This window comes from Siphateles boraxobius, unplaced genomic scaffold (assembly GCF_051911475.1).
Source record: "Siphateles boraxobius isolate OS27281-9 unplaced genomic scaffold, OSU_SipBor_1 56, whole genome shotgun sequence".
Classification (NCBI taxonomy): Eukaryota; Metazoa; Chordata; class Actinopteri; order Cypriniformes; family Leuciscidae; genus Siphateles; species Siphateles boraxobius.
The window spans coordinates 8,637,889-8,926,246 of record NW_027509182.1 but is presented as its reverse complement, the minus strand read 5'-3'; positions in this window follow the sequence as shown (position 1 = coordinate 8,926,246).

Genomic DNA, 288,358 nt, shown 5'->3' with positions numbered 1-288,358 from the left:
AGAAGAGTGTGCTCCTCCCAGCCCAGAGGACCACTTTTTTAGGGGTGATGTGGGATTCGACAACTATGCAAGCACGATTGTCTCCAGCTCGTATTTCTGCGATTCTCACAGCCGTAAATATGGTAAAACTAGGCCAGTCACTCACTGTGAAACAGTTCCAGAGACTGGTGGGTCTCATGGCAGCTGCGTCCAACGTAGTTACTTTTGGCCTTCTGCACATGAGACCCCTGCAGTGGTGGCTCAGGACCAAGGGGTTTTCTCCGAGGGGAAATCCGTTTCGCACGATCAAGGTCACGCGGCTATGCCTACGTGCCTTGGTCATGTGGAAGAAACCTTGGTTCCTCATCCCAAGGCCCAGTATTGGGGGCTTCTTGTCGACGCGTAACGCTATCGACGGATGCTTCCCTCACAGGCTGGGGGGCGGTCATGAGTGGCCGCTCGGCGACAGGTGTCTGGCAGGACCATCAGCTTTCGTGGCATATAAACCGACTAGAGATGATGGCGGTATTTCAGGCTCTCAAATACTTCCTGCCAGACCTGAGAGGCCATCATGTGCTCGTCCGCACAGACAACACATTGGTGGTCTCTTACATCAACCATCAGGGGGGTCTGAGGTCCCTATTATTATGCAAACTGGCTCATCAGATCCTCCTATGGGCCCAGGGAAAATTACTGTCACTCAGGGCAGTTTATATTCCAGGGTATTTGAATGTGGGAGCAGATATCCTGTCAAGACAGGGGCTGAGGCCCGGGGAGTGGAGACTTCACCCCGAGGTGGTGGAGCTCCTATGGGAGAACTATGGTCAAGCTCAGATAGATCTTTTCGCATCTTACGATACAACCCATTGTCCGCTTTGGTTCTCCCTCACATATCCAGCTCCTCTCGGACTGGACGCTATGGTACAGGAGTGGCCGAGGCTGCACCTGTACGCTTTCCCCCCGATATCATTGCTTCCGGGAGTTCTGGAGAGGGTTCGCCGGGAGGGGGCTCATCTATTATTAGTAGCTCCGCACTGGCCGACCCGAGTGTGGTTCTCGGACCTAGTGTCCCTTCTGCACGGCTCTCCCATGGAGATTCCTGTCAGGGGGGACTTGTTATCTCAAGCAGGGGGCACGATATTTCACCCTCGCCCGGAGTTGTGGAAACTGTGGGCTTGGCCTCTGAGGGGGCCCAGCTCTTAGAATCCGGTCTCTCGACTGAGGTCATTGAGACCATCCTTCAATCCAGAGCTCCTTCCACGAGAAAACTATATTCATTGAAATGGAAATTGTTCTCTACATGGTGTGGAGAACGTTTTTTAAATCCTGCTAACTGCCCGGTTGGTACAGTTCTCGATTTCCTTCAAGACCGTTTCTCTGCTGGATTATCTCCCTCCACCTTAAAGGTGTACGTAGCGGCTATATCTGCTTATCGCTCCCCTTTGGGGGCTTCTTCTCTTGGGAGAGATCCTCTTATTACTCGTTTTCTCCGTGGTACACTGAGGCTTAGGCCTGCATTGCACTCTAGAGCACCGGCTTGGGATTTGGCCATTGTACTTGAGGGTCTGGCCCTGGCTCCCTTCGAGCCTATTGAAGAGGTTTCAGAGAAGTTCCTTACACTAAAAACTCTATTTCTTCTCGCTATTTCTTCTATCAAGAGAATTGGAGATCGGCAAGCCCTGTCGGTGGCTCCTTCATGTTTGGAATTTGCACCTGGTATGGTGAAAGCATTTTTACACCCTAGGCCGGGTTACATTCCTAAGGTCCCCACTAATGTGGCGGGCCCTATTGTGCTGCAGGCTTTTTGCCCTCCACCTTTCGTTACCCCAGATCAGGAAGGTCTCAATCTGTCCAATATGTCCCGTTAGGGCTTTGGATGCCTACGTTCACAGAGCTGCCCTGTGGCATAGATCAGAGCAGTTGTTTGTCTGCTTCGGTTCAACCAAGAAAGGTTGCCCTGCATCTAGACAGGTAATGAGCAAGTGGGTAGTTGAGGCTATCTCACTTGCTTATGAAGCGGCCGGACAGCTCTCACCTATGGCTGTCCGCGCCCATTCTACTAGGAGTATGGCTGCCTCTAAGGCTTTAATTTCAGGGGTTTCCCTACAGGACGTTTGTAATGCGGCAGGCTAGTCCTCACCGCATACATTTGTCAGATTCTACGACCTAGACCTCTCCACTCCCGGGGCTAGGCTGCTTGTTTCTTAGTGTGCGCAAGGACTCCACACAGAACGGGCATTTCTCATTATGGCGTAGTGGACATGGGGTTCCCACCACGTCTCAACGCAGCTCGAGTTCCCTTGAAAGGGAACGTCTCAGGTTACGTATGTAACCCTGGTTCCCTGAGAGGGAACGAGACGCTGCGTTCTCCTGCAATACTTCCTACATGCCCTGATCGACTTGCTTCAGGCCTTTTCAGAAGCTGTCGCGGTCTGATTTCTGGTGTGCTTTATAGCTTCCTGGTCTATGACGTCACCGCCGGTGACGTCTCGTTCTTCCATTGGACTGATTATACACGTGCTTCACGACGCAATCACGCAGAGCGTTCCCACCGCGTCTCAACGCAGCGTCTCGTTCCCTCTCAGGGAACCAGGGTTACATACGTAACCTGAGACGTTTCTCACTTTTATTGTACTGTATAATTTGACTAAAATGAGATAATTTGGCTAAAAAAATCTACTCAAGTCACCTTTATTTATATAGCGCTTTACACAATACAGATTGTTTCAAAGCATCTTTACAGTGATACACAGAAAAATAACAGAGTCAATGCAAACATAATGAAATTCTGCTGCAAAACAGCTCTAAAAAAGACAATGGCGTCATTATCCAGCTGAAGTCAGTTCAGTGTTGATTTAGACAACTGTGTAATAACTTCAATAACTGTGTAAAGTTAATAAATTCTGAAATTAATTTAACTAGAAGCAGCTGTATAAAAGACAATATTGTCATTTGAGTCAGTTAGTGTTAGTTAGTATTGATTAAATTCAGTTCAATTACTGCGATGTTGCAAAATTCTTCAATTATATAAAGAAGTCAAATCAGATATAAAGCAGCTTTGAAAAAAAGTCGTGCCATCATCCAGCTCAATTAACTTTAAATTTTGTTCTCATCCAATACTGTCAATACTGAGTAGTGTCTTTCAAACCCAACTAAGCAAGCCAAAAGGCGACAGTGGCAAGAAATATATTTATAAAACGTACATACTCACATATTTGAACTTAGAGTGTGTGTACGCTAGAATCCACGCTAACGTTCATATTTAAAAAAAACGGTCTTCGACGTGAACAATGCTTAGCGCCACGTCAGGGTCTAGGCAGACGTATGCACTTTTCCTTGTGGTAAAGAGTCGGTGTACTGCATGTATTTGGATCTCGAAGCAATTCTTGCTGCTACCCATTCTCATTGAAATGATTTGGAAGTTGACTGGTGCTCTTTTAGATGTTAATGGCATTAATTTAGCTGTGTTTACCAGGCTGAGATCTGAAACCATTCAGCTGCGCACAATTTCAAGATTGTTTGAAGAGAAATTTCACATCTGGAAGAGAGGCATACACATTTTTATTGTGCGTACTTTGATTCTCTGAATCACACATACATGCATTTGAGAAATAATTTGTAAGATCAAATGTAGAGGGTGGTTTCAATGCAACATTTTATAAATGAGTCCCCCAAACTCCATCAGGTGAAATGGAGGGGGAAAAAAAGAACTTTGGGAGGAACCAGGCTCAGTCTCCGTTGGCCAAATAACTGAACATGGTGTGATTTATGAATCCAGGTTTCATCACATGTCAGATTGTGGATTGATATCATTCAAAATATTTTATCCAGCTCTTTCTGCTTGAAGATCGGGATACGTCCCATTTGATGAGAGGAGTTGTAGTCTGAAAATGTATCTGGATGTATTAAACAAATTTTGCAGAGAAGAAAAAACTAACAGAAAAGCAAAGCATAATCAGAATGATATCTTACTTAGGCAAAACACCACAAATTATATATTTTTTTCTGATATGAAGCAGATATCCAGTGCTGTCAATAATCAGAATATGTGATATGGTTATTTGAAATTGAATGTCACTATGTGACACCTACCAAGCCAATTATAACTATTTCCTTGCATAAATGAAAAAAGAAAAACGCTCTTCATTCTCTCTGGGGTAGGCAATTAATTAAGCAAGCATTCAAATCCATTGATGTAGCTACAATAATTGGGCATGACCAATATATTTGAACTTATGCAAATGACAGCGCAGCCCCCAGGCGCAAACAGGGGTGGTAGTTTTTAGGGGCATTCTACAGATACATAACGTCTCGGTTACGTATGTAACCCTAGTTCCCTGATAGGGAACGAGACGCTGCGTCAAACGCTGCGGGAACGCCCCTGCGTTGTGCGTCATGAAGCACGTATGGAATCAGCCCAATGGAGAGATGAAACGTCATAGGCGGGTGACGTCATCGACCAGGAAACTATAAAGCACCCCAAAAACACAAGCGCATTAGCTTCTGATAGGCTTGAAGGAAGCGCTAACGGGAGTGCCGGGAGTATGGCGGAGCGACGCAGCGTCTCGTTCCCTATCAGGGAACTAGGGTTACATACGTAACCGAGACGTTCCCTTTCAAGGGAACTTCGAGCTGCGTCAAACGCTGCGGGAACGCGAATACCCACGTCGCCATAGGACCAAATGACCGTCATGTGAGACTAGCGCACAGAGGACGAGAGCACCTGTGCCCCAGGGGTAGAGCTTAAGTCTAGGTCATAGAACTTAATAAAAGTATGCGGTGAAGACCATCCAGCCGCATCACAAACATCACTCAGGGAAACCCCCGACAAAAGAGCTTTAGAAGCAGCCATACTCCTGGTAGAGTGAGCTCGGACAACCAAAGGTGAAGGCTGGCCAGCCGACTCATAAGCAAGTGAGATAGCCTCAACCACCCACTTGCTCATTCTCTGTTTAGACGCCGGACACCCTTTCCTGGGTGGCCCGAAACATACAAAAAGTTGTTCTGATTTCCTCCACAGGGCAGCTCTGTGGACATAAGCGTCTAATGCCCTAACAGGGCAGAGTGAATTAAGTTTCTCCTGGTCCGATGACATAAATGGAGGAGGACAGAAAGCCTGCAGAACCGTAGGTCTAACAATATTAGTAGGAACCTTAGGAACGTAACCTGGTCTAGGATGCAGAAAAGCTTTAACCATGCCAGGTGCAAATTCCAGGCACGAGGGTGAAACCGACAGAGCCTGCAAATCTCCGATTCTTTTTAGTGAAGAGATAGCAAGCAAAAAGATAGTCTTAAAAGTGAGAAACTTCTCGGGAACTTCTTCGATAGGTTCAAAAGGAGCTAGGGAAAGACCTTCTAATACAATGGCCAGATCCCAAGTCGGCACCCTCGTACGAACTGCTGGCCTCAGCCTCAAAGTGCCACGGAGGAAACGAGTTATAAGCGGGTGTCTCCCAAGAGAAACTCCACTGAAAGGGACGTGGTAAGCAGCTAGTGCCGCCACATACACCTTTAGTGTGGAGGGGGATAACCCTGTGGAGAAGCGCTCCTGCAGGAATTCCAGCACTGCACCCACTGGGCAGTTAACTGGGTCCTGCAGGTGTTCTCCACACCAAGAAGTGAAAAGTTTCCACTTCAAGGCATAAAGCTTCCTCGTGGATGGAGCTCTGGAGTTAAGAATGGTCTCAACAACCTCGGTTGAGAGACCGGAGTCTATGAGCTGGGCCCCCTCAGAGGCCAAGCCCACAGTTTCCACAATTCTGGGCGGGGGTGAAGTATCGTGCCCCCCGCCTGGGAGAGTAGATCCCTCCTGACCGGGAGCTCCAAAGGAGAACCGTCCAGGAGAGAAATCAGGTCCGCAAACCATACTCGGGCCGGCCAGAACGGGGCTACTAGTAGTAGACTGACCCCGTCCCGGCGGACCCTCTCCAGAACTCCTGGTAACAGAGCAATCGGGGGAAAGGCGTACAGACGTGACCTCGGCCACGGCTGCACCATAGCATCCAACCCCAGGGGGGCTGGAAGAGTGATGGAGAACCACCGATGACAATGAGTGGTCTCCTTGGAAGCGAATAGGTCCACCTCGGCGCGACCGAAACTCAACCAAAGGAGCTCCACCACCTCGGGGTGGAGTCTCCATTCCCCTGGCCTCGGCCCCTGCCTCGACAGGGAGTCTGCTACCACATTCAAATACCCAGGGAGATACATTGCTCTCAGAGATAGTAGCTTCCCTTGGGACCACAGGAGGATCTGACGGGCCAACTTGTAAAGCCGGCGAGACCGCAGGCCCCCCTGATGATTTATATAAGAGACCACCGACGTGTTGTCTGATTGAACTAACACATGATGGCCTCTCAGGTCTGTTAGGAAGTGTTTCAGAGCCTGAAACACAGCCAACATCTCTAGACAATTTATGTGCCACGAAAGATGATGATCCTGCCACAGACCTTGGGCTGGGCGACCACTCATGACCGCCCCCCACCCTGTGAGGGAAGCATCCGTCGTTAGCGTTATGCGACGACAAAGAGCCCCCAGCACAGGACCTTTGGATAGGAACCAAGTTTCTCTCCACATGACCAGAGCACGAAGGCAGCGCCGCGTGACTTTGAACGTGCGGAGCGGATTTCCCCTCGGGGAGAATCCCTTGGTCCTGAGCCACCACTGTAGCGGTCTCATGTACAACAGGCCGCAAGGTATAACGTTGGACGCTGCTGCCATCAGACCCAACAGTCTCTGAAACTGCTTGACAGTGAGTAGCTGGCCTAGCTTCACTTGTTTCACAGCTGAGAGAATCGAAGCGATGCGGGTCGGAGAGAGTCGCGCCCGCATCGATACCGAATCCCAAACGACACCCAGAAAAGTGGTCTTCTGGGAAGGAGATAATACACTTTTCTTTGCGTTCAGCCTCAACCCCAACTTTCTGATATGAGCGAGGACGACATCTCGATGCCGAACCGCCATCTGCTCGGTCTGAGCTAAAATCAACCAATCGTCGATGTAATTGAGAATACGAATGCCCTGAAGCCTCAGAGGCACTAGTGCTGCATCCATGCATTTCGTGAAAGTGCGGGGAGATAAAGCTAGGCCAAACGGAAGAACCCTGTACTGGTACGCCTCGCCCCCGAAGGCGAACCTCAGGAACTTCCTGTGTTGTGGAAGGATGGACACATGGAAGTATGCGTCCTTCAGATCTATCGTGACAAACCAGTCCTCGGACCTGATTTGAGACACGATCTGCTTGATAGTGAGCATCTTGAATTTTAGCTTCCCTACCGAGCGATTCAATATGCGCAGGTCTAAAATTGGACGCAACCCCCCATCCTTCTTTGGAACGATGAAATATCGGCTGTAATAACCTGACTCCAAACTGGGAGGAGGAACCCGTTCTATAGCCTCTTTTTGAAGGAGCGTTTTCACCTCTTGTTCCAATACCAGAGCCTGCTCGGGGCCCACCACTGTGTGCAGAACCCCTCTGAATTTTGGTGGACGACACCTGAACTGGATAGCATAACCCTTTTCTACTGTCTGCAGGACCCAATGAGATATTTTTGGAAGGCTTTTCCACTCTGCCAGAAATTCTACTAAGGGTACCAGCCTCTCGAGACTGGCCTCTGGTGTAACTTGAGCAGCAGACGCAGCGCCCTGTAACGGCGCACCGGCAGGGAACAACTGGTCTGACCGCTCTGAGACCCTCCTCAGAGGGAGCGAGCGTCCCTCGGGAAAGCGCTCGCTGGGATCGTCTGTGCCCCGGCATAAAGGCGGGGTTGGCAGAACGAGCCCCTGAGGGCACCGAGGAGGAATGGGCACCGTAAAAAGAGGTGAACACCTTTCCGCCTCGGTGGGGACCACCCTCAGCATCCTGAACGGCTTGGCGTCAGGACTTCTTCTTAGCCGAAGCCTTCTTAGCCAATATAACTGTCCTCAGATCAGTTCTACTGGGAGAAGGCTTCGGCTGAGAGTGTCGCGGCTGAGCCCACTGTCCAGCAGGGGGAGCACGAGACGCGACACTCTGCCTCTGCTGCGCTCTATGTGATGAGCTCGAAGACGGCCGGGGCTGCTCCCGCCCAGCAGCCCCAGGGACATGAACTTTAAGGGGAAGAAACTTTTTAAAAGCTGCAGTTTGTTTCTTTTCTTCTTGGAATTTATCGATAACTGAATTCACAGCATCACCAAACAACCCCATGGGAGAAAGAGGAGCATCTAAAAGAAAAGCTTTTTCTCTCTCTTTAATATTAGTCTGATTTAACCACAAATGTCTTTCTGCGGCCACCAGAGCTGCCATAGAACGACCCATTAATTTGGCCGATTCTCTGGTGGCACGCAGGGATAAATCAGCAGCCTGACGCAGTTCGCGAACTACGTCAGTACTGACCTCCTCACTCTCACTCATGTCCCTTAGCAGATCAGCCTGGTATGCCTGCAAGATTGACATAGTATGCAGACATGACGCAGCCTGACCTGCTGCCGAATATGCTTTACCCACCAAAGCCGAAGTGTTTCTTAAAGGCTTGGTGGGTAATGCCGGTGCCTTAAAAGATGATGCTGCTTCGGGGGAGAGATGGCTCGCAAGCGTCTCTTCCACACGAGGCAACGCACCATAACCATGAGCCTTGGCTCCCATAATATTAGCGTATGTTGAAGTCTGGGGACTAAACACTCTATATGACACCGGTTTTCTCCATGATTTCGACACCTCGGTGTGGAGATCATGGAAAAACGGCAGGCACCGGCGTGGAGGCTGCACACGTGACGGCAAAAATCTCTCATCCAACTTTGATTTAGAAACAGACTCCTGTCTAGTCACTGGCCATTCAATATTAAGTTTTTCAACAGCTCTTGTTAACACCTCCAAAAGCTCATCACTCTCAGGAGTGTGGGGTGGCGAATCCTCCACATCTCCCTCAACACTAACAACATCAAGTTCCTCAGAACTGGATAGCATTGGTGCCTCAGCCCGAGCGGAAGAAACCGCAGCGCGTGCTTCCGAACCCGGGACTGAGGCACTGGATCTCACAGGTGAAGGGAGAGATAAGGCAGAGCCCGTCTCAAACCCCGCTGTGAGATCCATCTGCGATCCCCACGATAAGCGCCGCCGCTCTGCCTCGGCAGAAGCGGGACCCGAACCGCGGGGAGCGCGCACCGAACCGCTCTCCTCAAAGAGCGACCGGCGGGAGCGGAGCGTCCTTAACGGCAAACGCTCGCAATGCTCACAGTCTGCTCCCTCGAGAGCAAACTGGGCATGCTGAACTCCCAAACAAACAACACAAAGATCATGTGTATCCCCGCTCGTTAAATAACGCGAGCAGGGAGGAACACACTTTCTAAACTGCTGTTCGTCCGCCATAATCTCTCAATATATATATATATAGGGATAAATTGTTTGTGTGGTGCAGGGTATGTAAGACAGACAATATCACACAGGGACAGATTCACATGTAGCGCGACTGAAAGCACAGAAGCTAATGCGCTTGTGTTTTTGGGGTGCTTTATAGTTTCCTGGTCGATGACGTCACCCGCCTATGACGTTTCATCTCTCCATTGGGCTGATTCCATACGTGCTTCATGACGCACAACGCAGGGGCGTTCCCGCAGCGTTTGACGCAGCTCGAAGTTCCCTTGAAAGGGAACCACCATGTCTAAAAACACTCAAATTAAACCTGGAGGAAAATCTGAGTTTGCGAGATTAGAAGCAAAAGCTGTTGTCATGTTCTAACAAGAAATGGAGAGTAGATGTGGTTTGGGGCTAATACACTGTGATAAACATTATCATCATGTTTAAACAGTTACATTTCCAAACATATTTATTTAGTTATTTTCATTTATACCCAGGGAGTACATGGTAAAATTGTCTGTGTTTGTTCTATGCTGTGGCTGACCTAAAATCGCATAATCTCTGTGTACACTACCACTCAACATTTTGGAATATTTAAAGTTTTTTTTTTATTTTTTTTTATGTTTTTGATAGAAAACTATCCAAATGTCAATGTTCAGTGTTCTGGGTCAGAGTCTGTCTGATATGCCAAAGCATTGTCTTTTTCTGCTGCACAACTGTTATATGTACTTGTTTATTTGTAGGGGTAATTCATTTGTATTATCATTGCAAGCCCATGCCTCTGTCTCGGGACTGGCATGGTTCTCAATTTCCTCTAAGGAAGGAAAGAGACGATAGGAACAAGGCCAAAAACTCAATGCCAGAAGAGATAGACTCACACTAAGAAATACATATATGCAGGGGTTGAAGATATGAAAATTAATATTCTGTATGTTTCAGTTGTTTTTTTATGGAACACAAATAGAGCCATTTAAAAAATATATAGATCTATATGTAATTTTGAAAATATGGAAGTTCTTTAAAGGTACAGTTCTAACAAAATTATAAATTCTGTAATTATTTACACATAATAGTCCATACAACACATTCAAAGACTTTGGAAGGTAAATGTAATGTAAATCTTCTTTCTTCACAAGTTCAAAAAAACCATGCATATTCTGCAATCATGTATCAGAAACAAGAAAAAAGGCACTTGAGGCCTAGATGCTTTTGGTGTACAACATCCTCACGAACATACTGACATACAAACTGGTACACACACACACACACACACACACACACACACACACACACACACACACACACACACACACACACACACACACACACACACACACACACACACACACACACACACACACACACACACACACACACAGGCAGACTTCATTTCCCTCTTCTAATTTACTGATACACACATGTGAGTGCTCTCTCGGCCATGGAATCATCTATCTCAATCAGGGCTGATGATGCTTTATTAAGCACTCAAGCAGTGGAGTGTAGAGTGGAGCAAAGAATAGAGACACAGAGGGGGAGCAGGTGGTTGGAGACTAGAGATCTTTAGTAATCATGTCATGGATGCAGTGCCAAAGGGGCCAACATGCAAGCTTTATGCAGTTCACTTTAAAATAAGGTTAGGTCTGCCTTCTCCTAACCATTGACTGTCCAATTAAAAAGTATTTCTCTCTCTTTTTCTCCCTCCCTCCTGAGCCATCGGCAAATGCAAAGAGTATCAGGTCTCTGCAGAACCAAAAAAGGGCGTTTCCCGACTTTCGGGCGTTTTCATACTGGAATAGCCGTTTTTCGACCTCTTTACCTGATTTGCTAAAATCGAGTCGGAGATTCCCAGAAAAACACGGAGAGAGATCGCCCTCATATTTGTAAGTGAATTATTGTTGTAAACTAATTTAAAATATAATTTTTTATGAATTATAGCCTAGCTGTTGTGAAAAGCTTCAAGCAAACTACTTCCACTCACAATCTAGCAGTCACTTTTATTAGCAAGCTAGCATGCAGTATTCTATTTGATGAATCTGTTTGTCACTTGATTTGTTTTATTTTTGTCATCAGGTTGTGGCTACAGTGTCTGTATGGTCAATAATATGATCCTAAAGCTTAAAGTTCATCACAGAGTCATAATTTCAGGTTAACATTTTCTTTATATTAATGCTTGTATGAAGTCAGTTAAATACCCTGTCAGTAATGCGAAAATTTGGCATGGAGCTGCGAGAGATTTTAATAAAGTAAATACTATAAATATCAGCTATTCAGCACGTGAAAGCGAAATATGGTTTATGCCTGTATGGTTGCCTATATAACCTTAAGTAACTTTTTGGCTGATGATAATTATTGTAGCCCAGTCCAACCTCAAATTACTATTGTCAGCGATTGCAGTTAACAAGTCCAGATAAGAGATATCTTTATAAAGTTGTTTATCAATAACGCTATTGTGTGAAGTTGTGTGTAAATAAAAAGTTTTATTTTTTTTACTTTTCGTGTAGCCTATGTAAAATAAATGCTACAATAGCTATATTGTGACACAATTACACAAAGATCCTGTACAGTAGTCTATGCAAAAAAAACAAAAAAATACTGAGTGATCTTTATTATTGAATTTTTTCATAAACCATATTTTGCATAAGCTTTCCCAGCAAGACATCCGAGATGTTATATTAGTTTTGGGCAACTCTGGCCCTCGAGATCCAGAGTACTGCAAAGTTTATCTCCAACCCTAAATCACAAAACCCAAACACACCTGAACAAGCTAATCCTGAATTAATAGTAAGTACCTCAAAGGACTGAGTAGCAAAGCCCCGTGTTCTATCAACTTGTGAGAGCTGAAGTGTGTTATTTCTGTATATTAAACTGAACTGCAGACTGCAATAGCCTTTTCAGCAGGCTATGTGTGTGTTTGTCTATTTTAATTTTCCTTTGATGCATGTTTTTTTACTCTATGTTCCCTAACAACTTAATTGTATTGTTATTCAATATTATTAACTAAATATGTCCCCAGTAAGTACGATTTGAACGCTCCAACACCCCCAAAACAACCCCCCTGGATTTACAAATTCAGTGGTGAATTCGAACACCTGATGGAGAAAATCCATGGACCCATCCACTTGCATTATATGGACAGAGATTGATTATTTTAAAAATCTTCAATTGAAGAAAGTCATATTGATCTGGGATGGCAATTAATTCATTATTCACTGAAAATCTTCCGCCACAGAACTCAGATACCAACTCTTCTTTTTTTTCTGCTTTTTTTTTTCTTTTCACAATGGTACATGAATTCAATGCTGACACCTTTAACACCAATCAACAATCTAAAACTAAATCTTCTTCTTTTTCTCATTCTCACTATCAGTTTAACTGACAGCAACCCTACATCAACTTGACCTTCCCTTCATTGATTTCAGAGTGCTGCAGAACAGTGAGCAGAGTGACATTGCAAGGTGACAGAACCTCGACGACTACACCTCCTACTAACAGTACATGGCCCTTCAATTACCTGTCACCAAGCCGGCACTTCTTAAGTACTGGCTTGGCTAGGTTGTCTCTTAAAGGTCTTTCCTTGAAGAAACTTCTGAAGAACAATGAAAGTGTTAGAAAAGATTGAGGTTCAGCTTACGAGAGCTATTTCCTCAATGAAACATTTGCCCACTGACATTAATATCATAAGATGCCTCTGCATGGATATTCTTGTCCGCTAGATAGACCATCACCAACACAGTGCTGGTCAGCTGCTAAATTCATACTGGTCTAAGCCTTTTCATTAGTGATGTTCTGTCTTACCAATTTTAAAACTTTATTTCGATGGTCAACATTAGACATTCTATAAGTCACTTTGCAACTTACATGTCAACTAACACTCAGTAGAGTATTAGTAGACCGTCTGAATATCTGCTAAAACTTTATTTTGATGCTCCCACAACAGATATTCTACTGACTATAAGTAACCTACGTCACCCCATTCAAATTACCCAAACCTTAACCTAATAGTCTACTAATCAACTAATACTCAAATTAAAGTTTTTTCTACTTAGTAGAATGTCTAAAGTGGACAGTCAAAATAAAGTGTAACCCTATATTTGAATAAAAGATTGCTTATTATGTCAAATATTTATGAATTAATGAAGCAAGATGGCCCCATATCTAAGACTTCAATAACGGTCCTGTACACAGCCTGACTCAATCAATTAATGTCTGATCCTAATGTCTCATGGATGTATTGATTTGGGTCATGTTTCCTAAAAGCATCATAATAAATCATTGAAGCAACTGGACGAAACATCTTATAATTACAAACTGTTTACTACAAGCCTTTTAAGAAGTATTTGAAAATTGTCATAGAACTACGTAGAGTACTAAAGCGCATAGGAAGAGAAGCATGTGCAGTCACCTACAGGACAATTGCAAATTTACATCTCAACTTATTACAGATATGACTAGCATACAATTATTAATATTACTTTTATTTAAATCAGTAATTAAATACAGTGAAGGCTTCACATAAAGTGTGCATATTATTATCATAAAGGTATATAATACAAACCTAAATTGTAAAGATTAGTACTAAAATGTTAGTACTAAAATGTATATATATATCATGCACCCCAGAGATGTTATATTGTGTGTGTGTGTGTGTGTGTGTGTGTGTGTGTGTGTGTGTGTGTGTGTGTGTGTGTGTGTGTGTCTGTGTGTGTGTGTCTGTGTGTGTGTATAGTCTTGTGCAAACAAATTTGTGTCATGATTAGTCTACTTTATAAATGAAATTCAAAGGCAGTAGAGACGTTATATAAAAAATAAAAAATAAACATTGGTTCCATTGGCTTTGCAGGCTGTTAAGCAGCACGTAAGGCTCATATCTTAAGTGCACTTTTTGGGCAACGCATAAAAATGTTACGAAGGATTGTAACCACGTGTAAAGAACATTCTTAAGAGTTACAATCCATTGTTATTGGGAAATGCAACAATGTACGACCACGTGCCTGTGATAACCATTTAATTACTTTGCCCTCATATATCAATCAATTAGCATTCTTTAATAATGCAGCTCATTGATTGGTTTGGTCCCTGATTAAATTGACAAATTATTCTAATTGTTATTTATCACAGTGGTGTTGATGGGCCTGGATTTCCTCCTGTGCTAGATTCTCCTTAGGGCAAATTGCAAGATTATATCACCTTTAATAGAGAACTGATATATTGATACATGCAATAGCATTAACTATGGGTCCATTAAGTTTGATTGTGATTTTCAGGTGAAAGATTTATGATCCTTTGTTTTTCTTATGATCCTCCTTCAGAAATATAAGTGTAATGGCCAAATGGCCCACAAATTGTTATTCACTGGTAATCACGCCTCAAAAAGTTCTGCTCGATATACAAGCACAGCACTCTTACTATATAGAGGAAGTCAATAGCAGAGGCAATATTTTCACTGAATACCAACCGCACGTTTGGTTTAAAAAGACTTGGAATAAAGTGTATGAGCTGTATGAACGTCTCAGGTTACGTATGTAACCCTGGTTCCCTGGTAGGGAACGAGACGCTGCGTTTGAGACGCGGTGGGAACGCTCTGCGTGATTACGTCATGAAGCACGTGTAAAATCAGTCCAATGGAAGCCCACTATGACATAGGTGACGTCATAGACCAGGAAACTATAAAGCAGCCCGGAAATCAGACCGCGACAGCTTCTGAAAAACCTGAAGCAAGTCGATCAGGGCATGCAGGAAGTATGGCAGGCAAACGCAGTGTCTCGTTCCCTATCAGGGAACCAGGGTTACATACGTAACCTGAGACGTTCCCTTTCAAGGGAACTCGAGCTGCGTTTGAGACGCGGTGGGAACCCCATACCCACTACGCCATAGTGACAAATGCCCGTTCTGTGTGAAGTCCTGCGCACACTAAGAAGCAAGCAACCTCGCCCCAGGAGTGGAGAGGTCAAGGTCATAAAACCTGACAAATATAAGCGGAGAGGACCATCCTGCCGCATTACACACGTCAAGAAGGGAAACTCCCGAAATTAAGGCCATAGAGGCCGCCATACTCGGAGAAGAATGGGCCCGCACAGCCATAGGTGAAGGCCGTCCGGCCGCTTCATAAGCCAATAAAATAGCCTCGACTATCCATTTACTCATCACCTGTTCAGATGCAGGGCATCCTCTCTTGAGTGACCCAAAACAAACAAATAATTGCTCAGATTTACGCCACAGAGCAGCTCTCTGAACGTAGGCATCTAAAGCCCAGACTGGACATAACAGGTTAAGCTGTTCCTGATCTGGGGTATTAAAGGGAGGAGGATAAAAAGCCTGCCACACTATTGGGCCCCCAACATTTAGTGGGACCTTAGGAATATAACCCGGTCTAGGGTAGAGGAATGCATTCACCATACCAGGTGCAAATTCCAGACATGGAGCAACCGACAGAGCATGTAAATCACCCATTCTCTTGATAGACGAAATAGCAAGGAGAAATATAGTCTTCAGAGTGAGGAATTTTTCTGAAACCTCCTCGATGGGCTCGAAGGGAGCCAAGGCCAACCCTCAAGTACAATGGCCAAATCTCAAGCCGGTGCTCTAGATTGCAGTGCAGGCCTGAGCCTCAATGTACCACGGAGAAAACAAATAATAAGAGGATCTCTCCCAAAAGAAGCCCCGAGAGGGGTGATAAGCAGATATAGCCGCTACGAACACCTTTAAGGTGGAGGGAGATAAGCCAGCAAAGAAACGGTCTTGAGGAAATCGAGAACTGTACCAACCGGGCAGTTAACAAGATTTAAAAAACGTTCTCCACGCCATGTAGAGAACAGTTTCCATTTCAATGTACATAGTTTTCTCGTGGAAGGAGCTCTGGATTGAAGGACGGTCTCAACGACCTCAGTCGAGAGACCGGATTCTATGAGCTGGGCCCCCTCAGCGGCCAAGCCCACCGTTTCCACAACTCCGTTTAACCCTTTTCTATTATGTGCAGGACCCATAGAGAAATATTTGGCAGAAGTTTCCACGCTGCCAGAATTTCCGATAAGGGAACCAGTCTCTCGAGACTGGCCTCTGGATTTGATTGAACAATCATTTCGGCGCCCTGAAGCGGCGAACCGGCAGGGAACAACCGAACTGACCGTTCTACAACCCTCCTCAGAGGATTGCACGGGGACGCTGACACCTCGGCGCCCTGAAGCGGCGAACCGGCAGGGAACAACCGAACTGGCAGCGCTGCGACCCTCCTCAGAGAGTCGCACCCCAGGTAGAACTACCGGGAGCATTGATATCGGGGGCTTGACCAAAGAAATCCCATAGAAGCTCCGCCACCTCGGGGTGAAGTCTCCATTCCCCGGGCCTCAGCCCCTGCCTCAACAGGATATCTGCTCTGATATACAAGATCGTCAGTGTGTTGTCCGGACCCTCCGCCGAGCGACCACTCATGATCACTCCCGACTTGTGAGGGAAGCATACGTCGATAGCATTATGCGTTGACAAGAAACCCACAACACTGGGCCTGGGCGAGGAAGCAAGGTTCTTCCACATGACCGAGGCACGTAGGCATAGCCGCGTGACCTTGATCATTCGAAAACGGATTTCCCCTCGGAGAAAACCCCTTGGTCCTGAGCCACCACTGCAGGGGTCTCAAAAAGTAGTTACGTTGAACGCAGCTGACATTGAGACCCACAGTCTGAAACTGTTTCACAGTGAGTGACTGGCCTAGATAAACCCATATTACACCTAGAAAAATGGTCCTCTGAGCTGGGAGGATCACACTCTTCTGGCGTTGAGTGGCAACCCCAACATCTTTAAACGAGACAGAACGACATCTCGATGCCGAACTGCCATATGCTCAAATTGAGCTAGGATCAACCAATCGTCAATATAATATAATACGCGAATGCCCTGGAGTCTCAAAGGAGCCAGAGCTGCATCCACGCATTTTGTAAAGGTGCGGGGTGATAAACCTAGGCCAAATGGAAGAACCCGATACTGGTATGCTTCGCCCCCGTTTTTAAAGCGAACCTCAGGAACTTCCTGTGATGAGGATGGATAGATACTCGGAAGTACGCGTCCTTCAAGTCTTTTGAAACAAACCAGTCCTCGGACTGAATCTGTGATACAATCTGTTTGAGTGTAAGCATTCTGAACTTGAGTTTCTGAACTCTGCTGTTTAAATGGCGCAGATCTAGAATAGAACGCAACCCTCCATCCTTCTTTGGAACAATGAAGTAACGGCTGTAAAACCCTGACTCTCTGCTGGGAGGAGAAACCCTTTTTATAGCTCCTTTTTGAAGAAGTGTCAGTACTTCCTGCTCCATAACCAGAGCCTGCTGTGAGCCCACTACCGTAGGGAGGACCCCCTGAAATCTGGGCGGACGAGAACCGAGCTGAATTCTGTAACCCTTTTCTATTATGTGCAGGACCCATAGAGAATATATTTGGCAGAAGTTTCCACGCTGCCAGAAATTCAGATAAGGGAACCAGTCTCTCGAGACTGGCCTCTGGATTTGATTGAACAATCATTTCGGTGCCCTGAAGCGGCGAACCGGCAGGGAACAACCGAACTGACCGTTCTACAACCCTCCTCGGAGGATTGCACGGGGACGCTGACACCTCGGCGCCCTGATGCGGCGAACCGGCAGGGAACAACCGAACTGGCAGCCCTGCGACCCTCCTCAGAGAGTCGCACCCCAGTGGGCGCCGAGGAGAAACGATTTCTCAAAACCGTCCCTCCTTTTTCTTTCGGTAGGACTTCTTGTCTAAGCTTTATTAGAGATGACGACAGTCCTCTTTTTATTTAGATCTTGCCTACCTCTATCTAGCTTAGTTCCTACGACCCTCCTCGGAGGATCGTTGGAAAAAGCAGGCACCTCGCCACCCTGCAACGGCGAACCGGCAGGGAGACCGAACTGACTGCTCTACGACCCTCCTCGGAGGATCGTATGGGGACGCTGACACCTCGGTGCCCTGAACGGCGAGCCGGCAGGGAACAACCGAACTGGCAGCGCTGCGACCCTCCTCAGAGAGTCGCACCCCAGAGGGCGCCGAGGAGGAACGATTTCTCAAAACCGTCCCTACCCCGGAGGGGACCACCCTTAGAAGCCTGATAGCCTCGGCATCAGGTCTTTTTTTTTTTTTTTTTTTGCATTCTATGCCAGTTTCAGGAACATAGATTGGTGAGGAAGAAACCTCTGGAATGCCGCCGAAAGGTTTAGTTTTCTTGAAAGCGGAGCGTCCAGAAGAACAGACATTTTTATCTTTCTTTTTCTTTATTTTTATATCAGAAAAACGTATACATATAAACATATAAACATATATATATATATATATATATATATATATATATACTCTCGAATATATTCTCGAATAGAGTCAATGCTGACATCCTCACATTCATCTATGTCCTTAAATACTTTACCCACCAGTACTGCCTCATAAAATTTATTTAATATTAAAGATGGCTGGTGGGTAACGTCGGGGTTAAAAAATGATGACGCCGACTCGGGAGAGAGAAAGCTCGCAAGCGTCTCTATAATCCAAGGCACTGTCATACCATGATACTTAATACCCATAACATTACTCTAGTTAGACGTTTGGGTATTAACCACATAAAATAGAAACCGGTTTATTCCACGATCTCGACACCTCAGTGTGGAGATAGGGAAAAACCAGTAGTCCCCGACCAGGAGGCTGAGATACAGAATTTTCCTGTTTTTTTAGATATATTTCATCTAATAAACTCTTTTTATTGTCACTCTCATAATGATCAGCTGTCCAGTAAATATTTAACTAGCAACAGCATTAGAAAAACCTCCTTTAAAAAGCTCCTCTTTATTCAACAGAGTTATGAGCTGCCTATTTATTGAAAAATCAAACATCTGCCTTTTTCTTAATATTTTTATTTGTTTTGTTCACTTTTTCTTAACAAAACACTAACGATACCAATTTCTCGGAACTGGAAATCGCAGCACACTGGATCTGCAGGTGAAAGCTGAGATAGGGCGGGGCCCGTCCCAACCCACGCTGTCAGATCCGTTTGCGAACCCCAAAATGCGAGTCGCCGCCTGGTGTAGGCAACGGCGGGACCCGCGCGGAGAGCGCGAACCAAACCATTCTCCTCAAAGAACGATCGGCGAGAGCGTAGCGTCTTCATAGATAGACTCATACAATGCTCACAATCAGCCCCCTCGAGGACTGACTGGGCATGCTCCACTCCCAAACAAGCAACACAAAGCTGATGTGTGTCCCCACCCGTAATATAACGAGGGCAGGGAACAACACACCGTCTATAATCTTGCTTGCTCGCCATAATAATGATAGATATATTGGGCTTGACAGACAACAATAAATAGACAAGGACAGATATACAGAGAGCGCTTGCTGTCGCGAAGCAGAAGCAGTCGCGGTCTGATTACAGGGCTGCTTTATAGTTTCCTGGTCTGTGACATCACCTATGTCGTAGTGGGCTTCCATTGGATTGATTTTACACGTGCTTCATGACGTAATCACGCAGAGCCTTCCCACCGCGTCTCAAACGCAGCTTGAGTTCCCTTGAAAGGGAACTACATTAATGGCATGTTGTTAGCACTTTTTGTGCTTTTGGATTTTGACAGCCACTGGTCACAATAAGCTTCCATTGACTGTCTACATTCCATTTTATTCCAAGATTTTTGCAGATAGCATATTTTTGAAACATCATGCAAACATGAACACTGTTTTCTTTGTGCCATTTAAAGGATATAGAGAAAGCAGTTCAACACATCTGTCACGGTCACCAGCTAGTCATCACCTCCTCACTACATTTCTCATCATCCTCCCTGGCCCTCACCTAGCCTGGTTAAAACCAGACCCTTCTCAGTCGTAACTGAGTTAGGGTCTGGGGAAGGTTCATTCACAGCTCACTTCCAAAGGGGTGTCACCAACGGACGTCGCTCAAATGCCTCTGGGCGCAATTGGATAGACGTAAAACCAATCAGATCGATCGTAATCTTGTAAAGCCCGCCTCAATGTTTGTGATTGGTGCCTCGATTTGTAAACGGATGTCGCTCAAATGCCCCTGGGCGCAATTGGATAGACCTAAAACCAATCAGATCGATCATCATCTTGTAAAGCCCGCCTCAATGTTTGTGATTGGTGCCTCGTTTTGGAAAGATTGGAAATGAGCTTGAATGGGCTCTTCACCAGACTAACTTGCAGAGCAAATCTTAATTTGCCGAAGTTCGTCTGGGTTTTCCCAGGCTAGCCCTCACCTGCATGCACTTCCCAATCACAGAGATCGCTAATCACTCGCACCTGTACGTCATCCGATCATCACAGGCAGCATAAAAGCACTCACCTTACACGAGCTATGTCCCAATGTGAAGGCTGCGTCCTCCGAAGGCCGTATTTGAAGGCCGATTTGCCGCATTTCAAGGCCGATTGCGTCACAGCGGCGCGACGAAGGCCGTCCCAATTCAAAGGCTGCATCCTCGAAGGCCGCATTTGAAGGCCGATTTCGTCACCGCGGCGCGATGAAGGCTGTCCCAATTCAATTTCGCATCCTTCGAAGGCCGTATTCGAATGCCGGTTGTGTCATCGCGGCGCGACGAAGGCTACCCTGATTCAAAAGCGACGCCAAATGCACCCTTCGTTTCCCGTGAAAGGAAGGATACACAAATGGATCCTTCTCGGTCTATCCTCCCCGATCTCACCCCATAAGTCATTAGGCGCCGTCCGACGACAGCACTTTTATTTTAAAAAATGACGGAAGATTGTTCTTGTCGCCTAGCAACTGTGACAGCTACCGATGACGAGCGGGAGTAACATTTGAACTGCACTTTTTTATATTCAACTGGGTTTTATATTCCCGTAGTACGGAGCCCGGAAAGTCTCCTGTGGGGGAAAAAAACAATCCGTAGCGATGGTTGTGAAGTCCGTCCCCTCAGTATATAAACTGTACACACAAATTCTTAAACTGTTCCCTCGGTTTAACAAATCGTAACCACGATGATTCAACCAGTCAACCTGTTTATGAGGGATGCTTTGCATTGTGTTTAAACTTCATTTTTGGGAGAAAAAAGCTCAGTATAATAGAATAAGCAAAAAAAAGAATTCACATATAAAAAAAAAATATAACAAACACAAGGTTAGGTTTTATTATATAAAAATTATAAATTATTTTATGATTAATATTAGCCTACTGTCTTCAGTGAACTCATTTATAGTTATAATTATAAACACAAATAATAATAATACTAATTATCATTATTAGGCTACATATTAGAAGCCGCTTTTATCAAAAAAAGGAACAAAGCAATTCGTCAAATGTAAGTCATAATACAGGTTAGACAATAATAATACAGGGCTAAGATTATCATAAATAAACGATTTTGAGCATATCCAAGTGTTTGTGTGGAGTGGAGGCGCGGGCGCGGACACTTGCATTTTTCTATCAACAGTGGAAACAACTTAAAATAGGCTACTCTATCATTTCTGGTCATACAGAAAATAATAATACATCATTCGCAACTACTTGTATTTGTGCAAAAACGAACGGACACAAAAGTACGCGGACCCAACACTAACTTTTTCTACAAATAGCCTACATCAGGCCTATTTGAAATAATTAATAATATAAGGTCCGTGTACTTTTGAGTCTATTCGATTTTCTTTTTTTAACCCGTAATTAAAAAACGAAAAAATTAACGGTTGTTAGGCTATTTTTAAAACGCAAGTTGAGCACCAAAATTTGAATTTGAACTGTAAACAGAACACACCAAATGCTGCGGAAAAATAAAATAAAATATTGACGTATTTTCAGATTTTTGTTTATGACTTTTTTCCCCATTATTAAATATTTGAAATATTCAAAAATTGATAGGGAAAAAAATGTCGATATTAGGCTACTGGTTTTCTAAGGCCAAACTAGAACCTGGAAATTATATTCGAATTTGTTCGTTTAAAAGTGGACATTTCAAGCTTTGTATAGGTAGGCCATATTTTGTTTGAGTTCATTTTTGAGACGCGCTCCAGTTCACGGAGATCATGAAAGCGCGCCTGATTGTTTTATTTTATTTTACAAAAGCACAAAGTTTTCTTGTTATTGTGAGTTTACACCAATAAAATTGTGTATTTTTATTTACACAAAAAATATTGTGAGTACAGTTTATAAACTGAAGGGACGGATTGCACAACCGTCGCCACGGATTGTTTTGTTTTTTCCCACAGATGGAGGGTTTTTTCCCTCCATGATACGGGGTTTAAATATATATTTATATTCATCATTTATATTGTCCATTTATGCTACATAATAAAAAGAATACACTAGCCTACAAAATCGCATCAAGGTAAGATATAAGTGAACATTTGAACCATATGCCCATGTATGTTTTCTTTTCTTTTCATTACACTATTTACATAAGTTAACACCCAATACTTGAACAGTTTAAAGTGTAATCTGACAATTCAGGAAGCAGCTTCTGAATTGGGACGCAGAAAACCTCTGGCCATGATCCGGCTATTAATGCCAAAAATACATGACTGAAACATACTCACCATTTCCCCCAGTAAAATATAAACAAAATAATGTTTATTCAATTATATAAAATTATTTATCAGGATGGCAGCCGAAGGCTACTCTCGCACCGTTGCTTGGCGCCAGGAGCGGTAATCGGGAACACCTGGATGCGCAATTCGGGAATCATAGGAAGGCTACATGCGGAGCGTCCTTCGAAGGCTGGGTAGGCTGGGTCCTTCGAAGGACGTGTCCTTCGGAGGATGCAGCCTTCACATTGGGACACAGCTACAGTCACTTTGTCTGGTCTCGTTCATAATTAAGGACTCACTTACCTGTCTGCACTTATCTCTTATGAAGTGTCTGTTCATCTCCCGTTCTGTTACTACAAGTCTCCATCGTCTTCATGGTTTCCTTCGTCTGTTTCCCCGTCCAGCTACTACTCACCTCTCTTCCAACATCGGTGTGTGCTCCTGCCATCTACCTCCTTGTTATCTGCAATCTCCTCAATCATCTACAACAGAAAGAACTGTCAGTATCTCCATCCATCATTATTCAAAGACAATCACCATTATTGTCACCCACTGGTACTCACCACTACTTGTTTCAATAAATCTGTTTCTCACTCGTATCCATTTTCTTGAGTCTCTGTTCAACATCAGGGTTCCTTTCGAAAAATGTGAATTGGTCAAGTAAACACAAAAGCATGTTCTTACAGCTTTTTGAAGTGTGCACATATAGAGAAAGTTGATTTCTGATGGCACTTCATGCATACACAGGTTACTATCGTAACGCATGTAAAGGAAATCGTCTATGGTTACGTATGTAACCCTCGTTCCCTGAGTAGGGAACGGAGACGTTACGTCGGATGACGACGAATGGGGTTTCGCTTAGAAAGCCTATCAACTTCGAGTATTACAAAACGAGCCAATGGCAAAGAAATGCCATGGGTCTGCGGAATTTGTATGGCGTAACTCCGCCCCACCTCGTGGGTATAAAAGGAGGAAGCCGGCAGCAAGCAGATATGTTTCTTCGCTGAGGAGCCAAGACTGAGCTCAGGCGATCCCCGCGGTACAGCGGAAAGTGGCGGGCAGACGTAACGTCTCCGTTCCCTACTCAGGGAACGAGGGTTACATACGTAACCGTAGACGTTCCCTTTCGTTGTCACTCCGAGTTACGTCGGATGACGACGAATGGGGTTACCAGTCTAATCACGCCACCTTCTCAGCTGTCTTCCAGTGCCCTGCGTAAATCGAGATCCCTGTCAGCCTGGACAAAGGACTCCATTTATCACAGGAATACCAAGGTACACTGGGAAGCATATCCCAAGCTTAGGGGAAGTATGCAATTAAAGCCAGCACGGAGGGGGGGGACTTAGAGAATACACATATGACCCGAAGGAAGCATATGGAAAACACTGGGGTGTCCAGCCGCAGGTGGAATATTTCAACCCCAGGGGTGGCAAGGTGGCTTGCCAAGGGAAAGACACACGCTCAGAGAGGCTTACAGTGGAAATACACATGTGGGGGTCGCTCAGAGGAGGGACCATGCACACGGGAGGCACCTAGCCGACGCGCAGGCAATAGACACTGGCGCCGACGTCAGGAGTGCTGGAGGAGCTCAGGGCTTTCGGAAAAGCTCACCTGAGGAAAATATCGCACGTATCCAGTCCGTGGAGTGGAATGGCGAGCAAGCGAAGACACCTGAGCGGGTCCGGTACTAGCTGGTTGAAGCGAGTACACGAGAGGACACAGGCTCCACTCGGAGATTATAGAATCTGGCGAATGTGTTAGGTGTCGCCCAGCCTGCAGCTCTGCAGATGTCTGTTAGCGAGGCGCCATGCGCTAGAGCCCAAGAGGACGCCACACTCCGGGTGGAGTGGGCAGTCACACCAAGGGGGCACGGTCGACCTTGCTGCTGGTAAGCCAAAGCAATGGTGTCCACTATCCAGTGAGACAACGTTTGCTTGGAGAGAGCCTTTCCCTTCAGCTTCCCACCATAACAGACAAAGAGCTGGTCTGAGGTCCTGAAACACTGCGTTCTGTCTACATAGGCGCGGAGAGCGCGTACTGGACAGAGCAGTGCCAAGGCTGGGTCTGCCTCCTCCGAGGGCAGCGCTTGCAGGTTCACCACCTGGTCCCGAAAGGGAGTGGTAGGAACCTTGGGCACGTATCCAGGCCGGGGTCTCAGGATCACGTGAGAGGAAGCCGGCCCAAATTCCAGGCACGCTTCGTCAACGGAGAATGCGTGCAGGTCCCCAACCCTCTTGATGGAGGCCAGTGCAACCAGGAGCGCAATCTTCATAGACAGGAACTTAAGCTCGACTGATTGCAGGGGCTCAAAGGGAGCACTCTTCAGGGCAGTTAGAACCACTGAGAGGTCCCAAGAGGGAACGAGAGGAGGACGAGGAGGATTTAGTCTCCTCGCTCCTCTCAGGAACCTGATGACCAGGTCGTGCTTCCCCACCGACTTACCTTCGATGAGGTCATGATGTGCGGCAATGGCGGCAACATAGACCTTCAGGGTGGAGGGAGACAGCCTTCGCTCCAACCCCTGTTGAAGGAAGGAAAGCACAACACTGATCGAGCATCTCCGGGGGTCTTCTCGGTGAGAAGAGCACCAGTTGACGAAGAGGTTCCACTTCAACGCATAGACGTGTCTCGTGGACGACGCTCTAGCGGAAGTGATGGTAGCCACCACCGCTGGTGGTAGGGTACTCAAACCTGCCTCGTCCCATCCAGGAGCCACACGTGGAGGTTCCAAAGATCGGGACGAGGGTGCCATAGGGTGCCCCGTCGCTGAAAAAGAAGGTTCTTCCTCAGAGGGATCGGCCAGGGAGGTGCTGTCGCGAGGAGTATTAGTTCGGGGAGCCAGGTCCGGTTGGGCCAGTCAGGGGCAACCAGAATGACCTGCTCCTCGTCCTCCCTGACCTTGCGCAAAGTGTGTGCAAGAAGGCTCACTGGGGGAAACGCATACTTGCGGCCCTGCGGCCAGCTGTGCGCCAGAGCATCCGTGCCGAGCGTGCCCTCGGTCAGGGAATAGAACTGGGCGCAATGGGTCGAGTCGTGAGAGGCAAACAGATCTATCTGCGCGTCCCCGAACTGGTCCCAAATCAGCTGAACCGACTGGGGATGGAGTCGCCATTCTCCAGGGAGGGGCTGAAGCCGTGAGAGCTCGTCGGCTGCACAGTTAAGCGCTCCGGGAATGAAGATGGCTCAAAGCGACCTCAGATGCTTCTGACTCCATAGGAGGAGGTGGCGAGCGAGTTGTGACATACGGCGGGAGCGTAGACCACCTTGATGGTTGATGTACGCTACAGTGGCGGTATTGTCTGAACGGACTAGTACGTGTTCACCCCTGAGCAACGCCCGGAAGCGGTGCAGGGCAAGGCGTACTGTCAACAACTCGAGGCAATTGACATGCCACAGCCGCTGGGGTCCTGTCCAGGAGCCCGCAGCAGCATGTCCATTGCACATGGTGCCCCAGCCCGTGGTGGAGGCATCTGTTGAGACAACAACATGCCGGGAAGCTCGTGCCAGGGGGACAACGGCCCTGAGAAAACCGAGGTTCGCCCACGGGGTGAAGAACTGACGGCAGGTCGGAGTAACTGGTACTCGGAACGTGCCGTGTTGCCCTGCCCACCTCGGGACTCGGTCGCGAAGCCAAAGCTGAAGCGGTCTCATATGAAGCAATCCGAGCGGCGTGACCGCGGCTTCAGATGCCATATGCCCCAGGAGCCTCTGAAAAAGTTTCAGTGGAACCGCACTCTTGCCCTCGAATTGTCTTAGGCAAGTCAGCAGTGACTGCGCGCGCTCGCTCGTAAGCTGCGCGGACATGGCGACCGAGTCGATGTCCATACCGAGAAAAGAGATCCTCTGCACGGGGCAAAGTTTGCTCTTCTCCCAGTTGACCCAAAGGCCCAGACGGGCTAGGTGCCGAAGCACTAGGTCCCTGTGTTCGCAAACCTGATCTCGAGAGTGAGCTAGGATCAGCCAGTCGTCGATATAACTCAGGATGCGAACCCCTTGTTCTCGAAGGGGAACAAGGGCCGCCTCGACGACCTTCGTGAAGATGCGAGGAGACAGGGCTAGCCCGAAAGGGAGAACCGCGTACTGGTATGCCTGCCCCTCGAAAGCAAACCGGAGGAACGGTCTGTGTCGAGGAAGAATGGAGACATGAAAGTAGGCGTCCTTCAGGTCGATCGCTGCAAACAAATCCTGGGGCCGTATTCATTCGAAAACGCGTTTGGCGTTGAGCATCTTGAACGGCATCCTGTGAAGGGAGCGGTTCAGCACGCGCAAGTCCAGGATTGGCCGTAACCCACCGGTTTTCTTGGGGACAATGAAGTAGGGGCTGTAGAAGCCGGACCTCATCTCGGCTGGAGGGACAGTCTCGATTGCACCCTTCGCCAGCAGGGTGGCAATCTCTGCTCTCATGATAGGGGCATTGCCACCGACCAAAGTGGAGCGGACTCCCCTGAAGCGGGGAGGAGACCGTGCGAACTGAATCGCATAGCCGAGCCTGACGGTACGCGCGATCCAGTGGGACAGACGGGGAAGCTCTAGCCAGGCTCCCAGGAACTGAACCAACGGGATCATGCGAGCCACAGGCGTCCCCCCGGAGGGGCAGCGAAGCGGAGTAACTGGCCCAGATGTGGACGGCATAGCGGCCCGGAGAGGGGGCACAGTTAGTAACCGCGCCCTGGCAGAGGGGGCCAGGGGAGGACAAGGCTGGTGGTCCCGCGGGGGCCTGCTCTGCCAGGGGTCTGGCGACAGAGGGGGACAGGGTCGAAGCGGTCCGTAGACGGCACGCCGTGTCAACCGCCTCTGGGACAGAGGGGGGCGAGGAGAGCACGGCTTGTGGGCGGCGCTCTGTGTCGCCCGAGAACTCTGTGAGCTCAGGGATGAGGGGATTGTTTCTGACTTTAACCACATTAGGGTGCTGCCCACCCGTGGGTGAGCAGCGGGGAGTGGAGAACAAAAGATTCTCCTCCGGCCCTCCACCGGGGGAAGGAGTGGTCCTGCTACCACCTCCTGAGAAACAACCATCATCCCTGAGCAGCCCGTCTCAGGAGCGCTGCTTGGCCCGGCGTTTAGCGGGGGGCGGGGCAGGAGAGGGCTGTGGCGCCTTCTTACTGCTTCCTCCGCGACCGGCCCTGGGTGGAGGCTGCTGCGTGGTCCGGGCGGGAGGGACGGGAGCCGCAGGAGGGCGCCCTCGGCGGGAAACAGGTCGAGGCGTCTGCCCGGCCGGCAAGGTGGAGGCAGCAGCGGGCCGGCGGGGCAGAATGTGTCTGATGGCCTCGGTCTGTTTCTGGGCAGTTGAAAACTGTTGGGCAAAGTCTTCAACTGCACCGCCGAAGAGGCCGGCCTGGGACAAGGGGGCGTTAAGCAGACGGGTCCGCTCAGCGTCCCGCATGTCAGCCAGGTTCAGCCACAGATGTCGCTCCTGGACCACAGCTGTGGACATCACCAAACCCAGGGAGCGCGCGGTAACCTTCGTCGCCCGGAGAGCAAGGTCGGTCGCGGCGCGCAGCTCATCAAAGAGCCCTGGGTTTGTCCTACCCTCGTGCATGTCTCTGAGCATCTGGGCCTGGTAGACCTGCAGAGTGGCCATAGGATGCAGTGAAGCAGCCGCCTGTCCCGCCGCTCTGTAAGACTTCGCCACCAGGGTCGACGAAAATCTACAGGCTTTGGATGGGTGCTTAGGCTCGCCCCGAGAAGAAGCACTCTGAGGACATAGTTGCATGGCAACAGAGCGTTCAACCGGGGGAAGCCCAGTGTACCCACGGGCAGCTGCCTCATCGAGGGGAGGAAAGGCGGATGAGACCAGCGAGCGGTCCCGAGAAGACAGGGGGGTCTTCCAGGACTTCGAGATCTCATCATGCACATCCGGGAAGAAAGGTATTGGGTTTTGCCGAGGACGAGGGTCTGCGGCCTTACCCAAAAACCAATCGTCCAGCCGCGAGCGCTCAGGACAGGGTGGAGGCCTCCACTCAAGTCCGATGCTCGCGGCTGCCCGGGAAAGCATGGCCGTCATCTCCGGATCAGACTCGAGCACAGCCGTATGCACACCGGAAGGTGGCAGCTGTGACGAGCCCTCACTTCCAGAAGAGTCAAACCCGCCTAGTGATGCTGCAACAGACATGGAATCTTCCTCTGTAGCTTCAACTGAAACACGCGGGCCACCAGAGGGTAGACCCGCGGGAATCAGCAGTTCACTAGCGGGCACCGTCATTGAAGAGGGGGGCTGGGGTCGCGGACACATAGTCGGCGCCTTGTTCCAGACCGTAACCCTCAGGTCACCCTGGCCACCAGCCGCAGGACGGGGGGTGGATGAGGGGACTCTCACTCTTGCGAGTTCACGGAGTCTCGACCGTAATGACGCGATGGTCATGTTCCCACAGAGAGAACATGAGTCATCCACGAGCGCTGCTCTAGCATGATCAATGCCCAAACATACTATGCAACGCTCGTGCCCATCAGAGTCCGATACCAATCTGCCGCAACCAGAAGTACACGGGCGAGACATCTTTAAAAAGACGTGCCACGTGTAAGCTCTTTTAGTGAGAGAAAACTCAAGTGTTGAAGCACCCGGGGAGAAACGCACCGACTGGCAGACCACTGCAACAGATCAGCAGGAAGTACGCTCTCGCCGTAGATCGCCGTCACACCAACACTCGAGGTACTCGTTTGTAAAGCGGAGGGTAAGGGCGGAGTTACGCCATGCAAATTCCGCAGACCCATGGCATTTCTTTGCCATTGGCTCGTTTTGTAATACTCGAAGTTGATAGGCTTTCTAAGCGAAACCCCATTCGTCGTCATCCGACGTAACTCGGAGTGACAACGAAAGGGAACATCACTTTCATGTCTAACACCGTTTTCTCACAATGACCAGTTTTCAGGTGTGCATGTAAACATATACATTTTATGAAAAGGAATGGCTTGGATTTTTTTTACATTTGTTGTAAAATCTGACATGTTTGTTGGTTTCGAAATGCCTCCATTTTCTTCTCTCATTAATATGGTTTAGAAATAAGTAGTGAAAGTCAATTCCTTTCAAAAATCAGCCAAGCAGTGGATGTAAATTAGGCCACTCTATTGTTAAGAGCATATTGTAGATTTTAGAATTGAGAACAATGGAGTCACTGGAATACACTTTATGGGGGTCAGAAAAACAAATTGTCGTATTTGAACCGATTCAAATGAAGTGGTGTTTGTGTGTGCGTAAGTCATACCAATATTGTAATAATTATTAATTGTAATTTGTGTAATAAGCTTTTTTTTTATTAAACAAAGAAATTTGAAGCAGGTCCACATCCAAGTAGCCAGTTGATGATTCATGGAAAAGCCACCAGAGCCTGCCAGATGAGAATGCCCTTGGTGAACTTCTAGTTAGTGTGATTGGCTGGTAGTAATTTTCACACTTAACTATCAATGACTGTGACAAAATCTACTTTTGTATGACACAATTAATTAAGTATAGCGTCATTTGTGTGTCATTTGTATCATTTGAATCACTCTAACTAAATCCAGACATTCCAATCAATCACCAAAGTCTCTTGAAATGAAGTACTGTGAATGACAGCTTCTGGGCCTCTTGAATTAACTTGCCACAGTCATGTTGAAAGTGCGGATCGAAATGTATGTGCAGTAATGGAGTGATGAAGCAAAGTGAGGAGGAGCAATTAAACAAAGTCAAACCAGCCGCCATGTTTTGCAAAGGTTGTCATGGTTATGGCTGTTGTTTGTGGAGAGGAATGTGAATGATGTTCTTGTGGTGAAGGGCTCGAGTTTAACATTCCTCAGTGCTGCTGTGCTGCTTCACAACCAAGAAAATATGAAGACTTATGAAAAACAAATACTGTGGAGAGAATTGGTTAAAGTTAGGCGGTTCTAACTGTGTATCGAGGCTGATATATTATTACTATACCTTGAATGATTACGTTCATATTTTTTTCCAGATTTGTGAGAATTTTAGGGTGGGATGGCCACCCAAGATCTGCTTATTTTCTATCTAGCTGACTATGCTAGATGAGCTTTCATTGAAAACACGAAAATGTAAGCACATTTTTGTTACCAAACAATAAGACAGGATGTAATTGTGTCCTACATATAAAAGGCAATGTGCCAATAGATAATTTACTTGCATCCTTTTATCGCCCACAGTGCACTGTAACAAACTCTTTAGCCAAAGTTACATGAGAGGAAACAGTCACGTTATCTGAGCATACCAAACTTGCAGGTTGTCAACATGGGGCAAATATGTAGAAAACCAAGAAAGAGATACACATATTAAGAAAACTGCAGAAATTTTTCCTTTTCATTGGTTTACTTAACGCACACTATGAGAACACCCTCCAGGTGACAGCTGTCTGAAGCCCATCAGTGTTTACCAAGCTTTGATGACTGATACACTTACAAATAAAATATAGATGAAATGTGTTACTGTACTCTTATCTTTCTTTTATTTTGAAATAAAAGTAAATGTTTAAACGCATTAACTTCATAAGAAATATACCTGATTTTAATAAATAGAACACTAATTATATTGTGTTTTCTTGCATTGGACTTTAACTGTTGCGGTTTTCCTGTGTTTTAGTGCTTGTTTCATTTGTTCCCCTTTTCCATGCCACATGTTTGTTCCATTGTTTTCTAATTGATTTATTTATCATGTTCACCTGGTCTTCATTCAATTTTATTTTGTTTGTCTTTAGTATTTTTCTGTCATGACAACTCTCGGAGTGATTGGCATGGTAATGGGTATGACAGTGATGTATGTTTGGTCTTGACGGAATAGATCTGCGCTTTTGCTGCTGTTGCTTTTATTGCTGCTGCCAATACATACAGCACACGCTGCTGTGAGCAAGAAAGAATATATGTACAATATAGCGTACATGAATTACCCGTAGCAGATCTATACAGGTGGAGCTGGAGAAGATGGGGGGTTTCTGAAAGCACGCTGCACTCCTAAGGCAAATGCTACCAAGGTATTTGAAGGTTGAGCAGCGATCTCATTGGCAACTGATACGGCAGGAACCAATCAGCTGCTCCCTATAGATAACGATGTGATTATGAACAGGTGAGTTAAAGGACCTATTAGCCTGCGCCATCTAGAGTTTCATGCCAGAACTTTGTATATACACCCAGGGCCTCGCTTATAAAACATTTATTAGTAGATTGTCACGTTTGGGTTAGGGTTAGTAGAATAATTTGACATGTACATGCAACGTTACTTATAGTCAGCAGAATGCCGGTTGGGGGACCATCAAAATAAAGTGTTTAGCCTACTAATACTCTAAAAATACTCTAATGAGAGTTAGAGTTGACATGTAGGTGCAACGTTACTTATAGTCAACAGAATGTCTAAAAGGGAACCATCAAACTTGGAAAGTGTCAACAAAGTGTAACTGGAACATGAATTTACATTGGATTAAAAAAAACATAAAACACTCAGAGGACTTTGTCTCCTCATTTCAGAAAAAAACACTGCACTGGTGTGTATGTATGGTATTAATAAGGAGCAACAATGAGATGTACAACCTGAATCAGTTATCTGCAGCAAGAAATCATTATTTTGCAACCTGAAAAATTTGCAAACATCCCTGTAGCTCCAACAGTAGAGTATGGTGCTTTAGCAAAACGTCTCAGGTTACGTATGTAACCCTGGTTCCCTGAGAGGGAACGAGACGCTGCGTTGAGACGCGGTGGGAACACTCTGCGTGATTGCGTCGTGAAGCACGTGTATAATCAGTCCAATGGAAGAACGAGACGTCACCGGCGGTGACGTCATAGACCAGGAAGCTATAAAGCACACCAGAAATCAGACCGCGACAGCTTCTGAAAAGGCCTGAAACAAGTCGATCAGGGCATGCAGGAAGTATGGCAGGAGAACGCAGCGTCTCGTTCCCTCTCAGGGAACCAGGGTTACATACGTAACCTGAGACGTTCCCTTTCAAGGGAACTCGAGCTGCGTTGAGACGCGGTGGGAACCCCATGTCCACTACGCCATAATGAGAAATGCCCGTTCTGTGTGGAGTCCTTGCGCACACTAAGAAACAAGCAGCCTAGCCCCGGGAGTGGAGAGGTCTAGGTCGTAGAATCTGACAAATGTATGCGGTGAGGACCAGCCTGCCGCATTACAAACGTCCTGCAGGGAAACCCCTGAAATTAAAGCCTTAGAGGCAGCCATACTCCTAGTAGAATGGGCGCGGACAGCCATAGGTGAGAGCTGTCCGGCCGCTTCATAAGCAAGTGAGATAGCCTCAACTACCCACTTGCTCATTACCTGTCTAGATGCAGGGCAACCTTTCTTGGTTGAACCGAAGCAGACAAATAACTGCTCTGATCTACGCCACAGGGCAGCTCTGTGAACGTAGGCATCCAAAGCCCTAACGGGACATAACAGATTGAGACCTTCCTGATCTGGGGTAACGAAAGGTGGAGGGCAAAAAGCCTGCAGCACAATAGGGCCCGCCACATTAGTGGGGACCTTAGGAATGTAACCCGGCCTAGGGTGTAAAAATGCTTTCACCATACCAGGTGCAAATTCCAAACATGAAGGAGCCACCGACAGGGCTTGCAGATCTCCAATTCTCTTGATAGAAGAAATAGCGAGAAGAAATAGAGTTTTTAGTGTAAGGAACTTCTCTGAAACCTCTTCAATAGGCTCGAAGGGAGCCAGGGCCAGACCCTCAAGTACAATGGCCAAATTCCAAGCCGGTGCTCTAGAGTGCAATGCAGGCCTAAGCCTCAGTGTACCACGGAGAAAACGAGTAATAAGAGGATCTCTCCCAAGAGAAGAAGCCCCCAAAGGGGAGCGATAAGCAGATATAGCCGCTACGTACACCTTTAAGGTGGAGGGAGATAATCCAGCAGAGAAACGGTCTTGAAGGAAATCGAGAACTGTACCAACCGGGCAGTTAGCAGGATTTAAAAAACGTTCTCCACACCATGTAGAGAACAATTTCCATTTCAATGAATATAGTTTTCTCGTGGAAGGAGCTCTGGATTGAAGGATGGTCTCAACGACCTCAGTCGAGAGACCGGATTCTAAGAGCTGGGCCCCCTCAGAGGCCAAGCCCACAGTTTCCACAACTCCGGGCGAGGGTGAAATATCGTGCCCCCTGCTTGAGATAACAAGTCCCCCCTGACAGGAATCTCCATGGGAGAGCCGTGCAGAAGGGACACTAGATCCGAGAACCACACTCGGGTCGGCCAGTGCGGGGCTACTAATAATAGATGAGCCCCATCCCGGCGAACCCTCTCCAGAACTCCCGGAAGCAATGATATCGGGGGGAATGCGTACAGGTGCAGCCTCGGCCACTCCTGTACCATAGCGTCCAGTCCGAGAGGAGCTGGATATGTGAGGGAGAACCAAAGCGGACAATGGGTTGTATCGTAAGATGCGAAAAGATCTATCTGAGCTTGACCATAGTTCTCCCATAGGAGCTCCACCACCTCGGGGTGAAGTCTCCATTCCCCGGGCCTCAGCCCCTGTCTTGACAGGATATCTGCTCCCACATTCAAATACCCTGGAATATAAACTGCCCTGAGTGACAGTAATTTTCCCTGGGCCCATAGGAGGATCTGATGAGCCAGTTTGCATAATAATAGGGACCTCAGACCCCCCTGATGGTTGATGTAAGAGACCACCGATGTGTTGTCTGTGCGGACGAGCACATGATGGCCTCTCAGGTCTGGCAGGAAGTATTTGAGAGCCTGAAATACCGCCATCATCTCTAGTCGGTTTATATGCCACGAAAGCTGATGGTCCTGCCAGACACCTGTCGCCGAGCGGCCACTCATGACCGCCCCCCAGCCTGTGAGGGAAGCATCCGTCGATAGCGTTACGCGTCGACAAGAAGCCCCCAATACTGGGCCTTGGGCGAGGAACCAAGGTTTCTTCCACATGACCAAGGCACGTAGGCATAGCCGCGTGACCTTGATCGTGCGAAACGGATTTCCCCTCGGAGAAAACCCCTTGGTCCTGAGCCACCACTGCAGGGGTCTCATGTGCAGAAGGCCAAAAGTAACTACGTTGGACGCAGCTGCCATGAGACCCACCAGTCTCTGGAACTGTTTCACAGTGAGTGACTGGCCTAGTTTTACCATATTTACGGCTGTGAGAATCGCAGAAATACGAGCTGGAGACAATCGTGCTTGCATAGTTGTCGAATCCCACATCACCCCTAAAAAAGTGGTCCTCTGGGCTGGGAGGAGCACACTCTTCTTGGTGTTTAGCCGCAACCCCAACCTTTTTAAGTGAGACAGAACGACATCTCGATGCCGAACTGCCAACTGCTCGGAACGAGCCAGGATCAACCAGTCGTCGATATAGTTTAATACGCGAATGCCCTGGAGTCTCAGAGGAGCCAGCGCTGCATCCACGCATTTCGTAAAGGTGCGGGGTGATAAACCTAGGCCGAATGGAAGGACCCGATATTGGTATGCTTCGCCCCCGAAAGCAAACCTCAGGAACTTCCTGTGATGAGGATGAATGGATACATGAAAGTAAGCGTCCTTCAAGTCTATTGTGACAAACCAGTCCTCGGACTGAATCTGTGATACAATCTGTTTGAGTGTAAGCATCTTGAACTTGAGTTTCTGAACTCTGCTGTTTAACTGACGCAGATCTAGAATAGGACGCAACCCCCCATCCTTCTTGGGAACGATGAAGTAACGGCTGTAAAACCCTGACTCTCTGCTGGGAGGAGAAACCCTTTCTATAGCCCCTTTTTGCAGAAGCGTCAGTACTTCTAGTTCCATGACCCGAGCCTGCCTTGGGTCCACCACTGTGGGAAGGACCCCTTGAAATCTGGGCGGACGAGAACCGAACTGAATTCTGTAACCCTTTTCTATTATATGCAGGACCCACTGAGAAATATTTGGCAGTAGTTTCCACGCTGCCAGAAATTGTACTAAGGGGACCAGTCTCTCGAGACTGGCCTCGGGATTCGGTTGTACGGACATTTCGGTGCCCTGAAGCGGCGAACCGGCAGGGAACAACCGAACTGACCGTTCTACGATCCTCCTCGGAGAATCGTATGGGGACGCTGACACCTCGGTGCCCTGAAGCGGCGAACCGGCAGGGAACAACCGATGTGGCAGCGCTGCGACTCTCCTCAGAGAATCGCCCCCCAGAGGGTGCCGAGGATGAACGATTTCTCGAAATCGTCCCTCCTCGGAGGGGACCACCCTCAGAAGCCTGACGCTTTGGGCGTCAGGACTTCTTCTTAGCCCAAGCCTTCTTAGAGATGACAGTCCTCAGATCTTGCCTACCCCTAGCTGGCCTGGACTGCGACCGCCACCCAGATTCCCCAGATTGTGGAGGAGCCCGAGTGGCGACGCTCTGTTTTTGATGCACTCTGTGCTGTGAGGAGCTTGTACTCGGATGAGACTGCTCGGATTTAATAATCATTTTTCGCCCAGCAGTCTCGGGGATATTGAAACGTCGAGGAAGAAACCTCTGGAACGCAGCCGATTGTTTTTTCGTTTCTTGAAACCTATCGACGACACAGTTGATAGCGTCGCCGAACAAACTTGAAGGTGACAGTGGCGCGTCCAGAAGAACAGACCTATCTTTATCCTTTATATCAGACAGATTTAACCAAAGATGCCGCTCCGTGGCCACCAGGGCTGCCATAGAACGGCCCACTGATTTGGCCGTCTCCTTGGTGGCCCGGAGAGACAGGTCTGTTGCGCGACGCAATTCTCGAATTGCGTCAGCGCTGACTTCCTCACGTTCATCGATATCCTTCAGCAGATCAGCCTGGTATGCCTGCAGTATAGACATAGTGTGCAGACATGACGCAGCCTGACCTGCTGCCGAATAAGCTTTACCCACCAGCGAAGATGTAGATTTTAATGGCTTGGTGGGTAACGTCGGGGTTTTTAATGATGACGATGACTCGGGAGAGAGATAGCTCGCGAGCGTCTCTTCAGCCCGAGGCACCTTAACATAACCATAATCAGATGCACCCAAAACATTACTGTAACAGGAAGTTTGTGGGTTAAATACTCTGAATGACGCCGGTTTATTCAACGATCTCGAAACCTCATTGTGGAGATCGGGAAAAAACGGGAGTCCCCGACGTGGAGGCTGTGTTTTAGATGGTAAAAATCTTTCATCTAATAAACTTTTTCTAGTAACACTCAAAGAATCATCGGCTGGCCATTCAATATTTAATCTAGCTACAGCACGAGATAAAACCTCCATAAGCTCCTCATCATTATCGGAGGCATGAGCTGGCGAAAACTCAACATCCCCCATATCAACACTGACGACATCCAGATCCTCAGAACTGGATAGCCGCAACAATGGTGCCCCAACCTGGGAAGGAGAAGCCGCAGCGCGGGCTCCTTCCTGGGCAGAGGCACCGGATCCAGCAGGTAAGGGTTGAGAAAGGGCTGGGCCCGTCTCAAGCCCCGCTACTAGATCCATATGCGAACCCCAAGATGAAAGCCTTCGCTGTGCCTCGGCAGCAGCGGGACCCGCACCCCGGGGAGCGCGAACCGAACCGTCCTCCTCAAAGAACGGCCGGCGAGAGCGGAGCGTCCTCACGGACAGCTTCTCGCAATGCTCACAGTCAGCTCCCTCGAGAACTGACTGGGCATGCTCCACTCCCAAACAAGCAACACAAAGCTGATGTGTGTCCCCACCCGTGATGAAACGAGGGCAAGGGACAACACAACGCTTGAATTCTTGTTTCGCCATAATATATATATATATATAGATTAGTGCCGTGCGTTAAACGCGTTATTAACGGCGTTAACGCAAACACATTTTAACGGCGTCAATTTTTTTATCGCGAGATTAACGCTCTTTTTGGCCTAGCAAACTTTGTATTTTTTTCACATGCTGTTGCAACAACTAGTAACGTTAGAAAAACTACAACATCACACCGGATAGCTAGACCGGAAAGAAAACAACAGGCACGCCGCACGTACTTGTTTGGGCTTGCGCGCCGGCCAAAGAGTAGTAGGCTAACGTTACGTTTTGAGTGGATGGCGCGAGCGCGAGACGCCGATCTAGAGACGTGCACTCTCAACGCAATAGAGTGCGGCGCGGGACTAGATTTGATGCCCGAGTGCGAGGGCGGGCTCGAGCGGTAATGCACTCACTCTGTGTGTGCGGATACGGGAGAATAAAACGATTCGCGGGACTCCCGCAAACTAGAAATATCTATGAATAAAACATAAAAACTAATACATTTTTATTCATATGTTGCAGAAAAGCAACAAGAACAACTAAAACAAAATAGAAACGATTTACAGGCCAGAGTTTCTTTTTATAACATGTTTGCAGCGTTGAGGGATGTAGCCAATCACAGACATGTGTGTTGATTTCTTGAACGCAATGGCCAATCAGAAGCATTTAAAATAGACTCCCCTCACCGCTCAAAACAGACTTTTTGTTCAGTGCTGAATTCTGTATGCTGGCAAATCCTCAAATTATAACAAACAAAGTGTATATATTATGAAAGATGCATTGTGCAGTCAGCTTCATTGATAATAACAGATGTGTGAGATTGCGATGAACTGATGTCAGCTTTTTAGGAATTATTAAGGGAGCGCACTTTGCGCGCATTCAGTCATGCCAAACCATGCACTCAGTAGCCTGCTTGCTTTTATGTTATAACAGTGGTTTGTGTGTTAATGCTTTAATAACAAATAATTTATCAGGAGCATTTATGCTTATGTGTATGGTGGCGACACGTAGGCGAAAGTATTTGGAGGTAGCCTACAAAAAAAAGAGTGTATTTGCGGGCGGGAGCGGGACAAAAATGTTGCGGGCGGGAGAAAGTAACATAGAAAGTAGTTGAGAACGTCAGTTATAACGACCCACGTATTAAAAAAATGGACGGGTTTAAATCGGGCTCGGGCTCATAATTACAGTTTATGTGTCGGGCCGGGCCGGGCTCGGACACAATGCGCACGGGCTCGGGTCGGGCTTGATTTTTTGGGCCCGATCTAAACTCTACAATGGATGACTTCAGACAGAAACACATGGATACCACAGCTAAGAACAAATTTACTGCTGATCCACTTTTCCATGTTGATAAGAGCATTAAAATTAGAAAAAATAATGAGACAAATAGAAATCAAGGGACATTTAGAATAGATAAAAATGTGCGATTAATCGCGAGTTAACTATGGCATTAATGCGATTAATCACGATTAAATATTTTAATCGTTTGACAGCACTAATATAGATAGATAATGTGCTTGTGACAGACAACAATAAATAGACAAGGACAGTATACAGAGAGCGCTTGCTGAAGGCAACAGAAGCTGTCGCGGTCTGATTTCTGGTGTGCTTTATAGCTTCCTGGTCTATGACGTCACCGCCGGTGACGTCTCGTTCTTCCATTGGACTGATTATACACGTGCTTCACGACGCAGTCACGCAGAGCGTTCCCACCGCGTCTCAACGCAGCTCGAGTTCCCTTGAAAGGGAAGCAATGTTATGTGTCCTCCAGATAATACATGAATTGATAAAACGGGTAGCTTGAATTCAATGTAAGATGTTAAGATAAAAGTGTCTGCCAAATGTATAAATGTTACGCTAACTGTTTCTTTAGACCTTCTTTGTCGTGTCTTGTGTTGAAGGTTTCAGGTGATATCAGGGAGGTAAATATTTAATCCAGCACTCACTGTTGTTTGGGGAAATGTAATGTTGTAGCTAGTGTTAATTCTACACTGTTGCATAACACCTAAAATATCTTAATACATTAAATACATTTGCTTTAATAAATTTGGCAGGTACCCTTTGTCCATTGTGACTCTCAATTAATTCATAGTTCAGGCTATCATTTGATGGCAATCTAATCTATGATCAGCATTGCTAGTGTTCAATTGTTTGGGTGTTTGAAAAGCTACTGTAGATAGCACTAACATCTCACTACTGAGAAACAGTTCAACTTTTAGTTTCACTGTTTGTGGTGACACTACAGACCAGCACTGCGTGTGTGGTTATCTTGATAGCAAGAATTCAGAAAACACTATCCGTTGAGCACCAACAACACTTCCTGACATGGAAGAGAACATTTCTGATCCTGATGTGCATAACTTTATTTATATGCATGTAGGAGGAATGGATTCAGAAATTCAAAGCTTAGCATATGTCACAGAAAAACAAACGTACAAACATGCAGGGTTATGACACCTCATCATCATCATTATCATCATCATCATCCCAAAATGCATCCCATGCTTAATTCGGTGGCTCACATTTTAGTAGTTACTTCTCATTACTATAAATTCCACTCCCATTAGAGTTAAGGGAAAAAACTGCAATTTTCACAATGCACAGGGTGTTGCATGTACATTAAACCACAGTGAGAGCATTCCACCGCTATGACTGGTCTACTTCTGGCTGCCAGGTCAAGTGTGAACAAGGTGTCAGGATAATCACACATGTCTCAGCCTTTTCAGCCCTCACACCTGTGTGTGTGTGTGTGTGTGTGTGTGTGTGTGTGTGTGTGTGTGTGTGTGTGTGTGTGTGTGTGTGTGTGTGTGTGTGTGTGTGTGTGTGTGTGTGTGTGTGTGTGTGTGTGTGTGTGTGTGTGTGTGTTTTAACTACAGTCTTGACATGTCTACAGAAATGGCACAATGCAATAGGCATGCAACAAGAGGCTCTACAGGATAATTGTGTTGAGCAATGTGCTCACAGTGAAGCCTTTCAGGTTGTTGGAATACCAGTATTCGACTGGTCTTTGAGGTGAACATAAAGACCCACATTTACTACAGACTTAATATACTTTTTTTTTGTAATAGTTAATTTTTTTGTACAACATTTTAGTTTCAACTCCTATTAAACATTTATGTTTTTAAATCGCTTATTACTAGTATGGTAGGGTACACAATGTAGCCTTTGGAAAATTCATAACAACACTTGTTTCGACTGTTAAATAAAGATAAATGCATATGCTAAATATGGCAATAGAAAAAAGTAACATTAATATTAGATCAAAAGTAGTTTTTACTATCATAAAAATGAGTTTGAAACAAACAAACAAAAAGCTGTTTGAATTGCACTAATAAATAAACTAGATAAAAAGTTTGTTGGCAAACTTTAAGTTGGCTTGAAAAAGCCTAGCCAGAAAGTTTGAAGTAGTTTTAAAAGCTTTCAGTTTAAAGGTTTTCAGTTTGAAATAGTTTTAGATAGATAGATAGATAGATAGATATATAGATAGATAGATAGATAGATAGATAGATAGATGGATGGATGGATGGATGGATGGATGGATGGATGGATGGATGGATGGATGGATGGATGGATGGATGGATGGATGGATGGATGGATGGATAGATAGATAGATAGATAGATAGATAGATAGATAGATAGATAGATAGATAGATAGATAGATGGATAGATTCAGTTAGACACAAATGATATTTAAAAACCTCAACTATTAAATAGTTTAGATAGATTATAAATGATAGATAGCAATTTGATTGTGTCTAGGGCTTCAAGGAGTTTATATTTCAATTTTTGACAGTTGGGGTGTTTGATCTGAACATCCGTCAATGCACGTCAGTGGGAGATTTTCTGAGTTTTAATAAGGAAAAACGTAAGTCCAATCAGTTAGAAAAGATAGCATGCCTAGTCAGAACAGTTTGAAGGTCTGAGCCGAGTTTGTAGTAGTTAAAGCTCTAGGAGGATATATATTTCTAAATTTAGGGTCAAAATAATAATAATAAAGATAGTAAAGGATTACTTTTTGAGAAAGAAAGAAAGATTAGTTAAGAAAAGAAAGAAAGAACAAAAGAAATAATAGAAAGAAGTAAAGAAAGATTAGTTAGAATGAAAGATAGAAGGATTAGTCAGAAAAAAAGAAAGATGGATTTGTTAGAAAGAAAGATAGATAGAAAGATGGATAGATTAGTTAGAAAGAAAGAAAGAAAGAAAGAAACAATGATTAGTTAGAAAGAAAGAAAGAATGATTAGTTAGAAAATATACTTGAGAAAGAAAGAAAGATTAAATAGAAAGAAAGAAAGATTAGTTAGAAAGAAAGATAGATTAGCTAGAAAGAAAGAAAGACTAGTTAGAAAGAAAGATAGAAAAAAAGATTAGTTAGAAAGAAAGAAAGAAAGATTAGTTAGAAACATAGAAAGATTAGTTAGAAAGAAATATAGATTAGAAAGAAAGATTAGTTAGAAAGAAAGATAGATTAGTTAGAAAGAAAGAAAGATTAGTTAGAAAGAAAGAAAGAAGAAAGATTAGAAAGAAAGAAAGAAAGAAAGAAAGAAGAAAGATTAGTTAGAAAGAAAGAAAGAAAGAAAGAAAGAAAGAAAGAAAGAAGAAAGATTAGTTAGAAAGAAAGAAAGAAAGAAAGAAAGAAAGAAAGAAGAAAGATTAGTTAGAAAGAAAGAAAGAAAAAGTAAAAAAGAAAGAAAGAAAGAAAGAAAGAAAGAAAGAAGAAAGATTAAATAGAAAGAAAGAAGAAAGATTAGTTAGAAAGAAAGAAAGAAAGAAAGAAAGATTAGTTAGAAAGAAAGAAAGAAGAAATATCAGTTAGAAAGAAAGAAAGAAAGAAATATTAGTTAGAAAGAAAGAAAGAAAGAAAGAAAGAAGAAAGATTAGTTAGAAAGAAAGAAGAAAGAAGAAAGATTAGTTAGAAAGAAAGAAAGAAAGAAAGAATTAGTTAGAAAGAAAGATTAGTTAGAAAGAAAGAAAGAAAGAAAGAAAGAAAGAAAGAAAGAAGAAAGATTAGTTAGAAAGAAAGAAAGAAAGAAAGAAAGAAAGAAAGAAAGAAAGAAAGAAAGAAAGAAAGAAAGAAAGAAAGAAAGAAAGAAAGAAAGAAAGAAGAAAGATTAGTTAGAAAGAAAGAAAGAAAGAAGAAAGATTAGTTAGAAAGAAAGAAAGAAAGAAAGAAGAAAGATTAGTTAGAAAGAAAGAAAGAAAGAAAAAGAAAGAAAGAAAGAAAGAAAGAAAGAAAGAAAGAAAGAAAGAAAGAAAGAAAGAAAGAAAGAAAGAAAGAAAGAAGAAAGATTAGTTAGAAAGAAAGAAAGAAAGAAAGAAAGAAGAAAGATTAGTTAGAAAGAAAGAAAGAAAGAAAGAAGAAAGATTAGTTAGAAAGAAAGAAAGAAAGAAGAAAGATTAGTTAGAAAGAAAGAAGAAAGATTAGCTAGAAAGAAAGAAAGAAAGATTAGTTAGAAAGAAAGAAAGAAAGAAAGATTAGTTAGAAAGAAAGAAAGAAAGAAAGAAAGAAAGAAAGAAAGAAAGAAAGAAAGAAAGAAAGAAAGAAAGAAAGAAAGAAGAAAGATTAGTTAGAAAGAAAGAAAGAAAGAATTAGTTAGAAAGAAAGATTAGTTAGAAAGAAAGAAAGAAGAAAGAAAGAAGAAAGATTAGTTAGAAAGAAAGAAGAAAGATTAGCTAGAAAGAAAGAAAGAAATAAGAAAGATTAGTTAGAAAGAAAGAAAGAAAGATTAGTTAGAAAGAAAGAAAGAAAGAAAGAAAGAATAAAGAAGAAAGATTAGTTAGAAAGAAAGAAAGAATTAGTTAGAAAGAAAGATTAGTTAGAAAGAAAGAAAGAAAGAAGAAAGATTAGTTAGAAAGAAAGAAAGAAAGAAAGAAGAAAGATTAGTTAGAAAGAAAGAAAGAAAAAGAAAGAAAGAAAGAAAGATGAGTTAGAAAGAAAGAAAGAAAGAAAGAAAGAAAGAAAGAAAGAAAGAAAGAAAGAAGAAAGATTAGTTAGAAAGAAAGAAAGAAGAAAGATTAGTTAGAAAGAAAGAAGAAAGATTAGCTAGAAAGAAAGAAAGAAGAAAGATTAGTTAGAAAGAAAGAAAGAAAGAATTAAATAAGAAAGAAAGATTAGTTAGAAAGAAAGAAAGAAAGAAAGAAAGAAGAAAGATTAGTTAGAAAGAAAGAAAGAAAGAATTAGTTAGAAAGAAAGATTAGTTAGAAGGAAAGAAAGAAGAAAGATTAGTTAGAAAGAAAGAAAGAAAGAAAGAAGAAAGATTAGTTAGAAAGAAAGAAAGAAAGAATTAGTTAGAAAGAAAGATTAGTTAGAAAGAAAGAAAGAAAGAAAGATTAGTTAGAAAGAAAGAAAGAAAGAAAGAAAGAAAGAAAGAAAGAAGAAAGATTAGTTAGAAAGAAAGAAAGAAATAAAGAAAGAAGAAATATTAGTTAGAAAGAAAGAAAGAAAGAAGAAATATTAGTTAGAAAGAAAGAAAGAAAGAAAGAAAGAAAGAAAGAAGAAAGATTAGTTAGAAAGAAAGAAAGAAAGAAAGAAAGAAGAAATATTAGTTAGAAAGAAAGAAAGAAAGAAGAAAGATTAGTTAGAAAGAAAGAAAGAAAGAATTAGTTAGAAAGAAAGATTAGTTAGAAAGAAAGAAAGAAAGAAAGAAAGAAAGAAAGAAAGAAAGAAAGAAGAAATATTAGTTAGAAAGAAAGAAAGAAAGAAAGAAGAAAGATTAGTTAGAAAGAAAGAAAGAAAGAATTAGTTAGAGAGAAAGATTAGTTAGAAAGAAAGAAAGAAAGAAAGAAAGAAAGAAAGAAAGAAAGAAAGAAAGAAAGAAGAAAGATTAGTTAGAAAGAAAGAAAGAAAGATTAGTTAGAAAGAAAGAAAGAAAGAAAGAAGAAAGATTAGTTAGAAAGAAAGAAAGAAAGAAAGAAGAAAGATTAGTTAGAAAGAAAGAAAGAAAGAAAGAAGAAAGATTAGTTAGAAAGAAAGAAAAAGAAAGAAAGAAAAAGAAAGAAAGAAAGAAAGAAAGAAAGAAAGAAAGAAAGAAAGAAGAAAGATTAGTTAGAAAGAAAGAAAGAAAGAAGAAAGATTAGTTAGAAAGAAAGAAAGAAAGAAGAAAGATTAGTTAGAAAGAAAGAAAGAAAGAAAGAAAGAAGAAAGATTAGTTAGAAAGAAAGAAAGAAGAAAGATTAGTTAGAAAGAAAGAAAGAAAGATTAGTTAGAAAGAAAGAAGAAAGATTAGTTAGAAAGAAAGAAAGAAAGAAAGAAAGAAAGAAAGAAGAAAGAATAGTTAGAAAGAAAGAAAGAAAGAAAGAAAGAAAGAAAGAAAGAAAGAAAGAAGAAAGATTAGTTAGAAAGAAAGAAAGAAAGAAAGAAGAAAGATTAGTTAGAAAGAAAGAAAGAAAAAGAAAGAAAGAAAGAAAGAAAGAAAGAAAGAAAGAAGATTAGTTAGAAAGAAAGAAAGAAAGAAAGAAAGAAAGAAAGAAAGAAAGAAAGAAAGAAAAAAGAAAGATTAGTTAGAAAGAAAGAAAGAAAGAAGAAAGATTAGTTAGAAAGAAAGAAAGAAAGAAGAAAGATTAGTAAGAAAGAAAGAAAGAAAGAAAGAAAGAAAGAAAGAAAGAAGAAAGATTAGTTAGAAAGAAAGAAAGAAAGAAAGAAAGAAAGAAAGAACGAAAGAAAGAAAGAAAGAAAGAAAGAAGAAAGATTAGTTAGAAATAAAGAAGAAAGATTAGTTAGAAAGAAAGAAGAAAGATTAGTTAGAAAGAAAGAAAGAAAGAAAGAAAGAAAGAAAGAAAGATTAGTTAGAAAGAAAGAAAGAAAGAAAGATTAGTTAGAAAGAAAGAAAGAAAGAAAGAAAGAAAGAAAGAAAGAAGAAAGATTAGTTAGAAAGAAAGAAAGAAATAAAGAAAGAAGAAATATTAGTTAGAAAGAAAGAAAGAAAGAAGAAATATTAGTTAGAAAGAAAGAAAGAAAGAAAGAAAGAAAGAAAGAAAGAAGAAAGATTAGTTAGAAAGAAAGAAAGAAAGAAAGAAAGAAGAAATATTAGTTAGAAAGAAAGAAAGAAAGAAGAAAGATTAGTTAGAAAGAAAGAAAGAAAGAATTAGTTAGAAAGAAAGATTAGTTAGAAAGAAAGAAAGAAAGAAAGAAAGAAAGAAGAAATATTAGTTAGAAAGAAAGAAAGAAAGAAAGAAGAAAGATTAGTTAGAAAGAAAGAAAGAAAGAATTAGTTAGAGAGAAAGATTAGTTAGAAAGAAAGAAAGAAAGAAAGAAAGAAAGAAAGAAGAAAGATTAGTTAGAAAGAAAGAAAGAAAGATTAGTTAGAAAGAAAGAAAGAAAGAAAGAAGAAAGATTAGTTAGAAAGAAAGAAAGAAAGAAAGAAGAAAGATTAGTTAGAAAGAAAGAAAGAAAGAAAGAAAGAAGAAAGATTAGTTAGAAAGAAAGAAAAAGAAAGAAAGAAAAAGAAAGAAAGAAAGAAAGAAAGAAAGAAAGAAAGAAAGAAAGAAAGAAAGAAAGAAAGAAAGAAAGAAAGAAAGAAAGAAAGAAGAAAGATTAGTTAGAAAGAAAGAAAGAAGAAAGATTAGTTAGAAAGAAAGAAAGAAAGAAAGAAAGAAAGAAAGAAAGAAAGAAAGAAAGAAAGAAAGAAAGAAAGAAAGAAAGAAAGAAAGAAAGAAGAAAGATTAGTTAGAAAGAAAGAAAGAAAGAAAGAAGAAATATTAGTTAGAAAGAAAGAAAGAAAGAAGAAAGATTAGTTAGAAAGAAAGAAAGAAAGAATTAGTTAGAAAGAAAGATTAGTTAGAAAGAAAGAAAGAAAGAAAGAAAGAAAGAAAGAAGAAATATTAGTTAGAAAGAAAGAAAGAAAGAAGAAAGATTAGTTAGAAAGAAAGAAAGAAAGAATTAGTTAGAAAGAAAGATTAGTTAGAAAGAAAGAAAGAAAGAAAGAAAGAAAGAAAGAAAGAAAGAAAGAAAGAAAGAAAGAAAGAAAGAAGAAATATTAGTTAGAAAGAAAGAAAGAAAGATTAGTTAGAAAGAAAGAAAGAAAGAAGAAAGATTAGTTAGAAAGAAAGAAAGAAAGAAAGAAGAAAGATTAGTTAGAAAGAAAGAAAGAAAGAAAGAAAGAAAGAAGAAAGATTAGTTAGAAAGAAAGAAAAAGAAAGAAAGAAAAAGAAAGAAAGAAAGAAAGAAAGAAAGAAAGAAAGAAAGAAAGAAAGAAAGAAAGAAAGAAGAAAGATTAGTTAGAAAGAAAGAAAGAAAGAAGAAAGATTAGTTAGAAAGAAAGAAAGAAAGAAAGAAGAAAGATTAGTTAGAAAGAAAGAAAGAAGAAAGATTAGTTAGAAAGAAAGAAAGAAAGATTAGTTAGAAAGAAAGAAGAAAGATTAGTTAGAAAGAAAGAAAGAAAGAAAGAAAGAAAGAAAGAAAGAAAGAAAGAAGAAAGAATAGTTAGAAAGAAAGAAAGAAAGAAAGAAAGAAGAAAGATTAGTTAGAAAGAAAGAAAGAAAGAAAGAAGAAAGATTAGTTAGAAAGAAAGAAAGAAAAAGAAAGAAAGAAAGAAAGAAAGAAAGAAGATTAGTTAGAAAGAAAGAAAGAAAGAAAGAAAGAAAGAAAGAAAGAAAGAAAGAAAGAAAGAAAGAAAGAAAGAAAGAAAGAAAAAAGAAAGATTAGTTAGAAAGAAAGAAAGAAAGAAGAAAGATTAGTTAGAAAGAAAGAAAGAAAGAAAGAAAGAAGAAAGATTAGTAAGAAAGAAAGAAAGAAAGAAAGAAAGAAAGAAGAAAGATTAGTTAGAAAGAAAGAAAGAAAGAAGAAAGATTAGTTAGAAAGAAAGAAAGAAAGAAAGAAGAAAGATTAGTTAGAAAGAAAGAAAGAAAGAAAGAAAGAAGAAAGATTAGTTAGAAAGAAAGAAAAAGAAAGAAAGAAAAAGAAAGAAAGAAAGAAAGAAAGAAAGAAAGAAAGAAAGAAAGAAAGAAAGAAAGAAAGAAAGAAAGAAAGAAAGAAAGAAAGAAGAAAGATTAGTTAGAAAGAAAGAAAGAAAGAAGAAAGATTAGTTAGAAAGAAAGAAAGAAAGAAGAAAGATTAGTTAGAAAGAAAGAAAGAAAGAAGAAAGATTAGTTAGAAAGAAAGAAAGAAAGAAAGAAAGAAGAAAGATTAGTTAGAAAGAAAGAAAGAAGAAAGATTAGTTAGAAAGAAAGAAAGAAAGATTAGTTAGAAAGAAAGAAGAAAGATTAGTTAGAAAGAAAGAAAGAAAGAAAGAAAGAAGAAAGAATAGTTAGAAAGAAAGAAAGAAAGAAAGAAAGAAAGAAAGAAAGAAAGAAAGAAGAAAGATTAGTTAGAAAGAAAGAAAGAAAGAAAGAAGAAAGATTAGTTAGAAAGAAAGAAAGAAAAAGAAAGAAAGAAAGAAAGAAAGAAAGAAAGAAAGAAGATTAGTTAGAAAGAAAGAAAGAAAGAAAGAAAGAAAGAAAGAAAGAAAAAAGAAAGATTAGTTAGAAAGAAAGAAAGAAAGAAGAAAGATTAGTTAGAAAGAAAGAAAGAAAGAAAGAAAGAAAGAAAGAATTAGTTAGAAAGAAAGATTAGTTAGAAAGAAAGATTAGTTAGAAAGAAAGAAAGAAAGAAAGAAAGAAAGAAAGAAAGAAAGAAAGAAAGAAGAAAGATTAGTTAGAAAGAAAGAAAGAAAGATTAGTTAGAAAGAAAGAAAGAAAGAAGAAAGATTAGTTAGAAAGAAAGAAAGAAAGAAAGAAGAAAGATTAGTTAGAAAGAAAGAAAGAAAGAAAGAAAGAAGAAAGATTAGTTAGAAAGAAAGAAAAAGAAAGAAAGAAAAAGAAAGAAAGAAAGAAAGAAAGAAAGAAAGAAAGAAAGAAAGAAAGAAAGAAAGAAAGAAAGAAGAAAGATTAGTTAGAAAGAAAGAAAGAAAGAAGAAAGATTAGTTAGAAAGAAAGAAAGAAAGAAAGAAGAAAGATTAGTTAGAAAGAAAGAAAGAAAGAAAGAAGAAAGATTAGTTAGAAAGAAAGAAAAAGAAAGAAAGAAAAAGAAAGAAAGAAAGAAAGAAAGAAAGAAAGAAAGAAAGAAAGAAAGAAAGAAAGAAAGAAAGAAAGAAAGAAGAAAGATTAGTTAGAAAGAAAGAAAGAAAGAAGAAAGATTAGTTAGAAAGAAAGAAAGAAAGAAGAAAGATTAGTTAGAAAGAAAGAAAGAAAGAAAGAAAGAAGAAAGATTAGTTAGAAAGAAAGAAAGAAGAAAGATTAGTTAGAAAGAAAGAAAGAAAGATTAGTTAGAAAGAAAGAAGAAAGATTAGTTAGAAAGAAAGAAAGAAAGAAAGAAAGAAAGAAAGAAAGAAGAAAGATTAGTTAGAAAGAAAGAAAGAAAGAAAGAAGAAAGATTAGTTAGAAAGAAAGAAAGAAAGATTAGTTAGAAAGAAAGAAGAAAGATTAGTTAGAAAGAAAGAAAGAAAGAAAGAAAGAAGAAAGAATAGTTAGAAAGAAAGAAAGAAAGAAAGAAAGAAAGAAAGAAAGAAAGAAAGAAAGAAGAAAGATTAGTTAGAAAGAAAGAAAGAAAGAAAGAAGAAAGATTAGTTAGAAAGAAAGAAAGAAAAAGAAAGAAAGAAAGAAAGAAAGAAAGAAAGAAAGAAGATTAGTTAGAAAGAAAGAAAGAAAGAAAGAAAGAAAGAAAGAAAGAAAAAAGAAAGATTAGTTAGAAAGAAAGAAAGAAAGAAGAAAGATTAGTTAGAAAGAAAGAAAGAAAGAAAGAAAGAAAGAAAGAATTAGTTAGAAAGAAAGATTAGTTAGAAAGAAAGATTAGTTAGAAAGAAAGAAAGAAAGAAAGAAAGAAAGAAAGAAAGAAAGAAAGAAAGAAAGAAAGAAGAAAGATTAGTTAGAAAGAAAGAAAGAAAGATTAGTTAGAAAGAAAGAAAGAAAGAAGAAAGATTAGTTAGAAAGAAAGAAAGAAAGAAAGAAGAAAGATTAGTTAGAAAGAAAGAAAGAAAGAAAGAAAGAAGAAAGATTAGTTAGAAAGAAAGAAAAAGAAAGAAAGAAAAAGAAAGAAAGAAAGAAAGAAAGAAAGAAAGAAAGAAAGAAAGAAAGAAAGAAAGAAAGAAAGAAGAAAGATTAGTTAGAAAGAAAGAAAGAAAGAAGAAAGATTAGTTAGAAAGAAAGAAAGAAAGAAAGAAGAAAGATTAGTTAGAAAGAAAGAAAGAAAGAAAGAAGAAAGATTAGTTAGAAAGAAAGAAAAAGAAAGAAAGAAAAAGAAAGAAAGAAAGAAAGAAAGAAAGAAAGAAAGAAAGAAAGAAAGAAAGAAAGAAGAAAGATTAGTTAGAAAGAAAGAAAGAAAGAAGAAAGATTAGTTAGAAAGAAAGAAAGAAAGAAGAAAGATTAGTTAGAAAGAAAGAAAGAAAGAAAGAAAGAAGAAAGATTAGTTAGAAAGAAAGAAAGAAGAAAGATTAGTTAGAAAGAAAGAAAGAAAGATTAGTTAGAAAGAAAGAAGAAAGATTAGTTAGAAAGAAAGAAAGAAAGAAAGAAAGAAAGAAGAAAGATTAGTTAGAAAGAAAGAAAGAAAGAAAGAAGAAAGATTAGTTAGAAAGAAAGAAAGAAAAAGAAAGAAAGAAAGAAAGAAAGAAAGAAGATTAGTTAGAAAGAAAGAAAGAAAGAAAGAAAGAAAGAAAGAAAGAAAGAAAGAAAGAAAGAAAGAAAGAAAGAAGAAAGATTAGTTAGAAAGAAAGAAAGAAAGAAGAAAGATTAGTTAGAAAGAAAGAAAGAAAGAAAGAAAGAAGAAAGATTAGTTAGAAAGAAAGAAAGAAGAAAGATTAGTTAGAAAGAAAGAAAGAAAGATTAGTTAGAAAGAAAGAAGAAAGATTAGTTAGAAAGAAAGAAAGAAAGAAAGAAAGAAAGAAAGAAAGAAAGAAGAAAGAATAGTTAGAAAGAAAGAAAGAAAGAAAGAAAGAAAGAAGAAAGATTAGTTAGAAAGAAAGAAAGAAAGAAAGAAGAAAGATTAGTTAGAAAGAAAGAAAGAAAAAGAAAGAAAGAAAGAAAGAAAGAAAGAAGATTAGTTAGAAAGAAAGAAAGAAAGAAAGAAAGAAAGAAAGAAAGAAAGAAAAAAGAAAGATTAGTTAGAAAGAAAGAAAGAAAGAAGAAAGATTAGTTAGAAAGAAAGAAAGAAAGAAAGAAAGAAGAAAGATTAGAAAGAAAGAAAGAAAGAAAGAAAGAAAGAAAGAAAGAAAGAAAGAAAGAAAGAAAGAAAGAAAGAAGAAAGATTAGTTAGAAAGAAAGAAAGAAAGAAAGAAAGAAAGAAAGAAAGAAAGAAAGAAAGAAAGAAAGAAAGAAAGAAAGAAGAAAGATTAGTTAGAAATAAAGAAGAAAGATTAGTTAGAAAGAAAGAAGAAAGATTAGTTAGAAAGAAAGAAAGAAAGAAAGAAAGATTAGTTAGAAAGAAAGAAAGAAAGAAAGATTAGTTAGAAAGAAAGAAAGAAAGAAGAAAGATTAGTTAGAAAGAAAGAAAGAAAGAAGAAAGATTAGTTAGAAAGAAAGAAAGAAAAAGAAAGAAAGAAAGAAAGAAAGAAGAAAGATTAGTTAGAAAGAAAGAAAGAAAGAAAGAAAGAAAGAAAGAAAGAAGAAAGATTAGTTAGAAAGAAAGAAAGAAGAAAGATTAGTTAGAAAGAAAGAAAGAAAGAAAGAAAGAAAGAAAGAAAGAAAGAAAGAAAGAAAGAAAGAAAGAAAGAAAGAAAGAAAGAAAGAAAGAAAGAAAGAAAGAAGAAAGATTAGTTAGAAAGAAAGAAAGAAAGAAAGAAGAAATATTAGTTAGAAAGAAAGAAAGAAAGAAGAAAGATTAGTTAGAAAGAAAGAAAGAAAGAATTAGTTAGAAAGAAAGATTAGTTAGAAAGAAAGAAAGAAAGAAAGAAAGAAAGAAGAAATATTAGTTAGAAAGAAAGAAAGAAAGAAGAAAGATTAGTTAGAAAGAAAGAAAGAAAGAATTAGTTAGAAAGAAAGATTAGTTAGAAAGAAAGAAAGAAAGAAAGAAAGAAAGAAAGAAAGAAAGAAAGAAAGAAAGAAAGAAAGAAAGAAAGAAAGAAGAAATATTAGTTAGAAAGAAAGAAAGAAAGATTAGTTAGAAAGAAAGAAAGAAAGAAGAAAGATTAGTTAGAAAGAAAGAAAGAAAGAAAGAAGAAAGATTAGTTAGAAAGAAAGAAAGAAAGAAAGAAAGAAAGAAGAAAGATTAGTTAGAAAGAAAGAAAAAGAAAGAAAGAAAAAGAAAGAAAGAAAGAAAGAAAGAAAGAAAGAAAGAAAGAAAGAAAGAAAGAAGAAAGATTAGTTAGAAAGAAAGAAAGAAAGAAGAAAGATTAGTTAGAAAGAAAGAAAGAAAGAAAGAAGAAAGATTAGTTAGAAAGAAAGAAAGAAGAAAGATTAGTTAGAAAGAAAGAAAGAAAGATTAGTTAGAAAGAAAGAAGAAAGATTAGTTAGAAAGAAAGAAAGAAAGAAAGAAAGAAAGAAAGAAAGAAAGAAAGAAGAAAGAATAGTTAGAAAGAAAGAAAGAAAGAAAGAAAGAAGAAAGATTAGTTAGAAAGAAAGAAAGAAAGAAAGAAGAAAGATTAGTTAGAAAGAAAGAAAGAAAAAGAAAGAAAGAAAGAAAGAAAGAAAGAAGATTAGTTAGAAAGAAAGAAAGAAAGAAAGAAAGAAAGAAAGAAAGAAAGAAAGAAAGAAAGAAAGAAAGAAAGAAAGAAAGAAAAAAGAAAGATTAGTTAGAAAGAAAGAAAGAAAGAAGAAAGATTAGTTAGAAAGAAAGAAAGAAAGAAAGAAAGAAGAAAGATTAGTAAGAAAGAAAGAAAGAAAGAAAGAAAGAAAGAAGAAAGATTAGTTAGAAAGAAAGAAAGAAAGAAAGAAAGAAAGAAAGAAAGAAAGAAAGAAAGAAAGAAAGAAAGAAAGAAAGAAAGAAAGAAAGAAAGAAAGAAGAAAGATTAGTTAGAAATAAAGAAGAAAGATTAGTTAGAAAGAAAGAAGAAAGATTAGTTAGAAAGAAAGAAAGAAAGAAAGAAAGAAAGAAAGAAAGAAAGAAAGAAAGAAAGAAAGATTAGTTAGAAAGAAAGAAAGAAAGAAAGAAAGATTAGTTAGAAAGAAAGAAAGAAAGAAGAAAGATTAGTTAGAAAGAAAGAAAGAAAGAAAGAAGAAAGATTAGTTAGAAAGAAAGAAAGAAAAAGAAAGAAAGAAAGAAAGAAAGAAAGAAGAAAGATTAGTTAGAAAGAAAGAAAGAAAGAAGAAAGATTAGTTAGAAAGAAAGAAAGAAAGAAAGAAAGAAGAAAGATTAGTTAGAAAGAAAGAAAGATTAGTTAGAAATAAAGAAAGATTAGTTAGAAAGAAAGAAGAAAGATTAGTTAGAAAGAAGAAATATTAGTTAGAAAGAAAGAAAGAAGAAATATTAGTTAGAAAGAAAGAAAGAAAGAAAGAAAGAAAGAAAGAAAGAAAGAAAGAAAGAAAGAAAGATTAGTTAGAAAGAAAGAAAGAAAGAAGAAAGATTAGTTAGAAAGAAAGAAAGAAAGAAGAAAGATTAGTAAGAAAGAAAGAAAGAAAGAAAGAAAGAAAGAAAGAAAGAAAGAAAGAAAGAAAGAAGAAAGATTAGTTAGAAAGAAAGAAAGAAAGAAAGAAAGAAAGAAAGAAAGAAAGAAAGAAAGAAAGAAAGAAAGAAAGAAAGAAAGAAAGAAAGAAAGAAAGAAGAAAGATTAGTTAGAAAGAAAGAAGAAAGATTAGTTAGAAAGAAAGAAGAAAGATTAGTTAGAAAGAAAGAAAGAAAGAAAGAAAGAAAGATTAGTTAGAAAGAAAGAAAGAAAGAAAGATTAGTTAGAAAGAAAGAAAGAAAGAAAGAAGAAAGATTAGTTAGAAAGAAAGAAAGAAAGAAGAAAGATTAGTTAGAAAGAAAGAAAGAAAAAGAAAGAAAGAAAGAAAGAAAGAAAGAAGAAAGATTAGTTAGAAAGAAAGAAAGAAAGAAGAAAGATTAGTTAGAAAGAAAGAAAGAAAGAAAGAAAGAAATAAAGAAGAAAGATTAGTTAGAAAGAAAGAAAGATTAGTTAGAAAGAAAGAAAGATTAGTTAGAAAGAAGAAAGATTAGTTAGAAAGAAGAAATATTAGTTAGAAAGAAAGAAGAAATATTAGTTAGAAAGAAAGAAAGAAAGAAAGAAAGAAAGAAAGAAAGAAAGAAAGAAAGAAAGAAAGAAAGAAAGAAAGAAAGAAAGAAAGAAGAAAGATTAGTTAGAAAGAAAGAAAGAAAGAAAGAAGAAAGATTAGTTAGAAAGAAAGAAAGATAGATTAGTTAGTAAGAAAAAAAGAAAAAAGAAATATTAGTTAGAAAGAAAGAAAGACAGAAAGAAAGAAGAAAGATTAGTTAGAAAGAAAGAAGAAAGATTAATTAGAAAGAAAGAAAGAAAGAAGAAAGATTAGTTAGAAAGAAAGAAAGAAAGAAAGAAAGAAAGAAAGAAAGAAGAAAGATTAGTTAGAAAGAAAGAAAGAAAGAAAGAAAGAAGAAAGATTAGTTAGAAAGAAAGAAAGATAGATTAGTTAGTAAGAAAAAAAGAAAAAAGAAATATTAGTTAGAAAGAAAGAAAGACAGAAAGAAAGAAGAAAGATTAGTTAGAAAGAAAGAAGAAAGATTAGTTAGAAAGAAAGAAAGAAAGAAGAAAGATTAGTTAGAAAGAAAGAAAGAAAGATAGAAAGAAAGAAGAAAGATTAGTTAGAAAGAAAGAAAGAAAGATAGATTAGTTAGTAAGAAAGAAAGATAGATTAGATAGATAGATAGATAGATAGGTAGATAGATAGAAAGAGATAGATAGATAGATAGATAGATAGATAGATAGATAGATAGATAGATAGATAGATAGATAGATAGATAGATAGAAAGAGATAGATAGATGGATAGATGGATAGATGGATAGATAGATAGATAGATAGATAGATAGATAGATAGATAGATAGATAGATAGATAGATAGATAGATAGATAGATAGATAGATAGATAGATAAGTTCATTAGTACATATAGAATGGTAGTTTAATTGAGTCTTGGGCTTCAGGGAGTTTAGATTTGAGTTTTTGTGTTGTACACTGCTGGGCCACCGTAGCCTTGGCTCAATTTGAACTGTTGCAATGAAAGTCAATGGGATTTTTATGATTTTTAATATTAATTTTTAAGAAATCTGAAAGTCAAATCAGTCTGAAAAGATATAGCACACTAAGTCAGAACAGTCTGAAGGTCTGACCCGAGTTTGGAGTTTGTAGAGTTAAAGCTCTAGGAGGAGTAGCAGTCAAGAAAATTTTGGTTAAGAAAAAGAAGAAGAAAAAGAATAATAATAAGTTTAAATAGGATTTCAGTAAGTTGGCTTTCACAAGCCAACTTAATAAAAACGATTGCATTAACCGTGCTTTGATTTGAATGCATTGTATTTTTAGGGCTTTCATTTGTATGGGCTGAAATTCAACCCGGTTGCATATTTAAGCTGTAAATATTTGAATTTAAAACATTTCAAACACATTTTCTTTATTAAAAATTCAGTTATCCATATTCGCCTTTCAGATTTCACTTCCAAAATATTCTATCAGTTTAAAAATACAACCTATAATATTCGACAGGCAATTTTCGCTTTACAAATACAGTGGTTCAAATTCGACAGAAAATTCAACGCTTCACATCCGGGAAGTGCAGGAACATCAGTAGAGTACCGATAGATTTATCTCCATCTGCTGTTAGTCTGCTCATCAGCAGGTGGTGCAAGCGGCTGTTGATGAAGACCAAAGCAACAGGCAGAGAGACTCATTCATTCATTCATTCATTCACAAAAACTGATTTACACAAATGGAGCAAGTGGTTGTTATGATTATCAGGGCCAGTAGCATATGCGGAAAAGCTGATTAAGACAAAATGTGTTTACATTTAATTCAATGTCTTCACTGTTACTTTCACTTTCTCTACCGCAAACAGATTATAAGATTATAACGTTATTCCCCTGATGCTGAATTACAGTCAAACATTACATCTGAGGAATGCTGAGGAATTAAATCTCGGTTGTTTAGTTTTCTTAACTTTATATTGTGACACTGTGATATTGTGTTTATATTGTGACCCAGGTGAAAAGGAAATATATTCAAATTGTGCTTTTTTGGACATACTTAATATATTTAAATTATACTATACTAAGTGCATATTAAATGTATTATTTTGAAACAATTTCAAGTATATTAAGTGTATTTCAAGTTATTCGCAATATATTAAATTGTACTGTAATTCAAGTACATTTAGTGCAATTTAAGTGTATTTCTGTACAGTACAGTTCATTTAAAATATACTTTCATACTTTTTAAACTAGTTAGAATATATTTGAAGCTTCATTTTAATGTGCTTCAAGAACATTTCAATAGCAATTGAGCTCACTATGTATTAGCATTACACTACTAGTTTATTATAAAGCTGTTTTTTCAGTTTTCAAAATGGTATATTAAAAGTGCAAAAATAATTTAATATAGATGTTAAGACACAGACTTTGAAATCAAGAACACTTTACAATCTTGTGTACATTGCAAAATAATTACCTTCATAAAAAAGTACATTAGCATATATAATCTCTTGAACAAAATACATTATAATATATGAAAGATCAGTGAAATGCTATGGCAGTGCTATTTTTTTACATTTTTTTGTAGAAGATTTCTGTTATACCTGTATTACTGAAAACTAGCAATATTACATCACTAAATCACTAAGTGTGTGTGTGTGTGTGTGTGTGTGTGTGTATATATATATTGTTGTTTTAAGACCATTTAAGAAGATTTAAACAGATTTAGGGCTAGGGTTAGGTTAAGATAATTTTAAATATATTTATTACCAATGTACTTGTAGTATACTTTTCAGAAATATATTAAAATGCAATTCAGTATATTTTTAATGTACTTCAAATAAGCATGTTGGAATGTATTATAAACATACTACTTGAATTTCAAGTATATTTTTAATACGTTTCATACTACGTTATTTTCACCTGGGGTAGTACTAGGGTTTCCCTCAATATGTCAAACTTCAGGATTCCCCTGTCGTCGGTACATTAAAACGCTTAATGTAGATTAACGGACTAAAACAGTGATATAAAAGACCAAAATAACTCACACCTTATTGGGGATGTAGGCTATACTATATAGGCTACAGGCAAGCAGATGGACTCAGAATATGAACGTAACGCGCAAAGTTTCACGCTGCTCTCCCTGTCTCCCTGGAATGCTTAAAAACGGGTTGGAATTGTTACCAGAGAAATTCAATTTTTCAAAGCACAAATGGTTCATATTTACTCTTCAAACCTCTGGAAATATGTCAGTAAACTGTGCAGGGTGGGGTCTGACATGCAGAGGAGGAGAATAGATGTTAAAACTGTGTAACCAGCAGATCTTTTGGCTCTGGAGTTTTAAATGAAAATTTTCTTGGGCTTTGATCCAAAGAGGGGTATTTCTTTACAGGTCAGCTGCAGCGTTCCCCCACTTTTGAGACAAGAAGCCTGTGTCCAATTGGTCTGATCCTCTTGAACTTTGACCCTTGCCAGAGGAGAGACAGAGAGGCCATAGTTGTAAGTCCGTATGGAACTCCAGTCTGACTGTTTTTCTTCTTTTTTTTCTTTTTTTTTTTTGGAGAGAAGAAATTTTTTAAAGGCTTGAACATTTTCCACATGCGTAAGTAATTAAGCTCTGTGATGGACTCCTCCAAAGGGAGACAAATCCAACTAGATCTCTTCAAATTCTACTCACACACAGCACATGTGTGCATGCATACTTCTTTTCTCTTCTTCCATTAATGCATAAAAGCATAGAAAAATCTGTATTTCTGTTCTTGACTGATTTTTACTTTTTTAGTTTATGCTCATGCTCAGTTCACAATAACCAAACAAGACAAGCTTTCTATGTGGGTTCTTTCTTGTTTTCTTTTCTTTTGGGGGGCCAAGACCCAAAGGGTAATTTCTGGTGGTCCTCAAAAGTAATTTGGCCTATTTTGTGCTCTCTAGGTCCAAATCCTCAGCACCAGTTTAAAAATTCACTTTTCAATTGCTTATAACTCTTGAACCCTTTGTTCACCTGATTACTCTTCTCATGGTCCCAACTAATATCTTACATTAATACTCGGCTCAAATGGACTGTATGGACTAAGCTGCACATAAATGACTGAACATAATTTTGATATTCATCTTGGTTCAAAAGTTATGATGACGCAAACATAACAGTTTATGTATCTCGGCAATACTGTGGCCTATCAAAGCGAGACTTGACAGGTCATGAGATCTGAAAAATTGCTCTTTTTGATCATAGCTTGTGAAATGTATGCCAGAAAAGTATGGTCTCTGTGTCTATGAATTCCTTGGATCATGCTGAATCCATCTATACCAATTTTCACACAAACCTGAACACAAACCTCTGCCATTTCAAAATTTGTCATAAGTTGCAATGTCTTTTCAATGATTTATCATATCAGCACAGCACCACCTGTTCTTGAGATATAAGGATTTTTACCAAAACACATAACTTTCGAAAGCTTTGTCCAAAAATGAATTTCTATGTGTCATTCTTTGTTTATGGTAATTCTGATAATATCTCATTTGTCATGTTCCTTTATCTTGAAGTAAATAAAAAAAAATTTTCCCTACTTCTACAAATATTGTCCAGTTTTGTCCAAAATCGACTCAGATCAGCTCAGAAATAAACAGATTTCAGATATTCGCTACTGTTCCTGATAAATACCTTTATGAAGTTGGCCTTGCCTGTATTTGTTGTCCTATGTTAATTAGCTAATTGGTTACCATGCTAAGCATGCTTGTTCCTTTTAACCTTCGAAGGTCTCCTTGGCATCAGGTCAAAAGTGTGTCTTCTTATGTGGCACAGTGTGACAAGTGGTGAGCACTCAACCAGAAGGCTGTAGCTTTCATGCTATGCATCTTTGTAACCGTGCATGTCATTTTGCATCAATTCTGTTCATTGTGCTAATAGTTTAGTTATTAGAATACAAAATGCTAATTTTCTACCTGTCGCTTACACTTCTTAGTGATGTCCTGCAGGAATACATCCATCTTTATGAAAACACACCAATGCCCTGAAACATGAAGAAGAGATTTCACAATGGAAAGATTAGAGTTAGAGAATATATCCAGATGGGGATTAAATTATTGTGTTCATTAATTCCCAATCCTGCACACCATTTGCTGCTCTAATAAATTGGTCCAGAGCTTGCTGAGCAAGCAGTCTATGTGCCATTAATGCTCGCTGACCACTGCTCATGCATGACATTAACAATTCTAGTTAATTAGTAAGAGTGATGTGTGTAGCTCAGGCAAAAACATTAAAAAAGAGAAACATTTTGCAAAGAAGGCAATATTAGTATACACTTAGTGCTCTTTGTGACAAAACAATTTATGCAAACTTACCTATGAATGCATGGGTAAAAGTTAAACATTTCACTTTCTGTCAAATTTAAACTATGGAGGAGATTGGGTTTTGTCAGTTTACAGTTTATGTCAAGTTTAGGCTTATAACCAGGGTTAGGTGCTTCTAATCAGTGTTGTTCACCTGTCATTTCCCTGTGATTAGAGATAACTTATGGGTAGTGTTAGGTTTAGGGGTGGAGATATGGATAGGATTACATTTTCAAAAAGGAATGTTGTTCCAGGATCAACAAAATACGTTGACCCAGAAACATATCTAACTGCAAAATCAAGTCATCAACAGCCAATAATGTCGCTGGATCAGAAACGCACCAATTTTGAAATCCCTCATGCTCAGGGAGGATTAAAAGTCTATCTCTGAAACAAAAGTGTGCTCCTATGTTAACAAAATGAAAAAGAAATTCAGAAAAATTTCTGAACACAGAGTCGCTCTGAAGGAAACAAGTTCAGAAACAGCTGCAGCAACATTTTACATTCTGAACTAATCCTGAACTAATTTTGGATTTAAAGGGGTGGTAAAACACGATTTCACTTTTCTAACTTTAGCTAGTGTGTAATGTTGCTGTTTGAGCATAAACAACATCTGCAAAGTTACAGCGCTGAAGTTCAAAGCAAAGGAAGATATTTGCTTTTAAAGAAATAATTTTCTAAGGACTACAGCAAACGGCCTGTAGGAACTACACAACATTCCTCCAGGGATGCTGACATCACTAACCCCAATATTTACATAAACCCCTCCCCTGAGAATACTAAATAAGGGCAAGGCCGTTTTATATTCCGTTGGAGAAGAGTTGTTTTGGTATATGAGTGTTGTTGCCGCCGCAATGCCGTCAAAACGCTATTATTCTCATCCAGATTGCAGGTCCACATTGTTCAGCCTTCCTAGGGTGGGGGGAGTTAGGGATCAATGGTTAATTATGACCCAAATCTCGCTCTCTGTGCTGCACATGTTACGGAGGAAAGCTTCCACAATCTTCGCGAGCTCAATGCAGGATTCGCACAATGGCTTGTCCTGAAAAATGGAGCAGTTCCAACTTTAAGAACAGAAGCTGTTGTTTACGGGCCCCAACCTGAAAGCAAACAAACGACAATGCTGTTTGGCTCTGCAAACCAGCTTGTTAAATGCTCATTCAAACTTGACGTTATCCGACAAACACCTAACGTTATACACTTTTTTTTTTTAAAGGGTAACTAAACCCCTGGTCAGAGCCTGACTCCACCCACTGGCAATATTTGAAAAATGCTGGAAAAGTGGGCAGAGCCCAGCGGAGGGGGGCGTGCACCTGAGACGCATCTGTCTGTATGGAACTTGCCTACCTCACCAACAACCCCTTACGTCACGAACCACCCCAAACATCCAATAGGAAAATTCAACTGCAGTAGCCACCGTTCAACCTGAAGAGGGCAGCACTCAGACGTTTTTACACCATATATTGTAGAATTAAAACACTTTATACACAAATGTCAAAAAAGTTACTTGAATCATTGAACAGTACTAATAAAGCCCCATTCTAAACCAAAAAATGTTGGTTTAGGGTTTAGTTACCCTTTAATCTCAACAGCGAACTTGGAATTAGTGTAAATTATTCTTTGATTAGAGCTTTTATGTATTGTTTCTAAATGCTTTGTTTCTACAGGCATGCTAAACATGGTTCTGTGTTTGATTTGGCTACTGTAGTAAAGCCAATGTTTAGTGTTCGTTTTGGGTTGATAGTTCTGGCGACACATATTTGGCCACAATCGTTCAAAAAATACAAAAAGTAACGGTGCCATACAGTCAGTAACGATCACTATAGACCCGCAGTCTTTACTCAAAAAAAATCCCTTTGAGGACTGTAGTATAATTTGTTAGACCGATTATATGAAATTCTTCTTTATGAAGCTTATTTTTTGTAATACTATAATAATTAGTACAATTAAATAACAGTGTTTCTAAAAAGTAATGAGAGAACAAAAAACAAACCTTTCTGAAACGTTGTTTAACAGCCATTCTTGAACAGGTTCTGCTCGATCATCTTCACTAACATTCTCTGGATCCGATTCGGGCTCAAATTGGTATGGTTTTATTGACACCATCGTTTATAATACACCAAAGCACAAACTACCGGTAAAGATACAGGGCGTGGCGTTTCCGGAAAACGTGCACTAGGCGGTTAGCGAATCACAACACACTGGGTCAGCCAACCAATCTGAGCCCATTGCGTATTTTTGAGGGACTGGCTTCATAGAACCAGGAAATCATCAGATCGTTTTTACAAGGAGGGACAGAGCAGTATAGAATAAAGGTAAAATAATTGAAAAATAATGCAATTTTTTAAAAACGAAGCATGAACACATGTTACAGTGCACACCACAAACACAATCAGCCTTTGAAAAATGTGTTTTACCACCCCTTTAAGTATTAGTATTATAAGCATTATACCAAGTGTATTATTTGGGAGTGGGAATTTTGTCTTGCCTCCTGACCACAGAGAACACCCCAGCAAACGCTTTGCAATGAACAACAAACCTCTGAAACAACCTCTGTGCGTGCCTGCGTGCTTGTGTGCGTGCATGTGTGTGTGTGTGTGTGTGTGTGTGTGTGTGTGTGTGTGTGTGTGTGTGTGTGTGTGTGTGTGTGTGTGTGTGTGTGTGTGTGTGTGTGTGTGTGTGTGTGTGCGTGTGTGCGTGTGTGCGTGTGTGTATGGTCACTTGTAGCAGCCCTTAATCCAATTTTTCCATATAAAGCTCTATTTCAAAGACTCACTGAGGACTATAATCTTCTGCCTCATTTCTAATTCTAACTGCTACCTAAATGCCCCCTCCTCCCCCTAATTGGAGTGACTGTGTGTGCACATTTTGGTTTGGTGTGGCATGTATGGGAGAAAGAGAGATGGTGGGAACCTTTTCTCATTTTGTGAGAGCCTGTTGTGCTTTTATCAGCCCCAAAAGTGAAAATACTATCATCATTTACACTCCAACCCCCCTTTTTTAAAATTCCATGGAAAATAAAATACTATATATGTATTAGTGCTGTCAATCGATAAAAAAAAGTCTCGGGTTACATATGTAACCCTTGTTCCCTGAGAAAGGGAACAAGACACTGCTTAGATTACGACACTAGGGGAACGCCCTTCAGCGTATCGCGTCTGAATTTATGAATGAAATCTAATCCAATCCTATTGGCGTTGCGTGATGACGTAGCGTGTGACGGCATAAGCGGATGTATACAAAAGCACGCCGGCACACAGAAATGTCAGCTTTTGCTATGAAGCAAGTGCTCCAGGCAGGGTGAGATGTGGCGAACCGACGCAGTGTCTCGTTTCCTTTCTCAGGGAACAAGGGTTACATACGTAACCCGAGACGTTCCCTTTCGAGGAAACTCGAACTGCGTCGGTCACGACACTAGGGGAACGAGATACCCACTATACCACAACGAACCCCGCTCATCCTAGTGTGCAGCGGTCTTCAGGCACAACCTAGGACGAAAGCACTTGTGCACCGGGTGTAGAGGGAAGGTCCAGACTGTAAAGCCTCATGAATGTGTGCGGAGTGGCCCAGCCAGCTGCATTACATATGTCATGTATAGAACCCCCCGAAAGGAGGGCTCTAGAGGATGCTCTGCCTCTGGTGGAGTGAGCCCTCACGGCCATAGGTGAAGGCAAATTGCGCACCTGATAGGCCAGGGAATTAGTCTGAACAATCCAGTTGCTGATGGTCTGCTTAGAGGCGGGAAGCCCCTTCTTGGGCGACCCAAAACACACCAGCAACTGGTCCGACTTCCGCCATGAGGAGGATCTCTGGATATAACACTGACAGGGCAGAGCAGATGAAGTCTCTCCTCATCCGCCGTCACATGAGGTGGAGGATGAAATGCTTGCAGAACCATAGGCCGTGCCACATTAGACGGCACCTTTGGCAAATAGCCGGGCCTGGGATGCAAGATGGCCTTAATGTTGCCGGGAGCAAACTCCAAGCACCCCAGGGAAATAGAGAGCGCCTGGAGATCTCCTACCATCCTCAGAGAAGTAATGGCTAACAAAAAGACCACCTTAAACGAAAGGTTCTTGGCCTCAGCCAACTCCAGTGGTTCGAAGGGGGCCTCGGCCAGCCCTCCAAGAACCACTGCCAGGTCCCAAGAGGGAACCCTGGTGCGAGTCGCAGGTCTCATCCTCCAGGCTCCACGTTGGAAACGTACGACCAAGTGATGCCTCCCCAGAGGACCATCACTCAGAGGAGCGTGGAATGCCGCAATGGCAGCCACATAAACCTTGAGTGTGGACGAGTAAGCCCGGCAGAAAAGAGGTCTTGGAGAAACTCCAGTACTGAAGCCACTGGGCAGTGAACTGGGTCCAAACCACGCTCTCTGCACCAAATGGAAAATACATTCCACTTAAGGCCGTATAACCTCCTCGGGGAGGGAGCTCTGGAAGTTAGTATAGTTTCGACCACTCCAGCTGACAGGCCGGCTTCTAGGTACTGTGCCCCATCAGGGGCCAGACCCACAGTTTCCACAACTCGGGCCGAGGGTGGAGAACTGAGCCCCCTGCCTGGGACAGCAGGTCCCTCCTAAGAGGGATCTGCCATGGCGGGCCTGCCAGGAGTGATATTATGTCCGAAAACCATACTCGGGCAGGCCAAAACGGGGCTACTAGTAGTAGGCTGACACCGTCTCGACGGACCCTTTCCAGAACTCCCGGGAGCAGAGCGATCGGGGGAAAAGCATACAGACGTAGCCTCTGCCACGTTTGTACCACGACATCCAACCACAGGGGTCTTTTTCGTGTTGAGCCTCAACCCCGCTGAATATGGCCAAGGACGACATCTCGATGCCGAACTGCCAACTCTCAAGACTGGGCCAAGATAAGCCAGTCGTCGATGTAGTTCAGCACGCGGATGCCCTGGAGCCTCAGTGGGGCCAGAGCTGCATCCATACACTTCGGTGAATGTGCGAGGGGAGAATGCTAGGCCAAATGGAAGAACCCGATATTGGTATGCTTCGCCCCCGAAAGCAAACCTCAGGAACCTCCTGTGAGACGAAAGGATGGAGAAGTGAAAGTATGCGTCTTTTAGATCTATCGTGACAAACCAATCCTCGGATTGGATTTTACTCACGATGATGGGAATGGTGAGCATCTTGAACCTGAACCTCCTCAGAGACCGTTGAAGTGCCTCAGATCTAAAATTGGACACAACCCTCCATCCTTCTTGGGAACGATGAAGTACCGGCTGTAGAACCCGGACTCCCTGACTGGTGGGGGAACACACTCTATGGCCCCTTTTTCCAGCAGCGAGTGAACTTCCTGTTCCAACACCAGACCCTGCTCTGGGTGCACTGAAGTCCAGACCATCCAGTTAAATTTTGGTGGGCGGACATGGAACTGCAGTCTGTACCCAGTTTCCACAGTGCGCAGGACCCATGACCCATGGAGAAATGTTCGTGAGGTTTTGCCATGCCTCTGCGAAATTCACTAAGGGAACCAGCCCCTCGGGGCTGGTGTCCAGTGTTTTGTGCAGGTCTTTGACGGCTCCCTGAAGTGGAGGACCGGCAGGGGAAAACCGACAACGACCCACTGTGTGTGAACCCGAACGCTGACTGACTGCAAGCCTTTGGGGCAGACAGACCAGTGTGTTCGCTGGAAGCTAGCGTGTCCCGAAGCGTCAGAGACGGCGGGATACTGACGCCAGCTTCCCGAGGGCCCAGCGAGAGAGGGGACCGCAATCGCTCTCTCTCGTGGGGGTGGGGGGCCCTTTGAGGTCTCATATAAATCAGGTCCTCTTTCCCTTAGCCTTCTTGGACTGTAGGACGGTCCTCAGATCCGCCCCTCAGTAGGCTGGGGGTACGAGCGACGTCTAGAGTCCCAAGATTTATTAGGGGGAGCTCTAGAAGCGACACTCGGCTTCTGTGCCTGGCGATGGGAGGAACTGGAAGACGGCTGTGGCTGTTCTCTAGCAGCCACCCTCCTGGACCTTGAACGGCGAGGGAGATACTGTTTAAATGCTTTGCCCTGCTTCTTAGCATCCTGAAACCTGTCAACTACAGCGTTAACAGCTTCACCAAACATACCCAAAGCTGAAACAGGTGCATCAAGGAGGAAGGCCCTATCCTTCTCCTTAATGCCAGACAGGTTGAGCCACAGATGTCTCAGAACAGGAGTTGACGCAGAAGCATAATGGGGCCTTTAGAAGGCAGCGCCGGTGTTTTCAAGGATGACGCAAGGTCGGGTGAAAGGTAGCTAGCTAACCACAGGGAGAACGCATTTGGCCATCATCCGTAAACAAAGCCAACCGAGAACGCAGCACTCTGACTGATAAGGATTCACAGTGAGCGCAAGCAGCCCCCTCGAGAGCTGCTTGAGTGTGCTGCCTTCCCAAACAAGACACACACATTTCGTGTGTGTCCCCAGCCGTAAGATAGCGCGGACAGAGGAACACACACTTTCTGAACTGTTCGGCCATGATGAGGGAATAACAGTGACAAACAACACCAAATAAGACTAACAGTTTCAAACACACAGAGCGCTTGCTGAATAGCAAAAAAGCTGACATTTCTGTGTGCCGGCGTGCTTTTGTATACATCCGCTTATGCCGTCACACGCTACGTCATCACGCAACGCCAATAGGATTGGATTCGATTTCATTCATAAATTCAGACGCGCTACGCTAAAGGGCGTTCACCTAGTTGTCGAAACCGACGCAGTTCGAGTTTCCTCGAAAGGGAACTACATTAATCACACATTTTTCTGTGATTAATTGTGATTGATCACAATTAAAAACACTTAAGTTTTTAATACAAGTTATTATATGTGTTAATACTTTAAAGTGATTTCTGTTAGCAGAGGTAAAGATTTTCTGTAAATAACACATTTTTCCTCAAAGTCTTTTGAAGAATTGGAAAATAGCATAAGTCTCAAAAACGTCCCGGGTTACGTATGTAACCCTAGTTCCCCGAAGGGACTGACGCTGCGTGTAATCGCAGTGGGAACGCCCCCCAGCGTAACGCGTCTGAAGCATGAATGAAATCAGTCAAAGGAGAAAATGGAGCGTCACAGCAAGTGACGTCATTGACCAGGAAGCTATAAATATCCCCTGAATACACAAGCCGCCAGCTTCTAATGTTACTGAAGCAAGCGACCCAAGGGGACGCCGGGAGTATGGCAGGACACGCAGCGTCCGTCCCTTCAGGGAACTAGGGTTACATACGTAACATCCCCATCCGAACAGGTCCCCGTAGTGTGTGACTAGGAGACAAAAGCCGAAGAGAGAACCTGAGCCCCAGGAGTGGAGCTAAAATCGAGAGAATAAAACCTGACGAAAGTGTGCGGTGATGACCAGCCTGCCGCATCACAAACGTCCTGAAGAGAAGCCCCTGAAAGAAGAGCTGTAGAGGCAGCCATACTCCTGGTAGAATGGGCCCTGACAGCCAAAGGTGAAGTTTGACCGGCCGAAACGTAAGCAAGTGAGATGGCCTCGACCACCCACTTGCTCATCCTTTGCTTAGATGCAGGACACCCCTTCTTAGGTGACCCAAAACAGACGAACAACTGTTCCGATTTCCTCCACAGGGCAGCTCTTTGGACATAAGCATCTAAAGCCCTAACGGGACACAGCAAATTAAATTTTTCCTGGTCTGACGTCAAAAAAAGGCGGAGGACAGAAGGCCTGCAGTACTATAGGTCTAACGGAAGTGGTTGGCACATTAGGAATGTACCCTGGTCTAGGACAGAGAAAAGCCTTAACCGAACCAGGAGCAAATTCCAGGCACGAGGGAGCCACCGAGAGTGCTTGAATATCTCCAATTCTTTTTAGAGACGAGATAGCCAGAAGAAGGATAGTCTTAAGTGTAAGGAACTTTTCCGAAACTTCCTCAATGGGCTCGAAGGGAGCTAGGGAGAGACCCTCTAAGACAATGGCCAGATCCCAAGATGGTACCCTCGTGCGAACTGCAGGCCTCAGCCTCAGGGCGCCACGAAGGAAGCGAGATACAAGTGGGTGTCTCCCGAGAGATCCTCCGCTTGAAGGAGCGTGGTAAGCAGCTAAGGCCGCCACGTACACCTTCAGTGTGGAGTGGGATAACCCTGTGGAGAGACGGTCCTGCAGGAAATCCAGCACTGTACCAACTGGGCAGTTAACTGGGTCCTGCTGGCGCTCTCTGCACCAAGAGATGAAAAGTTTCCACCTCGCGGCATATAACGTGGCGGGAGCTCTGGATTGGAGGATGGTCTCAACGACCTCAGTCGAGAGACCAGAGTCTACGAGCTGGGCCCCCTCAGAGGCCAAGCCCACAGCCTCCATAGTTCTGGGCGGGGGTGAAGGATCGACCCACTCGCCTGAGAGAGCAGATCTCTCCTGATCGGTATCTCTAGGGGAGAGCCGTCGAGGAGAGACACTAGGTCCGCAAACCATACTCGGGCCGGCCAGAACGGGGCTATTAACAGAAGACTGAGCCCGTCCCGGCGAACCCTCTCCAGAACTCCCGGGAGCAGAGCGATCGGGGGAAAAGCGTACAAGCGTGACCTCGGCCACGGATGTACCATCGCGTCCAACCCCAAAGGGGCAGGTTGGCTGAGAGAGAACCATTGTGGACAGTGAGATGTCTCTCGGGAAGCAAATAGGTCTACCTCGGCACGACCGAAATGCTCCCATAGGAGCTCCACCACCTCGGGGTGAAGACTCCATTCCCCGGGCCTCGGCCCCTGTCTCGACAGGATGTCTGCCCCCTGATTTAAATACCCCGGGAGATAAATAGCTCTCAGAGAAAGAATTTTCCCCTGGGACCATAGAAGGATCTGACGTGCCAGTTTGTACAGCGGGCGAGAACGCAGACCCCCCTGATGGTTGATATAAGAGACCACCGACGTGTTGTCTGTTCGGACAAGGACGTGGTGGCCCCTTAGGTCTGGGAGGAAGTGTTTCAGAGCCTGAAATACTGCCAACATCTCTAGACAATTTATGTGCCATAGACGGTGATGGTCCTTCCACAGACCCCGAGCTGGGCGACCACTCATGATCGCTCCCCAACCCGTGAGAGAGGCATCTGTCGTTAGCAAAACGCGACGACAAGGAGCTCCCAAGACAGGTCCTTGGGACAGAAAGCAAGGATCTTTCCACATAACCAGGGCGCGATGACACCGTCGCGAACTCATGATCATGCGAAAAGGATCTCCCCTCGGGGAGAAACCCTTGGTTCTGAGCCACCACTGTAATGGTCTCATGTGCAGGAGGCCAAAGGGTATCACGTTGGACGCAGCCGCCATGAGACCTAACAGTCTCTGGAACTGTTTTATGGTGGAGGAGTGGCCTAGCTTGACCTGATATACTGCGGCGAGAATCGAAGCAACACGAGCAGGTGACAGTCGTGCCTGCATCGTCGTCGAATCCCATACTACACCGAGAAAGGTGGTTCTCTGTAATGGAGAAAGAACACTCTTCTTGGCGTTGAGCCTCAACCCCAATCTTTTGATGTGAGCAAGAACAGCATCTCGATGCCGAACCGCCTGCTGTTCCGACTGAGCTAGAATTAACCAATCGTCTATATAGTTCAGAATACGGATGCCCTGCAGCCTGAGCGGAGCTAAAGCAGCATCCGTACACTTCGTGAACGTGCGGGGTGACAGTGCTAGGCCAAACGGAAGAACCCGATATTGGTATGCTTCGCCCCCGAAAGCGAACCTCAAGAACTTCCTGTGTTGAAGGAGGATTGAAACATGGAAGTAGGCGTCCTTTAGATCTATCGTGACAAACCAGTCCTCGGATCTGATTTGTGACACGATCTGCTTGAGAGTGAGCATTTTGAATTTGAGCTTCCCAACAGTGCGATTTAAGAGACGCAGATCTAGAATGGGACGCAGCCCTCCATCTTTTTTCGGAACGATAAAGTATCGGCTGTAATATCCAAACTCCCTGCTGGGTGGAGGAATCCGTTCTATAGCCTCTTTCTGCAGCAAAGTTTTTACCTCCTGTTCTAATACCAGAGCCTGCTCGGGGCCCACCACAGTAGGCAGAACCCCTCTGAACCGAGGTGGACGCGTTCTGAACTGAATAGCGTACCCGTTCTTTATGATATTCAGGACCCACTGAGAAATATTGGGAAGCATTTCCCATTCCGCCAGGAACTCTACTAAGGGAACCAGCCTCTCGAGGCTGGCCTCTGGATGAACATCCCGAGTGACAGACGCAGCGCCCTGTAACATACTGGCAGGAAACAGCTGGTCTGAGCACTTCACAACCCTCCTCAGAGGGGGCGAGCGTCCCTCGGGAAACCGCTCGCCGAGTCTCTCTACGCCCTGTATAGGCAGGGTTAGTAGAACAGACCCCTGAGGGCATCGAGAAAGACAGGGCACCGTGATCTTGTGCGGTGAACTCAAGTCTTTCCCGATGGGGACCACCCTCAGAGTCCTGACGTTCAGCACGTCAGGATTTTTTCGACGCGGCCTTCCTAGCGACAATGACTGTCCTCAGATCAGTCCTGCCCCGAGAAGGCCGCGCCGGAGAGTGCCCCGCCTCGTCCCTCCAGTCTCTCTGCGGGGGGGCACGAGACGCAACACTCCGTTTCTGCTGTGGTCTCTTGGAGGTCGAACTCGACGGCTGGGACTGCCCACGTTCAGCAGCCCCAGTGACACGCACTTTAAGAGGGATGTATTTATGAAAAGCAGCTGCCTGTTTTTTCTCTTCCTGGAACCTCTCCGTGACAGAAAGAAGAGCGTCACCGAAGAGGCCCGCAGGCGAAACGGGAGCATTTAAAAGGAGAGTTTTGTCTTTCTCTTTCATGGAGGTCTGACTCAACCATAAGTGCCTTTCTGTGGCCACCATGGCTGCCATAGACCGACCGATAGATTTTGCGGTCTCTCTGGTAGCACGAAGAGTGAGATCGGCAGTCTGCCTGAGTTCGCTAATCATATCAGCGGAAATTTCCCCCCTCCTCGCACGCATCTTTTAGCAGGTCGGCCTGATAAGCCTGCATAATAGCCATCGTATGTAGACAAGCAGCCGCCTGCCCAGCCGCCGAGTAAGCCTTGCCCACCAGCACAGAGGTATTTTTTAGTGGTCTCGATGGAAGAGCCGGTGCTTTAAGTGAAGACGACGAAGCCGGCGAGAGATAGCTCGCGAGCGTCTCCTCTGCCTTCGGCATCGTCACATAACCAGCAGATTTAGCACCAGAAATGTTACCATTAGCATTAGACTGATTAGTGTAAATCCTGCTAGAAACCGGTCTAACCCAGGTCTTTGAAACCTCAGCATGAAGGTCTGGGAAGAACGGTAGGCTCCGGCGAGAAGGTTGAGGTGATGCAGACAGAAATCTATCGTCTAGTTTACTTTTATTTCTAGACTGCTGTCTATCAGCTGGCCAATCGATACTAAGTTTTTCAACAGCCCGAGATAACACATCCATCAAACCTTCATCATTTGCAGTATAATGTGGCAAGCTAGTTTCCTCAGATGCAAAGCGTTCAACATCCAGCTCCTCAGAACTGGACAATCTTAAATCAACATCATCATGTGCCTCCACCCGGGCAGAAGTAACCGCCGCAGCGCGTGCTTCCAGAGCCGGGTGAGAGGCACTGGATCCCGCCGGAAAAAGCTGAGATAGGGCGGGGCCCGTCTCAACGTCGCCGGTGAGATCCATCTGCGAGCCCCAAGACAAACGCCGCCGCTCTGCCTCAACAGAAGCGGGACCCGAGCCTCGGGGTGCTCGCAGCATACCGCTCTCCTCGAAGAGCGATCGCCGCGAGCGCAGAGTTCTCAGAGGAAAACGCTCACAATGCTCACAATCGACTCCCTCGAGAGCCGACTGGGCATGCTGAACTCCCAAACAAGCCACACATAGCTGGTGTGAATCCCCACCCGTGATGTATCGTGTACAGGGGGAAACACACTTCTTATACTGCTCGCTCATATTCTTGGTTTTTTTATATATATATATATAGTGATAAACTCCTGACAGAACAGACAAACACAATCGAGATTTCAGTTCACACACACAGAGCGCTGCTGAAGTAACAGAAGCTGGCGGCTTGTGTATTCAGGGGATATTTATAGCTTCCTGGTCAATGACGTCACTTGCTGTGACGCTCCATTTTCTCCTTTGACTGATTTCATTCATGCTTCAGACGCGTTACGCTGGGGGGCGTTCCCACTGCGATTACACGCAGCGGTAGTCCCTGAAGGGGAACTACCTTTATGAAACTTTTATGAAAGTATTTTTTGTCTGTTTTGGTTGCTTGGCTACCTCAGTTTCTATTCACTAAAATCATAGTGACAATAATAATAAAATATATATATCAGATAATCAACTTATTTTGTGTTTCACACAAAGAACATCAAATGGATTTGGAACAACATGAGAGTAAAAAAATGATGACAATTTGGTAACACTTTATTTCTATAGTCCACTTTAGACATTTTACTAACTATAAGTAACTTTGCAACTAAATGTCAACTAACTGTCATTTGAGTATTAGTAGACTGTCTACTTAATATCTGCTGACACTTTTTTGATGGTCCCCCAACAGACATTCTACTGACTATAAGTAACTTTGCAACTACAACTCATTCCACCCTAACCCTATCTATCCTTACAGTCTACAACGGACTACAAATTCTCTAATGAGAGTTAGTTGACATGTAGTTGCACAATAACTTATACTAAGTAGAATCTAAAGTGGACCATCAAAATAAAGTATAAAACAGAATTTGTATCATTGAGAGAACTATTGCTTTAATACTTTCCATATGGATTGTGGATAAATATTATAATAAACATTATGCTGTACATTTATAGTTTTCCTTTTCTCATTTCAAATGATATTGTTACTATATAAGACCATGACTGGTTTCCCCTAAAAGTATAATACTTTTGAATAATTGTACTCTTAGTCTTTTTACACTATTGCTGCAGGCACATTTTACTCAAACTGGCTTCCTCTGATCTGAACCAGCGCCAAATTGTCTGCATCAGAGCTACCCCTGCATCGATAACCCCTCATCTCTTCTAATCTCTTCTCACTGTCAGCTTCTGTGTCTCTTTCTCTCGATTTAATTATCAGTCAGGGTCCTGGGTTTGAAACACACTTTTTTTATTTATTTTTTTATCACAGAGCTACTTATTTTTGTCATATGGAGATTGATTAACCGAGGATGGGGTTCCTCTTAAGGGTCTTTCCATACAATACCCATCATGTTTTTTGTTTTTTTACAGTTCTCCTGTTAAACAATGACACACATTTTCTCTACATCTGCTTTGAATACATCTGTACATCTGATAGAATCTTCATGCTTCTCTGGTCCTTCTCTTGTCCAACATGCTGTAGACCCTGTTTTTGGGAGTTACTGGAGAAAGAAGGTTTTCAATAAAAAAAATAAAAAAAAATGTATTTTTGGCTTATAGAACACCAATTTGCTTCCATGTAAAGAGTAGAAACCCCTCCAACCCTTTATTTTTCTTCTGATTTTGAGCCAAATAGGCACAGTGGTCTAATTGTTAAGGAATTCACAGGGGTAGCCCCATGATCAGTAGGGGGCTTTGGGTCAATTTCCTGATGCTTTCCTTTCCAAATAAACACAGATGACTGACCTGACAAGCAGAGGTCCTCAGAACTCTGAAACATTCCACGTAGTGTAAACCTATGTGTGTGCTCGCATATGGCAGTGAATGAGGGAAAAGGAAGGTCCCCCTTTGCTTATTAACACAAAATAGTTTGTGATAACTGCATGTAAACCAGAAATTCTCGTAGACATTTGTTTTAAAATAAGCATCTGTTTTTCTTTAGTCCTATAGTCTTTGTTTTGTCAGACAAGCTTTTCTATTCTAATGATGGTAAAGCTGGGATGCACACATTTTATTTATTTTCATAGTCCTAACCAAAAGTTTTATATATATATATATCTTTTTTTTCTGGTTACGAAACAGTGGTTTTCAGCTGACTTTGCTTCAAATCCTAGATTGTACACTGGACATCAAATTGAATCCCATCCAGTGTTTGAGTTCTATCAAATCAAAAAACAAACAAAAAAAAATCTTTGATTATTTACGCACCCTCATTTCATTCCAAACCTCTATGACGTTGTTTTCATTTTTTAAAAATATATTTGCCTATATTTCCTTCTTTCCACCTTAGTAAATGAGAACTAGGTTTGTCAAGCTCCAAAAGCACCAAATTTTAAAATGGGTCCACCAAATAACTTTATCAAATTTGTGACAGTGACAGTTAATTTAAAAGATTTTTCATCATTTTGACAATTAGACTAAGGTATTTGTTCTATAGCAGTTCCTTACTTTTCTTTACTTTAAAGATCTAGTAAGGGAGGAAAAAAAAGTCTAAATGCAAAAGTAGGCCTAAATGTGAATGACTCTTTATTAAGAAATTATCCCATAACAGTTACTGTTATAAAAATATAATATCTTGCATACATATTATAAATCATGAATATGGATATTTTAAATTATTCTACTTATTCCTCTGGTTTCAACTGATGTTGTATTACCATCATGTTGACTTTGTGTGGTTGTTTAAGCCTCAGCTTTTGTGTTCCTTTACACTTGCATTACATGGACTCATAAACATGGATAATTAAAAATAAATCTTTGTGTTCATTTGAAACAAAGAAAGACATATACATCTATAACAGAGTGTAAACAGGGTGAGTAAATTATGAGATAATTTTAATTTGCAGATGGAAGAATATGGATGCAGAATTGCCACAAAATGTGGTTACACTTTATTTTATGGTGTCATTGAAAAATGAGTTGGCAACCCAAAACTGGGAATCTATTTATCAATTGTCCGATGTAAATGCAGCATTCAATACTTTTCTTGATATTTTTATTACACTTTATAATAAACACTGTCCCATCAAAAAATGTACAATAAGAAAACATAAAAACACCCTGGATAACAAAAGGGCTTGCGAACTCGTGTAAAAATTAAAGTTTTCTATATAGGCAATTTTTTAGGCATAGAACTAGTGAAACTGAACATAAGTATAAAACATATAAAAACAAATTAACTAGTATTTTGAGAGCAAGTAGGAGAGAATATTATAGTGATTTATTGATCAATAAGAAATATGATATAAAAGCAACTTGGAAAGTGTTAAACACCGTTATTGGTCGTGGTTCCAGCAGCTCATGTTATCCGGAGTATTTTGTGAAAAATGGCACAATTATACGAGACAAAACAATGATCGCGGATAGATTGAATTATTTTTTTGTCAATGTTGGACCTGATCTGGCACATAAAATTCCATCTACTAATGAACAGATTAAGGGACTAATTGATATAAATTCTAATACCATGTTTCTCCTTCCAACTGATGAGAGGGGGTTATGAAAGTAATCAGGGACTGCAAGAACAAAATATCCCAAGACATATATAAAATCGATATGAGGATTGTTCGTAATGTTGCAGAAGAAATTATAAATCCATTTACATATATCTGTAACTTATCCTTTCAATTTGTTCATTTTCCATCGCAAATGAAAACTGCTAAAGTCATCCCAATTTTTAAATCGGGGAACAAACATTATTTTAATAACTATCGGCCTGTTTCCCTCCTGCCACAGTTTTCCAAAATTTTTGAAAAATTATATGACAAAAGACTCCGGAGCTTCATTGATAAACATCAATTACTATCCGATTGTCAATATGGGTTTAGGGAAAATAGATGTACTTCACATGCATTAATTGATTTATTGGAAGAAATTACAGATGGTATTGAAATAAATAAATTTGTTTTGGGAATCTTTATAGATCTCCAAAAGGCCTTTGATACCATTGATCACCAGATTTTATTAAAAAAGATGGAGGACTATGGCATAAGGGGAATAGCAAAAAAATTGTTGGAGAGCTATTTAGGCGAGAGGAGACAGATTGTTGAGATTGATCAATATAAATCAGGGTTTCTGGATATAATGTGTGGAGTACCACAGGGGTCAATTCTGGGACCTACACTATTCCTAATGTATATTAATGAATTATGTAAAATAACAACGAAAATGAAATTTATCCTTTTTGCTGATGATACCAATATTAATTGTGCCGATGACAACCTGGAGCAACTTTTGGTCTCAGTAACTGTGGAATTGGTAAAGGTAAAAACCTGGTGTAATATTAATAAACTGTCTTTGAATTTGAAAAAGACAAAAATTATGCTGTTTAGTAATCCTAAATGTAATATACCTGTTAAAATTGTTATTGATGACACACTAATAGAAAAGGTTCAACAAAATACATTTTGGGCGTTATAATAGATGAGAGGATCTCTTGGAAACCCCATATAAGCTACCTGAGGACAACAGTGGCTAAATGTGTTGGAATGATGAAAAGATCATGTAATTTACTGAACACTAAAGCTTGACTTCTACTGTATCATTCATTTATTATGCCATATTTATATTATTGTGTTGAAATTTGGGGGAACTGTTACAAAACTCACTTACAGCCCTTGATCACTCTTCAGAAAAAGGCCATTAGGATTGTCTCTGGCGTTCATTACAGACATCATTCCAATCCATTGTTTGTAGAGCTGGAAGAACTTAAATTGCAGGACGTGATCAATTTTAAAACTATTCAAATTATGTTTACGGCATCTCAAAATTCCTTGCCTCCTAATGTTCAAAATTTATTTCGTGATAGAGATGCTCATCATAATTACACATTAAGAGGAAATAAAAATAAATATTTGCCCAAATTTAGAACCACTTTAAAATCGATGTGTATTTCAGTGCGAGGAGTGAAGCTTTGGAATGATTTGGTGGATGAATTAAAAACCTGTCATAATATAATTCATTTTAAATATTTGTTTGAAAAAAAAAGTTATAAAGAAATATGTAGAGGACAGAAAATGATGCCCTCAGCATGAAGCTAGCGGTGAGAGGGTGTAGAGGCAGAGAGTGTAGAGGCATATATGTTCAATCTTTTGACCTACTTCAACCACATTTAGAGCCAGAAACCAACTGTTAAACCCTGCATTTGTAACGAGTAACCATGAAACCAAAAACTATCTTTTCCTTGCTTGTGGCCGTTCCATTTACTAAGCTTCTTAGATTCAAACCTTTGCTGGATATTATTCCCTGCTTTGGTTATATGCTTTTTGGAATGAAAAAAAAGCATTTTTCAATACTTTTTAAAATGTTATTTATTTTAATAGTTCAAGAATAATGTTTAATTATGGTTTAATTACAGAGTGACCTAATAGCTTTCCAGGCTAAGGCCAATTTTTTTGGCAGAACATGGAAAGCAGCCTCAGAAGGATTGAAAATCAGTTATTTTCGTTGGCATCCTACACTCCGCGTGCACTGTCATTTATCCCGCAAAGGATGCCTTGCAAAAAAAACAAAAATAAAGTTAAATAACTTTATTTAAAAAAATAAAAATTATAATTTAACACATATTTCTCATTCAGGATTTTCTGGGAAATGTGCCAGGTGTGCAATGTGTTTGAAGAAAATTGTGTGTTCATATCTTTTTACAGTGCAAGCCTCAGTCGCATCCTCATATATATATATATATATATATATATATATATATATATATATATATATATATATATATACATATATATATATATATATATACACACACATCGCACATATAATGTTGTATCTGTTCTGGGTGGTTCATAGAGGATTTCTAAGTGGTTTCTTAAAGGGATTGTTCACACAAAACGTCTCGGTTACGTATGTAACCCTAGTTCACTGATAGGGAACGAGACGCTGCGTCAAACGCTGTGGGAACACCCCTGCGTTGTGCGTCATGAAGCACGTATGGAATCAGCCCAATCGAGAGATGGAACGTCATAGGCGGGTGACGTCATCGACCAGGAAACTATAAAGCACCCCATAAACACAAGCGCAACAGCTTCTGATAGGCCTGAAGGAATCGCTAGCGGGAATGCCGGGGGTATGGTGGAATGACGCAGCGTCTCGTTCCCTATCAGGGAACTAGGGTTACATATGTAACCGAGACGTTCCCTTTCAAGGGAACTCGAGCTGCATCAAACGCTGTGGGAACGCTAATACCCACGTCGCCATAGGACCAAGTGACCGCCATGTGAGAACTAGCGTACAGAGGACGAGAGCACCTCTGCCCCAGGGGTAGAACTTAAGTCTAGGTCGTAGAACTTAATGAAAGTATGCGGTGAAGACCATCCAGCCGCATCACAAACGTCACTGAGGGAAACTCCTGACAGTAAGGCTTTAGAAGCCGCCATACTCCTGGTAGAGTGGGCTCGTACAGCCAAAGGTGAAGGCTGACCAGCCGACTCATAGGCAAGTGAGATAGCCTCGACCACCCACTTGCTCATTCTCTGTTTAGACGCGGGACACCCCTTCTTGGGTGGCCCCAAAGCACACAAATAGTTGTTCTGACTTCCTCCACAGGGCAGTTCTGTGGACATAGGCGTCTAACGCCCTAACCGGGCAGAGTAAATTAAGTTTCTCCTGGTCAGACGACAGAAATGGAGGAGGATAAAAGGAAAATTTTAAGGAAACGAGTTATAAGCGGGTGTCTCCCAAGAGAAACTCCACTGAAAGGGACGTGGTAAGCAGCCAGTGCCGCCACATACACCTTTAGTGTGGAGGGGGATAGCCCTGTGGAGAAGCGCTCCTGCAGGAATTCCAGCACTGCACCCACTGGGCAGTTAACTGGGTCCTGCAGGTGCTCTCCACACCAAGAAGTGAAGAGTTTCCACTTCAAGGCATAAAGCTTCCTCGTGGATGGAGCTCTGGAGTGAAGAATGGTCTCAACAACCTCGGTTGAGAGACCAGAGTTCATGAGCTGGGCCCCCTCAGAGGCCAAGCCCACAATACTGGGCGGGGGTGAAATATCATGCTGCCCGCCTGAGAGAGTAGATCCCTCCTGACCGGGAGCTCCAAGGGAGAGCCGTCCAGGAGAGAAATCAGGTCCGCAAACCATACTCGGGCCGGCCAGAACGGGGCTACTAATAGTAGGCTGACCCCGTCCCGGCGAACCCTCTCCAGAACTCCAGGTAGCAGAGCAATCGGGGGAAAGGCGAACAGACGTGACCTCGGCCACGGCTGCACCATAGCGTCCAACCCCAGAGGGGCTGGATGGCTGATGGAAAACCACAGATGACAATGCGTGGTCTCCTTGGAAGCGAATAGGTCCACCTCGGCGCGACCGAAACTCAACCAAAGGAGCTCCACCACCTTGGGATGGAGTCTCCAATCCCCCGGCCTCGGCCCCTGTCTCGACAGGGAGTCTGCTACCACATTCAAATACCCAGGAAGATACATTGCTCTCAGAAATAGTAACCTCCCTTGGGACCACTGGAGGATCTGACGGGCCAACTTGTAAAGCCGGCGAAACCGCAGGCCCCCCTGATGATTTATATAAGACACCACCGACGTGTTGTCTGACTGAACTAACACATGATGACCTCTCAGGTCTGCTAGGAAGTGTTTCAGAGCCTGGAACACCGCCAACATCTCTAGACAATTTATAAGCCATGATAGATGATGGTCCTGCGACAGCCCTTGGGCTGGACGACCACTCGTGACCGCTCCCCACCCTGTGAGGGAAGCATCCGTCGTTAGCGTTACGCGACGACAAAGAGCCCCCAACACAGGCCCTTTGAATAGGAACCAAGTTTCTTTCCACATGACCAGAGCACGAAGGCAGCGCCGCGTGACTTTGACCATGCGGAGCGGATTTCCCCTTGGGGAAAATCCCTTGGTCCTGAGCCACGACTGTAGCGGTCTCATGTACAACAGGCCGCAAGGTATAACGTTGGACGCTGCTGCCATAAGACCCGACAGTCTCTAAAACTGTTTTACAGTAAGTAGCTGGCCTTGCTTTACTTGTTTCACAGCTGAGAGAATCGAAACGATGCGGGTCGGAGCGAGTCGCGCCTGCATCGAAACCGAAACCCAAACGACACCCAGAAAAGTGGTCTTCTGAGGAGATAATACACTTTTCTTTGCGTTCAGCCTCAACCCCAACTTCCTGATATGAACGAGAACGACATCTCAATGTCGAACCGCCATCTGCTCTGTCTGAGCTAAAATCAACCAATCGTTGATGTAATTGAGGACACAAACACCCTGAAGCCTCAGGGGCACTAGTGCTGCGTCCATGCATTTCGTGAAAGTGCGGGGAGATAAAGCTAGGCCAAACGGAAGAACCCTGTGCTGGTACACCTCGCCCCCGAAGGCGAATCTCAGGAACTTCCTGTGTTGTGGAAGGATGGAAATGTGGAAGTACGCGTCCCTTAGATCTATCGTGACAGACCAGTCCTCGGATCTGATTTGTGACACGATCTGCTTGATATAGAGCATCTTGAATTTTGGCTTCCCTACCGAGCGATTCAATAGGCGCAGGTCTAAAATTGGACGCAACCCCTCATCCTATTTTGGAACGATGAAATATCGGCTGTAATAGCCTGACTCCACACTGGGAGGAGGAACCCGTTCTATAGCCTCCTTTTGAAGGAGTGCTTTCACCTCTTGTTCCATAACCAGAGCCTGCTCGGGGCCCACCACTATAGGCAGAACCCCTCTAAATCTTGGTGGACGACACCTGAATTGGATAGCATAATCCCTTTCTATTGTCTGCAGGACCCAATGAGATATTTTTGGAAGGCTTTTCCACTCTGCCAGAAATTCTACTAAGGGTACCAGTCTCTCGAGACTGGCCTCTGGTGTAACTTGAGCAGCAAACGCAGCGCCCTTTAACGGCACACCGGCAGGGAACAACTGGTCTAACCGCTCTGAAACCCTCCTCAGAGGGAGCGAGCGTCCCTCGGGAAATCGCTCGCTGGGACCGTCTGCGCCCCGGCATGAAGGCGGGGTTGGCAGAACGGGCCCCTGAGGGCACCGAGGAAGAATGGGCACCGTAGAAAGAGGTGAACACCTTTCCGCCTCGGTGGGGACCACCCTCAGTGTCCTGCGCGCTGTGGCGCCAGGACTTCTTCTTAGCCGAAGCCTTCTTAGCTAATATAACTGTCCTCAGATCAGTTCTATTACTGGGAGATTTCGGCTGAGAGTGCCGCGGCTGAACCCACTGTCCAGCAGGGGGAGCACGAGACGCGACACTCTGCTTCAGCGCCCTATATGATGAGCTCGCAGACGGCCGGGGCTGCTCCCGCTCCGCAGCCCCAGGGACATGAATTTTTAAAGGGAGAAATTTCTTAAAAGCTGTTGTTTGCTTTTCCTTCTCCTGGAATTTATCGATGACAGAATTTACAGCATCGCCAAATAAACCCAGGGGGGAGAGAGGAGTGTCTAAAAGGAAAGCTTTTTCTTTTTCTTTTATATTTGTCTGATTTAACTACAGATGTCTTTCTGTGGCCACCAGAGCTGCCATAGATCGACCCACTAGCTTGGCCGACTCTCTGGTTGCGCGCAGGGATAAAGCAGCAGCCTGACGCAGTTCGCGAACCACGTCAGCACTGACCTCCTCACTCTCACTCACGTCCCTCAGCAGGTCAGCCTGGTATGCCTGCATAATAGACATAGTATGCAGACATGACGCAGCCTGACCCGCCGCCGAATACGCTTTACCCACAAAAACCGAAATATTTCTAAGAGGCTTGGTGGGTAATGCCGGTGCCTTAACAGATGACGCAGCCTCGAGGGAGAGAAAACTCGCAAACGTCTCTTCCACGCGAGGCATAGCTGAATAACCATATGATTTTGCCCCCACAATATTAGAATATGTTGAAGTCTGGGGACTAAACACTCTATATGACACCGTTTTTTTCCACGATTTCGACACCTCAGTGTGGAGATCGGGAAAAAACGGCAAGCACCGGCGTGGAGGTTGCACTCGTGACGGCAAAAAATCTCTCATCTAATTTTGATTTAGAAACAGACTCCGGTCTAGTCACTGGCCATACAATGCTGAGTTTTTCTACAGCTCTTGTTAATACCTCCACTAGCTCATCACTTTCGGGAGTGTAAGGTGGCGAATCCTCCACATCTCCCTCATTTATAACTGGTGCCTCAGCCCGAGCGGAAGAAACCGCAGCGCGTGCTTCCGGACACGGGACTGAGGCACTGGATCCCACAGGTGAAGGAAGAGATAAGGCAGAGCCCGTCCAGGGCTGGACTGGGACAGAAAATCGGCCCTGGCATTTTGGCCCAGACTGGCCCACTACATATGATCATAAACACCACCCATCTTTGCACACCCTTGAATATGTTCAACTCCTATTCATTGAAACCACTAATGGCATGTAATGAGTGAGTAGGAACGAGTGAGAGTTAACAGATGAAATAAGTACAAAATTGTAATTTATTAATACAATTGAACTATACTCCGCAGTGATGCATCAAAAAACAAGCTATAAGCTGCACTGGCATAGCAATACCAGTGTTTCCCACAGGATCTTTTGTGTGCATTTTAATGTTAAATTCATCAATCTGGTGCACTTTGAGAGTTAAAAATTAAAAGCTCCAACCCATTTTTAGTGTGCAAATTAAACAAAGAAAAAAAACAAAACTCTTTTAGTATAAAACTATATTTACTATATTACACTACTACATAATAATAGTTATAATTTATCTCAAGACAGTAGCCTAATAGCCATATATTGTAAAACAAATGCACTGAAAAACAAAGAAAACATTCATAATTAGTTTTGTACTAATTTATAAACTTGAAAGAGATAAGCACATGATCTTTTATTTTGACGGAAACTGTATCAAGCTTTTATTTTGGCGGAAAACATGGATACAAACGCGTCTCATTAAACTTCTAGTAAATTGCTGTAATCGTCAACAATGCAGATGTGGAAATAATGCGTAACTAGGTAATGGGTTCCTACACTCATAGCCAAAGTGTTTTAAAAAGTAGTTCTGCTTACCACAGACTCTACACTTTCTCATCTCTCTCTCCTGATCCTCCTCACTATCCTCCTCATCAACCACTGGAGCTGATGAAGGTCCTGCTGCTGCAGAAAACACATATACTTTGACAAATTTTACAGCGTCTGCTTTTCAGGGCCTATATCTATTTTTCATGCTATTTCTTTGCACATTCCTTGCGTTTCTTCTCCATCTCTCAGACTATAGACAGATACACACTTGACACTGCTCGCTCACTCAAAGCACAAAGGGGGAGGTGTTGAAAGATGTGATTGGGCCAGCCCAGTGTCAATCAAGGAAACAACCAATGGGCCGCTGATCTACGTGTTTCATGGGCCGGTCTGTCATTGGAAAAAAATATGATTTTTTTTTTTTGACCAATGCATTACATCGGCACTAACCCAGCGCCGTCAATTAAACAAAACAAAACGAATGGGCTGCCGATGTACGAGTTTTATGGGCCGTAAAAAAAAAAAAAAAAAAAAAAGAGATGTATCGGCCCAAAAAGCACGTCGGCCCACTGGGCATTTGCCCGGAATGCCAGATTACCAGTCCAGCCCTGAGCCCGTCTCTAACCCCGCTGAGAGATCCATCTGCGATCCCCACGATACGCGTCATCGCTCTGCCTCGGCAAGAGCGGGACCCGAACCGCGGGGAGCGCCCACCGAACCGCTCTCCTCGATGAGCGCCCGGCGGGAGCGGAGCGTCCTTAATGGCAGACGCTCGCAATGCTCACAATCAGCGCCCTCGAGAGCTGACTGGGCATGCTGCACTCCCAAACAAACAACACAAAGAACGTGTGTATCCCCACTCGTAAAATAACGCGAGCAGGGAGGGACACACTTCCTAAACTGCTGTTCGTTCGCCATATCTCTCTTAGTATATATATATATATATATATATATATATATATATATATATATATATATAAATTGTTTGTGTGGTGCAGAGTATGTAAAGACAGACAATATTCACACAGGGACAGATTCACATATAGCGCGACTGAAGGCACAGAAAGCTGTTGCGCTTGTGTTTTTGGGGTGCTTTATAGTTTCCTGGTCGATGACGTCACCCGCCTATGACGTTCCATCTCTCCATTGGGCTGATTCCATACGTGCTTCATGACGCACAACGCAGGGGCGTTCCCACAGCGTTTGACGCAGCTCGAGTTCCCTTGAAAGGGAAATTAAAATTAGCCCATGATTTACTCACCCTGAAGCCAGGTGTATGTGACATTCTTCTTTCAGACGAATACAATCGGTTATATTAAAAAATGTCCTGGCTTTTCCAAGCTTGATAATGAGAGTGAATGGCTGTTTGACTTTGGAAGTCCATTAAAGCGCATCTATTCTTGAGTAAAGTGCTCGACACGTCTGCGGGGGTTAATAAAGTCTTCTGAAGTGAAGCGATGCTTCAGGGTGAGTAAATCATGGGCTAATTTTCATTTTTGGGTGAAATGGATTCTTACTATTCCAAATCAAAAGGCCTCACTTCCAAGTCAAAATTCTGGTCATTAAATTCTGGTCTTTAAATACTGTATGGCTAGTTTCCCTCCTTCAATGTGGCTGAAGCCATTCAATAATTTACTGTTTTTATTTAATAATAACCTTCCCCTCTAGAGAGCTTTTACTCACTGTAACCAGACCTTTGTGTCAAACAGTTGATGCCATGATTTTCATATCGGATCAGATGTTCCTTTTCAGAAAACTTTAAAGAGCTGACTGGAAAGTCAGGTGGACCACTTTTATGATACTTTGGTGCTTTTGGAGCTTGACTAACCTAGTTCTCATTTACTATCATAATGTGGAGAGAAGGAAATATAGGCAAAGATATTCTTACAAAATTAAAACAACATCATCGAGGTTTGGAATGAAATGAGGGTGAGTAAATAATCAAAGATGTTTTTTGTTTTTTCATTTTGGGTGAAGCTTAGCACACCACTTGCATCCAGCTCAAAGCAAAGTGAGAATAATTAGCTTATTTAGTGTTAGGTTATTTACAAGGACCACAATCATGGTACAAGATTTTCTCTCATGCTACTCACACACACATGCAAAGCTATATAATTGTGTGCCAGTGAACCCCCAAATCCCTCAAGCTACTTTCTCACTGGCTAGATGTAATATTTACATATCATTCTGTGCCAGTTTAAACATCCAGTCGTTGCCAATACAGAATCAAAATAAAATGAGCTGTTTTTCTTGACTAAAACTTCTTACTAGTCACTGATGTCCCCACCAGAAAGAAAAAAGGAAAAAAAGAAAGAAGGTGGAGTGGGGAAAGCCTTTGCAATAAATTCGGTGGTTAACACTGCTATGTACGATTATACAGCATGTATATGCACTCGCGTGAGTGTGTTTTAAGAAATTTGAGACCCTGCAATTTAGATAATTTAAAAAAATGGACACATTGGCTGCTAAGGTAATAATGAGCTTTAGAGCTCACAGAGTTTTTAACTTTAGCTTTCTTTTTGTCCAGACGTTCTTTAGATTACCAGCAGTTTCACATAAATGCACCGGAACAAAGTCACCTTTATTTATATAGCGCTTTTTACAATACAGATTGTTTCAAAGCAGCTTTACAGAGATAACTGGAAAATAATGTTGTAATAATATTGTTAAATATAAAATGAAATGTCCCCAACTAAGCAAGCCAAAAGCCAATGGCATCAAAGACGAAGAAAGGCGAAGAAAGGTGAAGAAAGGCGAAAAAGGCAACAGTGGCAAGGAAGCAAAACTCCATCAGGTGACAATCGAGAAAAAAACCTTTGGAAGAAACCAGGATCAGTCGGGGTGCCAGTTTTCCTCTGGCCAAAGAACGAACAGTGTATGATTATGATTCAGGCAGCATTACAGGTCAGAAGTCAGATTGGATCGTAACAGTATATTGTGCAGTTCATCTGGTTGAAGATCGGAGTCATCGTGCGCGTATGGAGACGAATTTGTTGAGGATCAGTGCCGATGGCTGTCATGTCGATGAAGCCTTCACAGGGGAGAGTCTAGTTGACACAAGCTCTGCTGACACTTCAGGGATCCGTTGTTGTCGTGTCTAGGCGCAAGTCCACCATCTGATCTGGATACGGCCCGGGACCGGCTGATTACAGTTAACCTCGGAAAAAACAGAAAGACTAAAATTAGCGTAGATGCCATTTTTGCCATGTAGCGTGTACATCAGGTGTTATAGGAATTGTTCTCGGTTCCGCCTGACCTAATTTATGCAGCCTAATAATCATATAACTGATTTGAATAATAGGAATGTATAGTGTTCTATGTGTATGCCAGGTTGAAGAGATGTGTTTTTAATCTAGATTTAAACTGACAGAGTGTGTCTGCTTCCCGGACAATGTTAGGAAGACTGTTCCAAAGTTTAGGTGCTAAATAGGAATAGGATCTACCACCAGCAGTCGATTTTGATATTCTAGGTATTATCAACTGGCCGGAATTTTGAGATCGCAATAGACGTGAAGGACTATAATGTGTAAAAAGCTTTCTCAAGTACTGGGGAGCTAAACCATTTAGTGCTTTGTAAGTAATCATCAATATTTTAAAATGTATATGATGTTTAATAGGGAGCCAATGCAGTGTTGAAAGAACCAGGCTAATATGGTCATACTTCCTGGTTCTGGTAAGAACTCAAGCATTTTGGACCAACTGTAGTTTGTTTATTAAGCGTGCAGGGCAACCACCCATAATAGCATTACAATAATCTAGCCTTGATGTCATGAACGCATTAACTAATTGTTCTGCATTTGTCATTGAGAGCATATGATGTAATTTAGATATATTTTTAAGATGGAAAAATGCGGTTTTACTGATTCTAGACCCGTTACTTTCAAATAAAAGATTGGTATCAAAGAGCACACTCTGGTTCCTAACCGACGACGAAGACTTGACAGAGCAGCCATCAAGTGTTAGAAAGTATTCTAGGTTATTACGTGAGGAAGTTTTTTGTCCAATCATTAGAATCTCTGTTTTTTCAGAATTAAGCAGTAGGAAATTACTAGTCATCCAGTTTTTTTATATTAGCTATGCATTCCATTAATTTTGTGAATTGGTAAGTTTCATCAGGGCGTGAAGAAATATAGAGCTGAGTATCGTAAGCATAACAGTGAAAACTAATGGCATGCTTCCTAATGATATCTCCTAAGGCTAGCATGTACAGAGTCAACAGCAGCGATGCTAGTACTGAGCCTTGTGGTACGCCATAACGAAACTTTTGATCGATAAGACTTCTCTTCATTTACAGCTACAAACTGATAACAGTCAGGTAAGTATGATTTAAACCATGCTAATGCAATTCCACTAATGCCAACATAATTTTCGAGTCTATTTAAAAGAATGTTATGGTCAATAGTATCAAATGCAGCACTAAGATCAAGTAGCACTAATAGAGAGATACAACCACGATTGGATGATAAGAGCAAATCATTTGTGACTCTAATAAGAGCTGTCTCAGTGCTATGGTACGGTCTAAATCCTGAATGAAAACCTCGCAGATGACATTTCTTTCTAGAAAGGAACATAGTTGTGAGGATACTGCCTTTTCTAGTATTTTTGACAGAAAAGGTAGATTAGAGATCGGCCTGTAATTGCCTAATTCTGTAGGATCAAGTTGCGTTTTTTTAACAAGTGGTTCGATCATAGCCAGCTTAAAAGTTTTTGGAACGCATCCTTATTAAAATGCATACTCCTCTTTGTTTTGTGTTGTAGTGAGCCGAGAAAAAAATGATTGTACTTTGATGATTTCATTTTGTTATGATATGTCGGATGTTGGTGGGGAGGATTGAGGTTCGCATCTGCGAACTCAGACATGTGTAAGTACCGATCTTTTATACTGCAAGTATTAGAACACAATTAGTGAGATGTGAAGGTAATAAGTGACGTGACGATTGAGTCTTCCGGGCAGAACTTACGCTAAAGCATTAATTTCTACCAGAAAGACTCGGGAGATAAAATGATGTAATAAATGTATATATTTATTAACAGCCCAGCAAGCAAATATTGATAAAGTTCTTTGGCATAGGCCCTGTCCGTAGCACGCAATCCGAGGGTAGCGTAATCTGCATTTCCTGCCTGAAGACGAAGGCAGGGGCACAGCAGACCCCCAAAAATAGGTGGAGGAATAATTCCACCGTGACGGAGCCCACCCCCAAAGAACTGTAAAGACAAAAGTATACCCACCAGACGTGTATCCTGCGGTTCCTAAAACATAGAAATATAAGTAAGTGAATCATAAAATAAGCATGACAAACATGAATTCGTGGAAGGCCTCATAGACCAAGAGCTTTAATCAGTACAAAAGGCCACTTCCATCATTGTAAGTTTTTTTTTATTTTTTTTATTTTTATTATTAAATGCCAAGATGCTGAATCACTAATCAGGCCGCACAGAGACAAGGCCACGATGGACCACAAGGCCATGGTGGGCCACACATAGAAGACATTATGGTGCAAGGCCATGATAGACCACATAGAGACAAGTGCACGATGGACCATGAGACCACAATGGGCTGCACATAGACAAGGCCACGATGGGCCACACATAGAAGCCATTATAGCACAATGTCGTGATAGACCACATAGAGACAAGGCCACGATGGACCACAAGACCACAATGGGCCGCACATAAAAGCCATTGTAGGCGCAAGGTCGTGTAAGGAACTCAGCTTTTTGGAAATATTAATAATCAATAATATCTTGTTATTATTAATTATAAATATTTGGGTCAGTTAATTGGATTAACTTGATGTGGCTGAATTAATATTACAATCAATTAATCAGTTCTTCCAACGAACTATTTTGATTATTAATTTATTCTAATAAAGGGTATCTTCCATGGCCACCGAAGAATAATTATTTCTTCGCCTGTATAGTACTTTGAGCCAGTAGCAAAAACCGTGATCGTAAAGTGAATTGTATTGCAAACAAAACAGAACCAAATACATATTATGTACAAGTTTTATTAACTAAATATAGATATTTATATGAATATAAATAAACTAAACAACATACACACATGAATACATAAATAGGTTAGTGATAGGATGAAATTGGAAACCGGAAGAGGGTCTATGAGAAGAACCATCAGAATTTCATCTTCACATTTCATTGAATTGAATACTTGCATTTGTAATGGGAACAATTCTTGAAGTTGTTGAAAATTGGAGTCGTTGATGGTTCCGGCAGTGTCAAGTGGAAGTTGGTTGAGCGTTCTCTTTCTCCAGGAACGCATGACTGGTTTGGTGAAGGCCTGGGACTCTGTTGAGGCCACGCCGAGCACCCAGGAGAAGTGAGGAAGTCGGAAGGATGGGTGATTGGAGTCGTTGTTGGTTGGAGTCTTTGTTGGTTGGAGTCTTTGTTCCAAAACTCCTGAGATTGTCCTTGGTTCTTTGTGAGAGAGTCTTCTCTCTTTTCCATGAGCCCGGAACTGGTTGGAATCGAGGCCTGCTGGGCCCTGGGGCCCCCGTGGAGGGGGAGGGGGCTCCCCAGTCTCACCAGAACAGTGTTGCGGCTGGATGAAAAAACTAAGAGAGGGAGGTCACATGTGGACTGTCTCTAATAAGGCCTGGAGAAGATCCTCCCCTAAGGGTTGAACTCGACCAATCAGAAAGGGGACATGTCTGAGAGGGAAAGTGGCTCTTAGTTTATTTACGGATCTTTGTCCCATAATATGATTATACCTTCATTAATGCTAAAATAGCTATAACACATCCACACTGCATTCTAGAAGAAGGTGATGTACATCAAAGTGTGAGTCATTAAATGAGGATTATTTAGGTAGGAGGCATTATACAGGTGAGGTTACATTGATCGTTAGTTGGTTGTATACCAGGATACATACCATAATATATATCTAATAGTACACGAGACAGTAAACCATTTACACTGTTTCTTTCACAGTTTTATGCATGTTCATTTATAGATCAGTTAGTCTATGATTAACGCAGCAAAGTCTGTTTTAAAGAGGGTTTCTGTTTCATAGTCTCTCTCTTGAGTATGTGGCCACATTCCTCGGAGGTCGTAAAATCTCCTTATCATGCTCTGTAACATGACACTGTTTCTTTCACTTGTGTTTGTTAATTTGGGCTGTGTGAGGAGTTTCATAAACCTTTGTATATAATGAATAAATAGTATGTGTCTGATTGGTCCATACCCTACAGATCCCACCTCTCGATCGTTGTTGTCCCCCCTCAAGGACAACCACGAGCGAAGTTGGAAGTGCAGAGAGATCGGACACACACTTGTCATAGAAGGCTGGAAGGCCATGGTGGCCTCTGGTTGCTCGTCTCTTCTGGAGCGGTGGTCGTTCCACGACTGGTGATGTGGACAGTAGCCAAGTCCAGGTCTCTGCAGCAGGTGTTGAGGCAGCAGGTGTTGGGACATTCTGAAGTTCATTAGTTTTAGGGCAGGTGTTTCCTTGTGGTTGCAGGAAGTGGTTAGGCCTCTATGTAGCATAGAGAGGTTTTCAAGCTGACATGGTGCTGGTGGCCGGAGGTCAGAAGGTGGTTGTTAGCCTCTCAGTCACGAGAGGTCTGAAGGATTGAAGTGTTGTTCTGTCCTTATGGTGGTGCCGACGCAAGCTTGCCTAAGCTGGGGTGGGCAAGGAGTCGGAAGCTTGTACCTTACAGGACTCCTCGGGTAAGTCCTGTGCAGGGAGCTATTTTGCGTGTGTCAGCGGCTCCAGTAACTCTGAGGCAGGTGCGTCCAGCTGTCCTTGCGGAGCCTCAGATTGACACCTGTGTGAAGGGTATGGAAGAGGATGCTGTCGTTGACAGCCGTGGTCTTCCTGTGGTGTTTGCAGGTTGAGGGTGCTGTCCTCCATGGCTTCTCCAAGGGGCTTGGCTGGTACCTGGGTTGTTGCCATGGTGACAGTTCTGTGCTGGTCCTGGGCATGCTCAGTCCAGCTGCATTGAATCTGGTTCGAACCTCAGTGTCTAGCTGGTCTGTAAGGCTTTGGGCACAGGTCCGCTCCTTGTGGGACGCTGTGATCTATTATGTGAGGTTGTTTACCTTCTGTTTTATACCCATAAGGTGGGGTAAGGAGATGAGAATCTTGATCACCCCGGTGTGGCTGTAACTCTGGCTTGGGTCATGGGTCGGATGTCAGCAGCCATGGGTGGAACAGTGTTCCTCGCGATGGCTTGTCAGTCTTTTCGTTCTCCTAACCGGTTAAGGTCAGGTTAAGCAGAGGATCTGCAACATTTTGGCACACCTGTGGTGAGAGACTAATGCATGACCCTAGAAAGTTCAGAGCCACGGTTTAATGGGTTCGCTAGATATGTAGCATAAAGCTAGGTATTTCATGTGTAGCTAGCTAATGAAGTGTGTATTGTATCTTTATCATCTTAGCTGTGAATGTTAGGAGGCTAAGACTTGTGTGGTTTTGAGAGTATTTCCTGGAAAGGGCATAGCCGAGATGAAATAAATGACTTAAGATGGTTCTTATGACTAAAATATTTCTCTGGACTTAACTGGTGGTTCACTACGGCTTGACGAAGTGAAGAATAGGAGGAAAAAGGACAGCTTTCCTATTCAAATTATGCTTATTATCAATCCTCAGGACTATAGTTATGCCCTAGTAATCGTTGAAGTTACTTGTGTTGCAGGGTCATAAAAATTAGTGCACTTGTTGAAAATAAACAAAATCACAAATAAAGGTGTCTCTGGTTCCTTTCTGGGCCCTATGGGAAATGGAACCACATTTGAACAAGAGAAGAAATGGAAATAAATCATATACATGACAGTATAGACAAGTGAATAGCTGACTGCTATTATTATCGAAGTAAAATAAAAATAAAAATGACTTAAGTAAGTGATCAAAACAGCGGTAATTATCTGAAATTGAGAATAATCAATAGCACTAGTGACTAACCTTTAGATTTGCCTGGACCAACACTCCCTAGTGGGTCACAGCTGTTGCGTGTTTAAGACCACACCGTGTGTGTCCCTCCAAAGGTTTAGTCAATATGCTGATGAAAATTCTCATAACTATAATAATTCTTCTCTAGCTACACAGCTTACATGTAATTAAACTTGGGTTTAATTGCCAGGGCATCTGCAAATTTAGCCTACAGCGCTCAGCAAGGACTATGCCTAAACTAGTGAAGGTGAAATTCAGCTGAGAAGAATTGAAAGTAAGGAAAGAGAAAAATTAGAAACCCTAAATGGGGTTAAAGAAAGTATTTTAGAATACTTTGCGCTGAATACATAAAAGCTGTAATTAAGGCTTCAAGTAAATGATGCTAACCGCTAACTGTAGAAGTTATTATGTAGCTTAGCCTAAGCTGGATGGATGCTAGGTTAGCTTAGCTTAGCCTAAGCTGGATGGACGCTAGGTTAAGTTAGCCTAGCCACCTATGCTGGTTTGATTACAAAATGACGTCACGAGTTAGCACTTCCTGTGACAAGTCGTTGTCATGGGAACCAGTGCATGTCAGAACAATTCAACAGTCCATGAAAAATTTCCGCACATTTTAAATGAGTTATGCATGTTTAAACGGGTTAAAAGGGGGCGCCTATACTTTAAGTCTTTCAAGAACTTGATGTTACATTCAGTAAAATGCTAATGTGTTTTGGCATTTGCTAATTTTACTCATGGAACTCTTCTCTTTACTTTACACAACTTATTCTATTTGTTTACAGAGTAAGGAAATAGATTTGCTGTAAGTCAAAGCTTGTCTAAGCCTAAATAGTTACGTCCCTCTCATGCATAAATGCTGACTTTTCAGCGAGTGAACAGTTTTGATCACTAGGTAGCTCTCTGCTTGTGGATGCAGCTAAAAATTTAGGTGAATTACATCAATCTAACAATAATTTGTAAGGCCTTTACATTGTAGAAAGGGGAGCATCACCCAGGTCTACGTATATATAACACTGTCCTGAGCTTTCTTTGTCAGAAACAGGTTTAGCAATACTGCAATTTGGATTTCTTTAACCAAAGCAGGATAGATATCGGTACAGTTTACAAGCTGCTGAGATGAGATTCCTTTGTCAAACAGACTTACGCTTTAATGCTGAACTTACTGATACCAGTTGGAAATCTAAAACTCTTTCACTTACAGTAGAGATGTCAATTCCCGCTATCGTTTTATCTGCATTTAGACAAGCCAGCAACCAGTGATCAAAATGCGTATCGCATGTTGTGTTCCAGTTGGACCGCAATGGTCAAATGCACGCCTGTAGGTTAACAGTAGTTTAAAACTCAGGTGGTTTTCCTACACTATGGCGTCAAGGTATGCCCTATTTGGAGCTAGTGTTTCCTGTAACCCTTCATTGTCATGGAAACTAATGTGTAGCAGTGCCAATTCAACCAGCATGTAGCAAATGTTTGTTTCAAAAGAGTCGTGCATAGTCTGTTGGCAGGTGAGGCTTACACGTCCATTCAAGATTTTCTTTATATCAGTAAAATTCTACTTTTACTAATGCAGAGTCTTGCTGCTCTTTGAGCACACATTTTCATCTACTTTAAAAGTTTTATGTCCTATGTTGACCAGGGACTTTTTAGCAGAGTCTTGCATTGTTTTCATGCTGTGTGCTTTCTGGCTTTGCAGTTCAGAATCAATGGGGTCTTAGGAACCTTTTCTGGGGAGGCCTTCTGTGTTAGAGGCCTTCTGCATCAGGTCACGCATCGTTGAGTGGGCATTGCGTGGGGGCAGGTGAAAATATGGTGACTAACTGGTTTTGGAGGAAAAGTTTCTTGAAGCTGGTGTCCTCCTCCGTCACAGGTTCGTTGTAAGTTCCACAGAAAACTCGTTCGGAGTCGGTGGTGGTAGCACAGGCCCTTCTAGGTCTGTCCTGCTTGGTGTTTGGGCAGGGCCCAGCTGGGCTGGATGTGTCTAGATCAGATGGAGTCTGTCTCGGTGTGCCACACCGGCTGCAGGTGCAGACTGCAGGTGAAAATCAATGTCTCGTGGATTGGCAGGGATGTCTCTGACCTTTCACTTGAGATTGTTGAGTGTCACTTCATGTGCCATTTCAGGGATTGTCTGAGTTACCTTTTCCTCCTGCAGCTGCAGGGGCTCTCAGGACACTGTCTGGTGAAGTGTTAAGCCGAGGGCTTTGGCTCCTCCCCCCCTTTGTGCAGGGCTGGGGAAGCTTACGCTGCTAATGTGAAGGTCAGCAGGGTCCATCTTTCTTGTGTGGTCCATTTGCAGTGGGTTGGACTGTTGCAGCTCTCTTTGGACCACATGGAGTGCGTCAATAATGTTACAGCATCGCTAAGTCAGTGTTCGTACTTCCGCTGCACATTGATGGATTTAGCTCTCTTTGAGTTCAACCATTTCTTTAAGTTCTTTGAGTGAAACAGTTCTTTACCCGTCGGTTTGCAGGTGCTCAGAGCTGTCGTCCGCCTGAAAACTGATGATCCTTTCAGTTGCTCTGCTCTGTCAGGGTCCTTGCATCTGTCCTGTGCCTTCTACCGTTGAGCAGGGTTCGTTCTCTGTGGAGTCCTGTGGCTGGCAGCGTTAGTTCATTTACCTCCTGTTTGAGGCCTGCGGGAGCATGGCCAAGGAGAAGATAATGCTGGTCAGCTCTTGGTGGCTCAGGCTGGGTGTCAGACGTCTGCTTTCATTGTTGCCTTCAGGCTGAAGGATGTCCATGACACTGCTCTGCCGGGTCTTCAGGTGGTCCTGGTGGCAGGGCTGGGTGTCTGAGGCCTACTGGAACACTTGTGGGAACACGAGAGAGAAATGGCAAAGGCAAATGTAAGTTTCTACAGAGGTGGTGAGCTATCTGTGTGGGAGAATGGCTATGTGGAGCAGCTAAAATTTAGTGTTGGTGAGCACACACAACAAAAAAAAAAGTTTTGAGTATCTTAGTTGACGTGCTTTAAGCAGCATCGACTGATGACTGGGCTCTTACATGTCATAACCTATTACTCAAAAATGCTGATGGTTCTTCTCACATGTTATGCTACGAGAGTAACAGATAGAGCAAAACCAAAATAAAACAATGGAATGAAACCAGAAAAGAAGAGGAAGAAAGGAGTGTTTTACCTATTTAGGTTTAGCTAGGAGACATAGGTAAACAGGAGTCACTTATGGGTTATGCTGCTGTTAGACTAAGCTACCAGGGACACATCAGACATCTCAAGGTCCAAAAGAAGAAGAAGAAACAATGGGAAGTGTTTCCAGTTCTGTCTGGGGCCTACTGTGCGTTTGTGTTTAGCCGTACTTCATGTACTTAGCTTGGTGCTAAGGAGTGAGGATGGGTAAAACACAGACAGGAAGTAGGATATTAATGACCTGTGTAACTCGCTATGGAAACAACAGTCGCTAGATATTGTAATCCTATAGAGAGAGAGAAGATGAGGATAGTGACTAGTGATCTAAAATAAGGTAAAGTTAGAACGTCCTTATAGCTCTAAGAAAACTAAAAGGAAAGGGAAGCGTATCAAGTAATTTAATTAAATTTCAAATTTAGTTAAGCCCTTCTTTTTTTCTTTAGCTGAATATAAGAATTCAGGCTGAAACAAACGTAAATAACTAAATTGAAATAAAATAAAAAAAAAATTAAAAAAAATGTATGTAAACATTGTGTGTTCTCATAGCTCTGGTAACTAGAGGGGAACTTGACTAAGCAAATTGATTTAATTAAATTCCCAATTTAATTAAATTCAATTTAACTGAATAGGACTATTCAGGCTCAACAGGTGTAAATACACAAAATAAAATAGGGGTAGATTTAAGTAAAAATAAAAGAAACACAAATAAAAACCCAAAGTATCTGGGTTTCAATCTGAAAGTGAAACCAAGAGGAAGGGGTCGAGAGAGAGAAAGAGAGAGAGAAGAGGGTGGTTAAACCCTCTTATGAGACGTGCTTCGTGAAGCTCTGACACCAGGGTGAATCATTCGTCTCAAATCATTCGGAGTGTATCACTGCTAAGGTCACGTGATTTTATTAAACTGGGCTTCGTTACGCGTCATAGCTGTTTGGAAATTGTTTTAAATTTCAACGGTTCGTGAACCATTGTGTATCTGGTCTCTATGCGATCTCGTATCACTTTATAGATTCGTACACATTTAATGACGCATTTGATAAAGGGTCTGATTGACTTTCAAGTCAAGCTTTCATAAAACGAGCCCTACGGTTTACTAAGATATTATGCCTTGAAAGACACCTCATATTAAACGATATTAGGTAGCTCGCGGATTGCCATTACCTGATTACACCTTTTGATAAAACCTTTGCGATTGGTTTGTAAAAGGTGTTCCGTTGATTTGAGTTTCCGCTACACTTCCACTGTTTTGACCAGCAGGGGTCGCCAGCGAGGGCGCTTCAAACAAAGAATCATTTGTGACTCAGTTGACTCCTTAGATTCAAAGCCTCGAAGAGCTTTGACTCTCATTACTCGTGTTCAAATCACTCAGTTCAAATCACGCAAAATCTATAGTCTTTGGTTTAAGGTTACACTTTACGCTCTAACGTGTCTAAGTTTTTAGGCGGTGCTAAAACTATCACTCGAGGTAGAGGGTTTTACTTGTAAGTCATGCGTGTAAGTTAGGATTGAGGGAGCTATTGGCTACAACCGTCACTTGTTTACACGAGGGTCTGTGAGATTGGTGCTGTTGTCAGAAAAACTAGATAGGAACGCCTGCTCGCGTTCCGGACGCAATGCCAACCAACAACACAGATCGGCCGGAGCAGCGGACGAGCTGTGCTGACAGTTTGCACTGAGTCTCTCGCTTAGACACGACGTTGCGTGTGAGTGACTCTTTTTAACAAATCAAAACAGCACCATTCTTTCACAGACAATGGCAAATTACTAGTTAGCTAAGCTAGAATTTATACCACTAATTCGACGCGATTGTTTCATATGAGCGCTTCAGCGGTTTAATATGAATACAATGACGTAACGCATAATAAGGCCTTAATCGGTGATTGAGGAACATCGCTCAGATCACATTCAAAAATGCTGAAAATGGAGATTTCTTCGTCCATATCAGGTTAATTAGTTCTGGTACCATTTATGCGCGCGGCTAATCTGAGATTTCTTCGTCAGAGAAGGCTTATGCTCGATTTATATCTGAAATTAGGCTTTCTTCGCTAATATCAGGAGTTTCTTATCGTACGATTTAAATATGCATTATAGCATTTGTGAACTTTCTGCCATTCGTAGGAAGGCATATTCAAGCTATAGTTTTGCTGATTTACTCAGAAACTTGTACGTGCATGTATGAGATGTTAATAAAACTTATGGGACAACATATGATTGATTACTGTCTGCTTGCATACAATGTTTAATACGATGCCTGCATTCTCCACCATATATGTAAGGATCTCAGCTTTTTGGGAATATTAATAATCAATAATATCTTGTTATTATTAATTATAAATATTTGGGTCAGTTAATTGGATTAACTTGATGTGGCTGAATTAATATTACAATAAATTAATCAGTTCTTCCAACGAACTATTTTGATTATTAATTTATTCTAATAAAGGGTATCTTCCATGGCCACCGAAGAATAATTATTTCTTCGCCTGTACAGTACTTTGAGCCAGTAGCAAAAACCGTGATCGTAAAGTGACTTGTATTGCAAACAAAACAGAACCAAATACATATTATGTACAAGTTTTATTAACTAAATATAGATATTTATATGAATATAAATAAACTAAACAACATACACACATGAATACATAAATAGGTTAGTGATAGGATGAAATTGGAAACCGGAAGAGGGTCTATGAGAAGAACCATCAGAATTTCATCTTCACATTTCATTGAATTGAATACTTGCATTTGTAATGGGAACAATTCTTGAAGTTGTTGAAAATTGGAGTCGTTGATGGTTCCGGCAGTGTCAAGTGGAAGTTGGTTGAGCGTTCTCTTTCTCCAGGAACGCATGACTGGTTTGGTGAAGGCCTGGGACTCTGTTGAGGCCACGCCGAGCACCCAGGAGAAGTGAGGAAGTCGGAAGGATGGGTGATTGGAGTCGTTGTTGGTTGAGTCTTTGTTGGTTGGAGTCTTTGTTCCAAAACTCCTGAGATTGTCCTTGGTTCTTTGTGAGAGAGTCTTCTCTCTTTTCCATGAGGCCGGATCTGGTTGGAATCGAGGCCTGCTGGGCCCTGGGGCCCCCGTGGAGGGGGAGGGGGCTCCCCAGTCTCACCAGAACAGTGTTGCGGCTGGATGAAAAAACTAAGAGAGGGAGGTCACATGTGGACTGTCTCTAATAAGGCCTGGAGAAGATCCTCCCCTAAGGGTTGAACTCGACCAATCAGAAAGGGGACATGTCTGAGAGGGAAAGTGGCTCTTAGTTTATTTACGGATCTTTGTCCCATAATATGATTATACCTTCATTAATGCTAAAATAGCTATAACACATCCACACTGCATTCTAGAAGAAGGTGATGTACATCAAAGTGTGAGTCATTAAATGAGGATTATTTAGGTAGGAGGCATTATACAGGTGAGGTTACATTGATCGTTAGTTGGTTGTATACCAGGATACATACCATAATATATACCTAATAGTACACGAGACAGTAAACCATTTACACTGTTTCTTTCACAGTTTTATGCATGTTCATTTATAGATCAGTTAGTCTATGATTAACGCAGCAAAGTCTGTTTTAAAGAGGGTTTCTGTTTCATAGTCTCTCTCTTGAGTATGTGGCCACATTCCTCGGAGGTCGTAAAATCTCCTTATCATGCCCTGTAACATGACACTGTTTCTTTCACTTGTGTTTGTTCATTTGGGCTGTGTGAGGAGTTTCATAAACCTTTGTATATAATGAATAAATAGTATGTGTCTGATTGGTCCATACCCTACAGTCGTGATAGACCACATAGAGACAAGGCCACGATGGACCACAAGACCACGATGGACCGCACATAAAGGCCATTGTAGGCGCAAAGTCGTGATAGACCACATAGAGACGAGGCAACGATGGACCACAACACCATGATAGACCACATAGAACCAAGGCCACGATGGGCCACAGGCCACGATGGGCCACACACAGGACAAGGCCACAATAGACAACACGGCCATAATAGACCACATAGAACCAAGGCCACAATGGACCACGAGGCTACGATGACCACACATAGGACAAGGCCACAATAGGCCACATGGGCATGATAGACCACAGAAACCAGGCCACTTATGAGCCACAACGGCTACTAATGCCACACAGAGACAAGGTCTATGAGATAAGGCCACTAAGCCACACAGAACCAAGGCCACGATGGACCACGAGACCACGATGGACCACACATAGGACAAGGCCACAATAGGCCACACGGCCATGATAGACCACACAGAACCAAGCCACGATGGGCTACGATACCACGATTGGCCATGCAGGACCAGGCCACAATAGGCCACAAGGCCGCTAAAGGCCACACATAGACTAGGCCACACAGAGACAAGGCCACTTGGCCACATGAAACCAAAGCCTCTAGAGGCCACTAGACCGTGATGGGCCTTGCAGGACAAGGCCACAGTAGGCCACACGGCCATGATAGACCACAGAGACGAGACCGCTTATGAGCCACAATGGCCGCTAATGCCACACTAAAGACAAGGTCTCACTAGACAAGGCCACTACGCCACACAAAACCAAGGCCAAGATGGACCACAAGACCACGATGGGCTATAAGGACAAGGCCACAATAGGCTACACGGCCATAATAGACCACACAGAGCCACGGCCATGATAGGCAACTCAGAACAAGTCCACGATAGCCACGAGGCCGTGATGGACCACCCAGAGACGAGACAAGGCCAAGACAGGCACATTATCCACTATCGGGTGATGCAAGCAAGAGCTACCGTGCAGATAGATGAATGATATGTAAAACATGGCACCACCAACAGTATTTGCGTGAGGATTTACTTGAATCATTACTGGAGAGCTTGCTGAGGATGATTTTAGAATTGGTTCTTATATAGGATTCAAAAGCAGAGGAAGACCATCTGCCCAGGATCTTGATAGCTGACGTGGAAACGCCGCATTCAGCTGCAGTAGTAGCTTCCTCAATTCTGAAGGAATGACCAGTATAAAGAGAGGGGGATGGACTGCAGTCTGATAATAGTAGCTAAATGAGTCCTGAACCAGGTTTTAGAGCGAGGTACTCTGTTAGGTAAGATAAATAGAGGGGAGAAGTTCTGGGGTGGATTTTAAGGAATTTAATCATAGATTTGAAAGGACAGAAATTATTATTGATTTTCGAAGATGTTAATGTTACACCTGATCCTTGAGAGTAATTTTTTAGAGTGCTTAAGAAAGAGAGTAAAGAAATTAGGCGAGAAACGTAATCAGAAAAAGAAAAAAACCACGGGCAAAATCAGAGTGTTTAGATTCTAAAGTAAATTCCCCTGGATGCATGAGCCATGAAACGCTGTTAAAAACACGGCTACAATCTGAAAATGAAAATAGGAAAGAGAGACCATTGCGGACGGGGGGTAGTTAAAGGGGTGGTTGAATGGATTTCACCTTTCTAACTCTAGCTATTGTGCAATTTTGCCGCTTAAGCACAAACAACATCCGCAAAGCTACAACGCTCAAAGCTCACGCAACAGGAGATTTTCATTTAAAGAAATTGTCCTTTAAGAACTACAACAAATGCTAAGTGGGACTGTGCAACATTCCTCCTGGGTTAGTGGCATCACAAACCCTAAAATTTACATAAATCCTGCCCCCGGAACATGATTTATAGAATATCATGACAGAAAAAGCAAATCAATGATAAAAATATGATAATATATACAATGTGATTGGCAGGCGTTTATCGGAGGTTTACTAGAGCAGTGTTTCTCAACCAGTGGGTCGTGGATCATTCTATAGGGTGTCGCGAGACTTTGTGTTCTCGGTATTACAATTGCACAGCCAATAAGTGTGTGTGATGAGGTTCAATGTAAGGAAGGAAGAAGAGGGGGTCGGTGTGACTGGGACTCGTACTTTTATTAATCTCTGAACAAAAGAAAAGGCGCGCACACAGCGCTTTCACCGTAGCAGACAATCAATAACTCCAAACAATCAAACACTTGAACAAACACTTTTTGTTCTTTCCAACTCTTTCCACTTTTGGCGTACGAGATCCCAGTCCTTCTCTCTCTCGTCTCTCAGTCCACAGCGGCTTATATCCGGTCTCTCCACGCCAATTACTGCAACAGGACACAGGTGTTCGTCATTTGCACTTGACCTACTTGCGTACCGCTTGCCTCCTTTCTCCTTCTCGTTACAGACCTGTACAAACTCTGTATATTCGTGCAGTGTGCGCAAGTCAAAAAATCTATTCCCATTTGAAGCTTGTGACATATAAATGCACACATCAACCAACGTACATGTTAAACTCGTCCTCCAACGAATTGTATTTTTGAATGTCGTACGTTGAATCATTATTGCCGTAACTTTCTGACGCTGTTTTTCAACTGTCCTATCACAATAATTTAAAACTGCCGCGAACGGCTCTTATTGGAAAAGGTTCTCTTTACGTAATGTTACACACACTAGCCCTATTGCTACGCCAGACCTTATTATACTGTACGCAGCCACAAAAACAAAAACCAGGACTAGGCTGACATTAGCTAGTTTGTGTGCGACACTACGCGTCACACTTTTCCAAATTCCACCGCGTCTGGATATGATAATTTCAGAGCAGCAGTCTCAAGTGTCACATTAACGTGAGTAAAAAAAATCAGTTTGCCTCATAGTCTGCCTAATTATTGAAAATATGTGTGTGTTTTCCTAAAATGAATTATAAAGCATATAGGCCTACAGTGTAGCCTAGGTCTAAAGAGGCATTTCAGTTAGGCTATTGATTTATTTCCCACCTTAGTGGGTCATATCAGAGAGCTGCACGGGTCCGATTTTGTAAATCCGCACCCGCCCGTACCCGCAGTGCTTAAAACCGCATCGACCCGATTTCCGACAGCAGCACTAATTAAAATCCGCAACCCGACCCGACCCGCTTAAAATAGAACGAGACCCGACCCGCACCCGAAATAAAATCAGTTTAGCCAATCACATTATAGACAGACTTTTTTCAAATTTTTATTGCCTTTGGCGGCTTGCCTTGAGACAAGGACAACAGCCGAAGCTGTCAAAAAGCCGATAGCCTACAGAACATGGCTAACGTTACCACAAAACAATGCAATTTCGTCTAGCACATCAAACAATATCACACTACACATAGGCCTACTTAACAGTTTTAAATTAGACAATAACAACAGTGTAGGCTATGTGATCATTTTAAATGAAAGAAAAGTCCAGTTGTATGCGAATCCTAAACGCTACATATACCGGCCTGTGCATTATGCTACTTAACTAGGTATAAGCCTTACAATTAGGGCTGAGACGTGAAACTGTTCAGTTTATGAATCCAGTGCGAGGTGATTAGATCCTATTTGTGGTGTTTTAAATTGCTGTGTAAAAAAAGCACATTGTCCACTGTTGACGGTTTCAGCTGACTCCTCCGCTCTTGGATAACGTATCCAGCACAGGAGAAGTCTTGCTCACTTGCAGCGCTGGATGCAGGGATGGCGAGGATAGACCTCGCAATCTGGGCAATATTAGGGAAAAGGTGAGCATGGTCTTGCCACCATGACAAAATGTCAAAATGGTCATCTTTTGGCGATTTGTGATCGATGTAAGCAGCCACTTCGTCCTGATACTGCGGGCCCTCATCACTGGAATCTTCCACGTCAGATAAAGTGTCCGCCGACACTCGAACTCGCTTCTCCGGTGGGGGGTGGTGGCACTGCTCCTCCTCAGGACTTCCACGCTTACCCTTAAGGTCTATAATAAATGTAAACAAATATTGTGGTGCAAAAATTTTATGGACGTGACATTTGCAGTCAAAACTGCATTTTATAAATGAAAAGGCATTTAATACCAATATGGAAACGTCTGTTTATATATCCATCCATACTCCCTTAATAAAGGAAAAATATCAGACTACACCTGCGTTTTATATTTAATATGAGGGAAATACACCATGCCTATGTGTGACACAAAAAAAATCTGTAACTTTTAGGTGGCAAATCATTTTTCTTTCGTTCAAATCCCACTCCGACATAGAAATTATATAGGGTAGGCTACTGTAGGCTATTAGGCCTACGTGTGGTAGGCGCTAGGCATTAAAGAAAACATTTAGTTTCACAATTTTATATATATTTATATATTATTTCATCAATGTTGATTATATGAGAAGTGAAAAGCATAGTAGCCTAAGATCATAATTTGTGCAATATGTCGGGAGACAGAGTGGGCAGACGTTATTGACCACTTCATTAAGTTTCTTATTGTATAAAGCATTTCTTTAAAGTGAATTTCGTTCTGTATTAATTTTATCTTAATTTTAATCAATGTTTTATAACCAATTGTCTGAATTTAATAAATAAGAAGTAATAGCAGGCATCAGGACACGGAGCGGAGGCAACGGCGCATGAACTGCAGAAATTAACGAAACTCAGCGTATAAGCTACATGCATCACAGACCTGATAAATATATAGCAAGCTTGAAATGTGTACTTTTAAACAAAACAATTCAAAACGAAAGAAAACAGACTGTTCTGTCTCCTGGCTATATTTGACATATGCCTATTCAATAATCATTAGTCTACTTTTGCCGTTTCTTATAACCACTGATAATGTCCATTCAATCGGGTGATAACATCCGAAGCGGGTGGTTTCTTTGTGACATTTTTCATGAACCTCTCAATAGTTAATATTGTTATTTTGGTGTTCAGTTTATACAGGGTTTCAAATGTTATTTAATAAAAATATAATTTTTTTCCCCCTGTGGCTGTGTTGCATTAATACTGACCTTTCACAAGGCGCCGCATCTCACTGTGCACGCTTGCCACTTCACTGTCAGCAGCAAGTAGCTTCATACTTTTTAGTTTAGGATGCAGGAACATTGCAAGTCTGTGCAAACGATGAATTTCGAACTTGTCCTGGAGTATACGGAGGCATTTCTCCTTCAGTGAGGAAATGGTCATGCTATCATTTGAAGAAGCTCGCAAGTGGCGTCTGATGCGCTCATACCAAACAATGGTTAGATGGAGGGTCGGGGTTTTCGATGCCTCTAACGCTTTAGTGGCTTCCTTAAATCGCTCCAGGAATGTAACAAAGTCGGAGAGGACCTCTTCATCCAAATTTGTGAGGCGGTCAACTTCCCCTCGCTCTTCCAGAAGTGCGCGGATGTCTTCATATTGACTGCTGATAGACTCTAGCATTGTATGCAGGGAATTCCAACGTGTCTCTACAGAGTTTTTAAGAGTCTTTTTCAGCCGAGCCTGGAGGTTGGTCTGCTTGAAATATGTCACCAGTGACTTGGCCGAGACAATCATTGCAGTTACTTCTTCCCCATACATATCCTCTTGTAACGGTTTGAATGTAGTGTACAGGACAGTATTAAAAATATGGGCAGCGCAGCTCAATCTGGTCACTGTACGCAGGGCTGCAACAATATTTGCGCCCCTATCTGTCACATACACGAGTTTGGAGTAGAAGTCATCAATGCCAAATTTACGCAATGCGCTGATGATGGCTGGTTTAATGTTGTCAGCCGTTTTACGCAGTGAACTGTCCCACTCAGAGGTACACAGCACTCGTTCGATAAGCTCCCACTTATTGTTAATGTAGTGCAGAGTAACACAAAGGTAGCCGTTTTTTCTGTAATCGTCAGTCCACATGTCCAATGTAACAGCTCCATTACTCTCCTCCAACTGCATTTTAAGTTCTGGGATTAGTTTTTGGCGAATCTCCTCTGCATATTTGTTAACACCACGAGAAACCGTCGTAGGGTCAGGCAGTAGTTGTTTAACATCCACACGACCAGCCCGAGCACCAACATCTATCAACCCTTGTGCTAATGCAAAAAATCCCTCGCCGTGTACTGCATCAAAGGGTCTAATATCATTGCATACAAAGTTCACAGACAGCCAAGTTATGGTGTCCTTATCATCTCTACGAGGCACCTTCAGTTCTGTCCCCTTTGAAAGATACTGTTCGATAGAACTGGTGTTCGGTTTGTTACTGCAGGTATCTGCGTGCTTCCTCAGCGACGAAGTTCCATATTTTCGGCTATCGAACACGAAAACTTTTAGACAGGTTTTGCATGCAGCAAAGCCTTTCACAATGTTGCTTTCTTCATCAGAAATGACTCCAAATTTCTCCCACACACTTGACTTGAGTTTCGATGAAGTATTGTCGACAACTTTATAATCTCCTCTAGCTATTTTTTTTTTCAACTCCTCACTATCCATCTAGACGACTCATGCAGCAGTTCGAGTGGTTGTGATTTTTTAAAAGTGAATGTAACGTTAGGCCTAGAGACTCATGGGAGGGTGCGGGCTCAAATAAACTAAAAACAAATATTTTAAAAACTTGAAATACAGGGCAGGCATAGTTTTGTAGATGTGTTCCTAAAAATATGCATTCATTTTTACATTTGCACGTGACTGTTTTGAACCCGTGTTTAGACCCGCGTTTCCCCGTGTCCGACCCGACCCGCATCCGTATCCGACACAGTTGGATATTTTTCACCCGTTTGAGCACCCGTACCCGCGGGTACCCGAACCCGTGCAGGACTCTGGGTCATATGACTGGCGAACAAAAGAAAAGTGGGTCACAGTAGGCAAAAGGTTGAGAAACCCTGTACTAGAGGAATTGGGCATGCCTTTGAGTAGCAAACGAACAGAAAGTACATTGAAAAGACTTCGATAATTAGGATTAAAATACTTGCGTGAATTTGAATTGTTTGCGTCAGCATCTGCGAACTCAGACGTGTAAGTACCGATCTTTTATACTGCAAGTATTAGAACATGATTGGTTCGATGTGAAGGTAATAAGTGACCTAACGATTGAGTCTTCCTGGCAGAACTTACGCTAAAGCTTTCATTTCATGAAGTCATTACTGCTGTTTTGCTTGGAAACGTCTGGGATTGAAGCTTTATTTTTAGTTAATTTAGCCACTGTTTCAAATAAATACCTAAGGTTTTGTTTATTTTCTTCTAATAGGGTTGAAAATAAGCATATCTACTGCAGCAGCTTTTAAGGCCTCTCTGTACGCAATCATGCTCTCTTTCTATGAAATGCCATAAAACTACTCGGTTACTCACGTAACCTCAGTTCCCTGAGTTAGGGAACGAGTATTGCGTAGCTATACGCAGTGGGGGGAAACTCCTTTTCCTCGATTTACTGAAGCCTTTATGTAAAGCGCATTTGCAGCTGCACAGCTAGAACATGAGCGTCTGGCTCGCTCATAGGCTGCGCTGCGGCAACTGCACATCCAATGGCGCGGGCGCCTCTGACGTACGACCAATGAGAACACTCTGCGTCATACACGTCAGAGCCCTCCAAGGGGGCGTGACCTCAGTCTATAATAGCCCCCGAATTCGCCATTATAGCAGGTTTAACGACTGAAGCGACAACTTGCCATGTTACCATAGTGCGGCTGGCTACGCAATACTCGTTCCCTAACTCAGGGAACTGAGGTTACGTGAGTAACCGAGTAGTTCCCTTTCGAACGGTCACTTCGTATTGCGTAGCTATACGCAGTGGGGACGCCATGCAAAACGCCGCACTGAGTAACTGGCTGTCACTGCAACTCAGGACCCCTGAGCGTACAGAACAAGCCATAACCGCATAATTTATGTAAAAATAGACCAGACACCGTCAGGTCTCAGTAGTATACATCAGTAGAAATACCCAATATACTACACCAATGAACCCAGACTCTGTCGGGGTTATTAGTATACGAACATATACCCAGTCAAGTGGGTTTATATATGAAATCTTAACCAGCTAAAGCGGGTTGATATCTGTTATGGAATATAACCGGCCGAAGCGGGTTTTATATATGTATGGAATTTATATATGTCATATAACCGGCCAAAGCGGGTTTTATATATGTCATATAACCGGCCAAAAGCGGGTTTATATATATATAAATATAACCAGCCACAGCGGGTTTATGTATGAACTACAACCGGCCAGCAGCGGGTTTCATGTATATATGTGAATGTGATTGTGCACAGTAATATATGACAAGACCGGCCACCAACGGGTCTTAATCATACCGAAAGCACCTTCGCCTGCAGGGAAGGCACTTCCATATTATAAAAACTCATAAATGTGGAAGGCGAGGACCAGCCGGCCGCATCACAAATATCACTAATGGGAATGCCAGATGACCAAGCCCATGACGAGGCCATACCTCTGGTTGAATGGGCCTTGACGCCTATAGGGCAAACTTGACCCGCTGCGGTATAAGCCATAGAAATAGCATCCACTATCCATCTAGACAGTCTTTGCTTAGTGACTGGATCCCCCTTGGATCTACCACCAAAGCAGACAAAAAGCTGTTCTGATTGTCTAAAAGACGCAGAACGCTCCAGATAGATTCTCAGCGCTCTGACAGGGCAGAGAAGATTAACCTCTCCATCCTCTGCAGAAGGAGGGAGGGCTGATAACGTCACCACCTGTGCTCTGAACGGTGTTGAGAGCACTTTAGGAACGTAACCATGTCTGGGCTTGAGGACGACTCTGGAGTCATCTGGACCCCACTCCAAACATGCAGGGCTCACAGAGAGTGCCTGCAGATCTCCCACTCGCTTGATAGATGCCAAAGCCATAAGGAGAGCGGTCTTCAGCGAGAGGGGTTTTAGATCAACAGATTGGAGCGGTTCGAAAGGTGGACCTTTCAGAGCCCCCAGGACCGTGGAGAGGTCCCAAGATGGCACAGATGGAGGTCTGGAGGGGTTCATTCTCCTAGCACCTTTAAGGAATCTGACGACCAGGTCGTTTCTTCCTAGTGACTGGCCAGCCACCAGAACATGATGTGCTGCTATGGCTGCCACATACACTTTGAGCGTGGACGGGGAGCGACCCGCATCCAGCAGCTCCTGTAAGAATGAGAGAACTACAGATATCTCACATGACTCTGGGTCAGCCTGATTTTTCGAGCACCAGCTGGAAAAACCTGACCATTTCGAAGCGTAAAGGCGCCGAGTCGACGGGGCCCTGGCTTCAGATATAGTGCTTAAGACCTTCTCAGGAAGGTCTTTGGGTACCCGTTGAGGGGCCACACATGGAGGGCCCATAAATCGGGTCTCGGATGCCACAATGTCCCGTTCGCCTGTGTGAGGAGGTCTTTCCTCAGTGGGACAGGCCATGGGATTGTGTCCGATAACTGAACCAGTTCCGGGAACCACGGTCTGGTTTTCCAGAGAGGGGCCACCAGAAGGACTGGGCACCCGCTCTCTCTGACCCGTTTGATGACTTGTGGAATCATTGAGACGGGGGGAAAGGCATAAAGGGGACGGTTGGGCCAGACATAGCCCAGCGCGTCCCTGTTCTTCGAGAAGAACAATTTGCAGTGGGTGTTGATTCTCGAGGCGAACAGGTCGACTTCGGCCTCGCCAAACACCTTCCATATCAGACTGACCGTCTGTGGGTTCAGGGACCACTCGCCGAGGGGAGTGTTGCCCCGTGAAAGCATATCCGCGCCCACATTCTGGATGCCCGGTATATGCGCTGCTCTCAGAGAGCTCAGGTTGGTTTGTGCCCATAAGAGGAGGTCTCTCGCCATCGCATGCAGGTTTCCTGACCTGATGCCCCCCTGGCGATTTATGTAGGCCACCACTGATATATTGTCTGTGCGGACTAAAACGTGGTGACCCCTGAGGTTCGACAGAAATGCTTTCAGGGCCAATCCAACTGCTTTCATCTCCAGACAGTTGATATGTAAGCTCTGCTCCGTGCTCGACCAGAGGCCGGATGCAGGCATGCCCTCGTGCAGCGCTCCCCAACCCAGGTTGGACGCATCTGTAAGAACCATTTTCCTTCTGGAAATTGTTCCCATTGTCACCCCCTCGTGGTACCAGTTCTGCGCTCGCCAGGGAATCAGGGTTCTTAAACAACCGTGATTTACCATAATGCGCAAGTTGCCTGACTGCCATGCGTGAGTTGGCACACGTCGTTTCAGCCAATGCTGCAGCGGGCGCATGCGCAGTAATCCCAAGCGGAGTACTGGCGATGCTGCTGCCATGAGACCAAGCAGTTTCTGAAATTTCTTCAGTGGCGCGTGCTCGCGCGCTCTGAAAGTGCCTGTAAGCGCTCGCACTGAGAGCGCGCGCTCTGGTGTGAGTCGCGCTGTCATCGCTCTCGAGTCTAAAACTGTACCCAGAAAGATCACACTCTGGCTGGGGGTTAGTTTGCTTTTTGAAACATTGATTGTGAAACCCAGGCATTTTAGATGGCTGAGAATGAAATCCCTGTGAGCTAATAGCTCGGTTCTCGACTGTGCCAGCACCAGCCAGTCGTCGAGATAATTTAACACACGCACTCCCTGATGTCTCAGAGGAGAAAGCGCTGCATCCACACACTTCGTGAATGTACGGGGTGCTAACGATAGACCGAACGGCAGAACGGTGTATTGATAAGCTTGGCCCTCGAAGGCGAATCTCAAGAATGGCCTGTGACGAGGGTTTATCTGAATGTGAAAGTAAGCGTCTTTCAGATCCATTGTGACAAACCAATCCCCCGTGCGCACTTGCGCGAGGATATGTTTGATAGTTAACATTTTGAACGGCCGTCTCATGAGAGCTTTGTTCAAATGTCTCAAATCTAGAATGGGTCTGAGACCGCCGTCTTTTTTCGGAATCAGAAAATAGCGGCTGTAAAAACCCATGTGTTTTAGCGCGGGGGGGACTAATTCTATCGCCCCTTTTGCTAATAGATTCTGTACTTCGGTGCGAAGCACGTGACCCACGTTCCTTCTCACCGAAGTCTCGAGAACCGCCTGAAATTTCGGGGGTCTGCGAGCGAATTGGAGCGAGTAACCTCGCTTTATAGTGTTTATGACCCAACTCGACACACCGGGGATAGCTTGCCAGGCTAGAACACGTGTGGCTAGGGCTTGACACACTGACTGGGGCTGGTCGCCTAATGTAGGGGGACCGGATACCCTTATCATGTGATTTGTGCATACATTGAGTATTGGACTGACTGTACAAGCATTCGCGTGTGGGGAAGTCAGTGTTACAACAGGGGAGGGGCCGCCTAGTGAAGGGGGACCTGATACCCTTATATTGTGATTTGTGCACACATTGAGTATTGGACTGACTGTACAAGCATTTGCGTGTAGGGAAGGCAGTATTATAACGGGGGAGGGGCCGCCTGATGAAGGGGGACCGTGAACCCACGTGTTGTGTTTGTGAAACATACTCTTTTTGTGCTTTATATGGGTCGCCGTGAAAACGGCGTTTGTTTGCAAGAACGCGCTTACTGTTGCGGGCCTGTTTGCAGTAATAAAATCCCCAGCCACCTGAACTGAACAAGGGGCTGTGGGAAGTTTTGTTGACTTCTTCGAGGGTGGTCCGGCGAGTGCGGGACCCGTGCCCTCTCTCTTTCCCCTGCATGCTAGGACGACTTTGGCGGCGCTGTGTGAGGCGCGGCGCTTGGTCTGGGGCCTTGGCGTCGGGGAAGCGGGAAGCGCTTGGTTGCTCTCGGCTGGCGCTGGGCATCAGCCGCAGGGCGGGGCTGAGAGGCCTGCTTCGTGGGCTTTGTTGGCCGAGGCGTCGGCGGGGCTAGCTTGTGAGCACTTGACGCCGAGCTAGAGCGCTTAGGCAGGAAGTGACGCATGGCCTGGGACGCTTTCTGTGCCTCGGTGTATCTTTCTGAGAACCCCTTCACTGCCGGGCCGAAGAGGCCGGTGCTGGATACTGGGGCGTCGAGGAACTTTGTTCTCTCCGCGTCCTTAATGTCAGTGAGGGTAAGCCAGAGGTGGCGCTCGAGCACGACCAAACTCGCCATATTCCTCCCGATAGCCTGCGCTGTGGCCTTAGTAGCTCTCAGGGCCAGGTCTGTGGCGCTCCGAAGGTCCCGAAAAGCCTCAGGGTCCGGGCCCGCCCCGTCCATAGACCGGAGGAGTTTGGCCTGGTAAACCTGCAGCACGGCCATCGTGTGCAGGGCCGATGCAGCCTGACCGGAGGCGGAATACGCGCGTCCGGCGAGGGCTGAAGTGCTACGGCACGGCTTGTTGGGATGCACAGCTCTAGTTCGCCAGCTAGCAGCTGTGTTCGGGCAGAGATGAGCGGCCAACGCCTCTTCGAGGGGCGGCAACGACTCATAGCCTTTTTCCGCTGCTCCGTCCACGGAGGAGAGCGTCGCGAAAACTGCGGGGCCTCGTGTAGAATAAGAAGTGCGCCAGGCCTTGGTAAGCTCCTCGTGTACCTCAGGAAAAAATGGCGCTGGCTTGTGACGAGGGGCCTGTTGGTGCCCTGGCAGAAACCAGCCATCCAGCCGACTTCGAGGGGGTTCAGCGGGCGCGGCCCACTCGAGCTCGAGGTCCGTTACGGCCTGCGTCAGGATCCGAAGCATTTCCGCGTCGGAGTTAGTCCTGGTAGCTGAGGCGTTGGGCGTCGGCTGGGAAGCCATGACGGGGTCGAAAGAGCCCGGCCATTCTTCCTCAGACGCAGCGATAGACAGGCTGTCGTCGTGCTCGCTAGGCCCGCCGAAGGAGACAAGGCCCGCCACGTGGGGGGGGCGCTGATCTCCCTCGAACAGGACCGGAGATGAACGGGTTGGAGAGAGTGAGGCACGCGGGGACGAGGCCGGCGTGCGTTCACTAACATCCATGTTCTCCGGATGCCGTTGGCTGCGGCGCTTCTTCTTCCTTGGCTGAAGTAGGGCCGGAGAAGGAAGGGCGGGAGAGGCGGCGTCGCCGTCACGGGAGAGGGCTAGCCGAGTTCGCAGCACGGAGATAGGCATGCTCTCGCAGGCCGCACATCCGCCAGCAGACAGTGCATTCTCCGCGTGGTGAAGTCCCAGGCATGGAATGCAGCTAGCGTGTTCGTCCGCCTTGTGCAGCTTGCATCCGCACGTGGCGCAGGTCTTAACACGAGGCATTTGAACAACGCTCGTACAAATAATACAACAATATACAATGAGCAATGAAAAGGATATTGCCGAATAGCCACAGGAGAGACGGCGTCAGGAGAAACACGGTGAAATGTGTCGTCTGCTGAACTGTAGCTGGCTCAGGCTGAAGGCTTGTTCGACGGCGAAGGCTCAATAAATGGTCAGAGACGTGAAGTTTGTCGCTGAAGGAGTAAAATCTGCTATAATGGCGAATTCGGGGGCTATTATAGACTGAGGTCACGCCCCCTTGGAGGGCTCTGACGTGTATGACGCAGAGTGTTCTCATTGGTCGTACGTCAGAGGCGCCCGCGCCATTGGATGTGCAGTTGCCGCAGCGCAGCCTATGAGCGAGCCAGACGCTCATGTTCTAGCTGTGCAGCTGCAAATGCGCTTTACATAAAGGCTTCAGTAAATCGAGGAAAAGGAGTTTCCCCCCACTGCGTATAGCTACGCAATACGAAGTGACCGTTCGAAAGGGAACTCTAGTTTTGTTTTCTTCCAGTTGCGCTCCATTTTTCTGGCTGTTCTTTTAAGGGCCTGAGTATGCTCGCTATACAACGGTGTTGGACTATTTTCTTTAATCCTCTTTAAGTGCAAACGAGCAACTGTGTCTAAAGTGCTGGAAAAGAGAGTTTCTGTCGCAATATCGAGTTCTTCTAAGCTATCTGGGATGTTGAGGAGATGCAACTGATCAGGAATATTATTAATAAAGCAATCTTTAGTGGCAGAAGTGATAGGTCTAATATTTTTGTATCACAGAGTCGACTTTGCAGCCTTGGCTAAATTAAGTATACACGAGGCTAGATAATGATCTGAGATGTCATCGCTCTGCTGTACAATTTCAATGGCATCAACATTGATTTCATGTGATAATATTAGATCTTCAGTATGATTACGACAATGAGTAGGTCCTGAAACGTGTTCTCTAACTCAGAATGTTCAGAATGTTTCTAAGTTCAGAATGTCTTTAAATGCCAATCCCAATGCATCTTTTTCATGATCTATATAAACATGTATATTAAAATCACCAACAATTAGGACTTCATCTGCAGCCAGTACTAACTCTGATAGAAAATCAGCAGATTCTGTGATAAAGTCTTTATGTTGCCCTGGTGGCCTGTATACAGTAGCCAGCACAAATCTCAAATGTGATTTATCATTTACACTAGATAGTGTTACATTAAGCACCAACACTTCAAAAGAATTATATTTAAAACAAGACTTCTCAGTAGTTCTGAATATGTTACATCATAGCAACACCTCCCCCTGTGCCTTTCAGATGGGGCTCATGTTTTTAACAGTAATCTTAGGAGGTGGACTCATTTAAAGTAATGTAATCTTCTGATGTTAGCCAGGTTTCTGTCAAACACAGCACATCTAGGTTATAATATGCAATCATATCATTAACAATAAGTGCTTTTAAAGTAGGGGATTGAATATTCAGCAACCCGCGCTTTATCATTTGTTCATCTATATTTTATATTTTATCGTTTATTTTTATTTTTTGAACATCAATTAAATGTTTAACCTTAAATGGGGGAGTTTTTAGTATGTCCTAATTCGGGGAACAGACACAGTCTCTATAAGATGCTATCTAGGTGAAAGTGTCTCTATGTGATAGGATTTATCTTACCTCAGACCTCAACAAAGGTGATTTTAACACAGTCCAGTTGATGTGATATGTGATACCAGGCATCATGACCCCTGGATTCAAATTTTGGGTGTAAAGTAACTGTAACAGGTGCTCTGGGTCTGTGTTCATCGGTTCGACCATATGGACATATTTGCCATATTTTGAAGTTATTTTCTGTTCCATTTGTACCTCGCTGCATCTGAAATCACATGGAGTAGATACTACGTTTGAATTTGAATAAAGTGAAAGTGAAGTTTGAATTTGGAAAAAAAGTATGCTTTACATAGTATAAATGTGGGTAGTATGAATGCAATACTTATGGGATAGTAGGTGTCCATCTAATGCGGTACTATTTGCCTACTGTAATACCTATAAATAACTATGTATTCGGGACATACTACTCTTTTGGTGCACTGTTTTTCACATCCTATATATATTTGATTTCGGACACAGCAGCTGTGTTCTCTTCCTGTTTTTAGTTTCTGTTTGCTTTATGCCTTGTAATTTTCCATAGTTACCATTGCCTGTTACCATGGCTACAAATAATGGTTTTTTTTTTTGTGTGCAAACAAAGCACTGACTTTACTTCATAAAATTAAGGTTACAATTTTAAAATTACTTTAAAGATGTTTTTCCTATCGTTCTGGGCTTTGAATGTGTAAGTTGTGTTGGATCTCTATGGAAGGACAGATTTATTTAAAAATATCTTCATTTGTTTTCTGGAGATGAAAGAAGGTTTACGAAGGAGTGACGAGCAATTTTAACTTTTATAACTTATACAAGATTCAACTTGACTTTTGAGTTTGAAAATGACTTGTACAAATTTGATAATGCTTAATTTAAAGCAGCAACAGAACTCAATTTTTTAAGTTAGGAATGTGTAGGAACTTCTCCCATCTAGCGGTGAAATTGTATTTTGCATTCAAACGAATTGTGCTCTCTAGCGCCTCGCTTTTTCAAATGCGTGTTGCATCTACGGTACCTGTTATGTACTAAAAAGCTACGACAGGATGTCTTCTAATAGCACTTTGTCGAGTTTTCCTTCGGGTGAACAGGTTTGTTATTTCAAACAAACTGCAACTTGACACAATGAACAAACGAATGTTACAGTATGAATAATAACAGTTCAATGCAGCCTTTTAAACTTGCCGGGGCAGTGACAAGCGCCTCTTGCTGTTCTGCTCCTCCGTTTCTGCTGCTTTCAGTCACGTGACGCTGGCTCTGAACAAAAACGCGTTGTGGAAACGTGTTGGGCTAGTACTTTTTGACCCTCTCTGCTATTATAGTTTTGCAAGATGGCGGAACTACATGGAAGCCTCCGTGGACCTACCAGTCACATGTATATAAAGATAATAAATTATTTGTTTACGAGGATAAGTCAGATAATTGGCAGAGGTATTTGTTCACCATTGAGGACATATTTATGAAAAAAATATTTATTTTAGATAATAAAATACCTAAAAAACTACACATTGTCCCTTTAAAATAAGTGGATTTGTAATTTAAAAACATTAAAGTGTAGTTTTTAATAGGTTGTTGTTTACTGTTTTGAAACTATTTTGAACTAATTTGACTATATTTAATTTACAAATATTAACTTGCAATACTGTATTTCGGCACATATATTAATCTGAACAACTAAAACCTAAAAGATCAAAATTGTTATCTACAACAAATATTTGTTTACACTCATTTTTTTTTTCCCAAAAGTGAGCTCACTCCTACTATATGAAGCATTTATCGATAATGGCGGCTAGCATGTTTTGTTTGTGTCAAAAAAACATATTTGCATTTCCAATAGAAGATGTTTACTATCAAACCCTCACAGGTGATTCGTTGTTTGTCCACTATGCTACACATAGACTCTCATGTGGGAGTAAGCAATCCCATGCCAATTTGTGTATATGTGTGTGAATGGGGATTTGTTAGAAATCCTTTCATGCCAGCTTTCCAAAGTCTGCAATAAGGCCCTCAGGGGATCCTAACATGCAAATCAGCTGTGGTGAAATTGAAATGTATATGGGATTTATTTCCTCTCGATAAATGATAAAGCCTGCCTCTGATAAATAATAGATGGGACATCAAATATTCATAGCATGCAGCAAGTAGATATAAATACAACGATGGGCCACTGCTTACTTCCCCATACTTTAATATAAATAATAAAACAATAGTGCAACAAATCCCAGCAGTCCAATTAACACTGTCCAAGAGGAAAAGCTAGGAGAAGAATGACAGGGACTGTGTATGTGTGTGTTGGGGGGATGATGAATTGTGGGTTTGTGAGTGTGTGTGTGTGTGTGTGTGTGTGGGGGTGGGGGGGGGGGGGGGTGTTGATTATACTGCTTTGGAACACATATGCACATTTACACACATAGACAGACATTAAAATTCCCACCACACACCTATGTACCCTTACTCACATAAACACACACACACACACACACACACACACACACACACACACACACACACACACACACACACACACACACACACACACACACACACACACACAGTCTCTCTGATGAGCCGCAAACAGTTGTCGGCTGTCAACCATTTCTCATGCTGACAGCTTCGCTGGTACAGCATGCGCTAAAAGACATATAGCTTTAATTTGTGTGCATGGATTCTCAAGTTTACTCTTTTTGTCTGTAGTGACAAATAATCTCCTGAGAAGGATGGCACAGTAAGGAAAAGATGCCCGCAGTATAAATTCATTCATAGTAAAAATGAAATGTATTAAAAAAATGCATTAAGCAGGTCTCCAACTTCATTTAAACACTAAAACACAGAAACGTTAATCATTTTCCATTAGTAGCCAAATTGTACATAAATTACTATAATTTCAATAAAGTAGGCTATTACAGTTTTTCTTGATTGTTTACACACATTTTCTGAAAGAATGCCTCATATTCTCAGAACTCTACACACTAATCAAAAAACACACACACAATGGGCAAAACCCCTCAATTCTCCTGCAAAATAAAACTTTACATTCAAAACAATGTTATTTCTTCTCAAAATGGTATTTTGTTTTCAAATGACACACACAAACCATCATATGAATAGACATTTATAAGAACCAGTTGAACACTGATGTGCTCAATGTAAAACACTACGATGAATGGAAAACACTTCTCCATTCATCATAATGATTTAGGCCTTTTTTTTGTTCAGTGTTACACTTACTACAGACAGTACATACATAAGTGTGTTATAAAATATTTGAGAATATTGTTTTTATACTCAGAACACACAAATACACGGTAACAAATATATTTTATTTTCCCCACAAAAACAATGTACACAGTGTACTGTACATCCCATTCCCAACCAACACAAAGTTGCACATACACTACATACAAAACAACAGAAGAATTTACTGTACACAGTTACAGTAAAAAAAAAAAAAAGCTACCGTAACAAAAAACTATGCTGCATCCTCTCTTCTGTTTCGGTCTGGCCACAGCACCTCATCCACATCACAAGCAATGTTTTCCCTGGCCAAGCAGCGGGGGAAATATCGCCTAGCATGGAGATTGCAGACATAAAAAGCATCAGCTGCTATATCTCCACATCCGTCCTCCATAGCTTGGAGAAGAGGTATACGCATTTGTGGATTACGGTCATACACTTTCCATCTCCAGGCAGAAAAAAATTCCTCAATAGGATTGATGAATGGAGAATATGGAGGGAGATAAACAATTAAGAAGCGTGGGTGGGCAGTGAACCAGTTACGAACCAGAGCAGCCCTGTGGAAACTTACGTTGTCCCAAATGACGACGTACCTGAGCTGCTCTGGGCCATCTACCTGATCTGGTGGAATGAGTGTGTTGTGTAGGGTGTCCAGGAATGTGATCAAATGGGCGGTGTTGTAGGGGCCAAGGGTAGCGTGGTGATGGATGACGCCGTGGTGGGTAATTGCTGCACACATTGTGATGTTCCCTCCGCGCTGGCCAGGGACTTTAACAATGGCACGCTGGCCGATGATATTCCTTCCTCTTTCGTCTCTTTGTGAGGTTGAACCCAACCTCATCAATGAAGATGAACTGGTGCTCCACTGCAGCCACCTCTAGCTAAAGGACTCTCTGAAACACACATGACAATATCAGAAATAGACATGGAGTGGTCACTATTGTGAAGCACAATCATTATGATTACAATATTGAAATATGTATAATTTACTGTATACAATGTTGAGAGTATGCATCAATTGTGGGACTCACTTGCACATAGTTATATCGCAATTCTTTGACTCTTTCTGAATTGCGTTCAAATGGCACCCTGTAGACCTGCTTCATCCTGAGATGATTTCTGCGCAAGACACGGCCCAGTGTTGATAAGCTTACCCTATCAATATTTTGAAATATGTCATTGTTTTCTATTATTTTTCTTTGTATTTGCTGTAATGTTATGGCGTTGTTTTCTAGGACCATGTTTATGACTTCAGTTTCCTGTTCAGGAGACAGAACACGTTCCCGACCACCTTGTGTTGGTAATCTTTCAGTTCTGCCAAACAAATAGTAAAATACTGTAAATACAAAGTAGGTATACATTTCCTAAATACTTGAAACATACTTTACAGTATTTTTACAGTCCTACAGAACAGTCCACATGCAATACTGTACTACTGTACTCATTGAGTACTGTATTGATATGCAGTACTGCAATTTTCTAGTGGGAGTAGATTTCTTACCTATTCTCATTTTGGAAAGTCCGGATGATGGATGCTACAGTGTACCTGCTCAGATTTGGCTGTACTCTTTGCCCAGCCTCCCTCATTGTTAGACCATGGTTGACCACATGATCAACCAAAGTGGCTCGGATCTCATCAGAGATTACGGTCCTTGGCCTTCCTCGTCCACGTCCTCGTCCTCCCCGTCCTCCTCCTCTTACTCTCACACCTCTGGCTCTGCCTCTGTTTCCAATGTTGGCATCCATTGCTCCATTGAAGAGCTCACCTATTGCCCTTTTATGCTAAAGCTCTGATTGCTAATTGTAAAATAGTGTGAAGGGTGTTTGCCCATGTGAGGAGTCAGTGTGCATATTTGAATGGCAGTGTGTTCCTTGTGAAAACAAGATATTTTCTGCATGAGAATTGTGCGAAAAGCAGAGAATTGTGTGTAGTTTTTTGAAAAAAGTGTGTTTTAGTACTACAATTTGAGTGTAAAGCAGGAATTGTGCTTGTAGTTTAGCAGAATTGGTTGAGGGGGTTGGTGAATGAGTTACATGTTGTGGTTATTGTGTCTCAAGTACCAGAATTTGTGTGTAAACAATTGAGAAAAACTGTAAAATGTTAAGTTATAAGTATATACAAGTTATATGATAAACTGTATGTTTAAAATATAATTATTAATTTTAATATTATAACATTTATGCACTGTTATGTATTTTGTTTTTTGTTTTAATCTGTTAGCTCGTTTCCCATTTTCCTTAGTTTCCTAGGCTACGTCTACATTAATCCGGATACATTTGTAAATGGCATTTTCGTTTGGCACTCTCTGTCCGCACTAGCATTTTCAGGCGTTTTCCAACAGTTTCTCATCCACACTGAAACATCGGAAAACACTAAATTCACCTTACTGCGCATGCGTAAAACCTTACAAAAGCTCACTGAGATGATACAGAAGGAAAAATAAATAATAAAGTTATAGCGCAATAATAATTCTATTTATCAAAATATATTACCATTCACTGATGCGTCCAGGCCGCTCTCAGTCACCATATGTTTAGTCTAAAACGCAACTGCCCTCATGTTTTGCCACAGGACAGCAAATGTGAGGACAGCAAATGTGAGTACATTTTCTGTCATCTTTGGAGGACTGTGATGAAGGGTGTGCAAAGTAACATATTTTAGCAACAGTGTGAAAGTGAATAGCATATACAGTAAGAGGCACAATACTGGTGAATACATGAATATGTGAACATGACTAAACTAATCTTCTCATTATCTCCCTGCTTTATATACCATTAGTTTCCTCAGTTTATCTTATTTATCCTTAATTTGGGATGTGACGTGTTCATCTAAACGTGACAAATGTCAGGTTAAATGGGTTTTTAGGCATTCCTAAACATGTTGTGTATAAGAATATTATAGATCTATACAGACAGAACCATCAGCAGACTATAGCATTCAAACAAAGTATGATTTCAAAGTCAAAATATGTGCGCAGGCTGATAATAGGTGATCTCAAATGCATGCTAATAATAAAAAATACTGATGTTTGTTCCCAATTGACAACAGGCAAATGTGCATGAAGTAATTTTTAAGCTATAAGGTCTTATGGTGTTTTGTGAAAAGTATTTTATGAAAATGGAGTACTTGTTTGTTTGCCTTCCATTTTTTTCATCTGTGAAAAAAAATTTCATCCTCATCTTCTACACTTCTTTCCCCAGTGAAGTGAAATGGAGAAACCAATCTAAAATCCATCAGGATCTTCCCAAACCTGCCTACTCCAACCCCCTCTCAGGGATGTGGCGGTGTGTGTGACTGTGTATTGTGACCGTCTGGGAATTGGATGAGATTGCGTGTTTAGCAGGCCAGCTGGCTTGGGTGATATGAATTGTATCCCCCCCACCCCCCTCTCACGCTCACAGTGAGAGGTCATGGCCTTGCGTCTTGACGGACTGCATCAGCCTATTGTGGGGCACTTTAATCCATTAAGTGACAGCCAATGGCAAGGTAGAAGGGAGAGAAGAGAGCAGGAGTATGAGGGAAGATGCAATTCACATGCTGTGAGGGAAATTGGAAATTGAAGGGAAAAGGAGTACGATTTGAATCCATTATTGATCATAGGCATGGAAAGCCTCAGGAATGTGACATGACTGCTTCGAAACCCAAATAGGCAGCATTACAAATCATCCTAAATCTTTAGCATCACACAGATAAAGTAGCGATTTAAAATTACATTCAGGACTTTAACTTTTTAATATACATTTTGTGCTATAATAAATGGTGCAGATCCTTTTGATGACAATATACAAGAAGCTTGAAACTCGAACATTTCTATTTCGGCACCATGGCCTTTCTTAGCAAAAACATTGCCGGCAGAATTACAGCTGAACTGTAAACTTCAACATGTTTGGGAATGTTCACTTTTATGAAGCAACAAAACATAAGGGATTGATCTACCGATTATATAAAAGACGTTTGTCAGCCTTGATTTAAATTAAACAAACGTTTACAGACACACAACAGCACTTTTATTCAGTAAGTTTGACAGAATTCAGACAATTTAAGAATTATATAATTTCACTTAGTGGTTTGGTTTCCATTCTATGTAGACTACCATCTCTCAATAATATAATATAATATAATATAATATAATATAATATAATATAATATAATATAATATAATATAATATATTTACTGCATTACTTCTGCACCACTGCTTACAGTATGTGCTTTGACTTTTTTGTGCTTTTTATTGGATAGAGACAATCTATTTAAAAACAGGAATACTTAACAGGGGGTTAAAGAGTAACTGACCTCTAGTGTCAGTAGGATGACAGTATCTTAATCACTGAGAAGCCCAAAGTCATTACATCTGCATTTGGCCCATCCTCCACATTATTGATCCTGGTCCATTCCTATTACCAACCACACCTACCCAATGAGGTCTTGCATTGTGGACAAAATGAGTGAATGCTCTCTCTCTCTCTGTGTCTGTGTGTGTGTGTGTGTGTGTGTGTGTGTGTGTGTGTGTGTGTGTGTGTGGCAATCAATCAAATCTAAATATGCAGAAAGTTTTTTGTGATTGATAGGTTTAGGGAGAGGGTTATATTTAAGGGATAAAATATACTGTTTGTTGTACAGTAAAAAACTCACTAGTGTGTGTGTGTGTGTGTGTGTGTGTGTGTGTGTGTGTGTGTGTGTGTGTGTGTGTGTGTGTGTGTGTGTGTGTGTGTGTGTGTGTGTGTGTGTGTGTGTGTGTGTGTGTGTTTGTGTGTGTGTGTGTACTGGAAATGGGTTTGGTGGTGTACATGTGGGATTTTATTGTTGTGTAAAAATCTGTACTACTAGCAGTGATATCCCTGTTTAAGGGGAGCTCAGGCATATTTCCTTTTAAAAAGAATCTCACTTTTGACGTTGACACCTAAAGAAACATATACAAAGATTACTTCTGACATCAAGTGTGTCTATCTGTGGGTATGTACACACTCAGAGCATCTGCCTCTGCTGACATACACTGCCTCTGGCCACTGCAGTCATCTGAGACATGTTCATATCATTTGATCAACGGTGGATGGAGCAAAGGAGGTTAAGGACTGAAAGGAATGTGATCCACTTGTTGATTGGTTTCCTTACAGGCAAAATCCCATAGGCTCCCTTTTTGTCCTTTTCTTACCCCCTTCTCTATAAATCTTTATTCCTTTTGTCCCGTCTTCTGATGTTTTATTCCAATGTCTTTATTAAGGGTAAGTAAAGCTTATAAACCATACAATTTTATTCTACTTTCCAGAATTCATTGGGCTGTCCTTTCACACACAGCCTCAGAAGTGACCGCTTAACCAAAGCATAAAAAGACTACAGGAAATTACCCCGACTATGAGCTCTAGCAGACCTAGTCCCTAAAGATAGCATTATCTTTAAATTTGTATCCTCACAATTGTTATCATTATATATTCATAAGACAGTGTTGTGTGAGCAGGCTTATTTGTAATTAATTTGATTTAGAAAACAAAGAGAAAAGAATAAAACTTAAAGGAATTTAAAGGTTGTTTAGTGCTAAGAGGGGCTGTGGGAGGGTGAAGATATTAGCCGAAATAAAAACAGATATCAGTTAAACTTGACAAAAAATATAATTTTAATCATCTACTTTGTGTCTTACAGAATAATAAAAGTAAACATATAGGGGTATTTTTGTGATCGTGAAGGGCTGTGTTACAGTTTTTGCAGTGTGCAAGTCTACCATCTGGCCCGGATACAGACTGGATCGGGCTGACAACAATAACCTCAACTGTCACAGAATCACACACATGCACCATTGTGACAGTGACTAAAGAAATCGTCTCAGGTTACGTATGTAACCATGGTTCCCTGAGAGGCAATGAGACGCTGCATCAAGCGCTGCGTGAACGCCCCTGCGTGATCGCGTCATGAAGCACTCGTGGAATCAGTCCAATGGCGTGACGAGACGTCATAGGCGGGTGACATCATTGACCAGGAAGGTATAAAACACCCCTGAACCAAACAATGTCAGCTTCTGATAGGTCGAACAAGTTGGTCACAGGCATGCCGGGAGTATGGCAAAGCGACGCAGCGTCTCCTTCCCTCTCAGGGAACCATGATTACATACGTAAACTGAGACGTTCCCTTTCAAGGGAACTCGCACTGCGTCAAGCGCTGCGGGAACGGAATACCCACGTCGCCATAATCCTCAAGTGCCTGTATATGTGAAATCGTAACGCACATTATACTAAAAACACCCGAGAACCCGGAGTAGAAAGCACATCCAGGTTATAAAATCTTAAAAAGGTGTGCGGAGAGGACCACCCTGCCGCATCACATACCTCTTGAAGTGAAACCCCTGACAACAGGGCCATAGAAGCAGCCATACTCCTAGTTGAGTGGGCTCGGACCCTTAGTGGTGAAGGATGACCGGCCGCCTCATATGCAAGTGAAATAGCCTCGACTATCCACTTACTTAAAGTCTGCTTAGATGCGGGCGTCCCCTTACTCGGGGACCCAAAACACACAAACAATTGATCAGACTTGCGCCACAGGGCAGCTCTGTGGACATAGGCATCCAAAGCCCTAACTGGGCAGAGTAAGTTTAATTTCTCCTGGTCCGGATTCTGGAATGGAGGCGGAGAAAAGGCTTGCAGCATTATTGGACCCGCCACATTAGTGGGGACCTTAGGCACGTATCCTTCCTTTGGAAATAGGAACGCTTTCACCATACCAGGCGCAAACTCAAGACAAGAAGGAGCAACTGACAATGCTTGTAAGTCCCCGATTCTCTTAAGAGAAGAGATAGAGAGAAGGAACAGAATTTTTAATGTGAGAAACTTCTCTGACACCTCTTCAATGGGCTCAAAGGGGGCCAGGGCTAGTCCTTCTAAAACAATGTCCAAGTCCCAAGTCGCCACTCTCGAGCGAGCCGCAGGCCTTAGCCTCAAAGTACCTGGGAGGAAGCGAGTTACCCATGGGTGTCTCCCCACTGATGCCCCTTCTAGAGGAACGTGATATGCAGATATAGCTGACATGTACACTTTTAAAGTGGAGGGGGACAACCCCGAAGAAAACTTTTCTTGAAGAAAATCTAGTACTGAACCAACTGGGCAGTCAACTGGATTCACAGACTGGCTTGTACACCAAGCAATGAAAATTCTCCATTTTAGGCCATAAAGCCTCCTCGTAGAAGGAGCTCTGGAGTGCAACATGGTCTCCACTACCTCGGTAGAGAGACCTGAATCTATGAGCTGAACCCCCTCAGAGGCCAGGCCCACAGTTCCCATAGCTCCGGACGCGGGTGAAACACTGACCCCGTCGCCTGGGAGAGAAGGTCCCTCCTGACCGGAAGTTCCCACGGAGGACCCTCGAGGAGAGACATAATGTCTGACAGCCATACTCGACCCGGCCAGAACCGGGCTATCAACAAGAGCCGAACCCCGTCCCGGCGTACTCTCTCCAGAACTCCTGGTAGCAATGCCAGAGGGGGAAAGGCATACAGACATAGCCTCGGCCATGTCTGTACCATGGCATCCAACCCCGAAAGGGGCTGGGTGCGTCAGGGAATAGTACAGGGGACAGTGCGTAGTCTCTCGAGACACAAACAGATCCACCTGAGCTTGTCCGAATCGGCTTCAAAGGAGCTCCACCACCTCGGGGTGGAGTCTCCATTCCCCTGGCACTACTCCCTGTCTCGACAGAGAGTCTGCCGTCTTGTTCATATACCCCGGAATATAAAGTGCTCGAACTGATAGCAACTTTCCCTGGGCCCACACCAGAACTCGATGTGCCAACCTCCAAAGTCGGCGAGATCGTAAACCCCCCTGGCGATTTATGTAGGAGACCACCGCTGTGTTGTCCATGCGAACCAACACATGGTGGCCCCTGAGGTCTGGGAGAAAGTGTCGGAGTGCCAGAAACACGGCCATCATCTCCAGCTGGTTTATGTGCCAGGAAAGCTGATGGTCGCTCCACAGACCCCGAGCCGAGCAGCCACTCATGGTCGCCCCCCAACCGGTGAGGTAAGCATCCGTCGTTAGCGTTAAGCGACGACAATGAGCTCCCAGCACCGGACCCTGGGATAAGAACCAAGGATCTTTCCACACTACCAACGCACGTAGGCACCGCCGCGTGACTTTGATCATGCAAAACGGATTTCCCCTCGGGGAGAAACGCTTGGTTTTGAGCCACCACTGCAAGGGTCTCATGTACAGCAGGCCAAAAGGAATCACGTTGGACGCTCCTGCCATCAAACCCAGAAGTCTCTGAAACTGTATTGCAGTGAGTGACTGGCCTAGTCTTACCCTGCGCACGGCTTCCAGGAATCGATCTTATCCTGGTGGGCGCCAAACGGGCTATCGTGGTGTTTGTGTCCCAAACCACGCCCCGAGAAAAGTGTTATTCTGTTGTGGAATTAGCAAGCTTTTCTTTACGTTTAGCCTCAGCCCCAGCGTCTTCATATGAGCTAGCACAGCATCTCGACACTGAGCCACCTGATGTTCCGACTGTGCCAGAACGAGCCAGTCGTCTATATAATTTAGTATGCGGATGCCCTGCAGTCTCAAGAGAGCCAGAGCTGCATCCACGCACTTTGTGAATGTGCGGGGTGACAGTGCTAGGCCGAACGGAAGAACACGGTACTGGTACGCTTCGCCCCCGAAAGCGAACCTGAGGAACTTCCTGTGTTGCGGAAGGATGGAGACGTGAAAGTATGCGTCTTTTAGGTCTATTGTGACACACCAGTCCTCTGACCTGATTTGACACACAATCTGTTTCACCTACCCCTTTTCCACCAAAAAAGAACGGGTTCGGAACTGGTGCTGGTTCAAAGTTGGTTCGGAGTTGGTTCAACTTGCGAACCTCCTCAGAACCTGTTTGTTTTTCCACTTCTAGAGCGCCCAGTGAACGACGTCGTTACGTCACTGTGTACGTCGCTTTACGTCTCAGCTAGAAACGCTTGCAAGTACAACATTACTTTGGGATTATCTCTAACTCGTGAACCAAGAAGGCTTTAAAAACAATTGAAATATGTAAGTCTTTTAATCTTTTCCTTTGATATGTAATCTTTTCTGATTAGTTATGTACACCTGTCTTGTCTTTTTTTTCTCTCCGTTTATTTGTTCTATTTTGTGACTGTTTTCTTCTTTGCTTACATAATGTTTTCAATAAAAAAATTTAAAAAAAAGCTAGACACGCTTGCGCCAACTTCAAGCATAACAATTACAATGGCGGACTACATCGTGTTTCTGCAAATGTTTCTCCTGGCTTTGCGGTCAGAAAAGATGTTTAGGACACATCTAAACCCGCCCCCAGCCCCCGACGTAAGCATGACGTGGTAAAAGAACGGTTCTCTGGTTCTAGTCCAGCAAAGAGTAGGTGCCGCTTTGGAACCAGTTTTCCTGGCCGAGAACCGGTTCTTTGGCTGTCGAAACACAAAGAACTGGTTCGCGCGCAGGCACCGTCTCCGAACCGGCTCTCAAAACGCTTTGGTGGAAAAGGGGTAAACGTGAGCATTTTGAATTTTAACTTTTTGACTGCTCGGTTTAGTTGGCGCAGATCTAAAATGAGCCGTAGCCCCCCATCCTTTTTCGGAACTATGAAGTACGGGCTGTAAAACCCAGACACTTTGCTTTGGGGAGGAACCCTTTCTATAGCCTCTTTTTGCAGAAGTGTCTGTACTTCTCCTTCCATCACCAGAGCCTGCTCGGAGTTTACTACCGTATGTATTACCCCGTTGAACGTGGGTGGGTGCAATTAGAATGTGGATGAAAGTGAGCATGTGTTGGTGACTATTGGTGCTTCTCAAATGAAAGTCTGCATCCTAGTGAAGTTGAGTATTCCTAGTCCAGTCCTTCGGAGTCTTGTAGATTAGAGTCTTACTCAGTATTAAAAGCACATGGCTATGTCATACATTTCTCCATCCCCTCGAGAAAAAAATATTAAAATAATAAATTAAAGTTTGCAGCTGAGATATGCAGCTGTACTAGGATGTAGCCTTCCGATTAAAAAGCACCCTGTGAGGAAGGTGAGGAAGAGCTCTGTGTAGCCATGACAACTGAGTGTGTAAACATTGAAATGTGCAAAAATGTCAGTGAGTTAAAGGGATAGTTCACCCAAAACTAGCCCCCCCCCCCCCCAATACTATGTAAGTCAATAACTGTTTGGTTACCCATATTCTGGAAAATATATTATTTTGTGTTCAGCTGGAGAAAGAAATTCATAAATGTTTAGAACATCCTGAGGGTGAGTAATTTAATTTTCCTTTTGGGTGAACTATCCCTTTTAAAAGTGTCTAAAACATGACACCCCCCAAATGGAAAAGCAAAATCACCCAATAGGAGTCACTCTATTGGTATATCTCAACATATAAAACTATTAATAATATTTAAATAGTATCAAATGCAGTTAATGCTTATTTTTATGTTTAGAGACTACATTTGTTAATTTTGATCTAAGTGTGGCAGCTCTATGATTTGATAGGGGGAGTGTAAACTGAAACACAAATTTACACCTCTAAAATGCTCGACTACGCCAACCCAGAGGCAACATTACCAGGGAATCGCCTTTCAGAATGATTTAAAGCACACAAGTTCGGTTACGCCTGAGTCAAGATCAGAAACAGGTGTAGTACAAAAATATATAATTTTATTAACAACCATTAAACAGCATGTACCAATAGTCAAGTAAAAAAAAAGGATATCACAGACACACTGCTACACCTGCTCCAGGGCTGAGAACCACTGCATATCCTCAAGAAACCACGGCAACCACACGTGCACTCACACTGCACCTCAAATGTGAACCACCGCACACGGAAGAGGAAACCGCCACCAAACAGAGAGGAAGGCTCGTCCACACACACACACACGGGTCTGGGTCCCCGACCCCCCTGGAGAGAGAGCGAAAGTTCCAATTAAACATACACTTATTCTCCTAAAACTTGGTACTCAAAAAGAAAAGAACATGCAATCATAAACACACACAAAACCTTAACAAACAAAATTAAATAGGAAGTGCACAACTAAGTAAATTCACAAACTGGGTCGAAGAGAGATTGCTTAATGACTGAGTTAAAGGACGGGGTAGGCAATTAACCAGATCACAAAAAAACTCAACTATCCCACAAGAAAATAATAGTAAAAAAAATACACAGACGTATTGACCAAAAGAAGATACAAAAAAAAGAAAATACACAAAGCCGAGCCAACCAGGCTCAGGATGTTAAATAAACAAATTCACAGAGACATAACTAGCACAGATAAAGAAAAATAATTCGCCAGAATGAATCAACCATTTAAATTATACCAGGTCTCATTCACAGATATCATAAAGAAACAGAATAAAGAAATAAACCAATTAAAGGGAAACATTAAAACACAAAAGCACTTTCCATCTCGACATTGGCTAGTGAATGGCTAGTAATGGTCAAACCGTTTCGAGGAATTGTGGAGGAAGAGAGAGCGAGTTACGTTGCCGAATCTGCGACACACCAGGCGGCCACTCCAGCAGACCTTTAGATTGTCCAGCTTCGGAACTCACACATAATATCGGCAAAACGCCACACAACAGCACGTGAGCACTGATCACCGGCAAGGTGCAGTCGATCCGACGGTCTATACTGCAGCACCCTGCTGAAGGAGATTCAGCACGCTTCAAGCGTCGTCATGCGAGGATTTATCCGCCCAAATCCCAACCATACGAACAGCAACAAAGAAAGCTGCACCAGCAAAAGGGAAAAGCCAACAGAAAGCCCACTGCAACGTCCCACACTCTGTCATATCACGGAAAGATAAGGAAAAGATTAATTAACCCACCCCATAACAACACGAGTAATAATAAACCAACCTACCGGTTTGAACTTGCGGCACTAAAACATCCTATTGCAACGCACGTCGCTATAATGTATCACTGGAGTCCTCAGTCCACACTATAGGGAAAGGAGCCAGATACGTAAATAAAAACTTTACTCAAGATCAACACGTAGAAGTACAGCCACAACTGCAGCTCCCTACCAGACAGACAATTCCGTGACACGCCGGAAATGGATAACGTCATTCGTGACGATGGGACGCACATCCCAAAGACACTACCGCGCCGCTTTTATAGTCTACTAAATCATGCGAAATAAACCCGCCCCGTCATTATGCCAACGGCAATTACTAACAACTGCTACATAAGCATTGAATCCACTTTACTGGATCTGTGGACAAAAAAGTAATTTCCTATTTAACAAATATTTTGTTTCTAGGCTCATAATGGTTTTCTTTTAATATCTAAAGATTAAAAAGTAAAGATAAAACTTTAACATTAACATTAGCTCTCACTCATTATAAAAAACTTGAGAATATATGATTGTTTAAAACTGAGTTAAGAAACTTTTTTCAGTACATTTGATTAAAAAGCCTATTATAACTAATCATAAAACTAAAACTATTATAAAACTTTTAAAAAAACATTTTAACATAGTTAACAGAAGTGTGGAAAACGTATTATGTGTGCCCTCCTGAAGCTCAAACAGTTGTCAGTAAGTGGTTCAATTCCCAGCTGATAAAAATGTATGCCAGTAATGCAGTGTACTTTTTTTCTCGCATAAAAGCATTTGCTAAATGCATAAATCTAATTGAAAATACCCTTAGAGGACAGTTAACGATATATTGACAATACAAATCTACAGTGTCTACTAGCAAACTGTGCTTGTTCAAAGAATGAAACATGAGTGCCCCCTAATGATTAGGTCTTTTCTGTGCTACAGAATGCCTCAGGATCCCTAACGATCCCTCTAACCCCACACTTAACTTTAAACCTAACTATATTGGGGAGTGAGAGCAATAATAATCTGGCAGGGGTCAGGATTTTGGCGTAACACTGAGATTCACATACTGCCAGTGAGTCCCCTCTTCAGCCCCTAAGCTGAAAACCCCTGGCTAAGTTTTCACCACTGTTCTAAAAGATATTCTCATTATCACATAAATGTAGCAGTAATTACCCATACTTGCAGAGGAATGTCTCATGTTGTGACTGAGGGAGAGGGAGAGCGAGAGCGAGAGCGAGAGAGAGAGAGAGAGAGGGAGGGGGGGGGGGGGGAGAGAGGGGGGGGGGATGGGAGGGGAGAGAGGGAGAGGGAGAGGGAGAGAGAGAGAGATGGTTTTAGATAAAACAAGACTTTTTTTGTTTTTAGCTCACATTTAGGTTTTAAAGGGCCCCTATTATGGATTTTTGAAAATGACCTTTGTAATGTGTAACATATTGTGTAACATAGCTGTGAATGAAAACATCCTGCAAAGTTTTAAATCTGAAAGTGCACCGAATATAAAGTTATTGTCTTTCAAAAGCAAGAGTCCACTCTGACTCAATGAAATTAATAGTTCCCTTTCAAGGGAACTCGAGCTGCGTTTGAGACGCGGTGGGGACGCTCTGCGTGATTACGTCGTGAAGCACGTGTAAAATAAGTCCAATGGAAGCCCGCTACGACATAGGTGACGTCATAGACCAGGAAACTATAAAGCAACCCTGAAATCAGACCGCGATAGCTTCTGCACCTTCAGCAAGCGCTCTCTGTATATCTGTCCTTGTCTATTTATTGTTGTCTGTCAAGCCCCTTATATATATATATATATATATATATATATATATATATATATATATCACTATGGCGAGCAAGCAAAGTTATAAACCTTGTGTTGTGCCCTGCCCTCGTTATATCACGGGTGGGGACACACATCCTATGGGTATTGCTTGTTTGGGAGTGGAGCATGCCCAGTCAGTCCTCGAGGGGGCTGACTGTGAGCATTGCTTGAGTTTGTCTATGAAAACTCTCCGCTCTCGCCGAGCATTCTTTGAAGAGGACGGTTCGGTTCGCGCTTCCCGAGGTGCGGGTCCCGCTGCTGCCGAGGAACAGCGTCGAATTTCATCTTGGGGTTCGCAGATGGATCTAGTAGCGGGGTTTGAGACGGGCCCCGCCCTTTCTCAGCCCTTACCTACTGGATTCGGTGTCTTTGCCCAGGAAGGAGCCCGCTCAGCGGCTTCTCCTTCCCAGGCTGAGGCACCAATATTACGGCTATCCAGTTCTGAAGATCTGGATGTCGGTAGTATGGGGGATATTGAGTGTTCGCCAGCTCATACCCCTGCTGATGAGGAGCTTATGGAGGTTTTATCTCGTGCTGTTACTAAATTAAATATTGAGTGGCCAGCCGATGATTTCGATGTTGAATCTAGAAAGAGTCTTTTAGATGAACGTTATTTACCATCTAGATCACTACCTCCTCGTCGGGAACTCCCGTTTTTTCCCGATCTCCACGCCGAGGTTTCGAGATCGTGGATTAAACCGGCGTCTTTCAGAGTGCATAACCCACAAACTAAGAATTATAGTAAAGTTCAAGGGATTGATCATTATGGTTATTTGACTATGCCTCGTGCTGAAGACACACTAGCGAGCTATCTCTCCCCTGAGTCTTCTTCTTCTCTGAAAGCCCCGACGTTACCCACCAAACCATTAAAAAATACATCTTTGTTGGTGGGTAAAGCGTATTCGGCAGCAGGTCAGGCCGCAGCATGTTTGCACACTATGTCGATTCTCCAAGCATACCAGGCTGACCTGCTGAAGGACATAGACGATAGTGAGGAAGTTAGTGCTGACGCAATTCGAGAATTGCGTCGCACGACAGATTTATCTCTCCGAGCCACCAAGGAGACGGCCAAGTCTGTTGGCCGCTCTATGGCAGCCTTGGTGGCCACGGAACGCCATTTATGGTTAAATTTATCAGAAATAAAAGATAAAGATAGATCTGTTCTTCTGGACGCACCGCTGTCACCTACAAGTCTGTTCGGCGATGCTATAAATTGTGTCGTCGATAGGTTTCAAGAAAATATGAAACAAGCGGCTGCGTTTCAGAGGTTTCTTCCTCGCCGGTCTATTGTCCCCGAGGCTGCTCGTAGTATAAAGTCTGAGCAGCCTCATCCATCTACGAGCTCCGCTCACAGAGTTCAACAAAAACAGAGCGTCGCCGCTCGGGCACCTCCTCAATCTACGGTTCCTGAGTGGCGCTCGCAGCCCAGACCTGTTAGGGGTAGACAAGATCTGAGGACTGTTATCTCTAGGAGAGCTTGGGCTAAGAAGAAGTCCTGACGCCAAGGCTATCAGGCTTCTGAGGGTGGTCCCCTCCAGGGAGGAACGGTTCCGAGGAACCGTCCCTCCTTGGCACCCTCCGGGGGGCGACTCTCCGAGGAGAGCCGCAGCGCTGCCACTTCAGTTGTTCCCTGCCGGTTCGCCGGTTCGCCGCTTCAGGGCACCGAGGTGTCAGCGTCCCCGTGCAATCCTCTGAGGAGGGTTGTAGAACGGTCAGTTCGGTTGTTCCCTGCCGGTCCGCCGCTTCAGGGCGCCGAAACGATTGTTCAATCAAATCCAGAGGCCAGTCTCGAGAGACTGGTTCCCTTATCGGAATTTCTGGCAGCGTGGAAACTTCTGCCAAATATTTCTCTATGGGTCCTGCACATAATAGAAAAGGGTTACAGAATTCAGTTCGGTTCTCGTCCGCCCAGATTTCAAGGAGTCCTCCCCACGGTGGTGGACTCACAGCAGGCTCTGGTAATGGAGCAAGAAGTACTGACACTTCTTCGAAAGGGAGCTATAGAAAGGGTTTCTCCTCCCAGCAGAGAGTCAGGGTTTTACAGCCGTTACTTCATTGTTCCAAAGAAGGATGGAGGGCTGCGTCCTATTCTAGACCTGCGCCAGTTAAACAGCAGGGTTCAGAAACTCAAGTTCAGAATGCTTACACTCAAACAGATTGTATCACAAGTTCAGTCCGAGGACTGGTTTGTCACAATAGACTTGAAGGACGCATACTTCCATGTATCTATCCATCCTCATCACAGGAGGTTCTTGAGGTTCGCTTTCGGGGGCGAAGCATACCAATATCGGGTTCTTCCATTTGGCCTAGGTTTATCTCCCCGCACTTTTACAAAATGCGTGGATGCAGCTCTGGCTCCGTTGAGACTCCAGGGCATCCGCGTATTAAATTACATCGACGATTGGTTGATTTTAGCTCAGTCAGAGCAGGTGGCGGTTCAGCATCGAGATGCTGTTCTGTCCCACATAAAGAGTTTGGGGTTGCGGCTAAACACCAAAAAGAGTGTGCTCCTCCCTGCTCAGAGGACCACTTTTCTAGGTGTAATTTGGGATTCGACCACAATGCAGGCACGCCTGTCTCCTGCTCATATTTCTGCGATTCTCACAGCCGCAAAGAATGTGAAACTAGGCCAGTCACTCACTGTGAAACAGTTTCAGAGACTGTTGGGTCTCATGGCAGCTGCGTCCAACGTTATTACTTTTGGCCTTCTGTACATGAGACCCCTGCAGTGGTGGCTCAGGACCAAGGTGTTTTCTCCGAGGGGAAATCCGTTCCGCAAGATCAAGGTCACGCGGCTATGCCTTCGTGCCTTGGCCTTGTGGAAGAAACCTTGGTTCCTCGCCCAGGGCCCAGTGTTGGGGGCTCCTTGTCGACGTGTCACGCTTTCGACGGATGCTTCCCTCACGGGATGGGGGGCGGTCATGAGTGGCCGCTCGGCGCAAGGTCTGTGGCAGGACAATCAATGTTCCTGGCACATAAATCGTTTAGAGTTGATGGCGGTATTTCGAGCACTCAAATATTTCCTGCCAGACCTGAGAGGCCATCACGTGTTGGTCCGCACAGACAACACTTCGGTGGTCTCCTATATCAACCATCAGGGGGGTCTGAGGTCACGTCACCTTTGCAAATTGGCCCATCAGATCCTCCTATGGGCCCAGGGGAAGTTACTGTCGCTCAAGGCGGTATATATTCCGGGGCATCAGAATGTGGGAGCAGATATTCTGTCGAGACAGGGGCTGAGGCCCGGGGAGTGGAGACTTCACCCAGAAGTGGTGGAGTTCCTGTGGGAAAAGTTCGGTCGTGCTCAGGTAGACCTTTTCGCATCATCAGATTCAACCCATTGTCCCATGTGGTTCTCTCTAACGCACCCAGCTCCTCTCGGTCTGGATGCTATGGTGCAGGTGTGGCCGAGGCTGCACCTGTACGCCTTTCCCCCGATATCTTTGCTTCCGGGGGTTCTGGAGAGGGTTCGCCGAGAAGGGGCTCGTCTGCTACTAGTAGCCCCTTATTGGCCGACCCGAGTTTGGTTCTCGGACTTGGTGTCTCTTCTGGACGGCTCCCCCGTGGAGATCCCAATCAGGGTGGACCTCCTGTCTCAGGCCGGGCGCACGATATTTCACCCTCCGAGTTGTGGAAACTGTGGGCCTGGCCTCTGAGGGGGCCAGGCTCAGGGAGACCGGTCTTTCGACCGATGTTGTAGAAACCATTCTTCAATCCAGAGCTCCTTCCACGAGAAGGCTGTATGCGCTAAAATGGAAACTTTTCACCACGTGGTGTGTTGAACGTCAGTTAGATCCTGTTAACTGCCCTGTTGGTTCAGTTCTTGATTTTCTGCAAGACCGTTTCTCTGCCAGGTTATCTCCTTCCACCCTAAAGGTTTACGTGGCGGCTATATCTGCCTACCACACCCCTCTGGGGGGTACTTCTATTGGGAGAAACCCTCTAATTACTCGCTTTCTCCGTGGTACATTGAGGTTGAGACCTGCACTGCACTCTAGAGCACCGGCTTGGGACTTGGCCATTGTACTCGAGGGTCTGGCTTTAGCTCCCTTTGAGCCCATCGAGGAGGTTTCTGAAAAGTTCCTCACTCTAAAGACTTTATTTCTCCTTGCTATCTCATCTATCAAGCGAATTGATGATTTACATGCTTTGTCGGTTGCTCCTTCATGTCTGGAATTTGCACCTGGTATGGTGAAGGCATTTCTCTACCCCAGGCCGGGTTATATTCCTAAGGTCCCACTGAATGTTGGATGCCCAATAGTGCTGCAGGCCTTTTATCCTCCACCCTTTAATACCCCTGACCAGGAACAGCTTAACCTGTTATGTCCAGTCCGGGCTTTAGATGCCTACGTTCACAGAGCTGCCCTGTGGCGTAAATCTGAGCAACTATTTGTTTGTTTTGGGTCACTCAAGAGAGGATGCCCTGCATCTAAGCAGGTTATGAGTAAATGGATAGTCGAGGCTATTTTATTGGCTTATGAAGCGGCCGGACAGCCTTCACCTATTGCTGTGCGGGCCCATTCTACTCGGAGTATGGCGGCCTCTATGGCCTTAATTTCGGGAGTTTCCCTTCTTGACGTGTGTAATGCGGCAGGATGGTCCTCTCCGCATACATTTGTCAGGTTTTATGACCTTGACCTCTCCACTCCTGGGGCGAGGTTGCTTGCTTCTTAGTGTGCGCAGGACCTCACACAGAACGGGCATTTGTCATTATGGCGTAGTGGGTATAGGGTTCCCACCGCTTCTCAAACGCAGCTCGAGTTCCCTTGAAAGGGAACGTCTCAGGTTACGTATGTAACCCTGGTTCCCTGATAGGGAACGAGACGCTGCGTTTGCCTGCTATACTTCCTGCATGCCCTGATCGACTTGCTTCAGGTTTTTCAGAAGCTATCGCGGTCTGATTTCAGGGTTGCTTTATAGTTTCCTGGTCTATGACGTCACCTATGTCGTAGCGGGCTTCCATTGGACTTATTTTACACGTGCTTCACGACGTAATCACGCAGAGCGTCCCCACCGCGTCTCAAACGCAGCGTCTCGTTCCCTATCAGGGAACCAGGGTTACATCAGAGCTTGGCTAATATATGCACTGTTATTGATACAGTTTCCACATGTTCACCACAATAAATTAGAAACATGCTTGGTAAAATAATCGGGTTATTGATGGACATGCACTTGTTAATGCTGATGGTGAGGAATTACAGTTGCAACATCCCATGATGTATCTCAAACTGAGTAGCGTATAACTGAGAAACACTGAGTCCTGCTCAAGTCGTCCTTGCGATGGAGGTCCGGGTTGAATAACTAGTTCTACCAGAAAGACTCGGGAGAATAAATACTGTAACGATTATACATTTGACAGCCCAGCAAGCAATATAAAGTTCTTTGGCGTAGTCCAAAGTCCATAGCTCGCAATCCGAGGGTCCGGACTCTGCATTTCCTGTCTGAAGACGAAGGCAGGGGCGCAGCTGACCCCCTGGGAGGTATAGGAAGGGACCATCCTGCTGGTGGTGGGGAGGATGGAGAGGAAGGGACCATCCTGGTGGTGGTGGGGAGGATGGAGGGGAAGGAACCGCCTTGGTGGTGGTGGGGACCATGGAGGTGTATGAAAGCACCAGCATCTGCAAACTCAGACATGTGTAAGTTCCAATCTTTTATACCACGAGTATTAGAACACGATTGGATAGATGAGAAGGTAATAAGTGACGTAGCAATTGAGTCTTCCCGGCAGAACTTATGCTAAAGATTCCATTTCTTCCAATGTTTCATCATCGGACTCACGCTAGGATTGATATGATAAAATCGACGTCATTGTTCGTTACTGTGTTTAGTTTAGTTTATTTGGAAGCCTCGGGACAAGCAGAGCTGACGTTGTTATGCAATGGGTGTTTTTGTTTTTGACTCTCATGCTGTACATGTCACGGTATACTATTCTCTGGTTCCTTCTCATCTCGTGTTTATGTTGTTGTATGAATGCACGTGCGTAGTGGGCGTGAGTGTGGTGTCATTACCTGATCCGCTCCAGCTGATCATCATATCACCACCAGCTGCAGTCCATTTCCTCACCCTATTTATACTCACCGGTTTTTGTCCTCTTTGTCAGATCGTTGTTTGATGTCTCCTGTGTCGGTGTTCCAGTCCTGTCATCCCGCTCGCCCGGTGTTCGTGTTCTTCGTGGATTCGTCGTTCGTTGTGGATTATCGTTTGGGTTGTGTGGATTCCGTCTTCTGTGTTTCACCACTTCACGGTTCCTGTCATCACTTCTGACCATCGAAGTCCCTGCGCCATCATTCCACGCCCGTGTCATTGTTTTGTCTAAGCTCTTCAATAAATTGAGTAACTTGCAATTGCTTCCTGTGTTCTGTTCCCCGCCATGACAGAACGATCTGACCAAACCATGGAAGCAGCGAGTGCGCCATCGACTTCGTTGGAGGATTTCATTCGGCACAGCATACGAAGGATGGATTCCCAAGAGAGGAATTTGAATGACACGGGTCGTGCGGTACAATCTTTGGTGGCGCAGGTGTGTGAGCTTACCCAGCAGATCCAACAAATGCGAGCTCCCACTGCGCCACCCGCACCAGCCGTTCCCCCCACACCACCAGAGGTCCACCACCAGTCTGAGCCCCGCCTACCGGTTCCGGAGGCTTATTCCGGGGAGTCCAAGTACTGTAGAGCCTTTTTGACACGATGCTCGATGCATTTTGCTTTACAACCAAGAACTTTTCAGTCCGAACAGGCCAAGGTAGCGTTCGTCCTGACTCTTCTGACGGGAAAGGCGGCGCTATGGGGAACGGCGGTGTGGGAGAACCAAGACCCATGCTGCGCCTCGTTCCAGACACTCTCCACCGAAATCAGACGAGTTTTCGACCGCGCCGTCGCGGGGAGAGAGGCCGCCAGGGTATTGGCCGACCTGCATCAGGGAGAGAGGTCGGTTGCGGACTTTTCCATCGAGTTCCGGACCCTGGCGGCCGAATGTCGATGGAACGAGGAGGCGCAGTGGGACATGTTCCTGCATGGGTTGGCTGACCGCGTCCAGAGGGAGATCTACGCCCTGGACCTCCCCACATCTTTAAATGGACTGATCGAGCTGGCACTGCGGGTGGACGCTCGACTCTCACGAGTCGAGCGAAGAGGGGCGTTCACCCGCACACCGGAAGGAGCCGAGGGTCCAAGGTCCAGCGGCAGGGACGCGGTCAGTCCCGTCTACGATCACGAACCCATGCAGGTGGGGCGAGCTCGGCTTTCCCGGGAGGAGAGGGAAAGGCGGAGGTCCCAGGGCCTTTGCCTCTACTGCGGTGGTACGGGACATTTCGCATACAACTGCCCGGTAAAAGGTCAAGCCCGATAGTAAGTATGAGGCTACTATCGGGTGGGATCTCCGCCAAGAAGACCTCATCCACATCTACCCTCCTCCCGGTAAGACTAAGATGGTCAGTCCACCAGCACGACTGTAGAGCACTTTTGGACTCCGGGGCTGAAGGTAATTTTATGGACAAATCATTTGCACTCAAGTTTCAGATTCCCCTCAAGCCCCTCACTCACAGGACTGCAGTACACGCACTCAATGGTCAAGAACTTCCCACTATTTCATTCACGACTGAAGATATTACCCTCATCACATCTGGCAACCACACTGAGACTATTTTTTTTTACATACTGGATTCACCCCTCGCACCCATCGTTCTTGGACACCCCTGGCTCATCCACCACAACCCCCGAATAGACTGGCAGCAAAGAACTGTGCTGGAGTGGAGCAAGGAATGTCATAAGTCCTGTCTTGTGTCTGCTTGTTCGTCTGTGCCTGTTTTTATGTTTCAGGAGGAAGCAGGGGATTTGTCTAACGTGCCCAGGGAGTACCTGGACCTGAAGGAAGTGTTTAGTAAGTCTCGTGCTGCTTCTCTCCCTCCGCATCGTCCCTATGACTGTGCCATAGATTTACTGCCAGGTAAGTCTCCGCCCAAGGGCAAGTTATACTCACTGTCTGTTCCTGAGAGGGAGGCCATGGAGAAATATATTTCTGATTCTCTAGCAACCAAGTTCATTCGCCCTTCCTCTTCTCCAGCGGGGGCGGGGTTCTTTTTTGTGGGGAAGAAGGATGGTTCTCTGCGACCTTGTATCGATTACCGGGGGTTGAACAACATCACGGTAAAGAATACTTATCCTTTGCCGTTGATGTCTTCAGCTTTCGAGAGGTTACAGGGAGCTTCCGTCTTCACGAAATTGGACTTACGTAACGCATATAATTTGGTTCGCATTAGGGAGGGGGATGAGTGGAAGACTGCGTTTAACACCCCCAGGGGGCACTTTGAATACTTGGTCATGCTGTTCGGGCTGTCCAACTCCCCTGCGGTCTTCCAGGCACTCGTCAATGATGTGCTGCGAGATATGATAGATCAGTTCATTTATGTCTACCTGGATGACATATTGATTTTTTCATCTTCTCTCCAGGAACATGTGCAGCACGTCCGACGAGTGCTTCAGAGGTTGCTAGAGAATGGGCTTTTTGTCAAGGCGGAGAAATGCGAATTTCATGCACAGTCTGTTCCTTTCCTAGGGCACATCATTTCGTCTGAAGGAGTGCGTATGGATCCTGAAAAGGTTAAGGCTGTGGTCGAGTGGCCAAGCCCAGATTCCCGTAAGGCCCTACAGAGGTTTCTGGGCTTCGCCAATTTCTACCGGCGTTTTATTCGCAACTTCAGCCAACTAGCCGCACCTCTGACTGCCTTGACCTCCCCCAGAACGGCGTTCAGGTGGACAGACACAGCGGAAGCTGTGTTTGCCAAACTGAAAGGCCGCTTTGTTTCAGCCCCCATCCTTATTGCCCCTGATTCTTCACGTCAGTTCGTGGTGGAGGTTGATGCGTCAGAGGTGGGGGTAGGTGCAGTGCTATCCCAACGCTCTTCTACAGACGACAAGATGCATCCCTGCGCGTTTTTGTCTCATCGCTTGTCCCCAGCCGAACGTAATTACGACATCGGTAACAGGGAGTTGTTGGCAGTCAAAGTAGCGTTGGAGGAGTGGCGTCACTGGTTAGAAGGGTCGGGGGTACCTTTTATCGTCTGGACTGATCATAAGAATCTAGAATACATTAGAACGGCTAAAAGATTGAACTCCAGGCAGGCTCGGTGGGCACTTTTTTTCGGCCGTTTTGATTTTACTCTCTCGTACCGCCCGGGTTCTAAAAACATCAAACCCGATTCATTATCTCGTATTTTTGAGCCTTCCGAACGCCCGTCTACTCCCGAGTGCATTTTACCCGAAACCCTATTTGTTTCCACACTCACATGGGAGGTCGAATCGAAGGACAAGTCGGCCTTAGAAGGGGTAACGCCTCCGCCCGGTTGCCCACTGAATCGTCTATTTGTGCCGGAGGAATTACGGTCCGACGTCATTCAGTGGGGTCATTGCTCCAACGTGGCTTGTCATCCAGGAGTCAACCGAACCAGTTTCTTGGTTAAGCAACGATTTTGGTGGCCACTTATGGCTCGTGACATTCACAGCTTTGTCTTGGCTTGCTCAGTTTGTGCCACTGGTAAGACTTCTAATCGACCCCCAGATGGGTTACTCCAACCGCTGCCAGTCCCTTCGATACCCTGGTCCCACATCACGCTAGATTTTATTACCGCCCTCCCGCCCTCCCAGGGTAACACAGTCGTTTTGACCGTGGTGGACCGGTTCTCGAAGGCGGCTCACTTTATTCCCTTACCCAAATTACCCTCAGCTAAGGAGACAGCGTTGACTGTCGTAGATCACGTCTTTCGTTTACATGGCCTCCCGATGGACGTGGTCTCCGACAGGGGACCCCAGTTTGTGTCCAAATTTTGGCGAGAATTTTGTAGATTACTGGGTTAGTCTGGTTAGTCTGGTTAGTCTGTCCTCAGGGTTCCAACCCCAGAGCAATGGCCAAACTGAGAGAGCCAACCAAGATCTGGAAAGGGTGTTACGGTGCTTGGTCTCCAAGAATCCTTCCTCATGGAGCCAACAACTATCCATGGTGGAGTACGCCCACAACACGTTACCGGTATCGTCCACGGGCCTTTCTCCGTTTGAGTGTAGTTTATGTTACCAGCCACCTATTTTTCCTAGTCTGGAATCCGAGGTCGCGGTCCCCTCTGCTCACGCCTTCGTCCAGAGGTGTCACCGTACCTGGACTAGAGCCCGTGAGACTCTACTCCAGGTGGGGGCGCGCACCAAGGCCAAGGCCGATCGCCACCGGCCAAGGCCTCCCGTATACATCGTCGGTCAAAAAGTGTGGCTTCTACCAGAAACATTCCTCTCCGCTCTGTCTCCAATAAGCTTGCTCCCAAATTCATTGGCCCTCATTGGTAAATTCAATTTACCTCCGGCGTACAGGAGGATTCATCCCGTCTTCCACGTATCCAAATTAAGCCCGTGTTTCATTCGCACATTAATCCGCCAGTCCCGGTTCCCACCCCGCCGCGACTCGTAGATGGGGAAACCACTTATTCGGTCAACCGTATTCTGGACTCTAGGCGGAGGGGACGCGGATTCCAGTACTTGGTGGACTGGGAAGGTTACGGTCCGGAGGAGAGAAGTTGGGTACCAGCTAGAGACATCCTGGATCACTCCCTTATCGATGATTACAATCGACAGGTAAGGGAGTCTGAGAACGCCAGGAGGCGTTCTTAGGAGGAGGGGTACTGTCACGGTATACTATTCTCTGGTTCCTTCTCGTCTCGTGTTTATGTTGTTGTATGAATGCACGTGCGTAGTGGGCGTGAGTGTGGTGTCATTACCTGATCCGCTCCAGCTGATCATCATATCACCACCAGCTGCAGTCCATTTCCTCACCCTATTTATACTCACCGGTTTTTGTCCTCTTTGTCAGATCGTTGTTTGATGTCTCCTGTGTCGGTGTTCCAGTCCTGTCATCCCGCTCGTCCGGTGTACGTGTTCTTCGTGGATTCGTCGTTCGTTGTGGATTATCGTTTGGGTTGTGTGGATTCCGTCTTCTGTGTTTCACCACTTCACGGTTCCTGTCATCACTTCTGACCATCGAAGTCCCTGCGCCATCATTCCACGCCCGTGTCATTGTTTTGTCTAAGCTCTTCAATAAATTGAGTAACTTGCAATTGCTTCCTGTGTTCTGTTCCCCGCCATGACAGTACATGGTAAACCAATCACAACAGACTGAGCTGTCTGGCCAATCAGAGCAGAGTAGCATTGAGGAAAGGAGGGATTTAGAGAGATCGATTCATCTGACGAGTCATTTAAAATGTGAATTTTGAGAATCATTGAAAATGTGGTGATGTGCCAATATATATTATGAGAAAATTAAAGTTTTTTGACCTTTGATTTCGTGCAAACCTGTTGTAGAAGACTCCAAAACAAAATAGGGGCACTTTAAATGAATGTTCTGGGTCCAAGTGAAAGGGATAGTTCTCCCAAAAATTAAAAGTATCTCATTATTTACTCACTCTCATGTTATCCTCATGTATATGACTTTCTTTCTTCAGATAAGCATAAACATTTTTTTTTTTTTAGGAAAATAATCCATCTCTGAAAATACAGTGAATGGATGCCACTCGGTTTGCACATGAACCGAACAACCAACACTCTAAAAAACACTGGGTCCAATCCAAATTGGGTTGTTTTCAACCCAAGGGCTGAGTAAATATAGGACATAACACATGTTGGGTTAATTTTACAGCAACTTGGGTTGCTTATTTAACTCTGCATAATGGGTTGATTTAACCCAGCATAGTTGATTCATTTTTACTATAATACTAGTTTCTTCTTTTTTTTACTTCAAACATGAATTAATGTATACAGATTAACTTAAATCCTCTAAACATTTTTAAAATACTCGATACAACCACTGGCTTGCATGATAATTCCTTTATTTTCAATCATATTTTACAGTATAGTATAGTATATTTTTATATATTTTTGATACATATTGCCAACATTTAATCTTGTTTAACAAATATTAGAAGTAAAAATTAAACATTTATAAGTAGCCTAATTAATGTACACAAACTACCCAAATACTGAAAAATTACCCCAAAAAATGCACCAAAAGGCTCATCCCAGGATTTTTTAGAGTGAAGTGGACTTGAATACCCAACAAAGACTGAAGGCAAGCTCAATATAAACAAGACCAAACCAATTAACTAAACAAGGTGTTAAACATAATCAATCAATAAGAAACCAAGGAAAAAGATACAAGAAACAGAACCAAAGTATGTGAAAAACACACCCAACAAAAACACAAGAACTGAACCGCTGTTACATTACAGCACTAGTAGGATTTTCTTTCCAGCTCGAAATGTGTCATTTCTATACTGTAGATTTTAATGTGATTATATGTGTATGAGTATTAGCTTTGCCTCATTTTACTTCACAAAATATACACACTAATACATGTCAAGCTACAGGCTGGATATAAGCGCACTTTTGCCCTTTGAGGATTTTTGTATATGTATGTGTGTACGTCTAACAAAGCCCCACCCACCCCAACCCTTTCAACCATGTCAGGCACAGCTCTCTCTGTCTGCAGGGGGAGGGGCTGGGGGGTAGGGGGGGTGAGATGTTGGCAGGCGAAATGATGATGATGAAATTAAAATTCTGCAGCCAGCAGAAGGGGCTCGCACGATTCCACCGCCGGGCCGGGCCACATCGATCCGTTCCAGCATTTGACTTTCAACCATGACAAAACTGTGGGCAAATTAATTGTTCTCCAGGATATTAAGCATCAGAGTCCATTAATCCTCTTTGGAGCTGCACGCCGTTTGAATACTAATCAGCTGCTAACACTCCTCCATATCCCTTCTGCTCTCACTCTATCCCTACCTCCCTAACTTCATAACTCTCCTCTTCTTATTCCTGTTCTCTATTTCCCATCTTCTCTACGCTTCTTCCACACACACACACACACACACACACACACGCGCGCGCACGCACACTCACACGCACACACACACACACACACACACACAGGTTTGTTTTGCTATCCTTGTGAGAACATTCCATAGGCATAATGGATTTTATACTGGACAAACTGTATATTCTATCCCCTTACACTGCCCCTGTCCCTAAACCTACCCGTCACAGGAGACATCCTGTATTTTTACATTTTTAATAAAACACTGCTTAGTATGTTTTTAAAGCCATTTGAAATATGAGGACTCATGAAATGTCCTCATAAATCACGTTCAAGTTTAATACCAGTGTAATACCCATGTCATTATACACATTTGTGTCCTCACAAATCACAAAAACACGCGCGCACACACACACACACACACACACACACATTATACCTCATATGTTACACCTCAGCATTGTTGCTTTCTTATCAGTGCATGAGTAATATACATTTAGAAATGCAAAAAGACCATCAAGACATAATTAATAAAATCAACTGATACCAATCACTGAAAAAGCCTGGATAGATGATTTAATTTTATTTTGATGGTCCCTTTAACACATTCTGTTGACTATAGGTAATGTTGCACTTGCATGTCTACTAACTCTTATTAGAGTGTTAGTAGAGTATTCGTAGACTGGTAGGGTTAGGGTTAGAATAAGTTACACATAGGTGTAACGTTACTTATAACATAATATTCAAAAAGGACCATCAAAATAAAGTGTAGCCGATGTCTTTTGAGTATAAGCGTCTCTCTCCATTTTCCTCTTCCAATGCAGCCTTAGGTATTTCGAAGAAAATTGTTACAAAAAGATCTAAATTACTTTATTAACAGTACGCCTGCATGCACCGCTATGTGAATGATCATTTCTATTGCATTTTTATTGTCATCAAGTACCTATTGTTACAGTGATCACATATTCATGCTGTGCAAACATGGTAAGCATTTCTTGAATGTTTCTTGGCAGTGTCTGCTGGTGTCCATTGTGCACTTTTAGCACAACTATTTACATTACATTTCATATAATGAAATTTGAGAACATTGTAAACAGAACACAATTACAGTGAGAAATATTCATACACATTGCTATACCCATCAATTTCTTGTTCACTATTTTTGATCATTATTATTTAAGAAGCAAAAGAAAATAAACACACACTAGCCATAGGAAGTGTACTCTCCTCTGGCAGAAGCAGCCTTTGCTATTTTTCACCCATTTAACTTGAAAAAGTCCTTGCGAACCGAAGGGGTCTCTGTCCGCTTGCTCTAAAAAAGAGCTCGGCCCTAATTGTTTGTCTGTCCTTTGGAATGAGTCTGTTCCCATGCACCAGAGTTTTGGAACAAACAAGAGACAGGATCACCAACCTCATGGACCACAAGAAAAAGCATTTTCCTAAGACTGCATCTGGCAACTATAGAGTATTTAAGTATTTTTTCAAAAATGAAAACTATAATACTGCCTTTTTCATTAAACACACAATGCAGCCTTAACTCAGATGTGTAAAAATGCCTTTAATCTATAAGAAAACTCAAGTAAAGACCTACTATCTGGATCAATACATAATTCAGATTATATGTTTACCAAAATGTTCATGTTAAATGATTCAAATATTGCCAAATTTATTATTTATGAGCTAAGCCTTCGCCTATTCATAACATCACAACCAAGCCTGCCTGCGTTTTTTTGAGGTTAAGAACTTATTGTATTTCTAATGTTTCATAAAATGGGTGGGTCTTATTCAAGAATTTCTATATAAATCGTTCATATATCTATTCGAATGTGCATTATTAAAATTTTCAGTGATTCATATTGTGTACATATAGTTTTATTGTCAATTTACACTGTTTGTGTGTCAATATGTGTGTTCATGTGAGTTTTTTTATATAAATTTTAAAATGTATTTAAAAAGTATGACATCATAAATGTTATATAATAAAATAATGATATTTAAAAAAGGTTCTGACACTGACACAAGCATATATAAGTTGGACAAGTGTTGCTAACATATTTCGCTAAATATATTCTTGATGCAAGAATTCTTCTCCATGTTGGTGTAGGCGAAAGAGGCAATCACAAAATGTACAGGCAGCTCAGCTTTCACTCCACTCTCCAAATTACAAAAAAGTACCATATTTTAAAAGTCATACTGACATTCCAAGCAACTGCCAAGAACAACCTGAACTAGGCTTATTTTGGCTCCAGATAAGAAAAAGGAGACAAGGAGAAAAATAAAGGAGGAAGAGTATGAAATAAAAAAATTAAAAAAAAACAGCTTTAGTCACCCAGCGACCAAAAACATTTACACAGCTGGGGTACTGGAACTTCCAATCTGCGTGCAATTCCGAAGCCTGATGCTGTGTGGCTATAGAAAGGAGGAAAACCTTTGAAATATTCCCTTTGTTTTGGAGAATTGTTGCAACAGATTGTTAAAAAAATACTATACATTAATTTGCATTTCAGGTGCATCAAATGTAGAAATAAGTAATTTCTGTTTATTATAATAGATTCCAGTTTCTTCATTCTTTACACTGGTTTCTATTCAGTGCCATATTTTGAAAAAGGTGGAACTGTTTACCATGGATGAACATTTTATTTATGTAATCGTAAAGAGTTATATGTCAAACCTTTTTATTTGCACATAACATATGAGGACACTGTAGAAAATAAACCGTAATTTTTACAGTAAAAAAACAGCAGCTGTGGTTGCCAGAACTTGTCTTTACCATCAAAAATACGGTAGCAGCATTATTGGTTTTACAGACTTAACTTAAAATTTACAGTCATAAACCATATTTTATTATCTGATATAATGTTAATTTACCGACCTATTGAATTATTAATATCTGTTTTGTACCATTGTATTACACTGACAACCAACAATCACAGCAGTGATAAGAGTCACATGATTAATCAAAGCTCATCACAAACACCACATTAACAAGAAAGTTGGTACTAATATATAGAAGCTGCACAGTGTCATTCGCACAAACATTAAACACCATCATGGTAACACACATGATATTTTAAAAATGCAATAAACATTAATTTAACAACATTAAATGTAACATAAAACCCTAATGTACATAACTGATTAGAAAAAAAACTAAGAAAACTATGAAGAAACAGTTATTCCAACAAAATTACATCAAATGTGAAGTGTCACACAGGGAATTGTGGGAATGTCAATTTACGTTTTTTCATTGTAAATTATACAATGAGTGGTCTTTGTCACTTTCAAAGACAGTAAATTTAACGGTATTTTACATTTAAACTAAAATTACATTAAATGTACCATTAGATCTATCACAGTTATTTTAACAGAAAATTTCTGCTAACCAATTAAAGTCCTTGTAAAGGCAATTAAAAAAAAATCTAAACACATTATAAATGTAAGAAATGTATTGCTAAAACATAAACAAAGACAGTGAACTGTGAAGTACTGAATTGTGGAGTTAGACCGTTAAACAGTTTTTCACCATTTCTATTTTCCGGATTTTTTTTCAGTTTGCTAGTTATGTATATAGCTACTTAATTTTATAAATATTTTAATAATCATGTGTCAGCGTTCTGTCACCTCGGTCTGTTTATTCTGTCTTGTCTTTGCAGCGTGCGGATCCGAGTTCGCTCGCCGTCCTCTGTCCACTTGAGTTGTTTTGTGTGCAGAGCGTGGTGTTCGGATCCCAGCACTTCGGCTGAGTTGATTCGGACATTCATGCTCCATGTGATTCTGTCTTATTGTGTGAGCGTGTAGTTTGTGATGTTGTACACAATACACATAGCCTACTCATCTTTGCACCAATAAAAAGACACTTGTTTTACAATGTGTTTTACAACCAAATTACATGTAATATCGAATTAATTTAACTTACAGTGTAATGTTTTCCTCTCTATCTCATTATTTCGGGGCACGTGAACCTAATACGCTTAGCCTCGAATACCACTTCGATGCGGTATTCAAGATAGTGTGCGTTTAATATGGGTTCAGGACAATGCCCTTTGGCATTTTTTAAGACATGGGACAGTCATGCGCACTTACTTCCTGTGGCGTACATACGTTTTCAAGTGGCCAAGAATGCAAGTGTGGGTATTTGGAAAGGCCCATTCTCCTTATGTTTGCATTACTGTGCCAGATCGCCGTATAAGGTTTGCCGTCATGTTTAGTCTGTGTGCCTTCCCTATTCCACCTTGTCCAGTCAAGTCCAGTCAAGTGATTGGAGAAATTAAGCTTTTCAAAGCATTGCATCAACTGCATCAATTGCTTCTCAAAATGATTCACTGTTTCGAATGGTTCAAAACGCCACACGCTAGTGACCCTAATGGTCACAACAGTGGAAGTGCAGTGAAAACTCAGGACAAACATGCAAACATGCATAAAGATTAAATATCAAGTATATGTGTAATATGTGTTCTTTTATCAATTTTCAGGGCTTGTTTTTTGTTTTGTTCCATGGATTGCTCAGCTAAACAGACCAATGCGAGAACTTATATACTAATGTCTAATTAAAATGTGCACAAATGCATAAAGCTGATCAGAGTTCAGGTAAAACCCATAGACACTTCAATGGTTCGCCGCTGGTGGGTGATCTCAGTGAATCCACATGATTCATGGGTTCATAGAGATCGTAGAGATCACAGCAGTGAACAATTCAAATTTCAAAATGTTTCAAAACAGTTATAACGTAACGAAGTCCCGTTTACCGAAATCACATGACTTTGGCAGTTTGAAACATGCTCCGAACGTTTTGAAACAAAAGATTCATAAAGGTCGAAGCTTCATGAAGCAATGTTTCAAAAGCGCACATCACTAGTCCAGTCCAGTCCAGTCACTGGTCGTGTTTTTCCCTCATGAGGTAGTTTTTGTTGTTTGTTTTGTTTTTGATTAAATAAAAGCCCATCTCTGCATCGAGTCCTCACTTCATCTCTTAGGCGTCTACTCTGACTGCATATAGTAAACACCTGTCGCCATGCATGGAAAATGGCCTGATTGCTGCCAATTATCATCGCCAAGATGTTTTTCATTCAAATGCATTTCATTTAAAGACACTGTGACATTTGATTGCATTAGCATCAGAGTGCACACTTAAATATATTAATGACGCAGGCTAATACAAATAATCTTTTGTCAGGCACATTAATTGGATAAAACGGCATTTTTTTAAGCTTTCACACAATATATCAATATTAAAATTCTGAAAATTCAGGGTATGTGTCCACCAATGCCACTTTTTAATTTACTGATCCGATTCTAAGACCTGAATTCTAAACCTGATGTAAACTCTAAACTTGTTCCTTACACCTGATTGGTTGATTGGAATGTTGTTCCAGGATCAGCAAAGATGTTTGGGCATCACATTTACAGTTCGGCCAACAGGCTCACTAATGTATTAGATTTCTTCTAGTAGTAGCACAGTTTGTCAGCAGCAATGTTAATGTGTCAGCCTTTGAAGAATCTTAACCCAAAGTCCTGTTTGTGTGAAAGAGCTTTATACCTAAAGCTAATTACCATACAGAAGATATCACAGGGACCTCCTGAGAAGAACACAGCAGGAGACTCCACAGTAAGACCTTAGCAAATGGGATCCCAAAACCCTCTGAAGATAACCCAACCAATAGCTGTGTCTCATTTTGAAGGCTGCACATTTAGTCACATTTGTTTGGTGCATACATGCGTCACAAAGGATGTCTTATTTCAGAAACGTACACATAATACAATTTACTAGTATTTACTGAATTTAATTTTTTACATAATGTACTGTCATTTTTTTCTTACTTTGGAATGTAATGGAAATGTGATAGCTTCAATGGTTTATGGTAAAAGTTTGTATTCCATTCTAAGAATGATAGAGTCCACTGGATTTATTTTGAAGTATTGATCTTGTGCCAATGTTGGATGTGTTCTACGAAACTGTTCAGTGCGGTGCAGTCTAATTATTAGATATCGTTCCAATCACACAAAAGAGAAAAGGAAATTTCCCTTGCAAAGAAGAATATTTAAAGCAAATAATTGCTAACTGCCAATAAAACTGTCCTTATTTAATGTTGGCAGGACACTACAGTGTCTATCAGGAATGGTTGGTGTGTTCATGTAACAGCCAGTAGGTATACCTTTTTATAATTTTGTTGCTATGCAATAAGAATTGTTGGTGTAGAAATGATTCAAACCCAGCAGACTATATACCTACAATTAAACATAAGCAGACATATCAAAGCAAATAACAGCCACCAGCCATCATACGAAACATTTATTTAAACACCTCTATAAATATTATAAATATCAGTTCCCTTTCAGTTCGGTCATGTTCGACGTAGTCGACGTACCGACTGATTGGGACCACGCTTAGGGAGCCTGTCCTCTTCAAGTATTGTTAAAACGAGCCAATGCACATTGGTGTGCGAGATTTGCATCTCACGTTCTGCCCCTCAGCGTGGGTATAAATACGGAAGTGGATGCACGGACCAGGTGTCTTTCGCTTCGGAGCCGATCGGTGTTGATGTCTCTGAAGAGTGTTGCGGTTTTCAACGAGCAAGTGTGTTGGTGTTCTTCTGGAAGATTCTCCCAGTGCTGGTGGTTCTACTGCATGAGTGCAACGGGGATCGCGAGCTCCTGAGCTCTCAACTGCTGTTTTAACAGCGTAATTTCTGTGTGTTTGTTGACTGTCGGTTAGAGGGCAAAGAAGTGAGTGCAACACGGGTGCGTTTACGTTTTTTTCAAGATGCCATTCTATCCGTGCATTTCTGGATGCGATCGTGCCATGTCCTCCTCTGACGGTCACAATAGTTGCAACACAACTGACCTCGTCCTCTGGGGCACGAAGTTTGCGGTTTGTGTGATCGGTCTGACGATGTCCACCTTAGTACTCCAGGAGCGCCATCTCTGGTTCAAACTGGCCGACATAAGGGATGCGGACAAGGTTCGGTTCCTGGACTCCTCCATATCCCAGGTTGGTCTATTTAGTTACGCGGTGGAGAACTTCGTCCAAAAGTTCTTTGCCGCTCAGAAAATAGTTCCAGTGGTACCCACATTTTCAAAGAAAGAGCAAATTCATCTATTCATCGGGTCCCAAGAGGGCCAGACTGGCGGTGTGTGACCCTGTAAAGCCTTGCACCCCTCAGCTCCCTTTTTTATCGCCAGCCGGAAGCTGGATGCGGTTCGAGGACCCGGTCAAACTCCTTCACAAGCACCCCCTGCCGACCCGTAGAGACAGGTAAGTGTTTCCTCACACTCAGACCCTGCTTCGGGCCGTCCCGGGGCCTTCTGAGCCGGGTCCCTGTCCTCCACCTCGCTGCCCCACCTCGGGTATGTCTGTGATGCCTCTGATCCCCCTGGCCCAGTTCGTAGAAGCCTGAGAGTGCTTCCCAACCGGTCCAGCTGGCTCTTAATTCCGTCAGACTCACCTATACGATTCAGAATCGGCCACCGTCTGCCCAAGTTCAACGCTGTTCACTCACTTCGGTGTCCCTGTTATGCGCGCGGACATCGCAGTCCTACTGGCGAAGGATGCGATAGAGCCGGTCCCTTCGGGCTGGCCCTGTCGCCCGCGTCTTTACGAAGCTCGCGGAAGCGGCCACTGCTCCCATGAGAGAGCATGGTGTTTGTGTCCTCAAATATCTCAACTGGCTGATACTAGCACAGTCTCGAGAGCAGTTTTGCGAACACAGGGACAGGGGCACGAACACAGGGACAGGGGCTTCTCTACTTCTGCTCTCAACAAAGGCGGTCACATTTTCTCTCCCTCTCCCTCCCCTTACCTCCCCTGCCTTGCTCCTCTCGTCATGTCTAGTCTACTGTCTTGTACTTTGAGAGACTCTCTCAGCACTGCTCTCCAAACTAAGAAATTATGGATTTGATCAACTGGTCTCTCAACGCAATTGACACCATCTTCTCGACGAGAAGCTTGGGTTCGGGCGAACCTGACTGCCCTGCCGGAACGTTCGCAGCTGGCTACATGATGGACGCGTGGGAGAGGTGGCGGGTCGTGTGTCTGGCGGCTCTTTCCGTGGAGGACGTTGAAGATATCTACCTATTCGGTACCATGATAACAGGTCTTCTGCTGATTGGATTAGGCATTGCCCTGGTTTATCGAGGAATTAAGCAGACGATGACAGCTGTCCAAAGCCTCACAAGGCTGCCCGTCATGATTGAAGCGGTGGTCAGAGCTGTCAGCACTCAGACTGGGTCTATGAACCACAATACGGATAACATCATGGAGAAGCTCACAACTTTGCAAAGGCAAATGGATCGTTTCAGAGACCAAAATGGACCAGGAGAATAGCCTGTGTAAATTGAATGCGGCTACTCGCCCCAAGACCAAACAATCCCAATCTTATCTGTTACGGCACCCCCCAACCAGCACTGGCCTCGGCCAAGGCCGCTGTTGGAACAACAACTACCCTGGAAGAGCACTGCAGTGAGCCACTCTTGCGTTCCTTTCCCGACTCCCCAGACACCTGGTGATTGTTGACTCTGTCTGGGACCTGATCAAGGTTGTCTCCATGGCAACTTGCTGTGTATGGCTAGAACAATCCTGCGGACTGAGGCACCTAGATTATGGTGCCGGCTTAGCGACTCTCCAGGCCTACACACATGAACTCTTACATATATACACACATATGCATTCGCCCCACACCCGATCCCACGCCTTCGCCGTTTTGTACCCCCAGTCTGACAGGCGGGTCTGTGACCAGCACCAAAATGGCTGCAGGACCGGATGGCTGTTTTGCGTGTGCTGGGCTACCTCCATCCCCCACTCCCCAACCCTTTTGCTAGTCTTGTTCATGTTGTAGAGTATACTGATTATGTGCTAATGTTGCTGAGGTGTTTTTTTCCTGTTCCCACACTGTACTCCTTACAGGAGCATAGTCTGGGGGTTGCCTTTTTTTCTCCTCACCTCTCCTCATGTCATGCTGTATTTTTCTCAATTCCTGTCTACCCCGTTGTCATATTGTATGTTTGTATGGACAGGTTTGATGGCCAATTCCTATGTATGTGTACAATTCATTTTGTGCTATACAAATGGCAAATAAAACTGTGACTTGAATTTGACTTGACTTATTGCTCCACAGCCAGTTGGGTCTTCAGGACAACTGGGAAAAGAGCAAACTCGCCCCCGTGCAGAGGATATCTTTTCTCAGTATGGAGCTGGACTTGGTCCAACAGTCGAACACGCCTCACAGAGGAACCTGTCCGGTCGGTGCTGAACTGCTTGAATACTGTCAAGAGCAGAACAGTGGTCCACTGAAACTTTTTCAGAGGCTCCTGGGGCATATGGCAGCCGCAGTAACTGAATTAGCACATCAACTGCCTCGAGTTGCTAGTAGTAAACCTTGCTTTGAGACACCTCAAAATGCCGCTGCTCGGCAAGCATGTACTGGTCCGCAAGGACAACACTGCGACCATTGCGTTACACTTCCCTCACATGTTGCAACTCACCCGCCACCTCCTCCTATGGAATCAGAAGCTTCTGAGGTAACACTTCATGCCACTTATATTCCCGGCCTGCTCAATGACGAGCCCTCACGAAAGCCTATGGCAGATCTTGCTAGTTGCCCCTTAATGGCCCAACCGGACCTAGTTCTACCAGAAAGAATCGGGAGAATAATACTGTAACAATGAACCATTTATTAACAGCCCAACAAGCAATATATGATAAAGTTCTTTGGCGTAGGCCCCATCCGTAGCTCACAATCTGACTCTGCATTTCCTGCCTGAAGACGAAGGCAGGGGCACAGCCGTTCTGGTGGTGGTGGGGGGGATGGAGGGCAAGGAACCATCTCGGTAGTGGTGGGGAGGATGAAGGTAAATTGAAGCATCAGCATGTGTAAGTACCTATCTTATTTACCACAAGTATAAGAACACGATTGGATAGATGAGAAGGTAATGAGTGACGTAACAATTGAGTCTTCTCGGCAGAACTTATGCTAGAGCTTAATTTCCCCGAACTAATGCTCTTCTTGACAGCCCCTCCCTGGCCCATTCCTCTGAGGGAGGACACTCTCTCTCAGGGACGGGGCACTGTACGGCACCCTCCTCCAAACCTCTGGAAAACTCCATGTCTGGTCTTGAATGGACAGGACGCTGAGGTTCTAGGTGTTCTACCACAAAAAAGTTGCAGACACTATCACTTCTGCAGGAGCACCCTCTACGAGGCATACTTACACCCTGAAGTGAAACCTGTTCATTGAGTGGTGTTCTTCTCTCTGAGAAGACCCCCAAAGGTGTTCAGTCACTTCCGTGCTTTTTTTCCTGCAAGATGGGTTCGAGCAAGGGCTGTCTCCCTCCACCCTCAAAGTGTATGTTGCCTCTATTGATGCACATCATGATACAGTGAATGGGACATCCGTGGGAAAGCACGACTTGATCGTCAGGTTCCTGAGGGGAGCGAGGAGACTGAATCCGCCTCGCGCCCCCTCTATACCCTCTTGGGACTTATCTCTGGTGCTGAGCGCACAGCAGAGACCTCACTTTGATCCCTGTTGGCAGCTGAGTTAAAATTTCTGTCTTTAAAAACAGTTCCCTTTCAGTCGCTCACGTTCGACGTAGTCGTAGCTTAGGGAGCCTGTCATCTTCAAGTACTGTTCAAATGAGCCATTGAACATTGGCGTGCGTGAAATGTATCTCACACTCCGCCCCTCCTCGTAGTCAGAGGCTTCTGAGGTCCCTTCATTCCACTTATTACTTCTGGCCTGCTCAATCGTGCCGCTGACGAGCCTTACGACAGCCTGTGGCCCAGGAAGAGTGGAGACTCCGTCCCCAGGCGGTCCAGCTGTTTGGGACCATTTCGGGGCCGCAGTAGTTTTTTTCTCCTGTCTGAGTGGACATCCCTCGACACAGAAAGACTCTGGCCACAGCTGGCCCCGGGGCCCCCGCAAAAATGCATTCCCCAGTGAGCCTTCTTGCACAAAACTGTGCTAAAGACGGGGACCTGCTCCAGAGCAGGTCTTGCTAGTTGCCCCTCATTGACCCAACCAGACCCTCTCCTCTCGACAGCCCTTCCTGACTCCTTCTCAGGTATGTACATGATGTACATTCTCAGGGATGGGGCATGATGGCACCCGCGTTCAGACCCTGGAGAGTTCCACGTCTGGTTCTAAAAAGAACAGGACACGGAGGTTCTTGTTACTACCGCAAGATTTTTTTATGCCGTAAGAGACCATCACCTCTGTGCTCCCCCTTAGAGGTGGAACCTATTCGTTGAAATGAGTCTTCTCTCCGTGAGGAGATCCCGAAGGTGTTCGATCACTTCAGTGCTTCTTTCCTGCCAATGGGTTGGAGTGAGGGCTGTCTCCTCCACCTCAAAATGTTGTTGCCTTTGTATTGACACACACCTTCATGCAGTGGATACAAAATTTGTGGGAAGCACGACTTGATCATCAGGTTCCTGAGGGGAGCAAGGAGTCTGAATCTTGGTCGATGGATCGTGCCTGGAATTCAGGCCGGCTAACTCTCACGTTATCCTGAGTCCCCGGCCTGGATATGTGCCCAAGGTTCCTACCTCTCCTGTTCGGGACCAGGTGGTGCGCCTGCAAGCGCTGCCCCGGAAGGAGGCAGACCCAGCGCTGGCTTTCTCTGTCCCGTCAACTCCTTGCAGTTAAATGTGGACAGAACGCAAAGCCTCTGGACCTCAGACCAGCTATTTGTCTTTTATGGAGACCAGCAGAAGGGAAGGCTGTCTCAAAGCAGAGGTTGGGCCACTGGATAGTGAATGCCATCGTCTTGGCGTGTCATCCCAAGATGCACCATGCCCCAAGATGCCCCATGCCTAATCCACTCGGTGTATAGCCGCTTCCTGGGCGCTGGCACAGAGTGCATCACTGACAGATGTTGTACAGCTGCTGGCTGGGCGACACCAACCTACGACACTAACCTACGTGTTGCTTCCCGTGTGCTCCCTTTGCATAGAAGCCAGTTACACTGTAAGCTCTGTTCAAAGTGTCGGCTTGCTGTGCCATTCCTCTCCTAAGGACTGGATACGTGCGCCATTCTTGCTCCAATAGAGTTCCTCTTTAACCGAACCCTGTTGAGTTCCTCCACACCCTTCGGCAACGGACATGGCGGAGCGTCCGATGCCAGGCCTAACACTAATATGCACTGGTGGAACCTGTGCTAGACTGGGTCCATATGTTGTGATCCCTACTGCGATCCCATATGTGTATTCTGCCACGGTACGGCTCTCTACGGCGAGCCTGTGTCTTCCCTTGGCAGAGCCCGCTCTGCCGTCGCTTACCAGTGAGTCTCCCCCTGTTTTAGGCTGGAGCCACCTCAATGACATTCCATATATAGTACTATCCGGTAATGCCCAGTCCATATGTGTATCCTCCACATGTTACCACCCTACGGGCAGGATGTGGCTTCCGCAGCATCTCCCTTACCGAGGAAAGGGCACGCTTTCCCAGTGTTGTCCAAGTCTGATGAGTGGGTCTTGCGGAACAGCAGTGACTTTCCTGGCCTAAGCCCTGTCCTATCTCCGCCTCAATAATGCGGGGGGATCAGGAGGCTTTTGTCTCATTATCCTGAGGCACTGGAAGGTGGCAGCACTAGTGGAGTTTTAATGGGGATCCCAATCAGTCGGTACGTCGACTACGTCTCCGTTCCCTCTTTCAGGGAAGGAGGGTTACATACGTATCCGAGACATTCTCTAACATACACTAAGGCAAGTGAATAATTAGCCTGTTTGTATGCTGCCTCCCATGGGAGTCATGTAGAGTTATACATAGAGTACATAGAGCTCAAATGCTTGTTTTTTTTCTAACAAGGGTCCTCCCCTCAGTTTCACTAGTATTTTCTGACTATTCATTTGTGTTTTCTGTATTTATCTATTTATTTATTTATTTATTACAGGGTGCTTCTGAATAGTAAGCATCCCAGTGTAATTTCTGCTCGTTTCTAATTTTTAAATGTTCTAAAATTATGATTGCATACATTTTATATATGTTCAGGCTATAGACTCTTTTCATTGCACCAGCCATACTGCTTGTTCTGTGTGTGATTTCCTGTTCTGCCATAACCAGCTAAGAGCCTGGATCACAAACCCATTGTGCAAAGCTGGAACCTGTTGGATCGAAAGCTGTGGGCCATTCCCCCAAAAATGTCCAGGAACTTGCAAATGCCATGGTGGAAGAGTGAGGTAACATCTTTCAGCAAGGACTGGAAAAATCTGGTGTAGTTCATGAGAGGGCTGGCCATACCAGATACTGACTATGAGAGCAGTCTTTTAATATTGACATATGATGTCACATACTGTACATGCAGCAAATGAGAGGGAGAGAAACGGAATAAAATAGATACAGTGAACAAATGTAGTCAGGGTCTATTATAGGAGCAAACGGTTTGTAACAAATAGTTTGTTCTGACAGCTTGCCCAGATGTTAGTCTCTGAAACCCTGTAGCCTATATGTACACCGAGCAACTTAATAAGCACATAAAACGCGTGCATGTATCCAAACAGACAAACAAAGCTACAGATTTTTTTAATCACAATGTTGAAATAAGCAAATATATACAGTTTTCTTTGTGAGAGGTAAAAGAAAAAACTGTGTGTGTGTGTGCATGCGTGTGAGTGTTAGAGAGAGAGGGTATTTTTATGAGGGGAGGGTGGGCTGTCAAGATGTGCGAGGGATGTGTCTGAAAGTGTTTGCATGTCAGAGAGTTTGTGTGTGTGCGCATGTTTGCGCTCTCTTGCAGAGTGGAGCCTGCCACAGACATCAGCCCCTATATTTGCATATTCATGGATCAATTTGCACTTGCCTATGCAAATGTATGCAAACATCATTTCAGAACATTTCAAAAATAGAAACCAGCATGCAAAACGGCACTGGGCTGTTTAGAATTCAGAACCACTCCAAAATTAATAAATAAATGCAGGAAAACACAAATGAATAGGCAGAAAGTACTAGACTATCAATGTGGAAGTTTAGTTCTCATAAGTTAGTTTAGATCACACTCATGAAGAATCAAGCCCTCACTTCTCCATGGTTTTATAGTCTCATTTTTTTAATTCATTACAGGTATATTCAACATTTTTTCAAGCATGGGTTAGTTGCTAAAAAAAATACTATTTAATACCATTCTTCTTGTATAAGATCTTACCATTTATAAATCAGATTACATGTTTACAGTTTTGATTCTTCTGCACCTTATGGATAAGCCCCTTGTGTTGTCTTTGCTTCCTTGGATAAAGATTTACCCAAAACCTGAATGAGCGGCCATGTGGGACGGCTCTGAGAAAGCACTTTGTTACCCCCTCAGCCCCCCAATCCAGTTCATCTTTTGGCTCTCAGGAGGAGATAATCTGCTCACCTGGCACAGTTGTATTTCTGAGGTTCCCTGGGGAACCAATGGCAGTTTAACTGGGTTTTTATCTTCTTTCACTGGTTTTCAGGATAAACAGCTCCACATTGAATGCTAATCCCCTTCTTCTAAACCCCTGCTCTGTTTTCCTTTCTGTTAATGTGTCTCGTGCATGCTTACCTGTTTTTCTTATTTGGTTGGTCCGTGGTTTTTAACTGTAAAGTGTGTAATACAACTTAGCCATTTGTAGACAGATCCTAAGGAGTTTAAACATTTGTGACTGGTGCTACCAAAAAACATCATGTTGGTTGAACAAACCGACATTTCCAACTTTTGCCTCAACCAATGGCGTGCTAATCAACCAGATTGTGATGGTGCCTATACCACAAAGAAGATTTTAATGCTCATCAAAGGGTCTTTAATGTGGTGTACATTTTACAACACTGTTCCAGATGTAAAAGCCAAGGACAATCCTGTGGTCAAGCCATGCTGCCTTGTTTTGTTTGTTTGTTTAAAGCAATGATGTTGGTTTTAATAGCTGTTTAAAAGAGATCCTTGTGCCGTTATCGGATTTTCTATTTTTAAATGTCTGCACTATATAGATAGCACTGCATCTTTTATGTTATTATTGATGCTAGTTTAGTGGACATTTATACGAGAATAAAGTTTCAGCATTTAAATTATTACACATCATTTTAGTCTTTTTGAGGTGTGGTCACTTTTCTAACCAACTGTCATTTCATGAGTTTTTACACTTACAAATAATCAGATAGAGTAAAAGAGTATATGCATATTTGGAGGTCTCCGAGATTGGAATTTGGCCGAACGCAGAGTACTCCCCTGGTATCCCTGTCTTGTATAGGAACCAGCCGATAGTGAGGAGTCGGAGTGGCGTTAGGCCTCCTCTTATGCCGACTGGATAGATCATTTGAATTTGTTCCTCCTGAATACTGTTCATAAAACATAATTTGGCATTGACCAAAAAAGATGGAAAATCCTAGAAACAAAATGCCCTGGAAAACACAGAAATTGTTTTTCCGTTCTACTTCACCTATTTTCGTTGTTTTTCAATGTAAACACTCTAGATGGACGTCTTTAACCGGTGCGCTAGCATCTTTTTCAGCGTCCGCAGTTTTCTAAAAATGTGACACTCAAGCTAAAAGAACTTTAAAAAAAAATAAGCGGTGAAAAAGTCAAAAGTATAGTTAAACTTTAAAAAAAATAAGAGTAGCGTCAGTTCTGGCAGGTCACATTAGTCAAGCTCGCATCAGCTGACTCTCAGCTGATCCACGTCTAAAGGAATATGACGCCTATCACTGTATACATATATAAGCACTATTATTAGCAGCTATCGCATTCTCAGGAGATAATTACCCTCCTTCATACCCAGCTCCTCCTCTCATGCAGTCAGGATTTGGCCTTCTGAGTGCCCGTTCAATCAGAATAAATTCTCAAATGATGTTGTAATTTTAAAATCTAGAATTAACCCTTAGTGGTCTGAGGTGGAGGTGTTCTGACATGCTCTGACATTTGTGCTTTTTTCAGTTATTTTTAAACATGTTAATGGCAAAGGTGTAAATTCACTCTATATAGCACAAACGGGGCTACCGTAATATGTGAGCAACATGTATGTACATGTTTGTATTTTTAAGATAATAATGTTTATGCATGGTTTGTGAAAAAACAAAAAACAAATGTCACACAAATAAGGTCATAAAACCCATAGTGATTATTTCTTCACAAGACTTTTGAAAATTGTATCACGTAGCCTAGAATATTTGCTCCAAAACTATGTGAAAATCATCCTGCATACTCATTTAGATAAGACAATATATTGATTTAAAATTTGTATGACTTGTTTTGTGTGAGAACGCTTTATGCGAGGAGAAGTTAATCTCTCATTAATATGAATGCATTTTACACCTGAGAAAGACAAAGACCCTCCCCTAATGGCCCTATCAGGTGCTATCAGGCCCGATCATTATGAGGAGCCTTGCACAAAGAATGAGGAGAAATTAAAAAAAGAATGGCTTTTAGATTGTCTGGATTTATTTACAACACAACATAATCAAGAGATACACAACAAAGGACAAAAAGCACATTAGTAAACACACTGATCTAAAGACAAAGACTTAAACAGTCACACACCTTTGTGCCATTCCTGAAACATTGTAGCCTACATACCTGTCATGTCCAAGGTGTTTGACTTTTCATTTTACCATGTTCATGTACAGAGACTCATGTGAATGTTGAAGTCAGCAGGACTCATCCAGTGGCATCTGGTCCCTTTCTAAAAAATAAATAAATAAACAGCTGTAAACAAGTTGATATCAAGACAAACTATAGGGCTGCACGATTCTGGGAATACATTTTAGATTTTTCACTCACACACACACACACACACACACACACACACACACACACACACACACACACACACACACACACACACACACACACACACACACACACTATATATATATATAAATATATATATATATATATATATATATATATATATATGTATATATACACACACTGCCGTTCAAAAGTTTGGGGTCGGTATGATTTTTAATGTTTTTTAAAAGAAGTCTCTTCTGCTCTCACAAAGTCTGCATTTATTTGATTAAAAATACAAAACAAACCCAGTAATATTGTGAAATAATATTTCACTGTAAATCACCTGTTTTCTATGTAATTATATAGTAAAGTGTAATTTATTCCTGTGATCAAAGCTGAATTTTCAGCATCATTACTCCAGTCTTCAGTGTCACATGATCCTTCAGAAATCAGTATAATATGATGATTTGATGCTCAAGAAACATTTTTCATTATCATCAATGTTGAAAACAGTTATATGTATTTTTATTTCAGGATACTTTGATGAATAGAAAGTTCAAAAGAACAGCATTTATCTGAAAAATAATCTTTTGTAACATTAAACACTACCGTTCAAAAGTTTGGGGTCAGTAAGAATTTTTATTTTATTTTTTGGGGGAAATAAATAAAATGGACCAACACTTTTATTCATCAAGGAGGAATTAAATTGATAAAAAAGTGACAGTAAAGACATTTATAATGTTACAAAAGATTCTATTTCAAATAAATGCTGTTGTTTTTAACTTTCTATTCATCAAAGTATCCTGAAATAAAAATACAAATAACTGTTTTCAACATTGATGATAATGAAAAATGTTTCTTGAGCATCAAATCATCATATTATACTGATTTCTGAAGGATCATGTCATCTTGAAAAAGACGCGAACTATCTGTGTAAGCTCTTTTAGGAATTACTCTCACTGGTGCTGAAACACACAGGGGAACAGTCACAGCGATCACAGATGGGAATGTGCACCCGTCTGTGCGCTGAATCTCTCTCGTTGGAGGTCTTACCAGCCGTTATAACAAGTAAGGTGCCCCTTAGAGCGCTCAAAAGATGTTATAACGGCTGGTAAGACCTCCAACGAGAGAGATTCAGCGCACAGACGGGTGCACATTCCCATCTTCGATCGCTGTGACTGTTCCCCTGTGTGTTTCAGCACCAGTGAGAGTAGTTCCTAAAAGAGCTTACACAGATAGTTCGCGTCTTTTTCAAGATGACGTTCAATCTGTGTGTTTCTGGATGCGGTCGTTACCTGGGGTCGCGGGATGGTCACGATCGCTGCCTCGTGTGTCTGGGCCTCGAACACGCACAGGCAGCGTTCGTGGATGAGTCATGTACCCATTGTGGGAAGATGACCATCTCGGAGCTACGGTCGAGACTCTTGATCCTGCAAAGGGGCGGAGTCCCCGTGCCTACGCCTCGTTCCAACCCCCCTTCGCGGGTTGCTTCGGGCGGTGACACGGGTGACCTGAGGATTACGGTGAGCGTGCTTCCTTCGAGGAACCAACCCCTAGGAACCCTCACCCCTCTCATGCTCCGCAACCAGTTGAGCTGCCAACGGAGAGTGCTGGACCATCCTCGAGATATATAACAGTCGTTTCGTTCGGCGCTCCCTGCGACGACCAGATGTTGATCGCTGCATCGGAGGGTGGGTCAGACCTCTCCACGGACGACGGCTCAGAGTCTCTGCCTCCTTCGGGTGTGTCAGCAGTGCCCGCGTCGGACCCGGAGATGATGGCCATGCTTTCCCGGGCCGCCAACAGGATCGGGCTCGTGTGGAACCCTCCACCGTGTCCCGAGCCCTCGAGGTTGGACGATTGGTATCTCGGGGTGGCGCGCGCTGGTTCTCAGAAACCCACCCCAGTGCCTTTCTTCCCGGAGGTGCATGAGGAGCTCACAGGGACGTGGACAGCACCTTTTACTGCCAGAAACCGTCTCGTGGCTCCTCCTCCCTCACCACCCTTGATGGCGGGGCAGCTATGGGATACACGCGTATCCCGCCGGTGGAGCGGGCCATTGCTATGCAACTGTGCCCTAACTCCACTTGGCCTGGAGAACCATGTCTTCCTTCCCGGGCCTGTAAGTACTCGTCGGACCTAACCGGCAAGGCTTACAAGGCCTGGGGGGAAGCTGCCTCTGCCATGCACGCCATGGCTTTGCTGAGGTTCATCAGGCCAAGGCACTGAAGGACCTGCACGAGGGTGGTCACGATCCGCAAGTTCTCCAGGAACTTCGTGCCGCATCGGACCTTGCGCTTCGTGCGACGAAGGTCACTGCGCGGTCAGTGGGTCGTGCGATGTCCACACTAGTGGTCCAGGAACGCCATCTCTGGCTGTGTCTGGCTGACATGCGGGAGACCGACAAGATCAGGTTCCTTAACTCCCCCGTGTCCCAGACCGGCCTCATCGGCGACGCGGTCGAGAACTTCGCCCAGCAGTTCTCGGCTGTACAGAAGCAGACTGAGGCCATCAGACACGTCCTGCCGCTGCGGTAAGCTGCTGCCTCCACCCCACCGACCGCGGCTCCTCGGACTGCTCGTCGCCTTGGGCGTCCTCCTGCGTCTGCCCCTGCTCCCGCGCCGCAGCAGCAGCCTCCATCTAAACGGCGCCGTAGAGCCAGTCGCAAGCAGGGCGCCCCGCCCGTCCAGGCCCCGGCCAAGAAAAAGCCAGGGGTAAGCGGCCCTAGGACGGGCGACCCAGAGATGGAAGGGACTGCTCTCCAGGAGACGATGACTGCATCGCTCCATACCCCGGAAGAGGGCCGGGTGAAAAATCCTTTGTTTCGTTTTGTTTGTGTTCCGCCGCTGGCCTTAAAACCAGCGGTACCCATATTTTCAATAAAAGAGCAGTTTCTATCATCTCTGGGTCCGAAGAGGACCCGGAGAGCAGTGGGGGTAAGGAATCCTCACCACTCTCATCCGCCTCTTTTATCGCCAGCCGGCAGCTGTGTACGGTCTGAGAACGCCACCGAGCCGCCTCCCGCACCTCCTGCCCCGTGGAACCAGGTAAGTGCTGCACAGCACACTCAGACCCCGCTACGGGCCACCGAGCCGCGTCCCTGTGTTCCACCTCGCTGCCCCACTCCGGGTACGCCTACGGTCCCTTTGGTCCCACTTGTACAGTCTCTGCGAGCCTGGTTAGCGCTCCCCAGTCCGTCTCGCTGGCTCATTCGAACCATCAGGCTCGGCAATACGGAGATCGCAGTCCTACTGGCGAAGAATGCGATAGAGCCGGTCCCTCCAGCCGATATGAGATCAGGGCACTACAGTCCCTACTTCATTGTACCCAAGAAAGGTGGTGGGTTACGACTGATCTTGGATCTGCGAGTTTTGAACCGGAGCCTCCACAAGCTACCGTTCAAAATGCTCACGCAGAGACGCATTTTCGAATGCATCCGTCCCCGAGATTGGTTTGCAGCGATCGACCTGAAGGACGCGTATAAGTACAAAGTCTTACCCTCCGGGTGTCCCTGTCCCCCCGTGTCTTCACGAAAGTCACGGAGGGGGCCCTTGTTCCCATGAGAGAACAGGGCATTCGCATCCTCAACTATCTCGACGACTGGCTCATACTAGCACACTCTCGAGATCAGCTATGCGAACACAGGAACCTATTGCTCAGGCACCTCAGCCAGTTGGGTCTTCAGGTCAACTGGGAAAAGAGCAAACTCTCCCCTGTGCAGAGGATCTCTTATCTCGGTATGGAGTTGGATTCGGTCGCTCAGACAGCGCGCCTCACAGAGCAGCGTGCTCAATCGGTGCTGAACTGCTTGAACACGTTCAAAGGCAGGACAGCGGTCCCACTGAAATTCTTTCAGAGGCTTCTGGGGCATATAGCAGCAGCAACAGCGGTAACCCCGCTTGGCCTGTTTCATATGAGACCGCTTCAGCACTGGCTTCACGGCCGAGTCCCGAGATGGGTGTGGCATCACGGCACTCACCGGGTGGCAATCACACCGGCGTGCCGCCAGACCTTCAGCCCGTGGTCAGACCCCTTGTTCCTGCGGGCAGGAGTCCCCTTGGAACAGGTGTCCAGGCATGCTGTGGAATTCACAGATGCCTCTGCCACCGGCTGGGGTGCCACGTACAACGGGCATGCAGTGTCAGGGGTGTGGACGGCCCCCCAGCTGCATTGGCACATCAATTGCCTCGAGTTGCTAGCAGTACATCTCGCTCTGAGCCGCTTGAAAAGGCTGCTAAAGGGCAGGGACGTGCTGGTCCGTACGGACAACACTGCGACCGTTGCGTACATCAACCGACAAGGTGGTCTACGCTCCCGTCGCATGTCGCAACTCGCCTGCCATCTCCTCCTCTGGAGTCAGAAGCATCTGAGGTCGCTTCGAGCCATGAGTTCCCAGAACTCATACTCCTCGTGACAGTCCCTCCCTGGCCCATTCCTCTGAGGAAGGATACTTCCTTCCTCAGAGGAAACTCCATGTCTGGAAATCTATACCTCTGGAAACTCCATGTCTGGTCCCTAGACGGGACGCGGAGGTTTTAGGTGACTTACCCCCTGAGGTACTTAACCTGTTAACCTTCAATGCCACTTTTGAAAAATCCCCAGAAATGGCATACCCAAACTTAAACAGATACAGTTCATGAACCCTTTGCACTAAAAGCACAAGTATGATCTCATCTGAAAGCTGACACCTAGTAGTTTATTGTAAATGTAGAATTAATTATTGTCATAATGAAAAAAAAATGTTTAAATAGCTTCAAAGTTTTGTAAAGTTATTAGAAATTTATTTTTATGAAACATCTTCATAAAAATAAAATTGAAGTTGGCCCTGGAGCAATCTAGAAATGCACTGCAGCTAAAGCCATATGTGTGACCATTTTATATTTAAAATCTGAAAATGATAAGTCTAAAACTCTGTATTTAGTTAAATGTTTTTCAAGATCATGTCAAATGACTTTATTTTGATTAGACTCTAAAATGAAAACTGATGTTTAGTCATCTTCTGAGTCATCTATTCAGTCTATTGTCTCTATTATTTTGTGGTGTAAACGAGCCCCATTCAGTGTGAGTCTCTCCCTGCACACATTTACACCTCTCCAGACTGGTTATGGCTCTAAATATGCATTTCTTTTGTCTGCATTAGCTACTAACGACTGGCTATTCACAGGCTATTCATAGGGTTTCAAACCCTAATTAATTTTATCAAAGTTCTCACTAAATATTTGAAACTGGTATCAAATATACTGAAACATTTCAGTAAGCATTCCTATTTAGAAAAAAGTCATAAATCAATAACTGCTGGTGGCAGGTGCACCTGGGCTAGCTAGCATGTTAGCTTAGCACACCATCAATACACGACCATTTATGAGATTAAAACCATGTTTGTGCTCCAAACTTACTTTATAACGCAAGTCGAGTGTTTTAAATAATCTTATGTGATCTAATTTGGCTTCAGATAAAAAAAAAATCCGACAGAAAATGTATTATTTATAGTGTTCTACACGATGATGAAATCTATATCGATTGGCATTACATTATAAATATAATCTATTATTATGAAATACCTGACATGGCTTGAAGAACACAGGTAACTCAAATATCATTGCAATCATGTTTATTGTCTTCAAAACATCTTTATCTGCATGTTACAGTGATCTCTGTCAGCTACTTTCTGTATCGAGGTGACGTCTGGATTGTCACATGACTATGGGTCTTCTTCGTGATCCATATATGGACTATTACTGTGCATATAGCGCCCTCAGGCTATTGGTATGAATTGAAAACACAGCACATCTCAGTAAGAAGCGATCATAATGATTACATCGACGCATTTGGGTATAAATTCAATAAATATTATTCCTGTCTATAGAAATATGATGTGAATCAATGAGAATATATCAATATTTCTCCAAGTCTGCACATTTTTGAGCTAAAGCCCTGTGGGACGTTGTTTTGTGAATCACTGTCATGACGACAGCACGGAGTGTTTTTTATGAATGGACCAGCTGACGCTCATAATTCATATTAAAGGTATCGACTCATTTTTTCATTTCATAACTCCTGACACAAATTAAGACATAACTGCCACTATAAGTTTCTCAGAATACAATAGTGATCAAATACTGAATCTTGAGTCTTATATCTTTTTAATGATGTATAGTTTGTCAAGGTATAACATTAAATCTGATAGTAAATTTGAACTAAATAAAAAAAAAAAACGCTTCAGTGCGCCGACGCTCTGGCAACGGTTAACAGGTTAACATCATCACTTCAGCACGGGCGCCGTCCACGAGGCGTGTTTACGCCCTGAAGTGGAACCTGTTCGTCGAGTGGTGTTCTTCTCGCCGAGAAGACCCCCGAAGATGTTCGATAGGGTCTGTGCTTTCCTTCTTGCAGCAGGGTTTGGAGCGTAGACTGTCTCCCTCCACCCTCAAAGTACATGCTGCCGCTATTTCAGCTTATCACGACCAAATAGATGGTAAAAAAGTTTGAAACCACGACCTGGTCGTCAGGTTTCTTAGGGGGGCGAGACGATTAAATCCTCCTCGACCCCCCTCCATACCCTCTTGGGATCTTTCCTTGGTGCTTCGAGCACTTCAGGATGTTCCCTTTGAGCCTCTGCAGTCAGTAGACTTAAAGCTTCTTTCCATGAAGACTTTGCTGCTGGTTGCACTGGCCTCTGTCAAGAGGGTAGGAGACCTGCACACATTTTCGGTCGACGAATCGTGCCTAGAGTTCGGGCTGGGTGACAGCCACGTGGTACCCGGCCTGACTATGTGCCCAAGGTTCCTACCACTCCCTTCAAAGACCAGGTAGTGAACCTGCAAGTGCTGCCTTTGGAGGAGGCAGACCCAGCCCTGGCTTTGCTCTGTCCCTTTCGCGCTCTGCGTATGTACGTGGACAGAACTCAAAGCGTCAGGACCTCAGACCAGCTCTTTGTCTGTTTCGGAGGCCAGCAGAAGGGAAGGGCTGTCTCCAAGCAGAGGATGGCCCACAAGTGGCTTCCGCAGCGTTCCTTCCTAAACAGAAGGGCACACTTCCCAGTGTTATCCAATATCTCACTGTATTGGTTATCACGGAACAACAGTGTCAGACTCACTCTGTGTAAGCCTCCTCCTATCGTCCTTCCAGGCAAGAAGGTGCAGAGGCTTGCACAGGGGCGCTGGATGGGGTGCAGCAGCTGTGGCGCTTTGGTAGGGATTCCTATTGGTCAGTTATACGTTGTAGTGACTGACCGATAGGGAACGTCTCGGTTACATATGGTAACCCTTGTTCCCTGAGGGAGGGAGCGGAGACGTAGGTCCCGTCACCACATCTGCTGCTGCCCGCCGGGGCGGCCAGCTTTCTCAGGCTTGGCTCCTCAGCAAAAAACTAGTGTGCAATCGCACCAGCTGCTTGTAAAATACCCGCGCTGCGAGGCTGCACGGCTGCACGGCTGTTGCAAATGATTGCACGCCAATGTGTATTGGCTTGTTTTAGTTTCACACGAAGGAGATTGGCCTCTCTAGCGAGATTCCTATTGGTCAGTCATGACCTACGTCTCCGTTCCCTCCCTCAGGGAACGAGGGTTACCATATGTAACCGAGACGTTTTACATTGAAATAATATTTCACAATATTACTGGGTTTGTTTTGTATTTTAATCAAATAAATACAGCCTTGGTGAGTAGAAGAGACTTCTTTTAAAACAGTTAAAAATCTTACCGACCCCAAACTTTTGAACGGCAGTGTATATATGTATATGTATTTTGTAAATATTTATACAAACACCTAGTTTGTTGTGCCTTGTATATAGGCATGTGTAGGGCTCCATAAAATAATAACAATAGCCTAGATAGCAGGCAGGCTATAAATCGTTAAAAATGAACACTTCAGTAACACTACACAAGACAAACATATATTGTTTATCATACGTTACTTCAAATATTTCTATTCATTATGAAATGAGATGAGTTTGGCGTGAAGCCTAATGTGTGGCGTGATTTGCTTTTCAAACACACAGCGTGACTCAGACCCAAACTCAGCGCGTGCAGCGATCGAGCCGCTCCAAACTATGAAACATGATTGTTACATTATATATCTATGTTTGAGCAGGTATCCACAAACACAGTATTTAACAGTAAACACAGGTCTAAACATTAAAATATTCACCATATTAGAATAAACACTCATACTAGAATACTTGTATCTCATTTCATAACATTTAAGGCTGGCACCAGTTTAGTAGCTACAATGTAAAGTTTATGCAACAATAAAACACTTACTATTATGTCTCTTACCTTAAAAAGTGTTCTCATAATCAAAACGTATACTTCTGAGGTAACTCCAAGGTAAATCCACAGCACAAACAGTCTTCCAAACTGATGAAAAGTAGAGAAATACTGGAGTCGCTGATTCTTTGTTTAGAGCCGATGAGGGCATTAACAGCTCTGCGTTCCTTCACGTGGATCATTTGAATGAGAACAGCTCACGCCCATGGGGGTGTGGTCAAATTAAGTTAATGAGCTCGGGCTGTAGAAACTGTACATGTCGTTGCTTTCATACGGATTTCTTAAACCGAGAATATTTGTTTTTGATATGATTTACTTCATTTATAAAAGGAGACGTCAAGCTTTGTAAAGACATTACTTTTAATGTGTGGGTGGCAAGTATTGGCTGAGTTACAGATCATTTTCTGTCGCGTTTCAGAATGAACTTCACATTGAGAGAGGAGACAGAACATGCATCATGTTTTTTTTCTTTATTTTACGAAAAACAACTTTTTGTTGTAATTGTTAGTGTAAACAAAAAAAGAAGACATTTAACAGTTTTTAATGATGTATAACGCTTGCCTGTATAACAAAAATCGACGGAGTTTTTGAGTTTCTTTTGCACTGATATGAAAAAAAGCGAGACTATCGCGCCGGCGCGATAGCCGACTCCAGGGGGTTAATGATATCTGCAATGCATTCATGTTGGTTCTCTTCTGTTAACCCTAAGGGGGATTATTGCTGTTCTCCCTGCTCCTATCCATGTTAGGCTGCATGGATGCGCAGGGAGTTCTTGCCCAGAACAGAACCATACTGCCAATCCTAACTGTATATTAATAGTCAATCTTATTTGATGATAGTGGTCCTGACAGAAGTGCATCTGTAGACCTTTTGCTTTTTTTTGTTCCACTGACCTGCATCTTTTATTTTTAGCAGCAAATATGTGTCCTAAGTGTCAGTTTAAACAGAAGATTATTTTTCCATTCCAATGAGTTTATTTTCAATTGTTTTTCTATGTACTGTAAACACGCGCTAGACGGACACGTTTGACCGTTGCACTTGTATTTCGCGTCTTTTGCACCAAATCAGCATTCTAAAAACATGCTGCTCAATTTAAAAGAAGTTCAACTTGTAAAAAATTAGTGTCTAGAATTTTCATTTTTTGTTCCACTGACCTGAATATCGAATTTTTTACTACAAAAAAATATTCTTTGTGAACCGGCACTTACTTTTTACTGTGTGGGTCAGAAAATGGCCATTAATTCTTTAACATTTAGGGTTTAAGTGATTAAAATTGAATGCATGACTGCTATTAGTGGTATAATGTTACGGTTTAAGAGTTGTCTAATAGTTGCCACATGTGCAGACATTCTGTGTGTATCGTGAGTGCAGTGGGGTGGGGGTTGGGTTGCCAGCTGATGTTGAAGGTCCTGAGAAGACTGTGAGGCAAACAAGAAACTGGTGTTCCTGCATATGTGCTTGTAATTTGAAAAAGACAGAACAAGAGGGACGACCTCACAAAATCTGTAAGGTCATCCATATGAGATTACATCACTACTCTGAAATGTGCAAGCCGGAGAAAGTGGGACACGCTCCAAATTTTCAACAGTAAAGTAAACATGTTGGGTTTATTTTATTCTTTCTCCTTTAGTCTCATGTTATCGAACAGAGGTAGAGATCTTTTAACTCATCAACAACTAACAATTACTAAAAAGATAGGATCCAGTCCTTGATTATGATTGGTTGAGCCGCACTCAAAGCTGTTGTAAATTACACAAACATACACTTGTGACCCCATGACATCAGCATAAAAGTCTCTTTAAGACAAGTCATTTCACTCGGCAGCCGTCTTTTAAACGCCTCAGGCATGCAAGTGCTGCTCCTATCTTTGAATGGGGAAACATCAAAGTCTCCAAAACTATTCGCCAAGCTTACGATTAAATTTTATAATTTTGAAATCCCCAATGAAATCTGTCTCATAAACTTTGTTTCTAAATGCTTGAATCATGATAGAAAATTAAATGTTTCAGGTTGGATCAAGCTAATGTGCATACGCAGTGGAAGCGCGCATCTGAATGTTACTATAGGAACCGGAGCTTCTAACGGCAGCTGCAGTGACGCGATAACTTTTCCAATCGGGGATTGGCTCTTATTTAGAAGGGGGAACTTATTCTGCCATATTGAGTGTTGCACTTTTCCCCATTCAAAACAATACGAGTGACGCGCCTTGTGTTATTCTATAGCCTTTGATCAGTATTACTGGGCCACTTCATCTGTGTCTTGCTTGGCAATCATTCTACTTCTAAAGAACTAAATTGCTTTGTGGAAGAATTAAAAAAAAATATCAGTAGCATTACATTTTTGTGTCTGTGTATTTATTTAGTGAAACCTTGCCAGGCATGTGGAATAACCATTTATAAAAAGCAATAGGCCCCGTGAAGCTGTGATTTACAGTGAATTTAGAATAGCTAAGGGTTTAGGCACTCCACTCTGTGGAGTGCCTAACAACGGCCCTTGGCTGTTCTAAATTCACTGTTAATCAAGGCTTTACAGTGCTCATTGCTTTAGTATATTCTACTGTGGCCCCAAAAAATTCCATATAATATGATGAACTACACTGGTGATTATTCTTCTGGGACACATGCGTGAAGATGATGGGAACGGACTTCAAAAATCCATGAAAAATGATCTTGAATAAGAATAATTTGAATGAGTTTAACTGTATCCAAATACTTTTTGGAGCCACATATGTGTACAAGTTCATGTTATGACAAGATGGTCATTTTCAAAATGTAATTTCATTTTATTTCAACATTTCATTAAAAATTGGTTCATACACATAATACACCTCTTCAATGATGAAAGTTAGAGGGATACATCAACCTACAATGAAAATTATCTCATTTACTCACCCTCATGCCATCCCGGATGTATATACTTACTTTCTTCAGATTAGCAAAAATGCAGATTCGTTAACTGTTTATTTTCAGGCATTCTGAATTACAGATTAATAATGTTGACCTATGAACCTCACTATATTTTATTCTTTCAGAAATAATTATGTTTAATTCCAAATGATTTACAAACATTTTTTTCTGTAATACAAGAATAAGTTAAAATTAATGAGACGGCTGTAGAAATAGATATGTATGGGGGGTTTAGTGGAGGCAACTCATACTCTAATGAATGTGGGCAGAATAAAATCAGAGTGCTGGGGTCCATCGCATGGCTTCCACTTTCCCATCAGCCTGTCTTGATTGAAAACAGAACAGCTGTGATGATTTAATTTACATGTTAATAACCAACAGGCCGGATAATAAACGTCTTTTTATCGCCGCTTACATCTCCTCCCTACAGAGGGAGGGTAGAAAGAGGGGAGTAGTGAGGGAATGAGGAGCTAGTAATTAATTGTTTTAAGAGATTCTATTAAAATACAATTTTGTGCGATAAATGAATGTGGCCTTGCTACAGACAGAGGAAGAAGAGAATGTAAAAACATGCGAGGCATTATCATGTACATACTAAACTTCTCTAAATATGCTAAATAAGATTGAAGATGGGGGAAGATACCCCCCCCCCCCCCCCCAGAACAATGCGCATTTACTTTAAAATTGTAGCTTATTTAGAGAAAAGTCATGATAATGCATGATAATCCCATAATGCATGTTATTAAGGGAAATAAATGGAGACATTTGCTAATTTAACAAAAACTCTAACAAAGACAAATGTCTTTATTATCTTCTTTTGTTCTCTCCAGATACACATTTAGCAGTGTGTTATTAAAGGAAATAAACAGAAACATTTACTAATCTGTAGACAAAGAAAGAAGAAAATAGTTTATTTTACTAATGTCTATTAATCCTTGCAATGAATAGGCCCACTGAAAGAACCAGTGAAGGAGAGAGTTACGTACCACATCAAGATTTTTTTTTAATACAAGTTAATTGAGTTTGGAATTGTAGATGAATTGCACATTGATGCTTTTTTTGCCAATCCAGATTTTATTCAGATGGGTTTTGAAAGTCTGGACAACAAAAAAGGAAGTGGTTTGAAATGCGATCCCAATACAATTTTTACAGATGCGTCTCAGTCTGGATCCTCAGGCTGTTTAAATCAGATTTCAAATTGTCTTTTGCATTACTCCTAATGCGACACAAAACGACACATAAAAACCAGTCATGGAAATGCTGGAAATATTGATACATTCATACATTCATATATACCAGTCTCCTCCATTGCTGAGTTTTTCTTGTGTTTCTCTTTTTCTATTTGGAGAACGAGATGATGCACCTCCATTTTTCCTGCATCCGTTTTGAAAGCCTATGTCTTATTAGATCACTTGCAATTAATAGTGTGGTCAATCTGCCTGAAAAGATCTGATTTGAGAACAAATCTGATTTGACTGCAGCCTGAATATAGCCTAAGAAACACTACAGTAGGTGTACATTTAAAAGTATTCCATCTTCCTGCCTTATTTGTAGATGAAATTCATAGTTTGATCCTTCTTCGTAACGTTTACATTAGCTAAGTCTTTAACTCATTTTGCCAGATAATTAAGCCTATGCCTTACTTTGTGTATGTCAAAAATGTAGGAGAACATGTTTTCTGTAGATTTTCACAAATTGTTTTGTTTGAGGAAAAACATGACAATACCCTATAGTTATGGTTTAATTTTTGTCAATTTGATTCAGTTTAGGTGGTTTTCTGTAATCAGTCTGGCAAGCTTTATTGTTATTCCACTTGGGCGAGCACTTCCAAATAGATAAACAGCTCAAGCGTTATGTTTACCTCAAATGACAAGGTTATTTATATGTATGTTAATATTAAGAAACAAATCCCCACACGCATCTTCTCAAATGGCTTGGATATTGCAAAGCACATTTTATGTGGAGCACATGCCGCTGCTGCTGCATGCACCAGTATCCTGGAGGGTTTGGTCATTTACACATAGAAGCGCGTATTGACAGAGAAGAAGGGGGATAATAACGCTGTCATGGAATAATTTAATATGAATTTGTTTTAAATAATAAAATATTGTTAAACACCTAAAACGAATAGTGTTTGGCATATTTTAAAATAATTCGGGTCTTCTTGGGTCCATTCAGTTGTAACAATGGTGGTTGAAGCAAGGAAGCAGGATCCACTTGCAGCACACACTTTATTAAACAAATTCAAAACTATACAAAGACTCAGGCTAGGAACAGGACTCAGGGAAAGCACGACCAACATCGACAGTACAACACACACACAAGAACTCACCAAGACTGGACTGAAACACAGGGCTTAAATACAAGGGCAAACGAGCTGAACAAGATAACAAGGGGAGCGTGGTTAATCGGGGCATCTGGGAAGACTAATAGAGATAATGGGGAACTACTAAACAAGATACGAGGAGCGGGAAACAGAAAACAGGACTAAACTAAAAACACAAAGAACGGGGAAACACGGACAGAATTCATAACATCAGTAAAAGCACATTTATTTTAAATTACCTGAGACCCAAGGCTTTTAATATCAAACCTGACCCACATCTGAGGCACTCGTCAAAGATTCGGACCTTAACCCGCTCAGGTCTCAGGCCGCTCAGGGTCGAACCTCAGGTTTTCGGATTAAAGTGGACCCTTGAAGACTTCTAGTATGTAAGATTTTTTAATGTTAAAAAACATTCTATTAACCTAGTTTATTGTTCATTGACTAATATTAGTATACCATTTATGGGTTAATCTCCCCCAAAAGTGTAAACATTGAGCCTCCCAGGCACCATCAAAAAATTAATAGCAGTCTGCTCAGATCAATCTCTTTCCAGCTCAACCTACAGCGTGAGTTTGGGGCGTGGCTACTGTAGCAGGCGGAGCCAGAGGGTGTTTAGTCATTGTACGGATGCGTTACATGGGAAAATAAATTTAGTTTCGGTTAAAGAAGTGCAAGCCAAAATTCACTGCATTTAGACCTTCAAGATTAAACAGGTCACACTTTAAAGTCAGTAGAGCATTGGGAAGCTACACAATACAATAGACGCTTCAATATAAAATCATCATGCACAATAATGTTTCAGCTTATATGGTTTATTTGGATGTATAAAGTGTAGACACCCTCACATTGTTGTGGCTCGTCATGTCAAAAATGTGCCCAGTATAGATAAATAGGATGGAATCATTATAAGCAAGGCGCTCACGTTTGCTCTAGACCATGTATTAGCTACTCAATTGTTTACTCATGACTCATAGAAACACAGCTAAACGAATCCCTAATATGTTCGACTTTTATTGAAAGTAGCCAACTTTTACCTGTTGAGACATGACTTCACAAGAGCTGAGATGTTTGAGTTAGGGGAGGTGCAGTGCACAAAATGGGTGTTGTAATTCTGCTAAGTGCCACAGTAACTGCATATCTTACGTTTAAATAAAGGTATCCACACACTACAAGATAATCAGGCCAATTTTGCACCCAATTCTCCCTTTCCATAATCCTAGGTAAAGTCACAAATCACGATTGATCTTGATTGTTCTAGATTATCTTATCAGATTTTCCTGTGGTGTGAGGCGTGTTTAAGAGTGATTGGAAATGAATTGAAACATTTGGTAACACTTTATTTCGATAGTACTTTAGACATTCTACTAACTATAAATAACTTATTAGCTACATGTCAACTAACTCTCATTGGAGTATTAGTAGGCTGTATGCTGAATATCTGATAACACTTTATTTTGTCGGTCCCCCAAAAGATATTCTATTGACTATACAGTAACCTGACAACTACAAGTCAACTTGTTCTCCTAACCCGAACCCTAACACCTTACCATAACCTAACAGTCTACTACAGCCTACTAATACTCTAATGAGAGTTAGTTGACATGTAGTTGAAAAGTTACTTATAGTTAGTAGAATGTCTAAAGTGGACTATCAAAATAAAGTGTAACCAAACATTTACCTGAACCAGCTACTCAAGGTCTTTTTAGGCATACTGGAAACTTCCAGGCAGGTGATTGTTTGTGAATGGATTCTGTTAGTGTGTGTTGTGCTGTATTGGTCACATTGCAGCACTCAACACACTATAGGAACAAAACTGATAAATCGATGATTATTTTTTATCATCATATCTGTGGTCTCTCACATTTTAAAAATCTTTTAGTGTGTGCCAGGATTAAGTTGTTCAATCCCATGTGCAGCCTGACAGCTCTGATGCTCTCGTCACCTTCAGGTTCGCAGGTACCTACACAATGAGATCAAAAACTTGGGTACCAGGAATGCAGTGAATGTGTACTTTACCTTTATGATATGAGGCATCCATGTTCTGGATCAAGTCATTGGAGTCTGCTTCACAAAGAGGGGTGAAGTGGCTCCTGGTGGAGAGATCGAAGACTGGCGTAGGCAGAGATAAAGAGGTCCTAGCCTAGAGTCTGGTCCGAAAATTGCTTTATTTAAAGTCCCCCTGTGGTTAAAATCAAGCTTTTAATGTTGTTTATATGTCCGTGAGGTGTTTTAATATGCTTTAAGAAAAACCATGTGCAAATTCATAAACACCATTACTGACTATTTTCTCCTTAAAACTGCAGTGAACCAAAGACAGTCTCAAAGACGTGATTTGAAATCGTTTCTGACATCACAGATTACCTTGTAACCAATCATGGCAATTTGTGATCGGCAACGAGTAGATCTCTGAACTGTCATGAGTGAGTGGAGGCGGGGCAATTATGTATATTCATAGAACCGCGTATACTAAATGTGGCAAGGGTGTAGAGCTGTAGATTCTAGCTCTTTTAAGGCATGAAGAATTTTTTTCAACATGCCATTTTAGTGATTAAAGATGAGTTTTAAGTGATAAAAATTATTGACCTCAAGGGTACTTTAAAAAGTTATTGTATATTGCATTTTTCTTGAATATTGTGCAGCTCTACCTTTTAAGCAAATCAACCTACAAATGGCTTATAGTTTATATGCATATTAAGCTAGGGTGTAAAAAAAAAATATTTAAAGATGAAATACACACTTTCCCTTTAAATTGATTACATTTAAAAAAATGTAAGTGCTGTGAAATTCCTGAGACACTCAAGTGAATAAAATATACCAAACATTAGATGATTACAATGTATCTTCTTTTCTTATAACTAATTCCTCAAACACAGTTCAACAGACAAGCAAAACAATTCCCCTTAATTCCATGAAGACTTGCAGATGTTTTTTTCTAAAGTGTTTGCAGACAGCTTCACCACAGCTCCTTCCCTGTTGCTCAGCCTTCCTACGCACTTCTGCCATGACACTGTGGGTGCAGAGGGAGAGAAAATGGATGCAGAGAGAAGGCAAATTGTTTGTGGGCCTTGACAGCAGTGTGGGGTGGCCTCAGAATTAGCTAAGGATGAAGGTAATGGGATTTGTGGTGTGAAAATGGCATGTCACAGGTTGCTGTTGATGAGAGATCCGTAGCGGAAAATACATGACTTTAAGAGCTGATAAATATCTGGGAGGGATAGAGAAAAGATGGGAACACATGAGATAAGAAAAGGGTGATCCATGTAGAAGCTTGTCCAAAATGAAAGTCTATGCTGCTATTTTCTTATTGAATATAAGCAGATAAATGAGATTTGTGGGATTTGGGATTTTGCAAAAAGCAAGATATGTTATAATATGAGGGAAGAAAAAACATTAGGAGAAAGCAGAACCATCCTAAAGTAAGAGACAGGACAGTTTAGGAGACTGTTTGATCATGTGCTATATATATATATATATATATATATATATATATATATATATATATATATATATATATATATATATATATATATACTCACCTAAAGGATAATTAGGAACACCTGTTCAATTTCTCATTAATGCTATTATCTAATCAACCAATCACATGGCAGTTGATTCAATGCATTTAGGGGTGTGGTCCTGGTCAAGACAATCTCCTGAACTCCAAACTGAATGTCAGAATGGGAAAGAAAGGTGATTTAAGCAATTTTGAGCGTGGCATGATTGTTGGTGCCAGACGGGCCGGTCTGAGTATTTCACAATCTGCTCAGTTTCTGGGATTTACATGCAAAACCATTTCTAGGGTTTACAAAGAATGGTGTGAAAAGGGAAAAACATCCAGTATGCGGAAGTCCTGTGGGCGAAAATGCCTTGTTGATGCTAGAGGTCAGAGGAAAATGGGCCGACTGATTCAAGCTGATAGAAGAACAACTTTGACTGAAATAACCACTCGTTACAACCGAGGTATGCAGCAAAGCATTTGTGAAGCCACAACACGCACAACCTTGAGGCGGATGGGCTACAACAGCAGAAGACCCCACCGGGTACCACTCATCTCCACTACAAATAGGAAAAATTTGCAAGAGCTCACCAGAATTGGGCAGTTGAAGACTGGAAAAATGTTGCCTGGTCTGATGAGTCTCGATTTCTGTTGAGACATTCAGATGGTATGTCAGAATTTGGCGTAAACAGAATGAGAACATGGATCCATCATGCCTTGTTACCACTGTGCAGGCTGGTGGTGTTGGTGTAATGGTGTGGGGGATTTATTGGCACACTTTAGGCCCCTTAATGCCAATTGGGCATCGTTTAAATGCCACGGCCTACCTGCGCATTGTTTCTGACCATGTCCATCCCTTTATGGCCACCATGTTCCCATCCTCTGATGGCTACTTCCAGCAGGATAATGCACCATGTCAAAAAAGTTCAAATCATTTCAAATTGGTTTCTTGAACATGACAATGAGTTCACTGTACTAAAATGGCCCCCACAGTCACCAGATCTCAACCCAATAGAGCATCTTTGGGATGTGGTGGAACGGGAGCTTCGTGCCCTGGAGGTGCATCCCACAAATCTCCATCAACTGCAAGATGCTATCCTATCAATATGGGCTAACATTTCTAAAGAATGCTTTCAGCACCTTGTTGAATCAATGCCACTTAGAATTAAGGCAGTTCTGAAGGCGAAAGGGGGTCAAACACAGTATTAGTATGGTGTTCCTAATAATCCTTTAGGTGAGTGTATATATAGGATATATATATATATTAGTGCTGTGCGTTAAACGCGTTATTAACGGCGTTAACGCAAACACATTTTAACGGCGTCAATTTTTTTATCGCGAGATTAACGCTCTTTTTGGCCTAGCAAACAACACCACACCGGATAGCTAGACGGAAACAAAACAACAGGCACGCCGCACGTACTTGTTTGGGCTTGCGCGCCGGCCAAAGAGTAGTAGGCTAACGGTACGTTTTGAGTGGATGGCGCGAGCGCGAGACGCCGATCTAGAGACGTGCACTCTCAACGCAACAGAGTGCGGCGCGGGACTAGATTTGATGGCCGAGTGCGAGGGCGGGCTCGAGCGGCAATGCACTCACTCTGTGTGCGGATACGGGAGAATAAAACGATTCGCGGGACTCCCGCAAACTAGAAATATCTATGAATAAAACATAAAAACTAATACATTTTTATTCATATGTTGCAGAAAAGCAACAAGAACAACTAAAACAAAATAGAAACGATTTACAGGCCAGAGTTTCTTTTTATAACATGTTTGCAGCGTTGAGGGATGTAGCCAATCACAGACATTTGAAAAAGCATCAGAAGCATTTAAAATAGACTCCCCTCACCGCTCAAAACAGACTTTTTGTTCAGTGCTGAATTCTGTAAGCTGGCAAATCCTCAAATTATAACAAACAAAGTGTATATATTATGAAAGATGCATTGTGCAGTCAGCTTCACTGATAATAACAGATGTGTGAGATTGCGATGAACTGATGTCAGCTTTTTAGGAATTATTAAGGGAGCGCACTTTGCGCGCATTCAGTCATGCCAAACCATGCACTCAGTAGCCTGCTTGCTTTTATGTTATAACAGTGGTTTGTGTGTTAATGCTTTAATAACAAATAATTTATCAGGAGCATTTATGCTGATGTGTATGGTGGCGACACGTAGGCGAAAGTATTTGGAGGTAGCCTACAAAAAAAAGAGTGTATTTGCGGGCGGGAGCGGGACAAAAATGTTGCGGGCGGGAGAAAGTAACATAGAAAATAGTTGAGAACGTCAGTTATAACGACCCACGTATGAAAAAAATTGACAGGTTTAAATCGGGCTTGGGCTCATAATTACAGTTTATGTGTCGGGCCGGGCTCGGACACAATGCGCACGGGCTCGGGTCGGGCTTGATTTTTTTGGGCCCGATCTAAGCTCTACAATGGATGACTTCAGACAGAAGCACATGGATACCACAGCTAAGAACAAACTTAATGCTGATCCACTTTTCCATGTTGATAAGAGCATTAAAATTAGAAAAAATAATGAGACAAATAGAAATCAAGGGACATTTAGAATAGATAAAAATGTGCGATTAATCGCGAGTTAACTATGGCATTAATGCGATTAATCGCGATTAAATATTTTAATCGTTTGACAGCACTAATATATATATATATATATATATATATATATATATATATGCTATATTCCAAAATCATAATGAGCTTTTACAATGACAAGCTCTTTTTTTCCCCATTACATTGCTGCTGTTATAACAGCAGCAATGTAATGGGGAAAAAAAGAGCTTGTCATTGTAAAAGCTCATTATGATTTTGAAAATGTAAAATTAGTAGCGTTACTACTTTTAGATATTTTCTACCCAACAGTCATGAGGGAGAATATATAATGACAAAAAGTTTTGGTTGAACTATTACTCTATTAAATATTTTAGGAGGGTCTATTTTTACAAGTGAAGCACATAGTCTCATCAATGATTCTCAGTGAAGAAATGTCATGTGTTTGAATTGTGCTGTTTATCAAAAAAGAAATGAAACAAGGCAAGAAGAAAATAGTAATCACATCATGTGTCCTTGTGAAATAGGCCACATACATATTCAATGGAAAAATGGAAGCCAGTATGTCCAGTAAAGGTATCTGGTGTCAGTGAATTTACCAGAAAATCCAGTAAATCTCAAGGATGAGCATCTTGACATATCAGCTGGCTTCTCATAAACAGCCTGAGAGCTCACTAGTGTGAATAGGAGGTTATTTTTGGAGCCTGACTTAAATGCTAGAAGAACTCAACTGACAAGAAAACCTTTGACTAGAGAAAAGAAAATGAGCTGGGAAGCAAAAAAAAAAAAAAAAAGTAGAAAGAAAAGATGTCCAGAAAGGTTAAAATAAATCCCAAGAAAAGAAGCAAAGTGGCCAAGTGAGAGATCGAAAGATAGAAAGAGGGAAGAAGAAAATAACTTGACTAGATAGAATGACGGTGGCTGTGTTCAAAATGGACACATGGGGGTAATGGATGGATGATTCATGATCCACCTTCCGGTCAGACGTGGGACTTTTTACAGTGTGCAACTCTCAAAGTGCATTATGGGTATTCTCTAACCATTAAGCGTACATCGGTTATACACTTGTTGTTGTGGTGCATTGTGGGATTGAATGAGTGCACTTGAAAATGTCCACTGTGGTTTCTGACCAGGCCAGTAGTTTGCGATGTCACTTTGTAAAGAAACACTATAAACTGAACTGACGTCACTGTTTTCAGAAATTTGTATTTTTGTAGTTTACACAGAGACAATAACGGTATAGTTTTCAAAAACGTGCACTTTAAAACACACCTAAACTCACCTGTCGTGAAAATGAACGACCAAAATTGACTCCAATTAGCTTTGGAGAACACAAAGGTTTACTCACTTTATCCAGACTGGCCTGTCAATAATCACTCTGTAGTTTTAATAAAATTCAATACAGTTTTAAAATGTACACCTTATTAGCTTATTCAGATTGTATTTGTCTATAATTGTGACTTACTGTAGATCAGTTATTCCCAACCTTGGGCCTGGAGTACTCCCAACAATGCACATTTTGGATGTCTCTCTTATCTGACACCAGTCTTATCTTGAAGTCTTTTCTTTGAGCTGATGAGTTGAATCAGGTATCTTTGATTGGGGTGGTGGATCCCAAACTGGGGGGCACAGGATTATTAAAAGGGGGCACGGCAAGGCTAAGGGATAATGTACAGTCAGCATATTGTTATACAAAAGAAACGTCTTCAGGGTGATACAAGACCCAACTGCATAATTATCCCTTTTATTATGTGGCTACTTGACACATAGTAAATAATTGAACGCAAAATATTAATTTCACATTTTTGATTACCTCAAACTACATCAAACTTAAGCAGTCTGTTATGAGTTGTAGTGGTTGTTGTCATACAATACCAGACCACTAGATTGAATGATTGAAGAATCAGAGGGGCTTGGAAATATGTTTCTCTACAAAAGTGGGGGCCCGGTCACGGGCGTCAGTTTGGTTTGAAATGTGGGGGGGACATAGACGCATTCGGAAGTGCATTTTCAGAAGTGGTGGGTACAATGACATATTATTTTTTTTTTCTCTTTCGCGCAGGTCATGTTTTGAAAGACGATGCCCTGTAGCTTATTAATGTAATTATGTAAATGCAAAAAAATGTATAAAAAAATGTGATGTCCGACTCGTTTTATGAAGAAGAAAGCCTTAAGTTTTTAGACAAGTAGGCTACTCAATTTACAACATGCATTCATCCGATCTACATCAGTCATTATGACCAACTTGAAAGCATCCAATCATCATCATCATCATCATCACAACTATTCCAGTTTTCAGCAATAGATTTAAGGCAAGCATAATGCAAACAAGATGGCTATACTCCACGATGATCTCCGTCAATGCGCGGGCGTCAGTTTGGTTTGAAATGTGGGGACAGAGACGCATTCGCAAAGTGCATTTTCAGAAGTGCTGGGTACAAACTTGTCAGTGACGTGCAGTGATGTCTAAAAGAGGCTAGGCACTGAGTTGAAAGCCAGATACCTGATTTATTGTTTATGCTAATAATACGTAATAATAGTAAACGTTACGCACAAGCGCGGCATATCAAGAAATGTACTAGTCAGGATATATATCGTGTTCTCTCTCTCTCTCTCTCTCTCTCTCTCTCTCTCTCTCTCTCTCTCTCTCTCTCTCTCTCTCACGCACGCACGCACGCTCACACACATACACGTACACACACAAGCGCGGCACAAGCACACACCGGTAGTTATATCCACTCCAGCATCAGAATGCAACCATTCTTAATCCTTAATTGTTGCACAGCGGCAATTATGTTTGTCAGTCAGCAAAAGTAAAATCACACACTGCTCAATTGAATATGAAGGGAAATGGCTTGCATTGATTCAACCACATTTATCAATTCAATATTAGGCTACGCCCAAAATAGTTTTTGACTCACCAATCGGTAGATTATTTGTAGCCTACATAAAATCCATCCGCCGTTCTCGTTAAGACGTCGATCACATATTTTCTTTCATTCCAGTCTGTTTGAAACGATCGGGCAATTTTTGGGCCCTTTTGCAGCATTAGTCCATCTAAGGCTGGCGTAGACCTCCCTCTAGCTATTAACTCAGATTTTGTAAAAGAAAAATTTATTTACTCCGTGATCACTGCCGTTGCTGTCATTTTGACTTTGAATTTGGCGGGGATTAACTATGTAGGCTAGCTGTGGTGTAATGACGTTAGCTGCGCAAATGTCCAGTAATATCTCGATTTTAATTGGTCCATGTCTGATACATAACGGAGATGATTACTGGCATAACATATTTACGTCCAAAGTCACAGTAGATTTGTGCTTTTTGACGTACATGTTGAAAAATACAGGATCGAAGTGCGTATGCGCTTATAAATGCTAGTAAAGAAAAATGCTAGTAGACAGTAAAAGCACTTCTTATTCTACCATTTGTTTTTTATTTGATTATGCGTAACTGCCACATTTGTCATCGTAACGTCTAAACAATTGGAATAACACACATATTGGATATATAAAAAAACAAGAATAAACAGTAAAAAACAATTTTGGCAGGGTAGTGCCTAGTTTGCCTACCCGTACCGCACTTCACTTTAATGGTCTAGTGGTTGATCTTTTGCCAAGCGTGTCAGATCTGCACTTGTATATTTTTTTTTTCTCTCATCAAAACTGAATATGTTCATCAGTGGTTACAGTCTATATCAAACAGGGCCAGGTTTGTGTGGATTTTATTTTGAGATTTCACCGGAATGAATAGAGTCTCCACAACGGCGATAGATTGACACTGATTGACGCGGCAACGAGCGCTCAAGAGCTTGAGTTCAAAAACACCACATTTTAGTGCTAAATCTCTTATTTAATAAGGAGATTAAATTAATGCTCTGCTAGTTAAATGGATATGTTTTATTTATATGTATTAGGTACATCCGTGGTGCCTCAATGTTTCAAAAAGTGGTGGGTACAAAATGACTCAAGGCGAAATCTGGTGGGGAAATCGACGTCTATGGCCCCGGTAGAAAAAGTTCTAGAACCACTGGATTAGGGAGAAATACAAACTATGCAGTGGGTGAATGAAATGAATGAATGAATACTTAAGCCTCGTTCAGACTGTCAGTCCAAATCTGATTTTTGTGCATACCCGATTGGAATCTGATCATATTTAGCAAATGTGAATGGCAAAAAAAATCACAAGACATGTGATTTTTACAGATTCGTTTGAGCTACATGTATATGTGGTTTGAAAACCTATTCAAATCGCATTTCTGGAAATCCATTTCAGTCTGACAGTTCTAATCTGATTTTGGTCACTTTCTCACACCACGTAAAATGCTAAATATGTCAGACGTTGGTATAGAAAAGTCACTGCGGAAACAAGGTTGTTGTCATGGATCCAGCTAGTTTGAACTTTGTTTTCATTTGCATTATTTCTCCCTGCTTTGTTTGTTGTCATAGTTACTAATTTGATTTTGTCATCTCGTTCAGCTGTGTTCCCCTCATTATCCTGTGTATATAAATTCTTGTGTTTCACTGGTTTGGTTGTCTGGTATTGTCTACTGTATGCGTAGGTTGTGTTTCCCTGCTAGTCACTGTCTGGATTACATTTTTCTTGTTATTCACAAGTCAGTAATCACTAACATATTCAATATGTTAACATTATTTTACTTTTGTTCAACATTAGTATAAACTATTAATGTATGGTTTTACAGTATTTAATAAATGTGCTTTTGTTCGTTGTTAAATTGTATTTTTTTTGTAATACATCCAGGGGCGTAATTTGTGGGGGGGATGGGGGGGATATAACCCCCCCAATATTTAAATCTATGCATTACAACCCCCCCATTATTTATACCATGATCACACTATCAGGAGGCATACCCAAACTTCAACCCCCCCAATGTTCAAACCAAATCTACGCCCTTGAATACATCAACTAATATTAATTTATACAACTTAAATAAAATGAATTTATACAAACTTAAATATTTCAGCGTATGCAGAAATTAAAATGAAGGAACTTTTCAGATTGTTCCTGTGATTTCAGATTTCCAGAGAACTCTTAACTTGTTTTTTGATAAATCTCACAAATGGAATAACATGTCAATTCTGAATGATCATGTCAGATGTAATTGTGTTTCTATGGTATGTTTTATCTATCCATTCTTCAAACTACTTGACCTTTCACTGTAAACAATTGGCCAAAAAACAACATACCTTTACTGGTCCACATCAACAAATTACATTGCCCTGCCCTTGCCCTGAGATGGAAATAAACACACACACACACACACACACACACACACACACACACACACACACACACACACACACACACACACACACACACACACACACACACACACACACAAATATGTTTTAGATAATAAAGTTGACAAATGAGTGTATTTTTATGCATATCTGAAATATAGTATATAATGAGGGATTATAGGCTGTAATAAACTTGCATAAGGTCCTGTTTAAAAAAAATCCCAGTCCATCGCTAACACACACAGTCTAATAAATAAAGCCAATAGTTTAACATTGCAATGTTTTCCTCTGCTCCAGTTCTTCACCAGACCAACCAAAATTATTTCTTCACCCATAATTAACTCATAATTTCTTAAACCACACGCTGCATTGATCATCAACCCAATTACATTTAACAATGAACGATATCTTGTAAAAATTGGATGTTAAATGAAGATATTTTGATTCTTAACATCATGATTAGGGTGGTTATCGGCTGTTACGATGGGTTTGTATTTAGTGATGGTGTGATGTGCTGCAATTAAAAATTATACATACACTATTGTGTGGTGTCTCATCTAAAGCACTCATCAAACATCAGTATCTGTTACATTTGTGTTGATTGGAAAGGAAAACGGATGTAGTGATTGGTAAAGTAGTGCTGCATGGGCGAGTGTGTTGTGTTGTGAGTTTTCAACAGGGGGTTGTCAGTCCTCTGTCAAGTTACTCACCTGAAGGAATTTCCCAGCATCCTTTTTGCCGCCCCCCTGGAAAGGCATACTAATTACCATCCCACTGCTATTCCCACAAACTCAAAAGCATAAATAACAGAAGCTCCCCAACAGTCACATCTACAGGCTTATTTCATTTCTATGTCCCGATTTTATTTCGGATTTAAAATGCATTTTAATCCAGAGATTGTTAATCCAGATTACCCAGGCAGAGTTAATTTAGTTATAAGATTTGTAAATGGTGTGATAAAACAGCTAATAACATTTATTGTGAATTTTAATTACACATGATCCTTGGACCAATACTGATATATGTTTATGGTCTGGCCAATCACAGTTTGCCTTATAAAACTTTAATCCTATAACAATTTATGTTTATGGTTGTATATCTTGTCCATGCAATCACTGTGATCCGATCAAGCAGATTGGATTAATAGCCAATCACATTACGGTTTACGTTTTACATTAAAGGGGTGGTAAAACAGGATTTCACTTTTCTAACTTTAGCTAGTGTGTAATGTTGCTGTTTGAGCATAAAGATCATCTGCAAAGTTACAGCGCTCAAAGTTCAAAGCAAAGGGAGATATTTGCTTTTAAAAAATTCAATTTCTAAGGACTACAGCAAACAGCCGGTTTTGGACTACACGACATTCCTCCAGGGTTGCTGAAGTCAGCAAATCCCATTATTTACATAAACCCCTCCTCCGAGAATACTTAATAAGCGGGGCGAGGCCATTTTATATTGTTGTTTTGGAGATGAGTTGTCGCAATGCCGTCGAAATGCTGCTGTTATTTTCATCCGGATTGCAGGTCCACTTTGTTCAGCCTTCCTAGGGACGAGAGAGTTAGGGATCAGTGGTTAAAATTTATTTTTAACTCGGGCCCTCATAATTATGACCCAAATCTCGCACTCTGTGCTGCAGATGTTACGGAGGAACGCTTTCACAATCCTTGCGAGCTCAATGCATGATTCACACAATGGCTTGTCCTGAAAGATGGACCAGTTCCAACTTTAAGAACAGAAGCTTTTATTTACGGGCCACAACCTGTAAGTATTATTTAATTTTCGTCGATGTGTTTTCCTGTAATAGTTCGTATTGTTAATTGTACGTTGCAGCAAGGAAGTAAACAAATGACAACGCTGTTTGGCTCTGCTGGTTTGTTTAATGCTCATTCATACTCAACGTTATCCGACAAACACCTAACGTTACAAACTGTTTTTTAATCTCAACAGCGAACTTGGAATTAGTGTAAATTATTCTTTGATTAGAGCTTTTATGTTTATCTACATGCTTGTTTACCTACAGGCATGCTAAACATGGTTCTGTGTTTTATTTGGCAGCCCATGTTTAGTGTTCATTTTGGGTTAATAGTTCTGTCGACAGATATTTGTCTACAATCGTTCTAAAAATACAAAAGTAATGGTGGCATACAGTCAGAAACGATCACTATAGATCCGCAGTCTTTACTCAAAAAAATCCCTTTGAGGACTGTAGTGTAATTTGTTAGAATGATTATACAACAAAAACAAACCTTTCTGAAACGTCGTTTAACAGCCGTTCTTGAACAGGTTCTGCTCGATCATCCTCACTAACATTTCCCCGGGTCCGATTGGTTTTATTGACGCCATTGTTTATAATACACCAAAACACAAAGTACCGGTAAAGGTACGGGGCGTGACGTTTCTGGAAAACGTGCACTAGACGGTTAGCGAATCACAACACACTGGGCCAGCTAACCAATCTGAGCCCATTGCGTAGTTTTGAGGGACTGGCTTCATAGAACCAGGAAACCATCAGACTGTTTTTACAAGGAGGGGCAGAGCAGTGTAGAATAAAGGTAAAATATATCAAAAATAATGCAATTTTTAAAAAATGAAGCATGAACACATGTTACAGTGCACCCCACAAGCACAATCAAGCCTTCTAAAAAATGCATTTTACCACTTTAAAGGTACGGCTTAAATTTAAACATGTAAGTGGCTTCTGTATCCACCTTATTTTTCACACAAGAGAGGGCGCCACCATTTTTGAAATATAATGTGTTAGATTTCCGGTAAGCCACTTCCGCTAATCGTAGTTGTATTGTGTATATTGTGTATTGTATTTGCGTCAACTGTGTAGATTTGACTGGCTAGCTAACTTTTAATATGGACTACAGACAGACTGGCGTCCTTGCGCAGTTAGGGTGTGCCATAATAGCTGGTTCAAGTGTAAAAAATACCTGAAAGATATTTGTTTTGACCATAATCCATGCACCAGAACTGATGTGGATGTGGGGCACCCTATGATCTGTACACTGCAAGAAGCATGCGGCTTTGGTTAAAAGCATTATTGTAATGTGAGAACACGCTGGCAATTCGGGTTGCTTGTTATTTTTATGTTTTAGTCAAATAGTTAACAGTGTATCTGTTGCATTAACCGTTCGAATTTCCTACCAACACATTAGTGAGAAACCGCCAAAATTCGTTAATGGCAGACACACGGAAGATCATCCCTTTAATATTTGGCCACTTCTTTATGATAGAAATGTTACAGCCACTGTAATTTCTTGAAAAATATCATGTGGACATTAAGACACATAAACTCATGAGGGTTTATTTTGAAGTCCCGATGAATGAACAGTTTGCATATTTAGAAACATATTGATGTATTCTCCTGTGTTAGCGTAGGTAAATGATTTACGTTACAAATCTGGTGAAATGGCACACATTGCGTTCCGATATGAATGTCATAAGCAACATATGCAGAGATGGCATTTGTAAAACGAGCTGCTGAGGCGTGCATCGAAGACCTGTCTACTCTGAGTCACAACACAAAATAATTAAAAATGTTATCATAGGATGTCAAGCCACTTCTTCATTTCATCCCCCCCCCCCCCCCCTTAAAATTAGACCTAACCCTAACCTAACCCTAACCTAACCCCTAAACCTAACCCATAACTTAACCATAAAATCAGAGGGAAATGATAGGTGAATAACACTGATGTATTTTTAATAATTACCTTGGCTTTCTTAAAAGTAGTTGACTAGTCGGCAGGTCAAAGTTTAATTTATATAAATGGTCCAGAATATGTAAAATGTCATAAAAATTGTTACTTTTATTTATATTACACCAAATGCTTTTGTAGCACACAAGGAAACAAATCTTAAAGATGTCAGCTTTCTCTTCTTTTCTTTCAGCATTGCCCTCAGCAATGCACCACACTACGGTCCATGTGACCTTTCTCAAAACCTTACCTGATGTTGCCCCCAGTCCAAAGCTTGAGCATTTGTGACTGAACGCACAGATATACCTGTCACTCACTTACCATGTCATCTCAGTGAAGGAACCTGACCATCATGTGCGGTCAAGCTCAGCTACAGTGCCCAAAGACATGTAGAGCTCTTGATGAACCATTCAGTTTTATACTCGTCAGTTGCATGAAATGAACACTTTTTGATTTCTCCTTAAGTCATTTTGTAGGCTGCAACAAATCTGTATGCAGTAAACAGGAGTACATATATACACTGAGAATGTCTTCTTTACAGAAGCTGGATGTCAAGCTCTACCCATGGATCTGCAGTGAACAGCCTCGCAGTTTTGGACTGTTTTGAAGGTGACCTGCCCATTCCTAATTTTATGCACAGGCATCCTGAGTAAGACACACCTGTGAGTCTCCAGGCAATCTGAGAGCATCAATGTTCTCTCTGTCTCCATGATTTACTTCTTCCATCTGTGTGTGTGCTGGGGTGTTATGAGATTAGTCTACAGACTGCCAGGGAAAATAACTCACTCCTTATTTTTCTCTTTCACTTTCTCTCCTCATCTTTCTGTCTTTCTGAATATGTGTTGAAGGGTTTGGATATCTTGTATTATTCGTGAGGTCTTATTGCTTTGCATTTTATGCTCCCCATACCATTCACATTTTATTTTATTCTATTTGGGATATTTCTTTTCATCTATCTTTATTTATATCTGTAGACTGTGGGTGTGCTAGTGTAACACACAACCACTACAAAATAATCTGACACATTCTCAGATTCTGGGAGACAAAAATACTTTGCCAATGATGCATGGAAGGTAGGAGAAGACAATGAGGTTGGTCCTTACTCATGTACGGGACCAGACAAAGTGCCAGAGTGAGGTGTGTGTTTAAAAGTGTTTGTGGTGATGAGCAGATGGCGTGCAGGTGCTGATGAGTAATACTCAGGTGATAGTGATCGTTGTGATTGGCTTGTGATGGGTCACCGTGATTTTGCCAAGTAAGACATGTTCCTGGATCAACATATTTGGTTGATCCTGGAATAACATTCCTGTCCCAAAATTTAGTCCTTACCCTATCCCTACCCCTAAACCAAACCTACCCATAATTTTTCCCTAAAATCAGAGGGAAGCGATAGGTGAATAACACTGATGTAGAAGCACCTAACCCTGGTTCTAAGCCTAAACTTGACATAAACTGTAAACTTGTCCCTCAAATCTGATTGGTTGATTTTAAAGTTGTTCCAGGATCAACAAAGATGTTAATCCAGGAACATGTGGTATTTGGTGAAATCACGTTCACCGGATGGTGATGGAGCCTGGCTGATCCCTGACATTTACTCTGCAAAAATGTGCACAGAAATAGTATGCTTCATTTTCACTTAACCCAAAGTATACTTCACTTTTGACATGAATACTAGCTTATATGTTTTATAACAAAAATGTTTATTTCTGTTTATGCATTGCATCGGTAAATCAAGACAGAGACTAAATGGTTAACTAACATTGTTCCATTTAGCATTGTAGAAAAGGAAATGGACTCTTATTGGTTGTTAGGGAATTATTGACAGTCATTGCTTTGTCCCACCCCTAGAGTTATAATACTGTAATATAATCACTGTAATACTTTGAAGATTTCATATTTGTTCACGCATACAAGCATAAGATCTATAATAAAACAGAGACAGCTTTAGTAATAGCCATGCAAATATATTTAATTCACACAATACACATGTCTTGCTATAAATTCAGAAGTTAGTCAATAGTCAAAAGTTAATAGGTAAAAAAAAAAAAAAAAAACAGAACAGAACATACAAAATCTATCAGATAAATGTTTCTCAGTAGACAGAAAAGACTTGTGACTTGTTGCCTTCCTATGTTCGTAATTTTTTTGTAGCTATTTCATCTACAGTACTTACACTAAGTTGATACTTTTGAATGCGTGTAGCAGAAGAGTAGGCAAGCTTTAGGACACACAACTATGTCCTAACACTCCATATTTTATTTGATGCAATAGTCACTACTTCAACAATGTTTCCTACCATATTGAGAGAAAACAAGTAGCACTTTGATAGGCTAGCTGTGGGTCTTTAATGCAGTGAACGTATTGCATAGTCATGCATTTAACATTTAATGGACACTCATATCTGTTTTGCCAATGTGCTGTTTGATTATAAACTTTTCATTGTGTCTTTACTTAACCATTGGTCTCACAAACATCCAGCATGTTATAGATCTTTGTGTATGTGAAAACTAATAACTCCTCCAAAGTGCAATAGGTTGTGGGCAATATCAGTTGTTAGAATGTGCATGGATCCTGATTCCTCACTTCCAAAATCTACCAAAAATAGTTGCCCATCTGGGGACTTTTGGCAAATTCTTTTCAACATAATATGCTTTGTAAAAACGTATTCTACACACTGGGAGTGGGACGCAGGGATTGTGTCCTGGTGATGGGGTGATTTGGAAAATCATTCCACTGCGCTACTTTTCCATTGTTTTACAATGTAAACACACACTAGACAGACGTCTTTAACTGTTGCGCTCGCATCTTTTGCAGCATATTGCGCATGACGTGTCTTTAGACCTTGCACTTTTTTTTATTCAACAGCAAAAACGCAAAAAACGCGTTCTGTGAGGCTGCGTTTACACTTGGCATTAACATGCGACCTGTATCCGGATGTTGTCCACATACACATTGAAAAGACAAGTGTAAACGCACTTCTGATCGGAATGTTATCCGATCAGCGTGTCCCGGTTCGGAGGTAGTCGAGGACGCATTGTGATCGGATCTCAGTGTAATGTAAATGCAATCCAGCCATCGTGTCTGCATTCACAGGTGGACGTAATTTAATGGCTGTCAGAAAATAATGTCCAGACGCAGTTTAGACAAGAAATGAAACTTATTTGAACCTTACAATAAACGTCAATCTTTAAAACAGTTTATTTAGACTTACATGATACTATGTGTGTAATTTTTCATTTTAATTTTGCAACATTATCTGAACGAGGCGATCGCCTGTATACAGTCAGTCATGATCTTAATGAAGAGCTGCACGCTGCTTTCCCAGAGGAATAATCGGAATCATATTTTTTTTATGTTTTAAATGTTGAATGTTTTTATTGTTTCAGCATGTTTATCAATTTTCCCATTTCTGTCAATATAGTCATTGCAGGCTATAAGCTTAAACCCAGATGATCGATGTGACTTTAACTTGATCAACCCAGTTATTTTTGTATGATCAACTCTGGAAGTATTCCTTCGTTCAAAAAAAAATTTTTGATCTAATTACTGGAGATTGAAAGTAAAGTGAGTGAGTGAAAGCAATTGGGACATTGTTTAATTTGTATCATCTTTACTCTTAATCTTGGTGTCGTGCCACAGACCTAATTTATGCAGGACACAGGAATCCGATCGGTTATCCAGATACAGATGCTACTTAATGTGAACAAATGTAAACACATAGGCCCTCATTTATCATTCTTGCGCAGAAACGGGCGTATATGTTGGCGTTAGATTATGCTTACACTCCTCTCACCGCCTGATTTATGAAGCTGTGCGTACCTTTGAAATCCAGGTGTACGCAATACCTGCCCTTGATAAATCCTGCGGCTGAAAACGATCGTCATTAGAATAACACGCCCCTATATATTCAAGTCTCCGCTTCCCCCACGCCCTCATTTTACGCCATGTACACACGGAAGACGGCACAGAAGAGAAACTTCTCCGACGTGGAGCCGAAATGACCTATCACAATGCATTATTTTACAGCACGTCTTTTGAAACAATTAGCATTCAATTTCGAATCACGTCACATGTATTGGGGTGTACAATAGTGATGATGATGATGTGATGTGGAGTACCATTCATTCACATTAATAATTGCATGACAATTTGTAATATTCTTCTTATTATTATGATTTTTATTATTAATGACGCTTATTGTTATTTAGAAGAAGAACGTCGTTATTATTATCTGTATTATTATTATTATTTTAAAGAAGAAGAATGTATTTATTATTTTTTCAGTCTGAATAATTTTTTGGTCATTGAAAGCCTTTCATTACCGAACCCAGTCTGTGGGCACCTGCCGGGCCTAACCCTAAACGTCAGGGTAAAGCACACAGGCTCGCAACTGAAGGAATACATATGGCTACAAATCAAATGCTTTGGTAAAGTCACACAAATTAAACATTGAAGTCCATGTTGCACAAATATAAACACTGAAGTTTATAATTACTATGTTGTTGTTGTTGTTTTTTACAGTGGGTCATAATATATCATATCTTTTAGTTTGTCAGTGCGTTTTGTGGTGTTAGGAATTGTTTTTCTGCGCATTTCCGCACTAACTCAAAACTTGCGTACACCACCTCCTGAGCTGGCGTAGGATTTGAGCGTGCCGTACGCCAACGTCCATATTGATAAATCTCAAAGTCACCGTGGTTTTGGGTGTACGCCAGGTGTACGCTGGAAATTTGGTGTACGCACTTTTGATAAATGAGGGCCATAATGTCCTGAATGTCTAATGATCCGATCTGCTTGATCGGATCACGGTGATCGCATGTTAATGCCAAGTGTGGCTGCGTTTACACTTGGCATTAGCATGTGACCTGTATCCTGATGTTGTCCACATACACATTGAAAAGACAAGTGTAAACGCACTTCTGATCGGAATGTTATCCGATCAGCGTGTCCAGGTTTGGAGGTAGTCGAGGACGCATTGTGATGGGATCTCTGTGTAATGTAAACGCAATCCAGCCATCATGTCTGCATTCACAGGTGGACGTCATATAAATCCCCGCCCAGTCGCCCCGCGTGGCTGTCAGAAAATAATGGTCAGACGCAGTTTGGACAAGAAATTAAACTTATTTTAACTTATTTGAAACTTTAAAAGTTTATTTAGACTAACATGATATTATGTGTGTCATTTTTCATTTTAATTGTGCAACATTATCTAAACAAGGCGATCGCCTGTACAATGACAGTCAGTCATGAGATCTTAATGAAGAGCTGCACGCTGCTTTGCCAGAGGAATAATCGGATTCGGAATTTTTTAATGTTTTAAATGTTGAATGTTTTTATTGTTTCAGCATGTTTATCAATCTCCCATTTCTGTCAATATAGTCATTGCACGCTATAACCTTAAACCCAGATGATCGATGATGTGACTTGTTTAACATGATGGAATGATATCATGCAATCTGATGACATAGAACAAGCATTTACCTATATGATGGATAGAGTTAATATGACTAAAAATGAATTTAGTAAAAATATATCTTACTCGAGTAAAGTACATCTGCCATGGTTAAATGAACAGCTCTGGAAGCTAATGAAGCAGAGAGACTTGGCATTAAAGGCTGCTCTTAAATCTAAATTACCACATGATCAGAGAAAATTCCAGAATTTGCGAAATGAAGTAGTAAAAGAATTAAGACAGGCCAAAGCTAATTATTTTATTAAATTAATTGAGGATTCTAAAGGAAATTGTAAATTAATTTGGAAAAGTATTGATAAAATTACAAAGAAGGAGAATAAATCAGTTCAAAATTGGATTATACGGGACCAATCGAAATTAATAGAAGATAAAGAAAAAATAGCTAAAATTTTTAATTCCTTCTTCTTGAACTCTGTACAGTGTCTAGCTAGGAAATTTGGTGCTAGATCTGGAGTACTAGAACCCATAAACAATGAAATGCCTGTCTTTACTATTGAAAATGTCTCAGAATCTACTGTATTGAAAATAATTGATAATTTAAAAGGATCTAAGTCTAAAGATGTTTATGATACTGATGCACGATTTTTTAAAACTTATAAATCAATTCTTTGCAAACCTCTAACACACTTGACAAATCTGTCAATTACAAACTCCTATTTTCCAAATTGCTGGAAAGCGGCAGTAGTGACACCTATTTTTAAAGCAGGTGATAGGACTCTTCCATCAAATTATAGACCCATAAGTATCCTTCCAATAGCATCAAAAATTGCAGAAAGAGTAGTTTGCGATCAATTAGTTTCTTATTTAAACGAAAGTGAAGTAAATCTACACCAAATGCAATTTGGGTTTCGAAAAAATTATTCTACTGAAACTGCTAATTGTTATTTTGTCGAACAAATTAGAAGTCAAATTGACAAAGGTGGTGTTGTTGGAGCTGTGTTTTTAGATTTAGCAAAGGCATTTGACACAGTTAATCATAACTGTTTAATGTCAAAACTTCAGAAATTTAAATGATCAGATGCTGCCTTGATGTGGATGAAATCATACCTCAGTAATAGAAGTCAATGCACAAGAGTAGCTGATAAATGCTCTTCATTTGCTAGCTGCCCTACGGGGGTTCCTCAGGGGTCAATTTTAGGACCGATTTTATTTAGTATTTATATTAATGATCTGCCTCAAGCATGTCCAGGTATAGATGTTATAATGTATGCAGATGATACTGTGCTTTTTACTCATGCAAAAACTAAAGAATTAGTTGCAAACAAACTGTCATCTGCATTGGTGAAAGTCTCAAATTGGTTGAATGAGTCTTGTTTGTCTCTAAATGTAAGTAAAACTGTATGCACATATTTCACTGCACGAAAACAAAATTGTGTGAATCCAGATATCATATTTAATGGTGAAGCAATCAAATTTGTGACACATGTTAAATATTTAGGAATAATAATAGACCAACACCTGTCTTTTAAAAAGCAAGTAAAAAGGGTTATAAATAATGTTAAATTCCATTTGAATAATTTTAAAAGCATCAGGCACCAGCTCTCTGAATCAGCTGCACTTCTTTTAGTACATACTCTGATTCTACCTCACTTGTCGTATTGTATAACAACTTGGTCACAAGCAGATGCAACTACACTTAAGCCTGTGTACTCCCTTCATAAATAAATCATGAAAGTGTTAGATAAAAAACCAAGGGACTACCATCATTGTACTATTTTGAAAAGGTTACATTTTTTAAATATGAATAATTTTGTATTTTATACTGATGTGTGCCTGATGTACAAATTATTCATAATCTTGCTCCACCCCCTCTTCAGGGATGTGTGACCCATAATGGAAGTGCAGGTAGGACTAGAGCCTCTGCCAGGGGAGATTTGGTACCGCAGTACAGAAAAACAGCCTTTGGGCAAAAAGCTTTTTCAGTTAGAGTAGTGGGGTTGTGGAATTCCCTACCTACAAATATTCGAAGCCTCAATAGCTTCTCAATTTTTAAAAATAAGCTAAAGTACTGGCTACTATCACAACAGATCTGCAACCACTAATGACTGTGTTGTACATTATCTGTTTTATATTCTGGTTTTAAATTTTATATTATGCACATGTATGTATTGTGATGTTTTATGTGGTGTATATGTAATGTATGTTATTTTATTTGTTTACCTGCCCAGGGACAGCAGATGTAAACTAGCTATTAGCTAATTCTGGTGCAATTACTTTTAATTGTGCATTGTCCCTGTAAAAATAAACAATAAAATGAAATGAAATGAAATGATCAACCAAGTTATTTTTGTATGATCAACTCTGGAAGTAGGCCTATTCCTTCGTTCAAAAAACTTAATTTGATCTAAGACTGGAGATTGCACAGGAAAGTGAGTGAGTGAAAGCAATTGGTAGGCTACATTGTTTAATTGGAATCATCTCTTAATCTTGTGCCACAGACCTAATATAAATATTATGCAGGAAACAGAAATCCAATCGGTTATCCAAATACAGAGGCTACTTAATGAGAACAAATATAAACGCGACATGTCCGGATTGGCTAATGATCCGATCTGGGGTGCATTTCCCAAAACCATAGTTGCTAACTTGTTAGCAACTTAGTTGGTTGGCAATGGGAAATTGCATTGCAACCAACAAAGTTGCTAACTTAGTTAGCAACTATAGTTTGGGGAAACGCACCCCTGCTTGATCGGATCACGGTGATCGCATGTTAATGCCAAGTGTAAACGCAGCCATAATAGGAGACAGTAATAAGATTAGTGGTCAATATGTTATGTCCCTGTGGTTCTCTCTCTCTCTCTCTCTCTCTCTCTCTCTCTCTCTCTCTCTCTCTCTCTCTCTCTCTCTCTCTCTCACTCACACACACACACACACATATTCTTAGGCTCGCTACATCCCTGGTCTGATGTTGGCTTGGAGAGCTATTAGTTTCTATCAATGGCAAGACGTCAACTCCCCCACAGCCATCAAGTTTCACGCCAGCAGTTAAAAGGATGCTGAAAAGAACGCTAAAAAGTAACTTGTTTTCCTGGCTCTGCTTTGTTGTTGCTTTGTATGCTCATTCTTTTCTGTTACAGTCATAACCCTGTTGCATTTTGGTTGCTATCTCGTTTTGAATATTGTTGTGATACTTTCCTTTAACATTCTCCTCTCTGCCTTTTGATGGCGTGGTTTGAGGTTACCAAGAGTAAGATGGACTGGTAAAATGTCACGTGACTTGCATAAAACAACACCTAGGTAACTCGATGTATATATACCCCAGGTAAGAAAGTGAATGCCACCCTCTGTATGTTTTGTATTTGTTAGTCAGAGTAATTGAGTTAGGGCGTTTGACGCTGAAGATGTGATGTATTTTCTTTTCTTTCGTTTATTAGTTAGATTAGAGGTTTGATTACAAGTTAGAATGAGTTTTGTTCTTTTTATTTCTTTGACTTCACTAATTGCGTCCCTTTTTCTCTGGGGTTATTTATTTATCTGATAACTCTTTGATCTGTAAATATTTTGCTTATTTTGCCTTGCTTATATTCACCATAATTATTAATACTATTATTCATCTTTTTGTATAATTTCACTTATGTATAATAAACGTCTCGGTTACGTATGTAACCCTAGTTCCCTGATAGGGAACGAGACGCTGCGTCAAGCTGTGGGAACGCCCCTGCGTTGTGCGTCATGAAGCACGTATGGAATCAGTCCAATGGAGAGACGGAACGTCATAGGCGGGTGATGTCATCGACCAGGAAACTATAAAGCACCCCCAAAACACAAGCGCGACAGCTTCTGATAGGCCTGAAGGAAGCGCTAACGGGCATGCTGGGAGTATGGCAGAACGAAGCAGCGTCTCGTTCCCTATCAGGGAACTAGGGTTACATACGTAACCGAGACGTTCCCTTTCAAGGGAACTCGAGCTGCGTCAAGCTGTGGGAACGCCAATACCCACGTCGCCATAGGAGCAAATGACCGTCATGTGGGAACTAGCGCACAGAGGACGAGAGCACCTGCGCCCCAGGAGTGGAACTTAAGTCCAATTCATAGAACTTAACAAATGTATGCGGTGAGGACCACCCAGCCACATCACAAACATCACTTAGCGATACTCCTGACAACAATGCCTTAGAAGCAGCCATACTCCTAGTAGAGTGGGCTTGTACAGCCAAACGTGAAGGCTGACCAGCCGACTCATAAGCAAGTGAGATGGCCTCAACCACCCACTTGCTCATTCTCTGTTTAGATGCGGGACACCCTTTCCTGGGTGGCCCAAAGCACACAAATAACTGTTCTGATTCCCTCCACAGGGCAGCTCTGTGGACGTAAGCGTCTAACGCCCTAACCGGGCAGAGAAGGTTAAGTTTCTCCTGATCTGATGACACAAAAGGAGGAGGATAGAAAGCCTGCAGCACTGTAGGTCTAACAGGATTAGTAGGGACCTTAGGGACATAACCTGGTCTAGGGTATAGAAAAGCCTTGACCATACCAGGCGAAAACTCCAGAAACGAGGGTGCAACCGACAGAGCCTGCAAATCTCCGATTCTCTTCAGTGAGGAGATTGCAAGCAGAAAAAGAGTTTTATAAGTGAGAAATTTCTCAGAAACTTCCTCAATAGGTTCAAAGGGGGCCAAAGAAAGGCCCTCTAGTACAATGGCCAAATCCCAAGTCGGCACCCTCATACGAACTGCAGGCCTCAGCCTCAAAGTGCCACGAAGGAAGCGAGTTATAAGTGGGTGTCTCCCAAGAGAAACTCCACTGAAAGGGACATGGTAAGCAGCTAGTGCCGCCACATACACCTTTAGTGTGGAAGGGGATAACCCTGCAGAGAAACGATCCTGCAGAAAATCCAGCACTGCACCCACTGGGCCGTTAACTGGGTCCTGCCGGTGTTCTGCACGCCAAGAAGTGAAAAGTTTCCACTTCAGGGCATATAACTTCCTCGTGGACGGAGCTCTGGAGTGAAGGATGGTCTCAACAACCTCAGTTGAGAGACCAGATTCTATGAGCTGGGCCCCCTCAGAGGCCAAGCCCACAGTTTCCACAACTCTGGGCGGGGGTGAAATATCGTACCGCCCTCCTGAGAGAGTAGATCCCTCCTGATCGGAATCTCCAAGGGAGAGCCGTCCAGAAGAGATATTAGGTCCGCGAACCATACTCAGGCCGGCCAGAACGGGGCTACTAGAAGTAGGCTGACCCCGTCCCGGCGAACCCTCTCCAGAACTCCTGGTAGCAGAGCAACCGGGGGAAAAGCATAAAGACGTGACCTCGGCCACGGCTGTACCAGAGCGTCCAACCCCAGAGGGGCTGGCTGACTGATGGAGAACCACAGATGACAGTGCGTTGTCTCCTTGGAAGCGAATAGGTCCACCTCGGCGCGACCGAAACTCAACCAAAGGAGCTCCACCACCTCGGGGTGGAGCCTCCATTCCCCCGGCCTCGGCCCCTGCCTCGACAGGGAGTCTGCTACCACATTCAAATAACCAGGAAGATACATAGCTCTCAGAGACCGTAACTTCCCCTGGGACCACAGGAGGATCTGACGGGCCAACTTGTAAAGTGGACGCGACCACAGGCCCCCCTGATGATTTATATACGAGACCACCGACATGTTGTCTGACTGAACTAACACATGATGACCTCTGAGGTCTGCTAGGAAGTGTTTCAAAGCTTGGAACACTGCCAACATCTCTAGACAATGTATACGACCACTCATGACCGCCCCCCATCCTGTGAGGGAAGCATCCGTCGTTAGCGTTACGCTACGACAAAGAGCCCCCAACACAGGCCCTTTGGATAGGAACCAGGTTTCTTTCCACATGACCAGAGCACAAAGGCAGCGCCGCGTGACTTTGATCGTGCGGAGGGGATTTCCCCTCGGGGAGAATACCTTGGTCCGGAGCCACCACTGCAGTGGTCTCATGTACAACAGGCCGCAAGGTATAACGTTGGACGCTGCTGCCATCAGACCCAACAGTCTCTGAAACTGTTTTACAAGTGCGTAGCTGGCCTAGCTTTACTTGTTTCATAGCTGAAAGAATCGAAGCGATGCGGGTCGGAGAAAGTTGCGCCCGCATCGAGACCGAATCCCAAACGACGCCCAGAAAAGTGGTCTTCTGAGAAGGAGATAATACACTTTTCTTTGCGTTCAGCCTCAACCCCAACTTTCTTATATGAGCGAGAACGACATCTCGATGCCGAACCGCCATCTGCTCTGTCTGAGCTAAAATCAACCAATCGTCGATGTAATTGAGGATACGAATGCCCTGAAACCTCAGGGGCACTAAAGCTGCATCCATGCATTTCGTGAAAGTGCGGGGAGATAAAGCTAGGCCAAATGGAAGAACCTTGTACTGGTACGCCTCGCCCCCGAAGGCGAACCTCAGGAACTTCCTGTGTTGTGGAAGGACGGAAATATGGAAGTACGCGTCCTTCAGATCTATCGTGACAAACCAGTCCTCGGATCTGATTTGTGACACGATCTGCTTGATAGTGAGCATCTTGAATTTTAGCTTCCCTACTGAGCGATTCAACAGGCGCAGATCTAAAATTGGACGCAACCCCCCATCCTTCTTTGGAACGATGAAATATCGGCTGTAAAAACCTGACTCCAAACTGGGAGGAGGAACCCGTTCTATAGCCTCCTTTTGAAGGAGCGCTTTCACCTCTTGTTCAATTACCAGAGCCTGCTCGGGGCCCACCACTGTGGGCAGAACCCCTCTGAATTTTGGTGGACGACACCTGAATTGGATAGCATAACCCTTTTTTACTGTGTGCAGAACCCACTGAGATATTTTTGGAAGGCTTTTCCACTCTGCCAGAAATACTACTAAGGGTACCAGTCTCTCGAGACTGGCCTCTGGTGTAGCTTGAGCAGCAAACACAGCGCCCTGTAACGGCGCACCGGCAGGGAACGACTGGCTTAATTGCTCTGAGACCCTCCTCAGAGGGGGCGAGCGTCCCTCGGGAAAGCGCTCGCTTGGACCGTCTGTGCCCCGGCAGGAAGGCGGGGTTGGCAGAACGGGCCCCTGAGCGCACCGAAGAAGAGCGGGCACCGTGTAATGCGGTGAACACCTCTCTCCCACGGCAGGGACCACCCTCAGCATCCTGACGCCAGTGGCGTCAGGACTTCTTCTTTGCCGAAGCCTTCTTGGCCATAATAACTGTCCTCAGATCAGTTTTGCCAGAAGACTTCGGCTGAGAGTGCCGCGTCTGGTCCCACTGTTTGGAAGGAGGAGCGCGAGACGCGACACTCTGCTTCTGTTGCGACCTATGTGAGGAGCTGACTGACGGCCTGGACTGCTCCCGTCCAGCAGTACCGAGGACATGAATTTTAAGAGGCATAAATTTCTGAAACGCTGCCAACTGTTTCTTCTCTTCCTGAAATCTATCTATGACAGTATTGACAGAATCACCAAAAACACCATGAGGAGAGAGCGGAGCGTCCAAAAGAAAAGCTTTGTCTTTTTCTTTCATGCCAGAGAGATTTAACCATAGATGCCTCTCTGCGGCCACCAGGGCTGCCATAGTAAGGCCCATTAGCTTGGCCGACTCCTTGGTGGCGCGCAGAGATAAATCTGCAGCCTGATGCAGTTCGCGAACTACGTCAGTGCTGACCTCTTGAGTGTCACTCACATCCTTTAATAAGTCAGCCTGGTATGCCTGCAAGATGGACATCGTGTGCAGGCACCCCGAGGCTTGACCAGCCGCCGAATACGCCTTACCCACTAAAGCTGATGTACTTCTAAGAGGCTTAGAGGGTAAAAGTGGTGCTTTAAAAGAAGATGCAGCTTCAGCAGAAAGGTGACTAGCAAGCACCTCTTCTGCTTTGGGCATCGCCCCATAACCATGAGATTTTGCCCCCACAATGTTTGAATAAGTGGACGTTTGAGGGCTAAAAACACGATAAGAGACCAGCTTTTTGCACGATCTCGAAACCTCTGTGTGGAGATCAGGGAAGAAGGGCAAGCACCGGCGTGGAGGTTGAGAACGGGAAGGCAAAAATCTTTCATCTAATTTAGATTTTTCTCTAGACTCCTGCCTAACAGCTGGCCACTCGATGCTTAACTTAGAAACAGCACGAGTGAGCACCTCCATAAGCTCCTCACTTTCGGGAAAGCGAGATGGCGAATCATCGACATCTCCCGCATCCAGACTAACAACATCCAGATCCTCAGAACTGGATAGTTGCAGTACTGGGGCCTCAGTTCGGGGGGAAGAAACCGCAGAGCGTGCTTCCGAACCCGAGACTGAGGCACTGGATCTAACAGGTAAGGGCTGAGATAGGGCAGAGCCCGTCTCAAGCCCCGCTGTTAGATCCATCTGCGATCCCCACGAATGACGTCGCCGCTCAGCCTCGGCATAAGCAGGACCCGATCCGCGGGGATCGCGAACCGAAGCACTCTCCTCAAAGAGTGATCGGCGGGAGCGGAGCGTTCTAAGAGGCAAACGCTCGCAATGCTCACAATCAGCCCCCTCGAGAGCTGACTGGGCATGCTGCACTCCCAAACAAACAACACATAAGCTGTGTGTATCCCCGCCCGTTAAATAGCGCGAGCAGGGAGGAACACACTTCTTAAATTGTTGTTCGCTCGCCATTGTCTCTCAATATAACATATATATATATATAGTTTTTTGAAATAGTGAAACTCCTGCTTAGTGACAGACAAAAACACTTGAGACAGATCCACATATAGCGCTTACTGAAGGCATAGAAGCTGTCGCGCTTGTGTTTTGGGGGTGCTTTATAGTTTCCTGGTCGATGACGTCACCCACCTATGACGTTCCGTCTCTCCATTGGACTGATTCCATACGTGCTTCATGACGCACAACGCAGGGGCGTTCCCACAGCTTGACGCAGCTCGAGTTCCCTTGAAAGGGAATTATCTTTCTCTCGCATTACTTTGTTACGTGTTGTCTCTTGCCACCCAAATCACACCAAATTTGAACATGATCTCAATGTTACCTTTTTTGACCTTAGATAAGAGATCGTAACAAATACATTCATACACAAATGTCTGGTTATGTGAGACTAGTGTCTCAATGGCTTTAAAAAAATATAGAGAAAAAATTCAGAACAAAAATGTGGGTCTCTGTGAAACATTCATTACTAATTAAGGTAGAAGTTATCTCTCTTAAGGTCCATTAATGTATTAGTCATGCCTGTTTGGGTTTGAAGCTGTTGCCTCGTGCTTTATTGATGAGGCCTGCTCAGCTCTAATCAACTAGTAATTGGAGCTCCGCTTTTATATAATGCACTTATTAGCCCTTGTGATGTGTTTAATGGCCGCCCCCTCGCCACGCAAATATGTTTAACAGAGCTTAACAAGTGCTTAAACAGGACTTTTATGGGCTGTCAAAGTAAGCACAATAGCACTTTTAATTCCATTGTGTTCCTACAATTAGGCCTGGTTTACATTCCACAGGCCTTCACGCAAAACCAACATGTTTAAGTCACAACAAATTGTTGTTATTGTCGTCATTAGTAGCTGTTGTGTTCACTTATATTTGTTATCTACGCGGGAGGATGTTTGTTTTAGTGCTGTAAAGAGTGAAGCTGTATGGTTAATAAATTAAATGGTTACAATCACAGACACAGGAATGAAGGTAACTAAATATTATTAATAAAATAATTAGCAGCATTCTTTGACTCATGACAACTAATCTTAATGATATTTATTTAAATGTATTTAGTTCAACTGTAGCTTTAAATGTCACTGTTACCTGGAAGCTTCTACTCAGTGATCACTTTACAGTCGCTTACAAAGATATCCTCTATATCAGGGGTATTCAAGTAAAATTGCTGACAAAAATATGAAGGAAACATTAATTTCAAAATTAACAACTTAAAAGGAAAACGCCTCGGTTACGTATGTAACCCTCGTTCCCTGAGTAGGGAACGGAGACGTTACGTCGGATGACGACGAATGACATAACTCGGAGTGACAACGAAAGGGAACGTCTCGGTTACGTATGTAACCCTCGTTCCATGAGTAGGGAACGGAGACGTTACGTCATTCGTCGTCATCCGACGTAACTCGGAGTGACAACGAAAGGGAACTAGAGCTTTTTTCTGCTAAACTAACATTAACAATCACAATCAAAGAAAGCATTATCTTCTGTGCTTCAAGTTGCACTGGTAAAACATCATCACCAATACAATTCGTAAACACAAACGGGCAAATATAAAGTGCCAGTGTTGGAAAAAGGAAAAAGTACACTGTACAAATACAAGGTGCCTGGAGGAACCTTTTGGGGTTCTTCACTTTGCCACACCGTCGGAACCGTCTGTAGATCCTCTAGGCACCCATTAAAAAGGGGCGGTTCTCTGAGGAACCACACAGGTTTCCTAAGGAACTCTTATATTAGGCACTGCGTGGAACTGCTTTGGGTGTCTCCAGGAACCAAATTTCAAAAAAACAATTCCGTTTGTTTTTCCTCTTTTCTGGTGGATGGTCCAGACAATGATTTTCAGGACTACAGGAGGATTTTTTTATACTTGTTCAAACTTGTATTTCATTGGGTTCCTCCTGATCAGGGATGGGCAACTGCTTTTGATAATGTTAAGTGTTGAAAATGCTGACTCGCAGATGTACGTTGAACCAAACAAGGAAGGCCATAATATTAATTTTCCTCTCATCTTCTAAAAAACTGAGAAAACCACCTGGCCTTGTTGTTTTTGTAGTTTCCTATCATGGAGGGTGCTCCATCAGTGGTGATAGACACATGTTTCAGGCTGATCCCTTTTTGCGTTAACATGTGGCCAATGTTAACTTTTATGGCCAAGTATGTCTTCTCCTCTTGTGTGTGTTGTAAGTGCTGTGACACCTAAGATATCCTCAATAAAATCTTTCTTCTCTGCATGGTAAAATCGGATGTACACCAGCTGAGCATTGTTATTAAAATCAGTTGATTTATCAACTGCCAAAGCTATGCAAGGTGTACATACTATATTGATATGTAAAATGTACACACACATTTTTGTATGTTTAGGTAGACATTGAAATGTACAATATTAATGACAACATCTAAAATGTATACCATTTAGCATTTAGTATATACAATTAATAACTGTAGTTTTTTAAGTATACTTTGACCGAATGGGCAGAATCCAGAATGGATTGGCAGAATACTGAGTTCTATACACAGGCCATATCGGTAAATGATGGAGAAACTTTGACTGAGAACGACCTTTATTTATTTGTAAACGATATCCAGTAAAGGGAAGTCATTTGCACTCTATGTATGGCTGAATGTAGTATGGGGACTTAACATTTACTAATATTATTAATTTGACTGCAGTGACACTATCTGATGAGAACAAAACTTGAACTGAATCGCGTTGTCTTTTCTAGAGCTGCTTTACTGCTTAATCAAATTTGTTTCATTTTGCAACATTGATACTGTTACTGAACTGAATAAACATTGGACTGACTCTGAATAAAACATACTATTGTCCTCTGTAGATCTGCATATAGCTTAATTGAACGGATGATCTTTATACAGTATTTAACTGAACTGATTTGAGCTGAATAGTGACACTATTATCTTTTTAGAGCTGTTTTACAGATGAATTTGAGTTTGCCACAGTAATTTTGTTATTTTTCTGTTTATTACTGTGAAGCTTTTTTTTAAACAATCTGTATTGTATAAAGCATTACATAAATAAAGGTGATTTTACTTGACATGACCCAACCTTATTCGTTTTTGAAACATACCTTACATTTATACTTTGTTCCCAGTATATTGGCTGTCTAACAGTAATTTATCAGAAATAGCAGAGCTGCAAGTTTTGGACTGTGGAATAATTACTGTAATGGTAACCAGTAAATGACTTATCGGGATTCTGTTTCCTCTAATACAACATTCATTTTGAGCATAACCAGTTGTGAGACAGGCTGATCCTAAGGGATATGGGACATATGGGATATAAATGTCCAGTTTGATGGACTGTATATTAATGATTGTTATAAAAATCTGAAAAAAGCAGTACTATATTGTACATATTGTGCTGACCTGGGAGTCTAATTTTAGGGCATCAGTGATGTGATGCCTTAGTGGGCGAAGCTAGTGCCATCAGCCAATAAATTAGCATGATTCTCTACAGGCTTCAGACAATGACGCATCAAGTGAACCTATGAAAGGGAGTCAGAGTTTCTTAGACAGTGTTAAAGACATTGCATCATGCCAAACTCTATTGACTTTGAAAAAAAACCTTATTTGCAAAATGTCTTAGGGTATGTTATGTATGTAACTCTGGTTCCCTGAGAAGGGAACAAGATGCGGCATCAGTTGCTGACGCTATGGTGACATTAATACCCACAAAGCCATGCTGACAAATGCCTATCTGTAAACTATGAAGTCACCAAGCACAATCTTGTCAGGCCAAAGCACTGGGCCTTGACCCAGAATTAAATATAAGCATCAGCAACCAATTAGGATGCCTCATGTGACACGCTGGCCTTGCTCCCTGAAAATCACCAATGCAAAGAAGAAAAAGTAACGTTGAACAGGACAATTCATATAACAGAAAACATACCTGATATAAAACAAATGTAAACAACCTCTTAGTGCGAGAGTCACCCTTCCAATATCTATAAAACAAATGTGATGTACACTTGTCACATGTGCTCTCATTTCCACATTTAGGCCCAGATGCAAAAATATAACTTAAACGGGATGAAATGACAAAAATAACCACACAGATAGGTAAAATGATATTAGATACATAAATTAGAGTGAACATATCTTAAAAGCAACAATAAAAATTAAGATTAAAAAGATTATCAGGAGCCCAAAATAACCTCACCTCTCCAGTGCATCACCAATGCAAAGAGGAAGAGGAGAGGACAGCACAGGAAATGATAGAGACTCATGATGCCATCAACAAAATTAAAAGGGGAAGCCACTCACACTTCAATTAGGCATTAATATCAGCTGTATGTAAACTAAAAATTTTGTGAGAATTCTAATAAACAATATGCATTTTAACAGAGTACTTTCTGAACCTGTTACACGAGCCACCAGTTACAGGACAGCCTAGAGCCCCTAAGAGCAGAGCTATCAGGGAAGACTACAGACATAGCCTCAGCTAAGTCCACTGTACTACATCCAGCAGCTGAAGATGAAGTATAGAGACACAGCAACTACATCTTCTCAGAGATAATTCATCAGCTTCTATGATTTGTCCAGTCTTAATGAGCTGGAGAGGCAGCAGAGAAGAAAATGGATCGCTAACCACAATACAGAACATTCTACCCTGTAAAAAGCTTTCAAATAGCCTGGGAATGGGCACCAACCCATTCACAAATGAGCATAAATGTGCAGAGCTTTAACCGGAAGTTAAAATTACTTTAGTTAATTACATTGATTAAATGTAATTATGTTCCCTTCATAGTTATAATTGAAAAAAATATGACTTGTATAACTCATTAAAAATGTTTTATTTTATAACATTTATTTAAATAATTTGCAATTTTTGGAGCAAATAGCTTCGTAGGTAGATGTTGTTAGGTTGTGCTTCAGGCTATTCGATTTCAAGTCCCGACTCAGGGACCTTTCCTGATCCCGATAAATAAAAATTTAAATATCTTCTAATTAAACATTAATACTAAAAATTTGAATACTAAAAAAACTTGATTTTATTTTCCAGAGGAATTTGTGTAGAGACAGAGTTATGTTAGGACAATCATCCACAACCTCAAAAAAGAAGTTGAAAGAAAATATTCAGTGGTTAAAAATAGCTAAAAAAAACTTTACTAAGCAAATGCAAATCTGAAAAAATTATAATGAATACATATTGGCATCTCTGAGAGAGAGTGAGGCAGAAAAATATCATGTAGTCATATCAGACAAGGTTTAAAACATTTAAATAGGCATATCAAGTAGTGGAAAATGTGTATGATTCAGTAACTTAGTTGATTATTACTCTTGACAGAGAGCTGGTTTGTTTCTGAGACAGGAAAAGAGATGGCAACGAGGCTATTTTATTTGTGACCGCGCTACACTCATGTCATTAATTTGCGAAATTGCTGTTGAGGCAGCAAGAAAAAAAATATTCTGAAAGCTGGCGTGAGAGCGGTGATCGAAATCACTGCTGTGGCAGTGAAAAATAAATAAAGTTTAGTCCGAAAGATGGTGTGTGACCAGTAGCCAACATCACCACTGCAGTAGGGAGAGAAATGTATACTCTGAGCTGGTGTGAGACCAGTGGCCGAAATCACTGCTGCGGCAGTGCCAAATGAAGTTTACTCTGAACCTGGTGTGAGAGCATCACTACTGCGGTAGAACTTATTTCTGTTTTATTATAGATTGTTTGCTGTACACCTTGTCACATTGCATCTTTTAGAAATTTTTTTTTTTGATTTTCTCTTTTTTGATATAAGTCATAAATGACAAGGAGGCAGCTTCTCGCAATCCAAAGTCAATGGAGACGGTTGGATTGAACGATTTGTCCTAACATTTATACATAACTTTTAAAGAACGTTAGGGAACGTTATGGGAACACTCTCTTCAGGTAATAAAAATAAAACCTTAAACTAACCTGCAGGGAATGTTCTAGGAAGGTTTTCTTTAGGTTATAAAAATAAAACCAAAAAATAACCTGCAGGGAACATTCTGGGAAGGTTTTCTTTAGGTTATAAAATAAAACCTAAAAATAACCTGCAGGGAAAGTTCTGGAAAGTTCTCTTTAGGTTATAAAAAAAAACGTCTCAGGTTACTATTGTAACCATAGTTCCCTGAGAACAGGGAACGAGACGATGCGTCCATCGATGCCATGGGAACGCCCCCAGCGTGACTGCGTCTGAAGCATCTATGTCAACTAGTCCAATGGAAAGAATGAGCGTCACGGGCGGGTGACGTCATGACCAGGATATGATAAAAGCACATCCGGTGCAAACCGGCATTAGCTTCGAAAATTGCCGAAGCAAGCCGATCACAGGGATGCAGGAAGTATGGCAGGGTGACGCATCGTCTCGTTCCCTGTTCTCAGGGAACTATGGTTACAATAGTAACCTGAGACGTTCCCTTACGAAGGGAACTCAACGATGCGTCCATCGACGCCATGGGAACGAGAATACCCAAAGCGCCAGAATTCCAAGTACCTGAGTGTCAGTCTGTTGTAACTAAGCACTAAGCACCTGAGAACCTGGGGCAGCATCCAGGTCCAAGCTGTAAGACCTCATGAATGTGAGCGGTGAGGACCAGCCCGCCGCATCACAAACGTCTTGGAGAGAACTCCAGATAATACGCTTAGAAGCCATACTCCTAGTGGAATGAGCCCTGACCACGAAATGGTTGGCCAGAAGACTCACAAGCAAGAAGAATAGTCTCGACTATCTATATGCTCAATAGGTTGGATTTTCTCGACAGAGAAGTCCGATGAACATAAGTGTCCAGTGCTCGCACTGGCACAAGAGGTTCAGCTTTTCCTGGTCCGAAAAATGGGGGAGGACAGAAACCTGCAGCACAATAGGCCTCGGAATAATGGTAGGCACCTTTGGAACATATCCATGTTTCGGGTAAGATTGCCTTGGCCATCCCGGTGCACTCAAGGCAGGTGGGGACCGAAAGGGCCTGAAGGTCTGACTCTTATAGGGACGTAATAGCTAGCAGAAAATAGTCTTAAAAGAAAGGAACTTCTCTGAGACCAAATCTAAGGGCTCGAAGGGAGCCCCAGATAGGCCTTCTAGAACTATTGCAAGGTCCCAAGCCAGCACCTTAGTGCAAGTTGCATGCCTCAGCCTCAAAGTGCCACGAAGGAAACGAGTGATCAGGGGGTCTCGACCCAAAAATGTACTACCCACCAGGGCGTGGAAAGCCGCAATGGCCGCCACACATATTATACCTTAAGCGTGGAAGGACATAGACCTGATACAAAGCGTTCTTGCAGAAACTCGAATACTGTGTTTACTGAACAGTTAACCGGATCCCACTGACGCTGGTAACACCAAGAAGTGAAAAACTCTCGAAATAGTGAATATAGTTTCCTCGTAGCGGGAGCTCTGGAGCTTAGAATGGTCTAAACAACCTCGGTTGAGAGACCACTCTCTATGAGTTGGGCCCCTTCAGAGGCCAAACCCACAGTTCCCAAATCCCCTGCCGGGGGTGCAATATTGCATCCCCTGCCTGAGACAGAAGGTCTCTCCTGATCGGGACCTCCAAGGGAGGTCCGTCGAGGAGAAAAATTAGGTCCGCAAACCAAATTCAGCTCGGCCAGGGTGGTGCTACTAAATAGGCTTATTCCATCCTGGCGGATTCACTCCAGAACTCCTGGGAGCAGAGCAACGGAGGGAAATGCGTACAGACGTAGCCTCGGCCACGTCTGCACCATAGCATCCAGCCCCGAGGGGACTGGTTGAGTGAGGGATAACCAGAGTGGACAGTGCGTCGTATGCTGAGACGAGAACAAATCCACTTCTGCCTGGCCGTAAAACTCCCATATTTGCTCCACCGCCTCGGGGTGGAGTCCCCTGGCCTCAGCCCCTGCCTCAACAGGGTGTCTGCTCCAATATTCTGGCCCCCCCTGGAATATACACTGCCCTCAGACAGCGTAATTTCTTGAGGGACCAAAATAAGAGGCCACCAACGTGTTGTCTGTGGGTCAAGAACCAGAGTTTCCTCCATATAACCAAGGCGCGGGGATACTGCCGCGTGATCTTGATCGTAAGGAGTGGGTTTCCCCTCAGGGAGAACCCTCAGGTCCTGAGCCACCTCTGTAAAGGTCTCACGTACAGCAGGTCAAAGGGTATCACATTGGACGCTGCTGCCCTGAGGCCTAACAGTCACTGTTCCAGAACAACACATGATGGCCCCTCAGGTCTGGGAGGAGATGTCTCAACGCATTGAAGACGACCATCATCTCTAGGCAATTCATGTGCCAAGAGAGATGATGACTCCTCCACAAGCCCTGAGCTGAGCGGCCTTCCAATACCGCTCCCCAGCCGGTGAGGGAAGCATCTGTCGAGATCACAACTCGATGGCAAAGAGCTCCCAACACCGGACCCTGGGTTAAGAACCAGTGTTTCCTCCATATAACCAAGGTGCGGAGACACCGCCGCGTGATCTTGATCATACGAAGTGGGTTTCCCCTCGGGGAGAACCCTCTGGTCCTGAGCCACCACTGTAAAGGTCTCATGTACAGCAGGCCAAAAGTTATCCCGTTGGACGCTGCTGTCACAAGACCCAACAGTCTCTCTAACTGTTTTACAGTGCGTGACTGGCCTAGCCTCAAATCTTTTGTGGCTGTTAGGATAGCAGCTACACGAACGGGCGACAGAGTGGCCCGCATCGTCACTGAATCCCATACCACACCAAGGAAAGTGGTTCTCTGTACTGGAGAAAGCACACTCTTCTTGGCATTGAGCCTCAACCCCAACATCTGCATAGGAGCGAGAACGACACCTCGGTGCCGAACCGCTAACTGTTCTGATTCCGCTAGAATCAGCCAGTCATCTATGCAATTCAGAATGCATATGCACTGCAGCCTGGCGGGGCCAGAGCTGCGTCTACACGCTTCGTGAATGTGCGGGGTGATAGAGCTAGACCGAAAGGAAGTGCCTGATACTGGTGTTCTTTGCCCCAAAGAAACCCTCAGGAACCTCCTGTGCTGAGGGAGGATGGAGATATGGAAGTATGCATCTTTTAGATCTATCGTGACAAACCAGTCCTCGGATCTGATTTGAGTCACGATCTGTTTGAGTGTCAGCATTTTGGACTTGAGTTCCAGCACCAAACACTCCAACAGACGAAGATCTAGTATGTGACGCAGCTCTCCATCCTTTTTTGGAACAATGAGATAACGACTGTAAAGACCCGACGCAATGTCGGGTGAGTACACCTGCTCTATAGCTTTCTTTGCTAACAGGGCCTTTACCTCTTGCTCCATTACCAGAGCCTGCTCGGAATGCACTAACGTGAGCAACACCCCGTTGTAGCCTGGAGGACGAGAACCAAATCTGCCTCTTACTACTAACTGCAGGACCCATAGAGATATATTTGGCAGTAGCTTCCGCGCTGCCAGAAAATCTACCAAGGGAACCAGCCCCTCGAGGCTGGCCTCTGGTGTAATAAAGACAGCCAGTTCGGGGACCTGAAGCATACTGGCAGGAACCACCCGAACTGACTGTTTTCGAACCCCCCTCAGAGGGCGCATTCCGACGCAATGTCGAGTTGACGCTGCGCCAGAAGCTCGCTGGAGACCGCTGCGCCCCGAAGCACCAAGGGTGGCGGGGTTGGCAGAACGGTCCCCTGAGGGCACCGAGATGGAAAGGGCACCGTATAATGAGGTGTACACCATTCCACCCCGGTTGGGGCTGCCCTCACCGGTCTGACGCCGGTGGCGCCAGACCTTTTCTTTTGAGCCGCAGCCTTCTCAGCGTGAAGAACGGTCCTCGGATCCGGCTTCTGCTTTGAAGGCTTTGGCTGCTGTGTTGTGTATGAGAAACTAGACGGCTGGAGCTGCTCACGCCCAGCAGCCCCAGGGGGTTGGACATAGCGAGGGAGAGATTATCTTGTATCTTTCTCTATGATTCCCATCAAATTGAGCCAGAGGTGTCTCTCAGTGACCACAAGGGCTGCCATCCCTGAGAGATAAATCTGTGGCCCGACGGAGTTCTCAAACCCCATCGGGCCAAACTCCCTCACTTCTGTCCAAATACCGCAGCAGGTCAGCCTGATACTTTTTCTTGTAGCACTGCTATGGTGTGCAAGCAGGCCCATGCTAGACCCACTGCCATATATGCTTTTCCCACTAGATTAAAAAATAGTTTTCTTTAATGGTTTAGTGAGAGAAGCCGACGCCTTCAGGTACGATACTGAACCGGGAGACAGATAGCTCGCAAGCGTCTGTTCTACCCGGGGTATTGCCCCATAGCCATACCCTCTTAACCCCCAAATATCTGAATATACATGAATGTGGGGGCTAAAAGACAAGAGGAGTAAGGCTTTTTCCATGATCTAGACAGCTCGCTGTGCAGATCGGGAAAAATGGAAGGCCCCGTGATGGAGGTGGAAAAATAGAGGGAAGGAACTCGTTTAATTTATTTTATTTTTAGGACGAGTGCCCCCTTATTTCTGCTGGCCATAAATATTTAATTTATCTACAGCCTTAGTAAACACTTCCACCAGCTTATTATTTTTTATATATATTTTTTATATATATTCACTTTATTTTATATATAATATATAAACTATCATATATATATATATAGGCTATATATATTTCTCATACGCTGGGGAAAGAGATGGCAAATTCACTTCCCCCATGATTGTGTCACTTTCAATGCCCAGCACATCTACCTCCTCGGAGGTAGAGCACTGAAGCATTGATTTCTCTCTCTCCCCGGGCGGAAGAGACCGCAGCGCGGGCTTCCGAGACCGGCGAGAGAGCACTGGATCCCTCGTGGAAAGGGAGGAGATAAGATCCGCGGACCCGTCTCCAACCCCGTAAAGAGATCCTATTCGCGATCCACAGGAATGCATTCTCCGCGCTGCCTCAGCAGACGCGGGACCTGTCACCCTGAGAATTGCGAGCCCGGCCACTTTCCTCGAAAAGTGACAGGCGGGAGCGGAGCATGCGAAGCGAAAGCTTCTCACAATGTTGGCAATCAGCCCCCTCGGAGGCTGATACCGCATGCTCTACTCCCAAACACATCACACAAAGCACGTGTGTGTCCCTACTCGTTAAATAGCGCGAGCAGGGAGAACACAGAGTTGTGCAATTGTTTAGTTTCCATAAATATATATATCAGACAGACAACAGTAAATATAACAGACAGTTTGACACAGATCGCTTGCTGAGGCAACAGAAGCTAATGCCGGTTTGCACCGGATGTGCTTTTATCATATCCTGGTCATGACGTCACCCGCCCGTGACGCTCATTCTTTCCATTGGACTAGTTGACATAGATGCTTCAGACGCAGTCACGCTAGGGGCGTTCCCATGGCGTCGATGGACGCATCGTTGAGTTCCCTTCGTAAGGGAACTACAGAGAACATTCCTAAACGTTCTTATTTGGTTCCCAAAATAAATAACCAAACGGGAACCATATGGGAACATTAGGGTAAAGTTCTGTGTTTGTTGGGTTCCTTGTTAGCTTGGATTGAACCTAATGCATTACACTAATCAATCAGGATTTTGAATTTCCCTTCAGTAACAGCATTTCATCTGATTCTGAACTAAATTCTCAATTCTTGTCTTTCTATCACTCACAACTCTGTGCATGCGCTCCATGCCATCTTTAAACCAAACATCCAGTATCTGTAAACAACCATTACACTCTAAAGTTTCTCTTCACCCTGAAGTATCACTGTAAAATGACAATGTTTGAAACTCCATATGAAACAATTTAATGTACAAAACACAATTTTGTGTTGTTTTGAATGTTCAGAAAACTTTCAGAAATAATGTTTTCAAAACATTTTCAAAATGATTGAATGGAATGTTCCTTTAACGTTCACATTAACCAAGAAAAAAACGTTCTTAATACATTAAAAAACGGGATGTTTTCAACATTTAAAAAACATTCAGAAATTACGTTTTCATAACATTTCCAAAATGATTGAATGGAATGTTCCTTCAACGTTCACATGAACCAAGAAAAAAAACGTTCTTAATACATTAAAAAAAACTGGACGTTCCCTTTCAAGGGAACTCGAGCTGCGTTTGAGACGTGGTGGGAACGTTCTGCATCTCAAACGCAGCGTCTCGTTCCCTATCAGGGAACCAGGGTTACATACGTAACCTGAGACGTTTTCATAACCTAATGGGACATTCTAAGAACATATTTTTGTTAGCTGGGATGAACCTGTTCAGAAAGACAAACGTTCTGCTTTATAATGTTTTGTTTGATATGTCCGTGTAGACAGCCTCAAACAGCTAGGCACGTCATGTAAAAAAAATGCGCCCAGAGCTAGGGTGACCACCATCAAACAAACCAAATGTGGGACAATTATAAGTTTGTGTGGGACAATGTGGAACATGTTACCATCATTAAAACATAGCCTGAAACTGTTATATAATGTTTAGCTAACTTAATAAAAACATTTGTATTCTGCCTTTCAGCTGATAAAAATTCTTTGTTCTTTAATCCCTTCCAGAAAACACCATTACTGTTGCGATTCATCAGACACAGTCAGATCCATTTACAAACGGTTTATTCAGATTAAACAAGGTCGACAAGCAAGGTGGATTGGAATCCACTGCTGCTTCAATGTATATGTAATGATTGATTAATACCTTAATTATAATCAATCATTACATATACATTGAAGCAGCAGTGGATTCCAATCCACCCCCTTCAGGTCAGTACCAGCGAGAACAGTGGAACAGGGCAGACAACAGCGTAAAGGTAACCAGGCAGGAGATCAGGGTAGGCAGCAGACAAGACGAGATCCAGGAAACAGGCAGGGGGTCAATAGGCAGGCAGCGATCAATCGGAGGTGAGATACAGTAGGGTCGTAAACAAGGGCAGAATAACAGTCAGGAAAACGCTCAGAAATGCACACAGGGTGAAACAAGACTTCGCACAGAGCGAGCTGTGAGTGTGAGTTATATAGGGGTGGGTATGAGATGCAGCTGTGTGAATGATCATTGTCCGCAGGTGGGGATGGAATCAGTGCAAGAGTGAAGCATGGTGGGAACTGTAGTTCGGGAACCAGTCAGTATTCGGGGGAGATCGACCGTCATGGGTTATTGGGGAGATTAGCAGGACTAGTTGTCGTGAAAGAGCCCCCTCCCTGCGAGCGACTCCCGGCGCGAGAATGCTGGCGACGACGGGGTCTACCACGTGGTCGAGGAGCCGGTTTGGTTGGGTGGTTAAGATGGAATTCCTGGGTGAGCGTGGGATCCAGAACGTCTTTGGCATTGACCCATGACCGTTCCTCTGGGCCAAACCCCTCTCAGTCGACGAGATACTGGAGACGGACCCCCCCGGCGCCTGGAGTCCAGTAGTTGGTGCATCTGATAGGTCTCCTCGCCTTCCACTAGGAGGGGTTGAGGAGTGGATTCCCCGGGCCTCTCCTCTCTCTCCTCGGTCGGGGTTGTGGCTGGCTTGAGCAGCGAGACATTGAAAGTCGGAGAAATACGAAGGTGGTCAGGCAGGGCAAGACGATAAGACACGGGGGTGATCTGCCGAAGGATTTTAAATGGACCCACATACCTCGGGCTGAGCTTCTTGCAGGGGAGCCGAAGGCGGAGGTCTCGAGTGGAGAGCCAGACCCATTGACCGTGTTGGTACTGTGGTTGGGTCGGTGGTGTCAATCGGCTTATTTCTTGCAGTGGTTGATGGCCCGTTGGAGATGAGTGTGTGCGAGGTTCCATGTTTCCTCACTGCGCCTTAACCAATCCTCCATGGATGGGACGTTCGTGGGTTCACCAGACCATGGGAACAGGGATGGCTGAAAACCGAGGACACATCGGAATGGATTCAGGCCCATGGAGGGTTTTCGCAGGGAGTTCTGGGCGTACTCAGCCCACATCAAGTACCGACTCCAATCCTCTTGATGAAGGTGGCAGTATTACCGAAGGAACCGGATGATCTCCTGGTTGAGGCGTTTGACTTGTCCATTGGCCTGGGGATGGTACCCGGAGGTGTGGCTTACATTGACCTGGAGCATCTGGAAGAAGGCCGCCCAGACTCGAGAGGTGAATTGGGGACCCCTATCGGACACAATGTCGTCGGGCAGTCCGTAGAACCGGAACACTAAGTTGCAGAGGTGTTCTGCCGTCTGCAGGGCAGTGGGGAGTTTGGCGAGCGGAATGAGGCGACAGGACTTGGAGAACCGGTCGATCACAGTGAGGATGGTGGTGTAACCTTCGGAAAGAGGCAAGTCGGTGACAAAGTCGATGGCGATATGTGACCAGGGACGATGTGGGACAGGAAGTGGTTGAAGTAGACCGGCGGGTAGAAGTCGAGATGCCTCTTGGGTATTACAGCTTTGGCACTGCTGGACGAACTGGTTGGGGTCGGGGACTAATGTGGGCTAATAGTGATTCTGGAGGAGTTGGGTGGTGGCCGTGATTCCCGGGTGCCAAGAGCTGGGGAACGCGTGTATATGTGCCATGACCCTTCTCTGGAAAGCCTCTGGGACATGAACCCTATTGGGAGGACATTCTGGGGGAACTTCCATCTGGGCGTTGGCCTGACTGAGCTCGGTTTCGATGTCCCACTGGATAGGGCCGAGGACAAGGTCGGGGTTCAGGACTGTTTCAGGGGTCTGGAAGGACAGGTCGGGGTCGTGTTGACGAGACATAGCATCCGCCTTGGTATTCTTAGACCCGGGACGGTAAGTGACCGTAAACTGGAACCGACTGAAGAGCAGCGACCATCTGGCCTGTCTGGGATTCAACCTCTTGGCTGTACGGGGGTACTCTAAATTTTTGTGATCCGTGAGTACCGTGAAGGGGTGTGAGGCTCTTTCCAGCCAGTGCCGCCACTCCTCGAAAGCGGCTTTCATGGCCAATAGTTCACAATCACCCACATCGTAGTTCCGCTCTGCTGCACTGAGCTTCCTGGAGTAGTAGGCGCAGGGGTATAACCTGGAGGGAGATCCTTGCCGTTGGGACAGGATGCCACCCAAGCCAGTGTTAGAGGCATCCACCTCAACTACAAACGGTAACTCAGGATTGGGATGATGCAGGATGAGAGCCGTGGTGAATCATTGCTTGAGTTGAAGGCATGGGTTGCGTCCTTACTCCAAGGGAGAAGCACCGTGTTCCTTCGCACCAGAGAGGTCAGAGGCCCAGCCACAGTGCTGAAATCTCTGATGAACCGGCAGTAAAAGTTTGCAAACCCAAGGAAGCTTTGTAACGCCTTCAGGGAGGTGGGTTGCGGCCAGTCCAAAACTGCCTTGACCTTGCACTCATCCATTGCCACGCCTTCTGGGCTGATGACATAGGTGGTAGAGGTCTGGTGGAACTCGCACTTCTCGATCTTGGTGTAGAGTTGGTGCTAAATGAGTCTCTGAAGGACTGCCCGACGTGCTGGATGTGGTCTTTTATGTTGTCTGAGTAGACTAAAATGTCATCAATGTAGACGATGACAGTTCGGTGGAGCATATCTTGGAAACACATCGTTGATGAAGGACTGGAGGACCGCTGGACTGTTTGCCAGGCCGAACGGCATAACCTGGTATTCGTAGTGCCCTGTGCAGTTGGAAAAGGCGGTTTTCCACTCGTCCCCTTCGCGAATGCGGATCAGGTTATAGGCACACCGCAGATCCAGTTTGGTGTAGAATCTGGCTGTGCGAAGGAGCTCCAAGGCAGCAGGCACCAGGGGTAGGGGGTAGCAGAACTTGATCGTGCAGTAATTGAGAGCTCTGTAATCGATGCAGGGTCGGAGGCCGCCGTCTTTTCCACAAAGAAAAATCCAGCCGATGCAGGGGACGTTGAAGGTCGAATAAAGCCTTTCGCCAGTTCCTCCTCAATATATCTTCGCATGGCCCCGGTCTCGGGTTGAGAAAGCGGAAAGATGCGGCCTTTGGGAGGCGTGGTACCTGGCACCAGATCGATGGCACAGTCGTTGGTACGGTGAGGAGGAAGCCTTGAGGCTTTTGCCTTGCTGAAGGCCTCTGACAGATCGTGATACATTGATGGGAGGTGGTCATAACAGCGTCCTCTTGGGGCTCGATGATGCTTAGGACGGGTAAGGGTGTGACAGTGGTGAGACAGGTAGCGTGACAGTTCTTCCCCCAGCAGATGATTTGACCCGTTGCCCACTGGATGTGTGGTTCATGCTTGCGGAGCCAGGGCAGGCCCAGGATGACAGGTGTGTGTGGGGCGTGGAATACAAAGAATTGAATGGTCTCATGGTGAAGGACTCCGGTCCGCATGCAAACCTCTTGAGTGATGTGGGTGACCAGACCGGAACCTAGCAGCCGCTTATCGACTGCTTCGACTGTGAGGGGAGAGGAACAGGGAATCAGAGCAATCTTGTGGTGCATGGCATAACCTCGGGTCATGAAGTTACCAGCGGCTCCAGAATCAATTAAAGCGGATGTGACTACTGCTTGGCCATTAATGATGAACTCAAGGGGTACCGACACACAAGACTTGGGATTGATAGAATCAATGGACAAACTTACCGGAGCTACATCTCTCAGAGGTGGTCGTGAGGCACAGTGGAGAAGGAAGTGGCCAGCGCCGCCGCAGTACAGGCATAGGTTCTGAGATCTTCGTCTCACCTTCTCCTCCAGAGTCAGTCGTGAGGTGTTGATCTGCATGGGCTCACTGGTTTCCATTGATGCTGACTCAGAAGCTCGAGGAGTGAAAAAGTTGCGGACGGAAGACACAGGCCGCTAGCCAGAACGACGTGATCGCATGAGATGGTCTATTTGGATTGACAGATGAATGAATTGATCGAGGTCCTTTCCCCCGTCGCGACATGCCAGCTCGGCTTGCAGCTCATGGGTTAAGCCTCGCCGAAAGACCACCTTCAATGCATTGTCGATCCAGTCCATCTGAGCCGCGAGGGTGCGGAATTCGAGCGCATACTCAGCGGCTGTAGACCGGCCCTGCGTGATTTCGAGGAGACGGTCCTCCGCTCCCTTACCCTCCTTGGTGTGTTCGAACACAGCCCGAAACTTCTGAAGGAAGTCGGCGAACGTAGGGAAAGAGGAACCATCCGTCCTCCATACTGCTGTGAACCAGTCTAGAGCGCGACCGGTGAGCAGTGAGAAAACAAAGGCGATTTTGCTGTATTCAGTGGAATAAGACATGGATTGTTGTGCCAGACACATCGAGCACTGGAGAATAAAGCCTTTGCATTTGCTTGGGTTCCCGTCGTACTTCTCGGGAAGAGCAAAGCGAGGGTTTGTGCCCGCGGGGGGTTGGGGCTCGGACCGCTTGAATCAGATCCTCGGTTAACAAGGTTAAGTGGTTTAGTTGGTGATGGTGAGCAGCGAGCTGATTGGCTTGAGCGGAGAAAGCAGCTGACCACGCAGATACCGTTGCTGGATCTTCTTTTGGCGAAGTCTTCTGTTGCGATTCAGCAGACACAGTCAGATCCATTGGCAAACGGTTTATTCAGATTAAACAAGGTCGACAGGTAAGGGTCAGTACCAGCGAGAACAGTGGAGCAGGGCAGACAACAGCGTAAAGGTGAAAAAAAAATATAGGTGAAAAACTACGCTGCAAAAAGAATAAATAAAATGCTTTCTTAAAAAGGCAAATGAACACAAAGTTTTCTTATGATAATTAAAAACCAACAGACTGATGAAAATGCCTGACATTTTCTCAATATGCGACGTGCGGGACAAGGGGTGAAAATGCTGTGTGCTACAACGCCAAGTTGGACGGGTGGTCACCCTACCCATGCAGATATGTTGAATGTGTTTATTATAAGCAAGACACTCACGTTAGCTTTAGACAGAGTATTAACCTACTCATTAGCTTACTCATGACACACAGCAACACAGCTAAAAGCATTCCTAATATGTTGGACCTTTTATTGAAGGCACCCGTAAGAATTGTGTTTGTGATGCTTGAGTTGGATGAGGCATGATGGGCAAAAGGAGTGTTTGAAAGGTTGTTTGAAAATATGTGACCAGTCACGGAAACTAGGGACACAAGTCGGTTCTGGGGCATTTTGAGTTATTCATAGATTCTGAGAGTGTAATATCCAAGCTTTCCAACGATGTGTAACATGTGGAAATCTGATAATATTTGGAGAAGTTGTGGCCATTTTAAAGTAGGCACTTAAAAAAGCTCAAAGAGGAGAAAACGAGCTAAAGATTGTGCAGTTCTCACCTGTCTCTGCTGCTGGGGGTGACAATAGGGCTCATTTACATCTCATTTAGATAAGCCGTACCCCCTGTAAAGCTCCTCCATGTGCTTTACAGCTTTTTTTACACTTCGAATGAGTGCACTTCTGCCGCACTAGGCGAAAAACAATTGTGCTGCCCCTCTATTTGCAACGTACCAGCAACAACACACAAAGACCAATAATGCCATATAGCCTGCATATAACGCGAAACCAGCAACAACACATAAAGACCAATATGCCATATACATATAACGCAAAACCAGCAACAACACACAAAGACCAATATGCCATATAGCCTGCATATAACGCAAAACCAGCAACAACACACAAAGGCCAATATGCCATATACATACAGTATAACGCAAAACCAGCAACAACACACAAAGACCAATATGCCATATACATATAACGCAAAACCAACAACAACAAACAAAGACCAATAAGCCATAGGCCTACATATAGCGCAAATAGTACGCAACGCTCGTGTGCCCAAAATGTCAACAATATTAAAGTTTATGTAGGAGGCAAATGCCTGCTGGCATTTTTCTTTAAGCAGTCATTTCTGCAATTTTCCAAATAATCACATTTCACCTCCTCAAATTACTGTTGCAAATCTCTTTACACCACTTTCTTATGTGCGTATACACACACAAATGAAATGTCCGCAAGCACATTATATCATCAGCAGGTTCAGCATCTTAAATAACGACTAAAGAGCAAATGAAGCTTAACTTACATTTCAGAAACACGCACGGCAGGCCTTCATCGCAGCAGCAAAGGTCTTAACTGCATCCTCTATTTCGATTCTCCGTCACATATGAAACAGCCAGCCACCGCTGTCAGCGAGCCGAGCCGCCGTATTGAAGCACTGAGGGCGAGCGCGCTGCGCCCATACCTCCGGTTCAGTTTCCCGAGCCCACGAAGTGCGGCGAAAACATTTTCGGTGTAACTGCCAGACGGTTCATCTCGTCTGCGACAATCTTTGCGGCATCCATCTTCATTGAATTTTGATATCAGAGAGAGCTGGCCAGAGCACAGCATAATAAGTAGCCATGTGGTTGACTTGGAGGGCGGGGGCAAAAGCGCCGGGTTATTCAGTATGGAAATACACACAGACAATGACACGCCACGCCCCTACTGCATGCTAGAATCTCTGAAAACAAGCCGATTTCAACCTCAATGTAAGCTTTTAAATATACCAATACTGCTATCTCAAACATGGAGAGGCTTCTTCGTGATTTCAATTAACAGATTCTCCAAAAAATTGAAAATCACCAATTTTGAAAAAAAACTCTTCTTTCTCATTTTGCTCGAAAGTTGTGCTGCTGACTTGTGTCCCTGGTTTCTGTGACGGGTCACATATGCTTTATTTTTGTAATTACACTAGGTGCCCCAATTGTTGCAGAAACTACAAGAGAAAGGTAGAGCAACACAAAACAGACACATCCCTACAAACACACACATATACTAAGTCACTCTTGCTTGGTGTTGCAAAGGAAATGGAGGCTGACAAGATCAAGTGACAACTCTCTAATTCCCTCCCCACCACACACTCATGCTGGCTGAAAAACATTGCTCCTCTACCTCCTCTATATAAGTCTCTATTGTTTGCTCTTCTCTTCAAACGTTCTTTTATTTCATCTTTAATTATGCTGCCCATTGTATGATATTCAGATGCTATAGAAAGTTTTGAAATCCAAGTAATTTAAACACTTTTCTGTATTAAAAACTCATTTTACACCAGTATACCTCTTGTACTCTCATTTTGCACATGCTCCATCCATCCATCAAAGATAAGTAGTGTAAAGTATTAGAGTACATGTAATCAGAGTTTCAGGATATTAGCAACTTTTAGTTGTTGTTGAGAACTAGTACATATTTGAGCCTACATTCAGAATGAGTAAAATACTTAAGTACTGTAAAATTCAGATACGCTAAGACTTTTTCTCAAAGAGCTAGTATTGAAACTGTTGACTTGTAACTAGTAGTGGAGTCATTTTCATTGTAATGTATCTGTACTTTTACTTAAGTATGTGTAGTGTGGTGGCGAGAATAAACGGTTGACAAATACCAAATCGTATAGTGGTAAATAAATAACAAGCTGACTACGCCACCCCTCTTCAAAGAGAGGGGAAATAACTACCCAAAGTAAATAGGGCACACAGGTTCGTTACCATGGAGGGCAAAGAGACGTGGATATCAGTACAAAAGTAAATTTATTAAGTTCACATCAATAGGTAAAACCTTCTGGTCACTGTAAGGCAGAATGTCACACACACATGACTCGTACCACACTGTTCATCCACACACACGATAAACTTGAAAATAAAATAAAATAAAATAATTAACTGTTAAGATGGCTGAGGCTCACCCGCAGTGGGGTAGGCTAGCTAAGTACCTAATTCAAAAGCCACACGCACACACACACGCAAGCCAAGTGAGGTATAAGTGGTTACAAGCGGCAAACCACACTAAGTGCTTGAAGTTCCACCACCACCAGAAGGCAAGGAAAGCTAGCCTCCCAACCCGGGGTCCATCAGCCTAAAATAAACAAAAACAAGATTAATGAATACACTAAACAAATGATACTAGACACAACTAATAACAAAATTCAGAGTGGTTGGTGATACCAAACACTCACCACAAGGGAACACTAACTTGTAGAAAAAAAGAAGTTCACAAATCACAGGGCAACAAAGTTGCAACTTAACACATTGCACAATAATCAACATCCAAACTAACCAAAAACAAAGTAAAGAAACATACAACTTAACACACAGGCAGCCAATAATAAGATGACTGAAGGGCGAGCCCACGTACACAACTTTGGCACCTGCAGCGGTGAACAGATCGATGGTTGTAGCGATGAAGACATTCAACAAAAACCGAAACACAACAGCACAGCAGCAAGACAGCAGCGCAGTCTAAATGGATTTTATGCAGAAAACGATCAGCCCAACGTCCGCATTAAGACGGAGCATCTTCAAAAGAATCAATATCCTGCTAAAAACATCAGACATCAGTTGATTAGCTCGGTTAAATATTAGTTGAAACTTTAAAAGAATAACTTTACATACCAGTTGATCATCACGGAATTGTATAAGCGTGCGGTTGCTCACAGCAGCGTACACATAAAAGCAAACCAACTGAAAGGAAGAGCCCGTAGATTATCGCAAGCTGCAAAAGTCTACATTACAAACATTTCTACCAGAAAGACTCTGGAGATTAATTGAAAAGCTATATACATTTATTGACAGCTCAGCAAGCATAAATTTATAAGTTCTTTGGCGTAGGCCCCGTCCTTAGCGAGCAAAGCGAGGTTAGCCGAATCTGCATGTCCCACCTGAGATGAAGGCGGGGGCGCAGCCGACCCCCTGGAGGTAAGGAAGGGACCATCCTGGTGGTGGTGATGGGGAGGATGGAGGGGAAGGTACCATCTTGGTGGTGGTTGGGGATGATGGAGGTGAATGGCAGCGTCAGCATCTGCGAACTCAGACAAGTGTAAGTACCAATCTTTTATACTGTGACTGTTAACACCTGATTGGATAGGAATGAGGTAATGCATGACGCGCTGATTGAGTCTTCCTGACAGAACTTAAGCTAAAGCTTTCATTTACCTATAGCCTACCTGGGGGAACGGAATAGCCTGCACATAAGCGCGGCGCTGCCAACCAAACACGGCCAGCATTGAATGGCGGCGCGCCTGCAACAAGGGGCGGAGCTAAAAATGACGCATCACCAGGTGGCATAGACAGTCTTTAAATAGGCCAGGGACAGTGGCCGATAGGCTGCCACATCTATCACTCATGTGACAGCCACAAATAACAGGGCGGGGTCTAACCCGCTCTGCCACATATGGTTTTCTGGTATTCTTTTCACCTCTGCTAAAGAGTACATATACTTATTCAAAAATGTAGTCAAGTAGAGAGTAAAAGTGCAAAAAATAAAATTGTCAAAGTACTGTACAAAGTAGCCAAAAATATATTTAAGTACAGTACCTAATTCTAATTAAACTAATATGGGATTGCATATGACTCAGAACTATATTCCTTCTATATGCCACCTCCTAATGTTTTTGAGCTTAAAAATGTTTACTGCAATAAAAATGTACCTGTAAAGCTTGACAAATTTGCTAGCATATTTAAAGTAACAATTATAATTTAATTAGTAGGCATGAAATAAACAAATCTAAAGAGGTTTTGTATCATTAAAATCATATCAAGAGAGGTTATTCATATCATTAGAGTAATAACCATTCAGTGCTTAGACAACATTTCTGACTTCTCTATGGCAAACAAACAGTTTAGAGATACTGAGAGGACACTAAATTAACATTGATTAAGATCAATCAGGTTGACTTTGTTCTTATTTTTCATGGACAAACTGGTACCCCATGGGAAGTCAGGTGATTAATGGCCATCAACAATGTGATGTTTTTTGTGTTTTTTTTTAAGTATGCCAAAGTTTCTAATCTTAATGATATTTGTACATTAAATTATCCCTCAATTGATTTGCATGAACATATGCGATTCATCTTTGGAAGAGATTTGCATACAAGTGCCATTTTCATAATTGGGTCCACACATGTGCTTGTGACATGTTAGTGTGTGACTGGATAGACAGACAGAAAAGGGAATAAGCAGGAAAAATGGGTAACGCTTCATTTTACAGTCCTGTTCCCCATGTACATACTATGTACTTATTATTGTAATTACAACAACTGGGGAATAACTAGGTACTAACCCTGAACCTACCCCTAAACCTAACCTTAACCCATGTACTTACCTTATATTACCCAGTACTTTCTTAAGTAAGTACACTGTAAGTACACGTAAGTTAACGTACTGTAAAATTAAGCATTATTACACAGCACTTTCTTAGGTAAGTACGCGTAAGTTAACGTACTGTAAGATTAAGCGTTCCCGACAAATGAACCACAGCTTGCAGTAAACATGTCTGATAATTAAATTTCCCGAACAATATTTCTGTGCTTTATTTTATTACTGTTCACTCAGGCTGGCTTCACATTGTAGTTGTCACAACTGATGAAGACAGGCACGAAGATGAATCAACTCAAGGCTTTAATGAGGATACTTCAAAGGAATACAACTCAGGAATGTAAGCATATGTTAAGTATCTAAACAGGTAACTTAGCTTGATAATAACAATGTCTCTTTCCGAGGATTCCGAGACTTCTGAGTAAATGAGGATGATGATGAAGACGGTGAAAAACGGGAGTGCAGGTAAGTAGTCATGTAAGTCACAGCTATGAACAATGAGACCAGAAAATAGGTGCTTGTGAGATGGTGGTCTATATGGCAGTCCTTGATGAGTGACAACAGGTGGAGGTGATAAGAATTCTGTGGACTCAGAACATATTGGAGGAGCTAAGGAGTCTAGCACTGAGGGATTAGATGATTTTGTGACTGTACTCCCCTCCTCACTGGCAGCTCCCGAGGACCAGTGAGTGCGACGACGTGGGCGGCCTCTAACTCTGGGTATTGGACAACCAGGATTTTGGTTGTGAAATTCAATTAGGAGAGCCGGGTCAAGGATGTCGGGATGAGGGACCCAAGATCTCTCCTCGGGTCCGTAGCCTTCCCAGTCTATCAGGTATTCCAATCGACCGCCCTATCATCAGGAGTCAAGGATGGTGCAGACAGCATTCACCAGTAAGCTCCTCCAGGGGAGGAGGAGGTTCCGCAGTATCACCAGGCCAGACCTCTTGTCCCGGTTGGTAAACTGGAGTATCTGCACCTCCTGACCGCTTTTTGCAGATGGACATGAGCTGAGTCCCAGACCCTTTCGCTCTCCTTGAACCAGTGGTCCACAGTTAGGGTTTCTGATGGCTCTCCTGACTAGGGAAATAGGGGTGGATGGAAACCGAGTACGCACTTGGAACTGTGTGAAACCGGTGGTAGGTTACAAAGGGAGTTCTGTGCTTACTCTGCCCATGTGATTAAACGATTCAAGCTGTGTTTGTGACTGTGGCAATATGACCTCAGGAAGCAGCTGATATCCTGTATCTTCCGTTCTGCTTGTTAGTTGGATTTTGGGTGGTAACCTGAAGATAGACTCACTAAGGAGCTGGAAAAACACCTTCCATACCCTGGATATAAATTGTGGTCCTCTGTCGGACACAATGTCTTCAGGTAAGCTGAAGTTTCTGAACACATGATAGAATAGCACTTTTGCTGTCTCCATGGCTGTTGGGAGGTTCTTCATTAAGATAATACGGCATACTTTCGAGAACCTGTTGACTGCCACAAGAACATATGTGAAAGTATTAGATTCTGGAAGGTCTGTGATGAAATCTACACCTAAGTGTGACCAGGGTCATTGCAGTATGGGCAGTGGATACAGTTTACCCTCAGGTAAGTGACGAGGACTTTTGGAGATGGCACTGGTGGGACGTCCTTGCACAAAGCGCTAAACCTCCTCGGTCATATGGGGTCACCAGTACCGGTTGCAGTGGAGTGAGAGGGTTTGCTTACTGTCTGGGTGTCCTTAGTCTAAGGAAAAGTGTACAGAGTCCATGATGGTAAGGTGCAGGGCTGATGGAACATAAATTTTACCCTCAGGTCCTCCTGTCAGAGCAGGCTCAGAGTGAGCGGTCTCAGCGATCCGTTCGTCCAGATCACACTAGATAGGGTTTAGGAAGATGACTGGAGGGAGGATGGGTTCTGGAGCCACAGGTGGTACCTCAGGAGAATGTAAATGGGATAAAGCATCAAACTTGATGTTCTTATCCCCCGGTCTGTAGGTGGCCTTTAAGTTAAATTGAGTAAAGAATAAAGCCTAGCAGGCTTGTCTGGGATTGAGGCGATGTCCTGCTGTCGGAATCTGTTCCAACACACCCATGATGACTTATGGTGAAGTAGTTGTTTAAAAGATGCTGATTCTATCTTGTGTGTGCATGGAGCTTAAGCAGCAGCAGTAACATAATCCGACACAAAACGATCCAGCTGTCGGAATCTGTTCCCCCACACCCATGATGAGAGATGGTGATGTAGTGGCTAAAAAGATGGTGATTCTAATCTATGTGTGCATGGAGCTTAACCAGCATCAATTTGATAAAATTATTACATCTTAGTCTAATAAACATGGGGGAACAGAATCCGACGGAAAACAATCCAGCTGTCTGAATCTGTTCCCCCACCCCCATGATAAGAAATGTTAATGTTTTGGCTTAAAATATGCAGACTTTTTTTTCTGTGTGTGGGTGGAGCTTAACCCTCTGGGTTTTTTTCACATAGCAGGAAAATAGACTTAAAATACTCTGTCATTTTTGTTGATTCGGACTTAAAGGAGAACTCCGGGCAATTTTTAAGTTAATCTTGATCATTAGACCTTTGCGAGTACTGACTATAGAAAAAAAAACGAACCGGATTGGTGCTTGCTACGCGGACCTGCGACCGCGAATGCCCAGAGCTCCCACCCAGCTAAAACGACAGCTATGGGGGCATGGACATAAAAAGCGTTTTTGAGCCTCTTAACAGACACAAAATGCAATTAAAATGTCTGTCCAACATGAACAGGGACCCTACATGTGAACAAGATGCGTTTAGCAACTTAGCCATTGTTTCAACTCACCTAAATAGTCTTTTAGACGGCAAGCTGTAGTCTCGCGCTGCAGTCCCATGCTGTAGCCGGAAAAGGTAAACAATGTCCAGGTGGGAGGAGCGTTGATCATGTGCGACGAGTTATGATCAGAGTTGCTTACAAGTGAAGAAGAAATGGTTCGTGTTTGTGCCTTTCCGAATTGTGGCAACAGAATGCGAAAATATAAGAGCTTAAATTTTCATTGTCTTCCTTTTCATGACCTCGAGATTCTGCAGTTGTGGCTAGTTGTACTTCAACTTGATGTGCAAACTCCCGTAGTACTACGCGCTAAAGATTACCGCATTTGCAGCGAATACAACAATACAATTACAATTCAAGTCGAAGAAGCTATTGAAATAATTAAAGCTTTGTAAATAAGACTACAAAAACATTCATGCACATATCTCTCCTCATGCCGTGTGTGTCCAAATGGAAGGATAAATAAAGTTTACATTACCTCCACAATGGTTGCACCCGTCATCGTACATGGAATGGCATTTTTCTTCAAACGGCCCCGCTGTGTTGAGTGTGTGTAGTCATCCTTGTCAAAGTGTTCGCTGCAAATGCGGTAATCTTTAGCGCGTAGTACTTCTACGGGAGTTTGCACAAGTTGAAGTACAACTAGCCACAAATGCAGAATCTCGAGGTCATGAAAAGGAAGATGATGAAAATTTAAGCTCTTATATTTTCGCATTCTGTTGCCACAATTCGGAAAGGCACAAACACGAACCATTTCTTCTTCACTTGTAAGCAACTCTGATCATAACTCGTCGCACATGATCAACGCTCCTCCCACCTGGACATTGTTTACCTTTTCCGGCTACAGCATGGGACTGCAGCGCGAGACTACAGCTTGCCGTCTAAAAGACTATTTAGGTGAGTTGAAACAATGGCTAAGTTGCTAAACGCATCTTGTTCACACGTAGGGTCCCTGTTCATGTTGGACAGACATTTTAATTGAATTTTGTGTCTGTTAAGAGGCTCAAAAACGCTCTTTATGTCCATGCCCCCATAGCTGCCGTTTTAGCTGGGTGGGAGCTCTGGGCATTCGCGGTCGCAGGTCCGCGTAGCAAGCACCAATCCGGTTCGTTTTTTTTTCTATAGTCAGTACTCACAAAGGTCTAATGATCAAGATTAACTTAAAATTTGCCCGGAGTTCTCCTTTAAGAAATATAAAAAAATAAACTGTTGAATGTCTATTTTGTATGTGTCCACTTACAATCGAAATAAAACATTGTGCTTTTGTAAAATAAAGAAAATAAACAGTGTGTGCTTTATGTCTCTCCATCTCCGTTAACCTTTTTTTCTGGAGCACGTCTCTAAACTTAAACAAAACTCAGCGAATACTATTCACCCAAGCATGAGCAATATATCTTTATAATCAATTAAGTTTGTACTTTAAAATATCTAATTCAAAACTAAAATAAATATTCTCTGTTTATGTAATCTATAAAAAAAGAGAGAGGTGTCAGCCGATCTCATTATCGTTCTCTCAGCTCATTATTCTGCTAATGTGACAAACGCAAATGATCTAAGGCAAGCCATTCAAACATGCCAACGCCCACTAGCTGGTTTATAAAACACATCATGTTTAATAAAAAACTTTTACTCTCTTGCTACCTGTGAGGAATAATACTATCTAATAACCCTGGAAAATGTACCAGAAGTGCTGGTAGTTTCATTTCGAGGAGCAACGGATCCAGCTGATGTAAGTCATTTATTCTTAAGTCCTTTGTTCTAATCGCGATATTGAATACTGTCTGTACATCGCAAAAAGACTGTTTAAATATGAATTGCGTGTCTGTGTGTAGGCTAAATGAGGAATGAACAACACAAGACGCGCGCACGTTGTTTACTACAGTTATACAGCGCGTGTCTGTGCCGTTCATTCCCTCTCGCACCTACATTAGTAAACGTTATTTTTACATGAACACATCCAAACTAAATTGCTATAGCCTACTGAGTAAAAATAGACTGAAATATGTTGAAATAAAATGTCTGTATAAGCAACAAACTGCAAATTAACATGTATATGCTAATATACACAATGAGCCCTATCTTGCACCCGGCGCAAATGACTTTGTACACTGTATCATTCCTATTTTGCACCCGCGCAAAGCGGACTTTTCCCTCCACAGACACATGTCGGTTAACTAAGAAATACACTTGCGCTCCCCGGGGCGGTTCAGCGCAAAGAGGAGGCGTGTTCCGGCGCAAACTTTCCCTCATGCTATTTTGCTGTTCTATAAAACAATTGCGCCACTGACCAGAAAAAAACTAGGCTAAAGTCAATGGCGCGTTGCGCGTACATTCAGATGCTATTTTAGGCACGCATGCTTGGCCATAATACAGAGTGTGAACAACGCGCATACACTGTAGATGTCTCACTGTCTCATCTACACAGATGCATTGAAGTTTTTGCAAATTATACATTATTATAAGGAAAAATATTAAAACACGAGGGAAATCATTGTTGTGTCCATGACGATGGGGAAAATAGGTGTAAGGAACTCAGCTTTTTGGAAATATTAATAATCAATAATATCTTGTTATTATTAATTATAAATATTTGGGTCAGTTAATTGGATTAACTTGATGTGGCTGAATTAATATTACAATCAATTAATCAGTTCTTCCAACGAACTCTTTTGATTATTAATTTATTCTAAGAAAAGGGTATCTTCCATGGCCACAGAAGAATAATTATTTCTTCGCCTGTACAGTAATTTGAGCCAGTAGCAAAAACCGTGATCGTAAAGTGACTTGTATTGCAAACAAAACAGAACCAAATACATATTATGTACAAGTTTTATTAACTAAATATAGATACTTATATGAATATAAATAAACTAAACAACATACACACATGAATACATAAATAGGTTAGTGATAGGAGGAAATTGGAAACCGGAAGAGGGTCTATGAGAAGAACCATCAGAATTTCATTTTCACATTTCATTGAATTGAATACTTGCATTTGTAATGGGAACAATTCTTGAAGTTGTTGAAAATTGAAGTCGTTGATGGTTCCGGCAGTGTCAAGTGGAAGTTGGTTGAGCGTTCTCTTTCTCCAGGAACGCATGCCTGGTTTGGTCAAGGCCTGGGACTCTGTTGAGGCCACACCGAGCACCCAGGAGAAGTGAGGAAGTCGGAAGGATGGGTGATTGGAGTCGTTGTTGGTTGGAGTCTTTGTTCCAAAACTCTTGAGATTGTCCTTGGTTCTTTGTGAGAGAGTCATCTCTCTCCTGCCTGAGCCCATATCTGGTTGGATTGAGGCCTGCTGGGCCCTGGGGCCCCCGTGGAGGGGGAGGGGGTTCCCCAGGATCACCAGACCTGTGTTGCGGCTGGATGAAAGAACTAAGAGAGGTAGGTCACATGTGGACTGTCTCTAATAAGGCCTGGAGAAGATCCTCCCCTAAGGGTTGAACTCGACCAATCAGAAAGGGGACATGTATGAGAGGGAAAGTGGCTCTTAGTTGATTTACGGATCTTTGTCCCTAGCATGATTATACCTTCATTAATGCTAAAATAGCTATAACACATCCACACTGCATTCTAGAAGAAGGTGATGTACATCAAAGTGTGAGTCATTAAATGAGGATTAATTAGGTAGGAGGCATGATACAGGTGAGGTTACATTGATCGTTAGTTGGTTGTATACCAGGATACATACCATAATATATACCTAATAGTACACGAGACAGTAAACCATTTACACTGTTTCTTTCACAGTTTTATGCATGTTCATTTATAGATCAGTTAGTCTATGATTAATGCAGCAAAGTCTGTTTTAAAGAGGGTTTCTGTTTCATAGTCTCTCTCTTGAGTATGTGGCCACATTCCTCGGAGGTCGTAAAATCTCCTTATCATGCCCTGTAACATGACACTGTTTCTGCCCTTGTGTTTGTTCATTTGGGCTGTGTGAGGAGTTTCATAAACCTTTGTATATAAATGAATAATTAGTATGTGTCTGATTGGTCCATACCCTACATAGGCATAAAGCTTACACATTTACCCAAATTATTATATGCATGTTTAACCAAAGCTAATTTGGGTGGGTTTGTCCATTCCCCAATGTCACTTCTCTTCCTTTTACGGCCCTGACGAGAACATCGAACTCCTCGACTGTGAATGGATTATGAAGCGCGCTTGGTAAATGCGCCATTATAATAGTATTGCGCCATGGAACAAGCGCACCTCGTTCATCATGCTCTTAAAGGGAATGTGATATAAAGCTCTTATTGGTTTGTTTCCCGTTACGCCCAAACCACAGCTATGAATAATGAAGCTACTTCAGACCAAACCCTTTTAGATTTGCACCAGGCGCAAGAGGCATTTATCCCGCCGGGAAAATAGCAACAGCGCCGGGATCCGCCCACAAAGTTACTTGCGCTTTGACACTTGCGTTTCAGATCGTTAAAATAGGGCCCAATATGTTATAGACTAAATATGAATGTTTAAACAAGATTTTGTGATTAGTTTTGGATAGATTATAAAGTTTTGACTGTAAGAAAAGACTACTGTCACATTAAATAGTTAAGCTTTTGTTCACCAATTTCTGCTCATGTTAAATATACTATAGTATGATGTTTTGTCAAAAATTAAGTGGGTATATTGAATTATCAACTAAGATGTTATTATAGTGTTTGTTCCAATATTCAAACTGTTGTAAACCTTGTTCTTCTTAAGTGTAGGAGACTTAGAAGTGAAAAACCAGGATACGTTGGGATTGTATCTTTTGAGCAGGATTGTTTATGTGCTGTAGTCTGCTTCGTCCACAATCTTACCCAAGTCTAACTCAATATCTAAAAACACAGTGTTTTATCCTTCCAAAGGGGTAGGGATTTACATAAAAGGGGGGAGGCAATCTGAACAAAGCATGTAAATGTGAAGTACAGGAGTAAGCACTTTACCGGAAGTTCCACAGCCCTGATCTCGTCAGCATAGCAGGGTGATTCAAATGTAAATATCCTAATCCAATCAGCCAGACTCTTCACCGACTGGGACAGTGGCTCCGAGAGCCATTAGAACAAAAGGTGAGAGTTTCAGTAATCTGCCCGACTGTATCACCTATCTTAATGGCCAGGAAGTGCATACAGACAAAAGCTAATGTCCGACACCTGAATTGCTTGACTTACAATAGAGAGATCAGGACTGGCAATGAATCTCTTACTGATAATTCTTATATCATCATTTATACTTCAAATGCTAAATTCAGTCTACTAAACTTTCTCAGTGTATATACTATTGTATTGGAACCTAAAAACATTTAATACATTTGTAACACTACAAAAACTAATGAATCCTTACCTTTTTTAATACGCATGATAAAATTTATACTTTTTACAAAGAAAGAATACACTTGAAATATTGTTAAAATTGTAATTGTTGTTGATTGTAACCTATTTGTAATTGGTTACAATTTATAATTGTAAAATATGTATATATAGATCATTTCTTTTGTCCTTGCATTCTTTGGGACCCTGTGACAAGCCTGTGTGAAAGGCTAATTAATATGCAGCTCATTATGTATGTGGCACATTATCCGGCCTTTGTCTTCTCAGGTGTGAACACGCCTCCACGCTGTCAGGATTCAGGCTCGGAGACAGAGGTAAGTGATAAACATAAATGTATCTTTATTTAACTCAAAGGTAAGTATGCAGGGTTTCGGGAGTTCAACGGTGATCTCGAAGAGGATATATGTGGCAGGAATGCATCCAGGTGAGTGAATCCTCTTCTTAAGGAATAACGTGGCGGGTAACACAGATCAATAACTTGAGTTTTTCTCTCTTTTCAGATCGTTCGTGGATAGGCGTGATTCAGGAAGGATTCCAGGTGAGTAGATCCTTTGAAGTGCACTTGACAATGAGCTCACCAGTTCAGTGATACTTTCCCTTTCACTTGCAGCTCATCCAGTGGGAAACGGGACTCGTGGCGGATTCCAGGAAACGGAGAACATGAGTCATGGAGCGGATCCTGGGAACATCAGAACAAGGACAACAAGGTTAGTTTCTTTCAGGTAAGTATACTTTACGTCCGTTGCTGAAGGATGGCTCAGAGTGAGACAAGTGGTGACTGGTAAGGGTCGTTCCTGTTGGAGGCTTGACAATGACTGGGAGTGAATCGGGTGCTTTTGTGCTGGCTGGGAAGTGAGTGCTGAGTGGAAACAGGTGCAGGTGATCAGTAATCTGGGGACAGTGATCTTTGCGTGGTGACATGTGAGGGATCTGATTGGCTCCTGACACACGCATATTGCCTTTCCAAACAAAAGGTGTCTTATATAATTTAAATCAATGTATTGTTTTGTGTAAATGATTAGGCAGGATGATGTTCAGATCATTTTGAAGCAAAAACTCTAGGCAACAACGCCCATTAGTCAAAAGTCTTGTGGACACATATTTAGTATGTGTTTTGTGGCTTTATTTCAGACACTTTAAGTTTTAGTTTTTTCAATAACCATGCATAAACAATATTCTCTCAAAAATGCAAACATGTACGCAAGCCCTGTTTGTGCTAAATAGAGTGTAATTACATCTTTGCTATTAATATGTTTATAAGCAACTGAAAAAAACACAAATGTCAGGGCATGTCAAAACATCTCAAGGACCCCAAAAACACCCTGGACCCCAGGGTGTTAACCAGCATCAGTTTAAATATTATTTTTGTTGCATTTTTGCATTTTATTAGGATAGGGCAGTTTGTAAACAGGAAGTAAAGAGCGAGACCGAGAGGGAGACGGGATGAGGAAAAGTGCACAGGCCGGGACTCGAACTTGGGTCACCCGAAGTGCAGCGACGCTAAATTACTGTGTGCTGGCCACGAGGCTATCATCACTGACTAGCCAGACTCAGTTTTCTAAATATTAGAACCTCATTGTTTAAGAAAAATGGGGGAACAGAATCCGACGGCAAACAATCCAGCTTTCGAAATCCAGTCCCCCACTCCCATCATAAAAGATGTTTATATAGTAGATTAAAAGATGCTCATTCTATCCTTTGTGTGCATGGAGCTTAACCAGCAACAGTTTGGCAAATATTAGAAACTCATTGTGTGAGAAACAGAATCCGACGGCAAACAATCAAGCTGTCGCAATCCGTTCCCCCACCCCCATGATGAGAGATGTTGATGTATTGGCTTAAAATATGTTGATTTTATTCTGTGTGTGTATTGAGCTTAACCAGCAACAGTTTAAATATTTTTGTTTTGGCATTTTTTCCTTTTATTATTATTGGACAGTATGTGGACAGGAAGCAAAGGGGGGAGAGAGAGAGAGAGGGACAGGATCAGGCCACGAGCCTGGACTAGAATTCAGGTCACCCAAAGTGCAGCGCCACTAAATGACTGTGTGCTGCCCACAAGGCTATCAGCGCTGACTAGCCAGGCAAAGTTTTGTAAATATTAGAACCTCTTAGTGTAAGAAACATGGGGGAATCTGAAGTTGACCGCAATCAATCCAGCTGTTGAAATCCGTTCCATGATGACAGATGTTGATGTATTGGCTTAAAAGATGATTATTTTTGTCACGATACGCACACACAAACAGGTAAGATCCAAGTGCATTTATTGGGCAATCCGTAAACGTAAATCCAGGCAGGCAAAAGGTCAAAGTCCATAAAAAAGCACCCCAAAACAAGAAACAAACATGAAACAGACCTCCGAAATGCAGAGACAATAAACAAGGAATCCACAATGAACACAGAAACAGACAGGGTATAAATACACACAGAAACTAACAAGGTGACGGGAAACAGCTGTATGCAATAATCAATGAGTGACAAACAGGATGATGGGAAATGTAGTCTGAGTGAAGGACACCGTGGTGGAAAAGGACCTCTGGTGGAAACCCAGGGAAACACAAACCAGACACTGTGACATAACCCCCCCTCTACGGAGCGGCTACCAGACGCTCCAAGACACCACTACAAACAAAACAAGAGTTCAGGGGAGAGGTGGAATGGTGGAGGACCAGGGGGAGGGATGGTGGGCCAGGTCCATGAAGGGGAACAGGAACAAGGGGTGACGGCTTAGCTGGCAGCCAGGGCGAAACAGAGAGTCCATCGGGCTACCAGGGCGGAGCAGACGACAGGGCGGCCAGAGTCCATCGGGCGGCCAGGGCGGTGAAGACCCTTCGGGGGGCCAGGGCGGTGAAGACCCTTCGGGGGGCCGTGGTGGTAGAACAGGAACAGACCCTGGCTCAGGAACAGGCACAGACACCGGCTCAGGCACAGGCTCAGGCACAGGAACAGACACCTGCTCAGGCACAGGAACAGACACCTGCTCAGGCACAGGAACAGACACCGGCTCAGGCACAGGAACAGACACCGGCTCAGGCACAGGAACAGACACCGGCTCAGGCACAGGAACAGACACCGGCTCAGGCACAGGAACAGACACCGGCTCAGGCACAGGAACAGACACCGGCTCAGGCACAGGAACAGACACCGGCTCAGGCACAGGAACAGACACCGGCTCAGGCACAGGAACAGACACCGGCTCAGGCACAGGAACAGGCTCAGGCACAGGAACAGACACCGGCTCAGGCACAGGAACAGACACCGGCTCAGGCACAGGAACAGACACCGGCTCAGGCACAGGAACAGACACCGGCTCAGGCACAGGAACAGACACCGGCTCAGGCACAGGAACAGACACCGGCTCAGGCACAGGAACAGACACCGGCTCCGCAGACGTGACGTGAACAGTCTCTGGAACGGTAGACGTGACGTGCTTGGGCGGTGAAGGCAAGGCAAGGAGCTTGGGCGCCGCCGTTAGGGCGAGATGCTTGGGTGGTGCCGGCAGGGCCAGGAGCTTGGGCGGTGCCGGCAGGGCCAGGAGCTTGGAGACGGGCTCTGGGCTGACCTTCGGGCACTGTGGGGTGCAGGAAGTCCTCTTCCTTCTCTGTTTCCGAGAGCGAGAGGGTGCAGGACTGGACGGGACCAGCGGCGAGGGCTCTGGGCTGGGCGGGACCAGCGGCGAAGGCTCTGGGCTGGGCGGGACTAGCGGCGAAGGCTCTGGGCTGGGCGGGACCAGCGGCGAAGGCTCTAGGCTGGGCGGGACCAGCGGCGAAGGCTCTGGGCTGGGCGGGACCAGCGGCGAAGGCTCTGGGCTGGGCGGGACCAGCGGCGAAGGCTCTGGGCTGGGCGGGACCAGCGGTGAAGGCACTGAGCTGGGCGGGACCAGCGGTGAAGGCTCTGTCATCCTGTTAGGAGACACAGGGGTGACTGGTGTATCCCACTGGCTCCGATGATGAAGGTATCTGGTGAACCCCCAAAAGTCCAGAATCTCCAGCCCCTTCATCTCCCACTCAGGTAATGGGTCATCAAGACAGACATTAAAAAAATCTTTCAATGCTGCATCATTGTAGACCATACCTCTAGAGAGAGTCCAAAAAGTCTGAGCCAGACAACTCACCGTCTGGCCCTGCTGGCGTAGGTCCATCAAATTTTGGACTCGTCCCCTCCTCTCCCTCTCCGTGTTAGGGGGAATGATACGAAACCCCATAATGCTGGATCTTTATATTGGTGGATTCCTTCTGTCACGATACGCACACACAAACAGGTAAGATCCAAGTGCATTTATTGGGCAATCCGTAAACGTAAATCCAGGCAGGCAAAAGGTCAAAGTCCATAAAAAAGCACCCCAAAACAAGAAACAAACATGAAACAGACCTCCGAAATGCAGAGACAATAAACAAGGAATCCACAATGAACACAGAAACAGACAGGGTATAAATACACACAGAAACTAACAAGGTGACGGGAAACAGCTGTATGCAATAATCAATGAGTGACAAACAGGATGATGGGAAATGTAGTCTGAGTGAAGGACACCGTGGTGGAAAAGGACCTCTGGTGGAAACCCAGGGAAACACAAACCAGACACTGTGACAATTTTATTCTGTGCGTGGATAGAGCTTAACTAGCATCAGTTTAAATATTTTTGGGGGCATTTTTGCCTTTTATTGTGATTGGACAGTATGTGGACAGGAAGCAAAGTGGGAGAAAGAGGGGGACGGGATCAAGAAAAGTCCATGACTCGGGACACCAACTCAGGTCGTCCGAAGAGCAACGGTGCTAAATGACTGTGCGCACCAACTAGCCAGGCAAAGTTTAGTAAATATTAGCACCTCATTGTGTAAAATACATGGGGGAACAGAATCCGACAGCAAACAATCCAGCTGTCGGATTCCGTTCCCCCACTCCCATCATGAGAGATGTTGATGTAGTGACTTAAAAGATGCTGATTCTATTTTGTGTGTGGATGGAGCTTAAGCAGCATTGGTTTCATTGTTTGTTTGTTTTTTGGCAGTTTTGCATTTTATTATGATAGTACAGTATGTGGATAGGAAGTGTATTTATAAAACAGTATACTCAGTCACAAACAAACAAGCCAGACTCCGCAAGTGAAACACTGCAGATCGCCACAGAGCAGTACCCCGGAAGTTGCGGTAGTCGTCACCCTGCAAACACCACAGGACATCCAACAGCAGTCTACAACAAAATCCTCCTCCACACAAGTGCCAAACGGAGGCTGCACAAAGACAGGGTTACAGGAATTACAGGAGCTGCCGAAACTAGGAAAGAGCTCACCCGAGAAGCACTGTGAAAAAAAAAACGTTTGACTCTTTGCCCAACACAACTCAGGCATGCTCAAGTCCGCACCACCACCAGAGCAGGGTGACACTGTAGACTTCAGACACCTGGTGACTGGAAGCAGAACCGAGGACAAAAGACCAACCATTGCCCTCCTGCCACCAGTACTAGGTCAGTCTAAAACTCTCTTCAACTCCCATAACCAATTCCTGCAACCACACACAAAACACCTGCCCCAAATTAAATGACTTCAGGGTGACAGGTGACACTGCCCAGGGCACCTGCTGCCACGACACCTGCTGCATAAGCCCAGGCACCTGAAGCTAGCAACTGTCTACACCATCCGCCATGGCAAAAACACCACTAAAGGAGGCAAGAGCAACCAGGTAGCCACCACGGCCTTCTAGCCTTGAGGGTTGAGTGCGTGTCTGATCATTCAGCACCTTTGACGTTGCCCGTTGTTGTCTATAGGATGGACAACAATGTTCGAAAGGGGGGATTTATGTAGCATCTGGACCAATCAGACATAAAATTATTCATTATATTTAATTAATAATCCAGCAAACTCAACAAGCAATATGTGTTACAGTGCTGTGAACGACTGAACTGCAACTAAGACCCAGGCAGAACCAGGCCTCTGATAACCATAGTAGCAAAAGTTTTGTAATAATTCTGGCCAACACATTTTTAAATGAAAGATCAAAATGATAAACAACATAGGTTTATTTTCATAGCCGCCTTTCCTCATTTTACCAACGGTGCCAATATTAGTGGACTGCACTGTAGACCCCTTGCTTTGAAATAAGAAACTGATGGCTCTGGCTTAAATTACTCTTTTCATAGCTCTGGGGCCAAGAGAAATATCCATTCTGAGAGTTGATAAACAATCAATACTGAGTGTTTTCTGGATGAACTGATTAATTGATTGTAATATTAATTCAGTTAATTCTATTAACTGGTCCAAATATTTATAATTAATTAAAACAATTTATAATTCATTATTCATATTTCCCTTTTGAGCTAATTTGCTACATTAGTCTTGATACTTTTCCAGTTTAAGCCTGTGTGTTAAGGCTGTTTAATACAGATACCAAAACATCATTTTTTCATTGCAACTTATACATAAACAGATAATGGCTTTGCTGCACACCCCTTTTACTGATTCATCATTTTCAAGCTAAAGTGAGCAGAACAGTTAGTCACTTTTTTTATTCCTACGACTTTAAGTTAGACCTAAAAATAGAAAATGAGGAATTTAATTTCCTCTTTAAAATTGGCAGAAAAAAGGGTTACATAAAATAAAGGACACATGAAACCTAAACACGATGCTTAAACATTTATTTAAATCACAAAACTAGGAAACAGGTATCATAATGAAAAGGAAACAAACCATATATCTGCGATAATTACCAAACTATGATAAACATAAACAACAACAAGGCACTTCAAAGTATAAAGTCAAAGTATAAACAAAATAACAATTGCTTGTTTGCTGGTGAATCTCCTCTCTCCTGCCATGCTCCGTTTCAGCGTCCTTAATATAGTTGAACAGCAACAGGTACAACAAGACGCAGGTGCACAGGGGCGGACCTAGCAATTAAGACTCAGACAAAGAGATAAGAAAACAGAGTCATGACACTGTACGCAAGGAGAAGAAAACACACTAAAGCGCAGACTGTAACACTCCCCCACTTAAAAGAAGAATCAGAAGTGAAGAGTGTGGCGAACAGGACGGCCGAGGGACGTGAGAGAACGGCGCGAGGCCGGTGGTGCGATTGATAATGAGCAACACCTGTGAGCACACCGATCTCGCATCTCTCACGGAGGAGCGGAAGCATAAAGGAGGAGTGACGACGTTGATGATCGAGAGAGGAACTGTATTTTAGTTGAGTTTTGTTTTTTGTATTTGTGTTTTATTTTAGCCAGCAGTCGTCCGCGAGGGGCTGCTGGCCGTTATGTTTATTTTAGGTAAGACAGCAGTCGTCCGCGAGGGGCTGCTGGCGGTATTTTAGTTTGGTTTGTTTTATTTTAATAAAGTTTATTTGAATGTTCGCCGGTTCCCGCCTCCTTCTTCCCTTAACATTGCTACAAAGAGTCTCCTTAAAAAAAAAATAGACTGGTTCTGGGTGAAGCTAACAGTAATAGCAAACAAGAATCATACAAACAGTCATTAATAAATAATGACTGTAAAATAAAATAATAAAATACATTTAAAATTAAATTCACATTTACCTAACCCCGGGAAAGGGCATCTGCCATGACGTTGTCAGTTCCTTTCTTCTGGAAAATCTCAGGAGTGTAACTTTGAGCCATTAGCACCCAGCACATCAAACATTAGTTGTGGTTGTATATTTTATTTTAAAAAAAACAATGGATTGTGGTCGGTGTAGACGATGACGGGAGTTGAGCTGTATCCAACATACACATCAAAGTGCTGCAAAGCAAGCAACATAGCCAGAGTCTCTTTCTCGATAGTGGAATAGTTCAACTGATGACGATTGAATTTAGAAGAGAAATAGGACACTGGATGGGATATGCCATCAGCACCACCCCGAAGCAGGACAGCTCCAAGTTCGGTCGCGCTGGTGTCTACCTCGAGCATGAACGGACGAGCCAGGTCAGGAGCAGACAACACCGGAGCACTGCAAAGGAGAGACTTTGCACACAAGAATGCACTTTGACATTCATCAGTCCAATTGAAAACTATTTTAGAACTGCACATCTTTGTTTAAGGAGTGACCACAGTCGAGAAATTTTTACAGAAACACCTGTAATAGCCGGCCATTCCTAGAAATCGTCGCAACTCTCTCCTCGTAGTGGGTACAGGGTATACAAGAATAGCGGTCACTTTTGCGTCTACCAGACGTACTTGACCATTTTTCAACCTGTTTTCCTAAATATGTGACGGAGGCTTTTGCAAAATCGCATTTCGTCAAGTTTAAAGTTAAAGAGGCGGCTGTTAATCGGCTAAAAACATTTTTCAAGGTAGAAATGTGCTCAGTCCGCGTAAAAGAATAAATAACTACACCATCAAGATAAATGTTACAATTTGGAACATCACCCAAAACCGTAAACATTAAACTTTGAAAGGTAGCAGGTGCGTTTCTTAGTCCGAACGCCATCCGCGTACACTGAAAGAATGAATCGGGAGTCACGAATGCGGAGATCTCAGAAGCATGTCCAGTCCAATGGCACCTGCCAATAGCCTTTTAAAAGATCTAGTTTCGTAATGTGCTGAGCAGTGCCCAGATTATCAACACAATCCTCTATACGAGGCAGAGAAAATGCATCCGGTACAGTAACCGAATTCACCTTGCGAAAATCAGTACAAAAACGGAATGAACCGTCAGCTTTAGGTACTAAAATGCATGGTGAACTCCAAGGGCTATTACTCTTTTTGGCGAAGCCATTCTGGACCAGACAGTTCACTTCATTTTTCATGATCTCCCTCTTACCTGCTGGACAGCGATACGCATGTTGTTTTATTGGAACTGCGTTACCCACCACAATATCATGCTGGATGACAGAGGTAGCAGAAGGAACATCACTAAACAGGTTAGGATAGTTTTCTATAAAGTCAATCACATCCTGACGCTGGTCGCTAGATAGATAAGATAATTGAGATGGTAAAACTTTTAAAACCTCTGAATTCTGTAGATGACCACCATTGAACATTTCCATGGAGATTTTCAATCCATCATCTATATCTTCAGCATCCATGGTATGGGACAGCAAAGACACTTGTTCTACGTTTGACACCATCTCTCACACTTGGACAAGTTATTTCCCTCATCAGTTTTCTCAGTTCGGGCTACATATGATTTCAACATATTTTATGACACAAATGTGTCTTCCGTCGTCGTTCCGGGGTATGGACTATATAATCCGTGTCAGTTAACTTGCTCTTAGGGTGCTTTCACACCTGCCTCATTTAGTTCGGTTGAATCGCAGTAGAGTTCGTTTTCGCCCTTGGTGCGGTTCGTTTGGGCAGGTGTGAAAGTATCAATCGCACTCGGGTGCACACCAAAAGCGGACCAAACAAGCGTACCGAGACCTCCTCGAAGAGGTTGTCTTGGTACGCTTTCAAGCGAACTCTGGACCGGTTCGTTTGTGGTGAGAACGTGATCCGACCTCGAACAGACCCAACTGCCAAAGAACTGCGCATTTTTGGACTAAATCAGCTGCCGTAGTCAAACAAAATTATTATTTAGATTGTCAATAGCGCTCCCTTTAAGCCATGACTGACTTACCGCATTCTGCACTCTCAATAAAATCTCATCATAAACACTGAAGTTGTCCGCACTGCACAGTGAATTTCTTATTTATATCGCGTCTAGACTTAGTTGTTTATGGGGGGATTTGCGAAAGGATAAAGCTCGAGCTGATTCTGAACATATTGTGAGTGAATTTCTCCAAAAGTCTGCCGGATTTTCTGTTGGAATTTTTCCGCACGTTAATTCTGACCAATCTAAGTGCAGTTGTGGAAATACGTTCAAGACACATCTGGCCAACAAGTGATGTGGATGTTGTCACGTGACTGCATTTTGGTTCGTTTCATCAACTCATCAACTGATTCGGACCTGAGCAATCAGTGTGGTGTGAAAAGGAACCAAAACGCCTGAAAATGATACAAAGTATAATTTTTCGCCCTTAGTCCGGACCAAATGAACCGAACTACAGGTGTGAAAGCACCCTTAATCACATAAGGACCTGCAAATCGTGCAGCTAGACAGGAAACAGGCGAAGGAAGCAACACTAATACCTTCTCTACAGGCGAAAAGTTACGCACAACCGTGCGCTTGTCAAAACAACGCTTCATTTTCTTCTGAGAGACAGAAAGAGCTTCTTTTGTGACAGCACAAGCATTTCGCAATCGTTCACGAGTACGAGAAACAAAATCAAGCACATTACGTTTCTCAGTTGAACCAGTAGCAAAAAAATCATCTTTCAGTACTTTTAAAGGACCCCGTAAATTATGTCCAAAGACCAATTCAGACGGACTAAAACCAAGTGACTATTGTCCCGCTTCACGTAGAGCAAATAAAACCAAAGGGACTCCATCATCCCACTCATTCCCTGCCTCCAGGCAATATTTTCGCAAACTAGATTTCAGTGTCTGATGCCATCGCTCCAAAGCCCCCGGCGATTCAGGATGATAGGCACTGGATGTGACATGTGCCACTCTCAAAACTTTCAGCACATTTCGGAATATTTTAGACAAGAAATTAGTACCTTGATCCGTTTGAACAGTTTTCGGCAATCCGAATGTTGTGAAAAAATTTTGTTAAAGCTTTGGTGACAGCTTTGGCAGTGATTTTCCGTAGCGGTATTGCTTCCGGAAACCGTGTGACAGCACACATAATTGTTAAAATATACCGAGAACCAGATTTAGTTCATGGGAGTGGACCAACGCAATCCACAAGGACGCGTTCAAAAGGTTCACTTACAGCCGGGATAGGATGAAGTGGAGCAGGTGGGACAATCTGATTGGGCTTTCCTACTACTTGACATATGGCAAGTTTTACAATATCGAGACACGTCAGCTTTCAACCCAGGCCAAAAGAAATGTTGGAGCACTTGAATGTACGTTTTATTTATACTAAGGTGCCCAGACCAAGGATGATCATGTGCCAAACTAAAAATATGTTGTCGAAATTTCGAGGGTATCACACAATCTGATGGACCACATTCCAATCATCCGAATTTTCATCTCTCCATAATCGAGCATTCCAGCTATGCATTAACATGTTATTCCAATAAAACTGATGGTTATGCGAAGGTGATATTTTCCTGTCAGCACTTAGACGACACTTCTCTAACGTATGATCACTTTTCTGAGCATCAGTAAGAACATCACATGAAATAGGCAAAAATACGTCAGGATCTGGACAAACAGCCTTTTGGATCGGGTTAACATCCACATTCTTAGAAAATGAATTTTTCTCAAACATCTCTGCAAAAATAGACTCACCTAAATTCACTTCATTCTCCTCAGCTAGACTTTTCGCCTGAGCGCGTGTCGTAACTGCACTAGAAGAAAAAACACTTGGGAAATGTTGTGCGAGCGCATCGGGTTGTTGATCAGTAACCGGAGTGTTAGTAACATGCACAACTGGCATTACTTTTCCTCCAGCGAGATCATTTCCCAATGTGAAATCGACACCTTTCACAGGTAGGGAAGAACGGGCCGCTACATTAAAACATCCAGAGACTAAATCAGACGATACCCAGACGCAATAAAGAGGTACAGTTATAAAACCCATTTCTATTCCCTGTATGATAGTGCTAGTATCACATGCGGACTTCGCACAAAAAGGCAAAATGTCAGACGGTATAAAGGACTGTGATCCCCCCGTATCACGCAAGATCTTCACAACCCTCTGATCCTCAACACGACCAGTCAATGATACATAACCGTCAAACACGAAAGGTTTAAAACGCTCGTCAGGAACTAAAGAAGTCGTGGACTGCTGCTGAGACACAATTTTTACTAAAACTGAACCGCTTGGTTGAGTTGAAAAATCCTGACGCTCTTGCTTTCGTTTTAAAATTCGACACTCAGCAATAATATGTCCCATCTTGTGACAATAGTCACACTCTTTACGAGTTTTCGGGCTAGATGGATTAGGCCTGATTTTAAAGTCAAGAGAATTAACTTCATTTTCTCTTTATGAGTTGCATCCTAAATCACTCGAACGCTTTACAAACACAGGTTTATGAATTAATGCATACTCGTCTGCCAAGACAGCTGCTTGTTGCACAGTTCTAACCTTTTGTTCATTTAGGTACAAAGCAATACGCTCCGGAACACAATTCTTGAACTCCTCAATGAGCAAAAGTTCATACAATGATTGATAGGTCTGTGACTTTTATATGCTTTAATGCATCGGTCAAAAAATATACCCTTCTCACGGGCAAATTCGACACATGTCTGAGAAGCAGATTTTTTCGTTGTGCGAAACCATTGTCTATAATGTTCAGGCACTAATTCATAGGCACGGAGAATCGCACTTTTCACAATCTCATATTGAACACTTTCTTCTAAAGAAATAGCAAACAACAAACTGCTTGCGCTTTCCCTGTTAACTTACATTGTAACATTAATGACTAGACCTCAGTTGGCCACTTCAAAGCTGAAGCTATTCGCTCAAATGCCTGAAAATAAGCTTCAACTTCTTTCTCACAAAATGGCGGAACTATTACAATGTTCTTTGCCACATTAAACGGAGACGTCGAATGAGCATTTAGGGAATCCATGAACACCGATATAGAGTCAGCTGTAGAAACAACAGGATCATTTGACAATAATGCAGCTGCTTCAGATTCATCACTAAGCCTACCTTCGAACACGGATGAATTTTTAGATCTTTTTGGATCGCCTCGAACAGCCTGTAGATCTAACTGCCGCATCTTAACTTTCATCTCCGCATCAATACGGTGCAGTTCTAACTGATACTGCAATTCATCCTTCCGTGCTTGGGCTTTATCTTACATCTCGAACTGTAATCGAGCCAACCGTATTTTCAAAAAAAAGAATGCCGTGAGGTATGAGAACACAGTGCGGATTGTTCTGCTTCAACAGCATCAGCCGATTCTGCTGATTTAAGAACATCCTCCACTGAAGACAACACCCTTTTACTAATTAACCCAGCCACCAAACAAGCTTTCAAGTCTTTCTTAAGCGATGTTCTAGAAAAGGTATTTCAAAATGTTGAGCAATAAGGAACAAATCGTCATTTTTACACGTTTCTAACACCGCAACACTAGGTTGATTTATAAACTCATTTACATCAAAAGTCGCCATAATAAATTGATGCAAATCAATGAGCAGAAAACAAACATTATAAAATAGTAGGCTACAAACGACTGTAATGGATCACAGAGACGGATGTAATAGCAAAGACTCTTTATTAACGTGTACAAACACACGTAGATCAGACACAAAAACACAGGGAATAGTTCTCCAAACAGGTGCAGGTCAAGCGATCAGCGCTAGATGGAAGGTGACACAGGGACCTCGGTGAGCGACTGGTGCTGGTGATCTCCCGTGAAGACCCAGTGCAGTGCTTGGTATTCCAGTGCAGGTGAAGAATCCAGATGAACGAAAAACACAGGGAATCCACGATCCAACACGAACACGATCCAACACGAACACGATCCAACACGAACACAGGAACACACCGGGGAAACCACAACGATCTGACAACATGAGACACCAGTTACTGAACTTATAAAGGGACAAATGGATTGAAACCAGCTGGCGCTGCTGATCAGCAGTGATCAGTGACCACGCCCACAGACACACACACACACACAAACAACCGCACGCGAGACGAGAGAGAGACAGTGAATTTATAAACCGTGACAGTACCCTCTCCCCTAGGAACGCCTCCTGGCGTTCCCCGATGGCCTTATCTGTCGATTGTAATCATCAATAAGGGAGTAATCCAGAATGTCTCTAGCAGGAACCCAACTTCTCTCCTCCGGACCGTAACCCTCCCAGTCCACCAGGTACTGAAATCCGCGTCCCCTCCTTCTCGAGTCCAGAATATGATTAACCGAATACGTTGGTTCCCCATCTACGAGACGCGGCGGGGGGGGGACCGGAACTGGCGGATTAATTCGTGAATGAAACACGGGTTTGATTTTTGACACATAGAAGGCGGGATGAATTCTCCTGTACGCAGGAGGAAGTTTGAGGCGGACTGCCACCGGACTAATGATTTTGGTGACAGGGAACGGGCCGATAAATTTGGGAGCAAGTTTATTAGATACGGACCGGAGAGGAATGTTCTTAGTAGAAAGCCACACCTTTTGACCCACGACGTATACGGGAGGCTTCGACCGGTGGCGATCGGCTTTAGCCTTAGTGCGTGCCCCCACTTGAAGAAGAGTCTCACAGGCTCTTCTCCAAGTGTGGAGACACCTCTGGACGAAGGCGTGAGCGGAGGGGACCGCGACCTTGGATTCTGTACTAGCAAAAACTGGTGGCTGGTAACCTAAACTACATTCAAACGGAGTGAGGCCCGTGGCTGACACTGGCAATGAATTGTGGGCGTACTCCACAATAGAGAGTTGCTGACTCCAGGATGAAGGATTCCTGGAAACCAGACATCGCAACACTCGCTCCAAATCTTGGTTGGCTCTTTCGGTCTGACCATTGCTTTGGGAGTGAAAACCCGAAGAAAGACTGACAGTCGCCCCCATTAATTTACAAAACTCTTGCCAAAATTTGGACACAAATTGGGGACCCCTGTCGGAGACCACGTCCGTCGGGAGGCCATGTAAGCGAAAGACGTGATCTACGACAGTTACCGCTGTCTCCTTGGAGGAGGGTAATTTAGGCAAGGGAATAAAATGGGCCGCTTTCGAGAACCGGTCCACGACAGTCAAAACGACCGTCTTGCCCTGGGAGGGCGGGAGGGCAGGAGGGCGGTAATAAAATCTAGCGCGATGTGGGACCAGGGTCTCGAAGGGACAGACAGCGGTTGGAGTAACCCATCTGGGGGTCGATTGGATGTCTTACCAGTGGCACAGTCCGAGCAAGCCAAAACAAAACTGTGGATGTGACGAGCCATCAATGGCCACCAGAATTGTTGTTTGACCAAAAAACTGGTGCGATTGACCCCAGGATGACAAGCTACACTGGAGCAATGACCCCACCGGATGACGTCGGACCGATACCCCTCCGGCACAAATAACCGATTCGGTGGGCAATCGGGCGGAGGCGTTACCCCTTCTAAGGCCTTCATGACCTTCGATTCGACCTCCCATCTGAGAGTGGAGACCACTAATGTCTCAGGTAAAATACACTCGGGAGTAGCCGGGCGTTCGGATTGGTCAAAAATACGAGATAAGGAATCGGGTTTGATGTTCTTAGAACCCGGGCGGTACGAGAGAGAAAAGTCAAAACGTCCGAAAAAAAGTGCCCACCGAGCCTGCCTAGAGTTGAGTCTTTTAGCGGTTCTGATATATTCTAGGTTCTTATGATCGGTCCAAACGATAAAAGGTACCCCTGACCCTTCTAACCAGTGACGCCATTCCTCCAGTGCCAACTTGACTGCCAACAACTCTCTGTTGCCAATGTCATAATTACGTTCGGCAGGTGATAAACGATGAGAAAGAAACGCGCAAGGATGCATCTTGTCATCTGAAGGAGAGCGTTGGGAGAGAACTGCTCCTACCCCCACCTCTGACGCGTCGACCTCCACCACGAACTGACGTGATGAATCAGGGGCAACGAGGATGGGAGCCGAACTGAAGCGGCTCTTGAGTTTGGTAAATGCAGCTTCGGCTGCATCAGACCACCTGAACGTCGTTCTGGAGGAGGTCAAGGCAGTCAGAGGTGAGGCTAGCTGGCTGAAGTTGCGAATAAAACGTCGATAAAAATTGGCAAACCCCAGAAACCTCTGTAGGGCCTTACGGGAATCTGGACTAGGCCAATCTATCACAGCCTTAACCTTGTCAGGATCCATACGCATTCCCTCAGATGAGACGATGTACCCTAGGAAAGGAACAGACTGTGCATGAAAAACGCATTTCTCCGCCTTGACAAAAAGCCCATTCTCTAGCAACCTCTGAAGCACTCGTCTGACGTGCTGAACGTGTTCCTGGAGAGAAGATGAAAAAATAAAAATGTCATCCAGGTAGACATAAATGAATTGGTCAACCATATCTCTCAGCACGTCATTGACGAGCGCCTGGAAGACCGCTGGGGAGTTGGACAGCCCGAAAGGCATGACCAAATATTCAAAGTGCCCCCTAGGGGTATTGAACGCGGTCTTCCATTCATCGCCCTTCCTTATGCGAACCAAATGATAAGCGTTACGTAAATCCAATTTTGTGAAAATGGATGCTCCCTGTAACCGCTCAAAGGCTGAAGACATCAACGGCAAAGGATAAGTATTCTTTACCGTGATGTTGTTCAACCCCCGGTAATCAATACACGGTCGCAGAGATCCATCCTTCTTTCCCACAAAAAAGAATCCCACCCCCGCTGGAGATGAGGAAGGTCTAATGAATTTGGAAGCTAGAGAATCAGAAATATATTTCTCCATAGCCTCCCTCTCTGGAACAGAAAGTGAATATAACTTGCCTTTAGGCGGAGACTGACCTGGCACTAAATCTATGGCACAGTCATAAGGACGATGAGGAGGAAGAGAAGCAGCCCGAGACTTACTGAACACTTCCTTCAGATCCTGGTACTCCTCGGGCACGTTAGACAAATTCACCGCCTCCTCCTGAAACACAGACACAGGAACAGACGAACACGCTGACACAAGACATGACTCGTAACACACATTACTCCACATTGAAACAGAATTGTGACCCCAATCGACTCTGGGATTGTGTTGCCGTAACCAAGGGTGACCCAGCACCACGGGTGCCAGTGGAGAGTCCATGAGTAGAAATGTGATTGTCTCCGTGTGGTTGCCAGATGTTATGAGTGTGATGAGTAGTGTGAGAAATATGGGGAAGTTGTTGTCCATTGAGAGCATTAACGGAAATGGTGTGTGTGAGCCTGGAGATGGGAAGATGAAGACGTTGAGCCAGTCCAAAGTCCAAAAAATTACCTTCCGCTCCCGAATCCACCAAAGCCTCATTGTCGTGCATGTGAGTCGCCCACCTTAGTCTTACCGGAAGGAGAGTAGATGATGATGGTGATGATGAGGTCTTCCCAGCGGAGATCCCACCCGATAGTAGCCTCAATGTTACTACCGGGCTTGATCTTTTACCGGGCAGGCGAAGATGAAGTGGCCCGCTTTCCCACAGTACAGACAAAGTCCCTGGGATCTCCGCCGTTCTCTCTCCTCCCGGGAAAGCCGAGCTCTGCCCACCTGCATGGGTTCAGAATCGGAAGCTGGGCTGACCGTGTCCAGATTGTCGACGCGCAGGGTCTCCATGCCGCGAAACGGGTTCCTCTGCTGGAAGCGGCCCATGCGATCCAGTCGTGCGTCAACTCTTAATGCCAGTTCGATCAGTCCATTAAGGTTAGTGGGAAGGTCCAGCATATATATCTCCCTCTGGACACGATCAGCCAACCCATGCAGGAATCGGTCCCACTGCGCCTCCTCGTTCCAACGGCACTCTGCAGCCAGGGTGCGGAACTGAATGGAATATTCCGACACCGAGCCGTTACCTTGGCGGAGATCAGCGAGTAGTCTGGCCGCCTCCCTACCCGCTACCGCCCGATCGAACACACGTCTCATCTCCTCGGAGAGTGCCAGGAACGAGGTGCAGCATGGGTCTTGGTTTTCCCACACCGCCGTTCCCCAAAGAGCCGCCCTCCCAGACAACAGGGTGAGAACGAAGGCCACCTTCGTCTGTTCCTGGCTGAACGTCAGTGGCTGTAACGAGAAATACATCGAGCACCGATTCAAAAAGGCTCTACAGTACTCTGGTTCACCTGCATAGCCCTCAGGCGTAGGAAGACGAGGTTCACGTTGCTGGTGCGGCTCCGGTGGAATGGGTTGAAAAGGCGGTGTGGGTGGCGCAGTGGGAAATCTGAGTTGTTGAAATTGCTGGGTGAGCTCGGACACCTGTGTCACGAGCGCTTGAATCGCCCGACCTGAATTGGCGATGGTCTCCTCTTGAGAATCCATCCTCGAGATGCTTCGAGCGGCGAATTCGTCCCAAGTCGTGGTCTCTGCTACATCCATGATGGTGGTCAGATCGTTCTGTAATGGATCACAGAGACGGATGTAATAGCAAAGACTCTTTATTAACGTGTACAAACACACGTAGATCAGACACAAAAACACAGGGAATAGTTCTCCAAACAGGTGCAGGTCAAGCGATCAGCGCTAGATGGAAGGTGACACAGGGACCTCGGTGAGCGACTGGTGCTGGTGATCTCCCGTGAAGACCCAGTGCAGTGCTTGGTATTCCAGTGCAGGTGAAGAATCCAGATGAACGAAAAACACAGGGAATCCACGATCCAACACGAACACGATCCAACACGAACACGATCCAACACGAACACGATCCAACACGAACACAGGAACACACCGGGGAAACCACAACGATCTGACAACATGAGACACCAGTTACTGAACTTATAAAGGGACAAACGGATTGAAACCAGCTGGCGCTGCTGATCAGCAGTGATCAGTGACCACGCCCACAGACACACACACACACACACACAAACAACCGCACGCGAGACGAGAGAGAGACAGTTAATTTATAAACCGTGACAACGACTCCGAACCTACACCTACCTAACCGAGACCTTAGTAAGACCTCTATAGTCTTCAGAGGGTACCAATTGAGAGGCAAGTAGTGGTACCGTAGTGAGAACCGGCGCTAGACACGGTCCCCCTGATTTACTCTACCTACCCGGAGTATTTTGAGTCTCTTTTACACTGATAAGAAAAAAGCGACACTATGGCGCCGGCGTGATAGCAGACCTCAGAGGGTTAAGACTCAGATAAAGAGATAAGAAAACAGAGTCATGACACTATACGCAAGGAGAAGAAAACGCACTAAAGCACAGGCCGTAACAGTGACGTAACATTGAGTCTTCCTGGCAGAACTTTACGCTAAAGCTTTCATTTACGCATTTGTTTAGGATTTCTAGAGTTAGAAGCTGTCTGTAATTAGTGTGGGCTGGCTGGATTTTTTTGGGAAACATTTGATTTGGAGAATAATTTGGGGATTGTTCATTCCTTGGCATGAGTTGCTGTAAATTAACTTATAAAAGATGTATTCCGCTAACCTACATTCTGATTGACCTTGGTGTAATGTGCTTGAGATGAAAGAGGAACGAAATAAAATCAAAGAGTGAAATTAAGTGGAAATGTTTAATCCTTTCCCTAGATGTCCAGTAAGTCTACGGGGTTCTACGGGAGATTGCGTGAAAGTTTAATAAATTGATACGGAGTGTAGATATTTAAGGAGGAATGCGATCGACAGGAGATGGGAAATGAAAGCTGGTACTTGGGGAATAATATGCATGGCGAAGTTTAGGTGACCAAGCAGAGAGAGGATGAGAATTTTTCTATGAGAATGTATCCAGCTTCGGGATCTGAAATCGAGGACGTGGAGATTACGGCATGTAACATTGGTTTTTAGTAAATTTTCCAGCCCTGGATGGAAACCGTGTGTCTGACCATGAATAAGTTAATCTTTAAAGTTTTTGTCTGGGTGATGAATGAGTTATTTAGCTAAAGTGAAGATCTTGATTGGAGTTAAGAGATATTTTCATTTCAAACATTTTATTGTTACTGTTTGAGCTTTTCTGTAGCTCAAACAGTAAGAGTGTTGGCGCTTGCAACACCAAGGTCATGGATTCGATTCCCAGGGAAATCAAGATCTGATTAGAATGTAAATGTGTACCTTGAATTGAAATGTAAGTCGCTTTGAATAAAGCGTCTGCCAAATATGTAAATTGTTTTTAGCAGAAGATCTTGACACAGAACAGATGGAACGAGGGTCCTCTGTGCACAGTAATTACAAATAGGCAGATAATGACAATGTTGTCTAGAGCAACAAAAATTGTTGAAGTCATTCACACTAGTTGAAAAGTATCTTTTCAAGTTCAAAACACAGCCACCGTGGGACATAGGTTGTGGATTTGACAGACGTAGTTAGAGGGTTTAGAGTTAAGGTACATTGTGAAGTCTGGTGGTCTTCAGATAGTGAATAACATGCTTCTGTATCATAGGAAGAGCTGGTCATGTAAGCTGGTTAAGGAGGAATAGGAAATGACGGAGCAGCTCCTGAAACCAGACGAAGCATCATGCTTGGGTCTTCTCCATTGGCAAAATAGTTGGGAGGAAAGAGAGAGCCAGGAACTGAGGTGTTAGAAATTAGAAATGCCGAAGCAGATAGTGCCTCACGTAAGGAATAACTGACGACAGGCCGTTGAATTATTAGAAAAATAATGCACACCCAAGGTGATAATTTGGTCACGAGCTAACCGTACTGGCCGTTATGCTCAGGTGTGCATTATTTTTCTAATAATTCAACGGTCCAAAGTCAATTATTCCACTTATACTACAGTTACCACACCTCGAAACATTGTTCAGATGATATATTTCAAGACGTTTTTCAAGTTTTTGTCATTAAAACGCTCTTGTATGTAGGAGTAATTTCTTACGCATCTAATCCCATGCCTCCATTGCTAATTTCAAAACGTCATTTTAGAGTTAGTAACGGAGGCTTGAGAGACTAATGCTGGAGACACACTTAACGACTTGCTGAAACATTCTAAGACTAACTATTTCCATCGACTGTAGATTTTAAACAGACTGTGAACACAGACTGAACGCGCTGAACACGCGTTTGGGCATGATAGTTGCAATAATGAGACAGAAAAGCATGTGCGTCAATATTGTTGTATATCTATTAATTAAATTTGTTTTAATAAATTCGTAAAAAAAAATGTTTTACTATTATTGACACTAGACTAGCCTAATAAATGAAACACAAAGCCCTTTTAACAAGTAGGCCTATCAATAATTATTTATTTGTTATATTATCTACAATAACTACGAAAACCTGTGCAGCAGGACTATCAAGCACATGGGGCTGCATATTTTTTTCTTGTTATGAATTTTTTTCCATTATTACAGTCAACTACGCAAAGTGATATGGAACTGTAATGCGGTCAAGACCTGCCTGGAACTACTTTAGCCGTGCGTTTCCCTGAAAATAATTGCACACCTTAGAACGTTCGTCAACCACTCAGATTCAAGCATTCAACAGCCCTGTATAAGCTTGGATATACTCCTAGCATAGATGAAGTAGATGGAAGTTCAGCAGGAAGGGAAGGCAGGTATGAGGAGAAAACATTGGGCAGGTAGTGGGATGCAGCGCTTGGTTAGCCCAAGGAAAAGGGTATGGGAGTGGGCCTGAGTTGGCCTGAGGAAACGGGTGAATAATTATAAAACAGCCGTATTTTGTAGAGAGGAAGAAGGAATAGCGTCAGGGAGAACAGGTGGCGAAAGGCTTTGAGAAGACGAGGAAGGGAAGGAATGGAGTAGTTGGGCTGAGAAGTAATGGCAACCTGAGTTGGAAGGACGTTGCTTTGTTACGTGGCATCATCAGTTGTGTCTCTTGAGAGGAGATGTAGTCCCTGTTTTAGACTTAGAATAGAAATGCTTTGAATGCCTGAAAAAAAAATTTTCTCAGATAGTTGATTTTTGGAACTGGAACGTTTAGATGAAACGATTCGGGTTACTTTACTATAACCCTGTTCCCTGAAAAAGCGGAACGAGATGCTGCGCTGCTTAGCGCATTGGGAACGTCTTTAATCGTGACCAGCTGTGAATATAGTGTGCAAACACGTCGATAGAATCGACCCGGAGGTAACATAGCCTTGGCCGGTGACGTCATCGGCGCACACCCGAGATGCAAGGCTATAAATAGATGAGCCACAGGTGTGTCATTAAGATTATTTTTTCTGAAGATCAGACCTGTGACATCATCAGCACGGCAAGGTAGCGCAGCATCTTGTTCCGCTTTTTCAGGGAACAGTGTTACAGTCAAGTAACCCGAATCGTTCCCTTTCAAAAGCTACAATCGATGCTGCGCTGCTTAGCGCATTGGGAACGAGAATACCCACGCCGCCGTCCTTGAAGGTGTCCGGACCCCTACTGTTGTGCAGGTGTGCTCACAAGAACGCAAGAGGGCCCTAGACATTAGTTTGCGAAGTCGACTCAAGGGCATGAGAGCCCGGAATGACATGAACATTCAAACTATAAAATCTTATGAATGTGTGCGGAGAGGACCAGCCTGCCGCATCACAAACATGTTGTAAGGGGGCACCCCTAGCCAAAGCAGCAGAGGAGGCGACTTCTCTGGTGGAGTGAGCCCTTAGACCCGTTGGCGAAACTTGGCCGCGCACCTCATAGGCAAGAGCAATCACATCCCTGACCCAATGTGACATGGTCTGTTTATTTGCAGCAGCACCCCTGTTGATGCCCTCATTTCAAACGAATAGCTGCTCTGACTTACGCCACTGGCTAGTGCGGTGGACATATACCTGAAGAGCACGGACTGGAGAAAGTCTGGGAGATTTCTCCTGCTCCGGCGTTGAGACAGCGGAGGGCAGTTGGCCTCTAGAGTGACCGGATGTACCGCCGACAAAGGTACCTTAGGCAGGTAATCAGGATGAGGATGCAAAATCACTTTCACCTTTCCTGGGGCAAAGTCTAAGCAGGATGGCGATATTGACAGGGCCTGCATGTCCCCAATTCTTTTTAGAGAGGTTATAGCCATAAGAAAAAACATCTTTAAGGTCAGAAGCTTATCTGATGCTGACTCCAGAGGTTCAAAGGGGGTCTCAACCAGACCCTCGAGGACTATAGCTAAGTCCCAAGAAGGGATCTTGGTTCTTACGGAAGGCCTCAACCTTTTGGCCCCAGAAAATGAAGCGAGCAAGCAGAGGATGCTTCCCGAGAGGCACTCAGTCCACCAAGGCATGGCAAGCCGAAAGGGCGGCCACATAAACCCTGAGTGTGGAGGGGCATGTGCCTGCTGACAATTTTTCTTGCAGAAAATCCAGAACTGAAGCAATCTGGCAGTCAACCGATTATATATCATGTGCCGTGCACCACCTGTCAAAGACACCCCATTTATTGGCATAACTCATTCTTGTGGAGGAGGCCCTAGCACTCAAAATGGTCTCAATAATATCAGGCGAAAGCCCAGTGGCCCTCAGTTGGTACCCATCAGGGGCCAAACATGCAGGTTCCACAGGTCAGGCCTGAGACAGAAGGTCCCTCCTCTCTGGAATCGCCCATGGTGAGCCGCTGAGGAGAGACATTGTCTCTGAAAACCACACTCTGTTTGGCCAACGTGGTGCAATCAGTAAGGAAAAAGACCCATGCTGGCAAACTCTGGCTAGGACTCCTGGGAGCAGAGACACTGGAGGAAAGGCATACAGGGGCATTTTGCGCCATCGCATCCAGACCCAGTGGGGCTGGGTGGCTCAGAGAGAAGTAAAGGGGACATTGCGCTGTCTGATGGGAGGCGAAGAGGTCCACTTCCGCTTTGTAAAATCTGGTCCAGATCTGATTGACTACTTCTGGGTGGAGTTTCCATTCCCCTGCCTGCAGTTTCTGTCTGGACAGTAAATCTGCTCCCACATTCAAGTGCCCGGGGATGTATACTGCCCTGATTGACAGGAACTTCTCCTGGGCCCAGAGAAAAATCTGCCTCGCTATTCTGTTCAAATTGCGTGAGCGCAGACCTCCCTGGTGATTTATATAAGAGACTGCCGCTGTGTTGTCCACCCGCACCAAGACATGACAGCCCTTCAACTGAGGGAGAAAATATTTCAGGGCCAGAAATACAGCCATCAGCTTGAGGCAGTTGATGTGCCACTCGAGCTGATGACCCCCCCATTCCCCTTGAACTGGACGACCACTTAAGACCGTTCCCCAGCCCGTCAGGGAGGCGTCTGTCGTTAACAATCTGCGACGACACGGCGCCCCTAGAGTGGGACCCAAGGCAAGGAACCGGGGTCTGAGCCACAGAGATAGTGTACGAAGCCCACGGCACGTCACCTTTATTTGCCTTTGAGGATTGGCTGGATGAAGCCCTTGGATGAAATCCCCTGGCTTTTAGCCACAACTGAAACAGTCTCATGTGCAACAGCCCCAAAGGAATCACTGTGGATGCTGAGGCCATGAAACCTAACATCTTTTGGTACTGACGAACAGTGTGATCTTGGCCTAGCCTGACTTTGCTCATAATATTTCGAATGGCTCCGATTCGAGCGGGAGACAGTTGTGCCCGCATTGTGATTGAGTCCCAAACGACCTCGAGATAAGTCGTTATCTGGGCAGGAGAAAGAACACTTTTCTTGGTGTTGAGTCTCAACCCTAGAGAAAGTAGATAAGCTAACACGATGTCTCTGTGTTGAAGCGCTCTCTCTTGTGATTGTGCTAGTATTAACCAATCGTCGATGTAATTCAAAATGCGAATGCCCTGGAGTCGTAATGGAGCCAGAGCTGCATCCATGCATTTCGTGTACCTGCGGGGTGATAAGGCTAGGCTGAAGGGAAGGACCCGAAATTGGTAAACTTCGCCCCCGAAAGCGAACCTCAGGAACTTCCTGTGTTGTGGCAATATTTGTATGTGAAAATATGCATCCTTCAGATCGATCGTGACGAACCAATCGTGAAGGTTGAATTTGTGACACGACCGTCTTTACGGTTAACATTTTGAACTTGAGTGCTTTGACTGAACGGTTTAAGCCTCGAGTCTTGAAGATCTAAGATTGGACGAAAGAAAAGTCGACGTCGAGGGTAGAAAGATACGGGAAGTATATGGTTTACTCCATGACTTAGACAGCTCGTCATGGAGGTCCTCGAAAAAGGAAAGAGACTGATGTTTTGGTCCCTCCCCCTTGCCACCGGACAGAAACCTATCCCCTAGCTTAGACTGTTTGGGGGTCTCTTGATCGCGTGGCCAGTCAAGCTGCAACCTGGCCCCCGCACGAGTGACCACTTCGAGCAATTCCTCGACAGATTTATTTTCGCAAAAGGAACGCTCAGAAGACGGCCGCTCAAGGTCCTCAAAATCAAAAGACAAATCATCGTCCCCCGTGTAGGGTATGGACCAATCAGACACATACTAATTATTCATTATATACAAAGGTTTATGAAACTCCTCACACAGCCCAAATTAACAAACACAAGGGCAGAAACAGTGTCATGTTACAGGGCATGATAAGGAGATTTTACGACCTCCGAGGAATGTGGCCACATACTCAAGAGAGAGACTATGAAACAGAAACCCTCTTTAAAACAGACTTTGCTGCATTAATCATAGACTAACTGATCTATAAATGAACATGCATAAAACTGTGAAAGAAACAGTGTAAATGGTTTACTGTCTCGTGTACTATTAGCTATATATTATGGTATGTATCCTGGTATACAACCAACTAACGATCAATGTAACCTCACCTGTATCATGCCTCCTACCTAATTAATCCTCATTTAATGACTCACACTTTGATGTACATCACCTTCTTCTAGAATGCAGTGTGGATGTGTTATAGCTATCTGAGCATTAATGAAGGTATAATCATGCTAGGGACAAAGATCCATAAATCAACTAAGAGCCACTTTCCCTCTCAGACATGTCACCTTTCTGATTGGTCGAGTTCAACCCTTAAGGGAGGATCTTTTCCAGGCCTTATTAGAGACAGTCCACATGTGACCTCCCTCTCTTAGTTCTTTCATCCAGCCGCAACACTGTTCTGGTGTTACTGGGGAACCCCCTCCCCCTCCACGGGGGCCCGAGGCCCCAGCAGGCCTCGATTCCAACCAGATATGGGCTCAGGCAGGAGAGAGATGGCTCTCTCACAAAGAACCAAGGACAATCTCAAGAGTTTTGGAACAAAGACTCCAACCATCAATGACTTCAATTTTCAACAACTTCAAGAATTGTTCCCATTACAAATGCAAGTATTCAATTCAATGAAATGTGAAAATGAAATTCTGATGGTTCTTCTCATAGACCCTCTTCCGGTTTCCAATTTCATCCTATCACTAACCTATTTATGTATTCATGTGTGTATGTTGTTTAGTTTATTTATATTCATATAAATATCTATATTTAGTTAATAAAACTTGTACATAATATGTATTTGGTTCTGTTTTGTTTGCAATACAAGTCACTTTACGATCACGGTTTTTGCTACTGGCTCAAAGTACTGTACAGGCGAAGAAATAATTATTCTTCTGTGGCCAGGGAAGATACCCTTTTCTTAGAATAAATTAATAATCAAAAGAGTTCGTTGGAAGAACTGATTAATTGATTGTAATATTAATTCAGCCACATCAAGTTAATCCAATTAACTGACCCAAATATTTATAATTAATAATAACAAGATATTATTGATTATTAATATTTCCAAAAAGCTGAGTTCTTTACACCCGCGCGAGCCGAAGAAGCACTGGAGTGCGCTTCAGGATCGCGCGAGGGAGTGTGTGGATCTGGTGATGCAGCAAGCGAAAGGGACGGACCCGTCTCTTGCTCATCACACAAATCCATATGAGAGCCCCACAATGGTAATGTGGGTGCGGTCTGAAAATAGCTCAGACGAGCGCGCAGCATTTTCACTGTAAACATCTCACAATGCTCGCACTTGCCGTTCTCTAAATCCAGAACCGCGTGCTCTTCCCCCAAACAGACAGAGCAGTAATCGTGTGTATTCAGCTCAGATATGGGACGGGAGCATGGAGGAACACAACGTTTATTCTGCTGTTGACTCATTTCTACTCTTTTTTAGCTTTTTAAACTCTTTTAACAGGCTTTTAGAGAAAAAGATTAAGAAATGAGAATATTCTGCACACTGCCAGTTGAAATCTAACCCCTAACAAAGATCTGAGACAGATAGTGAGAGAGATAAGGTTTGCCACACACATGCACATAGTGATCTGAAGAAAAAAGATCTTAATGACGCACCTGTGGCTCATCTATTTATAGCCTCGCATCGCGGGTGCGCTCCGATGACGTCACCGGCTGAGGCTATATTACCTCCGGGTCGATTCTATCGACGTGTTTGCACACTATATTCACAGCTTGTCACGGTTAAAGACGTTCCCAATGCGCTAAGCAGTGCAGCATCGATCGTAGCTTTTGAAAGGGAACATACCGATTAAACAACTTTATGTTATTATTATTATTAATAATAATGATAATTATTATTTTTATTTATTTAGCGCCTTTCCAACCCCCAAGGTTGCTTTACAAAGATGGAAGCCAATTAAGGTGATAGAGAATTGAGGTAATGTGCTCATTCTTTCTTGTGTGAGTGGTCAAGTGGGCTGCAGAGTTTTGAACATATTGTAATCATTTGATATTTTTAGCTGAGAGACTATAAAGAAGTGCGTTACAATAATCTAGTTGAGATGTGAAAAAGGCATTCATAACAGTTTCAGCATCCTGCTGACTAAGAGAGGATCGAATTTGAGAGATTATATTGTCGTTGCATACACATAAATTTAACATTTAATTTGAAAGGGAACCATTTCTGCACCTTTATTTTTTGTAAAAAGTAAATCAACTCTATAAATAGTTTTAAAAATGAACAACAAAAACTATAAAGAATATAAGTCTTTAACAGTGCATTTTCATTAAAAACCACTCTATTTCTTTTTTTAATATACATATAAATGATTAAATAAGCAATAATTATTATATAATTGATACAATGTTTTATCTTGGAGTCCAAGTTACTGTTAGGAAATGGTAGTGCTTCAATTGTTTGATGTGAAACCAAAGAAGCAAGGGCTCCAGTGACGAACACTGGAGTTTCTAATTCGGGGTGGGTGCAGGTGGTTCAAAGCTTTAATTTCACAGAAGTCAAAGTCTATTTAATCCCATACATCAGTATTTGTTTGTTTTTTCGAGCCAGAAGAAAAAAAGAGCCATCAGTCCACATGATATCTATATGGTTTGAATTAGTGGCAGATGCTGCAGTGTAGCATGCTACAGTGTGGTTGATGAGCAGAACTAATTGCTCTAATGTTGCCTGACATGCCATATCTGTGAGGATGGACAAGCATGATACAAAGAGATAATTCAAATTCTCACTCTGAAATAGTTTAGCATACTGCATTACTTGATATAGCCACAGACTAACATTCTCCCTGTCATTTCGTAGATACCCAAATAAATAGCGCAAATTGTCACACAGAAAAAGAGGAGCAACCATGTGTAATTACACTTTCTGTAGTGATTCCTGTGGTTGCACATTGGGTAAGTGGTATATATATTATAGCAACTACAAATTACCAACTGTAATTGTCATGCATGAACTTCTTTCAGTTGATGGTAGCCATTGACTTCCATAGTATTTTTGTTCATACTACGAAAGTCAAAGGTGACTGTCAACAGTTTGATTACCAACATTCTTTAAAATAATACCTTTTTTTGTTTAACAGAAGAAAGACACTCATACCGGTTTGGAAAAACATGAGGGTGACCCATACAGAAATGTAATATATGTCAATATATGTAAATTACATATATAATGTCAGTGCCCATGTATATCTGCTGCCTATATGAGAATATATGCAAAATTCATATATATAAAACACATAGACATATATGAAACATATATTTAAAAATATAGCAAAAATGGCACTTTTCATCTAAGTGCCATATATTTTCCTGTATATGCACATACATGTTAAATATATGTAAGACGCATATATGTATACAGGTCCTTCTCAAAAAATTAGCATATTGTGATAAAGTTCATTATTTTCCATAATGTAATGATAAAAATTAAACTTTCATATATTTTAGATTCATTGCACGCCAACTGAAATATTTCAGGTCTTTTATTGTTTTAATACTGATGATTTTGGCATCCAGCTCATGAAAACCCCAAATTCCTATCTCAAAAAATTAGCATATCATGAAAAGGATCTCTAAACAAGCTATTAACCTAATCATCTGAATCAGCTAATTAACTCTAAACACCTGCAAAAGATTCCTGAGGCTTTTAAAAACTCCCAGCCTGTTTCATTACTCAAAACCGCAATCATGGGAAAGACTGCCGACCTGACTGCTGTCCAGAATGCCATCATTGACACCCTCAAGCAAGAGGCTAAGACACAGAAAGAAATTTCTGAACAAATAGGCTTTTCCCAGAGTGCTGTATCAAGGCACCTCAGTGGGAAGTCTGTGGGAAGGAAAAAGTGTAGCAAAAAACGCTGCACAACGAGAAGAGGTGACCGGACCCAGGGCCGGATTAAGAGTTCAGAGGCCCCTGGGCACAATGTCTTGTAGGCCCCCCCTTAGGCAGGCCAAATGTATATTTTGTCCAAGGACATTTTAATATGGCATTTACCATTTTACTGACTTAAAAGGAACCTTGTTGTACTATGCTGCAGTAAAGTTCATAAATGGTTGTTCTTTCCCATAGTAATTTGTAAAACTATGTTGGGTGGACCTCTGTGCCTCTAGGGGGGTTCGGGGGCATGCTCCACCGCAAGAAAATTCTGTACATTTTAAGGTTAAATGCATCAATCTCATGCTCTTTGAGAGATCAAAAGTAAGAGCTTCAACCCATGAACTGCTCGTTGAACAAAGAAAAAGCATTGATTTGTACCAGGAAAATAAAGAGGGGTCAAACATCTTTTTAGTTATGAGAGTCTCAGTCTACATTACATTATCAATGGTGTTTTAGGATGCCAAACAATTATTATAATAATGTAATAATGATTTATATAATTATTCCTATGACGTAAAAACCATTTAGCCTATAAATGTACTATATAAATGAAAATGAATATTTCAAAAGTATATTTTAGTCTACATAACACTATAATACAGGAAAATTAAAATACTTTTGTCCTAATTTCTTCACTTGCAAGAAATAAACCCTTGAGCTTTTATTTAGGAGAAAACACCAGATAACCATGCTAATCGCGTGAGCAAAGAGCACACTTTTCTTTAAATCACGCTGCACAAACAGGATGCCTATTCTTAAAGTCTTGTGCTGTTTTATAAAGCCACAAAGCCATATCATGGTTTCGATTTTAGTTTGTTGGCAAAATATAATGCTAGAGACCTTTATGTTAGGTAAGGTTATATATTTTACATCTCATATGTGTTGGGAAAAGGGAGAAGAGAGAGTTCGGCAAAAGGCGGATTCAAACTCGGGTCGAGCGCATCAAAAGCTGCTTTCTAGCACTTCACACGCTACGACCTGCGCCACTGTAGCTATTCCGTGAAGGGCGTCTTTTTGCTAAAAAGACAGGCACTTTGTGCAAATATACGCTCCGTTATCTAAAATATTTGTTTTCTTCCCCTCGCTTGGGCCACAAGTGCGCATGGCGAACTTGCAATGAATACATTTTATCAGACCGGCCCTCGCGGCCTCGAAACACTACCGGCCCACCGGGGAAACTCCAGACTCTCCCGATTGCCACTCCGCCCCTTAGACGTCGTGGGCCCCTGGGCAAGTGCCCAGTTACCCTAATGGTTAATCCGGCCCTGACCGGACCCTGAGGAAGATTGTGGAGAAGGACCGATTCCAGACCTTGGGGGACCTGCGGAAGCAGTGGACTGAGTCCGGAGTAGAAACATCCAGAGCCACCGTGCACAGGCGTGTGCAGGAAATGGGCTACAGGTGCCGCATTCCCCAGGTCAAGCCACTTTTGAACCAGAAACAGCGGCAGAAGCGCCTGACCTGGGCTACAGAGAAGCAGCACTGGACTGTTGCTCAGTGGTCCAAAGTACTTTTTCCGGATGAAAGCAAATTTGGCATGTCATTCGGAAATCAAGGTGCCAGAGTCTGGAGGAAGACTGGGGAGAAGGAAATGCCAAAATGCCTGAAGTCCAGCGTCAAGTACCCACAGTCAGTGATGGTCTGGGGTGCCATGTCAGCTGCTGGTGTTGGTCCACTGTGTTTTATCAAGGGCAGGGTCAATGCAGCTAGCTATCAGGAGATTTTGGAGCACTTCATGCTTCCATCTGCTGAAAAGCTTTATGGAGATGAAGATTTCATTTTTCAGCACGACCTGGCACCTGCTCACAGTGCCAAAACCACTGGTAAATGGTTTACTGACCATGGTATTACTGTGCTCAATTGGCCTGCCAACTCTCCTGACCTGAACCCCATAGAAAATCTGTGGGATATTGTGAAGAGAAAGTTGAGAGACGCAAGACCCAACACTCTGGTTGAGCTTAAGGCCGCTATCGAAGCATCCTGGGCCTCCATAACACCTCAGCAGTGCCACAGGCTGATTGCCTCCATGCCACGCCGCATTGAAGCAGTCATTTCTGCAAAAGGATTCCCGACCAAGTATTGAGTGCATAACTGAACATAATTATTTGAAGGTTGACTTTTTTGTATTAAAAACACTTCTTTTATTGGTCGGATAAAATATGCTAATTTTTGGAGATAGGAATTTTGGGTATTCATGAGCTGTATGCCAAATCATCAGTATTAAAACAATAAAATACCTGAAATATTTCAGTTGGTGTGCAATGAATCTAAAATATATGAAAGTTTAATTTTTATCATTACATTATGGAAAATAATGAACTTTATCACAATATGCTAATTTTTTGAGAAGGACCTGTATATGCATATATGTACTTATTTCAATGCATCAGTATCACATGCATGCATGTTTACATACATTTATTAAATATGTGGGAAACAAATATGTGTGTCACATATTTATACTTAATGTTGTCCATATATGCGAGAAACCAATACTATACTGTAATATATGCAGATATATGGTATCATATATGGATGAACTCAAATATTTTCTTCACATGTTTGGACACATAAAAGTTCATATATGTTGCAGGCATATATTGTGTTCTCAGATAAGTCAAATATATGTATAGATATGTCATGCTATTTAAAATATAAGTACATATATGGCCATATATTACATTTTTGTATGGGGAATGATGACACAATTTTAATTTCCGGGTTGACACAATTTTAATTTCCGGGTGAACTAATCCTTTAAAGGTGTGACCAGTAGTTTTTTTAAATATGCTGTTTGAATAGGCTTCTTTGAGATGAGCAAAATCTGTGCAGGACCGATCACCGGTGATCAGCACGTAATACATGCCGGTTAGAAATATGTCCGAGTGTGGTCTGCCTTGCTCTGATGTCATCCTGACGTGTGTCAAAAAACTCTCGCGAGCGCAAGCTGCTCTCCACCGACTGCGCTGATCAAACGCATGATGGGAAACGACTTGCTGACGACACAGGTTAATGTTGATTGGTTTAAACAACCGTGATGTATTGTTCTCTTTTAAAATGTTTGATTTTATAACTCGGATATCATGTTGTATGTGTATATGTTATGTGTGAATATTCCCAAAGTCTCGGACAGTGCGATCTCTATGGGTTATGCAATGTCATTTTATTATAAAAAAAAGACACACACACAAGAAAAAACCCTTTTTTACTCCTCCTCTCACTGCAGCCGCCTACTCTCGACTACATTTCAGACGAGGCAAGGCGCATCTCAAACAAGCCTATTGTTTGTCTGGAGCTGCTGTGCTGTTGGCAACTAACATCAAACTCTTGTTTGTAACTACTATTGTTTACTGTACGTTCAATTTTTGTGCTTCCTTGTCATTCGTTCATCATCTGCACTTTATTTTCGTGAAGCATTATTCTGTTGTGCTTCTGCTATGATAAACAAACATCCTCTCTTGGATTGCGTGCGTAATGGAGGCCAACTAGTGAGAGTCGTCTTGGCAACTGCAAGTGAATGTCGTGTTTAGCGTCATTGTTAGTGCACTTGACGCGCTTGCAGGGGGATCATGGTTCAAGATCGGCTCGGAGCAGGGCTGTAACTGTACGTACACACCGCCGCCGACTTGAGCTTCCAAAGCTACCGGAAGTCATTCATTCATGGCTTCTCTCAGCTGCAAGGAGCGTCAAATACATTGGCGTCGCGTTTTGGGCGTTTTGAGCATCAATCTTGAAAGTAGCTCAACTTTATGGTAATGAGCTATGACGCGGTTCAGCGGCAAGCAGCGGCAAAACGGCAGCAACCAATCGGTATATAGACGTCCTCCGCGCTGGCTGATTCCAGAGAAACATACGATGTAAACTTTCGTTCCTACCAAAACATTAGTTCCGAGAAAATGGAGGAGAAGATAATCATAACCGTTGCTGGGTTTCCTATCATTTATGATATGATGTTGTTTGCATATAGATAAAGGTCCTGGAGGGTGCCATGAACCCAAAATCTCAGAGTCCGATGTCTTCTACGCAAATACAATACAGCAGTACCAAAAACAACTACTTCGCGATGATCCATAATGATCCAGGGATACACATTTGAGGATGAGCGCAACTTTTTTTGGAAATATTTACGAATGCTCGTTTTAAGCGGGAATCCAATTCATTTGCTCACGGTAACACCGACATGATCAATTGCACTAGATGCAAATAATAATAATTCTTATTCTTTTTTTTTTTTCGACCAAATGTGACCAAACGGTTATAAAAATGCTGTCATTATAAAAGGTTTCTAGTGTCAATGTATTGCTTGTTTTTTTCTGTTTACATTTTATGTTGTGACACTTCTCTTCTCTTGAACATAGAATGCTGCTACGTCAGAGCGGTCAAAGTCACAACAAGCTTCCCCGTACTTTTTGACAAGCGTCCTTGACTGGGCGGCCAGAGCTTCTTTGCCACTCTAGTCGGCGGCGTTGTGTACGTACAGTAAGGATTGGAGTATGGTTTTTGGAGGCAGATCAATAAAGATGATTATCGTGTGAATTATTAGGAAAGTTCAGCTAAAGCCTTGGAGAAGCATGAATGTATGTTTTTATTTTATTTTATTTTATTTTTTATAACAGCTCCTGGAGACTAGTTTGGCTTAAAGAAGCTGACTCATCAGTGAGGGATATTATATAGTCCAGAGAGGACAGAGATCTGAGCCATTGTGCCCCGCAGTGCTGTCCATCACTTTTACAAATAGCCCTGGGGATTGTGAGGAAACAGTTCACTAGGCAAAGTGCTATTGACCCCTTGGGAGCCTCAAATTCAATCACTGTATGCTCTTGTGTTCTACCAGTCTTTTCACAATGTCACAAACATCCTGTCATCTTAAAAAAAAAAAGTTAAAAATAGTTATAATATATAATTTTTTTCTAAGAACTTGTATTCCCTTGATCTGTATGGCTTGGATTAAATGTTTTCCTGTTTTCCATGACATTATGTGTAGCTTCTATGGGGCGCCAAGTGTGACCTGCCTAATTTTATGAACAAAAATTATTTTGAAAAAATTTTGTAACACTTTAAATCATTTTGTAAAAAGAAATAACAAATCAAGTTGCATCTTGTTTTAGAAATGTAAATTCTAAACCACACACACATTTTGTGCACATAATTAACAAAAATAAAATGGAAAATAATGAAATCATATTATAAGCTATTTATTTCACATGATTACCAAGTGTGTGTGTGTGTGTGTGTGTGTGTGTGTGTGTGTGTGTGTGTGTGTGTGTGTGTGTGTGTGTGTGTGTGTGTGTGTGTGTGTGTGTGTGTGTGTGTGTGTGTGTGTGTTTGTGTGTGTGTGTGTGTGTGTGTGTGTGTGTGTGTGTGTGTGCACAAAAATGGCAATTTCCAAAATCCTTGTCCTTGTGGGGAAATGTTTTGGTCCCCATGAGGAAAACAGCTGATAAATCATACTAAGTGATGTTTTTTTGAAAATGTACAAATGCAGAAAGTTTTCTATGATGAGTAAATTTAGGGGTAGGGTTAGTGTAAGGGGATATAATTTATAGTTTGTACAGTATACCAATCATTATATCTATGGAAAGTCCCCATAAAACATGAAAAAACATGTGTGATTATTTGTTTAAAGGGGTCATATAATGCCATTTTCATACAAGTTAATTTGATTCTTTAGGGTCTAAATGAAAAGTTTGTAATATACTTTAATTAAACATTTTCGTTAGTATTGTAAGAAAACGTCTCAGGTTACGTATGTAACCCTGGTTCCCTGAGAGGGAACGAGACGCTGCGTTGAGACGCGGTGGGAACGCTCTGCGTGATTGCGTCGTGAAGCACGTGTATAATCAGTCCAATGGAAGAACGAGACGTCACCGGCGGTGACGTCATAGACCAGGAAGCTATAAAGCACACCAGAAATCAGACCGCGACAGCTTCTGAAAAGGCCTGAAGCAAGTCGATCAGGGCATGCAGGAAGTATGGCAGGAGAACGCAGCGTCTCGTTCCCTCTCAGGGAACCAGGGTTACATACGTAACCTGAGACGTTCCCTTTCAAGGGAACTCGAGCTGCGTTGAGACGCGGTGGGAACCCCATGTCCACTACACCATAATGAGAAATGCCCGTTCTGTGTGGAGTCCTTGCGCACACTAAGAAACAAGCAGCCTAGCCCCGGGAGTGGAGAGGTCTAGGTAGTAGAATCTGACAAATGTATGCGGTGAGGACCAGCCTGCCACATTACAAACGTCCTGCAGGGAAACCCCTGAAATTAAAGCCTTAGAGGCAGCCATACTCCTAGTAGAATGGGCGCGGACAGCCATAGGTGAGAGCTGTCCGGCCGCTTCATAAGCAAGTGAGATAGCCTCAACTACCCACTTGCTCATTACCTGTCTAGATGCAGGGCAACCTTTCTTGGTTGAACCGAAGCAGACAAATAACTGCTCTGATCTACGCCACAGGGCAGCTCTGTTAACGTAGGCATCCAAAGCCCTAACGGGACATAACAGATTGAGACCTTCCTGATCTGGGGTAACGAAAGGTGGAGGGCAAAAAGCCTGCAGCACAATAGGGCCCGCCACATTAGTGGGGACCTTAGGAATGTAACCCGGCCTAGGGTGTAAAAATGCTTTCACCATACCAGGTGCAAATTCCAAACATAAAGGAGCCACCGACAGGGCTTGCAGATCTCCAATTCTCTTGATAGAAGAAATAGCGAGAAGAAATAGAGTTTTTAGTGTAAGGAACTTCTCTGAAACCTCTTCAATAGGCTCGAAGGGAGCCAGGGCCAGACCCTCAAGTACAATGGCCAAATCCCAAGCCGGTGCTCTAGAGTGCAATGCAGGCCTAAGCCTCAGTGTACCACGGAGAAAACGAGTAATAAGAGGATCTCTCCCAAGAGAAGAAGCCCCCAAAGGGGAGCGATAAGCAGATATAGCCGCTACGTACACCTTTAAGGTGGAGGGAGATAATCCAGCAGAGAAACGGTCTTGAAGGAAATCGAGAACTGTACCAACCGGGCAGTTAGCAGGATTTAAAAAACGTTCTCCACACCATGTAGAGAACAATTTCCATTTCAATGAATATAGTTTTCTCGTGGAAGGAGCTCTGGATTGAAGGATGGTCTCAACGACCTCAGGCGAGAGACCGGATTCTAAGAGCTGGGCCCCCTCAGAGGCCAAGCCCACAGTTTCCACAACTCCGGGCGAGGGTGAAATATCGTGCCCCCTGCTTGAGATAACAAGTCCCCCCTGACAGGAATCTCCATGGGAGAGCCGTGCAGAAGGGACACTAGGTCCGAGAACCACACTCGGGTCGGCCAGTGCGGGGCTACTAATAATAGATGAGCCCCCTCCCGGCGAACCCTCTCCAGAACTCCCGGAAGCAATGATATCGGGGGGAATGCGTACAGGTGCAGCCTCGGCCACTCCTGTACCATAGCGTCCAGTCCGAGAGGAGCTGGATATGTGAGGGAGAACCAAAGCGGACAATGGGTTGTATCGTAAGATGCGAAAAGATCTATCTGAGCTTGACCATAGTTCTCCCATAGGAGCTCCACCACCTCGGGGTGAAGTCTCCACTCCCCGGGCCTCAGCCCCTGTCTTGACAGGATATCTGCTCCCACATTCAAATACCCTGGAATATAAACTGCCCTGAGTGACAGTAATTTTCCCTGGGCCCATAGGAGGATCTGATGAGCCAGTTTGCATAATAATAGGGACCTCAGACCCCCCTGATGGTTGATGTAAGAGACCACCGATGTGTTGTCTGTGCGGACGAGCACATGATGGCCTCTCAGGTCTGGCAGGAAGTATTTGAGAGCCTGAAATACCGCCATCATCTCTAGTCGGTTTATATGCCACGAAAGCTGATGGTCCTGCCAGACACCTGTCGCCGAGCGGCCACTCATGACCGCCCCCCAGCCTGTGAGGGAAGCATCCGTCGATAGCGTTACGCGTCGACAAGAAGCCCCCGATACTGGGCCTTGGGCGAGGAACCAAGGTTTCTTCCACATGACCAAGGCACGTAGGCATAGCCGCGTGACCTTGATCGTGCGAAACGGATTTCCCCTCGGAGAAAACCCCTTGGTCCTGAGCCACCACTGCAGGGGTCTCATGTGCAGAAGGCCAAAAGTAACTACGTTGGACGCAGCTGCCATGAGACCCACCAGTCTCTGGAACTGTTTCACAGTGAGTGACTGGCCTAGTTTTACCATATTTACGGCTGTGAGAATCGCATAAATACGAGCTGGAGACAATCGTGCTTGCATAGTTGTCGAATCCCACATCACCCCTAAAAAAGTGGTCCTCTGGGCTGGGAGGAGCACACTCTTCTTGGTGTTTAGCCGCAACCCCAACCTTTTTAAGTGAGACAGAACGACATCTCGATGCCGAACTGCCAACTGCTCGGAACGAGCCAGGATCAACCAGTCGTCGATATAGTTTAATACGCGAATGCCCTGGAGTCTCAGAGGAGCCAGCGCTGCATCCACGCATTTCGTAAAGGTGCGGGGTGATAAACCTAGGCCGAATGGAAGGACCCGATATTGGTATGCTTCGCCCCCGAAAGCAAACCTCAGGAACTTCCTGTGATGAGGATGAATGGATACATGAAAGTAAGCGTCCTTCAAGTCTATTGTGACAAACCAGTCCTCGGACTGAATCTGTGATACAATCTGTTTGAGTGTAAGCATCTTGAACTTGAGTCTCTGAACTCTGCTGTTTAACTGACGCAGATCTAGAATAGGACGCAACCCCCCATCCTTCTTGGGAACGATGAAGTAACGGCTGTAAAACCCTGACTCTCTGCTGGGAGGAGAAACCCTTTCTATAGCCCCTTTTTGCAGAAGCGTCAGTACTTCTAGTTCCATGACCCGAGCCTGCCTTGGGTCCACCACTGTGGGAAGGACCCCTTGAAATCTGGGCGGACGAGAACCGAACTGAATTCTGTAACCCTTTTCTATTATATGCAGGACCCACTGAGAAATATTTGGCAGTAGTTTCCACGCTGCCAGAAATTCTACTAAGGGGACCAGTCTCTCGGGACTGGCCTCGGGATTCGGTTGTACGGACATTTCGGTGCCCTGAAGCGGCGAACCGGCAGGGAACAACCGAACTGACCGTTCTACGATCCTCCTCGGAGAATCGTATGGGGACGCTGACACCTCGGTGCCCTGAAGCGGCGAACCGGCAGGGAACAACCGATGTGGCAGCGCTGCGACTCTCCTCAGAGAATCGCCCCCCAGAGGGTGCCGAGGATGAACGATTTCTCGAAATCATCCCTCCTCGGAGGGGACCACCCTCAGAAGCCTGACGCCTTGGGCGTCAGGACTTCTTCTTAGCCCAAGCCTTCTTAGAGATGACAGTCCTCAGATCTTGCCTACCCCTAGCTGGCCTGGACTGCGACTGCCACCCAGATTCCCCAGATTGTGGAGGAGCCCGAGTGGCGACGCTCTGTTTTTGATGCACTCTGTGCTGTGAGGAGCTTGTACTCGGATGAGACTGCTCGGATTTAATAATCATTTTTCGCCCAGCAGTCTCGGGGATATTGAAACGTCGAGGAAGAAACCTCTGGAACGCAGCCGATTGTTTTTTCGTTTCTTGAAACCTATCGACGACACAGTTGATAGCGTCGCCGAACAAACTTGAAGGTGACAGTGGCGCGTCCAGAAGAACAGACCTATCTTTATCCTTTATATCAGACAGATTTAACCAAAGATGCCGCTCCGTGGCCACCAGGGCTGCCATAGAACGGCCCACTGATTTGGCCGTCTCCTTGGTGGCCCGGAGAGACAGGTCTGTTGCGCGACGCAATTCTCGAATTGCGTCAGCGCTGACTTCCACACGTTCATCGATATCCTTCAGCAGATCAGCCTGGTATGCCTGCAGTATAGACATAGTGTGCAGACATGACGCAGCCTGACCTGCTGCCGAATAAGCTTTACCCACCAGCGAAGATGTAGATTTTAATGGCTTGGTGGGTAACGTCGGGGTTTTTAATGATGACGATGACTCGGGAGAGAGATAGCTCGCGAGCGTCTCTTCAGCCCGAGGCACCTTAACATAACCATAATCAGATGCACCCAAAACATTACTGTAACAGGAAGTTTGTGGGTTAAATACTCTGAATGACGCCGGTTTATTCCACGATCTCGAAACCTCATTGTGGAGATCGGGAAAAAACGGGAGTCCCCGACGTGGAGGCTGTGTTTTAGATGGTAAAAATCTTTCATCTAATAAACTTTTTCTAGTAACACTCAAAGAATCATCGGCTGGCCATTCAATATTTAATCTAGCTACAGCACGAGATAAAACCTCCATAAGCTCCTCATCATTATCGGAGGCATGAGCTGGCGAAAACTCAACATCCCCCATATCAACACTGACGACATCCAGATCCTCAGAACTGGATAACCGCAACAATGGTGCCCCAACCTGGGAAGGAGAAGTCGCAGCGCGGGCTCCTTCCTGGGCAGAGGCACCGGATCCAGCAGGTAAGGGTTGAGAAAGGGCTGGGCCCGTCTCAAGCCCCGCTACTAGATCCATATGCGAACCCCAAGATGAAAGCCTTTGCTGTGCCTCGGCAGCAGCAGGACCCGCACCCCGGGAGCGCGAACCGAACCGTCCTCCTCAAAGAACGCCCGGCGAGAGCGGAGCGTCCTCACGGACAGCTTCTCGCAATGCTCACAGTCAGCTCCCTCGAGAACTGACTGGGCATGCTCCACTCCCAAACAAGCAACACAAAGCTGATGTGTGTCCCCACCCGTGATGAAACGAGGGCAAGGGACAACACAACGCTTGAATTCTTGTTTTGCCATAATATATATATATATATATATATATATAGATAGATAATGTGCTTGTGACAGACAACAATAAATAGACAAGGACAGTATACAGAGAGCGCTTGCTGAAGGCAACAGAAGCTGTCGCGGTCTGATTTCTGGTGTGCTTTATAGCTTCCTGGTCTATGACGTCACCGCCGGTGACGTCTCGTTCTTCCATTGGACTGATTATACACGTGCTTCACGACGCAATCACGCAGAGCGTTCCCACCGCGTTTTAACGCAGCTCGAGTTCCCTTGAAAGGGAACACTAATTTTACCTGGTCAAAAACAGCTCTGTTTTCAGCACGCCATTTCAGTGCATATGCCTTTAAATGACAATGAGCTTCGCTCACTCACTTTATAAGTTACTTCCTTCGTTAATAAAGCAGTCTGGTGAGAAAAGATTTGCGAATAGCGCAAACATGAAAGCATTGACGTTGCTCGTGGGGAATATTCCCTTCGAAAACAAAACTCAGCCACTGTGTCTTCAGCGATTCAGATTTAGGAACATCAAAATTACTGCTGTGTTCGTTATTACACCCAAGAACAGAACACCACAATCGCTTAGACGCCATTCTGCTCCAGCGTATCAACAATGACGGACTATGATGACTGACAGCTCGCTCAGGGCAGGGATCTGTTGAAACGCTGCTGTCAATCAACAATCGTGGGAGGGGCGTCCGATTTACGCCACAAAATCGAACGGCTCAATTTGAGGCAGGGGAAAACATATAAGGAGATTAAAACAAAAACACTGGATAGATTTTTATCATTATATGATGGTTGTGTACAGGCACTGCCAACACACATTTCAGTACAATCAACTTGAAAAAGTGCATGTACCATTATATGACCCATTTAACCTGCATTAGGAGGACCCTTAGTCCCTATATAGTTGTGTGTATTCAGGTTTCAGGCCACACCCTCTACAAAGAAAGGATTGATCCTATTTATTCATTTGACTAATTGTCAATGTAAATCTTCAACACCCTCACAGGACAGAGGACCTACGCCAGGGATGGGCAACTCCGGTCCTCGAGGGGCCACTGTCCTGCAGAGTTTAGCTCCAACCCTAATTAAACACACCTGAACAAGCTAATCAATGTTTTCAGGATTACTAAAAAAATATTTTTGTCAGGGTTGGAGCTAAACTCTGCAGGACAGTGGCCCTCGAGGACCGGAGTTGCCCATCCCTGACCTACGCAGTCTATCATCCTCTTGTGACTTTAATGGTGGAGGAGAAAACGACTGTAACCCCTAAGTAGGTATTGGAAGCAACCTTTTGGCCATTCTATAACTTAGATTGCAAAATACCTTTGTTTGAACCAGTGTTAATGTATGTATTTCGGGCTGTCACCAGGTGAGGGCAGTATGCACACAGAGGGGTTTTAAACCGGTGTTTTACACAAAGAGAGAGGGCTTGGTGGGGGAACACATACTGTTTTTACCACACAAAGTTGGATGTTCACCATCTAAAGTATGTAAATGTTTGCCTTTTGTTTAGTTGAGATCGACTACAAGACTCCTGGTGTGCGTAAAACGTGCATCGTATAACCAAGCCATCGGCAGTTATAGGAGCTGCTGTAACATTAGTAAAAACTTTGTTCCCTTTATATCACTAAGAGGTAGTGATGGCAAAATGAGGCTTCCTGAACCACTGAGACCTCGCAGACCATTGGTTCACCCAAAGGTTCATTTCTCAAAGCTTCATTCAGCATTGCTCACTAGGGACATCTAGCTACTGTGCAAAGAAGTAGCAGACAAAGTAAATAATTCTGAACCAATGACCTGAGCAGACTTATGATGTCCATATACCCTTTCTGTTTTATTTTTTTAATTATTTTCTTCTCACTGTTAATGTCTGTAACCTTTCATTTGCAATAATAAAAAGACCTAAGCAGATATTTGTCCATTGCCTGGGTATAAAATAAAATATGTATATTTCTTTGTCTGAATTTACTTGTCACACTGTGAACTGACACACACACACACACACACACACACACACACACACACAGTTAATTAATTATTCATAAATGGTTTGGATAGTGACAATATGAACAGCAAACGTGACACTGTGTTGAGTGCAGTGCTTATGGTGGAGGGAGTGTAATAAAGCAAATTGCAACAGAAAAGTGTGGGGTGGTAAAGGTTAAGAATTGTTTCTGGTGATTTTGTGCATAGAACTGTTACTATTTTTTGTGCAGTGTTGTGCCTTTGGGACTGGGGACGTAGAGGAACGAAGGAAGGATTAAAAATAATTTTTATTGAGGAACAGAATTTTTTCAAGTGTGTTGGGGTTTAGACAATTCCTCTTCTTGGACAGAACCTCTCCAGCCTTGGAAAAAATCCTTTCACATGGAACAGAGGATGCAGGTGAACATAAAAAATGCCAGTGCCAGCTCGTATAAATGAGGATACTGATGTATATGTTGAGCCCAATATACCAGTGGATCCTCAGATCTTGTGAGATTCACTTCAGATAAATATCGGTCCACTTCTACAGTAGCATCTGCTGTTGCACTTGAGCTCCTTCTACTATGTTCAACCGTTCTATCCAGCAGATGCCAAAGGTCACCTAATAATAGAGGTACAAAGAAAAAATACTCCATTAACTATGGTTCACAGTACTAATCACTAATTTGAACATTCACACAACAAAGACAAATACTACTTACTGTTGTCTGGGGATTGGCCTGCTTCTGAAGAGGCTGGCAGCTGAGTTGGGGGTGTATTGGTGGAAGCAGAATGGAGACCAGAACTTCTGATTACAGTAGTGCATTCAGATTTTAATCTTGATACGCCTTCTTGCAGTTTCCCTTGACTTTTAAATCTAGTCTTAAAACATATATACTTGGCTTTTACTTCAGTCTGAGGGCTGTGTGTTTTGTCTTCTCGTGGTCATTTTATTTATGTTTCTCTATTTTATGATTTTGGATGTATAGCACTTTGGTCAACTTATATTGTTTTAAATGTGCTCTAGAAATAAACTTGACTTTGACTTATAAATCCTAGTTTTTTTAATCTGGGATCCAACAACGTGGGTATGGTCATCACACTTATTGATTCTAATTGTACTGCTTGTTCCCTGACCCTCCGTACAAGGCTGTCACCGAGCTGCCTTGTTAGATTGGATTTCAGGCCTTCTAGCTTACTCGTTAAAGCATGATTAAGCATCTTCATCAAAGGAATCACTTCGGAGGCAAACACCCTTTTCTCTCCCGAAAGCTCTACTGTAGCCTGGCGGAAAGGGGCAAGAACATGTAAAGCATCCTGGACTGCCTCATACTCCAGGGCTGTAGGAGGGGTGATGTCGGTCTTTAGAGCCCACTGGCTCTCTCAGTTGATAGAGATGTTCCAGCATGTTATAAGTGCTGTTCCAGCGAGTGTCCACTTCAATTATCATTTTCAGAACTGATCTCCCCATCTGCTCCTGTACTTGGGCCAGTCTCTCTTTTGCTGTAGTGCTGGTTCGGAAATAGGTCACAAGTTTCCTAAGTTTGGTTTGAATGTCGTTGAAGCTACTGATGTCATCAAAAGATTTCCTCACAATAAGGTTTAGTGCATGTGCAATGCATATCGCATGCCTAACATTCAGTGATCGTACACATGCTATCATGTTGGCTGGCGCATCAGTTACCAGGCACTTACCTTTATCCTTTATGCCCCACTCCTCCATGAGCTTGATATGTCCAGTAGCCAAGTTCTCAGCAGTATGGCTCTTAGGGAAATGCTGTACACCTAGTAAAATAGTGCAGAGCTTGTCATTGTCATCTATAAAATGGAAAGTTACTGCTAGGTAGGCATCCATGTTTAGCAATGTCCACATGTCAGAGATAAGGCTTATAGCCTTAACTTTCTGCAACTGCTTTCTGGCCTTCTCCTTAGCCTCCTTGTACTTATGATCAACCATGACCTTCAAAGCCTGTGGATAAAAATAAATGCAGTCACTCTTACTTTTAACTTCTTACATAATGATGAACCACTTTATTAATCACATACCTTTCTAGTTGGGATCAAATAAGCAGGATCCAACACATGCAGTAGCTCCCTAAACCCATCATCATCCACAATGGAAAAGGGTTGGGAGTCCTTGATGACCATGTTCACCAGGGCCTCATTCACCATTTTTTTTTTGGAATCAATAAAATAAAATGCAGGTGTATTGTAGGAGCCTAAAACATTATTTAAATAATCGATTAAAATAATCAATTACTTTGACTACTGTGTGGATGGTTAGTAGTTTGTGCATGCTCGTGCAGTGCTCGATAATGCCTGAGCATGGAGGAGGCGTTATTACTGTATTTTAGCTCCTTTAGGCACAGCAAGGATTTCACCTTGAAACATAAATGAATAGACATGAAATATAATACAGCCATATAGTGAGGATTATTATATCAAGACAGTAAAATAATAATAATAATTCAAATTGTGTTTGTACCTTATTGTGAGCAACCATTTCAAAAAACTCCCAGACAGGGGAGGATTTCCTCTTTCTTGCTGGCTCCATTACAAGGAAAAAGGAAGAGGTCACAAAAAGCAAACAATTCCAAAAGGGCAATCCAAATCAAAAAGCAGTCCAGTCCAAATCCAAAAATCTAAAGCAATCCAAATAATCTTATCTAATTAATATAACAATACTATAATATAGTATAATGTATAATATAATACTAACAATATACTATAACTAATATAACCTGATATAATGTAATAATTTACAGCCCTAACACATATATTGCACAATAACTTCGATGAAACAACTCTCTAACTCTCACTCTCTGACTCGCTGACACTACTACAACTGATTCTACTACTCCTGACAACACCCACAAGGTGGCGCGAGTTTCGAACCCCCTTTATCCGGAAACGACACTCAAACCGACCCGATGACGTATCCACACAAACCGAGGCCTCGTTTGTCATTAGTCACGTGATTTTCACGTTAACAACACAAGCCTCGAATCGCAGCTTCATCTGGCACGCCCATTTTTGCTCGACACAAGCTCCAGCGCCTAGCTTCAAATGTCACATCACTACTAAGAGGCGTTGAATGGATTATACGTGGAGCACTATTTTGAGTGGATTTCCGTTTAAACTCCAAACAAAGGAAGATGAACGAGAATTTAAGGGATCCTGCTCACTTTAAGTTTACAACGTGGACACAGGATGGACAACAAGGAAGGCCGGTGGGTGCTGTTTATTTTGTTTAAAGGCTTCATGTAACGGAATTTGAAGTTTGAATTAAATTGGAATTGGAATGCACTATTCAACCACACAACACGCTTTAGGTATGCAGGATGGCATAATAATCCAGTCTCTCATTGTCAATCACAAGTTCATTCTTCACAACCTTTCTACAAACTGATACTGGACAATATATTTTGTACAAAATCATGCTGTAACAGGCAAATATAACAGCCCAGCTTGCTAATTGGGGGCTTCTTTACCTCCTCGAGTTATTCCAATCTTCGATGAAGATCCATTACAGTTTACTGCTTTTATTCAAACTTTTGAGCATGGAATTGAAAAAAAGACCACAAATTCAAAAGATTGCTTGGATTATCTAGAACCGTACACTAGAGGACAACAGAGAGAAATTATGAGAAGCTGTCAGCATATGTCAGTAGAACAAGGATTCAAAAAAGGCAATGAATTCGTTGAAGGAACACTTTGGTCATGAGTTGAAAATCACTGCAGCCTACATGGAAAAGGCTTTGAATTGGCCTGCAATAAAACCTGAGGTTATCAGTGGTTTGCAAGCTTTGTTTCTAAGAGGGTATTGCGTCTATCACAGGTTCACGTTTAAAGTCTGTTTAGAGAGAACGGTGTCGTCTTAGCGGCCCCAAATTTAATAACAAACTATCATTTAGACGGAAGTGAATCAACCAAAACTAACTTTAGCTGGAAAAAACATTTTTCAAGAACCACTATAAAACTAAACCAATCTCTGTTACCTTAAATTATATGTTTATCTCTGTAAAGCTGCTTTGAAACAATCTACATTGTTAAAAGCGCTATCTAAATGAGGATGAATTGACTTGACTTGACTTCGAACAGCGTTTAATGAACTTGGAAAAGAAAGTGAAATAAGAACCCGGAGTTTCAAGAAGAATACTCACCCTTTCTCACTGATGTTATCGACGAGGGGTATGCTGAAGCAGTACCACAAGATCAGTTACTTCGGGATGATAGTAAGGTGTGGTATATCCCATTAGACACACGACTAGAGTTGTGTTTGACTGTGGCGCAGATTTCAAAGGAATGTCCTTGAATTTACAATTACTACAAGGCCCAAATCTCACCAACACATTGTTGGGTGTTTTGACCAGGTTGAGGCAAGATCATGTGACTTTGATGGCAGACATCCAGGCTATGTTCCATCAAGTGAAAGTGTCACAGACGAATGTGGATTTTTTTCGTTTTCTGTGGTGGCCAAATAGTAATACTACACAAAGCTTCACAGAATACAGAATGAAAGTCTATTTGTTTGGAGCTATTTCATCACCAAGCTGTAGCAATCTGGCATTGAGAAAACTTGCTGAAGATTACAAAGATTTCTTTTCAAACAAAGTCTTGAATTCCATCCTGCATAACTTCTATGTAGACGACTGTTTAACATCTGTTCACACTGAAGAGGAGGCACTTCACATGGTTAAAGACTTAACTGTCACGGTTTATGAATTCACTGTTTCCTTCTTGTCTCGTGTTTCTGTTGTTATCTGTGTGGGTGTGTGCGAGTGGGCGTTACCACTCCATTCAGTTGATCAGCGCTCCAGCTGATCATACTCTACTCACCAGCTGCAGCCCATTCACTCGCCTGTATAATCTCACGCATTCTCCTCTCCTTGTCGGATCTTTGTTTGATGTCCCTTGTGTGTGTGGGTCCTGGTCTTGTCGGCATTTCAATTCATGTCCTGTTCCTGTCTTCGTTCCACTGGATTACCCCCCGGCATTGGATTACTTCACCACTCATCACTCATCACCTCACCACTCTTCAACCGGACGCCTGATCATCTTGTCCCTGGGTCACCAGTTGTCTTGTGTGTTCTGACCTGGAGTGTTCCTCATAATAAAATAGAGTTTGCTTGCATCTTTGCTTCCGTGTCCTTGTTTGTGATATTAACCACAGTTTGTTTCTAAAGGAGGATTCCTGCTATCCAAATGGATGAGAAATAGCCATAAGGAATTAGCAAGTATTCCAGAAGATCACCCTGTCAAAATCAACTAAAGATCTCAACCTGAATAAAGACAACCTACCTTTAGAAAGAGCACTTGGGTTGCACTGGTGTGTGGAATCTGATGCATTCATGTTCAAGATTGCAATAAGTGAAAGACCACACACAAGACAAGGCATTTTTTTCTGTTGTCAGTTCTATATAGGATACTTTTAGATTTCTTTCACCACTAATACTGCCTTCTAAGTTGCTATTACAGGAATTGTGTAAAATAAACATTGGATGGGATAATGAAATGCCACAAATCCTTTCACGTCAGTGGTCAGAGTGGATGGAAGATCTCAACAAGGTAGCTATGGTGAAAGTGGACAGATGCATCATGCCAAAGGATTTTGGAAAGATTAAGATGGCTCACTTGCATCACTTTTCAGATGCAAGTGAATGTGGTCATGGAACCGTCACGTATTTGCGTCTGGAAGATGAAAACAAAATGTGAGACTTTCCTTTATGCTTGGAAAATCTAGTCACTCCTTTAAAACAGACAACCATACCAAGACTTGAACTTGCAGCTGCTGTTTTAGCAGTCAGAATTGACAAAATGCTCAAGAAAGAACTTCAACTGGATTTGGACAAGTCAGTGTTTTTGATGGACAGTCAAACTGTCTTGAAATACATTGCCAATGATGCCAAGAGGTTTCATACATTTGTGGCAAACAGAGTGGCACTAATCAGGGTCCAGACTTTCTGTTGGAAGTTTCAGAGGAATGGCCACAATCCTATGTTGACCAAGTCTTAAAAGATGATCCAGAGGTTAAAAATGACACAGTGGTAATTGCTGCCATTTCCAAATGGTTTGACAGTGCTACTAATCAACTTTTGAACTTTTTTTCTGATTGGAGAAATTTGCAAATTGCAGTGGCATGGATTCTAAAGTTCAAAGATGTGATCTTGAAGCTCAAGCAAAACAGGAAATATATTCAGTCCTCAGTTACTTCTGGACCAAGCAATTTTATACTAGAGTAGGACAGGATTTCCATTACACGAGAGTAGATGTTAAAACTTCATGCTGATTTGTACTCGGCTTTCGCCAAGATAAGCACCAACTAAGACGTAGCTTTACAGTAACCTATGCTTCTCCATCCATTTACGCTTCTTTCCATCTGGTGACGTGAATCTCTTTCTTTCTGGTGTTAATAGTGTATTTGCGCGTCAGCACACACAACGGCTGCAACCACAGTGCGGTCCCCCCATAACAACCCTCTGGATTGAGCGGAGTAGGGAACATCTCTAGGGTCTTCAAGTGGGCACCTTCCGTCCTCAGTGTTTCGTCGACTAGCCCACGACACCTCAAGAGGGCTCGACAGTGACTCTGGCGTCCCAGAGTCACCCCCCTCCGTCCCCCACTCAACTCAGCCCAGCTTACTGACCTCTACTTCCCTCTTGCTGCTGAGACCTAACCACAATCTCACAATCTCTCCGCAACCCAACCATACACGCCAACCCGTTTGACTAAAGCTGTCGAGCCCCACTGGTGCGTTAATATGCAGTTTCAGTGGCAACGGTTCCATATGGCATACCACCTACCGCAAAACACAATATCTGCCCAACCACCCGTCATTCACGCAATATACACAGGAACGTAATGACTGTAAATACTATACAACCTCTACAAATAAACCAACAGTGCTGCTGAGACCTAACCACAATCTCACAATCTCTCCGCAACCCAACCATACGCGCCAACCCGTTTGACTAAGGCTGTCGAGCCCCACTGGTGCGTTAATATGCAGTTTCAGTGGCAACGGTTCCGTATGGCATACCACCTACCGCAAATCACAATATCTGCCCAACCACCCATCATTCACGCAATATACAGAGGAATGTAATGACTGTAAATACTATACAACCTCTACAAATAAACCAACAGTGCTGCTGAGACCTAACCACAATCTCTCCGCAACCCAACCATACGCGCCAACCCGTTTGACTAAGGCTGTCGAGCCCCACTGGTGCGTTAATATGCAGTTTCAGTGGAAACGGTTCCGTATGGCATACCACCTACCGCAAAACACAATATCTGCCCAACATCCCGTCATTCACGCAATATACAAAGGAACGTAATGACTGTAAATACTATACAACCTATACAAATAAACCAACACCCTTCAAGTTTTCAAGAATTCTACGAAACCGTAGCATGGTGGCCTGTACTCAGCCAGCTAGAATCTTTCCGTCTCAACCACAGCCAGTTGCTGCTACTTTCTGCTGCTTCAGATAAGTTCTTTACTGTGCGACGCAACTCTTGACCACTGAATCCGACATCTCTGAGGAACCGGGTTGTAGAGTGTGCCACAAAACCTCGACAACCCACTTCCACTGGATAAACCTGGACTCTCCATCCTCACTGTTCTGCTTCAGTGGCCAGATGAGCATACCGCAATTTCTTCCTCTCATATGCCTCATCTACCGCATCCTCCCATGGCACTGTTAACCCTATCAGTTGAACAATGCGTGCTGATCCAGACCACAAAACAATATCTGGTCGTAGGTTAGTGGTGGCAATCTCAGGTGGAAAAATAAGCCGTTGATCAAGATCAGCCAGCATCTTCCAGTCCCTAGCAGCTTCCAGTTGTCCTGGGCGAGAATTGGTGTTAGCACCTTTTCTTGGTGGTTGCTCGCCTGGGCGGAGGAATATTGTCTTCTGCGTGTAATGTTTTGCTAGAACAGGCGGCAACTTATTGGTCATACTACGCTTGCCTTCCAATGCTAAAGCCAAACATCGCAATACTTGGTCATGGCGCCAAGTAAACCGACCTTGGCTAAGAGCCACCTTACATCCTGTCAAAATGTGCCTTAATGTGGCAGGTGATGAACACAAAGGACAAGAGGGATCCTCTCCTACCCAGAGGTTTAGGTTCTGCGGTGATGGGAGAACATCATATGTTGACCTAATAAGGAAACTGATCCTACTCTCTTCCATTGACCAGAGTTAAAGAGGAAATGAAAAGGTTCCAAACTGGATTCCGTTGTCAAAGTCTTACACCAGATGATCTTTCTCAAGCAGAATCAGCAATTATTGGATTTTCTCAATGTGATTCATTCAAACAGGAAATGTCTTCTCTGCAAAGAGAAGACATTTGGAACATCTGGAGTTAAAATGAGTAGTAACATCTGCAAGCTTTATCCAGTATTGATGGATGGTTTACTTAGAGTGGGTGGAAGACTTAGTAGAGCAGCAATGCCTGAGAAGATGAAATGCACGGTCATCCTTCCAATGGAACATCATATATCCAAACTTATTATGCAACATGTAAATAAACAACTAGGTCATGCAGGGAGAAACATGGGCAAATAGTGCATTTAATACCTAATAATGGCACAAATTGTATTGGAGCAGAGAGAGAGCTTAGGGAAGCTTTATAGACATTGGATCATGATCAAGGGTGTGAAGTAACAAATTACAAATACGTTACTGTAATTAAGTAGTTTTTTTCAGAAATTGTACTTTTTTGAGTACAAAAATTGTGTAATTTTACTTTTACTTGAGTACATTTTAAGTGATGTATCGGTACTTTTTCTCCGCTATTTTCCTTCTGTTTGTGGTCGTTACTCGTTATATGCTTGTTTTAATTTAATTTAATTTTTATCCATCAACGTGATTGGATCGAGTAATCGGTCTCGTGACTGTCATCAAATCAAATTAAGCATAGAAAACTTTAACCGCCTATTCCTGCTGTTACTCGTGACTGCTGTGGAAGTGCATTCTTAACGCATCATTTCAATCCAGATATCAGCGTCTTCCTCTAATATGCTAAAGGTACATTTCACATTTCTGCTTAATATGATATTTATATAGGCTGGCCTGTCTGCAGGGCCTAACATTTAGTCTGAGGTTGGGGGTATTGCGTGACGAGTTCATATAATGCGGTGAATTCCCGCTCCCATTTACTTCACAATCACAGTATAGAGAGACGCGCGTCACAATATGTGCACTGCCGCGTCTCGCGCTCGCCATGATTCTGAATCAGTGCACTCTATGAACCATGGCGTTAACTTGAACTGCATTTCTGTCAGTGTGTGACTACAGCTCGTTAATAAACAACGTTTTTTGATCGATCCATTATACAATCCGTCTTCATTTGGCAAGTGCACTTGCGCAAAAACATTTTTCATGTTCAACTTTTGTTTTTTTGTGTGTGGATGCTGCCGATAAAACAGCTTCACCGAGACTACAAAGAGACATGCATTTGTGTGTGTGTGTGTGTGTGTGTGTGTTTGTTTGTTTCTTTTGTAAAAGTTTCCTGGATATAACTTCCCTATTTAATGCACAATTTTCCTTACAAATTATATTATCAGCATTACAATGTGAGTAAATGTAGCCGTGTAAAATGTAAGGGATGATGCCACCCTTCTAGAACAATGTGCATTTACGTTTAAATTGTAACATATTTAATAGCATGGAATTAAAGTGTGTAATTACTGTTAGCTCACTATCTTTCAGTGCATTAGGTGAGGTAATCTGATAATATCAGTGATTCTCATTTATCAAAACACTAACATTGGTACCGTTTTGGAGAGAAATTGGGTATTTTTTAATCTCTCTATTTAACCCATCTCATGGTGTGTGATGCTGAACTATCATGAGTTTCAAAAGGTTTTTGAATTCTTTGCACAGTTATGAATATTGATATTTTATGTGTAACAATAGCATGCTCAGGTCCAGTGGCTTTTTGCCTAATTTTAAATGCTTTTTTCCCCCAAATAATATGATTTAAATGGTGATGAGTGTACTGATTTGATGCATTTTAAAAAGATGGATGATAGATATTGTCATGAGTCTGGTAGTCTCCTGTCTCCCTCTTCTGGTCACACACACCCATTACCTCACGCACCTTCAGTACTCTCAGCTGTTTCTAGTTATACCCTCATTACACTCACTCCTTCACACCTGTTCTCTCTTCTCCCTGATTGTTTGTGCTATTTCCTGCTCTCCCTTTTCCCTGTTTCTTTGCCAGATTATTACATTCTCTACACATGCAAGAGACAACTTACCTCCTGCTGCATCCATCCTGTCCGAGTCCTGTCCGAGTCTTGTCCGTGTTCTATCCGCCATCCAGCCTGGCTCAGGTCGGTCTTTATTTGTTCTCTATTAATCTCTGCTTTACACTCTGTCCAGCCCGCCTGCTGCAGACGATCGCCCAGAGCATTCATCTCTACTATCTGTAGTACGCTCATTCTCTCGAGGGGATCAGAGAACAGCGCCCGCCGGTTCCTGTTCACAGACTGTTTGCTGCTGTCTAGTTTAAGGAGAGACTCTATTATTTTCGTTATTGGAGCGCCAGCATCTACGGCTACCTTTCTGTTGTTTATCTTGAAGGATTTTTCTGTTGGACTGAATTTATCTCTCGCTATTAAAGAGACTGTTATCTGCAAATCGCTTTTGGGTCTTACCTTTCCACATTACAGAATAATCTGGCCAAACATGGACCCAGCGAACACGAGCCCGATTCATACAGCCGTTGAACTGCAAGGAGCCATGCTTGGCAAACATGATGAGGAGATTACCGCTGCACGTCACGCGGTTCAGACACTGACTGCCCAACTCACTGATCTGTCTCTACAGGTGCAGCAGCTCAGGTGGGATCCTCCGGTTCCTCCAAGGTCATCAGAAGCCCCAGAGCCCAGAGTAAATAACCCCCCATGTTATGCCGGTGAGCCCACTCAGTGTCGTTCGTTTCTCACGCAGTGTGAGGTTGTTTTCTCCCTTCAGCCGACTACTTACTCGAGGGAGCGAGCCCGGGTGGCTTACGTCATCTCCCTCTTGACCGGACGCGCTCGTGAGTGGGGCACCGCCGCCTGGGAAGCTGAGGTAGAATTTACCACTTGTTTTGATTTATTCAAGGAAGAGATGATATGTGTGTTCGACCGTTCTGCTCATGGTGAGGAGGCGTCTCGCATCCTTTCATCTCTCCGCCAGGGAAGACGGACTGTTGTGGATTATTCTATTGAGTTCCGCACTCTGTCAGCCACCTGTGGATGGAATGAGCCAGCTCTTGTCGCACGTTTCTTAGAGGGGCTGAGTGCAAACGTCAAGGATGAGGTAATCGCCCGCGAACTCCCTACCCGTCTTAACCCTCTCATCGAGTTAGCCATCCGTGTAGAGAAGCGGTTTGATCTCCGCCGTCGCACCAGAGGATCGGATTCCTTCACTCAACCGGCTGTTTCGACTATCTCCGCTCATCTTTCCACCAACCCAGAGCCAGAACCTATGCAGCTTGGTGGTCTCCGCATTTCTGCCAAGGAAAGGGAACGCCGCGTCATCAATCGTCTTTGCATGTATTGCGGGGCGGCCAACCATTATGTTTCTACATGTCCGGTAAAAGCCAGCGCTTGCCAGTAGAGGAGGGATTACTGGCGAGCGCTACCTCTCTGATCTCTCCATCGAAGTCATGCACCATCATTCCTGTAATCCTGCACTGGTCTGACCTCCGTTTCTTGTAACGCTTTGATAGACTCTGGTGCTGAGGGGAACTTCCTTGACGAGACTTGGGCACTTAAACAAGGTATTCCTCTGAAGAGACGCGAGGAGGCCACTCCTCTTTTTGCCCTAGATGGTAGTTCCCTTCCTGAGGTTCATCTGCAGTCCATTCCCTTATCTCTCACTGTGTCAGGCAACCATCACGAGTCTCTTTCTTTTTTAATTTTTCACTCCCCTTATTCCCCAGTTGTACTAGGACACCCCTGGCTAGTTAAACACAACCCTCACATTGACTGGTCCAATAATAATATCCTCTCATGGAACCTGTCTTGTCATGTCGAATGTCTATTGTCTGCTAATCCTCCTGTTTCCCCCGTCTCTGTGTTTCAGGAGGAGCCGGGTGATTTGACTGGGGTTCCGGAGGAGTATCACGATTCGCGGGCGGTCTTCAGTCGTTCCAGGGCCACTTCTCTCCCTCCTCACCGTCCCTATGATTGCAGTATTGATCTTCTTCCCGATACCACGCCACCCCGCGGCAGGCTTTTTTCCTTGTCTGCTCCCGAGCGCGGCGCGCTAGAGAAATACCTTTCTGAGTCGCTTCGCGCTGGTACCATAGTTGCTTCCTCCTCCCCAGCCGGCGCAGGTTTTTTCTTTGTTAAAAAGAAAGACGCCTCTTTGCGCCCCTGTATTGACTATAGGGGTCTCAATGACATCACCGTTAAGAATCGCTATCCCTTGCCGCTGATGTCATCCGCCTTTGAGTTGTTGCAGGGGGCAAAGGTCTTCACTAAATTGGATCTGCGTAATGCATACCACCTTATTCGCATTAAACAGGGAGACGAATGGAAGACTGCGTTTAATACCCCGTTAGGTCACTTCGAATATCGGGTTCTTCCGTTCGGGCTGGTAAACGCTCCCGCTGTCTTCCAAGCCTTAATTAATGACGTCCTAAGAGATATGCTTAATGTCTTCGTCTTTGTGTATCTTGACGACATTTTGATTTTCTCCCCCTCTCTCCAGGTTCACGTACAACACGTACGCCGAGTCCTTCAGCGCCTTTTAGAGAATCGTCTTTTTGTGAAGGCGGAGAAATGTACCTTTCACGCTCGATCAGTCACCTTTCTCGGCTCCGTTATTTCGGCAGAGGGCATTGGTATGGATCCCACTAAGGTGCAGGCGGTCACCGATTGGCCAGTTCCTGATTCTCGTGTGGCGCTTCAGCGTTTTCTTGGCTTTGCGAATTTCTATCGCCGTTTCATACGTAACTTTAGTCAAGTAGCTGCGCCCCTTACTGCTCTCACTTCTGTCAAGTCGCGTTTGAAATGGTCAGAGTCTGCTCAAGAGGCTTTTGATCATTTAAAGTCACTATTTACATCCGCCCCCATTCTTGTGACACCAGAGATTACTAGACAATTTGTGGTCGAGGTCGATGCATCTGAGGTAGGCGTCGGAGCCATTCTTTCCCAGCGCGTTGCTGCGGACGGCAAGATTCACCCTTGTGCTTTCTTTTCACACCGTCTCTCGCCCGCGGAACGCAACTATGATGTCGGTAATCGGGAACTACTCGCCATCCGTTTGGCTTTGGGAGAGTGGCGACAGTGGTTAGAGGGGTCCACCGTTCCATTTGTTGTCTGGACTGACCATAGAAACCTAGAGTACATCCGCTCCGCTAAGCGTCTAAACGCCCGACAGGCGCGCTGGGCTTTGTTTTTTGGTCGTTTCGATTTCACGATTTCCTACCGCCCAGGTTCTAAGAACATAAAACCCGACTCTCTCTCTCGCCTCTTCGATTCCACAGACGTCCCCTCGACTCCCGAGGTGATCGTTTCGCCAAGTCGAGTTATTGGTGCTGCTATCTGGGGAATCGAGAGACTAGTTAAGCGCGCTCTGTCCCGCTCCGTCGCTCCGCGTAACGTTCCTAAGAATCTTCTTTTTGTGCCTGTTACTACTCGTATGGCAGTACTTCAGTGGGCTCACTCCTCTAAATTGACTGTCCACCCCGGCGTTAGGGGCACACTCTCTACCGTTCGTCAACGATTTTGGTGGCCCACTCTCGAACGAGATGCTCGACGCTTCATTGCCTCGTGCACCGTTTGCGCACAGACTAAGTCTAGTAATTCTCCACCAGCTGGTCTCCTTGGACCTCTTCCTATTCCATCTCGTCCGTGGTCTCATGTCGCTCTTGACTTTATTACTGGTCTTCCCTCGTCGGCCAATAATACCGTCATCCTGACCGTCGTGGATCGATTTTCTAAAGCCGCACACTTCATTCCTCTCGCTAAACTTCCCTCTGCCAAAGAAACAGCCCAGATAATGGTCACTCACGTGTTCAAGATTCACGGTCTCCCTTCAGACGTCGTTTCGGATAGGGGTCCTCAATTCACCTCTCAGTTCTGGAGGGAGTTTTGTCGTTTAATCGGTGCGTCCGTCAGCCTCTCTTCTGGTTTTCACCCCCAGACTAACGGTCAGGCTGAACGCACCAACCAGATCGTCGGTCGTCTTCTGCGTAGCTTAGTCTTCCGCAACCCCTCAACTTGGGCCGAGCAACTGCCCTGGGCCGAGTATGCCCATAATTCTCTGCCGACGTCCGCTACTGGCCTTTCTCCGTTCCACTGCTGCTTAGGGTATCAGCCTCCTCTGTTCTCCTCTCAGGACGCTGATTCTAATTTGCCGTCTGTAAAGGCTTTCATCCAACGTTGTAAGCGCACCTGGAGAA